The sequence below is a fragment of the Molossus molossus genome, unplaced genomic scaffold, assembly GCF_014108415.1.
Source record: "Molossus molossus isolate mMolMol1 unplaced genomic scaffold, mMolMol1.p scaffold_m16_p_8, whole genome shotgun sequence".
NCBI classification, from domain to species: Eukaryota; Metazoa; Chordata; class Mammalia; order Chiroptera; family Molossidae; genus Molossus; species Molossus molossus.
In genome coordinates, this window is record NW_023425402.1 from 112,176,214 (window position 1) to 112,460,194 (window position 283,981).

General features: G+C 56.3%; 5 protein-coding genes and 1 non-coding gene across 11 annotated transcripts; 2 read left to right on the top strand and 4 right to left on the bottom strand.

The window, feature by feature from the left end:
• Nucleotides 1-66,588: 66,588 nt before the first annotated feature.
• Nucleotides 66,589-132,428, bottom strand: WDR27 (WD repeat domain 27). Its single transcript, XM_036247797.1, has 25 exons — nucleotides 132,242-132,428; nucleotides 129,042-129,183; nucleotides 127,093-127,217; nucleotides 126,007-126,117; nucleotides 125,556-125,607; nucleotides 124,171-124,241; nucleotides 122,424-122,544; nucleotides 120,806-120,926; nucleotides 119,094-119,197; nucleotides 118,548-118,609; nucleotides 118,179-118,300; nucleotides 117,660-117,742; nucleotides 115,861-115,939; nucleotides 114,944-115,021; nucleotides 111,531-111,628; nucleotides 110,471-110,560; nucleotides 107,502-107,623; nucleotides 106,848-106,981; nucleotides 104,655-104,752; nucleotides 103,874-103,995; nucleotides 100,160-100,257; nucleotides 97,983-98,085; nucleotides 90,547-90,645; nucleotides 74,979-75,063; nucleotides 66,589-66,791 (listed from the first exon to the last, which is right to left on the bottom strand). Exons 1-25 carry the CDS (start codon nucleotides 132,425-132,427, stop codon nucleotides 66,589-66,591), a joined length of 2,709 nt encoding a protein of 902 aa, XP_036103690.1. The 5' UTR covers nucleotide 132,428.
• A 6,709-nt stretch (nucleotides 132,429-139,137) lies between these two features.
• CUNH6orf120 (chromosome unknown C6orf120 homolog) lies at nucleotides 139,138-140,177 on the top strand. The gene is made up of 2 exons (XM_036248282.1): nucleotides 139,138-139,171; nucleotides 139,415-140,177. Exon 2 carries the CDS (start codon nucleotides 139,425-139,427, stop codon nucleotides 139,977-139,979), a length of 555 nt encoding a protein of 184 aa, XP_036104175.1. The 5' UTR covers nucleotides 139,138-139,171; nucleotides 139,415-139,424; the 3' UTR covers nucleotides 139,980-140,177.
• Nucleotides 140,178-140,681: 504 nt separating this feature from the next.
• On the bottom strand, nucleotides 140,682-162,440 carry PHF10 (PHD finger protein 10). 4 transcript variants are annotated; one of them, XM_036248279.1, is made up of 12 exons: nucleotides 160,853-160,939; nucleotides 157,919-158,025; nucleotides 154,768-154,898; nucleotides 153,850-153,927; nucleotides 150,670-150,803; nucleotides 150,226-150,375; nucleotides 149,421-149,530; nucleotides 148,075-148,228; nucleotides 146,302-146,457; nucleotides 142,299-142,407; nucleotides 141,840-142,028; nucleotides 140,682-140,897 (listed from the first exon to the last, which is right to left on the bottom strand). In XM_036248279.1, the coding sequence occupies exons 1-12, from the start codon at nucleotides 160,937-160,939 to the stop codon at nucleotides 140,812-140,814; spliced, it is 1,491 nt and encodes a 496-aa protein (XP_036104172.1). In that variant the 3' UTR covers nucleotides 140,682-140,811. The 4 variants fall into 4 exon arrangements, with proteins under 4 accessions (XP_036104172.1, XP_036104174.1, XP_036104173.1 ...); XM_036248278.1 differs by having other exon boundaries at nucleotides 140,717-140,897; nucleotides 153,850-153,933; nucleotides 160,853-160,983; XM_036248281.1 differs by lacking the exons at nucleotides 154,768-154,898; nucleotides 160,853-160,939 and adding an exon at nucleotides 162,125-162,440 and having other exon boundaries at nucleotides 153,850-153,933.
• A 5,738-nt stretch (nucleotides 162,441-168,178) lies between these two features.
• DYNLT2 (dynein light chain Tctex-type 2) lies at nucleotides 168,179-185,942 on the bottom strand. The gene is made up of 3 exons (XM_036247798.1): nucleotides 185,721-185,942; nucleotides 173,467-173,673; nucleotides 168,179-168,437 (listed from the first exon to the last, which is right to left on the bottom strand). Exons 1-3 carry the CDS (start codon nucleotides 185,940-185,942, stop codon nucleotides 168,327-168,329), a joined length of 540 nt encoding a protein of 179 aa, XP_036103691.1. The 3' UTR covers nucleotides 168,179-168,326.
• A 94-nt stretch (nucleotides 185,943-186,036) lies between these two features.
• On the top strand, nucleotides 186,037-211,779 carry ERMARD (ER membrane associated RNA degradation). 3 transcript variants are annotated; one of them, XM_036248906.1, is made up of 18 exons: nucleotides 186,037-186,046; nucleotides 189,086-189,254; nucleotides 190,784-190,923; nucleotides 191,770-191,871; nucleotides 192,156-192,245; nucleotides 193,492-193,589; nucleotides 193,930-194,066; nucleotides 195,144-195,258; nucleotides 196,159-196,261; nucleotides 198,980-199,009; nucleotides 200,599-200,667; nucleotides 201,854-202,027; nucleotides 203,916-203,999; nucleotides 206,046-206,122; nucleotides 208,164-208,289; nucleotides 208,602-208,820; nucleotides 209,627-209,740; nucleotides 211,315-211,779. In XM_036248906.1, the coding sequence occupies exons 1-18, from the start codon at nucleotides 186,041-186,043 to the stop codon at nucleotides 211,481-211,483; spliced, it is 2,022 nt and encodes a 673-aa protein (XP_036104799.1). In that variant the 5' UTR covers nucleotides 186,037-186,040; the 3' UTR covers nucleotides 211,484-211,779. The 3 variants fall into 3 exon arrangements, with proteins under 3 accessions (XP_036104799.1, XP_036104800.1, XP_036104801.1); XM_036248907.1 differs by lacking the exon at nucleotides 211,315-211,779 and adding an exon at nucleotides 211,218-211,260; XM_036248908.1 differs by lacking the exon at nucleotides 208,602-208,820 and having other exon boundaries at nucleotides 211,315-211,769.
• Nucleotides 211,780-272,117: 60,338 nt separating this feature from the next.
• On the bottom strand, nucleotides 272,118-272,224 carry LOC118622075. The gene has a single exon (XR_004957912.1). It is a non-coding gene; the product is annotated as a U6 spliceosomal RNA (small nuclear RNA).
• Nucleotides 272,225-283,981: the final 11,757 nt, after the last annotated feature.

Sequence of the window (283,981 nt, forward strand, 5' to 3'; positions counted from 1 at the left end):
TGTCCGCCGTGAACTGCAACACCGCTGGCGACTTCCGACGGCGGGAGCGGCGTCCCAGGACCGGCCACCCCGCGAGGCGGGGGACCCCTCGGGCCCTGCAGCAGGGGGACCGGCCGCGACCCCTCGGGCCCGTGCAGCAGGGGGACCGGCCGCCCTCGCGAGGCGGGGGACCCCTCGGGCCCTGCAGCAGGGGGACCGGCCGCGACCCCTCGGGCCCTGCAGCAGGGGGCGCGGGGCGGTGTCGCGGGCCTTCGGGGCAGTACTTAGACGAGAAGGCGGAGTGTCGGCCGATGACCACCGGCGCCGACTCAGCGCCAACAGACACCCCCCAGTGGGGCGGAGAAGGGGGGACACAGGCCCCTCCGCGGCCGCGCTCCGCTCTGCCCCAGCGCCGGCCCGCAGCTCCAGCTCCGCAGGGAAATGGCTCCAGGCTTCCGGCAGCGGCGGGTTATGTGGAGGAAGTCCCGCCCCTGGTCCCGGATTGGTCCGTCCTCATGCAGATGAGGGCTCCAAATCCTCACCATTTGATTGGTCCGGAAGACACTGTCAGGATTGGTCAGAATAGAACTGCTCTGATTGGTCAGAGCTGCTCAGCTCTGATTGGGTGGGGAAAGCCTCCGTCCTATTGGTTGAACCTGGATTCCCGGACCGTCCTCAGGGCGGCGCAGGTGCAGGCGCTCAGGGCAGGTGGGCAGCTCAGGGCAGGTGGGCCGCTCAGGGCAGGTGGGCCGCTCAGGGCAGGTGGGCCGCTCAGCTCAGGGCCGCTGCTCCCTGGGTGGTTCGGGGGAGGCCCCTGTGGGAACAGCTGCCGGGCTCCGCTCTCGTATTTGAGCCCAGTTCGCCGCCAGGACCCTTAGGAGACACCTTGGCAGGTGCCTCGTCCTCGGGGCCACAGCGGCACATTAGAGCAGGAAAGGTGACTGCCTGTCGCTGGGGCGCCCTGATGGACGCTGTCCGCCAGGTGACCGGCACCGTCTGGTCTCTGAGCGCAGGGCCTGCCCGCACTCCGCACGGAGGCCCCGGTTCCCGGTCACCCTTCCCGGCAGTGGGGCCTCTCCCAGGCGGGGGGCTGCTCGCCTGGCCCCCGGGCTTCCTCTCCTGCACTTTGTCCTACGACTGTGCCATCGTCTGTTTCTTGTTTCTGTGTCCCGGTGGCGCCTGCAGCGGGCTGGGGGCAGGTGTTAAAAGCATAAACTCACACCTGTCTTGATCAGAAGTCTCACCGATGTTTCATAGCCTGTCACTGCCTCGTTTAAGCCCCTGAGGCCCGAAGCCTGCCTACAAGCCGTTGGTTTTCAGCCGGTTTTCACCGTCTTCGGGGCCCCCAGCGCCTGGAGGGCCTCGGGTCAGGACTGGGAAGTGAGCGCCCGTGGTACCCAGCTGTTGGACGGAGAGACTTTCCCAGTAGGGCACCCAGGGAGCCGCTCTGCCCGTGGCCTTGACCTCGAGCTCACCCCGGGGCCTCGGGGCCACTGTGCAAGGCCTTGCAGCGCGAGGCCCTCACTGCGAAACGCCGTTTGCTGGCCCTCTGCCGAGCCCGTCCAGCCTTTGTCTTGTCAGGCGGGGTCTGGTCTGTAGCTGCCGAAAAATGTTCTTCCCATTTCATCGTGGTTTGATGTTTTATAACCTGGCTCTTCACAATAATTAAAAGCAGCCCCCGCTCCGGGGCAGGAGCTTCCTGCTCACACAGGACGATTGTACGGGCTCGGACCGCGGCGTGACTCATCCGACCTCTGAGCTCGGCATTTGAACTCTGGAAGGGGAATTTCATTACCAAATGGTTCGAAAAAGACAATTAAAACATTCAAAGTCGTTTCTCATGCAGGCATTTTGCAAACATGACTACATCAGATGGTTTCGATCATTCATTGTGGGACAATAATTAGTGTTCGGTGGGTTGAATCAGAGTCTCAGAACAGAATTTACTCTGTGTTCCCTTTGCTATCTCACAGTTTAAATCATTCCTGTCCTCCTATCAACATCATTTCTATGATGGGGTTTCCGTGCATGAAAACAGAGGGAGGGAGAGGGAGGGAGGGAGGGGGACTCCCACAAGGTCAGACATTTTTATAAATATTGATCTGACAGATGTATTTCAGTCACCCAGGAATACCCCAATGGACAAGCCATTTCCTAGGTGGAGAAATATCGGACTGAGTACACAAACTGTATGTTCGCTCCTTTGGGTCCCGATGCAGTTGTCCGCCGCGGCTGTCTGACCCACGTCTCCCCTGGATGCAACTCCGTGGTGCATAATAGGAATTGCACTTGCTGTTCTTCACGGAATGGGTTGAGGTAGCAACTACGTACTGGAAAATGCTAACACTCGAGAGTCCTGTCCCAACCTTGTGACCGTCAAAAATGCCCAGGCTCCCACCTCCTGCTGATTATCTGGGGAAAGGCTGGGTCTCGGGGGGGGGGGGGGGGGTTCTAGAGCTAGGATTTAAAACTAAATCTAATCAAAGTCGTAAGGACCTTCGGTTTCATAGAATGTCCGTAAATTGAATAGTACAACGTGTCGCCTTTTGTTTTGAATTTTAAAACCTTTATTGATGTGTAATTGAAGTAAAATAAAGTGTACATTTGATGAGTTTTGACATGTTACCTGTGAAGCCATCGCCACAATCAAGATGATGAATGTCTTCCCCGGCCTGTGTGGCTCAGTGGTTGGGTGTCGTTCCTGGCACCGAAAGGTTGCGGGTTTGATTCCTGGTCAGGCCTGGGTTTTGAGCTTGATCCCCAGTGGGGGGCATGCAGGAGGCGACCAATCGATGTTCTCTCTCATCGATGTTTCTCTCTCTCTCTCCCTCTCCCTCCCTCTTTCTCTCTCTAAAAACCAACCAAAACATTTTTTAAAATTAAAAAGTAGGAATCAATAAAAAAGGAAAAACCAGAGAACTAGAAAGAGCTCGCAGAACAAACCATATAATGACAAGAATCCCCGTTTCGGAATGACACAAAGAACACGAAGGCAGCCCCCTTGTGCCAACAAGAAAAGCCACAACACACGGAACCTCAGCAACCTGTCGGGATCCGTCAGAGAACTGAGGCCAGCGGGCGGGGCGCCGCGAGTCTCTGGAGAAGCGCCGCGTCAGGGTCTCGGAGAGACCGGCGCAAACCCAGGAAAGCTCTCGGGGTAACCGAGCATCGCAGGAGCGTGAGAGGGAACCCGGGCAGTCATGGGGAGAACTTCCCATGTCCGTGGGTCTTACCTCCAAGAATTCCCATTTCTCACGGTGAAGACCCAAGAGATGGTCCTGTCCAATGTGCGCCTGTATGTCTCCGCTCCGCCTGCCTGGGCCCCAACACAGAATGATGGAACCTGTGATGCTTTCGGGGTACGATTCACATATGGCAAACGGCACAGTTGGTCCAGTTGTGGAAAACGCATGTCACGGCAACCCTCACACCGACGTCAAGATGGACCCTTTACCGTCCCAGGACGGTCCCGTGTGCCCCTCCCGTCAGCCTCGTCTCACGAGGAAGCCGCTGTCCGCATTGACCACCGCAGGGATCGGCTCGCAGGCAGCATGAGGGTGGGTGGTCTGCCGCTTTTTATTGCTGAGCAGAATTCATTAAATGAACATACTGCATTTCATTGCTTTTTGTATCATGGATGTTAGCGTCATGTGCATGTCTTCCTCGTTAGGAACAAACCCACTGTGAACGTTTTCGTACTTGCCACCTCGTGGGCACATGTTTCTGTTCCTGTTACACATACACATCGCTGCGTCACCAAGTTCGACTTCGTAAGAAACAGAGAAAACTTCTTCAAGGGGACGGCACCCACTTCACTATACAAAGAGTATGTAAAGTCCCCGATCACTGTGTCACCGAGTTCGACTTCGTAAGAAACAGAGAAAACTTCTTCAAGGGGACGGCACCCACTTCACCCTTACAAAGAGTATGTAAAGTCCCCGAATTCAGTGCACCGGCCCCTCTGTGGGTCACTCGGTGGTGCCCAGGGGCCGCTGGGTGTGAGCTCGCGTGTCTGAGGCGCACGCTGGGTCATCTGTGTGTGGCATCTCCGGTTGTCTGTTGTCCGTCTTATTTTGTTTTTTTATCGTTAAATTACAGGAGTTCTTTTTATATTTTTTACATGCAGGATTCGTCTCAACTAAACTCATAACTACTTGAGTTTTTGCCTACAGGTGTTATATATATATATAGATATATATAGATAGATAGATATAGATATAGATATAGATATAGATATAGATATAGATATAGATATAGATATAGATATAGATATAGATATATTTTATCCTCACCCAAGGACATTTTTTTTTTTTTTGATATTTTGTTCAGATAGAGTGGGAGGGAGAGAGAGAGAGAGAGAAACATCGACGTGAAAGGGACACATCGAGTGGCTGCCACCCACACGACCCAACCAGGGCCGGGGACAAACTGCAATCAAGGTACATGCCCTTGGCGGGAACCGAACCTGGGTCTCTCCGGACCGCAGGCTGTGGCTCTAACTGCTGAGCCAAACCGGCCAGAGCGACTGCATGGTTTTTTAACGGGGTTCTTTCCCACCAGAAACTTTTAACTTTCTTGATACAGTCTAATTTACCATTTTTCATGGTTCGTTTTTCTGTGACAGTCTATGAAACCTTCACCTGTTACAAAGTTATAAATACATTTTCTTAGTTTTCTTCTAGAAATGTTATAACTTTAAGTTCGCTATGTAGGCCAGTGTTCCATGTGGACCTAATTTTGTGTCATGATATGAAGAGGGGGTCCGATTTCATCTTTTCTAGAAGACGATCCGGTTGCCCTAACCTTATTTGTTGGATAGACTTGTTTTATGCCAATTAAATCAAATTGCGTTGGCACTTTTAAGACAAACACACTGTGGTCTGAGTGGCTAAGCAAGGTCTGCTTCTCACAGTTCCAGAGGTCGGGGTGCCCAGAGTGGAGGTGCTGGGGATGCGGGGGGCCCACTGCATGTTTGCAGATGTCACAGAGACTCATGGCGAGGAGCCCCCTCTTCAAAGGACATCCCATTGGGGGGCCTCCACCCTCACGACATAATCACCCCTGAAGACCCCACCTCCACCCTCACGACACAATCCCCCCGAAGACCCCACCTGCAGTGCCCTCACTGTGGGGGCTTGGCTTCAAGTGTGGGCTTAGGGACCACAGACATTCAGCTCGGGGCATGTTCATGTACTGTCTCCGCCCAGCTTCGATTTGGGGATTACGGAGACGTTGTAAAATTAGTTGAACAATATTTTCTTCACTATTTTCTGAAGAAGAAAAAAAATCTGAGTAAGATGGATGCTATTTCTTCCTCAGGTGTTCAGTCGAATTCTCAGTAAGACCATCTGGACCTAGAGGTTTCCTTCTAGGAAGGTTTTAAACAACACATTCGACTTATTTGAAGGACATAAAACCGTGCAGAACTGTGGCTTCTGTTGTGGGATGTTGGCATATATTTTCCAAGAAATATGTCCCGTTGATCCGTTTTCGAATTTGTCAGAATAAAGTTTTCAAAATATAAAGTTACTATTTTTTCATGCCTGTGGGGTCACTAGGGGTCACCTCTTTTTCATTCCTGATATTTAATGTTTTTAATTACCTGTCTAGCCAGGTGTTTGTCAACAGGGTTGATTAGTTCAAGAAACCACGGTTTGCCTTTGATAATGTACTCTATTGTCTGTTTCTGTCCTACGACATTTTTCTATCGTTTGGTTAAAAATGGTGCGATTTCCCTTGTGATTTTAGTTTTGACTCATGCGTGACGTGGATGTGTGTGGTTCGACTTCAAACAGTGCAGGAAAAGAAAGATAACCAAATTATTTGTGGTTACTGTGTGCTTTTTTACCATTTTTCAAAATAATGAATTAGGGCATTAACATCCTACATGGAGAACAGCTAGGTGTGTTTTTTAAAAACTGTTATTATGCACCAAATGTAACAAAGTATCGCCCACAGTGCAGCTTACTGGGTTCACCACCCTTCCCGGTGGTCACGCCTCTGGTCTGGTCAGTTTGTTGTTTTATTTCAGAAGCAAGAAGTTCTAATTTTATTTCATTTTTATTAGTCAATTTGTTCTTGTTGCAGATGTTTCTCCTTTTCCCCCTTAGACACCCTCCTCCCGACCACCACCCCCAGCATTGTTGTCCATGTCCATTGGTGACGCACACATGCATCTGAGTTCCCCGGTTCATCTCCTCCCTCCCCCAGCCCCTCTCTGAGGTCTGTCAGTCTGAACCGTACTCCTTTTTATGTCTGTTTTGTTCGTCAGCTTATTTTGTTCATTATGTTCCACAAATAAGCGAGATCGTGTGATATTTGTCTTTCTCTGATTGGCTTATTTCGCTCAGCATAATGCGCTCCAGGTCCCTCCATGTCGTCTACATGTTTGGTCAGTTTGAGCCCTGCGACCTCTGACTTCGGCCGCCATCTGCTGTTCACGTGGCCCGGTGCCGGGCAGTTTTCTGACTCCACGTCGGGTCACAGCCGGTTCTCCAAGGGGCCTGGCTGGACCTCCGCTGGGGCACGTCGGGGGCTCGTTACCGCTGGCCATTACTTTAGGGCAATTTAGTGGGGAAAAATTACAAGGCTCTTATTTTAATATCAACTACATCATGAGTTCATTCTGATGCAGCCAGTTACAGTCCTAATTCTGGGTTTGTGCTAAACCTCCTACCTCTTACATCTGCCTTCATCCTGTGCCAAGAAACTTGGTTTTAAATAATATTGTAAATGACAGAATAAAATGCCATGAACTCCCGCGTCCCACAGTACCACACCCAGCGTCTCAGGATGACAGTGTCAACAGGCCTAAACCACAGCGCCATCACCCCAAAAAGTGCTCGTGTTCTACAGCTTCCCGAACCTCACCTCGTCCTTCACCACGGGGGCACCGTGACTGTTTCAGCCATTTCAACTATTTTCTGTGTCGTCATTTCACCAACTCTGTACGGACGTTAACATTTATTTGTTTCTTTATACATTTGGGTGTTTAGACATTCAACTTTCAAATCCGCTTCCGTTCTATGCTTGCGTAACTAACGTGTGCGGCTCCAAAATCCAACGTGCGGGTTAGGTTCTGCCCCAGAAGTCTGGCTCCTGCTCTGAGCCGAGGAACACGGGGACACATCCGTCACCCCGTCACCACCCCGTCCCAGGATAGCCCCTGGGACGTTCTCTGGTTCCTTACGAAGAGAGTCCTATGCTTTCATTCTTCTCTTAGGAAAAGGGGTGTGTTATGCACACTGACACCGATGGTGATGCAGACACAGCGCTGCAGCCCAGAGGCAGCCACAGCCCTGCGTCCAGCTCCCTCCGCAGAAGACGAGCATCGGGGGAGGAGGCCACCAGGCCCGTGACTGGATTGTTCAGTGAGGGGCGGACGTGATCATCCGTTCTCTGCTCCGGGCCAGACAGCTACACAGTTCATCCCGGGCACTGATCACAGCAACCTCGTCGATGAGGACTTACTGTCTCCAATTTAAAATGACAAAGTGGCCCTGGCCAGTTTGGCTCAGCAGTAAAAGTGTCGGTCCGCAGACAGAAGGATCTCAGGTCCATCCTAGTCAAGGGCACGTACCTGGATTGCAGGTTCGATCCCGGCCCTGGTCAGGGTCGTGTGGGAAGCAGCCAATCGATGTGTCTGTCTCACACTGACATCTGTCTCTCTCTCCCTCTCCCTCCCTCCCTTCCACGCTACCTGGAAATCAATGGGAGAATGTCCTCAGGGGAAGAGTAAAGAAAATGGAAATGACAGAGTGATCTTCAGAGGTAGCTTTCCCAGGTCGCACAGCTGTTTGTGCGTGCGCCTGGGTGTGTCTCACCGGCACCTCGCCTTCACGCTGTGGGCAGCGTGGCCGTTCATCTCCCGTGTCCTGGGCTTTTGACGAAGGGCCGTCAGACTTCCTCCCAGCACAGAGCTGGGCCTTGGCTGTCACCACTGATTTGCTATTTTAACAATTTTCATTACTTTAACCAAAGTTCCATTTTTTATCATTTTAAAGGAATGAGTCACCCTTGGCCGATTTCCAAGAAAGAACATGGAGTCCGAGGAACAAGCGCTCCCGGGCCGGGCGTCAGGCTCAGGTGAGGGCCCAGGAGTCGCCCCACGTGCCCTGCTCATCGACGGGTCCCCTCCCCTCAAGGTGTCCCATCGGAACACAAGGCCAGTGGTGACTGTCGCAGTGGCAGGGAGTGTTTTGAAAGCACCAACAAGAACATTCTGTACACACTCCCTCCCCTCAGAGGATCCCTGAGCTGGGAACGGCCCCGAGGACCCGGGATGGAGCCTCATCAGAGAAGTCACGCTGGGGGACCAGCTGTACGTGTTTGCCTTGTGTTGCCATAAACATCCCCATATGTTCCACAGATCCTTTATTAAAAAATGAGAATGTTCAAAGGAGAACTGAAAGTACTTTCTGAGAGTTCTGTGTGAGAAATTCCTGCCCAGCACATTCATAAAACCGCAGTGTTTTGTGGGTGCCCAGTAGCATCCCTCGGGGGTGGGGGAGACACAGAGCAGGACACAGCCCTCGGCGACCTGTGGCCACTGGCTGACCGCTGCCCGTGTCTTCCAATCAAAATTCTGCATATAAAACTTTTTTTTTTTTAACCCTTACCCGAAGATATTTTTTCCACTGATTTTCAGATAGAGTGGAGGGAGGGAGGGAGAGAAACATTGATGTGAAAGAAACACATCAACTGGTTGCCTCCCGCACGACCCCAGCCAGGGCCGGCACCAAACCTTCAACCAAGATACATGCCCTTGACCAGGAATCGAACCCACAACTCTCTGGTCCGAGGGCTGCTGCTCCCCGCTGTGCCAGACAGGCCAGGGCCTGCAGAGAAAACTTTAATCTCCAAGCGACTTATGCTCTTTGAAATAGGGGTGCACTCCTCCGATGTGAGCTCAGTGCCAGGGCTCTGTCGCCATGGGGAACACAGGGCAGGGGCAGTGGACCCCCGCCAGGTGGGACTCCCAGCTGTGTGGGGGCCTTTCACGCAGTTGAGCTCCCAGACCAGCGTTTCACACCAGGTGATGCTTCAAAGGCCGATTCAGAACGCAAGTAGGGGCCACTCTGGGTGGGGCGAGTGCGGGCGTGGCCCCAGGCCGGGCTGCAGGGGGGCGCTCACAGACGGGACCGGAGTGAAGTCAGGTGGGCAGCAGCCTGCACGGGGCATCGTGAGGGCCCCGGGGGACACATCCCCTCACCCGAGGTCTGAGCCCTGGGGCTCGCTGATGCCCAGCTGAGCGCACAGGTCGTCAGCCAGGGACAGAGCTGGGACCACAGCCCCCTGTAAGCACCAGACGCTGGAACGACCGAGCCTCACTGCCTGTGGACAACACGCCGACCCTGAAGACGGCGTCACCGCAGGGCCGCCCGCGGGTTGGGCTCATTCACAGCAGCCTCGGGGGACCGGCTCCCGATACAGCTTCCGCAGAGACGGGACCGGCCACGGCTCCACGCACGGTGACCGAGCCCTGCACGTGGGTGAGGGTCGAGAAGCGGCTTCCCTTCCACTCTGTTCCACTGTATTCCTTCGGACCTGAGTGGCCCCCCGGGGGTGGCGGTACCACACTGGACAGTGCGGATGTGGGCCCAGGAGGACAGCGACCGTCCTGAAGGACACGCGGGTCCCCACTCAGGTCAGCGGTCATGCACGTGGAGCTGGAATCACCATCCGCAAGGGAAAAGCCGCCATAAGCAAGAGCCATCAGGAGAACCGGCAACACCCACCCGAGAGCTTCCGACATCGGCCTCATCCAGTGAAGACTGTAAAATCCGCGAGAAAGAGAAGAGATAAAATTAAAAATATAAGGCAGAAACCAGAGCCCATGAAACAGTAACAGGTAGATTTAGGAAAGAACAAAACAGGGCTTTAAAACACACGAGACCACATGTACACATACGTACACACACGTACACACGTCCCCATATGCACACACGCACGTGTGCACACGTGAACATGTGGATTTTTAATGAAAAATCCCATGGGTTATTATAAGCAAGACTGTAGGCCTCGCTCATAGAGAGTCGGTGGCCCCAGGACCCTCTGCACACCTTCCCAGAGAGAAAACGGAGTTGCAGCTGGGGTTCAAGGGTGAGCACAGACAGCAGGCGACGGGGGCACCTCAGGGCCACCTCGTGGGCTCCAGGACCGAGTGGAAGGAGAAGAGGGAGCATGCAGACTCGCGGAACGGGGGTCGGAACATGTGCGTGGACCTGGGGGCAAGTGTTCACAGCCCCAAGTGGAAGAGCCCTCGCGTGGATACGTGAGCCGTGGTACGGATGTGCCGGTCCCACGTGTGAGGTGGGCGAGCCTCGGGCCACCACGGAGAGGAGGCAGCGGGACACGCAACAACCGACACATAAAGTCCTTCAGCAGGGATGCTCCCTGTCACACCGGAGCCATCGGGCCAGCCGTGGGGAGGAACGTGGGCAGTGGCCTGGTGGCCGTGTCCTCGGCCGAGCTGGGGCCTCGCTCTCCCCAGGCTGTGCCCGCACCATCTGTCCACAGTCGAGACACCGCGTGCTGCTTCTCTCTGTTCTCGGCCAGGGTCCTGCTTTGACTGATGTGCTGGTCTAAGGTGGTGACGACCTAGACGAGAACTTCAGAAGGTCGCCCTGGGGTGACCTTTAGGTGAGGATTTATCTGCTTTTTAAAGCGAAGTTTTTGTCTTTGTCTTTTTCCCCCGAGAAGAGCAGACAGGTCGGAAGCCTGCACCTCCCAGGGGTTACAAGGTGATGCCCAAAGTGTTCTTGTTTTATTTGTTAACTTTGTTTCTATTGCTGACGCTGTGCAGATGTCCCCACCCCCACGACCGTCACCACACTGCCGTCTGCGTCTCTGGGTTATGCACAGATGTCTTTTGTCCAATCCCTTCAGCTTCTTTCACCCAGTTCCCCGCCCCCTTCGCCTGACATCTGTCCGTCTGCATCCACACCTCTGGTTCTATTTTGTTCATCAGTTTATTTTGTTCATTAGATTCCACATGAGTGAGATCATGTGGTAGTTGTCCTTCTCCGACGGGGAGAAGGTAGTTGTCCTTCTTCACTCAGCACAGTGTCTCCGGGGCCATCCGTGCTGTCTCGAAACCAAACAGCGCTTCGAAGCGGTGCCTGCTGACCTGCGGGCCTCCCACTCGCTGCTCCCGCCCCAGACGGCTCCCAGCACCTCCTGTCACCGTTCTGAGGTGCCGGTGACTCAGAAACGGCACTAGGAGGAAGCATCCGTGGAGAAGTCTCAAGAAGAACTGACAGGACAGCGTCTGGGGTTTAACCCTTCATTACCAGTTTTTCCTGAAACATAAAACTGATTCTGCGGGAAAGCAGAGCGGGGGTGATGGTTGGTCCTGACCGGGCCCCAGCCAGGCTGCCTCCGAGTCAGGACAGGCGCTCACAGGACCCGGGGCCTCAGGGCCGCCCTCTTCCGTCTGGGCTCCAGGACCCAGAGGCCCCGGGCTCCTCGACGCTGTGTGAGCTCCGAGTCCGGGGTCAGGTGGGAACAGGCAGGGATGACTCCCTACAATGATTCCTCAGTTACAGAGGAGAAACTCAGCGTTTCTACCTCTCTGACTGCGTGGCCCTTGTGTTATTTGCCAACTTTGTTGATCTGCATTTTATTCACCAACTGTGGGTCTCCTCCGATGCTGGTTTGAATGGAAGGGCTCTGTTCCCACTCTAGGAGCACGTGCTCACACACAGTACACTCCACAGGCGTGCACACACACAAGCACACACACATTCATACATGCACACGGTTATATACACACATTCACACACACTCACATACAAGCACACACACATTCACACACGTGCACACCGTACACACACAGCACTTCCCTGTCTGTCTGTGTACTGTCACCCAAAGGAGATGGTGAACTACTGAGACCCAAGCTCCGACCTCCCCACGCAGACGCCGCGCACCCAGCTTGCTCGGAGGGTGTCCGCCGTCATCTGCAGGCTGGACGGGACTGGACATTACAAGTCACGAAGCAGCAGGCCCTTTCCATCCGCTGCGTTCGTCCCATTTCTGCCGTACCCAGCAGTGGCTCAGGAGTCAGGTAGCCAGAGTCTTGGTCTGAGCTTGGAACTGAATCCTTGTGGAAATTCTTTCTGGTCGGTTGGCTTTGGTTAACGGCCTGCCTGTGTTCTCGGTGTTTTCCGCCAAATTCCATCCGACGCCGCCTGCCTCGCCAAGTCAGGGCAGCGCAGAAGCCGGGCAGCTCTGACTCGAGCGGAGAGGAGGGGAACAGAACACAGCACCTCCTCGGGGCCTGGAGGGCCCAGCAGGGGGCCAGCACAACAGCTCTGCCCACCTGAGAGCAGTTCCCGACCTCGGAGCAACTGCTTAACTCGGTCGGGAACCCGGAACCTGGTTAACTCCATCGGGAACCCGGAACCCGGTTAACTCAGAAACCCAGAACCCAGTTAATTCCGTCGGGAACCCGGAACCTGGTTAACTCTGCCGGGAACCCGGAACCCGGTTAACTCAGAAACCCAGAACCCAGTTAACTCAGTCGGGAACCCGGAACCCGGTTAACTCCGTCGGGAACCTGGAACCTGGTTAACTCAGAAACCCAGAACCCAGTTAACTCAGTCGGGAACCCGGAACCCGGTTAACTCCGCCGGGAACCCGGAACCCGGTTAACTCAGAAACCCAGAACCCAGTTAACTCAGTCGGGAACCCGGAACCCGGTTAACTCTGCCGGGAACCCGGAACCCGGTTAACTCAGAAACCCAGAACCCAGTTAACTCAGTTCGGGAACCCAGAACCCGGTTAACTCCGTCGGGAAACCCGGAACCTGGTTAACTCAGAAACCCAGAACCCGGTTAACTCGGTTGGGAACCCAGAACCCAGTTAACTCAGTCGGGAACCCGGAACCCGGTTAACTCCGCCGGGAACCCGGAACCCGGTTAACTCAGAAACCCAGAACCCAGTTAACTCAGTCGGGAACCCAGAACCCGGTTAACTCCGTCGGGAACCCGGAACCTGGTTAACTCAGAAACCCAGAACCCGGTTAACTCGGTTGGGAACCCAGAACCCAGTTAACTCAGTCGGGAACCCGGAACCCGGTTAACTCTGCCGGGAACCCGGAACCCGGTTAACTCAGAAACCCAGAACCCAGTTAACTCAGTCGGGAACCCGGAACCCGGTTAACTCCGTCGGGAACCCGGAACCTGGTTAACTCAGAAACCCAGAACCCGGTTAACTCGGTTGGGAACCCAGAACCCAGTTAACTCAGTCGGGAACCCGGAACCCGGTTAACTCGAAAAAATAATAATTTTGAGTTGCTTGCTGCTCTCATGTAGTCGAGAGGAGCTGAGTGTCCCGTCATCACCAGTCGACACTGGGTCTACGAGCTGAACTTGGGGGACAGACACCGGGGTAGTAACATTCACCATCTGCTCTCTGCCCCTGACCTGGGCAGTCCTGGGACAGTCACTCGAACATGAGTGACATCAGACGCCTGCCCTGTCGCCCAGGTAAACCTCCTCCCACCCATGTCTCTGGGTGGGGGCACCCCGTCCTCTGCGTTAGGATCTGTTCGTCTGGGGGGTGAGAGCGTGGGGGGCAGGAAGATGGCCTACTGACCAGGGAAACGGTGTCGGGCCTGATGGGTGCTGGGTGAAAGGTCATGGCCAGCTCTTGTCCTGCTTGTTTGTCGTAAGTGCCCACTCTGCTCCGGTCCCTGGGGTCACAGTGGCAGCAGCACCAGTCTGCTGGAGGCCTGGCTGAGCTGACCCGGCCCACCTGGTGCTCCTGGACCCGCCGTCCCGGGTCCCTGCTGGACACACCAGGGGAGGGCGCTCTGCCGCAGAGCCGGGTCTGCACTGACATCCAGCCAGGAGTGCAGGGCTGGGCGCGGGGGTCACAGTCTTGCATGTCACAGGGGCCAGTGGAGGAGAGGGGACACGGCTGTGACCACTCCCGGGCTCCGTCTGCCGCCCGAGGGGACACGGCGGTGACCACTCCCGGGCCTCCGTCTGCTGCCCCAGCGGGATCTTCCCTGGGCGCTCTGGGGGGAGGATGGTGAGCCCTGAGCCGAGACCCCCACAGCGGAGCCCGGGCTGCCCTGGCACACAGAGGACAGATTTCCCAGGAAGCATCCTCCATCCCCAGGGAGCTCTGGGCTCACGCCGTGGGGCTGCCTTTCTGGGGTGGGCAGCGGGAGTGCCCCTCAGTCTCGCACCCGCCCTGCTGCGTCCTCCTCGGTTGTTGAGAGGACCTGAGGCAACACTGAGCAGCCGCGGGCCGGGCAGGTCAGCGTGCAGGGCCCCGGCCGCTCCCCCACGAAGCGTGGGTGCCAGGGCTCCAGGTGTGAAAGGGGAGGAAGACTGGTCAGCGGTGGTTTCATCGCAGACTCAGCTCCGCTGTACTCAATGCTCCCAACACGCGCTTCGAAATTGTGTTATTTTTCAAAATAATGAAGAAATGGATTCGCGAGGGTCCACAAATGGACAGGGCAGACCCAGACACAGGATCTTGAGCAACACTTGACTGGCCTTTGTTGGCTTTGGAAATGGCCCGGGACCACAAGCCAAGAGATACGCTGGCGAAGAATCTGGAGAAGCCCAGCCGGCTCAGAGGACTGACCGTGTCCCGTGGACCGAGAGGTCCAGGTCGATTCCCGGGTTGTGGCCTCGATCCCCAGTAGGGGGCGTGCAGGAGGCAACTGATGGCTGTTTCTCTCTCCTGTTGATGTCTCTCTCTCTCTCTCCCCTCCTCCTTCTCTAACATATCAATAAAAACATATTTAAAAAAAAAAGAATTGGAGAAGATGAAAAGAATGGATTCCCCCGGAGAGCGTCCAGGAAAGAACAAAGGGCTGCCGACATCCTGCCTGTATCCCCCCGGAGCGACGTCAGACCTCTAACCTCCGAACTGGACGACGGAGAATATAACCGAGTGGGTTAAGCCCGTGGCTGTGGTCGTCTGTGATCGCTGTCCATGTGCTCAGACTGGTGTGCAAGGGGCTCCGAGGAGGCAGCCAGCGTCCCCCCACCACCTCCGGGGCAAACGGTGTCTCTTCCCTACGGCGCCCCCTCCTGGCGACTCAGCCATCACACCCCCAGCCTCGGTCGGTAGGAAGCCCTTTCCCTCCCGAAGGTCCAGGGGTCCGTGCACAGGGACCCAGGCCCCCAACACAGACATGGCACCAAGTGCAGGAAACGGAGAGAATCAGGAGAAACTGCAGATAATGGAGCCAACGGAGGGAATCGGGAGATAGCGGAGCCAACGGAGAGAAGTGAGCACTCGCTCCCGGACGGTCTCTGCAGCCCTGTGGGCACCACAGGACACTACGGAACCCCACGGGGCTCAGAATTGTTGGGAGATTACCGGGGACACGTGTCTGTGGAGCAGCCCTGGGCAGTTGGGCGGTTCACACGGTCACCAAGTCCCTACGTGTCTTTCGAGGACGCTGCCCTTCTGGGGTACGCCCCGCCTCGGTGGACCTCGGTGGACGCTCTGCTCCGGTGTTTGTCCATCGGACTCAATCTATTTCCCGTCGGCCTCGCTGTGGTCGGCGGTCCTTGCACCCTTCAGGGTGTGGAGCTTCTGAGGGTGAACTCTGTCGGTCGCCCTGACATGGGCTGGGAAGACGGAGGCGGGCACGTCCTTGCCTGACTGTTGTCCAAGTGGAAATTGGGAAGAACAGGGAAGCGAAGAGACAACGGACCGTGGGCCAGAGGAGAGGCAACACCCCGAGAGGCCCTGGGGTCCACCCGCTGGGAAGGAGGCGCACAGAGGCTCACAGTGGGGATCGGGCGTGTTCCCCGTCCCAGCCTCTGATTTCAGCTCGCTGGGGAAACGCCACGGTCTCCGCGAGAAAACTGCCCACCAGCCGCACGCTTTAGAAATAACTCGTCTGGGCCTCCCCGTTCACACTCACACAGCCGCGTCGACCCCGTCTCCGGGCAGTCAGCCCCTGGGGGAGCAGACACCCCAAACCCCAAAGGTACCTGCCAGTGCACACGCCCCGCTGCCTGCCCACATGGCTCCCCACCGCCAGGACCGACCTCTGCCTGACCCAGTTCCTGCCTCCTGCAGGTCATCGTCCCGCTGAGAACACATTCACGCGGGTGAACACTCTTCCTGGGGCAGAGTGAACCCCAGAGGCCAGAGGGTGTCTGACCCGAGGCCCAGGATGCAGCCTGGCCCATAGCAGGTGCTGGCAGAGGGGAGACAGGAGCGGACTTGAGTGGGTTTCTAGTAACTTACACAGATGATGGCCAAGGAGGAGCCAAACAAATGAAAAACAGTCAAGATTTCGTCGCCAGATCTGTAATTTTCAACCATTTTAGAGGGAGAGGAAGAGGAGGGAAGAGGAGGGAAGGAAGGAAGGAAGGAAGGAAGGAAGGAAGGAAGGAAGGAAGGAAGGGAGGGAGGGAGGGAGGGAAGGAGGGAGGGAGGGAGGGAAGGAGGAAGGAAGGAAGGAGGGAAGGAAGGAAGGAAGGAGGGAGGGGGGAAGGAGGAAGGAGGGAGGGAGGAGGGAGGAAATGAGGAAGGAGGGAGGGAAGGAGGAAGGAAGGAGGAAGGAGGAAGGAGGAAGGAGGGAGGGGGGAAGGAGGAAGGAGGGAGGGGGGAAGGAGGGAAGGAAGGAAGGAAGGAAGGAAGGAAGGAAGGAAGGAAGGAGGGAAGGAAGGAAGGAAGGAAGGAAGGAAGGAAGGAAGGAAGGAAGGAAGGAAGGAGGGAGGAGGGGGGAAGGAGGAAGGAAGGAGGAAGGACGGAGGGAGGGAGGGAGGGAAGGAGGAAGGGAGGAGGGAGGGAGGAAGGACGGAGGAAGGGAGGAGGGAGGGAAGGAGGAAGGAAGGAGGAAGGAGGGAGGAGGAAGGACGGAGGGGGGAAGGAGGGATAAATCTGGAAGCTGAATCCCAGGCCCTGGACAGGCTGGCGGGGTTGCTGATGTATTTACTCCTCCGCATCTGGGTAGATGTAGTTGCTAAAAATGCAAAATAGCATAAAGTTTTAAATAAATGCTTCTGCTCTTCTCTCCCAGCTACATTGTGAGGTGACTCAGACTCCAAGGTGCCTCGGCCGCGCCCCGGTGGTGAGGGGACCCCCACACTTCGATGGCCCAGGAAAGGCGGCCTGTTTATCACAAGGAGGCTTTCGTGTTGGCTGCGGATGAAAACGGTCTGTGTCGGAGACATACAGACCTTGTTTATACAATCTTCTTTTATTGGTCTCATTTCTGGTGATGTGTGCCTCCCCGGAGTCCAAGAATACCATGTTCCCCGTTTGATGAACAGGAGTGGTGTCACAGGTCGCCAGGGTTTCGAAACGCCGGAGGAAAGCCGTCTCCTGGGCCGCAGCGGCCCCTCCGCGCGGCTGTGTCCTGGGCTTCCGTCTCAGGCTCAGACTCCAAGGTCGGAGCAGCCAGGACGTCAGGACAGGTCACGGAGAGACCCCTGACCTCTCCCGATGCATGTAAAGTGTTTCGTCAGTGAAACAGGTTTTTTGAAGTGGTTTCCAGAAAATATATTGCTCTCACCCAAAACGGCCGCCACCGTGTTGCGACGGGGTGGCTGTGGTTGGAGGCGATCCATGGAGGATGCACGGCGTCAGGCCTTCTGGCTCCCTTCCCCCGGCAGGGGATGGCGCCGCAGCGGTGAGTCCCCGCGGTGCCACCTCCTGCCCCGTCACCTGCGCCCTAAGACCAGGCTCAGACGTGTCTGTGGTGGGGAAGCCAGACGGACTCACACTCCCCAGGAGGAAAGTCACAGTGTCAGCCTACAAGGTGGGGACACGTCTGTCCACGTGAAGCAGAGAGCGCTCTGCCATTCAGCACACGGGTCCGGTGCGTTGACCTTCCGTGGGTGCCCTCTGGGACTGAGAGGTGGAGAGGCCCACACGGCGTGAATGCCAGCAGCACAGATGGGGACACACACAGGTGACCACACCCCCACCCCTGCTCCCCTCGGCCTCCCTTCACACCTGCGGCCACCTGCTGGTCCCCACGGGGCCTCTGATGGAGGCGGGGAGGGCCGAGCGCGGTCACAGCCAAGTGCTGAGACTGCCCTGGTCACTGTGCACCTTAGGGACACACATGGACACACGGCATGACGGACAGCTTGACGGTCTGGTCAGAGGTCTGAGGGAGGAGGGCGACAAGTCACAGATGGAGAAGTGGCCTGTGGGCACCCCAGTGGGTGTGGGCACCTTGACCTGTGGGAGTGGACACCCTGTGGGAGTGGACACCCTGACCTGTGGGAGTGGACACCCTGCCCTGTGTGAGTGGACACACTGACCTGTGGGAGTGGATACCCCGCCCTGTGGGAGTGGACACCCTGTGGGAGTGGACACCCTGACCTGTGGGAGTGGACACCCTGCCCTGTGGGAGTGGACACCCTGACCTCTGGGAGTGGACACCCTGACCTCTGGGAGTGGACACCCTGACCTGTGGGAGTGGACACCTGACCTTCATGCTGGAAGACATGAGACATAAAAACCACTCGTGTTCTGAGCAGTTAACTTCTTCAGGTTCCTGCTCAGCTGATGTTTTCTATCTTTAGGGCCCATCCTCTCGAGACTTGATCAACGTGAAGACATTTCGTGTCGTCGAAAACTTTCTTCTGCTGACCCACAGGGTGGGCTACAGCTCCCCACGAGGTCAGCATTCTGCTCTAGGTCGTGATGTCATAGTTTTCAACATTGGCCCAGACGCGCTTTGAATTCATTCCAAGTGTCCTTAACAAACTGAATTAACAGCCCATCATTCTGAACCCGTAAGACAGAAGAAAATAGTTTATTAATTTCACGTTGCTACCTGGACAGGTAGACCACACACATGAAACAGAGAAGTACCCGTCTGTACCGTGAGCATCGTGGGACAGGCCTTGACGAATGCCCACTGTGCCTGTCCCGGGCAGAAATGAGGAGCATCGTCCCCACTGTGCTCTGTGACGGCGTCAAGGTCACGTCCGTGCCCTTCGGCGTGTTTGTGCATCCTGTTATCTTCAGCAGGTCCTCTCGCAGCCTCGATAAAGCAGCTAAACATCTGCTCTCTCCCCCTCAGGTTCTGACCGTAAAAGCCGATTCCCCACCCGTGTGAAGCCGGGCAGTGCAGACAGCGAGGGCCCGGGGTGACTCCTGGCACCAGATGAAATGATCCGGGTGGAGTGTTTACATGTTTGATCCTTGTAAGATGTTTGACCACAAATATCATTCCCCACGTGTCACGGGGTTCGGGGAAGCAAGTGTTGTCTGGAAGTCCTGGGAGAATTATAAATAGCCACGTAGGCTTAGGAACAGAGATCAGAGCCCCAACCATGATACAATTAATTATGCTTCGTCTCTCACGTTAAATGCTGTCTTCATTCCTGAACGTTGATTCAAAAGATGACATTTCCGCTGGTACGCCTTCAAGCCGATGCACACACACGCGTGTTCCCAGAAGCCCCGTTCGCGCTGAGCACACCGAACGGGCAACGGCAGGTGTTTGGTGGGACGGTGATTTATAGAAAATGTTGAGATAGTTTCTCCACCCAGAGCTCCTCCAGGAAGACAAACGCTCTGTTGTGTTCGGACGGCCGGTGAGTCACCATCTGTGATCATGTGAGGACGCCGGGACTCCTCTGTGTCAGTGTTGGAGAAGGGCTCCGAGGTCATCCCATGGAACAAACCCAGAACTGCCGGATGTAGGAACATTTGAAACATTTGTTTTCTGTTTCTAATCGTTTACATATGCGATGCCGACAGTTCGCCCCTTGATGCTGGTTGGCTCGGAGGTCTCTCCTCTTCGTGGAGAACAGGGCGCTGGGACACGAGCTGGGCCAGGAAGTGGGTCTGGAGTCCTGGGAAGGTGCCCCTGGGAGCAGGTGGAATAGGTTCTATAAAATGTCCTGTGCGTGAAGAATCAGGCTACGGTCACAAGGACCGGACTGAAAAACACCGCACCAGCCCCGTCCCCACGCCGGTGCCTGTGTTTCACGCCTAATTGACAAACGGCGAGAAGAGGAACCTGCACTGAATTGGGGTCGGACATTCTAGGAAACAGACAGCAAAGCAGTAAGCACAGGTCATCTAACGACGACGACGACGATGACGAAGACGTTGGTTTAAAACTCTCCGCGCGCGCACGGGAAACCTCCAAGAACGCGTCCTTCCCCAATGCCTCCGTTTAAATACCTGGCAGAGTTCACGGCTGAGAATAAAGCTGTTTTGTCATCTGGGAAAAGTCCCCTCACTTCCCAGGGTCCAGAGTCTTCACTGGGAAGAGAAGCAAACATGCCAGCACGTTCTAAATGCTCCACACAACAGCCACGCGTGTAACCCTCCCAACCACACCGTGGGCAAGTCCTCCTGCTGTTTTGATTCTGCAGATGAGGGGAGTGAGGAGGAGGAGGGACCTGGATTGCTTAGGGTCACACAGCAAGTAAGAAAGCGGCTGGGAGTCGAACCCAGGCAGTTAGGCTCGGAGTCTGTGCTGTGAGCCATCGTAGACACCACCTTAGAAAGTACTGTCCACCAATGCTGTCTTTATTGTAATTAACTGCAGCCCGACCTGGCACAAGAGCAGGAGGAAGCCCCTTCGGTGGTCGTCCCTTCTGTCGCTGGTGAAGACACAGGTGGAGCCAGCGGATCAACAGGTCTGGTTAGATTCGCCGATCGCACGGTGCATGGAGCACACACCCCACACCCCGTATTCACCGGCGGCTGCTGCAGGCTCCCCACAAACATCTCACATTCCTGTCTTTTCATCTGGTTTCACTCCTACATCGATGACGGCTGTGGCTCTGACCAGCTCCTGGGGTCACAAAAGTCGAGGTGCTCACGGTCAAAGCAGAGCCTTCCTTCCGTGAGATGAGTGATGTGCAAGTCGAGTCACGGTTTCAGGTAAAACAGTGTGTGGGGCAGAAGAACAGGCTCCAACTGCCTGAGCCCAGCAACTCCTTCTTCCCTGTCACGGCTCAGTCTGATGACAGGGCAGCTCCCCGGTCCGGTCCAAACACCGCTGGGAGCCCTGTCCTGATGCCCGGGAGTGTCCTGAGTGTTCAGCCCTGGACGTGGCAGACCCTACAGAAATAAAGCAGGGACGGAGGGAGGAACGGAAGATGAAGGGCATTTAAACTCCGATCTAGGTCACCGGGCTGTGGCTGAGATGGGAACACCAATGGGAACACCATCTGCCCCTGGACATGGTAGACCAGCACTCCAAGGTCTGAGGCCGACGGGCGTTTGACAACGGCACACTGAGGACTGTGGTCATGGGCTGCGCCGCTGTGACCCCAAGTCCACCCAGCGGCTCCAGGGAGACAAGTGCCCTGGATGACACTGGAAATCATTGAGAGCTTAGCAAACTCATGGTGTGTAGCAGAATCTTTTAGATGTAAATTAGTTCTATGATACAAAGAAGACGAATAAGCCAGATCGTTGGCTTTAATCCAGAAATGATGGCAATATCAAATCCCCTTCAGTGTCATAAAGGGATTGGTTCTTGCCTCGTAGACACACGTGAACTGTACACGTCCCAGACCCTTAAATGACCGTAGAATTACTCTAAATTCACCACTAGAATAATAGAATTCCGCCGAATTGTCTCTAAATCTCCAAATGGGTTGTTTTTGTTTTTTTTTTATCCTCACCCGAGGACATTCTTCCACTTTTTGTACAGACAGAGTGGGAGGGAGAGAGAGGAAGAGAGAGAAAGAGAAACATTGATGTGAAGGGACACATCGAGTGGCTGCCACCCGCACGACCAACCAGGGCCGGGGACAAACTGCAACCGAAGTACGTGCCCTTAGCGGGAACCGAACCCGGGTCTCTCCGGACTGCAGGCCGACGCTCTAACCGCTGAGCCAAACCAGCCAGGGCTCCAAATGGGTTTTTAAACCGTGTTACATCGATTACGATCTTATTAAAGAAAGCTGGCGTGTGCTCCCAATCTTACCCGAGGGTTTCTGGGATTGGAGCACACGGTGTCGGTTTCGAGGACACTCGTCACGTGGAGAAACCGTCGGAACGAATCTGGACTCTCCTGACGCTGGGATTCGCCATCACTGGAGCCGCTGCCGGGGACACCTGTGGAAGCACAGTGTCTGACGAGCAGGGAGCCACCGGTCACCTCGACAGACACACCGGCGCTCCCCCGGGTGAATCCCACGGTGCCCGCGGACACTGGCCCCTCTGAGCCGCTTTCCACCCCTGACCAGCGCGCAGCCCAGACGCGATGCTGGGTTCGCCTTTGCTTTCGGCCCCTCGGATTTTGTGCCCACGCTTATTTTCCTCGGTGTGGGGACCTTTTTAAATATTTTTATGTATTTTTTGTTAACCCTTAGCCGAGGGTGCTTCTCCACTGATTCTCAGAGTGGAAGGCGGGAGAGAGAAGCATCGGTGTGAGGGAGACACATCAACTGGTTGCCTCCCGCACGACCCCGACCGGGGCCGGGAATCGAACCTGCAACCCAGGTATGTGCCCTTGACCGGAATCAAGCCCCTGACCCTTCTTTCGGTCTGAGGCCGATGCTCCGAATGCTGAACCACACCGCCGGGCGTCGACGTGGGGACCTCTGCTCCTGCACCCCTCACGGCGCCCGAAGGGGCTGTGCTCTGGGCTGTCCTGTCTCCGCACCGTCTGGCCACCACGTGGGAGAGGACAGGACTCAGCCACGTGACTGAATCCACTGCCCCAGGGGGCTTCCTGTCCCCCCCCCCCCCAGCCGCTCGCCCAGGCTCCAAAGGGGCCCCTTCGCCCTCTGCAGGTCTGCAGCCGTCTTCCTAAGACGTGTCGGGCCTTCCGCAGCCTTGGGAACCCTGCGTTTTCCCACTCGGATTCCTTCTCCGGACCTTGTCCTCGGCCCTGCTCTCTGCACACGTGGCCACGGCGAAGTCTTCCGAACCCACTGCCGGCGTCCGGTCTGGAGAACCCAGGACACGCTCCTGCTGGTCCACCCGGGGCCACACAGCACCGGCCGTGCCCGGAGCAATGTCTGCTTTCGCTCGCTGACCCTTTGTCCCGGGCGCGGTGCCCACGGTCACTGGTCGGGCAGCCCTCCAGCCCACGCGCCGAGGCCTGTGCTGAGGGACGTGGCCGGGCAGGGGACAAAACAGAGGGCGAGGAAACCGGAACGTGTGGAAGGGAGAGACAGAGGGAAGTCTCCCACTTACATCGGGTGTGTCCGTCCCTCGGGTGTGTCACCCTCAGAAGGGGTCCGTCGGAGGACAAATTACACGGCCACCTTACTCAACACCACAGCCCTACACACGCCGCTGACGCATGATGAAAACAGATGCGTCTGCTGTTTATCATGATCAGTATTTTGAATGGACTTTATTTTAAATACTTTCATTCGATGTAGGAAACCATCTAATAAACCGTTTAAGGAATCCGTGTGGGGGCAGTAATCACGGCCGTCTCTCGGGGCGGACACACGGGCCGTCCTGCAGCAACCGTGACCGAGTCCTTCACGTTACGACACAGGCCAACGTGTCAACTGTGACACAGGAGAAAACTTGCCTTCGTTCACCTACACGTGCCCTTCAGCTGAGAAGTAAGAACACTGTCTGAGCTTTTAGGGAAATCAGACACGTCCACGGAAACCCACAACCACAGGGGAGCTTCCTGTTACCAAACGCGGCCGCTCGGCCCGCAGAAGCCGACCTGGCCGCTGGGTCCTTCCCGCCCTCGGCCGCGCCGGCCAGGCTGCAGGGGCTCACCCGCGACTCCTGCAGGACTCCGGGACCTTCCGCAAACCGACTTCTCCAAAGCTAAAAAGCCAATTACCACCACACAAAAAATATCACATCCTTGCCGCATGTCTCAATATCTTTACCAGAAATGCAGTATTTTCCCATGAGTTCTCCAGTTTGGCCGGTGTGGGCTGGGAGGGGGCACTGCAGGGAGGGAGCAGGGCCCCCGGCAGGCTCGGGCACCGCCGAGGCTGTCTGGGCGGAAGGGCCCAACCTTCTGCCAGGCGAGGAGGAAACGGCTCGCTGAGGGCTCCGAGCTCGCTGGGCTTCCTGGCAGGGAGACACGGGCAGTTCCAGTCGGGCCGGGCGCCATGCAGGTGCGGTGGGACGGCACAGACACGCCGCTCCCGCCGCCAAGGTTATGCTGCCCGACAGGATGCGTGTCAACAGAGCACGGAGCTGGCTCAGCAAACCACACCATAAACGCTTCGAGAAAACAAAAACACCCTTTAAAGTAGCATTTTAGACAAATGTACGTTCCTCGAGTGGTTAGGGAAGGAACAATGGACCCAGACACGCTCCTTGCCAAGTTCCACAGCCGGGGACAGAAGGACAGCCAGGTGACTGTGCACAGCGAGGCCACACCTGTGCGGGGCACCTGGGCGCCGGGAGCTCCAGGGCTGGCTCTGTCCGCCTGGGGCTGCGGGCCGAGAGCGGGTGCAGGTGGCCGGGCAGCAGACACACCGTCCCTGTGCCCAGAGGCCTGGCAGCTCGAACGGCCCCCGTCGGCCCCCTTATTACAGGACCTGTGGGCGAAGTTCGGTTTGGTTTTCATTTCCTTTCTGTTATTTTTGGGGTGGAATTTCTTCCCGAGGTGAGGGACCATGGCAGTTTGGGGGAATGTCGGCTAATCTGTTTGCTTCCCACCGATACTCACATTGGAACGTACTGGCTTTAAAGTGTTCCCCAAGGACGCCTTCCCTGTGCTCGACCTGCGTCCTCGGGGACACAGCACACGGGGTGCTCTCCACCTCCCCTTTCGAGTCCCGTGCCCGCTAACCTCAGGCTCACCTTCACGGGGTCCCCCAGGCCACGGAGCAAGGCATCCGGGACGCAGCCCCCCCCCCCCGCAGCCTCGCCGCTGGGCAGGGAGACCCTCCTCGGGGGCTGGCGTCTTCTCCAGCTGACCTGGTCCCCTGGCTGGTCACCTGGGTGCCTCTGCGGTGAGATCGGCCACGGCCACGGCCACGGCTTCTGCACAGACTCAGACAGACCCACAGCCTCGTGCAGAAGGGGGGGGGGGGACGCGACCACTCTGAGAGGGACGACACTTTAAAAGTCCACTGAGGGCGTGTGCTTAAGTCAGTCGGTGAGTCAGGGTGACCTACTTTCGAAAGGAAGTCAGCCCGTTAAGGGTAAGGAGAGGACGCCTCGTGTCGATGCTGAAGGAGTATCGGTCCCGGTGCGACAATCAAAGTTGCCGCAGGAAACCGTCTCCACACAGACGGCAGGGCCCAGCTAACTCGGGTCCGCACCACGGACGGTGCTGACGTCCACCTTCTCCTCCGTCGGACCAGAGTCCCCCTCGCGCGGCCGCAGCTGGAGGTTCTCAGTTCCGGGGCCTCGGCTGTCGACTGGCTTCTGCCCGACTGAGGCAGGGCCTCTCCGTGGCCCGCATCCAACTTCCACTTCAAGCGAAAACAACAACAGCACTTCTGCCGGCTCAGCGTCAGCGCGTCGGCCTGCGGACCGAGGGGTCAGGGGGGCCCCGGTCCATGTATCTCTCTCATCGATGTTTCTGAGAAATGGAAAAACATCCTCGGGTGAGGATTAAAAACAAAAAAGCGATGCTTCAAGTGCCGGAGGCCGTGGGTGATCGCGGCCGTACACGCATGAGTGCGGCCCTGCCTGGTGCGGCCCGTGGACCGGGCGTCTGGGCGCCGAGGGTGCCGGCTCCATCCCCCCGGACGGAGGGCGCAGGACGCAGCTGATCCATGTTTCTACTCTCTCTTTCTCCCTCACCCTCGCCCACCTCTCTCTAAAAATCAATGAAAATATTTAAAATACATAAAATGCATGAGTACAGCGGTCTTTGGACCTTTGGAGTTCATCTGTCTCAGACCCCCCCAAAACAGAGTCAGCTCTGCCCACACGTGCCGTGTCCTGAGGGCCTGGCCTTCGAACAGGCGTGAGGAGGGGCTCCTGCCGGGGCGGCACCGTGGGGCGGGGGGCAGCACTCGGCTTCCTGCTGCGTCTGAGCGAGCCACCGGGGAGGGCGTCTCGGGGGGACGCCGAGGACCAGACCCTGCCCCCCAGCGGGGCTGCCCGTCCTTTCTGAGGCTGGAGAAAGGGGAACTAAGATTTTTAAAAACTTGACTCTAAACTCATTGGCCCCATTGTTGTGGGAAGTTGGCCCAGAACCTTCTAAAACCGTGAGGCTGTTTTTCTACCGCATATTTTAGAGCCTTTTCTGTTTTCTTCTCTGTCTCCTTGGCTGTTCCCACAGGAGCCTGGAAGCAGACCCACGAGGGAAGGAACGTCAGCCAGATGCTGACCCTGATTAGGGTTTTGAGAGCACTTAAGGGTTTCGCTCATTAAAATACGTCCGTGGCAAATTGTTTGCTGAAGCAAAGTAACCCCGTGCGAAGCGGAGAGCAGGGCCTTCGCCATCGTCCTGAAGGCTCCCTCCCCGTTGTAAGAGGGGCTGTACGTCTCGGACCCCGGAGTCCGGTCTCCCGTGACTCAGACAGCTGGGTGTGTGTTGTCGCCCCTGCCCCGTGGGGAGCGACGGCACCTCCGACGGGCTCTGGCGGAAGGTGTGGGGGTGCCGAGGCTGGGGGTGCTGGTCAGGACGGTCACCACAGGGCTGCCTCCCACACCGTGAGCGGGGGAGCTCCGGCCAGCACCCCTGCTAAGGGCGCGTCCCACCCTGCGCACATCCTCCCCGGCCATGGCCAGCCTCCTGAGCACCCTCGTGGGGAGGGCGGGCTGGAAAGGGACACGGGGCCGGAGAAGCTGACCCGGGTGCTGCGGGCATCATCCGGACACTGTGGGCCCCACGGCCAAGGGGACAGGAGGGCAAGAGTCTGCACAGATGGCCCCAGGCAGCAGGACAGGCCTGCAGGGCGGGGCCCGGGAGGGGCAGGAGGAGGCCGGAGGCAGAGCTGCAGCTGGACACCCAGTAGCTGTCATCCTGTCCAAGGTCAAGGTCAAGGCTAAACCGACCGCTGGCCAGAGCCGTCCTGGCAGGAGCACCCAGGCCGAGGGCTGTGTTTGTCATCGAGCCGTCTGAGTCACGGTCACCCCGGGGCGTGGGCACCGCCTGTTGTATCGCGCTGCCCAGCCCGGGTCGGCGGGTCGACCTCCGGCCTGGGCTCTGGGCTCACCTCCTCCAGAAGCGCCCCAGGCCTGCGGGCACGCAGGGCCCCTCCCGCGCAGCGCCCTCTGCAGGGACGAGGAGGACAAGCAGGGTCCCCAGGCGGAGGGCAGGAGGCGTCCCGGACACCGGAGCCCAGGAGGCTGCCCTGCCGGGGTCCCTACTACGGGCGGCCGAGCTTCCTGTTTGGGAGGATGTTGTAAATACTTGACAAAGAACTGCTTTCGGCATTTTTATGTAACAGCACATGACAAAGGCCCGGCTGGTGTGGCCCAGTGGATGGAGCGTGTCCCGTGGACTGAGAGGTCCCGGTTCGATTCCCGGTCAGGGCACATGCCCGGGTTGTGGGCTCGATCCCCAGTAGGGGGCGTGCAGGAGGCGGCCGATCCGTGTCTCTCTCACATCGATGTTTCTCTCTCTCTCCCTTCCTCTCTTTCTAAAAACCAATAAAAACATATTTTTTGAAAAACACTCAATAAGCCCTGGCCGGTTTGGCTCAGCAGTTAGAGCATCAGCCTGCGGTCCAGAGAGACCCGGGTTCGGTTCCCACTAAGGGCATGTACCTCCGTTGCGGTTTGTCCCCGGCCTTGGTTGGTCATGCGGGTGGCAGCCACTCGATGTGTCCCTTCACGTCGATGTTTCTCTCTCTCTCTCTCTCTCTCTCTCTCTCTCTCTCTCCCTCCCACTCTACCTGAACAAAAAATGGAAAAAATGTCCTTGGGTGAGGATGGGAAAAAAAAAAAAAAACAATAAAGCACAGTACTGATGCCCTTTTCATAGCTTTTGGGGAGGGATCCCCGCATGTCACCACCGCCCTTCGCCCTGTTTGGAAGGAAGCAAACAGCGTCGCTTGGTCTGGGGGAGCCGGTCCCCCCTCACTCGGGGTGGCCCCACCTCGGGTCACCCCCTGGAGGAGAGGCGTGTATCTCTGCAGCGGAAACCGGGTTCTCCATTCCCTAGGTGTCTGGGTCCCGCAAAACTGTTTGGTTTCCCAAGATCTCAGGCAACTCTCTGTTTACGAGCAGTTTCTGTGCCAACACACATGAAGCCTCCCGGACGCTCACTGGGGCTGGTACGTGTCGTGATCTTAAGGTTTCATGTCCTCTCTGCCGCGCTTGTCCACAGCGTGAGCCCCGGGAAGGAGAGAGAAATGGCAATGTCCCCATCAGTGTGTCCCCGGCACCTAACACAGAGCCTGAAAAATCAAGGCGCTCAGTCAATACCGAAAAACTGAATACATGCATAATGTCAACAGCTCCGCATTATTTCATCTACTTGATGAAAATAAGCATCAGTGAACAAATATTATTTTCTGGGGAAAAAAGAGCAACAGAGTGGCCAGAAAACAGGAGCATTTGGAGGTCTGCCCACCTGCCTCTTTAGACTGGTCCCCGAGCCCTGCGCAGGGGGACCCCGCGTGCCTGCTCCAGCAGCCGCAGTGGGTTCACTCGGGGTGCTCCTGGCCCAGGCCAAGCAAATCTGGTCATCACGATTAAAAAAATAGTAATAACAGCAAAGCGAGGGTCGTGCAGATCAGCCCGTCTGTCCATCTGTCCTTCCCGACACTTGCTGGACACCGACTTCAGGTCCCTGGGGTTTCTGTTTTGAGAATCTGCAGTATACTTCTGAATCTTTATTTTTAAAATCTTTTTCTTTCTTTCTTAAGATAGCTGGAAATTGGGTTTGTTTTCCTTGTAATAACCCCCCCCCCCACCAAGGAATACATGGGGAGTAACATCCCGTCCGGCGACCTGTCTGTCCCAAATTGGCTTCTTGGGACCTTCCGGTGTTAATTCTCCCAGCTGTTAAAAGCATAAATAGAAGAATGTTTGAATAGCTCTATGCCAAACTGCACTCAAAACAGAGTTTACCGAGCGTTAGTTCCACAGGGCGGGGCACAAGGGGAGAGGCCTGAGGTGACCTCAGAGTCCAGGTGGACCCTGTCCTGTGCGAGGTGGGGTGCCGTCTCGTCCTCCCGCCAGCCCGAGGCAGACCCGCCGCCCGGTAACTGCCTCTGTGTGGACCTGTCCACGCAGGGCCCCCGGGGATCCCCGAGATCACGGCTGCTGGAACGCAGGGAGGCCCACGTGGACGCTCAGGTACAGCAGAGGAATGTGCCCAAGGCGGCGGAGCCTGCGACTCGCACAGGGTGTGAGGCTGCTCGGACCCGGAGTCAGTGTCTCCGTCCGTGGGCGTCACTCTGGGGAGCAGCATCTCCCCTCGCCGTGGAGGTGCCTCCGATCCCTGCAGCCTGCCAGCGGGTCACCTCCGCGCACACTCAGGACTCCCGGGGCCCGATGGGAAATCCTGCTGTGACTGGTGCATTTGAACTGGGTCAGCTCCGCCCTGGCCGGTGTGGCTCAGCCGTTAGGACGTCGGCGTGAGGACCAGAGAGTCGCGGGTTCGATTCCGGTCAAGGGCACGTACTTGGTTGCGGTTCAGCCCTGGTCGGGGTCGTGTGGGAGGCAACCAGGTGATGTGTCCCCCTCACATCGGTGTTTCTCTCTCTCTGTCTCCCTGCCTCTCTATCTGAAGATAAACTAAAAAATATCCTCGGGCGAGAATTATAAAAAATAATACTAATAAATCAGGTCAATTGCTCTTTCCTGGTGGGTTTGGTGCTCACAAGTGCCGGTCCTGCAGGCTCACTCTCTTAATGTTGTTCGATGACTGGAGGTCTCAGTCTTAGGAACCCCACTTAATCTGTTTTGATGGCTAGCGTTGGCCGTGTCCCCCTGAGGTGCATTTGCTCCCTGAAGATCACGGAAGTGTTTACATTCCTGGAGGAGGCAGTCAGATTCGATGTGGCAAAGCCGGGGGGACCCGCCGGAGGCGAGCTGAGACCCTCTCTTCGTCCTGTCTGTTTCGCTGAGCATTTTCCCAGTGGATCAGTCACAGGGCAGTGCTGGTCTAAATGGTCACCGTGACCCGAGTGAAGAACAGGGTGCTGGGGAGGACCGGGCCCGCCCGGGGGTGGGAGAGGACACGGAGCCCCCCGCAAAGACGAGAAGGTCTCCTGTGGAAGGCCGACCGTCTCCAGGCCCTGGTGCACTTTCGAAGCGATGATTTATGCGCCTCTGAGTTAAAAAGGCGTTCAATCAAAGGACATGAGTTCAAGCGCCTCTCCGGCCTGGCACAAACAACCGTGCCTCCCGCCAGGAGAGCGTGACCGGGCCGGGCCTGCGACATTCCGATGGCGAGAGTCATTGTCATCATGCGGCGCAGGATGGCGCTCAGCTCTGCCTCTGAACTCTTTCTTTTCTCTCCAAAATCCCGGGGAACGCGCTCTGCTGTGCCCGCTCGCTGCGGAAGGCTGGTCTGGTCTCTGCTGAGGAAAATTCGAACAGACAGAGTTTTGTTGGCGAGTTTCTGCTCCGATCACACCCCCATTCCAGAGCAGACCCCGGGCCAAGCGTTCCCGGGATCAAACCAAACCCCTTCCTTCCCGCCAGCAGATTCCGCACGCGGAGCCCTGGGGGTTCCCGTCCCCTTTCAGGGCGAGATGGCTTCGCTCCATCTTCCTCCTCCTCCACGAACAGCATTCATCGGAAAAACTCTTCCGAAAGGGAAGTCCCGCAGCGACATGAAAGCGTCCCCTCGCTTATTAAAAACACACACAGTTAACTCATCTCCACATTTCTTTTCATTCCCAGCAGATCAGTCTTTTCACGTCATGTGAAAATCAGCAGGACGATGGAGCTGTGTTTTTAATTTATCGCCTCCCCGGCGCTGCTCGCTGAGGTCACCGTGTCTTCGGATTAGAGGCTCGACTCGTCCTTTTTTCCATCGGACGAGCTGGCGTGGACTCTGACGGTCCTGCCGGCCTCTCCGGCCGTTTCGAAAGCACTGCTCTCGGGGCGTCGGCCGGAGGCCACGGCGGCGCACGTTCCAAACGCCCCCTTTCCAGTCTGCAGGTGAGGCACACGCGGCTGGACGGGCGGCCGGGTCCCTCACACGCCACGGGCCGCGGGTCACCGGTGGCTCTCCTCCCCAAGCACGCCCCCGTTGACCACCTCGCCCCATCTCCCTCATGTCTCGTAATCGGCAAACAACCTGGGCCCCCCGGGTGCCTCGGGCAGCTGGGCCCGCGTGTGAGGAGCCGCTCTCTGCCGAGGACTGAGCTTCGCCCCCTCATCCCGCCACGCGGGCTCCCGTCCCCGCAGACGTCTTGCAGGCCCCTCCGAACCCGTCCCCGCAAAAAGGAGGACCCCCGCTGTGGCTCTCGGCCTCTGCCGGCACCTCCTCCACGCCTCTCGGGATCCGTCCACACCACTGTCCCAGCCTCCCTCACCGCCCTTCCCTCCGGGCCACTCCACCCTCAGGTCGCTGCCCAGACCTCCTGCTGCTGCGAGCCACCTCCGGGCACGGGGCCCGGCACGGGCCCCAACCCCGCTTCTCGCCCCAACAGCCAGTGAAATAACTCCCGTGAACACCGAACACATCTCTGCCGGTCCGAACGCAGGCCGACGGTCCAGGCCTCGTCTAGCGGCTGTGGGACCCGCCGCTGTTCTCAGAGACCTGCCCCCCTTGGCCCTGCCCCACACCAGGGCTTCGCTCCAGGACGTGAGGAGGAGACCTGGACATGAGGCGACAACAGAGCTTCTCCCGTGAGGTACGTGTGAAGGGAGGAACCTGGCCGGACGCAGTGACTGTCCAGCCGGCGGGGCCACGAGGGGGGCCGCAGAACCGCGACGAGCCTGCTGCGCCCTGTGTGAGGGCCCGGCCCAGCCCCCCTCACCACCACAGCGCCCAGACTCCCCAGGCGCCAGGCAGACGCCGTCACCCAGCAGTGCCCTGCGTACAGACTGCAGTCTTCCTGTGGCTCTTTGCCATCGATGTCGGTGGTCAGCAGAGGCCCGAGGGGACACCCCAACAGGGAGCGCACAGACGCGGTTCACAAAGACCCCAGACACAGCCACGTCTGAACGGCACACACCCCGAGACCAGCCTTCTCCAGGTGCTCAGCACAGACCCTGTCTGACGTTGCTCCGCCACAAAGTATCCCTGCTGTCGTCCGATACATCTCAGCATCCGCATCCGCATTTGCATGGTGCACGTTGTATATAAGCAGATACTGTGCGTGTGATTTCAGAACCGACACTGAACTGGGTCACTGAGGCGAGGCTGACAGGTCACAGCATGTCACCCGAGGAAACGGAACTAGCCCTGCTCATGGACGTCGACAGGGTCCAGCTCACACCACCGCCAGCAGGACGGCCACAGCGCAGACATCGTCCTAGGGCGGGTGTGGCTGTCTGTGCCCCTCACCTGGTCACTGGGCCAGTCCCCCGGGGGCGGGGGCCCCTTCCACAGGCGAAGGACCCAGAGTCCTGCAGCCCCCCTCTGACACCCCGACTGCAGACCTTTGAGTCACCACACTCCCCGGGTGAACCCTGGAAATGCCACGTTCTCACGCGCGGTTTGCGTCGCAGGGAGGGGGCATGAGTGTCCGTGAGAGGGCCTCTGTGAGCACCTGCAGGAGCATTTCAGCGGGTCCGTTTGGGGACCCACAACTATCAAAATGTGAGTCGTGTCCGGAAGGCCTCCCACGATCGCGGGACGGGCAGACGCGTTTCCTCGGTGGGAACACAGCGGGCGCAGGGTCCGTGGTCAGACATGGAGCCGTCGGGGCAGGAGCCCAGGCCCCCACTGCCCAGGGATTTCCGTCTGCCCACGGCCCACGGTCCGTTTCATACAGGACGGGCAGGGAGAGCCCTCCCCTCTGCTGGGGGGACACCACCCTCCGCGCCCATTCCCCAGGCAAGGACCTGCCTTCCTCCGGCTCCGCACGGTGCCTGGGGTGTTGGGGAAGGTCCCTGTGGGCCTCTGGCGGCAGGCACGTCACCTGTTACATGTTGTCTCTTATATGTTACACAGCATCCGTGACGGGTTATGTTACAGCCAAACGTCTCCCATGTGTGCTCGGTCAGCATCTCTCAGGGACAAACAGAGGAGAGAATGTCCGAGTCAGTTAACAGTCAGGAAGTTGTGCTGTATTCTCATGGGTTTTTTTGCTTTTGTTGCTGCTTATTATTATTATTACATTTCCATTTATTACTGTACATTCCATGTCCTGTTTGTTAGATTTACATTTCATGTCCTTTTTTAAAAGGTATGTATAGATCAGCCAGTACATCAGACACGTGCTCTGTAGAAGAAAGGTCAAAACAGGGAAAATGTGTGGATCTGGGAGGGATCAAGTCAACTTACGTGATTTCTAACGGGAAAAAATGTTTCGGTTTTCGAACCGCTTTCCCGAGCAAATTAAGTCAGGAAACCGAGGTCCTACTGTGTACGTTATTCATTAATATGTCACAGAGCATATGTTGTTTAGTATATGTGATATCATATACATTATATGGTATATGTTTATTGTCATGTTATATGTTATTTATTATGTTACATGGCATGCGTTATATAGTATATGTTACACAGTGTTATTTGTTGTATGTTACACGCTGCGTGGCGTGTGGTACATGCTTGCACCGTGTGTGCTCTTCGTGACGTGTGGACCTATACAAGAGGTGGTGCAGGTCGGGCCCAGAGGACGGGACTCCTGGGGACGGTGCGGGGCAGTCTGAGCTCTCCCCTCTCGTGGGAGACACGTGAGTGGCCGGTGTCCACAGCCAAGACCACCTGCTGGGTCATTTGCAGGCAGCTCCCCGCAGTGCCCCCCCAACAGGTGGGAACTGGGGGGAGGGGCTGGCGGGACCCCGCAGGGCCCTCCCAACAGGTGGGAACTGGGGGGAGGGGCTGGCGGGACCCCGCAGGGCCCCCCCAACAGGTGGGAACTGGGGGGAGGGGCTGGCGGGACCCCGCAGGGAGCCCCGCGCTCTGCCTGCCGCTGCCAGCCCAGGAAGCAGGACGGCTCCAGAGTGCGACGGTCACTCCCGTCACCTAAACTGCGCCCCACCGCCACGGTCAGGCTTTGGGGGGAGGCAGCAGCAGCCGCTCCCTGCACCCCCGCAGTGGGGCCCTTCATGGAGAGAGGGAGGTGACAGTGGGACCCTGGAGCCTGGACCGTCAATCTTCACTGAGTCCCAACGACCACACGGGACCACAGCCGTGGCACCCGAGGAGGTCAGGGCTGGAGGGGCCTGGGCAGTCGGCGGGAAGGAGCTGGGGAACAGCCACGGAGCAGCGGCTCCCACCAGCCCAGTTCCCAGGACCATTCGGGACCTCCCGCCCGGCCAAGGGGGACAAACTGTGTGGACCGGACAGAGTCGGCCAGCGGGGTGTGCGTTCAGGATGGACCCTGCTCCCCGGCTGTGCTTGCGGTCACAGGCCGGCCGCCCCTCGGTGACTCTGGGCCCCCGTCCTTCACAGCCGCTTGCAGTAAACTCCTTCGTGCTCCGCACCCGGGGCCCTCGCTTTGTGGTCGCTGTTACTGTATTACAAGGTTGTTTCAACTTACAGAGAGAACCTCCGTTTCTAAGTTTAAATGAGCACATTCAAGTCGTTTCCTCGGGCACAGCAGCCACTGGTCAAGGCTCAGCAGCGGCACCAGGCTAGTGGCCAGCGAACTGGATGTGCGGACGGAGGACAGACCGCCGGCCAGCCGGGCTGCAGACCTGAGCTCCGCCTGCCCTGGCCGCCCAGGTGGGCAGGTGTCCGTGCGCCGGGGGTCTCGCAGCTGCCCGCCAGCCCGGGTGCTCCCGCTCTCTCCTCACCGTCACCGTGCGAATCTCTCCTCAAGGGCCCCCGGGAGCATTCCGGGGTCTTTCCGAGTCCAGTGCCCATTGTCTCTCATCCGAGTAGCTTGGGTGGGTGGCGAGCCCAGCCAAGCAGTTTTCTCTCGTTGTCTGATCATTATTCTTTTATCTCCTGCGATTTATTGCTGCAGAGGCAGCCAGGTTTCCGTAGTCTGTTCTTAATTAGTTTGTTTTCTGCCTGAATGTTAAAAAATATTTCTTCTCTTAAACATTTTTTGCTAGAATATTTTTGCTGTATTCTTGTGTCAGTATTGGAGAATTTCTTTCCCACTCAGACATGCACAAACTCAGGAACACACGCCCCCAAGCATGTGCACGTGGGCACACACATGCTCCCAAGCACACTCACACATATATACACACGCGTGCACACTCTACTCACACACATGCACGTGTGTATACTCACACGCACACACACATGCATCTGTCCTTTCTGACTCCCTGCCTCACGTCTGACCCAGCTCTAACCCCCGCCCACCTCTTGGGTCCGGAGCCCCCTGCCATCTGGGGCGCTGCTCGAGCGTGTGGTCCGTGTCACCCGTGGGCTCCCACGCGGTTAGCTGGCCTTGTACCGCCTCTCATTTGTACGGAAACGGGGCACTGTCAGCTCTTCCAAACCCTCCTCTCCTTATCTGGCTCCATTTCCATCTCCGTGTGTCTGTTTTCAGTAGACATATCTTCTTGTATTTTCTTCATAATTTGAAGAGCTTTCTAAAAATACTTTCCTACATTTTGGAGAACATTCAGTATCATAGTCTCTCTGCCTTTAACTATTTCATGGGGAAAATCTTTGACATTATTAGACCATTTTTTATAATGGACGCCAAACAACACATTTTCTTTCCCTCTTCATTTCTTCATTAACGAGACTTTTTAAAAACTCACATCCGCACAACGTGAGTTTCTCCCCTCCCGTCTGCCGGTGGATACGATCAAACTCCTTTGTGAACAGAACTGCAGAGGTGGTCAGGGCCCAGGGACCCACCGTTGTCATTCCAGACGGGTCGCACTGTCGGCAGGACACGCCCGGCCAGCGTCTTCACGGGTCTGCGCACGTGGCGTCGCCTCGTGGGACCGGTGCTTCCCTGCCGCTGGGTGTCCCTTTAAGAAAACTAGGAGGAGGGACAGGTGGTCAGCACCTGCCAGATGCTCAGGGAAGCCGGTGCATCGTGACCCCTGGCTGGTGCCGTCACCAGGCCCACGGGCTGCCCAGAGGGTCAGGACTGGGTCTCAGCAGAGAGCTTGGCCGGTCCAGCTCCTGAGCGGCTGGGATGAGGGCAGGAGTCCTGGCGGTGTCCTCGGGCGGCTCCCGAGACCGTCCTCCAGGGACACGGTCTCCCTGCGCAGTCCCCTGAAGGGTGACTTTGACAAATCCACATCGGAATGACCGCTGACACGTCCACGCCAGGAGAGAAGATCGCCGGGAGGCGGGCACCCGGGGACCCGCCAGCAGCTGCCTGCACAGACGGCCGTCCTGCGGTTGGTGACAGGCGGTGACAGGTACCACTGCCGAGAAGTTAAGCGGCCGACTCCTCTGGGTGTCTCCTCGTTACCCCGTTAGCATCGGTCACAAGGTGCGCTGGTGTCCCCCCATCGCGGTCGGCACGCTCAGCGCTGAGAATTTGTCTTCATCTGTATCTGCGGTGGAGTCGGCTGCCCCGCGCCCTCCTTCGGAAGACACTGTCTCTGTTTCGATGTGCGTTCAAACTCAGTATCTTTCCAAGGAACCACAGAATCGGAACCGCACGTGTCCACCGGGAACGTGTTGACCCCGGAAGAACTCAGTGATGTGAAAAGCACACACCGTCCCAGGGGCGAGTTGTATGTCCGTCTGTCCGCGTGAATCGGGCATGGATAAAACTCCCGAGGGTGAGGACGGCCCATGCGACAGGTCCCCATTCTGCTGAATTGAAAACAGAAAACAGTACGCTCGAAGTTTTCATTTAAGCAGAACACACACGACGGTTGACAGGACGATAGTAAGATCACAATTAGACCACGGAAGGGAGAGGAACCGTTTGAAATCGAGGTCCCTGCCGGGTCCGGTTTTGGCATGAGCTTTAGCAACGGAGCAGCTGTGTTCTCCAGCGAGCGGCGCCGACGACCAGCCAGGACCGCAGGCCGCCCGTATCCTCGCCGCCGGTGCAGAGGCCGCAGGGTCCGGGCGGCCCAGGGGCACGCGCTAGAGCCCGATTCGAACCCGGGAAGCCGCTCCGAACGTGCGATGGCATAAGAGCAGGTGCACGGCCAGTATTCGCTGACTTGACGAACCCACAGACGTTCAAATGAACGGACTGGTGTAGATTTTTTTTTAATCCGAATCAAATTGTGGGACACTATTGTTCTCCTCTGGAAGGTTCTGGTCCAAGTCAGTGGTGCCTCCAGAACAAGGCTGATGTATGTTCTTCTTCTCGGTCAACACCGACCCTGTCGGGGCCATTTTCAGGGGAAAAGCAACACGAGATGGCGCGATCACCACGCACGAGTGCCGCGGGGTGCGCGGAGGCCGCCCTGCGTGCCCGCACCCTCTCCAGCTGCTAACTTGGCCGCGGGTGAGGCTACCAGTCGCCCCGAGACTCCCGGGGCTGGAGCGGGACCAGCCCCTGCTGAGCTGTGGCTGGAAAAGTCTGGTCTCCGGTGGTTTTTCCATGTGGTTGGCTGAGTCCCTGCTCCCGCGCAGCGAGGGCCAGCCCTTCTCCCCTGGCGCTTTTAAAACTTTTATAAAGTGGAAAATATTTTGCTTCCTTGGACTGTCAAACCGGCAAGAATCAAAGGCGATGCTTTGTGTTGGGGCCGCACTTGGAGCCGGCTCCCGCGGCGTGGGTCCGGCTTCGGCTCCGCCGCTGGACCCTGTGAAGGCAAAGGCGGGTTCCCTCTCCACTCACAGTCTGAGTAGCCTGTCTCCCCATCATTAATGCAGCGAGACCCACGTCTCGGCACTTGCTCTCCCCCAAATGCTGTGTCTCCAGGAGGAGCAGAAAGAATGTGTCTCCCCACTGAGAAATGGGGGCGGACAGAACGCAGTTTCGGAACTGTGACCGGACGTCATGATCGCCACTCCCGGCCCCTTTTTTAACTTCATTTTTACTGCCAGCACAGTGACAGATGACCCGCCCTCCTTCCCCCCTCCAGCCCCTTCCCTCCCTCTGGCCATCACCTCCCTGCTCCCTGGGCCTGGGGTTCGCATGGAGGTTCCTGGCGACCCCTCCCCCTCCTATCCTCGGGTCACCGGGCGTCTCTGGGCGTCTCCCCCAGCCAGAGCCCGGTGGACACGGCCCTTTCCCTTCCACACGTGGTCCAGAAACACGCTGAGGATGTTAACAACCCGGTGAACCAGACGATCCTAACGAACAATCTACGAAACCTTGGGGTTGAAATACCATTTTCATCCTTTTCAGTGGCTTTCCATCAAACTGGAACTTGGCAGGATGGGTCCTCCCTGTCGTGCATGATTTTCTTCTGTTTAACGTACCTTTTGGCCATTAAAGTATCATCTTGTCTCCCCGGAGTCACTCCCACGCTCGCTCAGCCCACGTGCCGTGGGCGTCGACAATGAGGGGCGAAGCTGTCGGTAGCAGAACGCCACACGCACGCGGGCTCGGGCCCCACTCAGCAGCAGCCTTTCACGGGGTGCGTGCTGGTCCGAAGGTTTAATCTGAGGGCGACCTCCCTGCAAACGCTCGGCCAGGTCGGGGGCGGAGGCAGAGCCCGGGCGGCCCAGGGGCGCGAACTTCTACGCGTACGTGTCCGCGAGAGACACGCTTCAGAAGTGGAGCTCGTTTCTAGAAACTTTCGAGCTGGGTTCAAACACGAGTCACTGAGAACGTGAAGACTTATATTTCCATCCGACCATCGTAGGACCTTTGTTCCACTAGTATCTGTTTTCATGCCCCAAATACTTTCGGGCAGGAGGCACTTTTCTCCAGGTCGCCAGGCAACGCGAGTGACTACGTTTTCCGGGAAAAGTCAGCACCTGACAGCGAAGGTCGCTGGCCCATGAAGTTAGCGTTTCGACCGGAATTAACGGGGGGCCTGCCCCAGCCACTTACTGCGGCGCAGGGGCCTGGCCCTCAAAGGAGCTGACGGTTCCTTCAGGGACCGCGGACAGGACGTGTCCTCTCCTACGGGAGAAATGCCCTCTGTACTCAACTCCGAGCACAAACTCGGTGTTGATACTTTATTTGTCGATATTTCTTTTTTTTTTTAATCTTTTTTTTTTCTTTACTGATTTTAGAGAGAGAGGAAGGGAGAGGGAGAGAAAGATAGAAACACTGATGAGAGAGAACATTGATCTCCTGCACGCCCCCCACTGGGGATGGGCCCACAACCTGGGCTTGTGTCCTGACCGGGAATCGAACCAGTGACCTCTTGGTGTGTGGGTCAACGCCCAGACCAGTGTTGATATTTTAAAAGACATCCTTTACGAAGTTTCCTTCTGTTCTTCCAAGTGTGGTTATTATATATCAATTCACCTAAGTAAGATGTTGCAGGTACAAAGTAGCAGACGAGGAATGTAGATCACACAGATACTGGGGGGGAGGGATGAGAATGACGGACGAGGAGCACCGCTGCGGGCTGCAGGCACCGGGCGGCTTGCGCACGGCCCCCGGCCACGGGCACTGGGAGCCCGAGTCCGCGCAGAGCGGATGCACGGCCAAGCGTCCAGCCTGCGGCAGTCACATCTGCAGGGAAGAGGGAGGCGCTGCTGCCCGTCTTCAGAAACCTCCCTGTCCGTTCAGCTATTTGGAATTCCCTAAGTGTGTGCGAGGCTGATGCGAAGCGACTTCAGTGTTTTTTAAAAAGGGGACTGATACCAGACACGACCAGATCACTCCGTCAGAATCAAACCGAGCACCGTCACCCCCCTGAGTCCTGTGTTCCCAGAGCGCTGTGGGACTCGAAGCAGCACTTGGCTGAAGTCTCCTCCCCGGAACAGAAGCCGAGACCGCGCGGACCCGCGGCGCACGGCGGCAGGTTCTCCAGGACAGACCGCGTCAACCCGTCTAAGGAGATGAATCATCCCAGCGTCTTTTCCAACCGAAGGGAACACGACTAAGGAACACGGGGAAACTCAGAGAACAGAACTGAGAGCCATTTAATCAGAGCAGAAATCAAAAGGAAAATCACAAAATACCTTGAAACAAATAAAAATGAACCTAAAACATACCAAAACATAAGAGACTCGGCAAAAGCAGTACAGAGACGGAATTTTATCATGATACATGCCTAACTTTAAACTGAAAAATATTTCGAATAAGTAACCTCACTTTACACCTCAAGCAACTAAAAACGGAAGAGCACACACTAAGCCCAACTTAGCAGAATGAAGAAAATAATAAAGATTAGAGCAGAAATCGATGAAACAGAAAATAGAAAAACATCTACACAATTAAGAAGGTTTTTTGAAAACATAAACGAAACCGACGAACCCTTAGCTAGGCTAACCACGGGAAAAACCAGAGAAAACTCAAATAAATAAAAGAGAAATAGAAGACGAGAAATTACAACAGATGCCACAGAAATAATAACAACCCTATGGGGACATTATGAGCAATTATATCACAGCGACTTAGACAACTTAGAAGAAACAAATTTATATAAACACACAGCCTTCTAAGACTGAATCAAAAAGAAGTAGAAAGCCTGACATACGGAGAGTGATTCAATAATCAAAAAGCTTCCACGGAAGGAAAGCCCAGAACGCGGTGGCCTCACAGATGGACCCTACGAATATTTAAAGAAGAAGTAATGGCAAGTGTTCGTAAACTTTTCCAAAAATAGGATGAGAGGAAACACTCCCAGACTCGTTTTACGAGGCCAGCTTCACGCCGATACCCAAGCCAGGCGGCGACCGCAGGAGGAACCGCAGGCCGCTGTCTGCGAGGCACCGGGAGGCAGATTCCCAGCGAAACGCAGCAAACCAGACCCCCCAGCACGGCGAACGGCTGCACCCCGCCGCCGAGTGGAACACACTCCTGGGATGCGTGATACAACGTCACACGATCATCTCCGTGGGCGTAGCAAACACACTGGACAAACTCAATGCCTTTCCGTGGTTAAAAACTCCCCGGCACGGAGTCAAGGCCAATGCGAAGATCCCACAGCTAACATCTCATCCGTCGTAAAAAGCGGAAAGGTGTTAAGATCCGGAGCAAAGCGAGGATGGTCACCCTCTGGAGGTCCCAGTCAGAGCAACGAGGCTCATCAAGACATGACAGGCGACCGAATAAGAAAGGAAGAAGTTGCCGTGTCTGTTTGCAAACCGGGCACTGCACTCAGAGACCCCACCCTGGAGGGGCGCCCCTCCCTGTCCACTTTCAAACACTTAAAACGGGACTCACAGGCCCAAATGCCCGCAGTTGCAGGAGCAAAGGACACAGGGAGCGTCTGAGGTGAATCCCTCCCCGAACCACATCCGGGTTCTGCAGCCTCAGAGAACGTACCCGCCGCTCAGGACACGGCCCTGGTCTGCGATGGAACCGGGAGAACTGTGCTCACTGCCCCCCGGTGAGGGCCCATGTGCCTCTCTAACCCTGGAGATGACGATAACTCAGACGTTACCATAGTTACTGCTGCCGTCTTGAGCATCAGGGTCTGGAGCATCAGGGCCACTGTGGGGGGAGCACCCTCCTCAGCCTGTGCGTCCAAGGGGCTGTGCTGGTGCCCAGGCCGGCCCCGCACAGCGACAGACCCCTCTCCTGACACCTGGGACCCGCTGGCCAGAACTGAAGTCCAAATGCCCGGCCCCTCAGGAACGTCCCGGCCGGGAATGAACAGGCTGAGAGCCAGACAGCCACAAACTCACTGTTTCACAGTACGCAGGGGCCTCTCAAACAGACGCAGGAGCTTCCGGGAAGTAAGTGAAGGAGTGAAGCAGACAGACTCAGCTCTGATCCCGTGCGTTGGACACACGGGTCCATGCTGGTCAGGACACGCGCCCTGACTTCCTGGGAGGAGGGCGGAGGGGCTGCGGCGTGGCTCCCTGCCCCGCACCTGAAGACGCACGGCAGACTGTGCCCTCGGTGGCACAGGGACACCGGCACATGTCTTACTTTGTCCCTTCTGCCCCATCCTCAGGGGCTCCCACGACTGCTCTCGATGCAGAGGTCTCATGCCCCCCGGCTGGGGGGTAGCCGTGAGCACGTGGCCCAATTTAACCCAAGTCACATGAGAAAACCTTCTGCCAGGGGCTTCTGGGGAGAAACACATTCAGAAAAAAATACTATTGTTCTGCTGAGCCTTCTCAGATATGTGTGTCCCAATGCTATGTGCCCTCATGTCAGCACACCCTCAACCTGCACGTCCTCATCCCTGTGTGTCCTCACACCTGCATCCTCACACCTGCACACCCTCGCACCTGCTACCCTCACACCTGCACACCCTCAACCTGCACACCCTCACACCTGCATCCTCACACCTGCACACCCTCGCACCTGCTACCCTCGCACCTGCTACCCTCACACCTGCACACCCTCGCACCTGCATCCTCACACCTGCACACCCTCACACCTGCATCCTCACACCTGCACACCCTCGCACCTGCTACCCTCACACCTGCTACCCTCACACCTGCACACCCTCACACCTGCATCCTCACACCTGCACACCCTCGCATCTGCTACCCTCACACCTGCTACCCTCACACCTGCACACCCTCGCACCTGCACACCCTCACACCTGCACGCCCTCACACCTGCATCCTCACACCTGCACACCCTCGCACCTGCTACCCTCACACCTGCTACCCTCACACCTGCACACCCTCGCACCTGCATCCTCGCACCTGCACGCCCTCGCACCTGCGTACAACACCAGAAACTGCAGTTTGTGGTGATGAAGACACAGGCCCAGAGGACGCGCCCACAACAGCAGGCAGCTGGGCAGACCCTGGGGCCCGACCAGGTCGTTGGCAGCTGCTCACTAGGGTGGGAGCCGCCCTGCGTCTGGAATTCTCATCCTGTGAAATAAAATGTTTCTATTTCCTTCCAGCCATCTTCCGTTGGTTTTCTGTATCCAGGAACATACTAACCGATTAGGATGATGAGCAAAGGATCCAAAAACAGACAAAGCCCCTGACCTTGCCCGTGTACATCAGCAGGAGCCACACGCCACCCTCCTGCCCCTCGGCGGACGGTCACGTGGCGATATTGCTTTGGGTTTTCACTTTTGAAAAATAAAATGTTACCGGTGGACTGGAAGCCCCGAGGCCCCCTCCCGGAAAAGGGCAACGCGAGCTGTGGGTGCCATGTGATAGCAGGTGCGGCTGGGGGGAGGCCCGGGGAGAGTCCCTGAATGAGCCTCGGGGGCACAGCCCTGCACGGCTCGGAAGACCACAGGTGAGGCGCGGGCAGGCAGCCTCGTGACTCCTGCAGAGACGCGGGAAGGGCCTGAGCGGAAGACGGTTTCTGCCGATCCGACTCCCATAACACACTGGCTCTGAGCTCTGCCTCCAAGGCCCCGACACCGTCCTGCACCACCATCCGCGAAACGCCTGGGCTGGTTGCAGACATGAAAACACGTAGACATTTTCTGGTTGCTGTTCTGTGGAGTAACAGGAGGCTCTTGTTGTCTTAGCGAAGTACCTCGTATCGGGCTGGGGTCCGGGCACATTGTCACTCAGAACAGCCTGGACACCGCGTGCAGAGAAAATACCAGGAACGAGGACGCGAGTGGTGGTGCTGAGCGGGTACCAGACCGGCGTAGGCTCAGAGAACCCAGGACGGCGGCGAGAGGTCGCGGCAGAGAACGTGGGTGCGACACCTGCACGTCTCACGGGACGAACATCGGGAAGGCCCGAGCTGACCCTTCTTCTACAGTTTATGCCGACCTCGGCTCTTACCGGCCCGCACCACCGAAACTGATGGGAAAATGTGCAGATGGGCTCTGCCACTTCAGGGGCACATTTGTGTGTAAATCTTGGGAGTTCAAGAAACAGAACTGGGGCCCGATTTGCCGTGTGTAAATCTTGGAAGTTCAAGAAACAGAACTGGGGCCCGGGAAGAGCAGCCGATTCCGTGAGGTTCGCGAGGCCCCGAGCTGCGGCCCCTGAGCACGGCCGTCCTGCTGGGTCAGGCCAGGTGTGGCTCCCTCGGCACCTTCTCCATGGGGGGCAAGGGGGTCTCGGGAGCCCAGTACCCGGTGCCCAGGTCAGAGGGGCCCCCGGAGGCCCAGACAGGTGTGGGACAGAGAGGTGCCGGATGAAACTGGTCGAGACACGAGTGAATGACATCTGGCAGAACCAGACAGCGTGGTCCCACAGCCGACACGAGGGCCTGTCGCAGACCCTCGCCCCCTCCCTGGAACTATACACACACGATTTTGCCTGCGTGTCTTTTAAGAAACATTTCCTTGAGCTGCCCTTCACCATCAGTGGCCTGTTGGTTGTGACAAATGTACCTACTCAGGGAACCCACATGGATCACAGAACAGGCCCATCCCCGGACGGCGTCCTCTCCCACCCTGACAGGCCCCCGATACAAGCGGAGTCCTGTGGTCACAGGTTTGCTCGAATCCGTCTAGAAGGTCAGAAAACCTGAGCCACAGACGGTGCACTTCCCTCTCAGCTAGGATGTGAGGCCCCCGAGTGGGCACCTGCATGGACGCTCTGCCTCTTCCCGGGAGAAGCACCGGGCGTGGGCGGGCGTGGCCGGGCGTGGCCAGGCGTGGCCGGGCGCGGGCCGGGGTTCGCCCGTCCTCCACTGTGGTGAGCGAGTTCCCGCGACAGGTGTCCCGTTGACACAGACTCTCTCTCAGACTCATGTCCGCTCGTCGGGACACGGGCTAGGCGTGTGCTCAACTTCCTGAGAGGCTGCCAAACGTATTTCCAAACTCTGTGAGTGTCAGGAGGAACAACCTTCTGCCAGGTGCACCCCCATCTCTGCGGGTCACGGGGCCCTCGTGCGTGAGTGGAGGGGTGTCTGTGTCTCCCCGCACCCCCCAATGAGTGACCCGGAGCGGTTTCCCTTTCATAAGGTCATTCTTTCCCGAAGTGCCTGTTCACGAATTCTGCCCGTTTTTATTGTAAAGTACAGCAGTTCTTCATGTTAACCAGACAGAAGTCCTTGGTCCGATATGTCCTAAATACTTCCCCATTCGGCACATTGCTTATTGATTTCCTAATGCTGTCTTTGAACAGAAAATAGTTTTTCTCCATTAAGAGAAAAACAATGAACTTAGCCGTTTTGAAAAATGTTTCAAGTATAGTTTCCTTTAAAAAGCCATAGCAAACCTCATGGATGTATTCCATCTTTCTGAAAGAAAAATGCTGTTTATCTGTTTCACAACAGCAGACAGCGCAGAATGGTTTCATTAGGGGGTTTATTTCCACGTATCTCATCCATCTGTGATGCACTGAGGGCCTCGGGCCGACTCGCTGCAGAACGGGCCTGGCCGGGCATGTCCACCACGGCGTCGCGCGGCGGGGTCTCCAGGTTCGAGTTTCGGTTTGTTAGTGGGAAGAGCAAGCATGCCACGTGTGTGGGTCCGAAACGGACACACGCTCAGGACACGCGGGGCAAGATGGCGACCCTGGGCGGGGTCCCGCCGAGGAACGAGGGAAGAGTCACAGCCTGACGGGCAGGACCCTGTCAGCTGAGGTCCCACCACGAGGTCCACGTGTGGAAAGTGTCCTGAGTCAGGCCACGTGGCGTCACACTTGCCTGTTCAGTGTCTGCGATTTTCCTTCACCTCCTGCCAAGAGCTGTTTTGTTCTCCAGATGAGTGACCACAACTCGTGCAGAGCCGTCCAGCGCCAGGCTCCGGGCCACAAGCAGCTGCCACTGGGATTCAGACAAGTGACAAAGGCCTGGGGGCCCCAGGTCACACCCGTCGTCCCCGCAGGCCACATGCTGGTCACCGTGGACTCCACAGGCTTCACCAAGGCGATCGGGGAGCAGTTCCTCTCCCAAGTCAGTTCAGCCCAGGGTGGGGCAGAGGCCTTCCCCCTGCACACGGCAGGTCTCCCCCCTGCACACAGCAGGTCTACCCCCCCGCACATGGCATGTCTCCCCCCTGCACACGGCAGTTCTCCCCCCGCACACGGCAGGTCCCCCCTGCACATGGCATGTCTTCCCCCCACACACGGCATGTCTCCCCCTGCACATGGCATGTCTCCCCCCTGCACACGGCAGTTCTCCCCCCTGCACACGGCAGGTCCTCCCCGCACACAGCAGGTCTCCCCCCTGCACACGGCAGGTCCCCCCCTGCACATGGCATGTCTCCCCCTGCACACGGTAGGTCCCCCCCCGCACATGGCAGGTCCCCCCCGCACACGGCATGTCTCCCCCCTGCACACGGCAGGTCCCCCCCTGCACACGGCACCTGGACTGGGGTCGAGCTGCACAGAAACCACCATAGTTGTGCCAGGTCCTATGAACACACCACCTTTCCCCTCAGCCATACGTACCTGTGATAACGTTTCACTCACAACTCAGACACAGTAGAGATGAACAAGAACCATCATAAAATACAATAATTATAACAACGTCCTGCAATAAAGGTTGTCTGAATGTGGTCTCTCTCTCTCCAGTAATTTTTATATGTTTCCACACAAACTATTCCTGAATCCATGTCCCTCGTTCCGGGGTCCCTGCCGACGTCTGTGAACAGGCCCAGCCGGGCCCAGCACTGTCAACCAGCACAGGGTGCCTTCCTGTCCCCACCCACTGTCAGTGCTTCTGCTCCCTAACCAGGCACAGAGACTCGTCCTTACTCACACGGCACCCTCAGCAAGTGAGCTTTCCTTCCCTTCAGTGAGGAAGTCCACGTTCTCGGGAAGGAGCCTTAGGCCGCTCTGTCCTGGCCCAGCTCCTGGCTCCTCTGCCTCTGTGCTTGGCCACCAGGGGGTAGGGGGCACCTCGCCCCCAGGACAGTCGACCCGTAACCCAGACACCTGCTGGGTGTCAGACCGAAGAGTCCCAGTGCGGTGACACTGGGCACAGGGACGGTCACGTCTAGAGGGACGTCCTGAGATGTACTGACCCTGCTCGGACGGTGTGTGGTTTGAACGTAAGAACTGGTTACTTCTAAAATTTTCCACTTAATCGTTTTGGAACACAGGTGAGGGAGTGAACCCACAGATAAGGCAGAGCTGGTACCGTGAAGCTACTCAGCGCAGTTAAACCTCAGTTGGGAACAGAGAAAAAACAAATAGAACCAGTCATTTTTATACGAACATGAAACAAGCTGGTGATAAATAAACTTTTGTGAGAAAGAGAGAAGAGCACAGAACAGGAAGGAGAGAGGAAAGAAAAATTTAACACACAGAAATACCTCCTGGGAAACTGCATTTAGCTAAAACATATGACGTTACCAATTTTACAAGTCACAAGGAGATGACCAACAGTAATATTGTATGGTACAATCTAATCATATCAACACCCAGATACCTGCTAGATGTCAGGAAAGATCTCATGCGGGGCCCTGCACTGTCGGCACAAAAACTGTGGTTCAGGGAGCTGGCACCTGTGGAAGATAGAGTATATTACACAGGGCCTCTTTCCCACGGAACCCACATCGTCTGAAACACGTTGAGAGCACATTCCTGGAACACCCAAACCCTAACCCTAACCATATCCCTAACCCTAACCATATCCCTAACCCTAACCCTAACCTAAACCCTAACCTCTTTCCCACAGGACCGACACATCTGGAACATGCTGAGAGCACATTCCTGGAACACCCAAACCCTAACCCCATCCCAAACCCTAACCCTAACCCAAACCCTAACCCTAACCCAAACCCTAACCTAAACCCTAACCCTAACCCTAACCCTAACCCCAACCCTAACCCTAACCCTAACCCAAACCCTAATCCTAACCCAAACCCTAACCTAAACCCTAACCCAAACCCTAACCCTAACCCTAACCCTAACCCTAACACCTTCCTCCCAAAGTCAGTCCTGCTAAGGTAAAGGAACGAGCACCCTGGCCAGTATGCTCAGTGGTTAGGGCATCGGCCTGCAGACCAATGAGTCACCGGTTCGATTCCGGTCAAGGGCACGTACCTCAGTTGCGGTTCTTCCCCAGCCCTGGTTGGGTCATGAGGGAGGCAAGCAGTTGATGCTTCTGTCTATCTCTCTCTCTCTCTCTCTCTCTGTGTCCCTCCTTCTCTATCTGATGATAAACAGAAAAGCATCCTCGGGTGAGGAATAAAAATATTAAATAAATACAGAGCCCTGGCCAGTTGATCTCAGTGGTTAGGGGTTGGCCTGTGGACCAATGAGTTGCAGCTTCGATGCTGGTCCAGGGCGTGTACCTCGGCTGCCGTTCGTCCTGGCCCTGGTCGGGGTCACGTGGGAGGCAGCCATTCGGTGTGTCCCTTTCACGTCGATGTTTCTCTCTCCCTCCCTCCCACTCTATCTGAACAAAAAAATGGAAAAATATCCTCGGGTGAGGATTAAAAAAATGTTTTAAAGAACGGGAACGACTCCACCTCCGAGAAGAACCCTTCACGCAGAATGTCACCCATGAGCATACCTTTGTACCCCAGAGTTTGTTTAGACACCCCAGCAAGGCTGTGCACAGGGCACGGGCGTGCCCAAGTCGTGCGAGGCCCGTGCCATGGGCCGCGAGTGCGAATCACTGGGCACCTCGCCAGCATCTAACCACAGCCTGGACAGGCCGGGCTGGTCTCCTTCCTCCCCGAGGAGAGAGCCCCTCCCCACTGAGACTCACGGCCGCCCCTCACCGCCGTCCGCTGCCGCAGGGGCCAACCCGAAGCAGGGCCATCCCAGGAAGCCGCACCGAGCCTCGCTCTACCCACCTGTGAAATGGACTGTCTGCCTCACAAAACCCTCATGGCTCTGACACCTGCTTGTCGCCGACAGTGTCTCCCGACAGCCCCACCTGGACTCTGTGTACCCCCCACCAGAAGCATTCAGGGGGTCTTTCTTCCCTCAGCAGGGCACCTCCATCACTCTGGTCCCTGCAATCCTTGGTCTCGCCTGCGTGGTCGCGCCCCTGTCCACGGGGAGAACCCAGCCTGGGCCAGGCACGCCCCCAGCCAGGTGCCGCCGTGCAGGCTGATGGGAACCTTGCGGGTTCCTTCCCAAGTGCCCGGACAGGCTCCTCTTGGCCTGGTTGGTCTCTGAATTCCGTATGTGACGAGGACCCCCCAAATGGGTTTTCCAAGGTGAAATCCCATCACTGCCCTCCTGAGACGAAGTATTTGTCAAGTACTTGGAAAATGAAACAATGTAACAACCACAACACCAGCCATCAGCCTGACAGGGCCATGCCGAGAACCGGGCGATGGAGCGAGCTACAAGGGGAGGGCTCCGCACGGACTCACTGTCTGGGCTGCAGGCCCTGCGGACACGGAGCTGACGCTTTTCACACTGGTGCACACGCTCAGCGTGCGACAGCGGTGACACCCCAAATGCCGATAGGATGTGAGGCTTACATGTACACCAGGCCTTCAGCAGACACGGCACCGGGACCAGGGGACACCTGCTGGTCTGAGCAGAGGCTTCACCTCACTGCGTCTCGACCCAAGCGTGGCCTCAACCCAGAGCAGTCGCCCTTGGCCTGGGCAGTGGCCTCAGCCCCCATCCCCAGCCCCCAGCCCCAGCCCCAGCCCCAGCCCTCTGCTCTCTCTCTGCCTGACCACGGCCTCCTCGGCGAGTCTTCGCAAGCAGGCTGACATAGCGTTCAACTTGGCAGCTGCTTTTTCAAATGTAGTTTGTCCTGAAGCTCGCTAATATTTACATATATAATGTTTATAAAGATATTAGTTAGTTATTACTATTTACATTAAATATACGGTGATACCTCGGTTCTCGAACATAATTCGTTCCAGGAGGACGGTCGAGAACCGAATTGTTCGAGAACCGAAGCAATGAAACCAATAGGAAAGCGTGACTCTCTCCACAAAGCGTGACTCTCTCTCTGCACTCACACTGATGACGCAAGCAAGGCGCGCTGGGCCGAATGAACGCCATTCGGCTCATCTCGGAAGTTCGAGTTCCAAATATTTGTTCGGATTCCGAGACAAAAGTTTCTCGAATCCCGATTTGGTCGAAAACCGAGGCGTTCGAGAACCGAGGTATCACTGTATATGAATTTTTAAAGATATTAGTTAGCTATTATTCTATTAAATAATTTTAAACTTTTTTTTTTATTCTCACCCAAGGACATTTTTTTTTTTGCATTTATCTTCAGATAGAGTGGGAGGGAGAGAGGGAGGAAGAGAGAGAGAGAGAAATAGCAATAGAGAAACACATCGAGTGGCTGCCACCCACATGACCCCAACCGGGGCTGGGGACACACTGCAACCGAGGTGCGTGCCCTTAGCGGGAACCGAACTCGGGACTCCCCAGTCCGCAGGCTGATGCTCTAACTACTGAGCCAAACTGGCCAGGGCTAAACTTCTTTTTCTTAAAGTCACATTTGACATAGAGGAACTGTGACTGACTTTGGTGAAAATTTTTATAAAAATAAAAACAATATAAACAGAAACTAACATTTATTAAGGAGAACATCCCAAACCTGGCATATTAAAAACAACAAAATGGCCTGGCCCATGTGGCTCAGTGGTTGAGCATCGTCCATGGACTGAGAGGTCCGGGTTCGATTCCCGGTCAGGGCACATGCTCGGGTTGTGGGCTCAATGCCCAGTAGGGGGCGTGCAGGAAGCAGCAGATCGATGTTTCCCTCTCACATCGAAGTTTCTCTCTCTCTTTCTTTAACAACAACAAAATCAATAAAAACGTATTTTTAAAAAACAGAATTATCAGCCCTGGCCAGTTTGGCTCAGCGGTTGAGCATCAGCCTGCGGACCAGAGAGTCTTGGGTTCGGTTCCTGCTAGGGGCACGTACCACAATCAATTAATCAATCAATCAATCAATCAATCAATAAATATAAAAAACGGAATCATCGCATTATAGAGCAACACGTCTGGGGCTGTGCCCGGGGAGCGGAAGGCTGGGCTCGACCAGAGCCTGCCCCCAGCAGCACCTCCCGTGGCGGCCAACGCGGAAACAACCCGCGAGGTCACCGAGAGGTGACAGAGAAGCGACTGTGGTCCCTCCGTGCAGCGGAACATTATTCAGCCTTTAACAGGAAGGAAATCTCCACACACACTGCCCCACGCATGAACCTTGAGGGCAGACACAGGAGGACAAAGCCTGCGTGGTCCCCTCCCGTGAGGTCCTCGTGGTACAGGAACTGGAGTGCTTGCTGCCAGGGCCGGGGCGCAGGTGTCTCAGGGGACAGACCGTCCGTGTGGGAGAGGAGAAAGTCCTGGAGATGGTGGTGCGGATGGCAGGACCACATGACTGTGACCCACACGGTGACTGTCGTGGGACTTCACACAATCAATCAAATGTGAGAATAGAAAATGTAATGATGAGACTGAAACTGAGAACGTGATGTTGCATTCTGGGCTTGCTCTCCCTAAAACGGCTTTATTTGCCTATTTTAACTAGGATTCAGATAAATTTTAACAGAAGAAAACAATATAATTATATAAATGGATAAACATGTATGCATAACTCTTAGAAAAATAAACATGAGACGAGTTCTTCTAAATTTTGCTTCTCAGAACTTTGCAAGGAAAGGTGTGTACCGTATGGTCCGCGGTGAGGAGAGGAAGCAGGACTCAGAGCCTGGGACCCTTCCGAGGGGCAGAGAGACGCGGAGTCCCGGGGGCACGAATGCCCCACCTGCTTTCCCCGGGGGCAGGGATGACTCTGGGCCCCCGGGGACTCCAGGCTGGCCCCAAGAGGCCCTGGCACGGGTGGCATCCAGACTGACCGACGCTGGGATCTGAAATTGTTCTAGAAGCATCCTGACTCTTCTGGGCTCCGGGAAAGTCTTGCATCTGGGGCTGTCGGAGGATGAGTCGTGCAAAGCGGGTTCCCAGGGCGGCCACTGGTGTCTGAGGAGGCAGCTGGACCCTCCTTGTGGTTCAGCCGGGGGGGGGGGGCAGCGAACCGTGAGAAACGAAGGCCACGGCAGAGGCCGCTGCACCGAGCAAACCTGGGCCACGAGGCAGGACTGGCGGTTTTTCTCAGGGCCGCAGAGTGAGGTCTCCTCTCTCTCTCTCTGCAAAGTCTTGGCTGGGAAACAAACACCAGGTTGTTTTTATTGAAGAACATTCTGCTTTCACTTGACCACATCTGCGCAGAAGGGCTGAGGGGAACCCAGCTGTGCGTGAGGCGCGGATGCAGCGGGCCCTTGGGGAGCCGGGCCGGTCCATCCGCACGGCGGAGGCCTGGCCAGCGCAGGGCGCGGTCACTCGGCCGCGAACAGCTGCAGTCTGCCGTCCAGGCCGGCGGTGATGAGCTGCAAAGGAAACCAGACGCGTGAGCTCCCGGTCGCCTCCCCTTCACCGGGAGGCCCGTGGGCAGAGGGAGCGACCGGTACGTTTTCCTTGCTTGTCATTTTCTGGAACACAGAACAAAGGCATCAGAACAGTCTGCACGGACCATGGGACCCGACCAACCCGAACTCCACCCCCGCTGGTGCTGTGAGTGTCTCGTCAGAGCCTGTCCCCACTGCCGGGTCCGCAGGGTCAGGACAGAGCGCAGCCATGGGCTCGACTGGCTGGGCCTCCCCTGGGTTACACCCCTCCTCGGCCCATCCTGCCCATCCCCCACGTCCTTCTGGGGCCACGAGAGGAGCAGGCTCCTGGGCCCTGCCCCTGCCCCCCTGCAGCTCGGCTTGGCTGGAGGCCCGAGATGGGGCCGCGCCCTCTGCACAGGCCTTAGTGAGCTCAGGGCCAGACAGGGTCTGACAGGAGGGCCGGGTGGGGGGAGGGGGGCATCGTCCGTCCCAGCTCCTGCGGCAGCCAGCCTCCCTGACCCTAACCAGCCTCTCACCTCGGCCAAGGGCACAGAGGTCGGCACACCCCCACCCAACCTCGTGTAAGGAGACGTGGCCGACAGCCTCAAGGGGGCCAGAGACCAGCCTGTGCCCAGGGTCGGGACACCTCAGAACCGCGTTGCCCCGCCCATGTGGCAGCTTATAGTGCTCTTCCTTCACCAGGCTTTTCAGCAACATCTGGATCTGGGGGCCGAGCACACGGGTCCCACGTCGCTGCCAAGTCTGAGTGGGGTTCTAGATGCACATCTACGGTCCTGTCAGATGTGTCAACTTGGTCTAGACACAGACACGGACATAGACACGTGGACAGGTAGGTGCAGATATACAGGTGTGGACAGAGCTATGGACACAGAGACACAGACAGACGCATGGACACAGACACGGACACAGACATGGACACAGACATGGACAGACGCACAGAAAGCATCCACGGCGTGAGGCTCAGACAGGCCCGGAGGGAGGGAGTGTGGGCAGCTCCGTGGCCCGAGCGTGACGCGCTGCCCCGAGCTGGGAGGGCTCAGCTCTCCGCGGGAGGAAAGGCCACGTGCAGCCACGCCCCGGAGCAGGGTGGTGCTTGTCCACAGGTCCCTAAGTGCTGCGTGTCCACGGCCACATCACAGCCACTTAGAACCGGGTTTGGCTTGGATGGCTTCAGACAAGGATGTTAAACCGCACACACCAGGGTTTAAAGGTGTGGTCTGTCTGTCTGTCGCTCAGTCTGGGCACTTCTGCGAGCCTCGGTGACAACAGAGGCGATGACCCTTCAGTACTGCGGACTCTCGGAGCAGACTCACAGTAACCTACGCCCAGCAGCACTCGGGGAGCTGTGGACTTCACCGGACGCGAACCATCAGAACAGGGAGAATCCACAGCGTCACGAGGAGACGTGTTCACCGCTCTGTTCACGGGACTTTCGCTTGACTGCGCCCAGGAATCTGACCTTTCCGTGTCAGCACTTGGCCGACACACAGGCCACAGGTCACGGACCACAGGGCCACGGGGAGACGGTGGGAGGGCTTCCAGAGAGACTGTTTGTCGAGACGCAGGGACAAGTCCTTCGCAGCCAGGTACACAGTGCGGGGGAGGGGCTCTCCTGGCTCCGCAGGGCAGAGCGGCTGCACGTGTTCAGGGGGCGCAACAAACCCTGGCGCGAGGCAGACCCCGGCCTGGACGGGCTCTGCAGGAAGGCGTGTTGTCATCGGTCACCCCGGTGTCCCAGGAGTGAAGAACAGGAGGGGCGGGGGCCGGGGGCTGGAGGCCACAGACCTCGCTGTCACCGGCACGTTGCCACCGCCTGTGACAGACGCCGGCCTCCTTCTCTTTCTCTAGAAGAAACCACGTGTCCGTGATTCTCTGGTCCACATGGTCAGAAAAAAACAAAACACATACAACAAACAGCGCAGAACCTTGGATGACTCGCGCCTCCGGGTTTCGGCTCCAGCCACAGCTTCCTCTCGGCTTCAGTTTCGAAGTCTGGTCCAAGTGGGGCAAAGGGCTCGGCGCCTCGTGCTCCTGGAACCGTGGGGGTGGAGGTCCCCAGAAACACTGAGCCCGAAGGACGACGTGTGAGAGGCGGAAACATCACTTCCTGAGACAGACAGGAGGCCCATGAGCGAGCGCTCGGCACCAACCCCAGCAGGGACGTCACCGCTGCCGACGGCAAACCGAGGGCAGTTACTAGCGAAGACGAATGAGTCTGAGGCTTTTGCAGGACACATTTATACATATACTAGCTCAGCAGCAAGGAAATAAGGGGGAAAAGAGACAGAAAGCCAGAGTGTAGGTTGATGGGGTCACATGCTGCCTGTGTCGAGGAAATCACTGATTTCCGCTTTTAAAACGGGTGGGGAGGTCCGGCCGGTGCGGCGCAGTGGACTGAGCACCGTCCCGTGGACTGAGCGATCCCGGTTCAGGGCACATGCCCAGGTTGCGGGCATGCAGGAGGCAGCAGTTTGATGTATCTCTCTCACATCAATGTTTCTCTCTCTCCCTTCCTAAGAAATCAATAAAAACATATTTTAAAAAAATATATAAATAAAAAGTGCAGGGATGGGGTGTGGCTTTAATGGCCATAACACCACAGAGGATGAGATTTGGGGTGTCGTGAGAAACCTGCTCACAGCCAGAGGGTTCGTGTGTTTGAACCGAGATGCCCAGGGGAGACAAGGGTGTGCAAGTCAAGTAACTACCAAGAATGAGAAATGTGGTCTCAGCAGGTGATGTTCCCAGAGAACCCAGCACAGCAAACCTCAGACCAGAGACAGTCTTGAAACTGACTTGCTGGAAATGATTAGACACATAACAGAAGAACAGGCACCATGATCGAGACCTGGAACATCAAAGGGAAACTAGAAGAGTCAAGTCATTCAACATAAACGTTCAGTTGATGTTTACAGCTGACTAGAAATAGCTGAAGAGAGAATCAATGAACTGGAAAACAAATATGAAGAAATCAGGCAGAACTCAGAGACTTGAAAGGAAGGAAACCATGGAGAGGCTGGAGGACACAGTCCAACATAGATTTAGTAGTTCTAGAAAGAGAGGACAGTGAGGATGGAGAAGAGGGGTACTGGAAGGAATAAAAGCTAGAATTACATGGAATTAGAGAAAAATCAAATTGTCCTTGAGGGAGCAAAATGAGCTCTAGGAAAGACAAACAACGATAAGCCCACACCTAGATGGATACGAAGTATCCAGATCAGGACACATAATATTCTTGGTTGGCTGGTGAGCTTTATTCTGAATCTCCACCACACTGGAGTGGGTTCCAGGTAAGAGCACCCGGCCCCACCCACAGAGATTCGGGCTGAAGCAAAACAGAGGTGCAGAAATGAGTGGCCCTGAGGGGCAACAAGGATGCAAGAGGATCACAGCCCACTTTCTCTGCGTGGGACTCAGTTTCCAGTTTTCAGTATCACTATCCATGATTGGCCATTAACTTCACATGGAATCCTTCACTGAAAATAAATCTTCAGTTCTGATGAAAACACATTCACCAAATGTTTTACGTTCTGTACTTTTCAAGTTTTGTGTCAGAAGTCTTTCCAAAGCATAGAGCACACAGCTCTTCTGCAATGTATTCTACTTCTTCCAGCTTTACCTTCACGGGTACATAACGAAGTCATCAGGTACGTGCCTACATAGAAATGCAGTTTCATTTTTTTCTCAACACAGAGAGCCATTTCCCTAAACATGGTAGTAAATAATTCCTCTTTTCCCCGTTGTCTCGTGGTGCCATACTGAAGATGCAGCAAGTCCCCAGACGCACACCTGCCACCTCTGAATTTTCTATTATGTCCCTCTGGCTCTATATTAGTTATTGAATCAATACCGATTGTTTTTATATCTATGATTTTGAAGTATTTATTGTCTAGCAGAGAAACTATGGAGTTAAGTTAGCCTTTTACATATCTTGTTTTGCCCGCTATCTATGTGTCTGGTTTTTTTGGAAAATGTTTATTGTTCCTTACGGGAATTTTTGAGATTGCAGTAAATTTATAATCAGTGAAGAATCGCCATCCTTATAACGCTGAGCTGTAACATATGTTATGAATGAACATGGGCCCTGGCCGGTTGGGCTCAGCGGTTAGAGCGTCAGCTCGCGGACCAATGAGTTGCGGGTTCGATTCCAGTCAAGGGCAGGTACCTCGGTTGCGGTTCATCCCTGGCCCTGGTCAGGGTTGTGCAGGAGGCAACCAGTTAATGTGTCTCTCTCACATTGATGTTTCTCTCTCTCTCTCCCTCCCGCTCTATCTGAAGATAGAGAGAAAAATATCCTCAGGTGAGGATTGAAAACAAGGAAAGAACACAGCCCAGCATCCAGATCCCCTTCTGTGCAGCTTACCGGAGGTTCAAGTTTCCGGAGAGTTCCGTTTTCCTTAGTCATGCTCCTAGATATTTTCAAGTCTTATTTGGACCACGACAGAAACCCTATTTTAAGTTTAGTTATTACTGGAGTCCAGTTTTTACCTTCCAGCTCAGTGATTCAAATCACCTGCAAACAGTGAGCACTCTCTCTCCCCGGCCCTCGCTCTCCTCCTGCCCACCCGACGGCGCAGCCTGACCGCGGCGGGAGGCGGGCGAGGGCCCTGTCTGTCCTCCTGGAGGCTGGCTGCCTGGACACGCTCTCGTTCAACGGTGATCACACCCTGATGAAACCCCACTTTAAAAATAACGCTCTTCCCACATTGGACAAAGTGATGCGGACAACAGGACTCAGCACGCGATTATTCTAAATAAATCAGGTCCGAAATTCCTGTTGAGAAAGAAAAACAAGCTTCTGCCTTCTAAGCCGACCAAGAGCTCCGAGCAGAGACGGGTCTCTCGGGCTGAGACCTCCTGGCACAGCATGACTTCGCCTGGATAATGAAGAACGTGAGTCACGAGCCAGAGATGCCGGAAGCACAGAGGCCGCTACTTAGTATCACACACCTGATACGCACACAGGGGAGAACTCTGAAAAACAACCATCAGTAACTATCTGTGAAAAACAGTTTGGTTTCCTTTTCCGGCAGTAATGAAGAAACCAGGGAGCATTTGCTATAAATCCTGGGCCGTAAATCCCGGGATTCGCGCATGCTTTCTGCACATCTAAGCCGTCACTGACAGCGCCAGGTAGCCAGACTGGTAACTGTTTCCATCATTACTTTCCAAGTCATCATCACCCCCCGCACAGCCCGGCCGGCCAGAGCCTCCCGGTGCTCAGTTCCCACAGCACCGAGACCTTTTCTGTATCCAGAGTCGTCCAAGCGAGAGGCCTGAACAGTCTGAACACAGCCCCCTTCTCTCGGCTGGGTTGTCCAGCTCACACTGTCCGTCCTCCTGCACAGAACTGCGTGCCCATCGCCGGGACAGCAGGGGTCACAGCGGCTGGGACAGGGTCAGGCTGCGGCCCCGCCCGCCCCTGCCAGCCGTGTCATCCTGGTGACGCCGCCCGTTTGCATCTGTGAAGGGTGCTGAGGTCCAAGAACACATCAGCCCCCGACACCAGCTGACAGCAGCACCTGGTTGTGAGCACCGTCCCTTTCACAATGGAGCTGTGCCTCCGCTCCGGTAACAAGGAGCATGTGTCCCTACTCTGCTCCGAATGTGAGCAGACACATCGGGGCCCAGGACCACCTATGGGCTCCAAGGGCCCGGTCGGGACAGGAAGGGTCTCCCAGAAGGAGCTCGGGGTGGGGGCCGAGGGTGAGGCTCCATGGAGTCAGCACCGAGTCCTGCTCCAGTCCAGCCTCTGGCCTGCACCTGCCGAGGGCTGACCCCAATGCCCGGGGGGCTGGGGAGTGGGCCCCCGGGGGAGCCAGGGGCGGGCAAGCCCAGGGGACTGGCAGGCAGTGAGCAGGCTGCGTGCACGTGGCTTGTGTGGCCCCTGCTCGCCAGGGTCTGTCTCACCATCTTCTGCAGCAGCTGCTCCCACAAAGCGTCCATTCTGCAGCTCGAGGGATAGCGGCGTCCTGAACACGAGGCATTTTGAGGCCCATATTTTTTGCATTTCCTCTCATCAGATCCTTCGTGATTTCTCAGTGTCCGTTCTGTTGCTACGCGGTCACTCGGGCCACGAGATTTCAGAGGCAGCGGTGACTTAGAGGAAAGTCCAGCCTGCTCTGCAGCCTGACGCTCACAGAGGCCGGGGGTGGGGCTGGTCTGAGAAGGCGCAGAGCTGGGTCAGGGCCCTCGTGTCTGTCGCCGCCGGGCCGAGCGGTGGCCTCTCCGCAGAGCCCTCACGCTCACAGAGGCAGAGAGGAGGGTTGACTTTGGCCCGAAAGCCTGAGCCTGGGTTATATGTGAAAACGCTCGCTTCACGGGCCAACGAGGCAGAGAGCTGGAGAACACGCCGTCGTCTCTGCCGGGGGGCGAGGGGGGCTGCTCCGTTTGCAGGCTCAGAGCGGAGATGCTGCGAGGGGCCCGCTCCTGCTCGGGGCTCAGAGTTTCCAGGCCTGAGCAGCAGCATCTGAAATCTGTCCAGACGGGCCCGGTGTGGAGCCGGGCTGAGTGTTCCTCCAAGTCCCTGATCCAGGGTAAATATTTCCACTTGGCTTGAAGCTGCTGAGCCCGACGTGCGGGGATGTTTGTGGTCGGCCTCTGGCCTCTCCCCACTGGTGGTTCCAGTAACCCAACCTCACACACTCCGTCCTGGCCGTGTTCTGCCGGGCTGGACGGGCCGGTGACTCAGCTGAGCCACGAACCCAGGCCATGCTCCCTCCGGACGGTCCGAGAGCCCGGCCGGAGGACAGGTCCCGGGCGCCTGTCGCCATCAGAATCCAAGCAACTGGTCCTCCGTGTCCTCAGACTGAGTGTGGCCCACACGCTGGGCCCCTGCAGGGTCTCCGGTGGCCCCGGAACCAGCCCCTCTGCACTCGGGGGGCAGAGGGCTTTCGGCACGTCAGCTTGTCCCTGAGACACTTTGGGGCTCCAGACGAACTCTGTGGGTGACAGGCCAGTACACCCTAAAGTGTTGTGCACGGTGGAGATGGCGGTGGGTCTGTGGGTGAGCCGGGCTGTGTGGGCCTGGACTCCACGCTTCTGCAGCAGCTTCTGCGCAAGGAGGAAGGAATCCCACACCCGCCCAGGCCGTTCCGGGCGGCCGGCGAGACGCCATCAGCTGTGACTGACCGACACAGCGGCAAGGGGGCCAAGCAACCCCTGTCCCCAGGCCGCTCTCCCACGGTGCCCTGCACACCTTCGTTCCTCCGTCACAGGTGGGCCGCCAGCCCGGAGCCCGGCCCAGCGTGGACGCAGAGGGAGCTCTGGACGTCCCCAGCGGCACGAGCAGTTTCCCTGTCCTGACACTGAAGAGCCAGGGCCTGTCCCCTCGGCCTCCCCACCTCCCGCCGCCTGAACCGGCCCCCGTGCCCCGACGGGCTCAGCTCCTGATCCACCACCACCCGCGGAAAGAAGACCTCGCCCTCGTGAGGCGTGTGGGCTGTGACCACCACCCCGGACTTCGTCAAGGGGCAAAGCCAGACACAGAACTTGCGGGTACAGTCAGATTTTTAATCTGAGCTCCGAGGCCCGTCCTGTTTCAAACATGGAAATTGTGTACAGACGATGACGAGAGAAAACGCGAACTCGCGTCGCCAGGCTCAACACGAGAAGACTTCTCCCCGCACAGAAGTGAAGCAGACCCGGGAGCCAAGCCTGGGGACTCGGGCTGGGGACAGGAAGGGGGTTCACAGCAGGACGGGTGGCCAGTGGAGCAGGGGCACCCTGTCCTGGGAGGGAGGCTGGCGCTGTGCACGGGGACCTGCGGTGTTCCTGAGACTACGCCCGGCCCGGCACAGACCCTCCCGGGGAGGCTCCGGGCAGAAGTGCCCCCGGGGCGCCCGGCCCTCCATCCGTCAGGGGCAGAGCAGCGACTGCGAGATCCCGGTTCAGGGGCGGGAAGTGGCGGGAGAGGGAAAGACGGAGCATGTCGCTCGACCAGAAATAAGTCCGGGAACTGACAGGTCGAAACACATGCTTACGCTCAGCGCTGAGACAGGAGACGGTCGCAGCTGGCAGATAACTGCTCTCGGGCTGCATCGGAGGAGAAACAGCCTGAGAAAGTGTTTGGAGTAAGTATGCGCGTCGTCCTGGAAGAGATGGATGGGCAGGAGCCAGACAGGCAGGGGAGAAAGTATGTTAGTCGCTGCAGTAACGAGTGAGAAGGTGGACACGTCAAAGACACACTGGACGCAAACACGCACCTCGGACGCAAAAGCCGAACACGCGCCCACCGAGGCAACGCGCCCACCGAGGCAATGCGCCCGGCAGGAAGGAGAGCGGAAGGTCCTCCAGAATTCAGCTGACAGATGCCCTGGCCACGGTGGCCCAGGTTTAGAGCATCAGCCCGTGGCCTGAGGGGTCTCAGGTCCGATTCCCTGTCAAGGGCACGGATCTGGGTTGCAGGTCCGATCCCCAGCCGCCGTCGGGGTCGTGAGGGAGGCAACCAATCGATGTGTCTGTCTCACATCGATGCTTCTCTCTCCCTCCTTCCCTTCCACTCTCTCTAGAAAACCAATGGAAAATATCCTCGGGTGAGGCTTAAAAAGAAGAGCGAGAATATGGGAGATGAGTTCGGAGCTATGGATGGCACTTTGAGAGTTTCTAATCGAAATAATATGAAATGCTGGCCTCCCAGAGCGGAGTCAGAAAGGCAATGGTAAAAGGTAAAACCTGTTCTGGGTTCACTGATCAATGAAATAGAAAAGCTACACACCCGGCCCCTCCCATGGATACAAACAGGGAGGTGGACGGCGTCACTGTTTCTAGCGGCAACGAGCAGGGTCAGTAGCAGGTGGCGTCTGGAGCCCGCGCTGCCTCTGGCTGGAGCCGCGTGAACCCTCGGCGTCAGCCCTCCAGCGGCAGGTGCCCGTCGTCCCGCGTGCTGGGTGGTGGAGTCTGTGCTCAGGTGACCAACACCTACTGCTCCGACCTCAGGGGCACCCACTGACACACTCGGGGACCCGGGGCCCACAGGACACGGTCCGGCAGGTCGAGTGCTCACTGTGCCACACGACGCTGAAGCAGAAACCGCACGAGCTCCAGATAAAGCTCGGAAACCATCATGTGAGCGAGATTCAAAGTGCGTAATCGGATGAAACAGTGACTCCTGAGAGACAGAAGTTACATATAAACGTGTACACAGGGGTACAAGGAAAAGGTTCCCGCGCACACTGATCTATAACCGATCCCCTCACTTCTCAAAGCATCAGAGGCTCCTGAACGCAACGGCGGCAGAATCAGCAACCAACCAGCTCACACGCTAGTGAGGAGCTTGATTCACGGAATCAGGACTGGTTCAGCGTCAAAACGTGGACATGAGCCCTGGTCGGTTCGGCTCAGCAGTTAGAACATCGGCCCTCAGACCAGAGAGTCACGGGTTCGATCCCGGCCAAGAGCATGTACCTTGGTTTGCGGTTCGGTCCCCGGCCCTGGTCGGGGTTGTGCGAGAGGCGACCAATCGATGTGTCTCTCTCTCCCCTTCCCTCCCTTACACTCTATCTGAAGATAAATGGAAAACTATCCTCGGGTAAGGATTTTAAATTTAAAGATTTTGTGCTGAAGTCGTAAGAGGAAAGTTAAGCCTGGCCTGGAGGCCGGATCCAGGGGCTGGAAGCCACACACGTAAGCTCCTGGCTGGATGTCACTTCTCCCCAGACTGATCTGAAGGTTTGGCACAAGTCTTACCGATTTCAGAAAGTTTTCTGTATTATAGACAAGCTTCTTCGACATTCTGTGGACCCAGAGACGACACCTCTCAGGAGAGCACTGTTAGTTCTGTAGGTCGGAGTCCAAAATGGGCCTCACTGCGCTGAGACCCGGGGTCAGTGGGCTGCCTGGCACGTGGACACTGCCCTCCATCCTGGGCCCGCGGCCCGTCTTCCCCTTCAAAGCCGGTGACATCTCTCTCCTGGCTTCCTCGTGCAGACCCTGGTGGGTCCCACAGGCTGCAGGCCCGGTCCCAGATCATCTCTGCTCAAGGGCAGCTGACCAGCACCCTCAGGTCACCCATCACCCCTGCTGCCAAGTCACATGCTCACAGTCCTAGGGGTCAACGTGGACAATGTGGGGCCATGGTTCTTCCCATTCTTGGAGAGGAGCTAACAACTGAATAGATAGAGATTAGTGAGTTCCAACTATTTCTTCTATAGGCCAAAAAAAAACGTTGGCAGGTCCCCTGAAATACCGGCAGCTAACCCCACCCACTGTCTGTCTCATCAGCACAAAGGTCAGACGATCATCACGTGTCCTGGGCTTCGGACGCGGGGCCAGATGCAGGGGTGTCCAGCCGCCGCCTGGAGCCAAGAGCAGGAGCTCAGACGCAGGGGCCCGACTCCCGAGGTCACTCAGCGGACAGGGTCCCTGACGGGGCTGCACACACCACGGCTCTGAGGAGCCCAGGAGGCCGTCCAGCCGGCCGCCACCATGCGGCTTCACGAAAACGCTGATTCCGATCGAGGCTGAGAAGACGGGGTCCCAAGGTGAAGACACCCGCAAGCGGACGGCTTCAGTCAGCCGGAGCGTCCTAGGGCCTGGGGACGGGCACCGGCCTCGCCACACACACGGCGTGCCCGTCCTGGGCAGCAGTGCCAGGGGGCGAGTTCAGGAACTGGGGTTCTCCTTCGAGGTCCGAGACGCTGGGGGACAGGCTCCTTTTTCTGGGAGGGAGAAGAGCGCGTTGGGGGGAAATGCAGACTTTGATGTGTCCCCTTCCTGCCTGGGAGGCTTTTCAGCTCCTCCGGCTGCTAACATTTTACATTTCTGCTGCAACCTCCGGGGCCCGCCCAGTATTCCCGTTGCCACATGACGCGAGAGGCCGGTTCTCACTCACACCCCAGTCATCAAACATCCTTGTCCCATTATGTTACCCGTATCAATCCAGCGAACATGAGGTTTCAGCCAAAAGCCATAAAGCTAAAAGCCAAACAATCTTCTCTTAATTACATCCCCCTGCAGCGCTGAGCTCTGGGCCCTTGAAGGGAAGGCTTCCAACAAATGAGACGAAATGTTGGTTTGAAATGTTAGTAATGGGTTCAAGTACGCCAGACGGGCTGCTGGGCGGACAGAGGGCAGACGGGCGGGAGGCTCGGGGACGAGGCGCACGTGGTCGACGGCGAGGGCACTGGAAATGCTCTCCGCTCGACGTGTCTGCGCGTCTTACATGCTCCATGGCGTCCTGGCCAGAGTTTCACTCGCTGTTTACGTTCCTTCGGGGCTTTTATGAAAACCCATTATTTTAGGCTACTTTTCTCTTCTGCGTTTCACGTAATCTGACACAGATCGGACCCGAGGCCTGGCACACCTGTGGGTCAGTAAGGGGCATGTCGTCCTCCGAGTGACAATGACACGCTCTGGCAGTGAGCACAGATCGTCCTGGGGGCTGCTCGTGGGGCTACGGCAGACGGGTAAGACCCTGGCAAGCTCCAATCAGCTGCAAATCGCTCGCTAACGGTCAGATCTAGTTCCGCACGTGAGGTCTCCCTGGAGAGAGAGGAGTCAGTGCCCTGGGTTGCGTGCCCACCGGTGCCCTGCCCACTGCCTCGGGTATGACGCCATCTCTCTCCATCTGCAGCTCCCGCGCAGGGCACCGATGGGCACGCACAGCAGCACCCCGTAGCCGTGCCCCCTTCCCCGTCTGGACCTGGGAGCCAGGGCTCAGGTGACCTGAGCACCCCGTCCTGGGCTAACTCGCAGGCACTGCCCAGGTGAAGCCCAGACCCCGACCACTGCTAGGAAGGCAGGGTCTCTGCCTCCCCTCCACCCGTCTGCGTCCTCACAGGATCCCCGGAGCCGGGAAGGCGCACTGCAGGGGGGAGCGAGCTGGGTCCACCTCCTTCGGGCAGTGGTTCCCGGACGTGCTGTGGTCGGAAGCATCTGGGAGGGTGACTGAAAACGGACAGCAGGCCGCACCCCAGCCTCCGGCGCAGTAGGACTGGCGCAGGCCGGGACCCACACTGAGAGGCCAGCACTGTGCTGTCCCGCAGCCCCGAGCCCATGCGTCCTGCGCTGTGGAGCGGACACGAGCTCAGCCGGCCCGTGGGGACCCTGCACCGCGAGCCCCCTCCGGGCCAGGGCTGAATGCTGCCGCCCACTACTCTTGTGGGAGGACGGCCACACGGTCTCCGTGTTGATCACACCTTCCCTTCGACAGGAGCAGGACGGCACCGCTGGATCTGCACCCCCAGATCTGCACCCCCGGATCCGCACCCCTGGATCTGCACCCCCAGATCTACACCGCCGAGTCCACACCCCCAGATCCGCACCCCCAGATCCACACCGCCGGGTCCGCACCCCCAGATCCGCACCGCCGAGTCCACACCCCCAGATCCGCACCCCCAGATCCACACCGCCGGGTCCGCACCCCCGGATCCGCACCCCCGGATCCGCACCGCCGGGCCCGCACTGGGCAACAACAGTGTCCTTCAGGGAGGCGCTGGACTCAGGCGCTACCCTGTGGCCTGGTTCACCCTACGGAAGGATCGGAGTTGAATTCAGACACCACCGTCGACATTCCAGTGGTTTAAAACAGCATCCGACTGGACATCACTTTAAATCATTCAGGATTTGCAAAAGAAAAGTATTATGAGTTCTGAAAAGATTGTTCTTTGTTTCATATTCGATTTTCCAAATTCTTCTCGGGGTCTGAGCCTTGTTCCTTAACCAACCTGGAAGGAAACACATGCGGACAGCACTGCGGGCGGGGCTCAGGGAACAGCCCCCTCCCCTCCTGTCCTGTGACCCCACAGAAGCAGTCCCCTCCCCCCTCCTGTCCTGTGACCCCACAGAAGCATCCCCTCCCCCCTCCTGTCCTGTGACCCCACAGAAGCAGCCCCCTCCCCTCCTGTCCTCTGTGACCCCACAGAAGCAGCCCCCCTCCTGTCCTGTGACCCCCACAGAAGTAGCCCCCCTCCCCTCCTGTCCTGTGACCCCACAGAAGCAGCCACCCTCCCCTCCTGTGACCTCACTTGCTGAAAGGAAACAGGGAGAGGCGGGCAGAGGTGGGGGACCTCTGCTGGGCAGGAGCGTCAGGAAGTGAGCAGGCACACAGCCCTCAGGAGGCTGACCCCAGGGCCCACACCTCCCCCTGGTGGAGTGAAGGTTGGGGCAGGAATACGGTGACTAGCGAAAGCTCCGGGCCCTTGGCCAGGATGGGGGTGCTGTCACTGATGGACAGCAAAGCCCCCCGTGTCTGCGACTCCCCTCCAGGAGCCGGCAAACCACGGCCAGAGCCACGTCCGCTCCGCAGCCCCGGGCGGCCAGCAGGGACCAGTGGCTTCGGTGTTTCTAAATGTCTGGAGAGAGCGCAGAGGTACTACGTGCGCATGGACGATGCGAAGTTCGGGTCCAGTGCGCACAGCAGCGCAGAACTGGGGCACAGCCGGGCCAGGCGCGCACAGGGTCGGGCACACTGCAGTGGCTGGGAGGGTCACGGGTCACACTGCACCAGCAGCACCGGCCAGAGGCGAGCCCCGCGCTGCAGAGAGTGGCCGGGCCCGCTGTGGTGCGACGGTGTGGATGAGTCCTCGAACCCTCGGCATCGTGGTCACCACACTGTGAACAGGGCTCTGCTCAGAGCGGCCCCGAGGAAGCCGTGTCCACCCACGCCCCACGCCGAGCATCACAGCTCGCAGAGCGTGGTCAGAAAGGCAGCGAAATGTGCTTACTTATTTATCTAAATACGTTTGTATCGATATTTCTAGAGAGAGGAAGGGGGAGAGGGAGAAACATCCATGAGAGAGACACCGATCACGCCCCCTACTGGGGATCAAGCCCACGACCCGGGCACGTGCCCTGACCGGGAATTGAACCAGGACCTCTCAGTCCGTGGACAGTGCTCCATCCACAGAGTCACACCGGCCGGGGCAAAGCAGCAATTTAAAAGAGGGCTGAAGTTCTTCAGACGCACCCGAAGCAGCTCTGTGCGGGGCTATTTGTTAGCCGAACAAGAAACGCCACCAGCAAGCTGAGCTGATGAAACCACGGTGGATGGCCGCAGCCCGACCCTGGGCTCCCGGAGAACACTGATCTCGATTCTGAGCCCTGGGGCGTGAGGACGTGTCCGTGAGCTGAGACGCCGGCGGCAACGTCAGCAGCTCACGAAACAGGCATCAGCTCTGGGACGTTCTGTCCGAAAGAGCAGCTGAGACTCGTCCTCCCGCACCCGCAGCCCATGGGCTGAGCGGCCGCAGCGGCGACCACGGTGCTGACTTCCAGGTGGGGCCTGAGGTTTGAGAACTGAGAACAGCTCCCTCCCTCATTTTTTTTTTTTTTAATTCTCACCCGAGGATAATTTGTCCCCGTTTATCTGCAGATAGACAGGGAGAGAGAAACATCGATGTGAGAGGACACATCGACTGGTTGCCTCCTGCACGACCCCGACCAGGGCCGGGGACCGAACTGCAACTGAGCTACGAGCCCTGGACCGGAATCGAACCTGCGACTCTGGTCTGGGGCCGACGCTCTAACCGCTGAGCCAGGCTGGCCAGGGCTCCCTCCCTCATTTTTATGAAGCACGAAAGGACTAGAATTAGCTTCCTCCTGCGCATTAAGATCCCACGCGATACCCAGGGCGGAACAGAACTTCTATACAGCACTCGCGCCGCCAGCCACTGTGAAGACGGCATCTGCATCACTGATGAGCGGCTGCCTTGCCCCCCGCATGCCTGAGCCTGCATCCTCGTCAGAGCAGGAGGCGAGGTCCCCGACCAGCGCGTCTGCGCGGGTCACCTCCAGCAGAGGGGAGCCCGTGTTCCACACCTGTTGCTGCATCTCAGGAGCTGCCTGACCTTCAAGCGAGGGACCGAAATGCAATGTAATGAAGGCCTCATGCCGACCGAGGAGACCCGAGGGTCTCCTATACGTGCCTGCCTTGCACGGAGCATGCTCAGCTCGAGGCCCGGGCTCCTGGGACACCCCTGTGTGGAAGGACACCTCACGGACAAAGCGGGTAGCTTCGCGCCAGGGCAGCATCAACACACGGACACTGGCAACCAGTTTTGACAGGAAATGTAACTTCCCAAAGAAGTATATTTCCTTTCTTCTCATCTGTAGCCCTGTATTACCAAGAAAAAATAAAAGCAATTTTGTGATTCTATTTTGAAAGTCGCCAGTGGAGAGATCGTCGACGTCTGTTCCCTTCTTACTTAGCTCGGTGTTTCCCCTGGACCCACGGAGCCTGTCGTGGCCTCTCGGGCCCTGACCCCCGAGCGCTGTGCAGCCCTTGCTCCGGGCTCTTCGGCGTCCAGGCCAACGTGGCCCGTTCAGCGAGTGGCACGCGTGCGGCCGGTGGGGGACAGGGCGGACGGAGAATTCCGGCTCCGTGGCTACACGACAGCCCGTGCTCAGTCCACGCCCGTCTGCGAGGGAGCCTGTGCGGAAGTGCGCCGGCCAGAGGGGCGGCTCTCAGTCCCGGGAGCAGCAGAACCAGCTGCACCCAGCTGCGCACAACAGCACACGCCAGCACCCACACCCAGAGCTGCCCGTGTGGGCGTGCAACGCGCCAGGTCACGGGGCCCTCCCGCCAGGTGTGAACATCTGACCACGGGTCTCGGAAGTGCACCATTGTTCATGCATCGGAAAAACTGAGTCTTTTTCTTATCTTTTCAGTAACCCAATACTTTGACTTTTGATAGCAAAGGTCAGTTTTGAGTGGAATTGAAGTAAATTCGCTGATGGCCCCTCCCCAGGCCCGTGTCATGGTCTCCTCGGGGCCTTCCTGACTAACCAGCTCCTGTGACAGTGGTTTCTGAGGTCCCAGTGAACCCGGACCCCACCTTAAGCTAATTCCTGCTCCTCTGTGTCACTATTAAATTCGCAAAGCGCATCATTCTGTTGCTTTAGTCTTTGAAAATTAGGAAATTACCCAACACCAAGTCTTCACTCCTCTTGGCCATTTCTTTCCCCTGAGGGGAGAAAAACACCAAATATCGGGTTTTGTCTTTAGCATTTCACACCTAGCTTTCAACTCTGCACAAAAAGCAAAGCAAAACACAACGAAACGACCAGGGAGCTTTCTGTGCAAACAAACTGGACTGTGGTCCCGCCTCTCAGTCCCCAGTCGATCGCTGGGATAAGCGGATCGTGACACTGAGAGCCCAGCAGCGCTGGTCAGCCAGGCCCTCTGTCCCGTGGGCCCGGACCGTTCCCCCTGAGGCATCTGCTCCGTTTCCCACCCACAAGCCGGCTGGGAAAGGCAGAGAGTCGAGCGTTTCCAAACCTCCTCAATCTGAATTGTAAGTGGCAACAGATCACATCTTAACGTCCAATAAGCCTACAAAACAGGAGTCTAATCGGGCCATGGAAGAACCTCCGATTGTTCTGCACCCGAGCCGCTCGTCTCCGGGGCGAGCGGAGATCAGCGCGGCAGAGGCCGCGGGGCGAGCAGGCAGCTCGGCGGCTGGAGCCAGGTTCCAACCACGAGATTTAAAGTGTGTTTGAAGGCTGCAGACACGAGCATGTCAACACTGGGCACCACGCGAGCAGCTGTTTATTTTTCCTCAGATATTAAAGATAGTGGCTTGAGAGACAGTCACGTTCACGATTTCAAGAAGGAATGTGGAAGCAGGTGCCTGGCGGGCAGGCCCGGTGGGTCTGTTCGTCCGCAAACAAGATGCACCGAGGCGGCAGGAGACCAGAGAAATGATGGACGACGTCGCCGCCGACTCTGACGGAAATGGAGCGAGATTAAGAAAACAGACTTCTGGGATCAAGAATGAGTGGGGAAAATATAAAAAGATGTTTCAACCATTTATTGTTGCACTACAAGCTACCCCAGAACTTAGTAGTTAAAAATAATAATGATTAGTTAAAAATAATAATGATTGCCCGGCCGGTGTGGCTCAGTGGTTGAGCATTGACCCTGCACCAGAGGTCCCAGTTCGATTCCCGGTCAGGGCACATGCCCAGGTTGTGGGCCCGATTCCCAGTGGGGGGCGTGCAGGAGGCGGCCAATCCATGTTCCCTCTCATCAGTGTTTCTCTCTCGCCCTCTCCCTTCCTCTCTCTCTAAAATCAATAAAGGAAAAAAATATATTTTTAAAATAATAATAATAATAACCATGTTCTTGCATGTCATGACTTGTGGGTCAGAAACTGGACAAGCCCGGGTGGTGACTGCGGCTCCCGGGTGCACTGAAGACGGTGACGGTCGCCCGCGGGCGAGGCTGCCTGCTCCGGGCACAGCGGCTTCTCACGGGGCTCAGGGTCCGGGGGGACCGTTCCACGGCCTTGGAAACCACCCAGCGTCCTTTCTGTTGTACTCGATGGTCAACAGGCCTAAGGACACCCAAGTTCAAGAGCCGGGTTCACAGGCTCTCGCCGCTTGATTTAAAAAAATAAAAAAAATCCAAGAATTCGTAGCCATGTTTTTAAATTCTAGACTCAGGACCCACTGTTCAGCCCCAGAGTCAGGATTTGCCCACTTGGACAGGCTCACGTTTATTCGGAGAGAACAGCTTCCGGAGAACCACCAGCCCGAGTCCAGGGGCCCGGGACTCGAACGGCATCACAGCAGGACACGCGCGTCAGCAGGTTCTCGGGGACCACTCGCCGTGTGGGGGCGGTGCCGTCTGCCCGGCCCTGTGCTGCAGACAGGCCCGGAGATGGGGGGCTCTCCCCGCCCTGAGAGCGTGGTGCCCGAGAACACAGGGAGGGGGGGGGACGCAGCGCCCGTGTGGGCAGAGGCCCCCGGGACCCTGCACTTCCCAGTGGCTTCCGGCTGTTCCCCAGAGCCGTCCACAGAGGGGAGGCGATGGGCATGCACCCGACTTCGTCGTTTATTTCAGGACGAACAGAGAGGAAACAGAAGCAACACGTTCACAAGGAGAACCGTTCCAGGAGGTTCCGCCAGGGCAGCGACAGAACAAAGACAAAAGGGACAGAACTGTGAGGAAAGAACTCACACTGTCGTCACTCACGGATTAAGTGCGAAAGGAAACACATCTCTCATTAGTCACAGAGCATGTGATTACGTTGAGCAGAATCTACTCATATGTTCTTATAAGACTATAGTAAGATTACTGAATATGAAATGAATATAGAAACATCAATTGTATGTCTATATACGAACAAAATATAGAAAATAAAAATGGTAAAAGACACCCTTCTGAATAGCATCTGAAAGACCAGGAACCTAACCGAAACGTAGCAAAGGGTAGGTAAGAAAACCTAAACACACAGAAAGAAACATCAGATTCACGAGTTAGATGAGTCAATGCTGTCGAGGTATCTTCCCAAAATAATCTATTCGTGTAATTCAGTTCCAGCCAAATTTCCCATAGGTATCTTTTATGGAATTGAACATTATTATTTAAAATTCACATAAAAATGAAAATGACAAAGAATGACCGAGACAGTCTTGAAAAATAAGGCAAAGGTAGAAACCCAACCTCTACTTACAGAGACAGAGAGAGAACAGTGGACAAAACGCAATCTCCACGACAAATGGTGCTGGGACCGCATGTGATCCAAAATAAAAATAAATAAATAAGCAACACACACCTGACCCCAGTCTCAAAATAACTTCCAGGTGGACTTGAAGTCCTAATGCCAAAGGAACAATGAAGCTGCTACAGATGATGCAGGATTCTGCTTTCGTACTTTGAAAGGAGGGATGACTTTCTCAACGGGAGCACCGTGTACGACCAGCCTCTGATTTCCCATCAGAAAGCAGTGGGCACCATCTTCAAGGTGTTGGAAGAAATTTCAACCAATCGTTCTATATCCAGCAAAACTATCCTTCAAAAATGTGGGAGAAACTGAGATTTAAATTAAAATTTAAGAGGAACTGTCACTAATAGGTCTTCCCAACAACAAATGCATGAGGGGGAGTCTCCAGGCTGAACAGAAGGACACGAGATGACACGTGAAGGCCACGTGAAGACATGAAAACACCAGTAAGGGTAACTGTGTAAGTAAATATGAGAGACGACACAAATGTACTTCTTATTTTTCCATCTGGTTAAAAGACAGGTGCATGAAGCAATAATTATAAATAATAACTATAAATCTCTGTGGACGGGAAAGCAATGTATAAAAGAGAGACAACACAAGTTACCAAATTCAGGAATAGAAGAGGACACCTTACGACTGGCCCCACAGAAACTACACAGGATTCTACGGGAATACCACAGACAATTACATGCCAAAAATCAGAGAACCTAGATGAGATAAACCAATTCCTACCAATCCACAAACTACCAGAACTGGCTCATGGAGAAACAGACCTGTAATAATTAAGAAGATGGAGTCAGTGATAACTTCCAACAAAGAAACGCTCAGGATTCGATACCCTTACTGGTGGATTCTGCCAAAAACATAAAGAAGAATTACTACCTGTCATTCTCAAATCTTCCAAAAAGACAAGAGGAGAAAACACTTCAAAACTCCTTCTCTGAGGCCGGTATTTCCCTGATACGAAAGCTGGACAATGACATCACACGGAAGGGAAATCTCAGAACCATATCCCTTATAAATATAGATGCAAAATCCTCAACAAGTTCTGGAATTGAACACAGCAACAGAAGAAAGGGGTTATATACTATGATTACGTGGGATTTATCCCATAAATGCAATGTCCATAGAAAATTCAAAAATTAATTCATGTAACACACCAGGCAATAGAAGAAAAAACATATGATCATCTGAATACATTCAGGAGGAAAAAACTGAAAAAAAAAAGCAGCTCACTTTCAGGACAGAAACACTTACAGACTTGAGTAGAGGAGAACGTCCCCCACCTGATAGAGCCCATGTACCTCACACTTAACTGTGAAAGATGGAAAACTTCCCCCAGGAGCTGAAACATGACAAGGATGTCTGCTCTCATAACTTCTATATGACATGGTCCTGGAGGTTCCAGCCACAGCAATTAGACAAGAAAAAGAAATATAAACCATCTGGGATGGAAAAGAAGAAATAAAACTGTATCTATTGGCATATGACATGATTTTACATATTGAAAGTTCCAAAAACAATCCATTAAAAGTAACAATTACAGCTAATAAAATACTTTGTCCAGGTTGCAGGATACACGATCAATATACAAAAGCCACTTGTATTTCTACACACTAGCAATGAACATTCCGAAATTAATAAAACAATGTACAATAGCATCTGAAAGAATAAAATGCTCAGGATGAATTTTTTAAGAAGATGTGCATGATTTTTACAATGAAAACTAAAACATTGCTGTTAAAGGTTAAATGAGATCTAAATAAGTAGAAAAACATCCCGTATTCATGGGCTAGAAAACAACATCATTGCAAAACGATGCTTTCCCAATTGAATTAGAGATTTGATGCAATTCTTATTAAAACCCCCAACTTCTTTTTTTAGGCACAAAAACATCATCTGCTCCTCACACTCACAGGGAAATGCAAGGGGCTCTGAAGACTCGTGGCTTCAACACTTGCGACAAGGCTGCGTTGACCAAGACACTGGGTGCGGAGTGGCCCAGGGTGGACACATGACTCTGGACTAGAACTGAGGGCCCAGAAATTAAAACTCAAATGGTCAACTGATTTTTAACAAGGGTTCAAAGACCATTCAGTGAAGGAAAAGAATCATCCACCCTCTCAATGAATGGGATGGGCTAACTGTGGATACGCAAGAAAAAAGTGGATTTGGACCCCAACTCACATCCTGTGGAAATATTAATGCACAAATGAATCCAAGACCTGAATGCATGAGCTGAGACTACGAAATTCTTGAAGGAAAACATGGGGGTTCATCTCCATCACTTTGTCACTTTGGCAGATGAGTCTTCCATGTGATGCCTACATCACAAGCATTAAAAAAAAAAAATTGATAAACTGAACTTGATCAAAATGTAAACTCGTGTGTTAAAGGGCACTGTGGAGAGAGGGGAGACAGCTGGCTGGACTTACATATCCGGTAAGTGTTTAGTTCACAGTATATGAAATTCTATTAAGATTAACCAATAAATGTCAAAGAACCCAATTTAAAAATGGACAAAGCATGTGAATAGAATGTCTCCAAATAGTTTGAATAGAATTCCTCCAGAAACAGGATTTCTCCAAAGAAGACGTGGAGAACACTAGCATCTTTGAGGGAAATGCTCATCACAGCGGTGAGCTACACTCCACCCTCCCACCCACCCCCCCCAATGGCTACAGTAAAAAGTAGAAAAAACAAGCCTGCAGGTGTGCGGGATGTTGGGCCTTGCGCCCTGCAGGTGGATTTCAGAGCTGCACAACCACACGTCTGGCAGGCCCGCAAACAGTTAAAATAGCATCGCACGTGACTGAGAAATCTGCTCTCAGGTATATATACACACACGAGACCCGCAAAGCTGTTTCGACAAAAACTTGTTGTGGATCTTGACACAGCAGCACTATCGGTGTAGCCAAAACATGGGAACCACCCCAAGTCCATCAGCGGACGGAGACGCAAGGCGCACATGGTCTGTCACAGGAGTGTAAGAAATGTGTCGAGGATGCTGCGCCAGCGTCACTCAGCTGAACCGCGGTGCCCAGGGCAAGTCCGGGAGCCGGAGCGTCAGGCCGAGAACAGCACGGTTCCCCTAGACGTGGCCACACGGCCGCACCCACCCGTTCCACAAACACCTGCGCCTGGACAGAGGTGTGGGCAGCAATGGCCAAGAATCCTGGGTTCCCTCCTCTGTCCTGTTCGTGTCCCTTCTCTGTGGTCACTGTTGCGTCTCTGAAAAGCAGGAAGGCATGTAGAAGTGATACCATCTCTGAGTCAAAACAACAATCCCACCCACCTGTACTTTCTGTACCTGCCTCTTGCAGTCCCCATCGAACGACTGCTCATCTGCAAACTGTGCTGAGGCAGAGGCTGTACCACGGCCAGACCATGCTCATGCCCAGGGCTGAGGCCCACCGTGCAGCTCAGCTCCACTTGGCTCTGGGTGGCCAGCTCAGGGCCAGGCGTGGACACGGCACCACCGCCAGGCTCCACCCGGTGCCGCGGGCAGAGTGCACAGAACCTGGGTTCCAGGGGGACCGCGGTTACTGCACCTTCCCCGTGGGTCTGAGCACCCTCACCCTGGACGGAGCCTAGTGCTGTGTTCATGACTCGCCACCTCCAGCATTGTGCACGGACCACCACCGCGGAGTGTGGGGGGACCTGAGTGGGGAGGGGCTATGTGTGTGGGGGAGCCCGTGTGTGTGAGGGAGGGCGTGTGTGTGGGAGGGCGTGTGTGTGGGGAAGCTGTGTGTGTGGGGGTGAGGCCATCTGGGGGGGCATGTGTGGGGGAGCCCGTGTGTGGGGGGGAGCCCGTGGGGGAGGGGAGGCCGTGTGTGGGGGGGAGCCTGTGGGTGAGGGGAGGCCGTGTGTGGGGGGGAGCCCATGTGTGGGGGAGCCCTTGCGTTAGAGCTAAAAGGCTGCAGCTATTTGAGCGTGAGTGTCGCCAGCAGGCTTACAAGCCACACGGAGGCCGGCAGGAGGGCCGTGGCCCGGCGGCCGCATTCCTGGGCTGTGACCACGTGGGCGGGGCCGCAGCCTCCAGAGCTGCCAGGTCAGCAGAATGAACGTCTCCCCGCAGCCAGCAATGAGCTCAACGGCCATTAAACATAATGCGAACCATCTTCCGTGGCCACGGCTCAAAGCTGCACCACAAGCAGCTGAAACATCCGGTCACCCGCCAGCCCGCGTGGTGCCGTGGAAACCCACGGCTCGCCAGGAGCAGCCACGGCCCGGGCCAGGCGGAACCTGCCTCCCCCGGCCCTCCTCCCGACCTGTCTTGTCTGCGCCGGGTGACAGCCACCACCCCATCTCCCTGCACTGCGTGTGCCTCCGTGTGCTTCTCCACGCGTGCGGCACGTGGGTCTGTGGGGGGATGTGGCTCAGCTGTGTGAGGACAGCTGTGCTCTGGCTGAGTCCGGGACTCATCTGCCCACGCGTCCGCAGCCGGCTCCCGTGGGCGGGCGGATTGCCCCAGCTCCGTGGACAGCGGCCTGGTGCCACGCCAGGCCTCCCGCCCGCCCTCACCCACAGTGCACACCGCCTCCTGCTGGCCCGAATACAAGGACACAGCCACTTCCAAAGGCGGGTCCACGCGGTCCTCGCCAGAGGTCTGACCCAGTCAGAGAACAGCCCCGTGAAGGGCTCTGCGAACCATCCTCACACTCCCGGTCCTGGGAAAGCAGTCATCGTCCCCACTCAGGGGCGCGTGTGCTTGTGAACGGGGCACGCTCGGGCCTGTGCCCCCCTGTCCACGGCCCCCCGCAGCCGTCAGTCACCGACCATCTGCAGGAGCCCGGCCAGACCACGTCGACCGTTTTACTCTAGCAGCTGCCGCTAGGAACCGGGTGTTTCCCGGGACTGAGCTTCCTGGTCGAGGTTGGAACTAGCACACCGGGCGTGTTCCCACACAGACCGCGTCCTCGGAGACTGGGTCTGGGTTCGGGTGTCGTGATAACGTCAAGGGCTCAGCCGCCAAGTGGCACAGGAGACACAGGAGGTCATCCAAGGCGCCCAGAGCGGACCCCGGTCCTGCCTCCTTGGGTGTGAGTGGGGCGCGGGGCTCAGTCGCTGCAGCAGGGAGACGCAGGGCAGGGGGCTGTGCACCGTGTGTGTGTCTCTGGGGAGCCATGGCTCGTACACCCCAAGATCCTAACCCAGAGACGCTGCTCAGGGCCTCACGCGGGTCAGGGCCGGCTTCTGGGCGGGCACATGAGTCTGTGCCCCAGGGCATGCTGTCACCCCGGCACCGCCCTTTCTTTACCTGGGGTGCTCCTGGGATAACCGTCTGTGGTAGTGAGGAGACCAGCCACCGGACAGCTGCCCGTGCACGGCCCCCCAGCGCCGACCAGGAGAGCCGTCCTCACAGGGCAGGCCACGGCCGGTGCCCTCACACTCAGTCGCCGTGGGAGGCCCGCATGGCCCAGGGGTCTGGCCAGCCCCCTCCCTCCGAGTGACCGGGTGTGAACAGTCACACAGGCAGCCTCGGCCTCCACACGCTGTCCCCTGGGAATGTCACGGTAGCTCGCCATGCGCCCCGCGCTCCGCTCCCGCCGTGTGACCGGAGGGCCGCAGCCACGGTCCCTCGGGGGCGTTAGGGACGAAGGGGTGTACTGATGAGCGGCAAGGCCTGGGGGCAGGGGACAGCGGGGCGGCTGTGCCCTGTGGGGCGGCTTCTGCTCTCGAACCTGTGACCCTGCTCACGCCCAGCCTCTTCCCGGGACGATGGCCCCTTTCCAGGGCGATCCTGAGGCTGGACACACAGCCACGGGCAGGGACCTGGTCACCTGCTGGAGGCACACGGACGGTTCCCGCGTCTGTTCTCCGGAACGAGTTACACTGTCCGCACTGTGGCCACCAGGCCGTGGCGTCGCTGAGGCGGCCCTGGGCGCAGCGGGTGTCCTGAGAGGCAGCTGAGGGGACGGCCGGGAGCGCAGGGACCGGCACAGGGACGAGAGGGACGAGCGCACAGGCCTCCCCGGGACCCATGCCCTCCCCAGAGTGGGCTCCGACGTGGGGACAAGGAGGCTGCTCTGAACCCTCCTTTCGCTCTGCTAGCACCGGACAGAACAGGTGAACCAAGGACCCAGTTGTCTGGGCCGCGGCCGAGCGGGCGCCCTCTCCCGCTTTGGGCAAATCAAAGAGTCGACAGCGGACACACGGCCAAGGCTGCGACGGTGCGGTGGGTGCTTTTTCGCCCCCGTCTGGAAGGACTCAGGGGCTCGGCAGGACAGTGGCAGACAGACGGACAGAAGGACACCGGCTCCTCTGGGAACACTGGCAGGTTTGTGCGAGAGCCCAGGGGGGGCAGTTGACACCAGCAATACCTCTGACCACGAAAACGCAGGACCTGCGGTGCCGATGTGCTGCGGGTCAGGGCCCAACATGTCAGTGCGCACATTTCTACATATAAATCACTGCTGGAGAAATGCAATGCTCAGACTGAAACAGCTGGGGTACAGCCAAGGGAACACAGGGAGTGGGGCTGAGTCACGAGGCGAGGGTGGTGCGGACACGGCTCCCCACCAGACCCGAGCAGAGGTGCACCGTGCGCTGGGCCCTTCAGGAAGCCCTGCAGGCGGCCCCGAGCCCAGCCGGCAGCGTCCAGGCACTGCCCCTGTGACCGTCCACGTCACACCTGTCTCCGGGCCCCGCGGAAGGTGTGGTTTTCCCTCCGATGAGCTCACACCGCAGATGAAAGACTGCGCTTCCGGGCAGCAGACCCGGAGCAGCGGAGAAATCACTGGAGCTGGCCCGTGGACACGGACTGGCCACTCAGCAGTGCTGGGGACATCGCTGTGGCGGCGGGGGGCCGGGAACACACCCGAAACGAACAGAAAGCCCCCCAGGACCTGGAACTGCAGGGAGGAAGGGGACACACATCGGGATGGGGACGGTCACCCTGGGTGGTCTCCGCACGGGCGCCCAGCACCGTCACTGACACCGGGGGCAACGCTGACTTCCTCAGGGGCCAGTTCACAGAGGAGCAGATAGGAGGCTGGGCCGTCCGGGGCAGAGCAGGTCCCCAGAGGAGCGAGGTGTCCCCTGGCCGGGCTGAGGCCCTGGGTGCAGGAGGCGGGGGCCTGGCCGCCGAGGGGTGCGGACTAACCCAGGGGGTGGGCAGTGGGAGGAGGGAAACGTCGTGCACGGTTCTCCCTGAACTCCTTGCGCGGACAGACACTGAAGGGCCAAGTCTGCGGCCCTCCCGTGAGGGGGCGGAGAGATGGCGTCGCCCCTGCACCCGGAACCTTCCAGGGAGGACTGACGAGCCTTCACGTCATGTGGACGCATGAGGCCGCCACACACTTCAGGGACACCGGGGACAAGCGTCTTCTCGCGGAGCACTTACGGTGACAATCACGCCGCTGTGACAAGAGACCAACTGACAGGATCTCTTACAATTATGAAAAGCTTACGTACTGAACGAGAGATTCCACCCACACCTACAGAGTTCATTATTCTCAACACGACACCAGCGAAATTCAGTGGGAAGGTGTCTCCAGAGCAAGGAGACGCTCATGAAAACCAGCATCTGGCCACTCTGTTGTCCACGCCCCAGATGGACTCAGGACAATGAAAGCAGGGTGGTCCGGCTCCGGCCCCGTGTGAGCCGAGTGTGGTGGAGCCACACCGCCCGCACCCTGGGGAGCAGCGGACAGACGGGCTGCGTGACACGCTTCGCCCAGACTGCCTTGCTGGGGTCTCCCCCTTGCTGGCTTGGAGGAAGCAAGTGGTCCTGTCGGGACCCCACGTGGCAAGGAGCTGCCGTAGCCTCTGAGCTGAGGGCAGCCTCCCGGCCTGGGGGCCAGCGGGGGGGGGGGTCTGAGGCCCCGTCCTACACCCGCCAACAAGCTCAGCGAGCGGGGGTGCCCAGGACAGCCCGAGAGGACACGGCCCGGTCACGTCTGGCCGCAGCCTGGGACCCTGCACTAGACCTCCGCTGTCTCGTGCCAGACGTGCCCACGGACACTGGGAGGCGACAACCGTGCACTGCTTCAGACGACGGAGTTTCCGCGAACACTGCGACGGAGCCACGGAGAGAATGCAGTGGACGCAGAACTAAACTGCATAGAACTACAGCTTCCTTGAAGAACAGACGCTGCACCTGCGCCTCCGGGTTGGCAGACTCTTCTCGGCCATAGGAAGCATTGGCCCTGGAACAGACGTTGTGTTTTCTAAAAACCCAAAGTGGATGCTCATCAGGGGACAGCCGGGGAATAGCTGAAGTACGTCCGTCCGGCACAGGATGGTCTCCAGAGCACATTTTTAAAAGTTCTGCGACTCAGTACTAACAAGACAATTAAAATGGGCCTACAAACTTATGAAGTGCTCACTATCACCATTACTAAAGAAATGTGCATTAAAACCACAATAAAAATACCAAAACAGCGAAAATTAGAAAGACAAACGAAACAAAGGTGGCTGAGACTCGGGCCCTGGGCCCACGGGACGCGGACGGGCCGGGAGCAGCCTCCTCCTGGGCCCACGGGGCACAGACAGGCTGGGAGCAGCCTCCTCCTGGGCCCACAGGGCGCGGACGGGCCGGGAGCAGCCTCCTCCTGGGCCCACGGGGCACAGACAGGCTGGGAGCAGCCTCCTCCTGGGCCCACAGGGCGCAGACAGGCTGGGAGCAGCCTCCTCCTGGGCCCACGGGGCGCGGACGGGCCGGGAGCAGGCCTCCTCCTGGGCCCACGAGGCGCGGACGGCGGGGAGCAGGCCTCCTCCTGGGCCCACGGGGCGCGGACGGCGGGGAGCAGGCCTCCTCCTGGGCCCACAGGGTGTGGACGGGCCGGGAGCTGCCTCCTCCTGGGCCCACGGGGCGCAGACGGCGGGGAGCAGGCCTCCTCCTGGGCCCACAGGGTGTGGACGGGCCGGGAGCAGGCCTCCTCCTGGGCCCACAGGGCGCAGACGGCCGGGAGCAGGCCTCCTCCTGGGCCCACAGGGAGCAGACGGCCGGGAGCAGGCCTCCTCCTGGGCCCACGGGGAGCGGACGGGCCGGGAGCAGGCCTCCTCCTGGGCCGGGGCTGAGCTCTCAGCACCGGTGTGGACTGTCCACGTGTGAGGAGACAAGTCAGTGCTGAGCCAGGGTCCGTGGCGTGAAGCCCACGAGGACAAGAGCAGTCTGTGCAGGGAGCAGGACACTCTCGTCCGGGCTGTGGGGCGGCCGGGGTGAGGGGCGGCCTGGCCTGGAGGGCGGGGCCTGTGACCACCCCAAAAAGACGAGAGTCCATCATCCCACATGCTTCTCTTACCTTCATCTTTCCTTTTTAATTCTTATTCAAAAAATACTCCTTTACTTTGATTAAAGATACCAGAGAATAAAACCCCCGGTCTGTCTCTTCACCTGCTTAATGAGATGGTCAGGAAGAAGGGTGAGAATTGAACAATGAGACTGTTTTTCTTGTCATTTTCTATATTAAACAATATTTTAGACCAAAAACATGCACGGCTGTGGTGTAAGACTGAGCAGGAGTCTCTCAGGGTCACGGGAGCCCTGTGTCTGTGACCCCTTTCTAACCTCGCGGCACTTTGGGGTTTCCAGAAGCGATGAGAAGTGAATAACCCACGTCACCGTGTCGTCCCCCGTGACCTGCAAAGTCCTGGGCTCAGACAGTGCGTGGGACCTGCATTCCCTCAGAAACGGGTCTGAGCCCAACGTGACCTGCCTGCCACCCCCTCCAGCCAGGACCGCTCCGGCCTGGGATGCTCCGCGCGGCAGTCGGTGTCCACGCCGAGTCCCTCCGTGGTTCTGAGCCCGTGGCACTGAGAACACCCTCCGCGGCTCCGTCAGCCGTACAGGTGCCTGTGCCGGGCAGACGGGCAGGGGCAGGGCGCCGGGGACGACCAAGAGGGACAGGCGGCATCGGGCTCGGACTCCGCTGCGGTGCTTGCTGCCGAACAACAGCGTGGGACCTGCTGGAGCAACGGAGCCGTCTGTCTGGACAGCAGAGGCCGGCCGGCCGAGGGCTGGGCAGTGCACCCCCCTCGGAGGCCACAGCCCAGACGTGGACGGTGACTAGCACGGCCAGGTTCCTCCCCGCCCTGTTGAAGAGATGCCGTTAGCAGCCAGAAACCTCGAGGTCAACACCTGTTTGTTTCGTGTTCCTGCTGGTCGCCTCCTGCCTCGCAGTGAGAGACCAACTGTGGCACGAACGTCTGGCTGCCACGGAAAACTCCGGAATGTGATGAGTCGTGTGATAGCAGCGGCATCCGGTCTCCGAGTCGGCGCTGGGCTTAAGTACCGTCTGGCTGTCACTTCACTAGAGTCTCGGGACATTTTCCAGAGGAAGGTGCTGTGCGCTCAGGGTGACATTTACTTTTATGATGTGGGCAACACGAGACAGTCGGCAAGTGTCTGGGAATGAGCCGCTCGGCAGCTAAAACCCAGTGGTTATGATGCCACATTGACAAAAGTATAATTACATCCCCTCGTAAAACTGAAACAAACAACTTTTTTGAAATCCTGACTCGGAATTCAGTTCCAATAAAGCTAAGATGGAAAACCTGCCGTGGTCCCAGGTCTCGTGGCGGCAGGACGTGGCGGCCACGCTCCACCTGCCGGTCAGGCCCATGCGTCCCGTCCTCCTCCTGTGGGAGCCCCTGGGCCGTGGGGGGGGGGGCTTCCTCCTGCTCTCACACAGCCCGTGGCAGGTGCTGGCACCGTCCTCCTGGACACGGCACGGAAACCGGCCCGATGGAAGGCACGTCTCAGCCCGTCCACTCACCGACTGTCCGTATGTGCCCAAGTATCTGAAGGTCTTCGTGCCTCAGTGATAACATCCCCGCTCGTAAGGATGTGATCACTGACACCGAGCATGGTGACTGTTCTCCAGTGAATTCCTAGGTAAGTTTAATGTTGAAATTTAACTCCAACATTTTGTCTTTAGCCACAAATAAGAAAATAAGCTTGGTTGTGACAAAAACAAAAAACACACACTTTGGTCCACTCTGACCCAGTGGGCAGGGAAGCTGGCATATGCTTTGCAGGAAACCACATGGCATCGGAGGCAAAACAAAATCTGAGAGCTGATGCCTCGTGGGCTTGAATCCAAAGATGGGCTTGATGCTGACTCTGTTCTTACTGAATATCAGACCTTCATCAACTTACCCACATAATCCTCAGTTACCAGTCCAGTATATACAATAATCATTAAGATTAGTGTATTTTGTACAATATATATTCATATATGTATATTTAATATAATATAAAATAAAGCATATACATAAATACAAAAAAGCCACCACACACACACACACGCACATGTACACTGAGTTCCACGCCATAACAACCCACTTAGTGGAGAAAAAAGCCATTTGAGCATCACAGAGATCACATAATTCAACAACCTAATTTTAGAGTTAAGAAAGGATTAACCGTAAGAGATCAGGGTCAAAAGGTTTGGAATTACATGGCAAATACATAGGCTTTACCCTTATTATTTAAATCTCTGTAAGAGATAACAAACTGTTTAAACAAAATTAATCACAACATAACATGGAATTTATAACAAATGGGGAAGTGGGATGCAGGACAGTGACATCATCAAGCCCTTTGGGAGAGGGGAAGGAACTCACTACTGTGAAGTTCTGCACTGTAGACAGAGCAGAATGCTGTCTTAAAGGGACTGTCATAAGTTAAAGATGATGCTATAAACCTTAAACCAGCCTCAAATTAACAAAAGGAGGGGTTACACCAAAAAGGCAGAGAAACAATAAAATAGAATTACAAAAAAATCAATCAAGCCAAAGAAGGCGAATAAAGCCAACAGCTCTCAGATAAGCAAATGGAAAACAAAGATGATGAGAGACTGAAACAACCACATCAAGAACTGCATTAAATGTAAATGGTCTAAACACATAAATAAAAAGGCAGAGATGTTCAAATATATAAAAGAGCAAGACAAAACGAAATATCACCTATAAGAAATTCACTTGAGATATGAAGACCCAAACAGGGGGGTCAAATATATGATGACAGAAGAAGATTTGACTTTGGGTGGTGAACGCACAATGCAAGACACAGATAATGTATCAGAGAACTGTACCTATATAATCTTATTAGCCAATGTCACCCCAACAAATTTAATTTTAAAAAAGAAAGCTAAAGTGGCTATATTAATATCAAAGTACTATATTTCAAAGTAAAGAAAGAAAGAACATCATTTCACACAGGGAAGGGTCTACTCATCATGAGGACATAACAATCCCAAACCTAATAGAGTAGCTTCAAAATACATGAAGTAAAAACAGGTAGAATTACAAGGAAAAAGGGAAAACTCAGAATTATGGTCAGAGATTTCACAAGCACTCTCAACAGTTGACAGAACAAATAGACAATTAGTAAGAATATAGAAGATTTGAAGAACACTGTTGGCCTCCTTGACTTGATCAATATTTCTACCACCAGCAGCAGCAGCAGAAAACACATTCAAATGAGCACAGAACATGGAACAACATTCAATAAATTCAAAACATGCCAAGTACGTACTCAGATCACATGGAGTTAAGTTAAAATGAGTAAAATAAAGGTCTCGGGAAAGTCCCCAAGTACTTGGAAACAAAATAGCGTGAACCAATGAAGAAACGAAAGGGAAAATTAGAACTAAGTGAACATGGAAAGGTAACACATGAAACTGGGGGAGTGCTGCTAAAGCAGCACCTAGAGGGGGATTCATAGCACCAAACACCTGTATCCGGATACTTTGAAAGTGAGAGGACTGCCCAGAGTAGCAGGCACCACGACCAGCGGGAAAACCGTGAGGTGTGGACATTATACTCCCACGTCACACCTCGGCCCTCACAGCTTGTGGGTGCACCGAAGGGGAGAGGCACGAGACGGGCACGGGGACTCACTGACAGCCGGTGGAAGACTGGACGTGGGAAAGCTGGGGACGCAGAGGACAGAAAGGAGATGTCTGCACCACCTGTTAGAAGGGGCGTGAGGATCAGAGAGGAGTGAAGACACGCGAAGTCTCCGGTGACGGACGGAATGTGGGGTGAGGAACAGCACGAACAGGGCTGGCCGCAGGCCCCAGCTCTGGCCACGAGCGTACGGGGTCACGGGGTCAGGTAAGGCATGAGGAACCCGCCTGGATTTGGATTACCGAGTTGGAGGGGGCTGGGGGCGTCCAGGTGGAAACGCCCAGGCACGGGGAAGTGGGTCTCAAGGACGTCAGGTAAAGCACTTGGCAGAGATGAGGGGTGGCTAAGGCGAGAAACAGATGAGTTCGGAGCTGCAGACGGAGTGAGAAAGAGAAGCTACCGCAGGGGACCCGCACCGGGGGTGAGGTTCACCGGGCGCCCCGGGAGCCTCGAGACCCCAGCAGCCCCACGACCCGGACCGAGACTCCGACTTCGGGAGTCGGGAGCACTGGCCTAGCCAGCCTCCGGGGTCCCAGTGCGCCAGCGTGGAGAAGTACAGGCTCCAAGACGGAGGACGTGGAGCCCACTGAAAACGAGAGAGACAAGGCCCAAAGGCCACGGCCACGCCACCTGCAGCAGCAGCGGGTGCCCAGGTCTGCAAGGGGCCAATACTTGCGATGAAAACTGATCCTGGGCGTGTCAGGGCTCAGACGAAACGGGCTTCCTTCTCAGAGCCGGTCGCTAGCACCCCAGGGCGACTGCCCACTGGGCGTGTCAGGCAGAACTTGAACAACGGCAAATGCGAGAGCAACAGACAGGAGACAAAGCCATCCAAATAGGCGTGGTAGCAAAAATCTTTTTCCATCCACATAATTTTTAAGGACTAAGTTTAATCAAAATAGGTTTTTTCCCTCATTTTAGAATTTTAAATCCAAACCACGGGGATAAGAATATCTCTTTCCAACTTCACTGGTTGGCTTAATTCTGTGAGCTCTGAGCACATTTGAAGAAATTTAAAGGAATCTGCCGGCTGTGGGGAGGGCCGCCTGGAGGAGGTTCGGAGGGGGTCGGTGTTGCCTGAGCCACGCGGAGGAGCAGGCCCCCAACCACACTGCAGGCACGGCCTCGACCCCGCCTCCGCAAAGGGCAGCAGCGGGGAACACTCTGGGACTCGCCACCCTGGCTCCCAGCGTCCACCTCTGTCCATCACCGCTCCTGACACCCAGGGTGATTCGCTCTGCTCCACCCGGGAGGTCCTGGTGGGCTCCGGGCAGGGCCAGGCGCAGACCAGACACCAAACCGCTGACAGAGGCTGAGAAGCCACCTAGCGGACGTCGTGTGCACTGAAGAAAGGGGTGTGAGAGTCGCTCTGCTCGAGAGGGGGCCGGTTCACTGCCCCTCACCCAGCTGCGGCTGCACAGGGAGGTCCGGGAGGCGTGGTCGGGAGCTGAGCGTCCGGCTGCTGAAACAGCACTTTGTCCCGACGCCGTCTGCCGTCAACAGCTACCAGCTGGCAGAAAGAGCAAGTGCCTTCCCAGAGGCCTGGCTGTAACGCCAAGTCCTGAGTGCAAACCTGTTTTCCCGGTGAAATTAAATGCCAGGGTGAAACTTCACCCTCAATCACTCATCAGAGGACTGAATTTTAATATTAAGTCCAACGAAATATTCTAAATTAGAAACACCCAAGCAGACTGACACTCTGTTCCAAACAAGACAGAACACTGCCCACCCTGAGGTACCGCGTTTAACATTCACGCGGATGCTCCTCGCACGCACGCTGACCCTCTGCCCGACGTTGAACATCGGTACGATGTGTCCTCCGGCCCTTGGGCTTGCTCCCCGCCACGTGTGACGTGAGTTTTCTGCGTGGAACACGGCTCCGCAACAGGACGAGCCACGGGCAGGGGCGTGGCGTCACCACCCGGAGGAGGGGCCCCTGGGCTCTGGCTGCACTTCGAGCACAGCCGGAGGGTTTCTCCTCAACGTGTCCCCAGGAGGGAGACACTCTCTTCACTCAGAGACTTTGATCAGCAGAATGCACAGAGAGGGACAGTCCCACAGACAGTGTCAGAGCCAGAAACACGGGCGCTGCCAACACCCGCTAAGAACACGGGTGGCGCCGTTAAGGCGGCGGCAACGGGAGCTGAGGGCGCACCAGACGGCTTCCTGCAGATAAGATGATCTGTGGTTCATTTTTATTTTTACAAAGTTATCATTCAATGTATTAAAGGTTCAAAATTTTAAAACCTACTTCCGTGAGCTTTTAATTCAACTTAATATCATATTATAGTTAGAAATCTAGTAAATTTTAACAATCACATGCCAAGTGGCCTTTGATGTATGTTAAACGTACTCATAATGAACAAATTAGAATCCTTTAGGCAATGAGTCAAATTGACAACTTATGTTATTTTAAAATTGTCAAGACTCATTTCAAATTTAATATATTACATTTTCTTGAACACTTTAAATGACAAAAAGAAAAATGCCCCCAAATTCTTCATTCTCAAAAATGTAATCAAGCAAATGTAGAAATACGACGAATCTCAAGTTTTCTTAGAAACCAAAATGCTGCTCACAAACTTGGTGAAATGTTCTTATTTTTCTCAACTAAGATGTCCCAAGTTTAAAGTCAATTCACGTTTCAAATTAGAATCAAGTATTTTAATATATCAAAATCCCTGAAACTTTACAAACACCTTAACTATTATTCTCAGATTATTCCTAAATTCGTGAAACCCTGTTAACACAGTGGGTTTGATATACTTCATCTCTGCATTTAATTCTAACCCTAAAGAAACCTTCGCCCCGAGGTAAGTGAGGGCCGCCGCTCGGTAAGCTGGACTCACCCACCAGCACGAAGCTGAGCCTGCTCATCATCGCCAGGACGGTGGAGAGCCCCCCACGTGCCCTGAGGGCTCTGTACCTCGAGGTCCAGGTGACAGACCTGTTCCCAGCTCTGTTGGCAGGCAGCCAGGGTCTCCCTAGTCTTGGCTGGACTTGGGTGGCATCCAGCCCTCCAAAGGCAAATTAATGTCTCCCACCTGCTGGAAAGAACGTCTGAAGTCATTCATTCCACTGGGCACGTTTTACTCGTGTGTAATCTGTGTGTGACCCCCCCTTGAACTTCTACCGCCTGACTATATGCTGTTTCCTTTCCAGTCTGCTGGGGTCACAATGTACCCGCATGGATTCCGCGTCTCTCTCGTGTCTTTTTCTGGTTCTGTAATCAAAGTCACGGCTCAGGAAACCGTGGCCGGGTTGACAGAGACGTTGGTGAGGAGCAAAGCCTTCCACAGAAGTCAAGTAGCAGCCGGGTTGTTAAGACTGGACTTTGAGCAGGACAAACACAAGAACGAAACAGAAACGAGGAGCAGAAGCTTCAACGCGGGAACCTCTGCAGCACGGGGGACCCCGAGGGAAGCCCAGGCTAGAACAGCATCCACCTCCCGGCCAGCCTGGGGCGTACCTTCCAGGGAGACGCGACCACGTGTGCCCGTGATACTCACTGTCTGCAGACACTGCTGGTAGGTCACAAAGTTCTCTCTACAAAAGGCAGGTTAGCTTATCCTCAGCTAGTCCCTTTTTAACTTAAAACGGTTGGGAGATCTCTCTTCATGAGGTAAAAGCCTTTACAGCAGGGGCAGCGTCCACCTGACGCCGTGGTCGGCACGGACACAGCCGGGCGGCCAGACGCCCACCCTCCGCCTCTCGCCGCCCTCGGCCCCACAGACCATCACGGAGCAGCTCATGGAGTTATGGGTATTAGTAAGCACACAGCGGACTCTCACCCCTGAACTTACACATCCAAACTGATAACATGGTCAGGAGTATCAGAAACTTCTCTTCCACTTAAAAACCAAATAACAGTTTTTCCAGGTACAGACTTGGGTTATTTTTCCTTGGTGAGCTAAACATCAACTCCCAAAGTAACACTGCCTGACGGAAACAGATGGTTTCAAGTTTCATCCTCATGTGCTTCCGTAGCTACATTTAAGATTTTGAAAAGTTGACGTGGGAAGGATGCTGAGTATTCGGAAGTTCCTGGAAGGGTGGCAACAGCGTCCTTGAGCTCCTCCTGTGGTGGGCCCTGCAGGCGGTTCCGATGGCCCTGCTGAACCGAACCACCAACCAAACCAACGGCAGAAAGAGAAAGCCTGTGTGTGCGCCACGCTCACTGACTGGCCTTCACACAAAATAACAAGACACACCAAGGGGAGCCCACTGTCAAGAGACAAAGGGATCGATACAACCAGAGTCTGAGATGTCCCAGATATGGGCACTGACCGCCAGGGAGTTAAAAAATTACAATAGGGAAAAGGTGGGAGGGGGGCGGGAGTGGGGAGGAGGGGGTCAATGGGGGAAAAATGTGGAACATCTGTAATACATTTTACATCCAACAATAAAGATTTGAAAAAAATTAAAAAATAAAAAAATAAAAGAGTGAAACAATAAAAAAGAAATGGCACAATTAAAAAAAAAAATTACAATAATGAAAGATTCTACCGTAATTGTATCAGGTGTAAGTCAATGGAGAGAGAAAAATCATCCAGGCCTAAAACAAAGAGGAGAAATAAAATTTCTATATTTAAAAAAGTAAACAAAACAAAAGGCAAAACCAAACCTGAGAAAAGCACTTACTGTGAATGCAAAGGACAAAATATCAATTTTAAAATAAAAGCCAGAACAATTAATAAAACATTGAGTCCACAACATAAAGTTATGAAAAGTATAACCAAGCAATGTAAAATGAAGACACTCAAGTAGCTAATAGCATATGGAAATTATGTTCAAGAATATTCAAGGAAACAGCAGAAAACACTGAGAAATATATGTCTATATCTATCAGAACCCTTTCAAAGTTTTAGCTATTTTACTCAGTAATACCAACTTTAATTACCTATTTTGAGAAAATAAATCCAAAGATATAATCAAAACATTACATATAATATCAAAATATCAAAAACAATCTAAGTGTCAAGTATAAATATCACAATCTTACAGGAAGAGAAGTTTTCCAATTTCAATATATTGACTTTTTCTCTCTCCCCATGTCCCAGCGTTGGCCCACCCGAGGTCACACGCGTGCCTGCCCGAGGTCACACGTGTGCCCTCCTGAGGTCTGACGCGTGCTTGCAGAATCACATAAAATGCACCCAGAACTCACGACATCAAGGAAAATACGAGGACGGTGAGGAAGGGGATGGAGGGGACGGCAGCCTCTTAGCCGCGGTGTTAAGTCTGTAGGATTCAGGGGAACCCGGGTCCCTCGTGTCTGTGCCTCTGCTCTGCTCAGTGTGACTCAGCCAGGGGAGTAACCTTCGGATAACTTGTCGCGTCTCCTCGAGGGGAGAAGGGAGGGCCTGAGAGGCGCCCACCACAGGCCCACCCTCTGCACTGCCCTCCCCGCTGCCCCGGGAGGTGAACATCTCCCTCCAGACAAAGGGGCCTCGCTGCTAAGGGCGCCGTCCGAGCCTCCGTCCGCGCCTCCGTCGGGCGTGGGGGACGGCCCAGGTCTGGGGCTCAGGTCGCCTGTCCCCCCTGAGCTCACAAAGCCCTCTCTACCCCGAACGTGCGTGTTCTGTGTGAACATGCCGGGATGGAACTCAGGGGTCTTCCTCCTCATATAAAAATGTGAAATGTTTTCTGATGCACCACTGAGTAGGTTTTGTCAACACAGAGCTTGAGTTGGGCGTTCTGTGCTCCGGACACAACTGTAAGCAGCACCAGGCATCCGGCACACCACTGACCGGGTGCGGCAGGACAGGCTGAGAACGGGCGTTAGGGACAGGACCACGTCCTCCCAAGATCACATGAAACGGTAGTGAACAGACTTTCCCCCCCATCCGGGCCCCCTGAGGAGCCTGCCGTTCAGAGACACCGTCCTGATAACCGTGAGGGGACGAACGCAACCTCCGCCCACCTCTCAGCGCACGGGTCTGCAGCGCCCCTGAAGCGGAAGGGTGACCACACAGGCGGAGCGGGGGGTGCGGTGTCTGAGAACGTTCATTCGTGTGCGGGGCAGCCTCTCGGTTTCCCGAGATGAGGACCAGGAAACCGACGTCTCGAACTGTCCGAATCGACGGTGGGGGCAGCGTGGCTGCCCCTCTCCTCCCTCGCCCTCATAACACTACTTTGTCCATGACGACACCCTCAGTGGCAACAGGGACCTACACGCCTTACCCTAATTACAAATTTCCAAGTATTGAAACAGCTCCTCGATTCAGCTCAAAGATATTTTGTGCGAGTACCGAACTTTCAAAGAGAGAGCGAACACCAACATCACCCCGGAGACCGCCCACTCGGGTCGGCACCGCTCACCTCGCGTGCGGGGTCCCCAGCGTGGCTCCCGGCCGCTGCCTCTCTTTCCGACCATCCTCAGTCGGCGCGCGACTCCCCTACGTGCCCGTCAGCGGCGCACCCAGGAGCTAAATTAGGGTCAGCGCCGACCCGAGCCCTGTGGTCAGTGACCTGACAGGCTCTCTGCATTTGTCAGTGTTTAACGTGAGAAGGAGGTGAGCTGTGTGCCCGCCGCTGTGACTTGCCCTGTGCTGCGAGGACCCGTCTGGCGGGGAGGGGCGGTGGGAACACCCAGGTTGCGAGCTCAGGCGCATGGCTCACAAGCGCCCACTCGTGTTACTGAGTCTCAGCTTCAAACGTGAAGGGACAACACGAAATCAATACGCTCCCACACTGGTCATTTAACACGCAATATCCGTGCATCGTCTGTAAAAAAATCTTCATTTTAATGAAGATTAAATGAATTAAAATCTGCATTTTGATCCAGACCGTCCTCCTCTCTTCTCCTAATACCACGAATTTCTTTACATCCGTGGTCCTTCCCCCCATCCACGATCGATAATGAGACTTCTCAGTCCTGTCCCGCCTCGTTCTGTACCAGGTCCCCTGCTTTGCCCCTCGAGTGTAATGAGTATTCACACGAGTGTGACACATTCGTCCACGGGTGTTTCCTGTTCCGGCTGCGCACACGCACATCCGCACTGAGTGACAAATGCCTTTGTCGTAAAAGAAAACCTTTGAGACTTTCCTCCTCCCCACACGGTCTGCTCCTAGGTTCGAACCCTCGCACTCAACTGAAACTGGATGTTAAATATCATAAAATATTGTAACATATTAAATACGATGGGACTTCACCAGAATAAAGTCTACAGACACAAAAGACATGACTCAGGACTGTGGGAGCGAGGTCGCCCACTGACACAGGAAACGGTACCTGAGGGGTCGACGGGCTGAAGGCCACGCCTGTGACGGTGTCCGTGTGTCCGGCCAGCCTGTGGGAGAAGGTGCTGGAGCGCATTTCATACACGTACGCCTGGAAGACAAAATCCGCGGGCACCCTGGGCTGAACCGTCTACACGCAAAGACGAAGTCTGAGGAATTTACATGATGCTCACTAGTCTATTGTAGACTGCACCATACCGAGAAGAGCTTTAAACAGATGCTCACAGTCGATGGCTCGTTTTAAGGAACGAGTACAGATGTCGTATCCCGACCCCTCAGCGGATGGCCATCTGCACCAACTCAACGCTAACAGGGACTCGTTGGGGGCGTGGTGGGGAAGAAAACCCCCTTCGTGTGAAACTGCCCAGAGCCAGGCGGCAGGAGCTGCAGCTCCGCCCCTCCGACCAGGGGCTCCACTCGGGCGGCGCCAGCGCGCGAGGGCGCAGTCTCTGTCCAGGGCGAGGGCAAGTGGCCCTGAGCCAGGGAGCGGCTGGCAGACCGGAGACCCGCCCCGGCCACGTGAGAACTCCAAAGCCTCAGTTTGGTTGGTCCAAGGAGCACTGTCCTGATTGGAGCTGCTCCAATTGGTTGGTGAAGATGCTAATGAGGCTGTAACTTCCCAGCTGTGATTGGATGGAACAGCCTCCATCCTACAGGTGGACCTGGATCCCGGGAACGTCCATCAGGGAGGCTCAGGTGCAGGAGCTCAGAGCAGGTGGGCAGCTCAGGGCCGCTGCTCCCTGAGGCCCGGCCTGTGAGAGGGGCCCCCATGGACCAGCGGCGGCCTGTTTCTGTTTGTTTGTTGTTGTTGTTGTTTTAAATCCTCACCCGAGAAAACTTTTCCATTTACATCAGATAGAGTGGGAGGGAGGGAGACAGAGAGGAACATCAACGTGAGAGACACATCGACTGGTTGCCTCCCACACGACCCGACTGGGGCCGGGAACCCCAAACGAGGTGGGTGCCCTTGACTGGAATCAAACCCAAAACTCTTGGATCTGTGGGCCAACACTCTAACCACTGAGCCAGCCCGGCCAGGGCTGTTTTTTGTTTTATTTTTGTATCTCAATTAGCCACCAGGAGCCCTTCTTAATCGCTATTTTCTTTCTTGGGCTTGGCAGATCTTACCTGGAAGTCCCAAATTAAGTGAATAAAAATCATATTTTATCACCCTGTCCATAAACCTGAGAGAACTTTAATCAGCTTGATATTTGAGCTATTGAAATATTTAGAATTTTCGCATAGCTATTAATAAGATTGAAAGACAGACATCTCTCTCTAACATTCGTGCCAGAGAGACACACATGCACACAGATAGATACACCTGCACCTACATCTACATCTACGTGTCCCCAGAGCTGCCTCAACACCTCACTGAGGGGCGGCGCACCGTGTCCACAGACTCTCTCACCGCCCCCCGTCACAGCCGGGCGGTTGAGGCCGGTCACGAACATCCGTGTTTCACGGAGAAAGTACGAATCAGCGTGAGTGACAAGCACAGCCCGGCATCGACCCTGGGCCCCGAGCCAGCTTCTCTGACTACACCGGTCCATCCTGCTGGGCGAGGCTGCCCGTGATGAGGCCGATCGAGAGAGGACTCGGCGCACCTTCGAGCCCCACTGATCTCTCAGGCTTCCAGACCGTCTTGCCCACGGGAACACTTTCTCTCTCGTTCTGACTCCATGAGCAGTGTTCTCGGGACCAAGCTCTGCTCTTGTCTGCTGTGTGAGTTAGACACACGGGCGAGACTGCACCGCAGCTCTGGCACCTCTACTGTCCGACATAAAGCAGAGTCAGTGACACCAGTGAGCTCTCACCCAGCTCTGACTTTTACATTAACTGCCTCACATAACCCTCTGAATGGCCAAACGAGGAAATTATCATTGTCCCAGCTCTGCAGACTAGGGGGCTGGGGCTTGGCTGTCTTCTCGCGTCTCACCGCTGTGGGCGTCGCATCCAGGGCTCGGACCCACAGCTGCCTCATCTCAGCCGGAACTGCTCACCACCACGGAGCCCGTGGCTGTCCGGCACGTTCCTAGCCCATGTGGCCTCCGCCCACCGTGCAACCCCCAGCCGGGTGCCGAGCCCTGCGTGGCGCTGCCTCGACGCACAGCCGCTCCGGAGACCTGTCTGGAGGTTCCCTGCGAAGTCAGACAGACACATCCTCAGACCCGCCTCCACCACTCTCTGCATCCGCCCCGGGGAAAGGAAGACACTTGTCTGCCCAAAGGCCCGTACAGAACTGCCCTCCACGGCTGGATTCTAAAACATGGAACCTATAACCACTGCATGAGCCCTGGCCGGTTTGGCTCAGCGGTTAGAGCGTTGCCCATCGGCTTCATTTCTAACCACAACCCGGTCTTGTCCGGCACCTTCGGACCCGCGATCAATCACAGAACTGCTTGAACGGTGTTTAAGTACCATCGGCCACTCATTCGTTCTGGTTTCTTCCAGGGTGGGGCCCAGGAGCACTCACATGGACGCATGACCCCCGGGGTCCCGACGGAGCCGATACGGGGCGGGAACAGCTCTCTGCAGAGCAACATCCAAGCAGAGTTTACTAAACGCAACCACAGACTCGCTTCACGCTTGACCCGAACAGTAGAAATCACGGCCACTGTTATTCCAGGCACCACAGGTCGGGGGGCCCTCCCCTTTCACAGAACCCGACCTCTGGGGGGCACGCTGGCCTGCGAGGCCCACGCAAAGGTCGACTCAAAGTCGTGAGTCCGTTACATTTGCAATCTGTGCTTGGCTCTGTATCGGGAAGGTTCTGAGCGCCTACGAGATGCAGAGAATTACCTGGCGGACCCCGCACAGGACCCCAGGCCCAGGACTTGGCTCCGCGGCTCCGCACAGCTCCTCCTGCTTCTTTTCGTGCTTGTGGCTGAAGACGCATGTATTTTGAAGCATGTATTTTGCGTGTCTAAAAATATGGACATTTCCCACCGAACCCCACTGCCAGTTTTAACCTGAAGTGAACAGAGGCCCCGATGCCGAGGCCCAGGCACAGCCGTTCCCCGCCGTGCCCCACGTCTGCACCGTGGCTGCGGGTCGGTCGGGCGTCTCTCTCCTGCGTTGTTTTGGGGTTGTTTTCATGCCATAAGCTTGTTGAAGAAACGGGATCAGTCTCCTGAAGAATGTTCCAGATTCTCAGCATATCTGTGTGTCTCCTGTGATGTCTTCAAGCACACCCCACTGTCCTGGGTATCTGGCTGTCAGTCAGAAATCACCTCTAACGTCCAGTAGGGTCCAGTCCCACTGTCCGTCACAGGGACGCTCGGGTGGACAGCGAGGTGCTGTGCAGCTCGCATGGCTCAGGCAGGCGGGGGCGTCTGGGCGTCTCTGCACTAGGGGTGCAGTGGTGGCAGGATTCAGGTGAGACAGCTGTCGCCCACGGGCTGTGCTGTCCGGAGCTCTAGACCGAGTCGCCCTGCACAGTGACCTCTCCACCATCACTGGCCGCTTGCTGCCCAGCCCACAGCCCCCCAGGCTCTGCCTCCAGGAGGGGCTGTCTCAGCCCGTGTCTACATGGAGTCCCGGACCCTCCTCCCAGGACGGCCCCACGCCCCCCAGGGTCCTTGAGGTCCATCCCCTTGTCCCACCTGGGGGACGCTCTTCCTGCTGCACGGGGACGGCCGTCCGCTGTCCGTTCGCGCCACGCTGTCTGCACCTGTCCACTCGTCAGTAAGCAGCTGGCGGCTCCCACGTCCGGGCTGCTAAACAAGCTGTGGGAGCAGCTCTCTGTTCGGGGCCCCGGTTCTGCTCCTTCGGATAAATCCCAGGAGGGGGTTGCTAGGGCGCGAGGCAGCTCCGTCTCTAACCTTCCGAGGACCCTCCACACGGCCTTCCACAGGGGGTGCCTCAATCTGCACCCCGCAACAGGGCACGAGCGTTCCCTTTCTCCAGTCCTCGCCAACACTGATTATCTTCTTTGTTGTGATAACAGCCATCCTAGCAGGTGTGGGGCTCTTTACTTTTTATTTTTGTATCCTCACCCAGGACATTTTTGCATTTATCCTCAGATAGAGCGGGGGGAGGGGGGACATCAACATGAGAGACACATCAACTGGTTGTCACCCACACGACCCCAACCAGGGCCGGGGACAACCTGCCACCGAGGTACATGCCCTTAGCGGGAGCCAAACCCTGGACTCTCTGGTCCGTGGGCTGATGCTCTAACCGCTGAGCCAAACCGGCCAGGGCAGGACCACTGTGCTCTGACCAATAGTTCTCTACTGATGACATTTGCTAAAATCAGTCACTTTGAGACTGCAAGAGGGTCATCTTCTCATTCTGTCATTCATACCAACAGTCCGAGTTCTTCTCTGAAAAGGAATGGTTCCACCCTGGCCAGTTTGGTTCAGCGGTTAGAGCGTCCGCCTGCGGTCCAGAGAGACCCGGGTTCGGTTCCCACTAAGGGCACGTACCTCGGTTGCAGTTTGTCCCCGGCCCTGGTCGGTTGTGCGGGTGGCAGCCACTCGATGTGTCCCTTCACGTCGATGTTTCTCTCTCTCTCTCCCTCCCACTCTATCTGTGTAAAAAATGGAAAAATATCCTCGGGTGAGAATAAAAAAAAAAAAAAAAAAAAACATCAGATTTCAGACACTGTGCTTTAGAATCAAGCACAGTCCTTACTCTTTTGATGCTCAGCTCTGCTCCTCGGCCGGCACCTTGATGTTGCCTCCAGGCCTGTTACCTGGCCCTCCCGTCTGCTCCCGTCTTGTTGGCAAAGCCGTCCGGGGCGGGGGTGGCACTCAGACACCCCGCGAGGTCACCCGTGGCCCTGGGGCGCCGGCGCTGTGAGCACTTTCGGCAGCAGGGCCAGGACACTCGTCTGTCCTCCTATTTGTGCACCAGCACCACCGTTTCAGTTAGATACCTGGGAAGATCCCCCAACATAATGACGTCTTCCCAGCGTCTCGATCATTATTCGTGGTGTATTCTCCCCAATGACCTCAGTGAACTTCTCCGCGACGCAGGCGCTGCTGACACTTTGCTGGCAGGGTTAAACCACAAACGACTCACACACACTGACCCCTCCACCAGACCGAGTCTTCCTACCAGACAACAGTGAGTCTCATCTGTTCACGCCGACATTTCTGGGGAAAATAGAAAGTTTTCTTCAGATTCCCATTAACTTTGTGCCTGAATATTTTATCCTGTTTCAGGTTCTTCCGAATGGATCCCCCTCACTGCACCTCCACAGGTTGATGGTTTGGTTTGTTTTAATAGAAAGAACACTGAATTCCACATAGTAATTTAAATCCTCCTGTCATAACTCCCCGAATTATTTTATTGCTCATATGGTAATCAGTCCTCTTGGACATTATTATACATGAATAAAGGTCGTTCTCACCGCTTCCTTCCTATCACCGTCGCTCCGAGTTCTCTCTTCCCATTTCCCGGCAGCGGCCTCCCGCACACGCGTCGGGGGAACCGGTGGGCCACCTCCCCATGCTCCCAGCCGCAGACGTCTCTCCTGCTTTCTCCTAAGATGCCGGCAGTCGGGCGAGATGAGCATCTCGTCGTGTGGAAAAAGCGTCACTGATCCCGCTTTTCAAGGGGTGTTTTGATCAGAAATGAACACGTAATTTTGTTGAAATGGGTTTTCTGTATATGTGAAGATGGTCACACAATTCTCTTATTTTCTTTGTTGGTAAATAATAATTACTATAAAATAACATAAAAGAACAATATAAAGCCCATGTTTTTTAGATTCAATACACAATTTCAATATATGAAGAGCAAATACTATGCCAGATTTCAGAATACTGCATGTGGCTTATCAGGGGTGAGCAGTGAGCATCGGAAACAGTTCATAATCTCCCAGTGTGTGGCCCACAAACACCGGAGCCCACTGCGAGACGCCTCCGGGAACGTCGCTCTGGGAGGCCCATGTCCCCGACAGGACACCTGCTGGCCCGGGGACCTCCTGTTTGGACTCGGTTCTGAATCTTTGCAAGTTCCTCCCTGGGACAGACTGAACATTCTGGACCATCCATTCCAATAAAAAGTATATGAATACAAATAGAACATCGTTGTTATTATTATTATAACTTGGCGAAACTTCCCATGTTCTGTCCAGCATATTAAATAGGCCTGATTGATTTCAGGACTTTCTTTATAAGGAGAGGGAATACGTCCTTGAGGCCTCTGGGCATATCTGGATCCCAGGCCTCTGGGATCAGTCAAAGGCATCTCTCGGTCAAAGAGTCTCTTAAAATTTAAACTTTGAAAATGTTGTCAACATTTAAACTTTTAAAAGGTTGTCAACCTAACCAAAGGGCCATAACACAAACCTTTTTGAAAACCCAGGTAAAACAAACACACGTGTTATGGTAATAACTTAAAAAGACATTAATAAAACTTAAACCAGTTTTAATATTAAATACTTTGTCCAGACCACAGGATCCTGCTTGGTTTATGTAACTGCTTTCATCTCTTCAGGACAATAAAACATTGCGCCCCGGAGGCAGAAAACGCACCACGTGCCCAACACAGACACACATCACACAAAGCCCGTACCTTCCACCCGAGAACAACTCATTCTCTTCCTGTTCCCTTAAAAATGCCATTTCATACTTTATATCTTCTATTATCAAAACTGTATCCTTTTCTTTCAACTTAATTTGAATTTTTAACTTTCAGAAACCTCAGCTTCCGACGATAAGCAAAAGGCAAGCAGCCAGTATTTCCTGAATTGACTTTCATGAACACATTCCACAACCTGCAGAAACGTGGCTCCTGTGGGCAAGAGCACAGGACACTCACGCTCCCAACCCCCAACAGCCTCCCTGCACCAAACCACGCAGGCCAGCTTAGGACGTGTCTAACAATCTTTTCAGTATTTCATGTTACTTCAAAATATCTATTCGATAACTTTCATCAAACTTACTAATTTATTTTTTTCACACAATTCTTATTGTATCAATTAATAATATGATGCAGCCCTGGCCTGTGTGGCCCACTCACCAAAGGGTCACGGGTTCAACTCCCGGCCAAGGACACCTACTAGGGCTACAGGCTTGACCTCTGGCCGCATGTGGGAGGCGGCCGGCCGATGTGTCCCTCACGTCGATATTTCTCTCTCCCCCTCCCTCTCGTCCACTCTCTCTAAAAATCGATGGAAAAGATATCCTCAGTGAGGATTAACAACAACAACAACAAGATGTGTGTATCGCTTTATTTATTAACGTCACTCTCTGGAGAGCCCGAGACATGGCCGTACCAGAAGAGCCAGCTGCGCCATGACGACCGAGCGGAGGAGGAGAGGATCTGTGAGCAAAGGTGGGTTGAGACTCTGCTTCCCGACACACACCGCCCCCACCTTGCGCGTCACCGTCATCAAACACCACCGCTGTGTGAAGCTTTGGACCCACCCAGACCTCACCCCACGGAGCCCACCGCAGGCCCACAGGCACCTACGTGTCTGTCCTCAGCTCCACACGCCACGAACCGGCCACAGGGGCTGAAGGCCAGTCCGCACGGGTAGCAGCGGTTCGGGTGTCCTTCAAAACGGCGCTCACACCTCGAGGAAAAGAGAAACACCAGGAGGAAATGATGTTTTCATTTCTGACACAAACTGGGATAAAGAGAGTGACCCACGGTACGTGAGGGTCGCCAAACTTCACGGATGTGAACACGCTACAGGAACACTCCTACGTGAGGGTCGCCAAACTTCACGGATGTGAACACGCTACAGGAACACTCCTACGTGAGGGTCGCCAAACTTCACGGATGTGAACACGCTACAGGAACACTCCTACGTGAGGGTCGCCAAACTTCACGGATGTGAACACGCTACAGGAACACTCCTACGTGAGGGTCGCCAACTTCACGGATGTGAACACGCTACAGGAACACTCCTACGTGAGGGTCGCCAAACTTCACGGATGTGAACACGCTACAGGAACACTCCTACGTGAGGGTCGCAAACTCACGGATGTGAACACGCTACAGGAACACTCCTACGTGAGGGTCGCCAAACTTCACGGATGTGAACACGCTACAGGAACACTCCTACGTGAGGGGCGCCAAACTTCACGGGATGTGAACACGCTACAGGAACACTCCTACGTGAGGGTCGCCAAACTTCACGGATAGTAACACGCTACAGGAACACTCCTACGTGAGGGTCGCCAAACTTCACGGATGGGAAACACGCTACAGGAACACTCCTATGTGAGGGTCGCCAAACTTCACGGATGTGAACACGCTACAGGGACACACTCCTACGTGAGGGTCGCCAAACTTCACGGATGTGAAACACGCTACAGGAACACTCCTACGTGAGGGTCGCCAAACTTCACGGATGTGAACACGCTACAGGAACACTCCTACGTGAGGGTCGCCAAACTTCACGGATGTGAACACGCTACAGGAACACTCCTACGTGAGGGTCGCCAAACTTCACGGATGTGAACATGCTACAGGAACACTTCCTACGTGAGGGTCGCCAAACACTGAGCAGATGGCTCCAGGATCCTCAAAGTACTTGCAGGAAGTTTCAGTCACAGATTCTCAGATGACCAAACTAACATCAATCAGACTTTATATATGAAGACAGGTGAGTGACCAATGTATTCTGGAGACCTTTAAAGTATACAAACTAACCTTTTTAAATGATAAATTATTTAAATCAGTGATTCAAAGACTTTGGGGAGGTGCAGCCCCCTATCAAGGCTGGTGAAGTTTTACGACCAACGCTTAGGAGGCACTATACGAGATTTGCTTATTGTTCTGTATGTAAGGGAACTGATGCTGGTTTTATTGAGGAAAACGGCCATCACCTTTAGAGACAGCCAGAGCCGACACTCAGGAGCCCCAGGTCCTCGTGGAACAGAGAACGACCAGCAGTTGTGGTTTCAACAATGCACACGGATGTGCTTTTCACGTATGAACAGACTTCCTCGGGGCCATGGGATCAGACCCACCGCAGCCTCAGACTGAGTTCACAGTGAGAGCAAAGTGCCCCATACAAACACGTTTACCTGGCCTCCGCCTCGCCCTGGCCTCCACCTCACCCCGGCCTCCGCCTCGCCCCAGCCTCCACCTCGCCCTGGCCTCCGGCCTCATCCTGGCCTCCGCCTCGCCCCGGCCTCCGCCTCGCCCCAGCCTCCACCTCGCCCTGGCCTCCACCTCATCCTGGCCTCCACCTCATCCTGGCCTCCACCTCATCCTGGCCTCCGCCTCGCCCTGGCCTCCGCCTCGCCCCGGCCTCCACCTCATCCTGGCCTCCGCCTCATCCTGGCCTCCACCTCATCCTGGCCTCCACCTCATCCTGGCCTCCACCTCGCCCTGGCCTCCGCCTCGCCCTGGCCTCCACCTCATCCTGGCCTCCACCTCATCCTGGCCTCCACCTCGCCCTGGCCTCCACCTCGCCCTGGCCTCCACCTCATCCTGGCCTCCACCTCATCCTGGCCTCCACCTCGCCCTGGCCTCCACCTCATCCTGGCCTCCACCTCATCCTGGCCTCCACCTCATCCTGGCCTCCGCCTCGCCCTGGCCTCCACCTCGCCCCGGCCTCCGCCTCGCCCCAGCCTCCACCTCGCCCCGGCCTCCGGCCTCGCCCCCACTGTGGTCTGCATGACAAGGCACCTTACCTCAGGGTTCTCAGGTCCCACAGCCGGATCCCGTCGCCGACGGCCATGGTTGCGAAGAGATCGTAAGCCCGAGGCTGCTGGGCAGTGAACGAGGACCCCTGTGGGCAAGGGCAGGAGGTGCTTTCTGAAGCCTGGACCATCATCGACTGCCGGTGTCGAGCGGCACTGAATCCAAAGCAACAAACTACAAAACCTTTTTTCTTACTTATAACGATTTCATAGTTGGAGTCCCCAAAACGTCCATGTGAATAATTACCAGGTGTCCACTTTGACTTTAAGACGTACTGATATGTCCCTCTCATGTCGATGTTTCTCTTTCTCTCTCTCTCTCTCTCTCTCTCTCCCCCTCCCTCCCCCCCACTCTATCTGAAGATAAATAGAAAAATATCCTTGGGTGAGGATTAAAAAAAGAAAAAGCACTTGAGCCCAGAAGTGCTTTGCAGACAGGAAGCAAAGGCAGACGTCGATCCAACGACAGTGGTAACTAACACGCATGCCGGGCCCTGACTCCGAATCCACCAACGTTGTCCAGGTCACATCGCGCCCTCTTATCGAACCCGTGAGGCAGACTGTTTACCCGTCTTCGGGTGAGAAACATTACACGTGGGGCCCATTCGTGCCTCCCAGCCGCTGAGATCAGCCTTTCACAGACAAGAACCCGGCAGAGATGGCTCCCTAACCCAACGGAGCCCACACGCCATTCAGCAGGCGTCCCGAGAACGCGTGGGCGTCATCTCCTGGACGCCGGCACCGGTAAGGCGCGGGGTCTAAAAGGAATGAGACACGGTCCAGTTTCACAGACAGACAGACCTTGGCGCTCGGCGGCCAAGCTCACGGCAGAGCCAGCTCCTGAAGCGGGCAGGACGGGACAGTGCGGGACCGTCTGAGCTCTCACTGGGCTCTAACGAGTTCCCACCTAGACCCAGTTTTTAGAGCTTTGTGATAAGCCCCAAGAAGAAAGAAAGACTAGCACGAGAAAAGAGGAGGAGAAGAGGTGTTTACATGGAAAAGCGGACAGAGCACCTTCCACAGACAGGCCGGTGGAGGGCGCACAGCCTGGGCCCACCTGAGGGAGAGCGGCCTGCCGCCAAGTCACCCTAACTGAACTGAGGAGCCTCGTTCTAACTGCTGAGACTTCGGAGACACGGAGCAGGTGGCAGAGCCGGGTAAGAAGTACGTGGCAACGTAACATTTACAGCACAGGAGACCCCCATTACCTTCATGACTGAAACATGCTAACGGGAATGGCACACCTGGGCACGTAGTTAATTCTCACCGGACTGTATTAGTGAGAGACTCAGAGAAACACTAGACCACTGCTCCAACACTGACCTCCATGGCCTGTCGAGACACCAGAGCATGAGGAGCTTCTCTCTGATGAGCTCACTGCACTTGGAGAACAAGCATCGGACACTGTGAAATGCTGTCCGCCAGAGGGCAGCCCATCAGGCCACGTGCTGGCTCGTCTTTTTGAGAAGCCTACTGCACTGAGATCCACGCCCGCCGCCCCGAGATCCACGCCCGCCTCCCCGAGACCCACGTTCCAGGTCCAGGTGACTGTTCTGGGGTCACACTCTACAGCGTCTGCAGGGCAGGCACCTCTGCCTCAGGGTCTCAAGAAACACACTTAGCAAGTCTGACTAACCATTAATATTCTACATCGAAATACTGCCCATAACAAAGAGGGTAAAGGGGCCAAATGCGTGGTGACGGAAGGACTCCGGGTGCTGAGCACACAGTGGCGCATATGTGACGCACCAGACCGTACACTGGGAACCTATAAATGTCAACAACCAACCTCACCCTGATACATGTAATAAAAAAGATTGCCCATCAATATGTTGTTGAGTTGTACTTGAATTTAAAAGAAATCATAATGCCTAAAAAATAAGATAGGGCCCGGCCGGTGTGGCTCAGTGGACTGAGCGTCGTCCAGGGACTGAGAGGTCCTGGTGAGATTCCCCGTCAGGGCACATGCCCCGGTTGTGGGCTCGATCCCCAGCAGGGGGCGGCAGGAGGCGGCCAATCCATGTTTCTCTCTCACATGGATGTTTCTATCTCTCTCTCCCTTCCTCTCTCTCTAAAAAATCAATAAAAACCCCTTTTAAAAAAATAAGATGGGCATCAGGCTAACAATTGTTTTAAATATGTGACTCAAATATCAAATTCACTTAAACTCCCAGAATCTGTAAGGTCTGATCATCGAGCTGAACCCCAGCCCTGCAGATGGCTCAGACTCGGGGCAGCCCCCACTCCCGCCACCAGCCCCCAGTGAGGCCGCGTGGCCACAGCCGCCCAGAGACGCCAGACTCCAGCCACCACGACTGCGAGGCTGACCCGACTGGCACGGACCTGGGCTCTGAGGTTTGCTATGTTAGCAGCCTCGTAAAGAAGTCACAACACGCTTCAAAGGGACGCCTTCGCTCACGGGACCCACAGCGCAGTGTTTGGACTAGTTCTCTTCTGTTTTCACGCAAGACGCTGTATAAACAAAGGAGGCGGGACAGTCTTTTCTTCAACAACTCTCCAAGCTGATACTTTCCTGCATGACCCAGAAAAACCTCTCCATACCATGATTCGAAACGTCCTAACTAGACAGCCTCTGAGGGTCGAACAGATGCCTGTCTGAGCCTTCACGGGCCCATCTGAGACCAAGCAGGCCCCTCACGGTGAGTGAATGACACGGGCGCTGCCGGGGCTCAGCCTCCCAGCACAGCCCCCCAGCAGCCCCCCGGGCCTCGTCCCAGCCTCTGTCCCAGAGCCCCACCTGGACCTGGGCTGACATACCCCCCCTCCCCCAGCCCAGCCGTCTGTACACTGCTGTCCGGACTGACAGCTCGAGAGGACCTGGGCCCGGAGCGCCAGGCCTTCTCAGGCTTGGAATCAGGGGCCCCACCCACTGCACCCCCGAGAAAGTCTCACTGTGGCCCAAGCCCTCCAGCGTCCACTCATCCAGGACAGCGGCCTGGAGTCGGCGTCTCCTTCCCGTTCACTCCGCCTACCCAACGGGAACGTGCAGGGAACCGGGGATAACGTACTGAAACCGTGGATGACAGAACCTTTAACCAACACAGCAAGACTTCTCTCTAAACAGATGGTCCCCTTGGATCATAACATGACTTCAGAAGGCATTACAAAGTAAACCCTTAATTTGGAAAGCCATTAAAATGTATCAAACTCGAAATTGTAGCTGGAGACCAAACACAGAAGTTTGTTCCCAAGTCTCCCTGATGCTATTCTGAGTAACAAAGTGTCTTCTGAGCAAAACTGTGCAACAATGTATCCATCTAAAGCCCAGCCCCCTGATCAGAGCAGAACCTCCTGTGGGCAGGTTGACAGCATTCCTGTCAAAACCGCAGCTGGCACCTGGGCACCGGCCGCTGTCGGGGGAGTCGCTTCGAGCTCCTGCAGCGTCCGCACGGCCCATCGGCCCACCGGCCCCTCGGTGCGGAGGCGCCCACACCCTCGTCAGGCTCAAGTGAGAACGTGTGACCGTGAAGTCCACACAGACCCGTAAAATAACCAAAGATGAATGAACAGAAATCAACACCCAATACTGTGTGAAAATATCTTCCAATGTCAAACATGGAATAACTTCATGATCAACAAAAACAAACCTTCAATTCTGTGGCAAACATGAAACCGCATCACACATTCCAGTTACTCACTTTAAACATAAAATCTGACAAACCCTGTGTGGTACCAAACACTCACTTTATTTTGACAAATGTGGTGGACAGGCCGTGAGTGAGCTCCCGCGATCACCGCCGCGCTGCGGCCCACGCTGAGGTCGAACACTTCCAGGGTCCTGTCCCGGCCGGCGGTCAGCACGAGGTCTGGGAGGTCCGTTAGGGAGCACTTCTCTCAAGCGCCACACGCGTCCCGGGGCAGCCCCACTCCCCACGTCGGCCCCACAGCAGGCCAGAGCCAGTGGGAAGTGGGGAGCCTCTGAGGACAAAGGGGAGACCCCTAGCAGGGCAGATTTTGAGGTACAAGACTGAGTTCTACTAAGAGGAGAGGCTCGAGGTGCCAGGAAACACTCAGATCCGGAGGTGGCCCAGCAGACGGGTCTGAACGCAGGCACTGGGCTCAGAAGCCAGGCCCCAGGCAAACGGCGGACGGCAGAGCCACGAGGGCCGGCGCCAGGGGTCCAGGCTGCACCACCGAGGACGCACCGCTGGGCGAGCGTGACACACTTGGGGTTCAGGGACCACAGAACTACCCCACTGGCGGTGTCGGCCCCGAGAGCTGAGAAGTGCGCGTGCAGAGCTGCACCCCCAAGTGCACACCGGGAGGAACAGCAGCCCCACCGCCCGCGCCGCAGGTGCTCAGTTGCACTGTTTTTTTTACTTGGAGGCACTTTTCACCGCTGAGCTGAAACTGTGACGCTTTGGAATGAACTCCCCGAGTCCGTGGGTCCCCAGGGCCCAGCAGGTGCGGTGGGGGACCGCTCAGGGCCAGCCGGCGGCGGGGGAGGGGCAGGGAGAAAGGATACGGGAGTAAAACTCGTTCATGGCGGACAAGCTGGTGATCTCCGTGGCGCCGGCTGTGGGGAGCCCCAGGACGGGGGTGCAGCTGCTCTTCTGCTTGTATCTGGGGAGAAGGGAGCCCGTCAGGGGCTCTGTGCCCCTCCACAGCGAGGTGTGCTACCCGTAAAAACATCGGAAATAAAGTGTCCATGTCGCCTAACGGTCATGTTCCGTCACTCGGAGTCAGCTGAGTCGGCCACCTCACCCCACTCCACAGAACGTCCTGAACACAGGCCGTCACCCCCCCAAAGTCCGTGGCTGCTGTCTGCGAGCAAGCCAAGCTCCTCCTAGCTCCAGAGCAACGGTTCTCATCCTGTGGGTCACGACCCCGCTGGGGGTCGCCTAAGACATAACAGTAGCAAAATTATAGTTATGAAGTAGCAACAAGAGTAATTTTGTGGCCGGGGGTCAGCGCAGCATGAGGAACTGTGTTGAAGGGTCGCGGGTCGGGACGGCTGAGAACCACTGCTCCAGAGTCACTGTGCTGAAGGAGACAGCCAGCCAGCTACACGCGGTCTGCATTCCACTCGAGCTGGTTTCTATTTCCCACAGGTCAGTGGACGCACGGTCCGAGCCTGGATGATGGGATCACCCGTGCAAGGGCCTGCTCCCCAGCAGGAAGGGTGTGGCCATGTCCACCAGGGACCAGAGGGGCGGGCACAGGGGGTGAGGCCGGGGCACTGGCAGGAACAGGTGGTGACGGGCACAGCTGCTGGGGATCAGTGAGGATGGCACCACCCACACCTTGCACAGGCAGGTCAGTGCTGCGTGGGTCGGGGGGGGGGCAGGACAGGCTCAGGCACGGAGGGGTGCTCACTGGGGTGACATGGGGTGCAGGACAGAACTCCCAGTGGGCAGAGGGCAGAGCCCCAGGCCTGGGACGCAGCGCTGAGGGCAGGATGGTCGTGCAGCAGGAGGCCCTGTGACTGGGCGGAGACGCTCTGCCAGCGGCACAGCCGAGAAGAGTGAGGAGGGGACAGGACGGTGGGGGGGGGGGGCTGACACCCAGGCAGAGGGCAGCCCGTGAGGGGCAGCGGGGAGGGCAGAGCCGCTCTGAGCTGGACAGGGAGGTACCCGCTGAAGGCACAGGGCTCACATTTCAGGTCAGTTTCAGGTAAACTCATTTCAACCCAACACCTGATTTAGAATCAGGGAGGTGCCCAGAGCCCCTGGTCCTGAGAGGGGCCCTGGTCCTGGGGGGGCCCTGGTCCTGGGGGGGGGCCCTGGTCCTGAGGGGGACCTGGTCCTGAGGTGGGCCTGGTCCTGAGGGGAGCCCTGGTCCTGGGGGACCTGGTCCTGAGGGGGGCCCTGGTCCTGAGAGGGGCCTGGTCCTGGGGGGCCCTGGTTCTGGGGGGGGGCCTGGTCCTGGGGGGACCCTGGTCCTGGGGGGGGCCTGGTCCTGGGGGGGGGGCCTGGTCCTGGGGGGACCCTGGTCCTGAGAGGGGCCTGGTCCTGAGGGGGGCCTGGTCCTGAGGGGAGCCCTGGTCCTGGGGGACCTGGTTCTGAGGGGAGCCCTGGTCCTGAGAGGGGCCTGGTCCTGGGGGGCCCTGGTCCTGGGGGGGGCCTGGTCCTGGGGGGACCCTGGTCCTGGGGAGGGCCTGGTCCTGGGGGGCCCTGGTCCTGGGGGGGGGCTGTACTCCCGGAGGGTGGGCAGTGAGAGGATCCATAAAGAATGGAGGGGCTGGCAGCGGAGCACCTCCAGTGAAGTGCTCCAGAGAAGGACAAATGCAGACCGAGGCCGCCAGGCCCACCCCAGGGACCAGCAGCCTGGTGACGGTGCCCGTGGCCTTCGGCCTCTACGGTGGCGACCGTCCCGCACTCGGAGCCCACAGGCTGGACAAGGAACCAGCTGCCTCCAGCCGAGGCCGGTGCCCAGAGTCTTGCCCCAGCGAGTGACACGCAGGCCTGGCGACACCGCCCAGCACTGCCCGGGGAGCCCGTCCAAGGACGTGGGCACAGCTGCAGACAGGTGCGGCCACCTTCTGGCCCAGCTGTCCTCGGGGCGGGGCTCCCCGCGGGCAGACGCCGCGGCCTCAGCTCGCACCAGCACCTCGGCGGACGGGGTCCACGACACGTCAGTGCCACTCCCAAGTGTACGCACTGTTCGTCCGTCCCTCACGGACGAAACCCGGCTTCCTCAACCGCGAAGGGCCACCGACCTCTTGATCTCATCCTTGCAGGTGTCCAGGTGGCACCTGAGCAGCTGGAGCTCGGGGCCGGACGACAGCAGCACGAAGGAGTCGAGGTAGTAGAACTGAGCGCAGCGCACGGGCTTCAGGAGCCGGTCTCTGCCCTGCGGTGCACAGAGCGCACATCACGTGCTGCCAGGGAAACGCAGCATCGCTGCTCCACGCGGGAAGCTCTCGTCTCGGCACCGGACAGCTGCTCACGGCCAACGCTACACCTCGTCCCTTCCCCCCGGCTTCTAGAAGAGGCCACGTGATCGCTTCCCCTGCCCCTGTCTGGAGGTGGCCCTGATCAGCTCCTCCCTGTAAGTCACACTGAGTGAGCGCTGAGACTCACCCCGGCATCGCAGTGAGAACAGAGCTTCCACTTTGAGGTCGTCACACATGCAGGCGTGTTTGACTGTGGGGTGTGTATGTGTGTGTGTGTGTGTGTGTGTGTGTGTGAGACGCATGGTACCCAACATGTGTGTAGGGCACCCACCTTCGGAACACCCCAGTGCCCTGAAGCAGACCCCTGGTTGGCCCCGCTCCCTGACCCCGGGCGCGGAGAAAAGTGTTGCAGGGCTGTGACTGCCTACAGCCCGGGACTGAGGCTGGACACCTGGCAGCGGCAGGAACCACCATTACCAGGCTCAAGGCGAGCTCCCTCCGGTGCACCGACCACACCCGCAGGGTCCCGTCCTGGGAGGCGGACAGCAGCCACCGGTTGTCGTGGCTCCAGCCCAGGGCGCTCACCGCCCCGTCATGACCTAAGGGAAGAAGACAGGGGGGGGAGAGACCCGGGTCAAGGTCACAGTGATGCCAGTGGACCCAAAGCCCACGGAGGTGAGACTTCATTTTAAGTCTTCGTGTGGTTTCTGAAGAGTGTGTTTCCAAAATTCACGTACTTTGAAATACAAAGTTCAAGATGGGGGTGCACCTGAGAGTATATTTTAAAACGGCTTCATGAAATATCGCCAATTATAAAGTGTACAGAAACCTGCGGGCTTCCAAGAATGTGCTTTAAGTAACTGCATTCTGCTAACACGGAAGGAAGTCAGAAGGTTCGGTGAACATGTCCCCGTGTGATGCAATGACCGGCTGTGACGGGCCCGGTGGCTCAGGCTCCTGGACATCACGAGCACACGCCCGAGATCACCCCACGGAGGCCGCCGCACCGACAGTGCATGTGACCTGCGCACAGCTTCTCAGACGCGTGGCGTTGAACCCGTGGGCCGAGAGGGAAGGAAGGGAACAGCTCAGACCCCTCCCCGGGCCAGGAGATGAGCACCGGCTTCTCCCTTCTCCTCAAACGCCCCAGAGGCTCCAAGGTGCCGAGGGCGGTGTGTCCCTCGGGACAGGCGACTCTGGACCTTCCCGTCCCCGCCGTCACCAGCCCTGGTTTGGCACAGCCGTGTCTGCGGACGGAACCCCACCTTCCTGCCAGGCGGCTGGGACGGCAGAACAACTAAACGTAGACCCTGGGCCCAGTCACCACGGGTGTGTTCCTCATCCCACGGGAAATAAACCGCCACTCCAACAGGAAGGACAGTGCGGGACCCTGCACCTGCCCCGCTGTGTCCGGCGGTCAGCTGTGCCCAGCTGGTGCGGCAGGGTGGCCCACACCGCCTGCAGCCGGAGGAGACCCTGACCTGCTGGTCCTGCCCCACGTTCCGGGCAGCAGGTCGGACATCACACGTTGGCCACCGCCAGGGCCTCATCGCTATCCTCATGGCTGCCTGCGTGTGAGGTACACGCAGTCACTCGCAGACGACACAAGGAGGAGCCGTGTCTCCGGGGCACGCGTGTCGGAAACCAGGCCAGCGAGGAGCAGGACCCAGAGCTCAGCCACATCTGCGTGGCTCTGCCGCCCTCTGGTGGGCATCCCTGGGCGTGCGGCCGTCGCTGGTGCCCAGCTGACCCTCCACCAGCAGGGTGTCTGGGCTCTGCAACAGGGTGGAGAGGCCCCGACAAGGTGCCGGGACGAGAGGTCCGGGTGCTGCCGCCAGGCGGCCCAGGGGACAGAAGGCCTCACCGTCCAGCTATGGGACCTCCCCACGTGCCCTCTGCCCTGCGGAGAGCTCCTGGCACACGGGTGAGGCCACGGACTCCCTGCACACGTGGCAAAGAGTGGACAAGGCCCCACGTCAGAGGGACGCCCGCCCCTGGAAGTCACCCCCTGTGACGGCTGTTCCCAGGTCCCTGAGACCACTCGTCCCCTCTAGTCCTCCCATCCCTCCTGCTACTCACAAGTGACCAGCCAGGAACAGGGTGAACAGACGCCCAGGCCCAGGTCCCATGGGAAGGGCGGGGACCCCAGGGAGGAACGCGGGAGGGGCCACAGGCAGAGGCAGAGGACAGACGGGCTGAGGGAGACAGGTGCTCGGAGCTTCACTTCCTCCCTCTGTAAGAATCAGTTCTCCCGATTCCAGCCTCCAACGAAATGTTAACTAAATCTGACCCAGGAGTGGCTGACCCCAGAACGTGCCTGTCACACCCCTCCTCCTCGGGTGGGGACCCCAGTCCTCTCAAGACACAGCGCTAGGTGGAAATGCACTGACATGTGAGCAAGAAGTCAATCCTCTGTCACAGTGGCCGTGACAGCCCTTGGGGTCTCCTCGGGTGCTCGCGGGGCAGCTGTGCCCCAGGTGTGGGCCTCCAGCAGGAGGTCTTCCTTCAGCACCGAGCTTGCTGCACGGTCAGAGCGTCCTCACTGGGACAGACCAGAGCACCTGTTTCCCTGCTCTGGGTGTCGAGAAGCCAGTCGGATTCTCAGAGCGGGAACACGCATCTGTGATTTGCTGAAATGTGTGGGCAGCAGGGACCCTTCTCCCCAGAACAGAGAGCGAGCCCTTGTTGGAAAGGGACTTGAGATGCCGCTGCGTTCCCGCCCCAGGACTGTCCACAAAGCAGTCACCGCGCCAGCCGCCGAGCTCCAGAGAAACGTGTATACAGAGTCCGCGGAGCCACCGCGTCCCGGCCCAGGGCACTGGCAGCGCAGGCTCGGACCTGGGGCACGGCCACCCCCGAGGGCCATCACCCCCACCTGGCGGAGCTGCCAGCTGGGGAAACCCAAGGGGGCGCCTGTCCCACAGGTGTGGCCTCCCCGCCCACCTGGGCCCAGCTCTGCAGTTCAGTAGAGTCTGTGGTTCTGTGGGCTGTGGGCTGTGGGGGCTCTTGTGGAAGGTGTGCCCTGTCAGTTCCGGAGCAAGGAGCCCGGGGAACCGAAGCAGAGAGGCCGGCGCAGGCGGGGCCCGAAGCCCACACCACAGCCACGACGTCAGGACGGCAGCAGGGTGACGTGGCCGCCTCACGCAGATCCGCGGCTCCAAGGGCTCCTTGCTTGAGAAGTGTCCACGCACAGATCCGCCACCTCGCACGAACCCACCAGCTCGCACGCCCATCACACCTGCAGTACGTCCACGGGTCCCCCCTCACCTCCCCAGACTCGCACCTGGCCGGGCACCACCAGGAGCTCTGGGCTCTGCTCCGCCCCCCCGCTCAGGCCCGGCCGTTCTGCGCTTGTCTTACAGGAAACGGGAGTGGCCTTCAGCAAGTAATAACCAGGACCACACGAGACCCACGGAAATGCAGGTTAGCTGAGGTAGACAGCTTACCTGAGAACACAGCAGGTGTCCCAGTGAGGTCGGCAGCAAGGACCAGTGCCAGGTGGTTGGCTAGGCCGCAGGCCAGCTGCCGCCCGTCTCCTGCTCGGGAGGAGAGAGCGAGTTCAGTTAACTTGGCGACTTCCTCCCCAGGAAGCTCTCCTCCCACTAAGCCCCGGAGGAGCCGAGGATGCACAGCCAAGGTGCCCGCGCGGGCTGAGCCCAGAGCACCCCGAAGCCCGGCGCCCACTCCAAGCCCTGCGCCTCCAGCCTCCCGACAGCGGACGTCTAAGAGTGTGTCTGGCTGAGCAGCTGTCTGAGCATCTCCCCGAGACGAGGTGGGACCAGTGGCAGGTCTCCTCTGGAAGACTCGCTCGAGGACCCTCCCAGACAGTCACATGCTCAGTACTAAGCCTGCAAACACCTCATCACACGGGATTTACCGACAACGCAGGAACTTCCTTGGCTGAATTATATGAAAAACAAGGGGGATTGAGCTCGGTTGTGAGTAACCACCACCTGCAGGAATCCGCCTGAAGGACTCCGGGCAACGGCTGGGCACACGCGGGAGCTGTCAGGGGCCGGGGTGCTGCTCGGCCCAGGCCCACGTCCACCCGGACTGAGGGCAGGGACCTCGGAGCCAGTGTCCACCCAGAGCCGCGATCAGGGCCTCCGCGCGTCTCCCAGCCGCCAGGAGGGGAGCCGGAGAAGGGGGTTCGTGCCGACAGCAGAGCGGCGGCTGCAGGTGGAGCCCGGCCCACAGGGGCAGCGCCGACAGGACGCCATGTCGCCACCTGCACTGTCCTTTAGCCGACAGGAGACCAGGAGCCCAGGCGGGCAGTGACCAGGGGAGAGTGTGTCCGTCCTGCCAGGCTGCTCCCGGTGTGGGGGGGGGGACCAGAGGCGCAGGCCTGGGGGTGCTCGGCCTGAGCCCGGAGGCAGGCGGGGCTCCACACCTGCCCCCTCGCCGCAGGGAAAGCGCGCTCCAGCCCCACCCTGAGCTCGGAGCGACCAAGATTCCCCAAATCTGCTCGCAGCAGACAGGGCAGAGGGCGCCTTCCCGCACCCGCACCTGAGAACTGGACGCAGCGCACGGCCCCCGGGCCCTGGGCGACTGTGAGCTGCCTGCGGAGTCTGGTCGGCAGAGAGCTGTCCACAGGGTAGTCCTTGCTGGAAGGGACGGGGAAACAGACATCGGGAGAGAGTCCAAGGTGGGACTAAAGTAAACAGTGCGTTTGCCCATCTGCCCGTCAAGCTGGGCTCCCTCACACCTGGATGTACATGTGAACTCGCTCTTACATCCAAAGCCAAGAGAGAATCAAACAGACTTGCGTTCTTTATGCCAAAAGTGCAGGTGTTTTAAGTACAAAATATCAAGGACGTGTCACATGTCACATAAACTGATGTGAACACAGTGATTCTCCGGGTGGGTTTGTCAGGAAAGGGTTTCCTTCCCAGTTTAGACTCCGGGGGAGGTCACCACACTGACTACCTTCATGATGAACAAATCACCCCACTCCCAGCTGTGAAGAGACCAGGGCTGGTTGGGAGGAAAGGGCTGAACCAAAGTCCAGAGGGAGGGCAGGACAGATGGGCGGACGGGACCCAGGAGCCAGCAGCGTGACCCAGAGACCGTGTCCTACACAGACGCTCCCCCTTCACCCATAGCAGGAACGGGGACTAGCCAGACTGTGGGGGGCCTACACGTCCTCCCCTCCTCGGGTCCCACCCCACATGGACACTCAGCCTGAAGCCCCCGTCACACGTGTGGTTGTGGGTCTGAGACACGCAGAACAGCTGGAACCGGCAGGAGGCCACGGAGGGAAAGCAGCTCTGACCTGGAACTATGCACACTTATCCACAAGCATGTCCACACACATGTACACACTCATCCACACACATGTACACACACTCATCCATGCACACACCCACACACATGTGCACACACTCATCCATACATACATCCACACTCGTCTGCACACGTGTACACTCATCCATGCATACATCCACACACTCATCTACACGTGTACACACTCATCCATCCACACATTCACCCACACACATGTACACACACTCATCCATGCATACATCCACACACATGTACACACTCATCCATGCATACATCCACACTCATCTGCACATGTGTACACTCATCCATGCATACATCTACACACTCATCTACACGTGTACACACACTCATCCATCCACGCATTCACCCACACACATGTACACACACTCATCCATGCATACATCCACACACTCATCCGCACACGTATACACACTCTCATTCATGCGTACATCCACACACCCACACACATGTGCACACACTCATCCATGCATACATCCACACACTCATCTACACATGTACACACACTCATCCATCCACGCATTCACCCACACACATGTACACACACTCATCCATGCATACATCCACACTCATCCGCACACGTATACACACTCTCATTCATGCGTACATCCACACACCCACCACATTGTCACACACATCCTCCAGGCATACATCCACACACATCATCGACAACGTGTACACACACTCATCCATCCACGCATTCACCCACACACATGTACACACACTCATCCATGCATACATCCACACACTCATCCACACACGTATACACTCTCATTCATGCGTACATCCACACACCCACACACATGTGCACACACTCATCCATGCATACATCCACACACTCGTCTACACACGTACACACTCATCCATGCATACATCCACACACGTGCACACACTCATCCATGCATACATCCACTCATCCGCACACGTATACACACACTCGTCCATGTGTACATCCACACACCCACACACATGTGCACACACTCATCCATGCATACATCCACACTCATCCGCACACGTATACACACACTCGTCCATGCGTACATCCACACACCCACACACATGTGCACACACTCATCCATGCATACATCCACACTCATCTGCACACGTGTACACGCACTCATCCATGCATACATCCACACACGTGTACACACCCATCCATGCATACATCCACACACTCGTCTACACACGTGTACACACTCATCCATGCATACATCCACACACCCACACACATGTGCACACACTCATCCATGCGTATATCCACACTCGTCTGCACACGTGTACACGCACTCATCCATGCAAACATCCACACACTCATCCGCACACGTGCACATACTCATCTGCAGGGAATCTGCACACCTCCTGGCCTGTCCACGCGCCTGTGCACAGGCCTGCCGCACAGCTCACCAGCACCACCCACGGTCTCAGCTTTCCGGTGTGCGGATGGCTGGGCTCAGGACAGCTGCCAGGTGCGGCTCTGCCACGGCCCCTCCACAGAACACCCCAAGAGCCACCATCACAGCAGAGGCGGCCTCCTGGTCTGGGGAGCCGGGCTCCCAGGAAAGCAGAGTTGGGTGTGACTGTGGAGCTGCCCCCACTGCCTGAGCGGTGTGTCCCCGGGTGGGAGGCATTTGTTGGACGCAGACTGACCACGGCGGTGGCTGCAGGGGACGGACGAGCAGGAAGACCCTCCCGGAGCACAGGGGAGCCGGATCAGCAGGAGTGCGCGGAAGGAAGCAGCTCCCACGCCGGGGCACGTGTGCGGGGGGAGTGCCCTGCAGCCTGCACCCCTGGCCTGTGCTACACGCTGTGGGGCAGCCCTGCAGCCTGCGCCCCGGCCTGTGCTACACGCTGTGGGGCAGCCCTGCAGCCTGCACCCCCGGCCTGTGCTACACGCTGTGGGGCAGCCCTGCAGCCTGCGCCCCGGCCTGTGCTACACGCTGTGGGGCAGCCCTGCAGCCTGCGCCCCGGCCTGTGCGACACGCTGTGGGGGAGCCCTGCAGCCTGCACCCCCGGCCTGTGCGACACACTGTGGGGGAGCCCTGCAGCCTGCACCCCGGCCTGTGCTACACGCTGTGGGGGAGCCCTGCAGCCTGCGCCCCGGCCTGTGCGACACACTGTGGGGCAGCCCTGCAGCCTGCACCCCTGGCCTGTGCCACACGCTGTGGGGCAGCCCTGCAGCCCCCAAGCCCTCCAGTCCGCCCGTCACAGGGACAGGCGGGGAGCCAGAGCCGGGCAGCATGGGGGCCGCTGGACAGAGGGGTTTGCCTACTTCAGGGTCACGCTCTGGCCACTCGAAAGCAGCACAGAGCCTGCCCCGGGGCGAGCTCCTCCGTTCAGTGCCCAGGAGCTCACCCGGGGTGGTCAGCAGCCACGACACCCCCTCAGAGCAAGTGCAACAAAGAGTAAAGGTCCCAAAGCTGTTGGGGGGCAGGAGCGCGTCTGAAACACGCGAACACAGCACTCACGCTTGACTGAAGGACACACATAAACCATGTCCGCGTCTGTGCACAGTGGTACGAACAGACAGACATAGGAAAGGCCCTACACCTGTTTGGAAAGTTCAGTTAACTATTGGAAGGGCTTCTCCGAGTTGGTCCCAGCTCACTTTGGTCACCTACTAGGTGTGAGACTTCTTGCACTTTGAAGACCTTCTGCTGTCACCCCTGGTCCCGGTCTTCGGGGAGAACATGGCCGCACTGGGGGAGAAAGCCCAGTCCTCAGGGTTTGAGCTCACGAGCTCGGAGCCTCTTGAGAGGACAGTGAAGACAAGCGCAGAAGTGCCGTCAGCGCCCCAGGCAGTGATGGCGCAGCCAGTGCTGGACAGTGAGCCGGACGTGGGTGTGAACGCCCTGAGCACACGTGTCCTCACAGGTGCAGCAGGGCCCGGGGGCGATGCCCAGAGGGCAGGCGGGGTGACGGGAGGCAGGGTGGCTGCGGGGCACCGTCAGGGGAGCACAGAAGAGGTGAGGTCAGCAGGAAGGGCTGACCAGGAGAAACCTGCAGAGCCCACCGAGGCCCCTGCCCTGAGCTTGGGCCCACGGGGCCAGGTAACAGGCCCTTCCAGCCGCCACGTGAGAACAAAGGCCACGAGCTGAGGGGGAGGCGGGCAGCAGCCCCGAGACGGTGGGAAGCGGCTCCGGGACCCGGGACCTGCCAGCCTGGCGTACGGGAAGTGCCGCGTGAGCCACCGCTTCCCGCCACGCTCAGGCCGGCCCTCCCGCAGTCCGCGCGCCCAGCTCTGAGTGCGGGACGAGCGCCCGCGGGGAGCCAGGCTGCGGTCGGGGGCAGCGCCGTCAGGCCCGCACACCTGTGCCTCTTCGGGCCTCAGCTCGCAGGTCGCCGTCGTCATCACTGTGCCCAGCCCGGGACCACAGGGCTGACCAGAGCCCGGTGCACAGCGCACTCGGGAGCCCGCACCTCTGTGACGGGGCTGTTCTGGGCTCCGACCACATTCAAACTGCTCCCGTCCCTCGGGCGGCCCTCAGGACCTTTCCCACGACCACCACGTCCCCACGGGGTGTGGGCCTCTACTCACTGCGGGGCGGACGTGTACCCAGAGGACCTGATGCGGCTGTGGAAGACCAGGGGCTGGTCCCGCAGGGCGCTCCGAGCGGCTGCGTGGGGGTGAGAGAGCAGACGAGGACAGAGCCCTTAAACACAGCAGTGTCCACCACCACGGTGAGCGCGTGCGGACTGTGGGGTTCACCCAGTGCCGACCAGCCAGCTACTCCAACCTCCCACTCACGCTTCCGTCACGGGACAGAACAGCAGTGAGATGTCACGCTGTGTGACCTGAGCCCGTCACACCAGCACATTCAACGGCAAGAAGGCCCCCTGCCCTGCATCAGCCCCCGGGGTCTTCACAGCACAGCCGGACAGAAACTCGGCCCCCGCAGGACCGAACCACCGGTGGTCATGAGTCTTGACAATGCCTTCCGACAAACAAAATCCTGCAGAGGGGTTCACTGTACGCACATTTAACACTTGGCGTTCAACACGAATACTCTGGACAATATCATAAATAACTTCAGAAAAACAGATAATTGCATTATGTTGATTTTAGAAACAGTTTTGTTTTAAAAACTAAAACAAAGCCGTCAGCTCTGCTTCAAAGCTGGTGCCATCAGAGGGCAGCAGATGTTTACGTTGCACAGACCCTACCCCCAGGGGGGTGCCCTGAACCACAGGCGTGGCAGAGGCCCCTGGGGTCGGGCGAAGGGGCAAACACTGTCCCGAGAGCTGCAGAATGAGACGGGGAGTCGGGGAGACGGGGAGTCGGGGAGACGGGGAGTCGCGCTGCGTCGGTGCGGCTGACCGCAGGAGTCTGGACACCAGGCTCGCAAACGGGAGGCCGCCCAACCTTGACAGATGCTGTCGGCGGGAGCTGGGCGGGTCTGGACACATGTGCCCCCGTCACGCCGTCGGCGGCCGGGAGGGATTCTGAGTGGGTCATCGTCACTCACCCCACCCGAGTGTTTCTGAACATCACAGACTTTCAACACCAGAATTCCCCTCTGGATACAAAGACTGTGCAGAAATGGACACGTGTATGATGTGTGCACCACACTGCACGTGTGGTGTGACGTGATGTGACACGTGACGTGACATGAGAAGGCATTTGATGGCTGTGACACGAGGCTGTGACATGTGGCATGCTATCATATATGACGTGGCGTGGCGTGACGTGAGAGTCTGAGGGGCCACAGGCAGCAGGACAGACAGAGACCAGGCTGATGAGCAGCTGTTTTCTCCCGGGGTCAGTAAGAGGCTTCACAAGACTGATGGGGACTTGGGGTTCACCACTGGACAGAACAAATGATGTCACTTAAAATACAGTTAATTTGTCAAAGTATCTCTTTGTAAGAAGCAACATGTGGATTTGTTTGGATGCTTCTTAGAACAAGTGATGAGAAAATGTGTATCAGAAGAATATTTGTGTCCTGGCTAACTCAAGATACCACGAGGGCCACTGCAGTTCGGACACGAGTGTGGTGACCAGGAAGAAAATGTCCACGTGTCTGACCGACTGTGTGTGCGGTCACATTAGATGATGTAACTGGAGTTTGCATTTTCAAACTCTTCAGCGGAGAGAAACGAGAACAAGTGTCTCATGAAAAACCAACGCTGAGTGCCCACCAGGGGCCGCCACTCGCCGCCACTGGAGAATCCACCACTGTTCTAAACGCTACTGAATCCTGTGGCCACACCCAGCCAGGAGAGGAAACACCTGGCACATCCCCCCCACAAACACGAGGGCAGGGAGACAGGTGCCCGGACGAGCGCGGCCCCAGCAGCCCGACGCGCTGACGGCTGTCTCGGGCACGAGGCACTGACCGGCCTGCCTGTGACTAGCCGGCTTGGCACAGTCTTCCTCAGCGGGTCCGAAGTACAGAGGAGAGGGCGGAAAGACACAGGAGCTAAAACAGAAACAGAAAACTTCTGTGGGAGCAAACGTGTATGTCGGAGCTGTTTTAACAAAACACCCTTAGGGACAGTGACAGGTCACGCAGACAGCGACAGGCACTGCTGGGAGGGGAGGGCGACAACGAGCGTGTCTCTAGTCAAGGTGCTGGTCTGTGATCTGCGTCTACCCAGGAAAACAACCGTGCTTCCCACGAACACACACGAGACGGACACACTGCACGAGCAGCGATTTCTTTCAAACGAGGTTAGTGCAGTTGGGAGTTCACTAACGTCACTCTAAATTCTGCCAACTGATACTGGGGCACATGCAGCACCCTGGGCAGCCCCACCTGGGCAGCCCCACCTGGGCAGCCCCACCTGGGCAGAACCACCTGCGCAGACCCACCTGGGCACAGACCCACCTGGGCAGAACCACCTGCGCAGACCCACCTGGGCAGCACTGAGAGATGTGTTTCCAGGTGGGGGTGCTGCTGCGATCTCACCAGAGCGGCCAGGTCAACCTCCAACACGGCGATCTCATTCCCAAACATGGATGCGAGTAAGCAAAAGGCCTGCAAGGGGTCGTGACAGAGTTAATGACGTCACTGAGACCGTCGTGATGTGTAACCCAACTCCCAACGCAAACGCGCCTCCTCCCCAGTGAACCCGCATCCGTCACTACCAGTCACGCTGCCCGGCTGTCACAGCGTTCACACGGACCTCACGTGGAAAGCCCGGCAGTCACGTGGAAGACAGCACAGTTCATGCACGTGGACAGACACGACGCGGACGCAGAGGCAGGGCGTGTCCAAGACTGACCTTGTCATTGCGGCTCATCAAGGCACACGACCCAGCTACTTGAATGCTGAGGTTCCGAAAATCTTAATGTTCAGCAGAGAAATAAACAAGCAGGGTGTAAGGGGCAAGGCAGGGACCTGAGCACGAGCGACATGTTCCACCGCGTCCCTGCCACTGCAGGACGGCACAGGGACCGCCCACGGGGCAGCTGGTGCAGCTCACCACACGCGTGGGCGTGCGGCGGAGAACACAGACCCCGCAGCTGAGCACCTGCCTGTGGAGCCCAGGGGGACGAGCAGGGTCAGTGCCGAGCAGGGGGAGCGGGGCTCAAGCGCAAGGCCAGCAGGGCCCTACGGCCGGAAAGGGGGCCCAGGAGAGGGCCTGGGGGCTGGGGTCCCAGCAGCACAGACGCGTGTCCCCGAGGGAGCAGGCGGTCACCAGTGACTCGCCCATCTTGTCCTCACTTCAAACGGCAGCGTTTCTACCCAGAAACAGACTCCCCCAAAGCAGTCAGAAAGCCACTCGCGCGCGGAGGGCAGAGGGAGGCGGCCCGGGCTTCCTGCTCACCCTTGTAGTACAGCACAGCCTCCAGCTCAAAGCTCGCCAAGTTCAGGACCAGGGACCCCACGGTGCTTCCAACCCACAGGCCGCCAGCAGTCTCCGGAGCGAGGCTGTGTAGAGGGACAGTGCATGGTGTCACAGCGTCACCCGGACTCCGTGAGCAAGGCGCGTAGGTGTGTGGCGCAGGGACCGCACAGGGTCTCCGGCTGTCGCAGGCGCTACCGACACTCCAGTCCACAGTCACCCACACGAGGCAGTAAGAGGTCTGGGCTTCCCAGGGACCGAACACCTAATGAAGAAAGTCACTCAAAAGGCCAAAACCTGGTCCAACTGAACTCTCATCTGGGATACTTTACTTCCGCCTGCGGTCACGAGAGGTTGGAGACACGTCCCCGCAGGACAGCACACGGGCATGCCCGTGAGGGCTCCCCTGTGAGGGCTCCCCCGTGAGGGCTCCCCCGTGAGGGCTCCCCCGTGAGGGCTCGTGCCGTCGGGCATCCCCGTGAGGGCTCCCCTGTGAGGGCTCCCCCGTGAGGGCTCCCCCGTGAGGGCTCGTGCCGTCGTGGCACTGGCAGGCAGTGTCGCTGTTTCCTCCTCAATTCACAGACAGACAGTCTCTACCCGATCGATCGGCCCTGCCGCTCACGCCGGCTGGACTTGCAGGCCACCTGTGACCCACGGGCATCTCGAGGACACTGACCCTGCACAGCCTCGTCCTGGGCACCTCCGACACCCTCACCTCCAACACCAGACAACTGGGCGGCCCAGCGAGTCATCCTGGACAGAAGGCGGACCCCGTGAACCTGCACCCCCTGGTCAGGGCCACGGCTCTGAGAGACACGGGTGTCCACAGCCTCAGACCCATCAGCTCAACTGCCGGCCAAGCAACTTCTCCGTCCCAGCCTCCGCTCACGGGGCCAGCCAGGCAGGGGCGTGGGTGCTGAGATGGGGCCCCGCCACCTGGGCGACCCAACTCCTCAGCTTCCCCCCAACACCCGCCTCTTGTTGGGGGTACCAGAGTCCTCCAGAACCTCCCATGCTGTGTGGGGGCAGATGAGTACACTCACTACTTGAGCTTTTAATCATAAACAGTGGCTTCCTTGCATTATCAAATATTTATGACGTTTCTATCAGACACAGATAAACTCAGCGAGGTCAATGTTAAAAGTATAAGGTATGACAGAGAGACAAAGTTTGGAATGAGTTATGATCACATCTCCCCTTTGCCCCACCACACAAGTCAAGATCGGCCTAGATTTTTATGAACAAAATAAAAATAATCCCATATTTTTTAAGTAAATTTAAAATAACTGACCAAGTTTACCAAATTTAAGACTTAAAATACACTGCCCGGCCGGTGTGGCTCAGTGGTCGAGCGTCGACCCTGCACCAAGAGGTCACTGGTTCATTTCCCAGTCAGGACACAGGCCCAGGTTGTGGGTCAAACCCCCAATGGGGGGCGTGCAAGAGGCGGCCAGTCGATGTTTTCTCTCATCGATGTTTCTGTGTCTCTCTCCCTCTCCCTTTCTCTCTCTCTCAAATTAATAAAAAAAAAAAAATTTTTTTTAAATAAAGGACTTAAAATATGCAATCCTAAGAACACTTGCAGTTTTCATCACTTAGACTAAAACAACTGGGTCTTATTTTCATCATTCTAAGAAGAACCTGATTTAAGAGGCTCCCTCCTCCGGTGGCCCAGCCAGATTCCTCATACTCACCCCCCATGTCCGGGGTTCAGGATGAGCGACAGGTCGCAGCCTGACAGGCCCAGGACGGGAAGGGCCGTGTCCGCCTCGTCCCCTCTGTCCAGCTTGTGTGCAGGGGGCGGCTCCCTCTCTCCTGGGAACAGAGTCATTGACGACCCCACATGGGGACGCTGGGGGAACCTCTGCTGCTAGGATCGCTCAGGTCAGAAGCCGAGGCACCTGCAGCTCCTTCACTGAAGAACAAGTGAGGGACCAGACACAGACCAGGGGGCCTGCAGGCGACCGGTCTCAAGTGCAGGCCGCGGAGGAGTGAGGACAGTCGCTGTGGGTTTAACTCTGACTCCTGAGCGGGTCTGAGGCCTACTTCACAACAAATGGGTATGGACACAAGAAACAATAAAACCAAGACTTAAAGCACCGTGGAATCGATGTACCGGATGTCGGCGCTTCCTGACCTAGTGAGAACTACAGACTAAAAGAAGAAACACAATGATGAGCATGAGGGGCCACAGACCACAGACCACACGCTGGAGCATGGACGCTGCCGGCGACACTCACCTATCGACGCATCTGCTGGATTAGAAGTAAAATCAACAGTTTCTGCGTTGTGTCAGCCCCATTAGGGACAGCGGAGAAAACACCAGGGTGTGTGGTGACAGAGTGGTAATGGTGACTGATATGGTGACAGTGGCATGGTGACTGTGTGACACGGTGACAGTGATGTGGTGACAGAGTGGCATGGTGGCTGTGTGACATGGTGACAGTGATGTGACAGAGTGGCACGGTGGCTGTGTGACATGGTGACAGTGATGTGGTGACAGAGTGGCACGGTGGCTGTGTGACACGGTGACAGTGATGTGGTGACAGAGTGGCACGGTGGCTGTGTGACACGGTGACAGTGATGTGGTGACGGAGTGGCATGGTGACTGTGTGACACGGTGACAGTGATGTGGTGACAGAGTGGCACGGTGGCTGTGTGACACGGTGACAGTGATGTGGTGACGGAGTGGCATGGTGGCTGTGTGACATGGTGACAGTGATGTGACAGAGTGGCACGGTGGCTGTGTGACATGGTGACAGTGATGTGACAGAGTGGCATGGTGGCTGTGTGACATGGTGACAGTGATGTGACAGAGTGGCACGGTGGCTGTGTGACATGGTGACAGTGATGTGACAGAGTGGCACGGTGGCTGTGTGACATGGTGACAGTGATGTGACAGAGTGGCACGGTGGCTGTGTGACATGGTGACAGTGATGTGACAGAGTGGCATGGTGGCTGTGTGACATGGTGACAGTGACAGAGGGAGCTGGGGACCACTGGAGCCCAGGGTGGGGGAGAGGACAGATGTCAGCAGCAGGATGCGGGAAGAACTGGTCAAGGTGGACTTGGGGATGTGCAGGGCAGACCAGGGGAGCCCTTGGGGGACGTGGACACAGCCAGTAAAGGTGGAGCCGGATGTGTGTGTGTGAACCCCACCCCGTCCTCTCACAAGAACTGCCTGGTGCCTGGAGACGTCCGAGGTCAGGACCCTGACCCTGCCACCCCGCCTCCGCTCCTCACACGGGGCCCTGGACAACTGCGCAGAGAGGGCAGGGGCAGGGGCCCGGCGGGTGGGGTCAGCGACATTACCTGGCTGGCTGCCCAGCCTGGACCCGACCCTCCTGGTGGAGAAGCTGTCCGTCTCCTTCCTCAGGTCCACACGTGTCACAGGACGGTAGTGATGGCTCTCCACCAGACTGAAGACCCACAGCTGCCAGCAAGACAGCAGACCGTCAGCCCGTCGGAGGGCGCGGACGAAGGGCAGGGAGGCGGATGAGGAAGGAGGTGGGGCAGACAGGGCCTGCCCTCTGCTGGTAGGTGGGCGGGGAGACCACTGGGGCAGACACCTTTCACAGGGTCTCCCTCCCAGACCTGCACCTGGGGGCCCGGGTCTCCTCCCCGACACACACCACCAGAGACACGCCCATCACTGGACGACCACGCGGCACCGCGGTCGACATCCTCGGAACCAAACACATGGTCCTGGACAGCCAGGGCTCAGGCGGTTGGAGCGTCAGCCCGTACACCAAAAGGTTGTGGGTTCGATCCCCAGTCAGGGCACACACGGGAGGAAAATGATCAATGTTTCTCACATCAATGTTTCTCTCTCTCGAGATAATAAACATATCTTAGCTCACAACCTCTCTGTGACACCCCTGGACAGAGGAAACCTGTTTGGTTACTGTCTCCTTTGGGCACAGAGCAAACCCTTGGGGTGTCCTGAGAAGGCGCCTTTTGTTCTGTTCCTGAGGTGGCTCTGGGAAGCCCTGAGCAAGTGTGTGGGGCTGGCTTCACGGGGCAGCCTGTGAGCAGAGGGTTAAACTTCCTTCCGGGAGGGAGCAGGGGCTGGAGGCTGAGTCCACTCAGGAGGCCAGAGATTTCATCAGTTGTGCCTCCATGACAAAGCCTCCAAAGTCCCAAAATTACAGGGTCCCAGCCGGCGCACACAGCCTCTTCCTGGAGGCTGATGCACCCCAACTCCTCGGGGACAGCAGCTCTGGGCTCGAGCCCTCAGGACCCCGCCCTGTGCATCCCTCCACCTGGCTGCTGTTATTCTCTAACAACCTGGTAGCTGGGAGTCCTCCCTGTCCCGTGAGCGGCTCTGGCGAATCAGACCCGAGGGGTCAGGGGAGTGACCTGGGGGCCTAGGGCATGGGGTCGGATCTGAAGTGGGGGACAGCCTTGTGGGGCTGGGCTCGGACGCCCGGCTGGGGTCACAGGGTTCTTGGTGAGGGACCCACCGCCTCCCCTTTGGTGACCAGAGTGTGGGAAGGAAAGTGTTCCGTGTGAAATAAGGTCACAGGAGGGAAGGACGGGCATTCCTGGTGGAACGTTGTTCTCAAACTATATCAGCGTTTAAAGAGAGAGTGACAAGCATTCGTTGTGAAGTGAACCGGAACTGCTCACCTAAAAACCTTGCTTAGGCCCTGGCCAGTTTGGCTCAGCAGTTGGAGCGTCGGCCCGCAGACCAGAGAGGCCCGGGTTCAGTGCCCGCTGAGGGCACGTATCTCGGTTGCGGTTTGTCCCCGGCCCCAGTCGGGGTCGTGTGGGTGGCAGCCAGTCGCTGTGTCTCTCTCACTTCAATGTTTCTCTCTCTCCCTCCTCCCCTCCCTCCCTCCGGCTCTACCTGAGAATAGATGCAAAAATGTCCGTGGGTGACGATAAAGAAAATCTAAGCTTTGGAAAGGCTCCGGGCGGCGCCGGCGGGGGATGGACGCGAGGCCCCTGGGTCTCAGCGGCGGCCGCGGGCCTCGCCCAGCCGGCTCCCATGATGGTGCGACACCGCCCTGTGCACACGCCCAGCCGCGCGTGGGCCGGCCTGGCGGCGCGTTCTCACCTGGCCCTGCGCACACCCGACGACGAGCTGCCGGCTCCCTCCGTCCACGAAGAGGCTCAGGAGCGGGGAGGCTGGTGAGCGGAGCAGAGGACCGCTCAGCTCTGAGACGCTGAGACGTTTCCCTTACTTCTCTTAGCCAAGCCGGGCCCCTCGGACAGTTTCTTCACAGGAAGGACACTGAGCAAGCAGAGCGCTGGGGTCTCCCTGAGGCGGGGAAGGCGGGGTCGCGCTGGCGGGGTCCAGGTGGACCCCCTGTTGGCTGCGTCGCTGAAACCCGACTGGGCAGCACCCTGCCCCAGAGTCGGGGGTCCCTGGGATCCAGGAGGGAACAACCCTCAGGGGACACCTTCTCTTCAATCGCTGCCTGTGATGTCACCTCACTCCAGACAGATCCTGAGTCTAAACTGGAGAACTTAGGAGGAGAGTTTAGACAAACGGACATTTAAAGTCTGCTGCCCACCCGGCAGGTGTGGCTCGGTGGACGGCGCACGGTCCCGTGGACTGAGAGGTCCCCGCTGGGTTCCAGGTCAGAGCACAGGCCGGGCCTGCGGAGGCGGCCGACTGATGTTTCTCTCTCACATCATGTCTCTCTCTCCCTTCCTCTCTAAAAAGTCAATGAAAACGTTAAAAAAAAAAAAAAAAAAAAAAACTCCATGTCCTAAAAACTATAAATAGCATCAAAATCAATCTTGTAATTGTTTATTTCATAGTAAAAAAATTCACATTATTCCAGGAAAAGAACAACGTGATCCCAGGGAACGTCCTTCGTCTCTGGGCTCGGTAACATACTCAAGCTGCTCAGGGGCCTCATTCTCCGCATGGACCATCCCCTGGGGGAGAACCCAGAAACCCCAACATCTCTAAGCTGTTTTCAAGGCTCGTGTCCCCCAGGAGGAGCCGCCCTGCACTGGGTGGAAACAGGAGCAGGCGGGACCTGGAAACCAGTCCCAGGAGGGGCTGGGGGACCCGCACAGGAGGGGCTTGGACCCCAGCGGTTGCAGCCGGAGGAGACCTGCATCCCTGCTCCACCTCGGTCCCGTGTGTGACCGCGGACGGTGTTCACTGTGACCAGGGGCGGCTGGAGGAGGGTGTGGAAACCAGCACAGGGGCCCACCGGGCAGGCACACGGGCCCACCGGGCAGGCGTCCCTGCAACAACGCAGCTCTGGGCCTTGCCTCACGGGACCGCACCTCCCCACCCTTCCGCCTCCCAAACTCCAAGCACATGCTGATGCCTCAGAGTTAAAACGAATAAAAGTGGGGGCAGTCAAGAGCTATCTATGAGTGACACTCAGACCCCCGACCATCTCGGCTCTGGGCACGGGTCACAGGCACCGGCGGAGTGACACGGGCAGCCCGGGCAGAGAGGACGGAGAAGCTCCTTACCTGTCAGCACCGAGGAGCTGTGCACCAGTGACCCCTGGCAGTAGTCCCAGACCTGGGCAGACACACATCTCTTAGGAAGAGGTGAAACTCCCGGTCTTACTGCTGTAACTTGAACTAATACTTCTACCAATCGCAACTTAATCTGCGTAAACGGTTCTCCAAAGGAGAAACAAACAACGAAGCGAGCACAGCAAACAACAGTGTGAAACACAATCACGGGCGTCGGGCTCGTAGGGAAACCCCGTTTCCAGAGAGAGAGCCTGTGGGAGCGGGGACGGGAGGTGCGGTGACCCCCGCTTCCAGCACCCAGCCAAGGCTGGCGCAGGTCAGGACCAGGAGGGCAGAGACGAAGCAGGCACGTGGCAGGGAGCGCCACCACAGGCCGCTGGGGCGAGCTCGCCGTCCCTCCCGCGCTCCCGCTCCACCCGCCAGAGGTCCAGCGCGGCCTCACCTTGAAGCTCCTGTCCTCAGACGCCGAGATGACGTGTGTCCGCCAGGCACAGAACTCAGCCGTGGTCACGGGGCCCTGGTGCCCCTCCAGCTCCACGCGTGTGCACCGACTCTGGGGGTGGAGAGGGAGACCAGTAGCCGGCGTTCTGACAAGGACGCTATTAGTAAGTTCAAATGAACCCCCCAGAATCCTCTTCCGAGCCCGATGCTGTCCGCACCTCCCCGCAGGCCTCGTTCAGACGGCCGGGCACAGGGTCAGGGCCACGTGAGCGGTGACGGTGAGGGAGAGACCCCCACGGCCAACCTTCAGCAATGCCCGAAGGCGTCTTCCCACGAAACACGGATGTTCAGAGTCCAAACACCAGGGACCCGGGAAGCCTCCCCAGCCCAAGGCCACCTCCCTTTTCTGTGTGTGACGCCACTTCAACACGGGGCTTCCCTGGGGAGCCTCAATCTCAGTTCGTGTGAGCCAAAGGGTGTTCAAAGACAGACGTGTGCCCCGGCCACCGCCAGTGACCTCCATCGAGATTCCTAATGTCCTTGCCGACGCTGCAGGCGCACGGCGTGCGACCCGTACCGGTGACACGGGCCGGACGCCGTGCCCACCGCACGTCTCGGGCAGACCACGCCTCCGAGGGACAACCCGTTCTGCTGTCCGACACCGTGGCCGCCCAGTGCACTTCACAACGAACTCACATTCCATGATCACGGGGCCTGCGGGGCAGCACGTGGACTTAATCTACCCCCGACTACGAAATGAATGAGCCACGTTCCCTCTAGGCGGGAGGCAGATTTGGGTGAGAGACGAACACAGGGACACACCATGAGGGTCTAAGCAACTGTGCAGCGCAGACCAGCAGGGAGGTGCACGTCTAAGGACCGTGCTTGCTTCAAGCCCCCAGGGTCCGGATCTCGCAGAGAAGCCGCCGGTTCAGAGCAGCATCCGACCCCAGGGGCTTCCCATCGCGAGACAGAGGCGCGTTCATTCACTTCCCCTCACGTGTCGCAAGGATCCGCCCAACGGGAAACACTGCTGACAAGGGGCCGGCAGACCCCAGCGCCCAGCCCTTCGCACGGCCGCCCTCACCTTGACGTCCAGCACGAGCACTTTATTGCCGGCGCACACCGCAGCGACCCGGTCATCCGGACTGTACCGCACGCACACCACGGTGCCCAGGAGGGTGCCCAGGACGAGCCCACGCGGGACGGCCCCTACGGGTCGGTCATGAGGGTCAGTTCCAGAGGCAGGGCTGCAGCTGCATCGCGGGGAGGCGGCCCCTCGGCCACCGCCTGCAGGTGGCTGATTTCCTGCGCCGGGGGCTCTTGGAGACTATTAAAAACACTGCAGATAAAATCCGGGCACCGCAGAGCTCTGGAGCCCGGCTCAGGGCTCAGCTGCTGCCTGCTGTCCCGGACACATCACCTGCGTCCAAGTCCACGGAGGCTCCGAAGAACAACTCCGTGTACACAGCCCTTGAACAAGGGGCTCCTGTGCAGAGACCTCGGCAGGGAGCAGACACCTGACGTGGTTCACTGCATGTGCTGGTGTAGGTGTGTGTACTACAGGCATGTGTACAGACGGCATGTATGCCCGTGTGTGTACGTGTGCACCCTATGTGCCTGTGTGTGCTATCAATGTATGCATGTGTATGTGTATGAATGCACTATATGTTTTATGTGCACATTTATGTAGCATGCATGAGCTATATATGCATTTTAACATGTGTACTATATGTGTGCGTGTGTTTGTGTGTGTGCATGCATCTGTGTACTGTGTAACATGTGAGTACTATGTTGTGGGGGGGTGGACAGCATGTGTGGGTATGCATGTACTGTGTGCTCGTGGGTGCTATATGTGTCTGTATATTTCTGTGCATGTATGCACGTATGTATTTACATGTGTGCACCATACATATGTGTGTAGATGTCAGTGGTGACACACTGATATTACAGTGACCACACTATAAACTAAAGAAGAGCTTGAACTATTCTATAGGCTGTTGCCTAAAATTACTTGATTTAAGTGTAATCCTATATTTCTGAATGTGGCTCCTTAATGTGTCCTCACTAATGTTTCGACACCATCTGACAGAACTCGGACAGTGCTGCCCTCCCCACACGGCCTTGCTCTGGCTCCTCAAACAGGCGAGCCCTTGGCGCCAGGGCCCAAGACCACGATCCCTCTGCTGGACAGGCACTGCCAGGCCTCCCCCCGCTCCTGCCACCTCAGGGACCGCCCCTCATGAACGTGTCCACCACGCCCGCCCACACCTGGCTGCACACCGCAGCGTCCACAGCGGTGGCCACGACATGCCTGTGCTTCCCTCCCTCAGCTCGAGCTCACCCCGTGCTCGAAGGGAAGAATCTGCAGCCTCCCTGGGAGCTCAGGGCCGCAGAGCTCAGACTCCACGGTGAGGAGACACATGGCAGCAAACCCACTGGGCTGCACACCAGCCTCCCTGGGAGCTCAGGGCCGCAGAGCTCAGACTCCACGGTGAGGAGACACATGGCAGCAAACCCACTGGGCTGCACACCAGCCTCCCTGGGAGCTCAGGGCCGCAGAGCTCAGACTCCACGGTGAGGAGACACATGGCAGCAAACCCACTGGGCTGCACACCAGCGTCCATGGCCACGGGCAGGGGTCTGAATGGCTGGGTGTGCCTCCCGGACAGGCACCCAGTTCCACATCTGATTTTAGGGTTACAGGGGTCACACAGGATCCTACCCCTGTATGCTTCTAAGTATTTAAGGTAAGTTGTTCATTTGTAAATGTTTAAAGTTGCTTTCGCCCTGGCCAGTTTGGTTCACTGGTTAGAGTGTCTGCCTGCAGTCCAGAGACCCGGGTTTGGTTCCCACTAAGGGCATGTACCTCGGATGCGGTTTGTCCCCAGCCCTGGTTGGGTCGTGTGGGGTGGCAGCCACTCGATGTGTCCCTTTCTCATCGATGTTTCTCTCTCCCTCTCTCCCTCCCACTCTGTCTGAACAAAAAATGGAAAAATGTCCTCAGGTGAGGATAAAAAGAAGCAGTGGCTTCACCTCGACGCGCGCGCTCACGGCATTCCTGCAGCTCCCACGTTATGACATAATCTTGCGACGCGGAGCAGACCAGCAGCGGGCTCCCTGTGTTTCCAAATGCCACAGCGGTAATGGGCTGGTGGTGTCCTCTTAAGATTAGAAGCTAAAAATGTCACAAAAATATCACAGATTAGCGGTAACAAAATAAAAGACCATAATATAACCTCAAACCTAAGAAACCAAGTGGATTGGATTTCCCAAATATACTGATTTCATACTTTCATTTATTGAAATTCCTACGTGCTCCTAAACGACCACCTCAAGTTCAGCATCACATGCAGCTCAGAGTCTCCACCGACGCACTGGCAGAGTGACAGCCCCTCCCCTGCTCACCACCCAGAGACCAGGGCGGGCACGCAGGGCTGGGCCAGGCCTGGCGACAGGAAGCTGGAGAAGGAGAGCCGGGTGAGCCTGGCCGCTGTGCGGCACACGCAGAGCCCAGGACCCGGGCGCTAGCAGAGGTGGGCCTGGCCGCTGTGCAGCACACGCAGAGCCCAGGACACGGGCGCTAGCAGAGGTGGGCCTGGCCGCTGTGCAGCACACGCAGAGCCCAGGACCCGGGCGCTAGCAGAGGTGGGCCTGTCCGCTGTGCGGCACACGCAGAGCCCAGGACACGGGGCGCTAGCAGAGGTGGGCCTGGCCGCTGTGCGGCACACGCAGAGCCCAGGACACGGGACGCTAGCAGAGGTGGGCCTGTCCGCTGTGCGGCACACGCAGAGCCCAGGACACGGGGCGCTAGCAGAGGTGGGCCTGGCCGCTGTGAGGCACACGCAGAGCCCAGGACACGGGCGCTAGCAGAGGTGGGCCTGGCCGCTGTGCGGCACACGCAGAGCCCAGGACACGGGCGCTAGCAGAGGTGGGCCTGGCCGCTGTGCGGCACACGAGCCCAGGACACGGGACGCTAGCAGAGGTGGGCCTGGCCGCTGTGCGGCACACGAGCCCAGGACACGGGACGCTAGCAGAGGTGGGCCAGCCGAAGGGGTGCTGGCCAGCGCGTTCCCGGAGGCGTGACATGGCTGCAGGCACAGAAGGGAACCTGCGCTGGGGACGCAGGTGGGACCAGACACTCCAAACCAGACACACTGGGGCCTGAACTAGGAGGTGAGACGGAGGCTCAGACCAGTGGCCACGGAGGGAGGAAGGACAGCACTGGAGAGCCCGTGTCTCAGGCTGCAGTCCTGGGTGGAGGCGGCATCAGGCTGAAAGGAGACACAGGACGACGGAGTGGACAGGGCAGGACCTCGCTGGTGCAGAGCTGTGGCACCCACAGCTGGACACTGGTGGACAGCAGGCAGACGGACACGAAGGCCTCACCCAACGCGAGGACCAGGAGAGCCCTCCGCTCACGTAGGCCGGTTCTCAGCACCAAGCGCCTGATGAGGTTCACGAGAAACACTGCACAGAACTGGAATATGTACACACACACACACACGCGCGCGTCCAAGGCCTCAGAGAGTGACCAAGGCCGTGGAGAACTGAGATCCCAGAGAAGAAACCGAGAGGAGGGTCCCAGCATCAAGGCCACTTCTCCCGTGAAGACATCCGCCAGCAAGAACGCCCAGAACCTGAAGGCACAACAGGCCAGTCTGACCTCACTGACGTTCAGAAGACCAGAGACATGCAAAGACTCACAGCACCTTTCTGTGCAAGAGAACAAAATAACCGAAATGTCCTCCAACAGAAAAAGCAAGTGTCGCACACTCACACAGTGGCGCAGCCTCCGGTGAGCTGTGGATGCACACGGTGGCGTGGCGTCTCCAACAGCTGCAGCTGCAGAATGCAAGCGGCCAGACAAAAAGAGCAAACACTGTCTGATTCATGTACATAAAAGTCTAGACAATGCCAACTGATCTGAAAGCTACTCACACATCAATCTTTATGAAGATTAAGAAGAGAAAATGGCAAAATGATCCATAAATGTACAAAAAGGAGCTAAATGTCACTAGTCAGCAGAGAATCATAAATCACAATCAATCAGCACCGTGCCCAGCAGAGGGCCGACTGCAGGGAGAGATGAGGATTCGCCTACACGGCTGAGAGCAGACAGGGCCCCCCGCTGTGGGAGTCTCCTTGGCGTCTCCTGCTAAACCACACACATGATGGCCTGTGACTTGGCAGGCGTACACGCCCAGTACATAGAGAATGTGTGTCGTGGTCACACAGTGGAGTCAAAGAAACACCCACCGACAGGAGAACGGACCAAAGGTGGTCTCCACAGTACTGAGAACGAACAAGGAGGAATCTCGTCAACATCATGCACGTCCCAAGCTCAAACATGAGCAACTCTGACCTACGGGGCTAGAAGTGAGAACAGGGCTCCCTGAGGGCGGGGGGAAGGGCGGCCGGGCCGATGCAGCGGTCAGGTCGCCCAGGTGCACCCACCTCGCCCGACCACCCCGACTGCACCCAGTGTCTGGGACACGGCTTTCTGGGCATCGACAGTCCTGCAGACGGGGACTGCAGGGGGCAGCAGGGGGCAGCAGGGGGCAGCAGGGGGCAGCAGAGGGCAGCAGAGGGCAGCAGGGAGCAGCAGGGGGCAGCAGGGGGCAGCAGGGGACAGCAGGGGGCAGCAGGGGGCAGCAGAGGGCAGCAGGGGGCAGCAGGGAGCAGCAGGGGGCAGCAGGGAGCAGCAGGGAGCAGCAGGGGGCAGCAGGGGGCAGCAGGGGGCAGCAGGGGGCAGCAGGGGCAGTGGAAATGCCGCCCGTCCAGCAGGACCCGAGTGGTCGCCAGCAAGGCTGAGGGAGGGAGTCTGCCCTGTGCTCACCACTCCCAGACCCGACATGACATGTTGACACAACTTACTCTTCACTCTGTGCAGTGGGGCCTGTTTCTATTGAGCGTATTCAAATAATTACATCAGTCATGAAATAAGATTTAGAATGAAAATTAACATCTCTAAAACTCTATCAGTTTAATGTAAAAGATCCTGCAAAAGCATAACAATCTTCCTGAAATGTGTGAACATTAAAAGCCCATAAAATTTTGACTTGTCTTGACTGTGTTAAGATTAACCTGCTCGAGTTCTTACTGAAGAATTACTTTGATGAAGTGATTTCAGACATTTGTTTTATCAAAATCACGGTTCACAGAACGCTCCGCTGTGCTCACGTCCCACCGCTGTCAGCAGACGGGACAGGCCCCGACGAGAGCACACCCGGTACCTGGTGCGGGGGGTCCTCGGAGCTCCACACGCAGAGCGCGGTGCCGTCCAGGGGGAAAGCGCAGAGAGGCGGGCGGCACGCCAGCTGAATGTGCGACGCAGACTGCTGAGACTCCACCAGGTACCTCTCCGCGACCACGTCGCCCCCATGGCCGTCACTGGTGGAGGAGCCCTGTGGTTCCTGCATCTTCCACCTGAAAACACAGGTGCAGACACGCGGGCTGTGGTGTGACGTTCCCGTCTGACTGCAGCCTGTTCTCGCCCATGGTTACGGCTGTGCGCGCGCACACACACACACACACACACACACACTGCAGCCTGTTCTCGCCCATGATTACGGCTGTGACCACACACACACACACTCACACTCTGCAGCCTGTTCTCGCCCATGATTACGGCTGTGACCACACACACACACACACACTCACACTCTGCAGCCTGTTCTCGCCCATGATTACGGCTGTGACCACACACACACACACACTCACACTCTGCAGCCTGTTCTCGCCCATGATTACGGCTGTGACCACACACACACACACACACACACACTGCAGGCTGTTCTCGCCCATGATTACGGCTGTGACCACACACACACACACACTGCAGCCTGTTCTCGCCCATGATTACAGCTGTGACCACACACACACACACACACACACACACACACAGCAGGCTGTTCTCACCCATGGTTACGGCTGTGCATACACACACACACACACACACACACACACTGCAGGCTGTTCTCGCCCAAGATTACAGCTGTGACCACACACACACACACACACACACTGCAGGCTGTTCTTGCCCATGATTACGGCTGTGACCACACACACACACACACACACACACACCCCATCTCACCGTCTCCCTCCTGCTCCCGAGAAAAGGGAAAGCCACTGGAGACCCTGGGGCCCCGCTCCATGACCGCTCCACTCCGTCACCAGCTTCCAAACAAAACCAACCTGACCACTCAGACCCGCTTCCACAGCTGGGAAAGGGGAGCCACCCCTCTGGGGCCACCCTCCTAGCTGAAGCGGTGACCTAGGCCGCGTCCAGGCACCCTGGCCGTGCCCCACGCCCACAGACCGTCACAGGGCACTTAGCCCGTGGGCAGTGTTGGCCCTCAGTCACGCTGGATTCTGCTCCCCTCAGCCCTCAGCCCAGGCGCTAGGTACCCACACGCTCAGACAGGACCTCAGCAACAAGCGCTGAGCAAAGGGCCACCCTCTGGCCGCCATGCTGTCTGGGTGGGTTCTAAGGCCTTGCCCACCAGGTTCCACGCTGCCCGGCTCACTCTAACCTAAGCACCTGGTGCCCACGCTGGGCGAAGAAAAACAAAGTACAAATGTGTCGTCTCCATTAAAGCCCCGTCTCCTCCAGGTCGGCCTTGGCAACTGCCAGGGCGCGTGAGCCCCACGGGAGAGGAGGGGCGTGTCCCTGCCCGTGGCCGGCCCGGGTTCGAGTGCCCCGACTTTGTGCTGTGGCTCCTCCCACCGCTTCTCGAAAGCATTAAACATCTCAAGAAAGGAATGACCATATCAAAAAACTCCATTTTCTCAGAATTTTAAAGAATCCACACATCAGATTGTGATTAAATATTGTCTTATCTCTTTAACATAAACTTCCTTAATCACTTCTGAAATTCCTATAGAATTCAGCATAATAATTTGAAATAGTATTTCTATACCAACTTACAGTTTACAAATCACTTTCACAAATATTAACAAGCATCTGTGTGTCAATAAATACTTTATATCATCCAATTCTTACAATGGTCCTTTCAAGTTGGGTTCCCCTCCCCCCCACAGGTGAGAAACAGAAGCAGGGGTCCCCCAGCGAGGCCCCAGGGGCGGGACGCCACAGCCAGCCACCAGCCTCCGCCTGGGCGGCGCCCGCCCCACAGCAGTGCCTGGTGCCCGCGTGACCCCGTTGCCTGCAGCTCTCAGGCAGCGCCCCGTGAGGCCGGGGTCACAGTCACAGAGCTGCCTGGCGTCCTGGCATGGTGCCAAAGCCCACCCAGGTGTAGAGCGACAATTCAAAACCGCTTTGGCCAAATCCCGGTGACCCACTACCCACAGGAGTTCTGCCTGAGCAGGAAGCAAGCGCACCCCGCCGAGTCCTGTTCCCCTCCCCCGGCTGAAATACCTTTCTCTCTTGGGGAGTTAAAATTTGAGGTAAGCCAGAATTTAAAGTGCCCCCCTTCCTTCCAGCCTGACCCCACTGAGGTGCACCTGGGAAAGACCCGGGGGAGGTGCCCGAGGTCTGGTTAGGGTTAGGGAACCACACTGCCTGTCTCTCCAGCCCCGGCTCCTGGTCAGTCCTCTGGCGCACAGCTCCTAGAACGTGAGGACAGCGGAAGGTGAGTAGAGTCCAGCTGCGCAGAGCCCCTCACCCCGCTCAGCTGGGAGGAGGGTGGGCAGGAGCCAGCGAGGAGGAGACAGGGATCCCTGCTCAGTCAGTGTGGCTCCTCCCAGAGCAGCTGTCCTGCCGGCTCCCCAAGGTCCCTAGGAGGGGCTCCCCAAGGTCCCTAGGAGGGGCTCCCCAAGGTCCCTAGGTACCTCCGGAGGGAGAGGAGCTGGCCCAGCCTGCACACCAGAACAGGGGCCCTTGTCAGCCATGGTCCACTCTGGGGCATCACCAAAAACCACATCCTATTTAACATCGTAACTCAGAATTTAACATGTTGGGACAATAGAATATTTTGTTTAAAATTATAATTTCTTTATAATTTTAGAAAAAATCTCACTGTCGGCACGAAACTGCAGACAACGGATCTAAAGCACAGAGGTCCCCCCACGACCCAGCCCCCCAGTGAGCCCCAGGGAGCTTGCAGGTGTTCGTGGCGAGACGGTGAGACCTGGCTCTTGTCCTCTCGAAGGAAAGATTTCGTCACGAGGCAAAGTGCGGGACAGACAGCGAGAATCCATGGCCGCGGCCAGAACACGCTCGGGACGGTGCAGCGAGGACGGGCTTGGAAGAAGCTCCTGGAGGCCGGGGCTGCTCTGCTCCTGGGTCAGAGGGAAGGGGCCTCGGCACAGGTTCAGGGGTGAGCCTGGGACAAGCTGCCCACTGCTCCCCTGGCTGCAAGCCTCGGGGGCGCCTTCGAGGGAGGGGCACGGCGCTGGCGCTCCCCTGGGGACGAGCGCTCGGGGTCCTTCCTCCGGAGCCATCGCCTCTGCTGCAGGTGGGGGTCTCAGGGGAGTCTCAGCAGAAGAGTCACCAGGGTTCCAGGTCGCCCTTTCGGGGTCCTGGCCTCCACTGACTGGTCAGCACCAGGGCGGGGGCCCTGGTCACTGCAGCGGGCCCTGAGGCAGCCCGGCCCTGGCACCACTTGCGGTTCTGCTGCTTGTCTGGGCCGGGAGCCGAAACACCGCCGAGGGGACGTCTAACCCTGCGCTCTGGAGTGGGAGCAGAGGGCCGTGTTTTAGTCCAGAGGTCACCGGCCTTGACGAAGAGAACTGTGCCACGCTGCCGCCCTGACTGGAAGTTCCCTGGAATGCGGGTTCTCCGTGTGAGCTGCCCTTGTTCACCAAGCCATTTCCTTTCCTTCTGGAAACCACATGACCCGGCTTCCCTGGCAGCTAGGTGCCAGCCTGTGGCTGAGTTCTGGCCAGGACAGCGGGGACAGGGTGCCTATGGGCATGTGTAATGCAGGCCTCTCACAAACCTGGCCCATCAAACGTTCCCACACATGATCCTCTCTCCTCCTCCACCCACAGGCTAACTGCAAAGGATCTGCAGGGTCTATGGAAGCGGTAACCACAAGATAAAAAGAGGCTCTGAGTCTCAGTTTAGAAAAAGACGCCTAAGTAGTGCCCCTCCTCAGCTTCCACATGGGGCCCTGTGAGAAGCAACAAACTGCTATCTGTTGGGGTTGTTGGCTCCAGCATTAGCCTCCCTCACTGATACAAATGTTTAACTTTGTTAGTTACAAAAGCAATACAGTGCAAAACATTAAAAATGCAGAGGCCCTGGCTGGTCTGGCTCAGCGGTTAGAGCATCGGCCCTCGGACCAAAGAGTCGCAGGTTCTATTCCGGTCAAGGGCACGTACCTGGGTTGCACTTGGGTCCCCAGCCCTGGTCCAGGCCGTGTGGGAGGCAACCAATCAATGTGTCTCTCTCACATCAATGTTTTTCTTCCCCTTTCTCTGCCTCCCCCCCACCACACACACACAAATTCTATCTGAAGATTAAAAAAAATGGAAAAATATCCTCGAGTGAGGATTTTTTTTTAAATACAGAGAGAATAGTCAAACTTCCCCCAGACCTCCTCTGCTTGCCGTGCACCCCTCAGTACAGCAGTGTGGACGTCTGACATGCACAAGAACACATCTGAGGATGCACTCAGCTGTTTTTCAGTGAGATTCTAGTGTATCGAGACTACGCAAGCATGGCAGGGAACATGGGGACAGGTTGCTGCCGGAGAGACCACTGCTTTAAAGTTACGTCAGAAAACAATCAGGCAGCAATGGTTCATTCAAGACCCTTTGGTAATACAGAAGCAGTACATCTAAACTGTACAAAATTAGAAAACCCAAACCAGGGAAAACCATAATCGTCATCTACTACTCAAGTGGTACCGCTGCTAAAGGCCGTTAAACTCCTACGTTTTTCCTGCGTAGGTTTGTGCGGTTACTTTCAGGTGAGAACATCGCCCTCTTCTGATTAAAGAAAGTCAAGTCCTTCTCTTCTGGTAGCTGAGCAAGCCTGAAATGTGCAGTTTTGTCCTTGACTTCCGAAACACAGTCAGGTTGCTACATCGCATGCTGAACTTCTGTAGAAACCGTACGTGATGTCTTAATAAAGCACCTTGGATGGTGCACTTCACAGCAAAAGAACACGTGAAGCTCACTCCACCAGAACAGGAGAGGGCCCACCGGCCCCGCAGGGCGCAGGAAGCAAAGCGGGGGTTGAGAGCACCTGTGGGAACAGCACCAGCTTACACTGGGGCGTTTCTATGTCTTTGCGTCCTTTCCCAAGTTACTCCTTTTTTTTTTTTTTTTTTTACTTTTTTTTTGGGGGGGCACATGGGTTGAGCATGTCAGAGCACCCTGTGCACAGTGATGTGTAGGTGAGGTCCAGGTGTCCAGTCCTCATGCCCCGGTAAAGAAAGGGGACACCTAACTCGTCCTGGGCAACACTGAGAACAGCATATTGCAGGCTTGGAATGGGAGAGAGATCGTTCTTCCTGGGGGACAGGTGTTTTCACAAGAGTTGGTGGTAAAGCCGGGATTCAAGTTCTCAAGGTGAGATTCAGGAGAAAGAACCACATCTGGTTAAGGAATAAAGAGGGACTCTCTGAAGGAGATGGGATTCACCCTATGCTGTGGAGGAGGAACAGGATTTCACAGCCAGCAGAGGGTAAAGGGCAAAGCCGGCAGTGGGCACCGCCTGAGCAAAGGCATAGAGGTGGGAAAGAGTAGTTCGATTTGACTAGGGAATTAGGAGCAAGAAAGAGTAGGAGATAAGGCTAGAAAAGTGGCCGGGTCAGGTGGTGGGCAGCATGCAATGCCATCAAGGAAACTGTCCTTAAGAAGGAGAGAAGAGGGAGCCATTGAAGGTTGCAGAGCAGGGCTGTGGCATGCCTGGGCTGAGGGAGAGGAGAGGACCTGAACCCAAGTTACTCCAAGTTCTAGAAGATAACACTGCTCTTTATATTTTGAGGTTTTTTGTTTGTTTGTTTTTAATCCTCACCCGAGGACATTTTTCCATTTTTTGTACAGATAGAGAGGGAGGGAGAGAGAGGAAGAGAGAGAGGGAAACATCGATGTGAAAGGGACACATCGAGTGGCTGCCACCCGCACGACCAACCAGGGCCGGGGACAAACTGCAACCGAGGTACATGCCCTTAGCGGAACCGAACCCGGGTCTCTCTGGACCGCAGGCCGACGCTCTAACCACTGAGCCAAACCGGCCAGGGCTATATTTTGAGGTTTTAATTTTCAAACCTGCACATGGCTTTGGGAAACCTGACTTCACAGACTTTCCGATCCCAGACCACAGGTCGTGCACGGTTGTGCCCCCCGCCCCCCATCTGTCGGGTGAGCGCGGTCATTGGCTGCTGCCAAAGGGCACAAGGCTGGAGTCGCCGACTCATTTCCCCTCCGTGGTGACAGGTCCCGAGGTGTCCCCGCGCGGTGCCCTCTCCCCCCGTCTGACTGCTGTAGCAACAGGGAAGTAAAGGGGTGGTGACCCCGGAGGGCGCAGGTGCGCGCTGGCGACCAGACCCTTCCTGCAGGAGCAGGGACGGAACCCCAACGCCACCCCCAGCGCTGGGCAAAGACCAGCCGCAGATACAGCTTCTCCCACCTTCAGGCCACGCACCCGCAGCGGGGAGCCAGCCCGCGGCCCCCGCCCACGCCACGCGGGGCACCGGCCGCCCGGCCGCCGGCCTCCACCCACTGCCCGCGGCGGGGCGGCCGGGAACCCGCACCCGGCGGCGTTGGCGCCCGTCGCCCTCCGCCGGGGCGTCGCGTGCAGCGGCCACAGCGGCCGGACACCGGCCCACGAGCGCCCGGGGAAGACGGCCGCGCACCCCGCGTCCCGGGCGCTCCAGAGCGCCATGTCCTCGGCAGGAACGGGGACGGGGGTCCTGGACGCCCCTCAGCGCCCCGGTCGCGTACCTGGGGACCCCGCGGGGGGACGCTCAGTCCAGGGGAGCCCAGGACGGTACAGGGGAACCAGGCGAGCCCGCGGAGAGCCACGGGCGTGGGCCCCGCCCCCTCCCCGTCGCCGTGGTTACAGCCCAGACGCCGCTTAGCGCCACGCCCCTTCCGTCATTCTCGCGAGAACCCGGTGTTCCATCACTTCCGGCGCCTCCTCACGTCCAGCCTTCGGCCCACTTCCGGAGTGGCGTCACTTCCGGGCGCCGCCTCACTTTCGGGTCTTCCGGCGCAGCCTCCCGGCAGCCTCCCTGCGGGGAGCGGTGGTGAGTCCTGGGCGCAGGCGGCCCTGCCCTCCGGCTGCCCCGCCCCCCGCGCCCCGCGCCCCAGTGAGCCCCCGCCCGCGAGCTGACCCGCCCCCGCCGCCCCGCGCCCCGGCCCTGCTCCGACCGGCCCCCTCCCGCCCCGCCTCCCCGCGCCCCTCCCGCCTCGCCGCGCCCCGCCGAGCGCGCCGGCACCGGCCGCAGGGACCCCGGGCGGCGGTGCTGAGGGCGCCGTGTGGTCCGCAGGGGTCCCGGCATGGCCGCCCCCTGGAAGGGCGCCCTCCTGCTGCTGCTGGCGGCTCAGGCCGCGCCCCGGGCGAGCGCCGCGCAGGACGAGGAGGTCCCGGCCGAGTGGCTGCTGCTGCACGTGGTCCAGGGGCAGGTGGGCGCCGGGAACTACAGCTACCTGAGGCTGAACCACGAGGGCAGGATCGTCCTGGCCATGCGCAGCCTGCGGGGCGACGCGGACCTGTACGTGTCCGACAGCACGCTGCACCCCAGCTTCGACGACTACGAGCTGCAGGCCGCCACCTGCGGCCCCGACGTGGTGCTGGTCCCCGCGCACTTCCAGCGCCCCGTGGGGATCGGGGTGTACGGACACCCCTCGCACCAGGACAGCGAGTTCGAAATGAAAGTCTATCTCGACAGGTCGGCCCAGCGACACCCGTTCGGGGACCCCGCGTACCCCGACGGCGCCGACACGAGCCCCGCGCACACCTACGGCGCGGAGGGCGCGTCCCAGGAGGAGGAGTCCGTGCTCTGCACCGTCCTCATCGGCCTCCTCAAACTGGTGCTCGAGATCCTGTTCTGATCCCCGACGCGCCCCGGCTCTGGACCAGCGGTCCCCCGGCCGGACACCTGCCTTTCGGGTTGGCGGGTGGGAAATACAAGCCATAGTTTTGTTACCTCAGTCACCCCACAAGCAGCAGCGGCAGGCTCGGTACTTGTTTTCTTTTAAAGAGCAAACTGCCTGTAAAAGGAGTGCGCACAATAAAACGTTTGGACTCCACTTCCATTAGCTCGTCGGGTGACTGAAAAGAAAGACTGCAGCAACTGAGGTTGGCAGGAAAGAGCAACCTCCCACACAGGTCCACAGGTCAGATGGGGAGACAGGTAAGGGCGTGGTTTTGTCAGAGACGAGAAACAAAGTAACGTGTGAGCAAGTCTGCAACGCAGCCTCCCACTTCCCAGGCTTGCAGGCCCCGCCCCGCCCCCACGCCCGCCCCGCAGGTGGCGGTGCAGGCTAATGAAGGCTCAGCCCCGCTGCGCCAGGTGGAGGAGTCTCCCATTACTCACTGGGCTTTGTGGTGGTGTCTGGTAGGCCAGAAACAATAGATGAGGAAAATCTGGTGAAAATAGTAACTTTCAGGCTAATGGAGGGATAATTATTTCAAATGAAATTGCCTTACACTTCCACTGAGTTTTTGAAGAGACCCAAGGTACTGAGAGATAACCACCGATTTCTCCTCCAGAAACTGCTTCCAAGGGTAACAGCAGCTTATAATAGAAATGAATCAACTTGCAGATTCTAAGCACATAGTTAAGTTCAAAAATCTTTTATTGCATAAAAATGAGTATTGTAAATGAATTGGCACCAAATAAGTCACTTAAATGCATATTACAATATTGGGGTCAAATCTATTTTATCCCTCTTTGCTGTTTTTCCCCCTTCTGCCCACTTTCCTGGGTGTTGGGGGGGCTCGCTGACAACAGGCACAAATCCAGCGACCTAGGAGAAAAATGGTTAGTTAATATAGAATGAATTGTATTAGGACCGAATTTGAAACCCATTTGGCTCCTTCCTGAGCTGTCACTCATGATATTCCTCTGTGGATTCGTGGTAGGAAGGGCGCTACTATGTGATGATACGAACCTAAAAAAATTATGATCCTTTCTGAAACTCAAACACTACAGTGCTCGCAGAGTTCTGTAATTCAAGTCCTGATAAAGCCAGTCCCTGAGTCAACTCTTCTCAACCCTCTCTGCTGCTCCCTGGCAGCCATGGTACCTCCTCTCTGTCCTGCTGGACCGCGGCAGGCACGGCTCTCATCACTGACCGAGTGTTGGATGGCGTGGTGACAAGTTGTACCACATCCTTGATCGGAATGATGGCATAACTTCAGATAATTATTTGTCTGCTTCTTAGTGATTCCCAGGAAATGTAGTTCTAGGCATTATTTTATAAAGCATTATATACAGTGTTAACTATGCAAATGAGTTCTGAAATTACACAATATGTGTGTAATGTTTCAGTCCAGTTACTGTGATTCATTCAGCTTTGTGCTCATTCTGAAGTCACCTAACACTGGTGTGCTGCCTCCATGATAGAAACCTGGCCCGATGTGTCCAGAGCACAGCACTCGCTACGTTAAGCGTCTGTACTGGTGACACATGAAAATAAAATGAAGGCTTTGAAATAAATTGATGCTGCTGCTTTAGCTATTTCGGTAGGAGACTGGGGGCTCCTCCACCCTGAGGTCCACTGCCAGGCTTAGCCAGGCGCCCAGAGCGGCATCTGCCCTCCGGTGGGGAGGGCTGGGCACGGGGAGCAGGTGGGTGTGAACTAGGCAGTCAGCACAGGCCTTTCAGGTCACCGTGGTGTTTGTGGCTCTTAAAGAAAACGCTGGGAGGATCCCCTTGAAAGGGGGTTCCTTCTGTTTGTGATCTTTACCTGATGGAATAGCACCGAGGCCCACACAGAAAGTGTGGTAACCCCTGTCACACATATCACAGAACATCATTTCCTCTTCGTGGTGGGGCTGTCCACATACAATGCAAGTTTTACATTCCATACATTGCCAAGGGTAGGTCTTAATCATAGAAACAAGCTCCGTGGTCATATCCAGGCAAGAAGGGTGGCCTAAACCAAAACCAGTGTTAGTAGGATTCACCAATTCACACAGGAATTCTTAACTTAACATGGCATCATAAAATGCTAGTTGCTTTCTGATTTCTCAAGAATGGCTATGATGTTTCACTGCCAAGGAAAAATGAAACGCAGAGCTGAAGAAGATGCATGGACTTAACCTACACCTTACGAGGTCCCTACACTGGCTGGTCATTCTCCAGTGCGGTCTAGCTGACAGCTACACGGGCGGCGGGGAAAGTGGCAGAAGAGGTGGGTACTTACCACTGTTCTCACACTGGGAGCAGTGTATGAGTGGTTCAGCCTTCCCTTTCTTGTTGGACTCCTTACCCTTCAGACAAATTCCACATAGAGCATTTGGAATGACCTTTGGCTGGAAGGGTAGAAGAGGGCTATAAATTCATGCCAGAAGAACTTGCTATGGGTTCAAAAGGAATGCTGTTAAGTATGCCTTATCTTTACTTTTGGTACCTCTAGTGAGGACCTGCAAGACATGACTGCTTTCAACATACAATGGCCTCCTAAGCCTCAGATTTCATTTTAAAAGCCTGTCAGCGGTGATCTCATGGAGGACCCGTGGCCTTCTCCACTGCCTACGCGCACAGTAACTGTGGTGAACGGGGACCAAACACAATGCCAGATGCACTACTAACTGGAAGAGAAAACCCTAGTTCCCAACGACCAGTATTACGAAGGCAGGCTCATCACAGAAGAGAAGACTCAGTTTTAAGAAGCTTCTTATACACTGATTTTGTTTAATCACTGACATTTCCCAAAGCTGTAAAACTAGACTATAAAATCTAATTACAATACCGAGGTTTTAACACCTAATGGAAATATGGCTCATGTAGACATTGTCATGTGTATAAATGTTTCCGGAATACCAATGTGAGATTATTTCCTTTGTATATTTAACATTAAAAGGCCACGTTTAGGGAAAAAGCATTCAGTATATGAGATATGCAAGTTTTCAAACAAGAAAAGAATTATCACTTAAAAAAATACGGAGACACCCTTATATTTTGAGTACCATTCATTTTTCACATTAAAAACATGCTCAATCCAATGAAGATACTTGGGCTCTGAAACCACTTGGCAACATGGAGAAGAACAAAGCGGGCTCACTGCACCTAGAGTTCCCGGAAAGGGAGACACTTGCACGTCACAGTGGATGATGCTCACTGATGCTCTGTGGACAGGTGAGGAGCAGGGAGAAGGCAGAGGAAATGTGGCCTAGTGTGAAATGGGGGCTGGGGGCACATATGTACACGGGGAGAAACATTATTTTAAACAGAATTCTGTTTCAGTCCAACCTAGCCAAATACATCTTACAGTTCCCTTCTCTAGGTCACTGAGCCAAAGAGACGCCTGAACAGAGCTCCAACTGGTGATCAGTATTCCAGCTTTGAAAGATCTCACTGCTGCCTTCGGAGCCTGTTGGCCTAAACTATTTGTTCTTAGTTATTTAAGCGGTTTTACTTTTTTAATTGTCTTTCTTTGCAAAAGATGACAGAGGCATTCAAAAATAATTTTTGGCTTATTTATTTTAAAAAGTCAACCTTATACATAAATATAATAAAAACAGTAACTCTAAACAATCACAATATCTCTACAAAATAATAAATATCATGGAAGTAAAACATACATATAAAACTTTACCAGTAACTAATCTACAGCTCCTGCGTGTATACCTTATACCCTGCTCCCCCAACAAAGGATCGTGTCACATGCTCCAACCTTCGGTCTTGGGTGAGCCCCCCTGCTGGCACCTACTCTGGGCCGAGGCCCTGCCTGCCCCAGCACAGCACGTGCCTCTGGGCCGAGTGCTCGGTCACGTGGGAGCTGGCACTGCCTCCCAGGCCACCGGAGTAAGAAATATCTCAGTGACGCCACCTGTGCTACAGAGAAGAGACTCATCTGCCTCTCGCAGTGCACGAGACACACAATGATGCTCTGACCCTTCCGCTGCGCCCGGGAAGTGCCACCACAGTGAACTCCGCAGAGCTACGCACAGGAGCTCCTTCCAGAAGCCAAAAGAAGCAGAACACAAGGCTAGTCATTCACGCTCTAGATCGATGTCAAGGTCCACAGTTGTTAAAATACACACGAAACACCTATGATAAGAGGGACACCAAGAAAATTCTAGGCTTAACTTCTAAGCTTAAAATCATGTTTGTTAAATAAACACTTACACTTTTCCTTACCCCAGTCTTCGTCGTGATGGAGACAGAGATGGGTGGAGGGCGAGGGAGGAGGGGAGGCGGAGGCTGGGCTGTTTCCCAGCACTTTCTGAGAGGCGTCCAGGGCTCAGGGCAGGAAAGGCTCTGCTCGCTCAAGACCTCACTCAGGAGCCCTGCCCACCAGGACCTGGCCCGGCGGACGGCCGTCGCTGGGGCGCTATCGCAGCGTGTGCTGGGCTCGGGAGGAGGCCGGGAATACGCAGAGCCGTCTGCACATCAACGAACGGACCCTACGCATGTCAGCCGAGGCCGTCGACCCCACTTCAATCCCCGCAACACCGTTTCACTACTGCGAGAAGATTCATATGCTCACCACCCCCGCCTGAGTCCTCAGCACCTCAGCTGACAGGCTCACAAGACATTTATCTTCCTTCTTGAAAAGTAACCAGAGACACGCAAGACGTGCGCGGCAGCACCAACGCAGCGCAGGTCTGTCTCACAAACGCGACGCAGGCTGGCGGAGCCTCAACAGCGCTGTCCCCCGCGGCCCAGCACGACATCACACAGTTTTCACTCTTCTCAGCTCCCGCATTCAGAACCCTGATGCTATGACCTTCGGCTTGAAGTATCCTAGTATTGAGGCACATCTTGGCTTATTAACACTTCACAGAGGTTAACGTTTAATGCACATGTTCACGTTTCTACACTAAGTCGGAACCAGCTGCCCCAGGCGGGTGCCCTGGCGCGTCCACCCAGGACACTGTGCCCCGCACACCGGGCAGCCGCAGCCCTGTTGCTCCACGTCAGCCTCCATGGACGACCCACCCCTCGTCCTCTCAGCCACGGCCACCCAGTCTCACCGCAACGCCTCTGCCCGCGGCCACTGCACCGCACAGCACACGCCAGGCTAACCTTCCAAAACCTAATCTTTGGAGTTCACTTGCTTTTAATTATTAAGCACTAACTTAAACCTTTAGTTTAAAAAAAATCAGGTAAGTTATATACGTAAAAATAAGTATAAAAATCAATCACATAGTTGCAGCCTGTTCACACCCTTGGAAGCCAAACCTGCTGAATGAAGCTTCATTGTCTGCCTTGTGCTGAAAACATGAATTTTCAGATGATTACGTGCAGGTGCTACGTGTGGAGGACACTGACTGCGGCGCCTCTCACTGCAGGGGCTGTCGGAAGGGTCTGGTCAGGCCCAGGGACGTGGCTGGCAGCTCACTGGGCCCCGCTTGTCCTCGTCACAGTCCTGACCGAACACGTGACAGGTGCTGAGAGTCCTACCCAGTGAGACCTCCTCGCTGCTGGACACGCCTCCGAAACACCTTCACGACACAGCGAAGCGCATATCCGATACGTCCCAGACCAAACAACAGCATCTCACACCACCCAGAACGTGAAGCCTGCAGCTGCCCCCGCCCTCCATGGTGACCCGAAGCCCCACGCACACCTCGCCTTGGCCTCTGAGGGGAGGCAGGCTCAGGAAGACATGCGGTGGTGATGACACGCCAACAGCCAGCTGAAACCAGGCCCCAGCACATCCGAGCCGGTCACTGCACAAGACAGGCCCGCAGGCCGCCGGCCAAAATGATCACAGCGCAGATCAGAGGCTCACTGTGTTCTACCCGCGCTGGCTGCATCTGACAAGTGGACCGAAGGCAGCAGGAAAGCACAGCCTGACCTACAGCTCCTCCAGCCACACGCCCGGCGCGACCTGTTCAGTCCCCGGGCACTAGACGCGTGAATGTCAGATCGCGACGACCTTCACTCCGAGGAAACAAAGCGTCAAGAACTGCCTATTAAATAATTTTTAAAACCCATACTTGCCTGCTTATTTAAAAGAAAAAGAAAGGTTTTCATAAGGTGTACACACACAGAAAACAGAAGCTAAACCACAGCCGAAGGGACAGAAAGCCACCGGGAGACAGAGCCGACAGAGGGAGCTGACAGAGGCGCAGGCCAGGGGACAGCTGGGGAGGCTCGGCAGCAGCAGCCCCACGACTCTGAAAGTCAAAAGCAAACTGTCTCAGGGAGAGAGGCTGGTCAAGGAGGAAGCTGAGTCAGGGGCTTTTTTCTTCTACCTTGTACCCAGGAACCGACTTGGACAGTACAGAACGTTTGGAAGCGTCCTTCCTGGGCGTGGCGGCCTTGTCCTTGGGTCTCGGTCGGCCCGGGCAAGGCTCCTCCTGGCTGTCGGGAAGGCCTTCACCCTCGGACACGTTGCCGGAGGAGCTGTCCTGCAGGGCAAAGGACAGACATGCCTCAGAACTCTCACAGGTTCAAGTCTAACTTGTGAAAACCACAGAAAATGTTTTTTAAAAAATGTAAGTTCCATCAACTTAAAAATAAAAAGATAACTCTAAACATAAGAAGACTTTTCCTGGTGGAGACGAAAGGAAGGAAGGTGAAGTTGCACTGTCTCCTGAGCACACGACAGCACCGTGTCCCCTGGCGCGGCCCGAGGAGCCGGTGTCTGCGTGTACCCACCCCACAGTGCGTGTCCTGCGTGGCCGGATACAAACACCCTTAGAAACACACCTGTGAACAAGTGGGCACTGCGGAGAACCCCAGTCCTGAACAAGCTCGCCCAACACCCACGTCAGATGACACGGGGCCAGGGTCGCCGAGCACCCGACACAGCTGATACTCGCGGTTCAGGGTTCAACATCTCGTCACTTCATTCACTTTTTAACTTAATATTTTCTAAAAAAATGAAAATGTTATGTTCATATAAATTATGGAAACTGAAAATCTAAAAACCAGGCCGTCCACAGCCACGGCGACCCACACCCTGACCCTAAGACGACTCCCGGGGACACACGTGTGCCCCGCCCCGTGCGTGGCTGCACACACCCAGACACGTGTGCGCTCGTTCTGAGAAACACAAGTCTGGATCACATGGTGTGTGCGCGTGTGTTTGTGTGAAGGTGTGTCCTATTTTTAAGTGTTATGTGCATTTTATCACATAATATTCTTTCAACTGCCTTTCTATCATGTAAATAGAATTTATTCCCCCACTGTCAACATGAGATATATTTCTAACTTCCACAATAAAGAATTACTGTTAACACGCTAATAGACACTTTTTCCTAATTAAATTCTGTCCGCATCTGAGCGAGCCCCCAGAAAGTCCCGTGGGCTGTTTGAGAACCCGCCCATGGGAGCCGAGAGTCTCGGCACAACTGTCGGCCCCTCTCCCACAGGCCGGTCCTTGAAACCACTGCTCACAAGGTGGGCGACGGTCAGCTGAGCCACCCCCTCACCAGTCGACAAGACGGGAAAGGGGAGTCACTGTAATAACTGAGCAGCACCCGACTTTATAAGACACAGGTCACGAACTATGTTTCAGAACCTATTGGTGAACAAGAAACGTACTGAGGTTTAACGGCAGCGCCTGGTCAGGTGCAGGCCATTTGCTGAGTGCAAAGGCCGCCCCCTGGCTCTGCAGTGCCACCAGCCACCACTTCCCACTGACTTGCCTGCGCGTTTGATGCCAAAAAAACCAAAAGCCTCACCCAGGACACCTAACAGCACAGCACACGGTCAGTCACCATGACATCTTCCCAAAGCACCTTCCAGCGGCAGGAACACAGTGCAGGTGCCCGAACCAGAGGGCGCGACACGAGGCTGTGAGCCAGCGCCAGAGCCCTGGGCCCGCGGTGCTGAGAACCACGAAGGGGCCAACGCACACAACAGAGAGCGCGTCTCCACAAAGCCTTTCTGCGACAGCCGCATTCAGAAAGAGCAGGGACAGAGGTCGGATGGACAGAGGTCGGAGGACCTTCTTCCAGGAAAGCGGCTGGGACAGTGTGAAGGGGGAGGAGCCAGCGCCCCTGCAAGACAAAGGGTCTCACCGAAGTGCCTTTGCTTCTCCTCTTCTCATCGCCACGCCCGTCTTCGGCGTCATCTGAGTCGCCATCGCTGTCGAGCGCGGGCAGCTCGGGGTCCAGCGGGGGCTCGTACAGCGCCGTGTTCAAGGGCAGGTAGCGCAGCTCATCCGGCGAGTACCTGAGGTTCAGAGTGCAGCTCACGTTCCTTCATCAAGCAAATGACTCACCTTCTCAATTTACCCCAAATACTTGTGAAAATGATTCAAGGCAATAAATTATGTTTCCTTTTGATGATCAAGGAGGTACAGGTAATAAATAAAAAGCCTAAACATTTGTTCAGCAAACTAAGTGTAAAATATGCGTTTGATCCTTAATTACCAAGACATGACTCTCTCCTTTACCCTCATCCCAGAACAGTAAGGCAATAAAAACGTCAGCAGACAGGGCAAAACCACGGCCACGCAGAACCCGACGGGCGCCCGCCACCCCAGTTCCGCCTGTGCGCTACCGCAGCCCCACCCAGAGCAGGGACCGCACGCGGCTTCGAGAAACCAGCCCGCGGTCCAGCGCTGCCAGGACACAGCGTCGATGAAGCACGTTTCAGCACAAGTCACACAAGCAGCTGGTGAGGCAGGTGCTGCAGGAGCCAGGCCGTCTGCCTGAGAGTCTGAGCGTCCGCCTGAGCGTCTACCTGAGCGGGGGCACAGCACGGGCCCAGCCGCCAGAGCCCGAGCTGGAGCCGGAGCAGCGCCACCCTGGCTGAGACGCCGCAGCAGACACAGGCTTGGTTGCTGGCACCTCACTTTAATAATTTGCTGACTCAAATATTTAAAAAATTAAAATCTGCTGACCCACGATGTAAATTGGACTTTCAAATAGTATTGCCCTACAGTCTATTTTAAACACGACTCTAAATCATATCCTCTATCATAAAGAACACAGGGTCAAGCCTGACGCAGAAGCTGACATTCTGACACAGTGACCGTTAGTGGTGACCCAGCCCCACCCGGCCGGAACGAGATGCAGGCACCTGGCCACGAGGAGGGAGCCGCTGCCAGGCGGGCAGTGCTGTGACTGCGGCCCGGGCCAGGGGCTGTGCCTGCATTCCCGTAACCTCCTGGTGACACACACTGTTGGGGCAGGGACCCCCAGGAAGCGAGGTGCCCAGCTCCTGCCCAGAAGCACAAGGGGGGCCAGGAGATGGGCAGTCAGCGCTCGGCCAGCAGATGCTCCATCAGAAGACATCCAGACCCACAGGAGACAGACGGACCCAGCGCCCAGACCACGTCTGAGCACGTGCAGAGCGCAACCCTTGCAGGGCCCCACGCATGGCTCCGTCCTTCAGCCACACCAGCACGAACGGCAAGTACCTTTTGTAATACTCCTGGAACTGTCCGGGGATGAGGGCCACTGGGTAGGAGCTGACCTTGGTCCGCTCTGTCGGTAACACTCTGTACTTCCCTTGAGGCACCTGGATCACCTGAGTGAACACGGAGAAGCACACTGAGCCCACCAGGAGCCGGGCGTCAGGGGACAATCTCACGTCCTCCTCCCCAAATAGCTGAACCAGAGGAGCCAGGAGCTGCGACCCAATGGAGCAGTGCTGCTTCTACTCAACAGTGTGTGTGGTCCGGCTCCCCCAGCCCTCCCTCCTGAGGAAGGCAGTGTTCTCACACGTAACAGCATGTGGCTGGGCAACTGTCGCACCACTGAGCTTAACACCTGTGAAACGGGGACACGTCTCCTTCCAACCTCACATAACTGAGAACTCAGGGAGCTGACGGGGAAATCTACAGCACCGTGGGCACAGAGGAGTGTCAGTGTCCCTCAGTCGCACATCCACCAAAGAGCAAAGACACTGTGCACATGCACACGCACAGACGCACACAGACGCACACACACGCACGCACAGGCACACACGCACACACATGCGCACACACAGGCACACGCACAGGCGCACACACGCACAGGCATACACATGCGCACACGCACACACATGCGCACATGCACAGGCACACACACAGTATTATCAGGCCGTCCTTAACAGTGACATCTCAAGTTCTGGGAAGAAAAGGACCTGGTGCTGGCCTGAGGTCACCATGAGAAAGGGGCCCTGAGCACGCAGCCACCAAGAGCAGTGCGCGGGGTGCGGGGACCAGTGGGGCAGGGCCCTACGTGCGTCTGCAAGTCAAAGTAAGCTCTTCTCTCCTCCATGCGCTCCCGGTTCAGGCTGCTGTTGAACTCCGCTGCTTTCCTGGCCGCTTTCTTGATGTACTCGGGAACCTTGCTGGCCTCGACCCTCTGCGTGCTCTGCTGCTGCAGTTGCTGCAAGTACAGTACCGCAGCCTCAAGTCACTATGACCTCACACTGCCACCTCCCAAACCCGGGCACCACCTGCGGCCCTCTGCGTGCGCTGCTGCTGCAGTTGCTGCAAGTACAGTACCGCAGCCGCAAGTCACTATGACCTCACACTGCCACCTCCCAAACCCGGGCACCACCTGCGTCCTCTGCGTGCGCTGCTGCTGCAGTTGCTGCAAGTACAGTACTGCAGCCTCAAGTCACTATGACCTCACACTGCCACCTCCCAAACCCGGGCGCCAGCTGCGGCCCGCACGCACGGAGTACTCCTTGTAGTGGTCGGTGATGCGCTGCCGCTCCTTCTCCTGCAGGATGACCGAGTACTCGGCATGCTTGGCGGGGTACTCTTTGATCATTAGGTCGATCACCTCATCACTGCGCAGAGCTGTCAACCCTGTTTCATGCCGAAAGAAGATAAAGAAAGCCAATTAGGGCTAAGAGAACAAAATCACTTTTTTTAATTTGCTTTTCCTTCCGACTACTCTGCATTGACAAGGCTTTCCTTCCATCAACCAACCAAGATATTCTAATACATCTGAAAACAGTAAAAAGAAATTCACACTATGACATCAAGCAATGAAAACGAAACAGACTTCCGGTCAAGATGGCGGCGTAGGTAAACACGGTGTCTGTCCTCCCACAACCACATCAAAGTTACAACTAAACTACAGCATAACCATCATTCAAAACCACCTGACATCAAGCTGAATGGAAGTCCTACAACTACGGAATTAAAGCAGCAGCCACATCCAGACTGGGAGGAGGGCGGAGGCAGACGGGCTGGTCCCACACCCACACATGGTGGATAAAAATCAGGAGGACACCTCGGCAGGGAAGGTCCTCCCTGAGGACTGAGGGGTCCCCGTCCCACACCAGGCACCCCGCTCAGGGTCCCAGTGCCAGGAAGAGAATCCCCATAACTTCTGGCCATAAAACCAGTGGGAACTGAGGCTCAGGGAGGCTGAGGCGGCTGGAGCCCCAGGCAGCTCCTTAAAGGGCCCGCGCACGGACTTATCGGACTCTTTCCCTCTAAGCTTGGAGGGGAGGCAGCTCGAGGGGCGCCAGAGACATACAGGGAAGAACTGAGCTGTTTGGCACTGGAGCGAGGGCTGCAGAGGGGGCTTTCTCCGGGACAGATGTGCTGTCAGAGGCCTTTGTTCCTTTGGTGAGCCCTTCCCTGGGGCAGCAGACAGTCGCCATATCTGGGACTCCTGGTTCACACTGGTGGCCCCGCCCTGGTGATTCCCTGAGGCCCTGCCCCACCCAACTTTCAGGCCCAGCACCAGTTGCTTCACCATAGGATTCTCCTGTCTTGGATCCTGCTTCAGGTTTTCCTAAATTCTTTCAAACGAGCAGCATCTGGTCTCAGCTAGCCCCATACCTCTCGTTAAGTAATACATAGAAACAAACACAGGGAGGCAACCAAAATGAGGAGACAAAGAAACAGGTCCCAAATGAAAGAACAGAACAAAATCCCAGGACAAGAACTAAGCGAAAGGGAGATAAGCAACCTAACAGATGCTGAGTTCAAAATACTGCTTATAAGGATGCTCAATGAACTTAGTGAGAACCTCGCAAACTTAAGTGAAGGCCTCAAGAGCATAAAAGAGGACCATTCAGAAATGAAGGATGCACAGTCAGAAATGAAGGAGGCACTAACTGAAATAAAGAATAATTTACACAGATTCAATAGTAGAGAGGATAAAGCCAAGAAGCAAACCATCAATTTGGAATATAAGGAAGCAAAAAACACCCAATCAGAACAATCCAAAAAAATGAGGATAGTGTAAGGAGCCTCTGGGACAACTTCAAGCGTGCCAATATTTGAATCTTGGGGGTGCCAGAAGGAGGAGAGAGAACAAGAAATTGAAAACCTGTTTGAAACAATAATGACAGAAAACTTCGCTAACTTGGTGAAGGAAACAGACATACAAGTCCAGGAAGCACAGATAGTCCCAAACAAGATGAAACCCAAGAGGCCCACACCAAGACGCATCATCAACAAAATGCAAAAGGTTCAAGACAAACAGAGAATCTTAAAAGCAGCAAGAGAAAAGCAGTTAGTTACCTACAAGGGAGTTCCCATAAGACTGTCAGCTGATTTCTCAAAAGAAACTTTGCAGGCAAGAAGGGGGTGGCAAGAAATATTCAGAGTGATGAAAAGCAAGAACCTACAACCAAGATTACTCTATCCTGCAGAGCTGTCATTTGGAATCAATGGCCATATAAAGACTTTCCCAGACAAGAAAAAGTTACAGGAGTTTGTCACCACCAAACCATTATTGTATGAAATGTTGGAGGGTCTTTTTGAAGAAAAAGATAAAATATATTAACAAACAAAATGGCAATGAATACATATCTATCAACAATTGAATCTACAAACAAATAAACAGGCAGAACAGAAACATTCTCATAGATACAGAACATTTTGTTGGTTGCCAGATAGGAGGGGGATGTGGGGAATGGGTGAAAAAGGTGAAGGGATTAAGAAGAACAAATTGGTTGCTAGACTGACAAACCTCAAAGAGAAGGGGGTTGGGGGGTGGGAAGAAATAAACCAAAAAACTTATATGTAACCAATGGACACAGACAACAATGTGGGGAAAGGCAGGAGGGGGGCGGGAGTGGGGAGGAAGGGTCAATGGGGGATAAATGAGGAACATCTGTAATACATTCAACAATAAAGAAAGAAAAAGAAACTGTAAAAAAAGAAAAACAAAACAAAATAACCAAAGCTGCACAGGCAAAGAAATCAATTTCTCAACCAGATGCTTCCTTTATTAGATGCTGTGCACCAGACAGGTGTCCTCAGGATGCCAACGACACAGAGTGTCAAAGGGAAAAGAGCAAAGAATTTTCAATATGTAACACTCCTTAGTCTTCAAGTTTGATGAATGTCACCAAGAGCATCAGCACACAAAGACACGCCCCGCAAGTGACGTCCCAGACTCAGTGTCAGGGCCGACCTGGTGCTGTGGCAGATCCCGTGGCCTTGTATTAAGGTCGCATCAAAGTGTCTGTGCAAAGGAAATTACCAATAAGGTGCAGAGGTGCCTCCTGCACGACCCTCTTCCCCCCCCCCCGGGATTCTCCTGCACGCCCCCTACTGGGGATGGAGCCTGCAGCCGGGCATGTGCCCCGACCTCTCAGTCCACGGGAAGGCGCTACATCCGAGCCACCCAACTGGACGAGGATCAATAATTTAAAAAGTACTATCCGAATTCTGCACACATTTTGATACGTCTGTGAATGTTCTTAGGAGATGGTGTTGCTATCAGACATATCACTCTCCTTTTATTTCACAGTAATCAAAAATAAACTAAATTTGCATTAAAATAATTCCGTGCATTTTAGTGACTCGGTGGAAGACCTCAGGAAGCAGGCAGACACTCGCCACTCCCACCTGAGCACCCAGCCTGCCCTGGGCCAGACACGGTTACCTAACGTGCACTGCGTCTCTGTGATGACGTTCAGCTCTCTCAGGTAGAGCTTCTCCTTATGGGACAAATCTCGTCGCTCTAAATCTCCAAAAAAACAAAACAAAGGACGATTAAAGACAGTTGCTTGCATTTGTAACATTATGCATTCATAAAACTTTTAAAAGCTAAAAAAAATTTTTTTAATTATTAAATAGTTAAAATCTTCAAAGATTTTTTTTCTTTATTGTTTAGAGAGAGAGAAGGGGAGAGGAGATATAAACATCAATGAGAGAGAACATCAACTGGCCCCCTCCTACATGCTCCACACTGGGGATTGGGCCCACAACCTGGGCATGTGTCCTGACTGGGCATCGAACCGGCGACCTCTTGGTGCAGGGTAGACACTCAACCACTGAGCCACACCAGCCGGGCTATCTTCAAAGATTTTTAAAAGGACTTCATATTACATACTCCAAGTATTATTAAAAAGAGAAAATACACGGAAAAAAACTTAAAAACTCAAGAAATAAAAGCTTAAATGAAATTGAAAAGAGAATAATTCAAAGCAAGTCGGTAACATAATTAGCGACATTAAAACAGTGGAAGTAAAACGTTTCCTGAATCCAGATGTGGCCACTTCCATTCCTCGGGTTGAAAACAATGGGAAGAATCAAAACCCTTGTTCACATCACTATAAAATGACTTTTCTAAAGGTTTTCCCAGGAAATGTATCTTCCTCGTTGTGCTTAACTCCGTTTATAAGCACAGAACAAACTGAGAGAGCAGGACGTCGGATGGCAGAAGGGAATGAAAAGCGGCCGTGGAGGAACGTGGCACAGAAACGACCCACACTCGGACACTCGGAGCTGACAGCCTAACAGAAAGGTTACTGCTAGCTACAAGTGCGCATCGTCTGCTCCGTAAGCTAAGACTCAGTACCTGGGTACTTCCGCTTGAAGGAGGTCACGCCCAGATATTCGCTGACCTGCTCCTGAAGCATGTAGTATTCTCCTGTCTCATCGGGCGGCCACTTGTACTCGATCAAGTTTTCTGCTGGATAGTAGCTGAAGCTAGACACAGACACAGGTTATGCCTTCCATGTAGCATCTATTAAATGTTATTTTTAAGAATATTTATTTTTCGCCCGGCCAGTGTCACTCAGTGGTTGGGCGTTGGCCCTGCACCAAGAGGTTGTCAGTTCAATTCCCAGTCAGGGTACATGCCCAGGTTGTGGGTCCAGTCCCCAGTGTGGGGCGTGCAGGAGGTGGCCAATCAATGTTCTCTCTCATCAATCTCTCTCTCTCTCTCTCTCTCTCTCTCTCCCCATCGCTCTTCCTCTAAAAGAAACAAAAAAAATTGAAAAAAATACATTTTTCAGAATTTATGTTTAAGGATTTTGAAAAACTACTTGACTATTTAGTTCTCAGTTGGTGTCTGTGGTGCTGCACCCAGGAGACTGCGAAGTGGATGCAGGGAAAGGAGACCACCTCCTGGAAAGCAAAACAAACCGGAATGAAAACACTACTTCTACGCACTGCAGAGAACAAGACTCGCAGGTGTCAGGAACAAAGGCGTTTTTAAGCCCCGGAGACCTTTGAGGCCACACAGGATGCTGACACCAGCTCTGAACGGTTTCTTGGGGGCCTGACACCCACCCCCAAGACTTCATCCAACCCAGATATAAAGCGAATTGCAAAAAGCTGAGAGAACAGAGCTCTAAAAACCTATTTCTCAATGAACTGAACTGTACTGTCATTATTTCTTCTCACTGACTCCACAAATCCAGTAGCAAAAAGTGACCCTAGTTTGATGGTGGCAATGAACTGCAGATCAATCCCAACTCTGAACAGCAGACTACAGATTTCTGGGCCTGGGATAATGCAACCTCTAAATTTCATCAACGGATAATAAAGGCAGGGAGGTGACCCTAATTTTATGCATCTATCCAATACAAAGTAACAAACAAAAATAAATTTTCTCAAAGATGGTGCCTGGCAACTGGACATTCAAATGCAAAAATATCAAACTGGACCCTTACACCTCATATCACATATAAAAATTAATTCAAAAATGAAACAACATCCTAAATATAAGAACTGAAACTACAAAACTCTTAGAAATAAACATAGAGGGTAAATCTTCATGATCTCAGATTGGCAATGTATTCTAGATATGACACTAACAATACAGGCAACAAAAAGACAACAGACAACAAGGAATTCAGCCCAATTTAAAAACCGGTTCATGAAAGGACATAATCGACAGAATGAAATGACAACCCACAAAATGAAACAAAATATTTGCAAATCATGTATCTGATAAGGGATTAATATCAGTATATTTAAAGAACTACAACTCAACAACAACAAAAACAAGCAACCCAATTTAACAATGGGCAAACAAATGTGACTAGACATTTCTCCAAAGAAGATACACAAATAGCCAAAAAGTTCCTGAAAAGATGCTCAACATCACGAGTCATTATGGAACTTCAAATCAAAATCACCATGAGATACCACTTCACATCTTTAAAATGGCTTTTAAAAAACCCAGAAAATAACTGTGGACTCTGAGGAAGATACCTATGAAGAAAGGAACCCGGTGGCTTACCTGGGCTTAAATTAAAAAACAAACACAAAAAAGGAGCCTAACAGGCATTTATACACAAGGGCCCCTCACACTAACTCAAGGAGAAGCTTACACTGAGCTGCTTGCCCGGTGTTTCTACCATCTGAGCCGGCCTTTACAAAGGAGTTCCTGGAATCCTAGTTCAACCAATAGGACTGAGGACTTCTCCATCCACTCAGAGTTGCACAGCTATATTCTCCCATCAGCTTCACTGACCAATCAGAGCAGCTCTGTTCTGACCAATCAGGACAGTGCTTTTTGGACCAATCAAACTGCAAGGATTTGGAGCCCTCATTTACATGAGGACTGACCAATCAGGGACAAGGAGCAGGGACTTCTATCTACATAATTCAGCTGCCCTCTGCCTCAAGCCATATTCTCCCTTCCCACCTAAGCCTGTTTTCCCCACTGACCCATTTCTGGAGGAGAGCTTGGTCCCAGGTGGCCTCGCCCCAGGGCCACCTGACCACTGTGCTGTTCTCACAGCTATATCACAATCGAGCTGTTCGCACTGAATAAAGTTTCCTTCATTGCACCCAAATTAGGAATTCCTACTGGCATTGAACTGATACCCAAGACCACTAGCTGACATAACATATGGATAAGGATGGGAAATTTGAAACTTTACACACTCTTGGTAGGAATATACTATGGAAAACAGAATTACCGTATAATCCAACTATTCCACTCCTGGGTACACACGCAGAGGAACAGAAAACAGGTACTCAGAATAGATATATACACCAATGCTCACAGCAGTGTGAGTCACCCAAAAGGTGAACACAACCCCAATTTTCATCAGTAGATGAATGGATAAGCAAAACACGGCATATCCCCACAATGGAGTGTAATTCAACTTTAAAGAGAAAGATAATTCTAACACATATTATTACCTGGATGACATTTGAAAAAGTAAGCCAGACACAAAATAAAGATGGTACAATTCTACCTACATGAGGAGCCAGAAATAGGTACATTCATAACAAATAAAAAGTAGAGTGGTGGTTGCCAGGGGCAAGGAAAATGGGGAAATAAGAATTCTTAGTGCTTAATGGTCATGGTGTTTCTGTTTTCATAGTGAAAAAGTTTTGGAAATGGATGCTGGTAATGGCTACACAACACTATGAATGAACTATATACTTTAAAAGAGTTTAGCTCAGCTGTTGGAACGTTGGCCTGCGGACCAGAGGGTCCTGAGTTCAGTTCCCACTAGGGGCACGTACCAAAAAAATAAAAGAGTTAAAATGGTGGGTTTTATGTGCATTTTACCAAATAAAATTGGTAAATTTCCTAATTGCACTGAGAACAAAATCAAGTTTGGTGCCATACTGTGAAACACGACAAACCATATTCTATAATTTCTGATAACTGCCTTTGCCAGGGGTGGGGGAGGGCAGGAGGGGTAATGCAGAGAAGAGAAACACACCACAGAAAATATTATCCGGCGAGGACATGACAGTACCTGAGGTCCTGGCTAGAAGTCTCAAAGCTCCTAGAGCTGTCTCCTGAGCCCATCCGCCTCCGTTTGGATGGCTGGGTCCCATCATTGGAATTATCTTCATTATCATCCTATACATTTAAAAGATTTAAAAATAAGAGAAAGAATAATAAGGAAGGAAGGTAACCTTGTGAACTTGTTCAAAGGCTCCACTTGAAGACTTTCTAAGGATTATTATTATAATTAGAGGCCAAGAATGCAGCATAGACAAAACCTGGAAAAACTAAAAACTGATCTTCAATACAAGTTAAAACAAAAAAAAAATCTTCCAATTAACCTATATATCTAATTCTACTTTGCTTTCTTACCAACTAAGCCTACAACCAAGGTTAAAATGCCTTCTAGTTTAAATAAACACATGAAATTGCTATAACACTAAAATGAAAGCAAACCCTCCGACCCCAGCTAAGAGAAAAATATATGACTCATTTAGTGTTTAGTTCAATTTACAGCTGGTTTATAGGACTAATTGGCTATTTTAGGTACTTCTATCCCTATGAAGAGAGGACATTCAAGGACTAAAAACAGGTTACCAACCCTGTTCATTTTCTTCTTACGTTGCAAAAAGTGAGAAAAACATAACCTAATAAGAGTCATGGCTCTATAGAGCAACACCCTCCTCACACACAAAAAAAGAGGCTTAAACCAATTTAAGTGACACCATCCATTATGTGGCACTTACAGCAAGGCTGCGAGGTGGACCAATGCCATAAGAAAATGAATGAGGTACCGAATGTTAGGAAACTGACGTATCCACATATTAGCTAAGGCTTAATGAATAGAAGGCTTAAAAAAAGTACTTCTAAAAAAAGTCATGGTAATGTAGCTTTCAAAGACTAGTACTCTTTTGTGGTCCTCTTGATGCACATTAAAGGAACCCTGCAGAACATGAAGAGGCAGTAAGGTATTTTGGTCAGGCAGCCACAGCTGGCCTGCCTGGGATGCACTGCCCTTCACTGGCTGAGTCTTGTCCTCGGGAGCTGCCCCTCACCTGTGAAACTGACATAGTAATGGCTCCTGTGTTACTTGTCTAATGCAAGGATTAAATTAGTTAACACATGGAAAGCACTTAAGAGCAAAGTCTAGCAAATAACCAAGTGCCCATTAAGTCAGTTAATATAATTATGATGATGATAATTAGAAAGTCTCTAGCAGGCTAGCTCAATTGATTTGAGCATCATCCCAATATGACAAGCTTGTGGGTTCGATCCTGTCGGGTCACATACAAGAATCAACCAAAGAATGGCATCAATAAGTGGAACAAATTGATGCTTTTATCTCCTTTCCTATTTCTAAAATCAATTTAAAAAATTTTATTTTTAGCCTGGCCAGTATGGCTCACTGGTTGAGTGTCGACCCTGCACCAAGAGGTCGCCGGTTCGATTCCTGGTCAGGACACATGCCCCAGTTGTGGGCCAGATCCCCGGAGTGGGGCATGCAGGAGGCAGCAAATCAATGTTGTCGCTCAGCTCATCAATGTTTGTCTCTCTCCCTCTCCCGTCCTCTCTCTCTAAAATCGATTTAAAAAAAAAATTTTTTTTTTAGTTCTTTTAAAGAAAGTCATACATGGTTCCAGCTATTAGTTTACTCAGATTCTTTCCCAAGCAGTAAAATACACATAATATTCTCCTTTTCAGTTCTTATAAAATAAACATTCAATTAAAGAGCTCTGTGTATTCCTGTGAAGACCAGCAAGCAGGTAGGAGATGGAGAACAGTCTACATCTATTTTCCAAAATTTTACACTTAGCAGTATCACAACTGAAACATTTCATATTCAATACTTCAGACATAAGTCCTTATAAGTACTCAAATGTATTTTTTACTTACTGTTGAGATTTTAAGGATCTTTATATCAATTCATTTTCATTGACTAAAAAATGGAAACACTCGCCCAGGCCGGTTTGGCTCAGGAGTTAGAGCGTCGGCCTGCGGTCCAGAGAGACCCGGGTTCGGTTCCGCTAAGGGCAGGTACCTCGGTTGCAGTTTGTCCCCGGCCCTGGTTGGTCGTGCGGGTGGCAGCCACTCGATGTGTCCCTTTCATATCGATGTTTCTCTCTCTCTCCCTCCCACTCTAGCTGAACAAAAAATGGAAAAATGTTCTCGGGTGAGGATTAAAAAACAAAGGAAACACTCAAGAGAGACAGAAGTTAAAAATGCAACGTCCTCAAAAGGGACGAAACCACCGGGGCAGGTAGTGTCTCGAATTCACTCTCACAAACTCCGCAAGGATTTCCCGTGAGGGCCGGGCCAGGGCCTCCCGCCGACGGGGCAGCGAGACTCCGGCCGTCACCTCGACACTCGCGAGTCCGCGTGGAGGCTGCCGCGCCGCCGCCTCGGACGTGCGCGGGGAGATGCGGGGCTCCCTCCGCAGGTTCGGGAGTCAGGGCGCAGCCCCCGCGTGGGCAGGGCCCCGGCCGGAGGGGCCCCGGGACCCCAGGCGCGGTCCCCCCGCAGCCCGGGCCGGAGCGCACCTGCCGGGAACACCGCCGGCTGCCGGCCCGCACTTCCGGGGGGACCGCGCCGCCCCCGCCCGCAGACCCCCGCCCCCCGCCGCGCGGCCACTAAACTTTGAGCACCAAGTGGGCCCGCGTGCCCCGTCGGCACGTCCCCCCGCGCGCCCCGACTCCCAACGCCTCATTTCAGCGCCTGCGGCCAGGCCGACTGGAGTTCCCCGAGTCCGGCGCCCGGGCCGGCTCGCCGTTCCTGCTGGTCCGCGTCCGTCCGCCCGTCCGTCCGCCCGGAAGTGCGCCCCGGGCTCCCCAGACGCAGCGCCGAAGCCGGGTCGCACCGGCGGGGGCGGCGGCAGGTGGCGGCCGGGACCCTGACCCCCGAGTGCGGCCCGCCCGCCGCCGCCCGCCTCCCGCCGCCTCCCGCGTCCCGCCCGCCGCCTCCTCACCTTCGGGGACTGCGCTCCGGGGGTGGCCGGGTCGCTGTCGCACGGCCGCGGGGAGAGCGCCGTCCCGGGGCCGGCCGCCGCCGCCATCAGCCCGAGCGCCCCGCGCCGCCGCCTCCGCCGCCGCCGCCGCCTCGGCCCGGCCGCCGCCGCCGCCGCCGCCGCCGCGCGGGCCGCTCGCCGTCCCGGCCCCGCCCCCTCTGCCCGCCCGCCGCCCGGGGGCCGGCCCCTCCCGCCGCGCGCCCCGCGGGCCGCCAGCGCCGCCGCCGCCACCGCCATGGCCGCCGCCAGCGCCGCGCGCCGCCCGCCCGCCGCTGTCCGCGCCGCCGCCCGCCGCCCCTCGGCCGCTCCGCCCGCAGCTGCTGCGCCCGCCGCCCGCAGCCCGCGCTCCTGCGCCGCGCACGCCCCGCCGCCGCTCCCCGCGATGCGCCGCCCCGCCGCCCGCCGCGCCCCCGGCCCGGCCCCGCCCCCACCCGCGCCCCCGGCCCGGCCCCGCCACACGTCAGCCCCGGGGTCCCCTCCCCTCGCTCCTCTCCCCCTCCCGCCGGCCCGCGTGCTCCCGCGCCCCCCGCCGGCCTTTGTTCTCCGCCGGCCGCCGGGCCCGCGGCTCCCGCACCACCTGCCGAGCGGTGTGCGCTCGCGGACGTGCGCGTCGGGAAACGTGACAGCCGGCGCCCGGCCCGCGCCCCAGGGCTCGGTGGGTCTGCAGCGGCCGCCCGCGCGGCACACACGGGCCAGAGGGACCGCACGGGCAGCTGCGCCCAGGGTCGGCCGGGGACAGCGCGGGGGACACCGCCGTTCGGACGTGTGGGCGCCTCCCGCAGCCGTGGCTCGGCCTTTCCCTCTCCCGGACGTGCGCCCGCGGAGCCTGCGGAGGCGGTGGCCAGGGGCACAGCGCGCGGGACCCGTGGGAGCTGTGTTACTAGAATTGAGTTTCTTCCCAACCCGGCGTCTCAGGCCGCTGTTGACCCCCTGGTGCTGACGCACGCGCCCCTGGAGAACCGGACCCAGCACGTGGCTCCCGGCCGCGAGGCGATGACAACGGTGTCGCAAGTCACTGCCGGGACCCGGCACCACGCTGTGATGTTTGCGGACAAGAGAATGTCCCTGGGTTCGGCGTTCGGTGCGGTTTCCCTTCAGTATTTTCGCTTTTGTTGAGCAGGAAAGTTTGGAAACAGTGAACAAATGGACTGGCCCTGGCCCCACAGACATCAGCACACGTGGTGCACCTGGACCCCCACTGGCGTCGTCAGAAGTGCATCACCAGCCACGCACCTCACACAGGCACCTGGTTGACCCTTGTCAGTTACGCCAGCTCCCCACTGCTCTGCCGAGAACCTGGTGGTCGTTGGTGCCCCTTCCGCACCAACCGGAAGTCCCGATTTGGGACGCACTGGAAACGGAAGCGTGGTTCAGTGCCAGTGGCTCAGTTATGCTACTGCAGGGCTGTGGACACCGCAAGTGTCTCAGCTCAGTTACGAGGCGCACATGTACTAGGAGGTGCTGGGCGCTCCCCGGCCAGAGTGCTCTGCCCTGCGGGGCCCACCAAAATGTCCGCCGTCCCCCCCTCCGTGCCCTCCTCCGGGCTCCATCTCCGCCCAGAGCCTCCGCGGGAGAGAGGCAGTGCCCTCCTAGTCACAGGGGAGTGGCTTATATGAACAGAAGTCTCCGCCCCCGTCCCTGATTGGTCTATCCTCATGTAAATAAGGACTCCAGCTCCAACTTGATTGGCCCAAAAGACATTGTCCTGATTGGTCAGAATAAAGCTGCTCCCATTGGTTGGTGAAGATGCTGATGTGCTGGAGATAGAGCTGCAATTCCTGGAAGAGAGCCCCAGTCCTATTGGTTGAGCTTGGATTCCAGGACCGCCTCCATCTGGGCGGCCCCAGTGCAGGAGCTCCGTGCAGTCAGGTAGCTCCTGCGGGCTTCTCCCCGAGTGTGGTTTGCGTGAGAGGCCCCTGGGGGAAATAGCTGTTAGGCTTTGTTTTTTACATTTGAGCCCAGTTAGCCACCAGATGCACTTCTTAGTGTGTATCTTCTTTCTCAGCGTCCTCAAACCCGCTGAAAGAAAATAGCCTTAGCTGCCTAAATCCTCCAAGAAGCAGCAAAATCTTTGCCCCAAATTCTCTTAAATGATCGGATTCTCTGGATAGAGTTTAATATATATCCACCCACCTATATAGAGAGTTCAATGATATAGATATATATATATATATATTTTTTTTTTTTTTTCAGATTTCTGGTTCTACTCTTCTCCCTTGGGAAGTCTGTCTCTGGGTCAACTGCAAATTTAAAACTCTTCAAACACTGAATCAGCCTTTCAAGGCAGAATATTAAGGAGTTACTATGTGGAATACAATCCCAGCCCATAGGTAGTTTCGATGCTGAAAGAATATAATACAAATATACAACTATACTTAAGGGTAGTTTAAGTGGAAGAACATTTACTTGCAACTAGAGAAATTAAGATTTTAAAGGTTGACATGGGATTGGAAAGCACGAGATTAGTAGTACAACAATAGGTAAACATACAATTAGAAGTGAAAATTAGGTTCCAAGCTCAAAGGGACTTAGAAGTGGGGAAACAGGAGGCATATTTCATTCCAATTTGGCTTAAAATTAGGGTAAATGAAGGCAAATGCTGGGAGTCAGAGATAAGCTATACAGTGTGAGGTACTGGTAAGAACAAAGATTTGAAGTTAAGCTTTTTGAATACCAGCTGTGCCACTTATTAGCTATGTGACCATGGATAAGTTATTTAAACTCAGACCCTCCATTTCCTCATTTGTAGGATTGAAATAATAAAGTCCATTCACTTAATCACAAATATTTTATGGAAATGAACTATGAACTAAGATCTGTGTTAGGTGATAGGAACAGACCTCCTTCCTGTCCATTGAGTTACACCTGAGCTGGGCACTGACACAGTGGTGACGTGAAAAGCCATACAACTGTGTGAGACACGGAGACTATGTAGACACAGGTGAGAAACAGGCCTGAGACCAAGAAAGCCAGAGACGCTCACGGAAATAGAGGAGAAGAAACAAAACTGAGCGTCAGGTATTGTAGGCTGAGAGGACGGGGTTTCAGAAAGGAACTGACTGGTCAACTGTCAGCTGAGATGTTGAGTGAGCTGCGGACAGAGAAATGTCCATTTCATTCAGCAATTTGGGGGCAATTAAAATCCGAATCGTTTCAAGCTATTTTGATGGAGTGGCCATTTCAGGACCCAGACTGAAGTCCATGAAAGAAGCATCGGCTGGGACCTGGATCCAGAGACGGAGAAAAGTTCGACTGAGAAGAGCAACAGAGGAAGAGGTTAGCGGGGTGGTTGTTTTGAAGATGGGGGAACTAGAGCCCGTTTGCATGCTGAGAATGACTCAGTAGAAGAGGAGGAATCGTTTTGCTCAAGAGGAGGAGACAGCTGCTGGGAGGGGGCCTGTGAGGAGGAGAGAAGCTGAGGAAGCCGAGTCCACGCATCCTAACCGGGCGGGAAACAGTGTGGTCGCAGATACAAGTGGTTTAGAGATTTGGAGGTGCAGAGCTCGAAGGGCTCCTCTGATACTTTTCTTCCCTCAATGAAATGTGAGGTGAGGTCATCAGCTGAAAGTACCTGGAGAAGACGGATACAGGAAGCTGGAGGAGAGGAGAAAATGAAGCTTCTAGGATGCCACGTGGCTTGCCCACTGGTCATGAATTTAAAGTGTCACCAGTCAGTCTGGTTTGGCAGTGTTCTCAGTCAAGTTTAGCCAGCTGAATTCAGGCCAGGACAGAGTGGACACTGAGGTTCCTTCAGGAAGGGGTTTCCCGAAGAAGACTGGGGCACAAGAATGTGGAAGGTGTTTGTAAGGGAGTGATCATGAAGACGGGCCAGGACATCTAACCTGGACGGGGAGGAAAGAGGGCTGTCAGGCATTGGGGAGGGTCAACGGAAGTAACCGCATGAGAAGAGCCCGCCTGAAATTGAGGTCACAGAGGCCACACGGGGTGAACTGAGGAGCAGACGACCAGCGTGGCTGAAGGAAAAGGTCATTGAGTGGGAGTCAGTCAAGGAACTGAGAAGCTAGAGAACAGACCGTCTTCATGTGGTATGATAGCACATGGCTACAAAAATGATGAAAGGTTGCCAATTATAAACGTATATGGAATTTCTGTGAAACTTACATTTATTCAGCACACTGTCGTGAAAACAAGAAAAACATTGAGAATTCGTGTTTTACTTCTTTGTAAAACTTTACCAAGAGTGGTTTGGACTGTACCTGCCTCCTTCTCAACCCTGTGCAGGGTGAAGGGGAGCATGGGCCCCTTCCCATGCTCCAGCTCCCCTCCACTGTGGGAAACACAGTGAAAGCCATTGGTAAACAGACTGAGACCTCCGGAGCCCGGCCAGCTCCTCAGTCAAGCAAACAGCGTTTTGATCTCATGCAGCTTTTGCAGTCCCCCTCCCCCCACAGACCCTGTTGTCTGTCCTCTATAAAACCTTGTGGTGGAAAAGTCTGGGTGGCCACAAAGCAATAGCACCACCAGCCGCCATCCCCCTCCCCGGATGGGGACAAAGTTGCAGCCCAACTTCACTGGTGGCAGTGGCGTGCCGGTAAACTTCACCAGGAGAGTCCCACCAGTGCACACGTACGTCTCAATCAACTCCTGTCTCCCACAGCCAGGCCTCCGGGTTATTCCCAAAGGACAATACGCCGAGCTCTTCTGAGACCTCAGCACTTGACATAAAGCCCTGTGACTTGCACTTTCTCCATCTTGACAGGTTGTCATGCTTCTTCCCAGGTTTGGATTGGTTTCAAACATTCGAATCTTTGCTTCTTTTTTATCCTCACCCGAGGACATTTTTCCATTTTTTGTTCAGGTAGAGTGGGAGGGAGAGAGAGGAACAGAGAGAGAGAAACATCAACGTGAAAGGGACACATCGAGTGGTTGCCACCCGCACAACCAACCAGGGCCGGGGACAAACTGCAACCGAGGTACGTGCCCTTAGCGGGAACCAAACTCAGGTCTCTCAGGACCGCAGGCTGACGCTCTAACCGCTGAGCCAAACCGGCCAGGGCTAATCTTTGCATTTTTAATGTTGTAAAATCTCTCTTTGAAGTGAAGCTGTCTGTGCTACACCCTCCGAACGGCTCTGTCCTTACGTCAGGACCACGGCTGCAACTAGTCTGTGCTTTCCAGCAGTGGGCTCCCGGCTCAGCAGGTAGCTCGATGCTCATCGATTCACGTGGACCTGTAAACTGATGCAACGGGCTTCACTGGCAGTAAACAGCTTTCAGTCTCATTGTAATTAGTTTTCTTTCAACAAGGCAACTAAGTTCAACACTTTGGCCTGAATGCTAGCCAAACTGATCGGGATTTTTATTTTACTAGTCTTCTATCCAAAGAAGAAGAAAGTCTTTCTCGACCATTAGGGTCTTTCTGTCTCTGGAGCAATTTACACAAAAAGACGTTGACACAGCTCTGCCTTGTTTCCTACTCGTCGGACTTCTCCCCGAGGCTCCTGTAGAACTTCCAGCCGGGCTTCGGTCTTACCCCATCGCAGCTTTGCTGTTACATTTTCAAATTTCCTTTCACTTCCAGCGTCATCAGTTATCTGAAGCACTTTCAGCCGTTTTGGCAACTCCCTCTTTCAATGGTCCATTTTTGTAAACCATCACATGGACTTGTCACAGGGACAAGGAGACAGCCCAGCTCCACGAGTGGCTGTCTGTGTAGCGAAATGGAGAGCTGAGAGCCGACTGGGACGGTGACTGGCAGACTGAAGACAGGATCATACCGCCCTCTGTCGTTTACACAGTGACTTGTGGACCGAAGGGCTGGCAGTGGAGTCTGTTCTCTCTGAAATTACTCAGTTAATAGTCTGTGGTAGCTGAAATCTGAGCTGTGTTGCTAGGGGACTGCTGTTATTTACCTAACACTGAGGTAACTAAAGTGTGCACACACCTGGGCCATGCACAGCGAGGGCTGCCCTGCTGGAGGACTATCTGTGTGGGTGTACTGATGTCACACAGAACAGTGGCAGGAGCTGAGCGGAGATGGGAAGGAACCAGCTGGGACTGCAGGCCGCAGTGACACCCAGAGGCAAAGGGCTGCATTTCCAGGAGCTACAATACAGTTCCCAAGGGCAGAGGGGCTGGGCTGCCTGCCCCACCTCTTGGCTCTGAGGCATTAGAAACTGAGAGAGAGAAAAGCTTTCTCTGGAGAGGGCTGTGTGGGACTCTCCTTGGGGAGAAGTCAGGAAAGAAACTCAAAATACGACTGGAGAAGAGACTGGGAATAGATGGAGAGGAATTCTGCAAACAACGGAAAGACAGGTCAATAACCTGCTGCAAGGAGCTTTGAGAAGCAGCGAGTCCGAGGAGGGGTGTTCAGATGTCTGTACTGACAAGTGAATTTGAGTCACTTAAAAGCAGAGTCTATAGAATTTAACAAGTACATGTGTTTGGGGTTGGGAGAAGGGCCAGAGAAAGGGCAGAGCTTAAGGGAACTCCGACGCGTCCAAACGAATGGTGACAGGTAACTTGGTGTGTGCCAGGGCCCTGCCGAGTGCTGGGCACAGGGCTTCATGATACATCACCTGTGACTCACATATGGTACCAACTTAAGGAACAAGGCTTAATTCTCATTGTGCCTACAATTATAGCTGCGAGGCGGTCATCTCAAATACGAGGCAGCGTATTTTACAACGAATTTATCCCGACAAGTTCGTCAGGAAGGTACATTGTCTAACAGGTACTATGTCATAGGCTTGTTATTCCTCTTCTTTTTCCTGTGGCAAGTTAGCAAGTTACGTGAACATGACTGAACTCTGTCAGCTCAAACATGTACACAGAAGTCCTCAGAGCCTACGGAGACAGACAGAACTGGGCTGTTGATCAAGTGCCCGGGAACACACTTTTCCTCTTAAAAAACAATACTGTCATGTCTTGGTTCTGGCATCTAAAGAGCCAAACTGACTAACAGACAGACGCAAATGTGTGAGCATTTTGGTTGGGGAAGGAGCCATTAATTAGGGGATTATTAAATATATTTGCATTTTTCTTTAAAACTTGGTAATTCCTTCCAAACAAATGCATATAATGTATTAAAATACCCTTCAAATATATATGCCTTTAGAAGTTTTCCAAAATTTTTCTTAACATTTACTTAATTTGATACTTCACAAGGTTGTGTCATAATTTCTTAGTCTTCTTAAATCTAAGAAGAATGATAATCTTCCCATATCATAATCTACTGTAAGCTTTCATATATTCCTCTTTTATATTTTGAGGAAATAGAGTGTTGATGAATATGATAACTAGAAGTATGAAGGTAAAATAATCCAGCTTTTACTTGTTTGTTGTTAAAAGAATACAATTAAGACATTTCAGTTGGAGATAAAACTTGGCCAGTCAATACTACTGAGGTTCATAAATGTGCACATGTCATGCGTCTGAGGAGTTGAGAAGTAACACTGTGTAGGACATGTGACAAGTCATTCACAGTAAAGAGCAAACACCAAGGCCAGGGCCACGTAAGTCTCCGTCTCATGTTTGGCTGCGACCCAGCTGTCCCATGCCACGTCCCAGATCCAGCGGCTGGCAACCTAGAGATATTTTAAAAAATTAACTTTAGATTGAGTCGTTAAGAATTTAAAAACCTACACAAGTTTGATTTCTTTAAAGATGCATCAGTCTGATAGAACGTTCTGTTTGACAAGTCCTTTGTCCCTTTCCTGAGGAGACTTAACAGTGACGCTCCCAGGCCCAGCTTCTCTCGACACAGCTGGTCACTACCTAACACAGAGACCCATCGTAGCAGGACACCCGGGAAGGACCAGGAGGCCGTCTGTAATTTGGGTCTAGTAGCTCCAGTAGCTACTTGGCTGTGTTATAGTTCATAACTATATAATTACTCTTCCCACCCTTAAAAGATTTTCAACTGAAAATTTGATAGCCCCTGGTCCTGAAGTGAAGACACAGGGCTAATGATACAAGTGGCTGCCAGACTGTAAGAAAGAAAGATCTCTTATCCTTCAAGACGGCATGGAGGGACCTGCAAAGTATTATCCTAAGTGAAACAAGGCACAAAGAGAAAGACAAGTATCATATGATCTCACTTATCTGTGGAATATAATGAACATAACAGTCTGAAGAACAGGGTAGTCCCAGAGAAATGGAAGTGGGGTACAGACTGACAATCCCCAGAAGAGGGGGTGGGGGAGATAAACCACAGAACTTATATGTATGTGTGCACGAACAATGGACATGGACAACAAAGCTGGGGACAGGGCGGGGAGGGAGGGGGGTGTCAACGGGAAAAGGAGAAACATCTGTAACAAAAATAAGTAAAACAAGCAGCTGCTAGAGAACACCCCCTCCTGTGCTTCCAAAGCCAGCGTGATCTGACTCCGCCCACTCCTCTGTTGGGGGTCAAAAATGGCAGAAATAATTTCTGGCTCCTCCCATTAAGAGGCTGAGTCTATTCCCCCCCCCCCCTTGCATATTAGTTGGCACTAGGTCTTGCTTTGAGCACAAAAAATGTGACACCGTGCAACTGCCAGGCAAGTCCAAGAGGGCTGCAGCTCTGGCCTCTCGGAGCCTGTGAGGAGGGCCCAGGTGCGGAGCCCACCGCGCACTGCGGGACCACGGCTCAGCTGCGGGAGAACCAGGGCCCCGCCAGCAGCCAGCACCACCCGGCAGACAGCCTGAGGCCGCCTGGGACCTCCAGGCCCACCTGAGCCACCGGAGGCCGCAGGCACCTCGGGGCACAGCAGGAAGCGCTCTCCAGGCTGAGCCGACCCACGGAGCCAGAGCGATGCGCAGCCGTAGTTCCCCGCTGCTGAATCCGTGGTGGGCTGTGCTGTGCTATCCTCACGGCACCCCACCCTTTGCCGCCTGATTGCACAGCCACCACCCTGATCGCTGAAGCACCGAGCTCACCCCGCCTTCGCCTCTGTGCGCCCCGCGTTTCCCTGCTTGGCAACCCTCCCTGACGTTTGGCACGCGGGCGCCTCCCGTCTGGACGGTGCCACGCAGTCACTGCCACACTGCTGACACCTGTCACCACCTGGACGCGGCTGTCACCCAGGTCTGTGCTGGCGCGTGGGGATCCCCCACCCCGGGAAGTCCCTCTGCAGGCCCCGCTCCGCACACTCACCCGCCTCACTAGACACCGCCCCGCCTGCGGGGCTGCATTTGTTTCATTTGCTGTTTGAGGACTGTGCTGGAGACACTGCTAAGGATTTTAAACCAGTTCATCTCGCTCCGTTCTCAGACTTACTCTAGCAAGTAGTGTCTCACCCCCAAGTCCTCGATGAAAGGCTGTGCCCAGGCCTCGGCTGTGGGTGCTGCCGCAGGCCTGGGTCTGAGCCAGGGACCCCACCGTGGCGGTTTCTGTCCTCACTACTCTACCTTCTCCGACCCGGGCTGTGCTGCTGTGCGTCCTTGGCTGGGGTCGAAGCGCCTGGAGAACCATACTCTGCCTCATTCTCTGAACTTCTCCAGTGCCTAACACCCATTAGCGCCCAAAATACATTTACTGGTTAGTTACTGAAGGACATGAAATGTCCACGGTGTGGATAAGAAACAGGCTATCGCCCTGGCCGGTTGCAGTGGTTAGAGCTCCGGCCGGGTTGGTTGGTGGGGTGGACAGTATCTCACACTGCTGTTTCTCTCTCCCTTCCTCCCTCCCACGCTATCTAAAAAAAAAAATCAATGGAAAAATATCCTTGGGTGAGAACTGAAAAAGAAGAAGAAACAGGCTACCTGTGCAGTTAGTGAATTACCGATAGAAAACGGTCGTTTCCAGTCAGTACTTTCACACGCACCCCAGTGGGGCCACAGGCGAGCACCGCCCTCCCCTCAGAGGTGCCCGGAGCCCAGGGGAGTGATGGGGGCGAGAGAGCCAAGTGGCCAGGCCTCGCCCTCTGCCATGTGCCGGCTCAGGGGTACTTACATTTATTGCCTGGCCGCTCTTCTGAATAAATAATACCTTTGTAATGAACTTATAACGCTGGTACCCCAACTCTTTGACTGCTGACAGTATGCGGTCTGCTAGTTCAAGCGACAAATGAGAGAAGACTTTATCATCATATTTGACATCTTTAAGACTTTCCTTTAAAAAATTTTAAAAATATATTTTAATTTCCAAACCAAATATTTTCTAAATAAAAATTCAAGAAAAAAAAAGTCTAAATAATACATATAACTTTTTAACCAAATAATATTAAATGCATGTTATGCTTACCCATGTATTTCAGTAACGATTTTGGAGAAAAGTTACTTTGGGTTTGTGTTCAGTTACTGTTTGTTAAACTGCAAGTTACTCTTAGCCAACAATCAGGGAGACATAAGGAGAATTTTAAAGGAAAGCTTCTGGGGCCCTGGCCAGTTTGGCTCAGCGGTTAGAGTGTCGGCCTGCGGCCCGGAGAGACCGGGGTTCAGTTCCCGCTAAGGGCACGTACTTCGGTTGCAGTTTGTCCCTGGCCCTGGTTGGTCGTGCAGGTGGCAGCCACTCGATGTGTCTCTTCACGTCGATGTTTCTCTCTCTCTCTCCCTCCCACTCTATCTGTACAAAAAATGGAAAAATATCCTCGGGTGAGGATAAAAAAAAAATAAAATAAAATAAAGGAAAGCTTCTGGGAATTTTTAGGGAGAGGAAACAAATCTTTTTAAAATACACATATCTGCTAAAGTTCAGATTTGGGTTCCCTAAAGAGGGCTGCACAGACCCAGGCCTGCCTCAGGGCACCCGTCTGCCCCGGTCTCCTTGGATACACCCCTGATCTCTAGCCTCTCCCTATGGCTCCCACTCGATTGTTCTCTGTGGTCTCCAGCAGAAAGCCAAGGACATCAAGGTTCTCGCAGTGCTGGTTAGTGAAGGGGTTAGAGCGGGGAGACAGGTGAGTCCAAACCACGGCAAGCTGGGCCATCTGGCAGGCACCCAGCTCCTGTCTCTGATGAATCGACTTGGACCAATGATACATTAACCATGTTCTGGGTTCTAAGTGATAACAAATGGACTCCTAGCTAATTTTACAGGCATGTAAAACCAAAGAACTAGCCCCTTTTTTGTTTTGTTTTCTTCTCAAATGCTCTACAATGGGGTCTACAATGGGCCTGGAAGCATTGATTTTCCAAAGGCATTTGGCTGTGGCTGTAACTTTTGGACACTCAGCAACATCCACTTTCTCTTCTGAATCTGCCTGACATATCCCAGGCTTTATCCACCTAAGGGCTCTTTTAAAAAAAACAATGAGCACTTCCTGTAGAGAGATACCCACAAGCTCCACCAATATACTATTTCTGTGTCTAGAACTATATTCAGTGTCCTCTGAACTCAGAGAAATCCCTGACCTCTTTATGACCTCTAGCCATCCACCTACATACCCAATAAACTGTTCCAGGCCCCATCAAGCCCAATGAAGTTCTATAAGTTATCACATTAAATACGATTTGAAATCCTACTATAGTCGATAAACCTGAATTCAGTCTATGTGGTAGAACTGAGTAAGAGACACACCAAAATGCACACTCTCACATCACAGATGCTTGCTGCTGCTAGTGTTTACATCAGAGAAGGAGATAATCCATAACTAATTTATTGTACTAAAATTGAACTGAATTTCTTTCCTGAAGTCATGAGCCATCACATCTCCGCCCAACATCGTCGATGTCTGTGAAGTGGAAGGAAATGGAGTCGCTTCGTTGCTCTTCAACATTAATAAAGGTCAAGTCACTTACAGAATTAAAGAGGCATCAATCACCTACACAAACTAATTAAACCTGTGCTTTGTTCCCACCACTAGCTCGTATCGGTTGTCACTGAAAGAACGCATCTTGTAAACCGAGGGGCAGTGATTTTATCACAAGGGGTGGCCTTAGGCTCGGTGGAGGGTCACAAAAGGAATCTGGTCATCTGGAAACTTCTGAGTGCCTGGTGCCCAGACCAGAGACCAAAGATGAAAAGGGGATTCAGAAAGGGACGTCCCTCAAGCAAACTTCCTATAATAATTAGAAATAAAATTTTAATTTGGTATTTTATCAAGAAAGATGGTGAAAGGGAACTCTCCATCTGAACAAGATAGCCTTCAGATACCAAAACTAGTATAATTATAGTATCAGTACTATCGTTTATTTGTATTACAGTGTTAATTTGTAAAATTAAGAAGCTTCTTTGAATGAGGCTGGGATCATGTGTCTGAGTCTCAAACAACTGTCTTCACGAACTCTGGATTCTGAGCAGTTTAAAGAGGAAAACCACTGACACCCACACTGGGGACACTGCTTCCTCCGAGGTCTGAGCACAGTCAGGGGCCAGTTTTCCCCACAGAGACAGGAGACACACTCAGTGTGCTCTTTGCACTCACTCCTCCAATCATGGGGCAAAACGGGGACCAGAGGGATACATAATTGATGGATAATTAAGAGCTAAAGGAAATAACAAAAGTATATTCCCTTAAATCTAGCTCAGAGTATCCATGTGAAGATTACTGACAAAGTACTTTCATATTTTCAGAGATGACTGCTATAAAAAAAAAAAAAAAGCAGGGTAGTTACACTGCCACAGATCTCAATATCGTTTATCAAACCCCCCAAGCTAAGATACTGCTGTCTTAGATATCTTCACCCTACCTGTAGTATCTGCTCGACTTTAGTTTCTACTGAATGAGCTTGGAATTTTTTCACAGGCTCCATCCGGTAAGAATTCGCAAACTTGAATTTCGCCAGGGCGCTCTTCCATTCTTTCCCTATATCTGCGATGGCATCGTCAAACGGAGGCTCTACGTACTGAACGTCGTGGGATGATTCTCTTAGCCTTTCTCTTAAAATCTGCGCATACTGAAAGAAAGAGGCAGGGAGAGGTTATTTTTAAAATTGTAAAATAGAATTTTAGATTTAAGAACCCTTGTGGGATGGGACAGGGCTGACACAGAGCTGGGGCCATTATCACACACTTTTATGATAATGTGGTTGCTGAATCCTAGAGTGACAAATTCACCCCTTGCTATCAATTTTGTAAAAGATAAAAATTAAAAAAAAAAAAAGACTAGCTAGCTATCACATGTCTATTACCTATAAACACAAATCTCCATGCATATATTTAGAAGACGCAAAAGAACTAGAAACAAGTGTCCTCCAGGGAGGGCAACTGAGCAGCTAGGAGACAGCTATGTATGGAGAATCATTTATGTTGTTTATCCTAAGATTATGACAATAGTTTTCTTCATTGTCTCCTTATAATTTTAATTATTTTACTTTTATTTATTTATCTTTGAATAAATAACACAATTGTTTAGGTAACACTTTCATAAGTATGAAGTTGAAAGATAACAAAAGTGTATTGATGCAGTATATACTTCATTCCATGCTTTTATTCTGTGACAGTCAACACTCTTTAAGGAATATTTAGTGCCTAATATGGTCCAGATAACGGGGCTAGGTGCTGAATTAAAGTGGTGAGCTTCATCACAACAGCCAGGAATGAACTGTGGGACTTGCATGAACTCCTCATCAATAACTCTGAACTCTGGAGTTATCATTCTAGTGGGAGGAGGGCCGAGAGACAATATGCAAGCATATAGGGAAACAAATAAGCTCATTTGAATAGTGGTAATTACAATAAACATAGAATAACTCCCTGTGAGGGACAAATTTAGACTGAATGACCAGAGGAGGTCCCTCTGAAGAAAGGTCTGACAGGAGCTCTGAATGGAAGAAGAAATGAGAAGGGCAAAGGCCTCAAAGCAAGAACTTCATGTGCTCAAAGAACAGACATGAGGGCAGCATGTATGAAACGTGTGGAGCAAGACAATCCACGGCCATATCGTGTAGGCCTGAGTAGGGTATGGTAAGGAGTTTGGGTTTTATTCTCAGAACAATGGGAAGCCAGTGGAAGGATTTAAGCAGGTGAGTGATAGTTATAAATTACAGTTGTAAAAGCACTCTGGCTGCTGTGTGGTGGATAGATTATAGGGCAACCAGGGCCTGAATGTAATACCTTTATACTTAATACTTTCTACAAATATGTTAACTATAAATAACTTCATATCTTTATAGCAGTTTTTCTAACCAGGACATGGTTTACTTCTGCAAGTATGTAGGAATTTTTATTTCCAAGTAATTTTTTTATGTTACACTAATCTCTCTTTTCAATGTATTCATTATGATCATTTAAAAGGACATTCTACGTTTTTAGGGGTTGTTTTAATATGGAATTACTGTTGTACCCGCTGTTAAAATGTTATTGATTTTAACGTTTCTTACCTCTTGGTTTTTCTAAATAATATAGTTCTGTATATTTCTATCATCCTTCTTCCTTTCTCAGACCTTACTGCAGAGGCCAGTAGTTTAAAATGTATGTTGAAAATCACATGCATTGGTAATATTACGGAGAACATTGACTCTCTACCACTGATGCTCCTATGTGGCAGAAGCTGTCACTGGAACCATCTCACTGTTTCCCCCTGAGGGATATGACTGGTGAGTCGGTGAGTTGGGAAGAGACCGAGCCTGCTGAGTGCAGCCTTCCTCTTTTCGTGGCACCTGACTATAAGAAGTATGTCATCTGAGCCTCCAAGTGCATGTGTTTTACAGAGATAGAGCATCATTATGTATACAGTCACTGTTGCGCTATGTCCATGATCACTTGGGTGAGCCAGATTAATTCAAGCAGAAATGTTAGCATTTCCCAGCCTTCCTATCATTATTAATCATTTGTTAATATGCTGAGTTATATTGATTTTTGAAACTTAAACCAACCTTGAATTATTGACATAAATCCCACTTGGACATAGCAGTATATTACTACTTTACTGGAAGTTTGTACCTTTTGACTCCCTCACCATTTTGCCCACCCCCTGTTTGAACCTCCAGCAACCACTAAACTGTTCTGTGTTATCTGTGGGTTTGTTTGTTTGTTTTAGATTCCACATATAAGTGAGATCATACAGTGTTTGTCTTTCTCACTTATTTCAGTTAGCATAATGCTCTCAAGCTCCATCTATGTTATCATAAATGGCAAGATTTTATTCCTTTTATGGTTTAATAATCCATTATGTGTGTATATATATAATTATTTATATATATACCTATATATACTACATATAAGTATACAAATACATATGTAAATATACAATTACATATATACTTTTATGTGTGTGTGTGTGTATCTTCTTTATCCATCCATCCATAGACAGACACTTAGGTCATTAACGTATCTTGGCTACTGTAAATGCTGCTATGAACATGAGCATGCATATGTCTTTTCAAATCAAAGTTTGTGTGTGTGTGTGTGTGTGTGTGTGTGTGTGTATGTTTCAGATAAACACCCAGAAGTAGAATTGAATTATATGGTAGCTATTTTTATGTTTTTGAAGAACCTCCACATTGTTTTCCATAGTGGCTGCACCAATTTACACTCCCACCAACAGTACACAAGGGCTCCCTTTTCTCCATGTCCTCACCAACACTTATGTCTTTTCGATAATCACCATTCTAAAAGGTGGCATCTCATCATGGTTTTGATTTGTATTTCCATAATTAGTGATATTAAGCATCTTTTCACATACCTGTTGGCCATTTGTATACCTTTGGAAAAATGTCTATTCAGATCTCCTGCCCATTGTTGTTTTTTTTTTAATTGTATGAGTTCTTTATATATATTTTGGATATTAACCTCTTATCAGATATATACTTTGCAAATTATTTCTCCCATTCATTAAGTTGCCTTTTCATTCTGTCAATGATTTCCTTTGCTGGGCAGAAGTTTTTCAGCTGCTTTTGTTGCCTTTGCTTTGGAGTCAGATCCAAAAAAAGATTACTGACAACACTGATGTCAAAGGGCTTTTGTCTACGTTTTTCTCTAGGAGTTCTATGGTTTCAGGTCATACATTTAAGTCTTTAATCCTTTTGAGTTTGTTTTTGTTAATTGTAAGATAGTGGTTGAGTTTTATTCTTTTGCATGTGGCCATTGTTTTCCCAATACCATGTATTGAAAAGAGTGTCCTTTCCCTATTGTACATTTTTGGCTCCTTTGTTGTAAATTAACTGACCATATGTGCATGAGTTTATTTCTGAACACTCTATTCTGTTTCATTGATTTGTGGTTGTGTTTATGTCAATGCTGTTACTGTTATGAATATTATGGCTTTATAATATAGTTTGAAATCAGAGAGTATGATTGGCTATTCAAGATTATTTTTGGTTCCACACAAATTTTAAGATTGTTTTATTACTGTGAAAAATAGCATTGGAATTTTGATGGAAATTGTATTGAAGATGTAGATTGCTTTGGACAGTATGGGAATTTTAACAATATTAATCCTTCCAACCCATGAATATGAAGACCTTTTATTTATTTGTGTCTTCATTTTCTTTCATCAATGTCTTATAGTTTTCAGTGTATGGGTCTTTCACCTTCTTGGTTAAAGTTATTTCTAGATATTTGTCCATTTTGATGCAACTTGTTTTCCTGATTCCTTTTTCTGATAGAAACACACCAGATTTTTGTGTTTTGGGGATCTTGTAACTTTGCTGACTTTATTAGGTCTAATAGTTTTCAGTGGAGTCTTTAGGGTTTTCTATATATAACATATCATATGCAAATAGTGAGTTTTACTTTTTCCTTTCCAATTTGAGTGCAAGGAAAAGAAATAAATGGCACTCAAATTGGAAAGGAAAAAGTAAAACTGTCACTATTTGCATATATGTTATATATAGAAAACCCTAAAATTTCTTTTCCTTGCCTCATTGCTCTGAATAGAGCTTCCAGTACTATAGCAAATATAAGTGGTAAGAGTGCACATCCTTGTCTTGCACCTGATTTTTAAGGAAAAGCTTTGAGTTTTTCACCATTAAGAATGATGTTAGCAACAGATCTGTCATATGCCATTTATTATGTTGAGGTATGTTCCCTCTCTACTAAGTTTATTGAGTTATCACGATTAGATGCTGAGTTTGTCAAACATCATTTATGTCAAATAATGCTCATATGATTTTTATTCATTATTTTGTTAAAATGGTGGTGTATCCAACTGCCTGATTTGGTAATGCTGAACGATTCTTTCATCCCTGGAACAAACCCCACTTTTTTCTTTTAATCTTCATCTGAAGATATTTCTTTTTTTTTTTTTTTTTTTTAAGAAGAAGAGGGTCCTGGCCGGTTTGTCCTGGCCGGTTTGGCTCAGCGGTTAGAGCGTCGGCCTGCGGTCTGGAGAGACCCGGGTTCAGTTCCCGCTAAGGGCATGTACCTCGGTTGCAGTTTGTCCCCGGCCCTGGTTGGTTGTGCGGGTGGCAGCCGCTCGATGTGTCCCTTTCACGTCGATGTTTCTCTCTCTCTCTCTCTTCCTCTCTCTCCCTCCCACTCTATCTGTGCAAAAAATGGAAAAATGTCCTCGGGTGAGGATAAAAATAAATAAATAAATAAAAAATAAAAAAACAAAAAAAAAGATGAAGAGGGATGGAGGGAGAGAAACACCGATGTGAGACACATTGCTTGGTTGCTTCCTACATGATCCTGACTGGGGCCAAGGATTGAACCTGCAACCCAGGTACCTGCTCTTGACCGGAATTGAACCCATGACTCTTTGGTCTGTGGGCCAATGCTCTAACCACTGAGTCAAACTAGCCAGGGCCCCACATAATCACGATGTATGAGCTTTTTAATGTATTGTGGAATTCAGTATTATATATATATACACATATATATATGTGTATTTTTATATTTTTATTTTTTTTATTTAAATAATTTTTGCATCTACATTCACTGGGGATATTGGCCTGTAATTTTCTCTTCTTTTGGTGTCCTTATGTGGATAATGTTTGTGTTAGGGTAATGACACATAAAATAAGTTGGGAAGTGTTTTTTTTCTTTTATTTTTTGAAAAAGTTCAAGGACAGCTATTAATTCTTCTATAAATGTTTGGTAACATTCACCTGTGAAGCCATCAGGTCTGAACTTTTGATTGTTGGGAGAATTTTAATTACTGTTCAGTTTCCTTACTAGTAATATGGTTTTTCAGATTTTTTAGTTTTTCATGATTCAGTCTCAGAAAGCTATATGCTTCTAAGAATTTATATATTTCTTCTAGACTGTTGAAATTATTGGTGGGTAATCACCCATACTTTTATGATCTTTTACATTTCTGTGGTATCAGTTGTAATATCTCCTCTTTTGTTTTTTATTTTATTTGGGCCCTCTCCTTTTTTTTTTTTTTCCTTCTTAGACAGTCTAGTCAGTTTTGTTTATCTTCTCAAAGAACCAGCTCTTAGTTTCAGTAATCTTTTCTATTGCCTTTTAAAAGATTAGTCTCTTTCATTCATTTCCACTCAGATCTTTGTTATTTTCTTCTTTGTACTAATTTTAGGCTTCACTTGTTCTTTTTCTAGGACCTTGTGGTGTCAAATCAGGTTTAGGTTTTTCTTGTTTTTCTTTTTAAAAAAACCCTCACCCAAGGATATTTTTTCCATTTATTTCCAGATAGATTGGAGGGGGAGGTGGTGGTAAGAGAGAGAGAGAGCAAAAGACCTATGTGAGAGAGACACAGACTGGTTGCCTCCTGCACAACCCCAACCAGGGCCAGGAACTGAACTGGAACCAAGGTACATGCCCTTGACCGGAATCGAACCCACCTCTTTGGTCCGTGGCCGATGCTCTAACTGCTGAGCCTAATCGGCCAGGGTAGTTCTTCTTGTTTCTTGAGGTAGGCATTTATCATTGTGAACTTGCCTCTTAGACTGCTTTGGCTCATCCCATAAATTTTGGTGTGTTGTATTTCCATTTGTGTCAAGGCATTTTCTTTATTCCTTTTAATTTCTTAATTCACTCACTGGTTATTCAATCACATGTTGTCTAATCTCCACAAATTTATAAGCTTTTGTTTTCTTATAATGAATTGGTTTCTAGTTTCATAACATTGTAGTATGAAAGGTGCTTTATATGATTTTAATTTTCTTAAATGTATTAAGACTTGTTTTGCAGCTTAATATATAATTTATCCTGGAGATTGTTTCAGGGGCATTTGAGAGGAATGTGTATTCTGCTGTTTGTGGATGGAATGTTCTAGATATATCTGTTAAATCCATCTAATCTAACATGTCATTTGAGGCTGATGTTTCCTTATTGATATTCTGTCTGGATGACCTATCCATTGATGTAAGTACAGGTAATGAAGTCCATTGCTATTATTGTATTGCTGACTATTCCTCCATTTAAGTCTGTTAATATTTGGTTTATATATTTAGGTGCTCCTATTTTGGGGAGCACTTATATTTGATTCTTTTTACGTATTTTTGGATTTAATTTGCTATAATTTTGTTGAGAATTTTTGCAGCCATGTTCATGAGGAATATTGGTCCATTTTCTTATTATTACTCCATGTTTGATAGCAGGGTAATGTTGGCTTCATAGGATAAATTGGTAAGAATTGCGTCCTTTTCAATTTCCTAGAATACATTTGGTAGAAACTTACTAGAAAATCCACTAAGCCTGCAGTTTTCTTTATGGGATGGTTTTAATCTATAAATTAAATCTCTTTACTAGATATAGGGGGTATTCAGGGTATCTATTATTTCAATAGTAGTTTGTGTCTATTAGTTTGCTAGAGCTGCCATATCAAAATACCACAGGCTAGGCACCTTGAACAACAGAAAATCTGCCCACATTCTGGAGGCTAGAAGTCTAAGATTGAGATGCTACCAGAGTTGATTTCTCCTGAGGCCCCTCTCTTGCAGACAGCATCCCCTTTTCTACCTCTTCACACAGAAACCACCCTGCTATGCATGCTTGCCTCTGGTGTGTGTGTCCTAAACTCTTTTTCTTAGGGTACATCCTAACAACTTGATTTAATCTAATCACCTCATTAAAGACCCTGTCTCCACATACATGTACACTTACTTTGTGAGTACTGGGAGTTAGGTTAGTTGATTCTAGTATTTTTCATCTTTTCCATCCTTACTAGTTTTTTGTCTGCTTGTTCTATTAATTATTGAGAAATTTTGTCTGTTGAAATTTATAACTGTAATTATGGATGTCTATTTCAGCAAGAAATACATGAACTTTTGCTTTCTGAATTCTAACGCTTGGATTCTAGGTACATAAACATTTGGGATTGTTATATCCTTCTGATGAACTGACCTCTTCAATTATAAAATGATGCTTTTATCACATATACTCTATTTAGAAGTGTACTTTCTCTGATATTAATATAGACACTCTAGCTTTCTTTCAACTTGTGTTCACATGGTATACCTTTCTTCATTCTTTTTCTTTTCATTTAACTTATTTGTCCTTTGTATTTAAAGCATGTTTCTTGTAGACAGTATATAGTTTCATCTTGCTTTTTACAACCAACCCAACAATCTCTGAATTTTAACTGGGATGTTTATATTTAATGTGGTTAACATAATTGATTTAAATCTATATTTTTTGTTTCTTATGTATTTGCCCCATGTTTTATTGTTCCCTGTACTTTTTATGCTTTCTTTTGAATTAGGTATTTTTAATGATTCCATTTATGCCATTTGTTAGCCCATTAACGTTATACTTTCCCTGTGGTGGTTTTAGGTCTTACAGTATATAACTTATCACAGTCTACCTTCAAGTCACATTATACCACTAAAAAAAGCATAAGCACTTTACAGTGGTATACTTCTCCATCTCCTATGTTGTATAAAACTGACAATATGTTATTACTTTAGATTTAATCAGTCAATTATCATTAAATAAATTTGAAAATAAGAAAAATATATATTTATAAACATTCACCACCCCTAGTGCTTTCTATTCCGTTTTTTGTCTAAATTTGTATCTCATACCATATACCTTTTGTTTAAAGGACTCCCTTTAACATTTCTGATGGTGTAGGTCTGTTGATGAACTCCTTTAGCTTTGATGTCTGAAAACCTCATTATTTTGTCTTTGTTTTGGAAAGATATTTTCACTAGGTATAAAATTCTAGGTTAGTGGTGTTTTTCACCTTTAAAGTATCTTTCAGAAGTTCAAAGATAATGCCTCAATGCCTTCAGCCTTGTATTTTTCCTAATGAGAAGTCTTCTTGTCATTTCATCTTTGTTCTTCTAAAAGTTTTTTTTTTTTTTTCTGGTTGTTTCTAAAGTTTTCAATCACTGATTTTAAGCAATTTGACTATTTTATGTATCAGCAGAATTTTGTTTCTTTTGCTTGAAGTTCATTGAGTTTGGATTTGTGAGATTATAGTTTTCATCTAATTTGGAAATTTCCCATTCATTAATTCTCCAATTTTGGGGGTTGGGGAGTCTTTCTTCTCTTTTCTCCTGGGAACTCAATATATAAGAGTAAAATTTGGCCCTGGCCAGTTTGGCTCAGCAGTCGAGTTTTGGCCTACGGGCTAGAGTACTGGGTTCGGTTCCTGCTAGGGGCATGTGCCACACACACACACATACACACACACAAAAGGGTAAAATTTGTGCCTGAAATTTTCCCATAGCTCATTGGTATATCCAAATATTTTTTCAGGTTTTCTTTATCATTGCTGTTTCTGCAGTGTCAAATCTGCTGTTAATTCCATTTCATGTCAATTACTTTACATCTCTGACATATTTTTCATCTGTAGTAGTTTTATTTTAACAAACTCAATCTTTTCTCTACATGCTTGAACACACAGGTTGTAATGTTTATAATTATATAGGTGCTTTAATTTAATGAAAATCCATGTAATACAATCTGCTTTATAATAACTACTGTTCATTTATAGTAATTCTATGTATCATTTCTGGGTGCATTTGCTGTTTCTTGTCCTTATTTTGGATTGTATTTTTCTACTTTGTAGATCTGCCAATATTTAGTTAGACACCAGACAATGAATTTTACCTTCTTACTGCTGTTTATTTTTGTATTCCTCTGAGTATTCTTGAACTTTCTTTTAGAATGGAGTAACTTGTAAAGTTTCATCCTCTTGAGGCTTGCTTTTAAGCTTTGATAGGCCATACTAGAAAAATCTTTAAGTTTAGGTCTACTTTTTATCCTCACTATTGAGACAATACATCCCCACTATTGAGACAATACACTTCTTTGCACTCTGACCAGTGCCCTATACTTTGCATGGTTTTCCACTCTTACTGGTGAGAACACAAATAGTTTGTGTGAATCAAAGGTTTTCTATTTCTGTTCCTTTTGGGTGACTCTTTTTCTGGCCACAAGTGGTTTTCTTCCAGATGCACTGATGCTCTCTGCTGGAAACCTGAGGAAAATCCTCAGCAGATACATGGAGTTGTCTGCACAGCTGTCTCCTCTAACGCCGTGTTCTGCACACTCATGCAACCTTGACCTCTTGGGGCTCACCTTTCCTATCTCTTCTCCCTCAGAGATCACTATCATGTCTTGCCTTACATCCAACCAATGGAAACAACTGTTTCCTACATTTTGTTACTCTCAGCTGATAGCAGTAAGTTATTCCATGTTGGCTGATAGTTGAAATCCTTCATCCGAAGTAAATCTGCTGTTTTGACCATCTATCAGGCTGCTTTACGTTTTAGCTGAGGAAGAGGGGTATTATTACCTTTCTAAACCATTAAAAACAAAACTATTATTTATTAAGAGAATGTGTCCCTCCAGGGTAACTGCCACCTTTTTCCCCAAGGTTACAACTACGTTGTATCATTCAGTGGCTCCTAACAATGATTCTCTTGGGGACAGGGCAAGCATGTAGGGTTGTAGGGTTTGAAATGACACTTAAGAGGTCCTAATATGCTGAAAACTCACATCTCTACCATTTCTCCCTTATGTATGATACCAGCCTGATTTAGTGTTCTCTTTAGTAAGAGTATTTTGCCTCTTTATTAAGAATCTTTGTAATCACTTCTAAAACTTAGAAATAGGTTTTAAATATGATCACTTTTTGCATCTACTAAAAGAAACTGAGTTTATTTCATCTATTGAGATGGCATTTGATTACACTGAACCTAAATAATCCCTGAACAAACTGAAATTGGTCATGAGATGCCATCAATGTATTTCTAACTGCTATTTAAGATTTTCAAATGTATGTACACACAAGTACAATCAAGTTGCCATTTTTTGGTTATCTGCTTAAGGTTTGGGGATCTTTGGTTGCAAGCAATAGGAATGGATCTCTTGGTTAAGGAAAGATTTAATGAATTTGAAAGATATTCCACAGAAGAGGAGGCTAAAGGAATAGATAGACACACACAGCACTTCATTATACCATCCTTGCTCTGAATTTACCTCCATTGTTTTCTTGAACTATTCCAGGAACAGTTCATCTGTTTAGCCTAGTTTTGGTCTCATGTTCACAACATTAAGGAAAGTGACTGACAGTAACACCAAAACTCTATCCAGTGGGGTCTTAATTCTACAAATAAAAATTGAGTTGCTACTATCAGGGGTAAAAAAATGAATGCAGGATAAAATCAAAAGATGTTTATGTTGATTATATTCTATGTCCAGATATTTCCTATGCTTGAGACATGGGAATTTTTGACTACCTGCAAGTTAGAAATGACTCATTGGTGCACTCACCGTCCTCAGGTATGTTTAGTGAGCATTTGTGAAATCCTCTTTTAGTCTCTTCCCAACTATTGGTCTATTTAAGTCTCTTACTTCCAGAAGCTAGATTTTAAAGACAGCTATGATTGATCCATATAAATTAACAAAGACCTGTCTTGGTCCAGGTCCCCTTATGCTCAGATTCTGGCCTTTACACCAAGTGTATTCATTCATCTCCTCCTTCGGACTCAGACTTTCTCATTTCTCAGGACCCCTTCAGATGTTTAGTAGACAGTTTATAAAAGGCACCTTTGGCCTGGCCGGTTTTGCTCAACGGTTAGAGCATTGGCCCGTGGACCAATTAGTTACAGGTTCGATTTCAGCCAAGGGCATGTACTTCAGCTGTGGGGGGTCGTGCAGGAGGCAACCAGTTCATGTGGCTCTATCACACTGATGTTTCTCTCTGTCTCTCTCTGTCCCCCTCCCTTCCACTGCATCTAATGACAAATAGAAAAATATCCTCAGGTGAGGAATACAAAAATAAAAAATAAAAGGCAGCTTTTACTGCCTCGAAATGCAGAAATGTTTATTACCCACAGGCGATCTGTCACTCAGACTTCCTACCAGGCAATAAAGCTGTTTCTGGGAGCATGACATTTAAGGTGTAACAAATTGAGGTTCCCAGACTCGCTCTGCTGTCTTCCTTGGTTGTGTCAACGTGGCCTATTTTTCCTCCTTTGGTTTGTTTTTTCCTCTGTAAAGAGTAGACACCAGAGAGCCCTCATTAGAACCTGAAACTCTGCTATGGTTTTTTGTTTTGTTTTGTTTTTCAAGAATTCTTTTTGTTTGAAATATATTAGGGTCTTCAAAATTAAGAGTTCTGCGTGTTCTCGCTCCTTTAGTAGGTGTGAAAAGAAACCCTCACGGACTAGCGGACCCGGACAGTTCGAGCCTCAGCTCTATCACGACCTAGTTGTACCCCTGGAAAAATCGCTTTTCTGTTCCGGAGCCCACAAGAGGCGGGGCTCCGACGACAGCGGTGGCTCCAGAAGGGGGGCCACACAGAAACCCCGTTGTTACATGGCCAGTAAAACCGGCCGTTCTCCATGCATTCCGGACGGTCGTTTGACGGGCAGAACAGCGGTCACTACCCGTTTCCCTCCGGGATGGTCTTCAAATGCTGGGTCTGCTGCTGCTTCTAAAACCGAAGGCACCTGCTCGTCCCGCGCGGAATGTCGGGCAGCTCCCCACCCGCGCAGCACCCGCCTCCCGTGGGGCGCGGCACCCCAGGCCGGGAGGTGTGGGGCGGCGGGAGGCTCGGGGCGCTGGGCGCGGGGTCCACGCGAAGCCCGGGCCGAGCGCCCCGCCGCTGCCGGGGACCTGCAGCCCGCCGCCCGCCACTCACGGCCTCCTTCTCGAACATGCTCGGCCTCCGCTCCTTGCGAGGCGCCCCGGACGTGCCCGGCGTCGGCGTCGGCTGCGTCGGCTGCGGGCTCGTGGACGCGGGCGCCTTCCCGCCTCGGCCCCGCTTCTCCACCGCGCCCTCCGCGCCGGCACGCCCGGCCCCGCGGGCCCCGCCATCCGCCGCCAACGGGGCGGCCGCTTCCGAGCCCCGGGGTTGCGCCATCTTGTGCCGGCGCCGCGCCCGGCGGAAGTGGGCCGCGGAGGGGCGGGGCCGCGCGGGGCGCGTCATCAGGCAGCGCCGGCCGCTGGGAGCCGGAAGTCATGGAGGTAGAGCGGGGCTGCTCAGCGCGCCTCTGCGCCCCTTCTGGCGGGTGGGCTTCGGAGGGGCGCGCGGGGGTTCCCCCCGGGCCCCCGCCGTTGGCGACGTTCGTCCGCGAGCGGCGCGCTTGTGGGAGCCTCGCGCGACGCAGCCCGCCCCCCGCCCCCCTGTGCGGAGGGCCCGGCCGCGCCGCGCCTGCGCAGAGACCTGCCCGCTGGGAGCCGGCCTCGCGGGAACCTGGTGCCCGTCGCGGCCTCGGCCTCCGTGCCCCGCGGGAGCTGCCTGTGGGCGCCCGCGTGTCCGGACGCCCGCTTCCCCCTTTTTAGGCCATTTTTGGCCACAAGATGCTGCCTCACGGGGCCTCGTGCACTGGCCGTAGATGGGGTTTCGCGGGGCCGCCTTGCAAGAGGGATCGTCCTTAGTTCCCTTCCTGGGGCAGCTGCAGACCCCACAGCGGCCCCTGGCGGCCGGAGCGCGTGCGGCTCAGCACCTGCGCTCCACCCTTCCAGGGCCCTCGCTAATGTCTGCGGTGTAGGCGGTTCTATTTCGCACCGTTTTTCCAGTTAAAATTGAGCCTCAGGCATGATCAGTGCCTCTTCGAAGGCAAGAGGATTCTGAGATGAATTCAAATTTAAGTGGTTCCGGTCCAAAACAGGATGTTTGCCCCTCCCGGTGCTGCCCCGGGTGAGACGAGGCAGTGCCCACGAGTAACGGTGCGGACAGCACAGGCCCCGGGATTGTGTTGCAGCACCTAATGTCTGTTGACTTGAGCTTGGGTTTATTTTTTGACTGACAGTGGGGTCTTGAGTAGTCCACGAGAGTCGAGTATGGCCTTGGAAGGCTAACAGCGAACTTCTACAGTTGTTTCTGTGGGTAGTGGATGGGGTGGGGTCCGCTCCGAGTAGGAGGGGCCGGTCATTCAGTTACATCTTCCTGTTGGTTAACTGTGTGCCGGGGTCACGCTCTGCTGGGCATGTAAGACCCGGTGTCTCTGCTCTCGGATCTTACCGTTTGGTTAAGGCTGAGGACAAGCATGTTGATAGCCCAAAAGGAAGACTTCTTACAATGCAAGTTGCCATACCTAGGGCTGGCTTTAGTAGGCGGGCCAATGGGCTTTGTGTAAAAGCCATAATGCTGCCTGCACCCCTCACCCCAGAACTGCAGCTCATTCCTTTAGAGTTTGAAGGTGTTTTAAACTGCAGAGTCCCTTTTGATGTGCAAGTAAACCTTTAGAGTATTATATCTTATATCAGTCAGGAGACAAACCAAGAAGCGAAAGAGCTAACTAGGTATAAAATGGTTAATTGGGCCCTGGTCAGTTTGGCTCAGCGGTTAAAGCGTCAGCCTGCGGTCCGGAGAGACCCAGGTTCGGTTCCCGCTAAGGGCACGTACTTCGGTTGCAGTTTGTCCCCGGCCCTGGTTGGTCGTGCGGGTGGCAGCCACTCAATGTGTCCCTTCACGTCGATGTTTCTCTCTCTCTCTCTCCATTCCTCTCTCTCCCTCCCACTCTATCTGTACAAAAAATGGAAGAATATCCTCGGGTGGATTAAAAAAAAAAAAAAAAATGGTTAATTGTGCCCTGGCCAGTTTGGCTCAGCGGTTAGAGCGTTGGCCTGCGGTCCGGAGAGACCTGCGTTCGGTTCCCGCTAAGGGCATGTACCTCGGTTGCAGTTTGTCCCGGCCCTGGTTGGGTTGTGCCGGTGGCAACCACTCGATGTGTCCCTTTCACATCGATGTTTCTCTCCCTCTCTCTCCCTCTCCCTCTCACTCTATCTGAACAAAATATGGAAAAATGTCCTCGGGTGAGGATTAAAATAAATAAAAAATAAGCTTTTTTTCCTATTAAAAATAAATAAATAAAATGGTTAATTGGGTATCTGAAAGGATAAAGAGAGATGCCTCAAAGCATCATGGAGGTGTGAGCTGCAGGAAGCAGTCACTCCCCATAGCACTGAAGGAGCAAGGGGACCGGGAGGGGTTTTAAAGCACCAATGACGAGGAGGGTCCTGTACAGCTGAAACTCAGATCTCTGAGGAGGAGGTCATGCCGCTCAGATACCGGGAAGCAACCTTTGAAGGGGACGCACTGCACACAGGTTTCACTGGGGAGGTGGGGGGCCAGGAATGAAGCTGCAGTGCTGGGAACACTGCGGCCTGGGCTCAGCTGCTGCAGCAGCAGGTGATGCTCAAAGAGTAGAAAGCAGACAGGAAGTCGCCAGGCTTCAGGCAGCTGGAGCAAGTCCCTGTCAAGCACCCTGACTGGCTGAGAGCCGTGTGGCCCACAGAGTCACAGAGAGCCTCTGCATCTTTCAACGCAGGTTTCTCTGGGCAGTGCCGTCGCTGCTGGGGCCTGTGGGGCTTGGTTGACAGCACAGAGAGAGAGACGTGAAGCTTTGGGAGAAGAGGAAGGGCGGATGGGACGGCAAGGTGGCACTGAGTAGGGTGGGAAGCTTGGGGGCACCCAGGGCTTAGGAATGACACCCTCAACTTGACACACCAGATAAAGACTCAGTTCAGCTTCAGACCCGAAGTAGGACTCTGCCGGTTTATGAGGTGCGCTTAGAGGTGCGATATGGGGGTGATTCTGAGGATTGGGGTTGTATTTAATCCTTCATGGAAAAGCAGTGTGGTTTGCTGCTTTTTCTGTTTCAGTTCACTGTGCTTGGTTTTTCTGCTTTTCCATTTCCCATTTTAAAAAATTGCTTATTTTGATAAGTTTGGGATAGTAAAGGAATGCTGAAAGGAATAATGCACCCTTCATAAAACACTGAGCTTTTATAAACTTACACTGAACAAATATTGTGACTAATAAAATTTAAATTGTTAAACATTTATTTACTTGAAAATATTTATGTAAATTATCTTTAATTAATATTTAATCACAATGCTTTAATCATATAGCTCTCATAACATCCACAGTGTGTTAACAGTAGTTATACCTGAATGTGGTCTATTCTTATGATAGAATATTCTCGTGTTAAGTGTATAATTAATATGCTTCTCTTTTTACTTCTTGTTAAACAGTATCTTTAATGTTTTCTATCTCAGATATCACCAGAGGATCCAATCACCACATGTCTTTCTCCCTCAGTGTATGATATGATCTGTAAACTGGGGTTTGAAGTCAGAGAAGATCGTGATATCGATAGTATCGTAACTAAAAGTGGTGAAGTGTGCTGGAAGACCATCACAGACTGTGTGATTGACACAGAATCAGGTTTGCAATTCTCTGCGCCCCAAACATCTGTCAGTACTTTTCATTTGAATTGTCTTGACCTGTAACATTTCCCTTTCTGACCATTGCTTTTTTTGGTCAGAGAATGTTATTATACTGGCCTCAAAAGAGAAAAGGATTTGGTGTGGAAAGAGAGGGAATAAGGCCAGAGAAGCACTGAAGACTTAACAGAAAGCTCAGCTAAGAAAACCACATGTGAGCCCTGGCCAGTGGCTCAGTGGTTAGAGCGTTGGCCCATGGACCAATGGGACATGGGCTCAATTCCAGTCAAGGGCACATACCTCAGATGTGGTTCGTCCTCAGCCCTGGTCAGGGTCGTACGGGAGACAACCAATCAATGTGTCTCTCTCAAATTGATGTTTCTCTCTCCCTCTCTCCCTCCCTCCCTCTCCCACTTTCCCTCTCTCCCTCCCTCCCACTCTATCTGAGGATAAATAGAAAAATATCCTCCAGTGAGGATTAAAGAAAAATGAAAAGCACACGTGGGATGGAGAGGTCAGGAGGCAGTGAGGGCTGATGGGGCTGCAGCGATGTGATCTCAGTTCCAGGCCAGCAGTCCGGGTGAAGAAGAGTAGAAAACACAAGTCCTGAATTAGGTATGAAGTGATCAGTAACACATTACACAATTGTTTTAAGTGTCTTCCACCCATTTTTGCACATTTTTTGGAACAGGGAGTTGGCCTGGAAATTTGACATTAGTTGTAAAAATGATGAATATCCTCTGGGCCAGCAGTTCTGTTATAGGAATGAATAAGACTGGCACACTTACAGATAGGAAAGTGTGTGTGTGCAAGGGTTTTCCTGCAACATCATTTGTAATAGCAAAAGAGAAAAGGCATTGTAAACAACCAGATGTCAGGCAGTAGGGATCGCTTAAGAAAATCATGAAAAATTCACAGTGGAATACTATGCAGTGGTGAAAAAGAATGAGGAGGCCTGGCTTTCTGATACTGGACTCTCTTCAAGTGAACAAATGAGGATCCTATATCTGAATTTGTTTGTATATGTGTAAACATTTCTAAATACACACAAGGAATCAATCAGAACAGCTGCTCTAGGAAGGAGAATTCACTGTCCAGGGAGGAAATTTACCCTTTTATATTTTTTGATCATGACCTATGGGACTGTTCGACTCTAAACATATAAAAAATTACATATTATAAATGTGTTCTAAAATAATTAAGGTTGTTAGAAATCACACAGACTGATAACGTTAAGTAAAAAGAAATTGGGTTATGAACCTGATTTTGTGTAAATTTATACACCAGCAGAGATATTGAAAAACATGTTTTTTTCTGTTATTAGAACCTTTCTGTGTTTTCCAAACTCTACTGATAGTGTATTTTTGTTTTATAATCAGATAAGCACTGTATAATTTATTTCAACATAGGTGTGTCTTTTTTGTAAGTTGTTATAAACTGGTTGCTGATTCTGTGGAAATTCTGTAATTAGACCCCCCCCCCCCCCATGATACAGAACTATGGCGCTAACTTGCTTTCTTACCGTTGAAGCCCAGGGTCTGGATTACCAGGGGAGCGTGAGGCTGCTGGGCCCTGTGTGTGAGGCCGTCCATGTCCATTTCTCATCTCTGACCAGGAGGCAGTTTGAAGTTCAGTATGCACCGTGGCTCCGGTGGACAAGTTCTCCAGAGGTTTGGCCTTTGCAAACTCTACCTAGAAACCTTTATGACTTGCTAATTTTAAAGGGATCTCCCCTGGGGGGCCCTGAGGGAAGCGTGGTGCTGTTTGCAAAGTCTCTAAGTCTGAGCTGAGAAGCATGTCCTTTGACCAAAGGAAGTGTTGAGATGCAGCATCAGGGTGGGGGTAAGGGGGAGCTTGGTATGTGGGTGCTGGTCCTGGGACAAAAGTATAGTGGACCATTGCTGGAAAAAGGAAGCCCTCCTGGACGAGTTAGGTAGTCCTGAGACAGTGGGACCAGGAGCCTGGAGAGAGCATGCTGGCCTCATGCACAGCGAATCGGCGGGAGAAGGTCGTCTGGGCCCAGCCTTGTTTTAGCTGATTTGTTGGTTGGGAAAACCAACCGTTTCACTTGGCACATCGAGTGACCACAGTAGAGCAGTAACGCTAACACGTCTGCCTCTGAATTCCTTTGACTTTCCAAGTTTCGTGTGGAAGAATCCTTCCTTCTCCCTTTGTAATAGCTCTTGTGAGTGGCAGGGCGAGTTGCCTTATGTGGATTATTCTTAAGAACTAATCAAAATAAGAAATAAGATTTAGGTAAAAATATTGACCTCTCAGTGTACAGTTATACCACACTTACTGCTTTCAATAAATATTTAAATAAAGAAAGAACTCCTTAGAGATTATTTTTTATTATTCATATGTTATATTTACATCGAAAATGTTTACCTATACTGAAAAAGTCATTAAAATATGACAATCAAAATCTCCAGAGGTTTGAATTTTATGAATAGTCGTGTTACTTGGAGAAATACTTTTTATTGAGCATAAATTCTAACGTATCATATTCTAAACAGTTATTTCCAGAAATATTTGACGCCCTGGGGAGTCTTCAGTCTCCTGCTGTTTCTCTCAGCCTAATGAAGCTGACGGCATGTCTCGAGCGGGCCTTGGGCGACGTACGTGGGAGGCCCCGAACTGTTCTCACTGCAGTGTCGGAAAGGAAGTTCAACCCCCATAGTGGCCCTCAGGTTCCTTGACTTTAATGCTCGTTTTCCTGTAAAATACAATTACTTGGTACAGATTTTTAATATCTTTTTAATGATTATGATATGAAGACCCTGGTGTCTTCAGTATCTGTCTTCCACCATTTATCCAGACGATTGCTTTATGGGTGAATTTTCCCTGAAAGGCACTGGGCTCACCGGGGTGCAGCTGCTGTATGATTGTGTTTGAATTTCAGGTGTTTTTACTGGTCGGGAAAGAGTGCCCCTTCCTTCTGAGAGATCTGCTGGCGTCCGCGGAGCTCGCGGGAGTCTTCGGGCGGCCCGTGGTGAGCCTCGCACCCGCAGCCGTACAGCAGGCTCACAGGCAGGGTCAGACGCGGGCTTGACGCCACGGACGCTGCTTCCCACCTCTCCTGTCAGCCCCGCCCCTTCCGGCCAGGGACGCACTTCTCTGCCCCCTGGGCCTCAGTGCGGTAAAGAGCCCTGGAGACGCCTCGTAGGGACCCGGGCGCCAGTCCCAGGAGCAGCTTGAGTCTGTTGCTTCCATTAACTGTGTATAATTGTAATACAGCTTATTTTAGAACAAAATTTTAACTCTTCAAAGAGAACCTTACAATTTTATTCTAAAATATCAGTTATTTATAACGGGAAATTATTTGCTCTTTGGAACTGTACGGATTTAAGGTGGACAAAATATAAAAGTCAGTCAGACTCCACATTACTTTGGATGGGAAATCTGTTTTCTGCAGAACTTTCCCAGTCTTTACGGTGGTTCCTTATTCCCCGTCATCTTGAAGGTTGTATTCATTGCTCAGTAAACGTGGGTCCTGTGTTACTCTTACTCCCTCATGACGACGTGGTCCTGTGTTACTCTTACTCCCTCCTGACGACGTGGTCCTGTGTTACTCTTACTCCCTCCTGACGACGTGGTCCTGTGTTACTCTTACTCCCTCCTGACGACGTGGTCCTGTGTTACTCTTACTCCCTCCTGACGACGTGGTCCTGTGTTACACTTACTCCCTCCTGACGAGGTGGTCCTGTGTTACTCTTACTCCCTCCTGACGACGTGGTCCTGTGTTACTCTTACTCCCTCCTGACGACGTGGTCCTGTGTTACTCTTACTCCCTCCTGACGACGTGGTCCTGTGTACCTCTTACTCCCTCCTGACGACGTGGTCCTGTGTTACTCTTACTCCCTCCTGACGACGTGGTCCTGTGTTACTCTTACTCCCTCCTGACGACGTGGTCCTGTGTTACTCTTACTCCCTCCTGACGACGTGGTCCTGTGTTACTCTTACTCCCTCCTGACGACGTGGTCCTGTGTTACTCTTACTCCCTCATGACGACGTGGTCCTGTGTTACTCTTACTCCCTCATGACGAGGTGGTCCTGTGTTACTGTTACTCCGTCATGACCACGTGGTCCTGTGTTACTGTTACTTCATTATGACGACTGGGCACTAACTGGCCACACTGCTGTTGGCTCATTCCTTCTGAGGAAGGAAGAAAACAGCATCTGTTTTACTCAGTGGTTTATTAACGAATCACCAACACTGCTGTCCTTGGCCTGGCTAGATGAGCGTGCTGACGGTCTTCGTGGGCTCTCCACGTGGATTGAACCTGCGCAATGTCCTGTGGCATGGGTTCGCGTCGCCGTGGGAGGTCCCTCCAAAGTAGGTTGCCGTTGAAGTGCTTCTCTTCCATCTTGGGTGATGCTAGGAGTCTGTTTAATTTCACAACAAGGAAATGTGTCTCAAGCAGGATGGGAGACTTGAGACAGGCCCTTGCAAATAAAACTGAATGCTCATAGCAGAGCCCCTGCAGTGGCGATGGGCAAGCTGCCTGGCAGGATGACTCCCCCTTGTCTCAGCTTGGGAGTATCCAAGGTCCTCTTGTTCCAGCCCACCTGGCCTCACCCTGCCTTCCTGATTTTGAGCATTTTCTCTTGAAAGTCAAGCTTTTTATGTGCACAGCCGAGTTCATTTTTTAACAGGTCTCTGGTATTCTTCACAGGTACTGTTCCATGATGGTGCTGCTGACAGCTGGGCTGGGTCAGCTCCTGGAGGCCTACCTTCAGCGGACGGCGTGCACCATGGCACGCCGACCCCTCCTCACGCTCACAGACTCGGAGGACCTGGCCGTTTTCCCTGGCGAGTACTGTGTCTCACGCTTCCCTGAGGAGGTTGTTACAACGTGACGTCGTCAAGTAGCATCAGGCTTGATGAACTCTTTAGTGGAAGGTTCTCCAATGGCGACATGCTGTGAAAGTCCCGGGAGGTTTTGTGCTAGGTGTCGCCACATGAACCCGACCTTCCCGCTGTGCCCCGGGCTGCTGCAGGGAGTCTGTGGATCAGCGTTGGGGACAGAGTCGTTTGTCCTTTAGAGGGGGTGCACGCATGGCTGCAGACCATTGTATGATGTTTCTTCCCCAACACTCGCTGCAGTGCCTTTGTGCTCGCGGCAGGACGCTGCCTCACACCTGCCTTCTCTCCCGTGGCCAAGCCGTGCACCAGCTGCGGGGTGGGGCCCGAACTCTGCTAAACTCTGTTGCTTGTCTAGTTCAGTTGGCAGTTGAGGGTTAAGGGCTCTGTCTGCCAGTGAGAACCAGGGAGGGAACAGAATGGGTCACGTTGCCCCCGAGGTCTTAGCCTTTTTGTACCAAGGACCTTTCTGTAGTTTGGTGTCTTCCAGAAACATGTATGTCTTTTTTAAGACTATTTTTAGAGCAATTTTAAGTTTATAACAAAATTGAGAGGGAGGTATAGAGATTTTCCATGAATCCCCCTACCCCCACCCCCACACACAGCCTCTCCCCTTATCAATATCCCCCATCAGATGGGGACATTTGTCACCAAGGATGAACCTACTTTGACATGTTGTAAGCACCCAAAGTTCCTAGTTTCCCTTTGCATTCACTCTTGGTTCCTGTGTCTTGTGAAAATGTATTTTCTTAGTCAGTATGGTCATCTGGTCAACCTTGAACTCTACAGAAAGTGAGCCTGAATCACTAAAGAGATGTGGCTGTCCATGTCTGTCCTCAGAAGCACCGGTGGTCACCTGTGGCCATGCTTGGTCAGGGCGGTCTTCCTTGCCCTTGGGCAGTGTGAGCGCCTGGGGCCACAGGCACCTGTGCTGAGAGGTGGCCCCGCCGGCCTCGCTCCCTGGGTGCGCGCCCATCTTTTCAGTAGTTCATGCGATTGTGCTGAGAACTGCTTCCTGTTTTGCAGAAGTTACTCATGAGGTGCTTTCGGTGCTGGAAGAAGTGATGAAGAGATCCACTTTCGTGCTAAGGATCATGTTGCCGTATTGGGAAGTCGCGCTGATCAAGTTCAAGTCACACAGGTAACGGAGAGGTGGTGCTGCTCAGTGGCTGTGGACGTTTGGAGGCCAGTCCCCCCTCAGAGCCTCTGCCTGCAGGCACGTTTGCTGTCAGCACCTAATGAGTGGACGTGGGCACCTAATGGATGGACGTGGGCACCTAATGGATGGACGTGGGCTGCCTGGAGAGTAGATGCCTTCCTGTAACATAAAAGGTCTCTAGTTGTGTGTTAAGTATGGTGTGGTGGCTAAAGATCATTATTTTCTAGAATCAACTTTATAAAAATTACTGGGTTTTTACTGTGGGTGAAACCCTATGTCCAGTGTTAGTGAATCATGAAGCCAGGAGGCAGCCAGGTGATCTCGTCCTGAGGAGCAGGCATGTGCGTGTCAGGAGGCAGCAAGATGGTCTCGTCCTGAGGCGCAGGCGTGTGCGTGTCAGGAGGCAGCCAGGTGGTCTCGTCCTGAGGAGCAGGCGTGTGTGTGTCAGGAGGTGGCAGGTGGTCTCGTCCTGAGGCGCAGGCGTGTACGTGTTAGGAGGCAGCCAGGTGATCTCGTCCTGAGGAGCAGGCTTGAGCCCTTCAGGCTACATCTCCTGACCAGCAATTTGTAGACCTTGGGAACACGCTGGCCTCCTGGGGTCAGAGTGTTATTTGGAAAGGAGATGAATTAGGCAGATTTTGTGAGTTTCCACCAAGGCCTTAAAAATGGCTCATCAAACGTTGAACCCTGGGAAGTTGTTTTAAAATCACATCTCTAGTCTGATGAGACCTTGATTTTGTTTTTCTCTCATTTTAGCGAGTGATGTCCACCCTTCTTGCTCTGGACAAGGAGGTTGTGTCTGGACCCAGCACCCTGACTGAGGTGCCGGTGCCAGTGTGTACCCTACAGTGGGGGCTGTGCCCGTCTCCTCCCTCTCCACAGGTTTGCGGACTGTGCCATGTTGCTACTGACACAGCTGGAGACTGGGCTTCGGAACGTGTTTGCCACAGTTAACAAGTGTCCCCGAAGACTTCTGACGGCAGAGGTACACGTGCGTTCATGGCTGGCGGTGACGGTTTTGTTGCTGTGCTGACAGTCTTCTGTGCCTGATTAAGTGTTCTCAACATCTTATCTTTGTTTGCATTAAATGAACTTTTTAGCTAAGAACTTTCATTGGAAGGCTTAACTGCCATTTTTTGTGGCTTTCTATTATAATGATTTTAGAAGATTTATGTTTATTTATGATTGTTTTTCGTAGTTCTATAATATTTCCAAGTAGTCTTTTAAACTTATTGGGGTCATGAAAATAGTAACCACTCATTTTTTTGTTGCCATAATTGCTGGCATATCACTGTAACCCCACAAGGTGGTCTGTGGTCTAGAGCATGCACTCTCGTCAAGGACACTGCTTACTCTTGGCCAAATCTTAGTCACACCTAGCTGCGGGGAGGTTTGGCAATGTATCTGGGGTGCCATGTGCCCAGTTAACTACTGAAAGATCCATGAATAAGGAAAGAGAGACTATGTATTATAGGATGGACAGCAGCATCTGCCATGTCTTCTTTTCTCATTTCTTTCATGAATTCATCTTCCTCTTTTTGCACCTTTATGTTGACATTCCTCAAAATTCTGTTCTCAACCCTATCCTCTCTTTATATTTGCCCCTTGGGAGATCTCACACAATCCTATGCCTAACACTGTCACTACTGTGGGGACAAAAATTAGGAAACACTTGGGACCTAATGAAAATGAAAGCACAACATATCATAGGTTGTTGATGCAGCTAAAGCAGCTAAGAGGGCAATTCATAGCATTAGTTCCAGGAACACTAGGCATTGACTCTAACTCAGTTCTTTCATCTCCTGAGCTTGGTTTATACCTGTTTGCTGAATATCTTCATATGGGTTTTCCCCAGCATGTCAAACTTAACTTTATTTCAAAAAAGCATGTTTTTTCTCCCACAAATTCCTTATCCTTATACTCTCAGTTGCTTTGGCCCCAAACCTTAGGACTGTCCTGTGATTTATCTGTACTTTATTCTCCATGGCCACAGGGTGTCCAGCACTGGTCATTGGTTCTTCCTGTGATGTGTTTTGTGTTTCTTCTTTCAATCCTGAGGCCTCACCTGGCTCCTCATCACGCTCTCCTGAGCTCATCTCACAACCAACCTTCATGATGCTCTTCCTTCTCTGATATATTCTCACACTGCCACTGCTTGTTTTCTGAGCTGGTGAATATTCCTGTGTCTTCGTGTCCCCTCTACTTTACAGCCTTTAGTGGGGTCCCAGTGCCTGGCACACAGGGTCCTACACTTGGCGAGGCGGGTGAGGTGCTCACTGTTCGGCCCAGCCTTTCTCCAGTTTGCGCCCCCTATTTCTCCAGTATAATTCAGGCTCCTTGCCAGTCCCTGGACGTGTGTGTCTCCCCATTTGTTGCCCACTGTTCCTGCCTGACCAGTCATGCCGTGACCGTGGCCGCCCAGAGCCTGTCTGCACAGGTGACTGCTGCTGCACTCTCCTGCTGCTTGGTCCTGACCTCTGTAGAGGTCTCTGGGGCAGGTGTCCAGAGGGGCTTTGCATCTGTGCCCCTTGGTGCCCAGGGCCTTTCACAGCAGCTTTGCCGTCAGGGCTGTGACACCTCCGTCTTCCAGCTGAAGAGGCAGCACCTCGGTCGTCACAGCATCAGTACACTTGGTTACTCACTGTCATTTGACCACACGGATAAGTAGTGCGACTGTTTCCACAGACAGTGCAACTTACCCAGGAACGTCCCACATTCACGCCGAGGCTCTTATCTAGAAGGAACGTGGCGTCAGTTCACTTGTAAGGCAGCACCTAGGTGAGGACACTGCCCAACCAGGAAGTGCTGTGCAGAAGCTGTTATTGGCTGATGACACGGCCAAAGGTCTCTCCAAGATCAGTGGAAGATACGAAGATGAGTAGAAAGTTTGTGCATTAGGGTGAGAGCTGACGTGCACACCACTTACGTGGGTCAAGGTAGAAGTCAGTGCATGGGGTTTATGCAGGTAACTCCAAGTCTAGCTTTTTTCAGGAAATAGTGGTGTTCAGTAGGAAACTGGATATTTGGAATAGATCTCAGGAAACATTTTAGGATCTGCATACAGGTTTGGGAGCTAAAGATACAAATTCTAGAGTCATCTGCATAGTAACAAATGCTGAAGAACATTTGATAATATTGCGTTGAAAATACATTACTAAGCATTAATACGTAAGAACCGTGCTTGATAGACTGATTTCATCATGCTGTGTGGAACATCTTGCTGATTCCCAGCAGCCTTTGAGCTGACCGTCACTCACCTGTGTCGTGCAGAGACACCTGAGTGTGTGCAGGGAATGGGGTTGGAACGTCCCGGCCGGCCCAGAGCCTGGTCTGTGAACTGCTGCTCATACCAGGAAATGTGGACACAGGCTGTTTGTCGGAGAAAATACTCTGTTCTCACTTCATGCAAATGCCATGTCAGCAGCGTCCTGAGAGTGTGAGTGGGGGTTTGTGAAGTTACAGGGCCGTGGTGTGAGAAGTACCAGGTCAGCAGCTTGCCGGGCAGTCTTCTAACAGCCGGGTCATGTGCTTCTATGTCCCCGCGGTGTGTGGCCCATGTGGCCTTCCCGGAGTGTTGCTAGATGAAGCATTATTTTCAAAAGAAGTTTCTGTATTTGTTGGCATGAAAGATTTTTCCAGCTTTGAATAGTGTCATTCTGCTTGTATTTTGCTCTAATTATTTTTTTTCTTTCCTTTTCTGAAGTCAACAGCTCTTTATACCACCTTTGATGAAGTAAGTAAACTTAAACTTATATGGTATCTTGAAACAAAACAAAACACTGTATTCTTATAAAATTCAAAATTAGAGCCATAAGTCGCATGCTTACAGGAAAATGTTGATAGTCAGTAGTCATATAAGCCAAAAACAACTCTTACAGAATTGAATATAGTCTTATGGCTAATTAAGACTCAATATGATTAACCAAGTTTCTAAAGTTCTGGAGAGACCAAAGTTGGAAAATGCCAGGGGACACCAACAGTAAATGCTGTCACCATGCAGAACGGGTGGGGCACGCCTGGCCTGCAGGCTACTCATGGCCCTCGAAATCAGTACCAGCTCACATCACAGCCTCACCAAGTGAGCCTGACCAGATACAGCAGCTGTTGGTAGTTTTGTATGGCCCTCGAATGATGTAGGTTTCCCCATGGCCCTGCACAGAGTGAAGGTTCCCAGCCTTGGTTTAGAGGCGTGCATGTGAGGGTGAGGTTGGCGCCTACTGGTTTCGCACATGAAACATCGACGACTGTTATGAGTATGTAGTGCACACTGAGCATGTGATCTGCGTGTTTGGGGGTGAGGTTCTGAAGGTGAAAATCTGGAATAGTAAAAATTACATTGAAAGTATCTGTCATCACTCGTGGAGTGTAGAGGCTTGTGTGTGTTGTCCTGGGCAGTGACTGTCACAGACCCTGCTGTATGCAGGACACCACAAGTCTCCTGCAGAGAGGTGGGCATTCTGGCCATTCTGCCTGTAGAGGGAAAGATTCGTTCCTGAGTGGTGGGTGAACTAAGAGAGGCGCCTGCTCACCTGCAGAGCTGATGCCATCAGGTGAGAATTTGCAGCTGGGGGCTGAAGCAGGCGCACGGTCAGGTCTGTACAGGATTGGGTCACAGGGTGGGCAGTGCTGGGCTCCAGTGCTGGTGAGCTGAGTGGCTCACGAAGGAACTGGGGTCGATGCTGAGCACACACACACACACATGTTTATATATGAATAGAAACATACACACAGACACATATGTAAGTATACACAAACACAAACTTGTATACATATAAACATGCACATGCTGAAACATACATGCACAAGTATGCATAAACATACCCGCATACATATAAACACGTACAAACACGTGCACACGTAGAGATATACATAAACATGCATGTGTACATATAAACACATACAGACATGTGCATATATACAAGTATACAGAAACACGTATACATATAAGCATATACAGATACATGCATATATACAAGTATAAACACATACATGTATATATATAAACAAATATACACATACACACATACAAGTACACATAAACATGCACGTGTACATATAAATTCAGACACATATATGCACACTTATGCACATATCCAGATACACACACGTGCACACACACAGTTGAGAAGACACATACAACTAAGGTCATTAAGGCTGGGAAAGTCCTCCTGAACTGGTGGTGGTCTCCTTGGCAACTGCCCTTATTTCCTCCAGTGGCGTGGGGCTTATTTAACCATTCAGAGCAGAAGACCGTATGCTTGGACGCTGAAAGTTCTGTGTGCGTATGTGCACCAGTTAACGTATTTATTTGTGGTGTTTTAGATATTGGCAAAGCACTTGAACGATGGTGAAATCAATCAACTTCCTCCTTTCCTGGGAGAGCCTGCCATGGTACAGTATTGGGTCTTTTCCAACCTAGTATTCTTGCGTTTGTGTGTGTGGTTAGCACCTCTCTAAAGTGGCATCAGTTTTGGCCTGAGAGGCTCGAAGAGAGGGCTTCTGAGCCACCCGCACACTGTCTCATCTCGTCTCTGCAGCGGACGTGCCGAGTGCGACCCTGCTCGGGTCCTGTGCAGCTCGGTATTCAGAGCCCTTCTCGGGCCCCATGATCTCGGCCCTGTTCCCGGGCAGACTGTGTACTTGCTGGTGATACGCAGGTGCTGGTAGAAGGGACTGTGTTTGCTCTGGGAGCTGCAGCGACCACCAAATGAGACCAGTGTGTGTTGGATGGAAAGGGAATGAGTGAGTGTTCAGAGCCATTTTCTGTTTACCACTTTTTGGTATTTTATCAAGATATTGCAATGACTATTTTGGACTATAAATAGAAGTTCTGTATTTATTCCTTCTGACTGGAGTTGGCCAACCCAAGATTCTGGTTCCTGTTGTGTTGGATCCCACACACTGGGCCTCCATTCTTCCATCAGGAAATTAGGACGATGTGCTCATTTGTCTAGTATGCTTCTCCATCTGAAATCTGTGACTCTTCCGCCTATCAGCAGTTTGCCTGGGTCAGCGGTTTTCTGACCCTTTCCCCTCTAACCTGCGGGGCAGACCCAGGACTTGAGCTGTTTAGAGAAAAGCGGCTGCCTTCGTCGGGCTTCAAAGATGAAGGGAGGGCGTCCGAGAAGGAGAGGCACGAGGAGACAGGAGCACAGCAGGTCCTTTCGTTCCCTGGAAGGTTGGCTCCCAGAGGAAGGCACAGGCTCTCTTCCTTGCAGGAGGGGAGAGTAGGAGCAGGTGAAGTTCACTGCACTGGACCCGTCCACGCAGCTCTGCCGTCGGGCTCAGACCCCAGGGCGCTCAGTTCCCTCAGTCAGGCCCCAGGAAGCAGGGTGCATTCCAAACGGGTTCCCAGGAGAGTCCTGCCTGCGGCAGTGAGGTGCATTTAGAACAGGGGTTCTGACAAGGGTTCTGCTTGGTGCATTGTATGGCCTTGAACTCAGTCTCTTTGAGGCCCACCGCCTTGGTCTGTAGATGAACACGGTGCTCCTTAAACATGTCAGGCCGGGGCCTTGGCTCTTTCCTTCCCTCTGCTGAGGATGCTAACAAAGTATTTTCTCTGTGTATTTTCTGAAAGGAATTTCTCTGGGACTTCCTGAACCATCAGGAAGGTCCTCGTGTAAGAGATCATCTAAGCCACGGGGAAGTCAACTTACCCGAATTTCCAAAAGGAGTGACAGGCCAGCTGCTGGCCTTTTCCGTTGTGCTTTTACTGAGATTCGCCGATGGAGAGCTGGCGTCCGTGTTCAAGGTACCGCACAGGGAAGAAGGCGACGGGCCGGACACTGTCATTGGGCTATGAAAGGATGCAGCGTGTTTCAAAATGTAACGAACTGTTACTCATTTTTTGCTTAATGTGTGATTTATAGCCTGCTTCCATGAGGACAGATGATTGTGAATTGATTGCATGTATGCATGTGTTCTCTGTAACTCTGAAGTAATTTAACCCGTTTCTTGAGAACACATTTGTGTGGGGAATTGTGAACCGAAGAACCAAAGAGTATAAAAGGGTTAACTAGATGTGATGGAGGTTTTTATAGGTGTCTACATTGTTGGTGCAACATTTGTATCTATCAGTAAACTGGTTTTTATTACATCAAAGTAATCCAGGTTACAATGTTTGTTACTGATACTTAATCTTTTTTCAGATTGTGCATGTAACAATTATTATTATTGAAGTTGTTTAAAACTTTATCAAAGTAGAAAAGTTAATGTAGAAAGTGAAAGTCAGGAATTTCGTGTAAAACAGGTTGGAATGAGCTCCCGATGGCTTCATCTTGGATAAGTGACAGTTTTTACATCATCGGATCTTGCTTTTCATCACAGCATGTGCTTGACCAGGCCCTTCCTGTCCGCCTCCCGCCTGAGAGGCAGCAGCATCCCCCCAGGAGGCTGTCAGGCCCAGGCTGGGCCTCCTCCCTCCTCCTCCACCTTCCACATCTAGTCCTCTGCTGAGACAAGATGTCCCGTCTGCGTCTGCCCACTCCTGTGCTGCCTCCCTGCAGACCCCTCACCTTTCCCCTGGAGAATCTGGGCTCTCAGGGCTCCCCAGTCGCTCTGCTCTCAGCACAGCCGGCCACGGGGCTTCAGGTGTCCTCCCCGCTCCAGAGCCGCCAGCGTGTCTCCCTCCAGCAGGAACCATGTGCCCAGGTCACCACCCTTCCCCACAGGGGTCTCGCTGCCCCACGAGACCTTGGAACCCCTGAGGGTGTGTTTTCGTCTGCTTTTTGGTATGAGGCTGAAGACACTCCCTGCTGTGCAGGTCTTAGGGATTTGAGTAAATGAAAAGTTAAGTCTTCTTCAATTCACGTTTAGCTGCTTTAATTATGAGTGTTGTGCTGCTGGGAATTCTGGGTACTTACCGATCACATGTCGGAAACCTAGTGAGATTTGTCAGTTGTCAACTCGCTGACTTTTCTTTCTGTTCTATTAACTCTTAGTCAGCTGACTTGGATTTTTCGGTTACAGTTTCTGTTACAGTTCTATCAGCTGTAAACAATGATGTTATTACTTTTCTTTTCGATTTCTATGTGTTTAGCAATTACATGTTCACAGTTGTGTAATTCTCTGTCAGTTATAGTGATTTTTTTAAAAATTGATTTTAGAGAGAGGGAGAGGGAGAAAGAGAGAAACATGGATGAGAGAGAACATCGATTGGCCGCCTCCTGCACGCCCCCCACTGGGGATCCGGCCCACAACCTGGGCATGTGCCCTGACTGGGAATTGAACCGGCGACCTCTTGGTGTAGGGTCGACGCTCAACCACTGAGCCACACCGGCTGTGCTAGTTATATTGATTTTTAATGTTTAGCTAGATTCTATTTTTAAGATGAACCTCTTACAATTTCCAAATGTTTGGAATCTTATTTATTTCTAGTTATGTTGCATTGTGGACAAGATTGAACGTGGCCTCTTTAATTATCGTTGTTGATCAGCTTCACTGAAAATCATTTTGTTGGTTATGATTTGACTACTGTCTCAAACCTGTTCTCAGGAAGAGTTCTGCTTGGTTTCAGCTGAATGGGATTCTGGGAGGGAAGCGAGGAGAAACCGGGACGCGTGTGTGACTTAAAGATCAACAGAAGGAAGGCAGAGCCTCACCCAAGTCGCAGTGACTTACACGTGTTTCCTCTGACCTAGGAGAGAGCAGCGATACAGCCCTTGGTCGTCCTCGCACAAGGCTACAGCGCCCGCTTCCATCCCGTCGCTCTGGCTAGGAAGCAGGTGCGCTGCTGGGCCGCGCGGAGGGAGGTGTGGGTCTGCCCTCTGCTGAGGTCGAGGTCAGGGCTCTCGTCAAGGGGACGTCGGCGGATCTTGCTTTCCAACCACAGTGCGTTGCTCGGGTGCGCGTCCCCGGAGGTGCCTCGGGCGCGCGTCCTTGGCCAAGGTCTCAGTCTCCCTGAGCCTCAGGGCTGTGTGCAGCAGCGGGAGGAAGGTGGTGTGTTCGGTCAGGTGTTTTCTGTGCTAAGAGGGTGACCACTGGGAAGTGCCTAACAGGCTGTTATTGTCGTTGACCCAGGACTTAACAGTTTCTGCTTGTCCGTGATGAAGGATGTGTTTTCTCAACCAGCTTTTGTTAACTTAGAAATTAAAGCAAATAACAAACATTTCAGCATTCCTGCCTGGAAGTTCCAGTTTGGTACTTTATTCTACGTGTTGTAGGATGTGCAGGTGGTCTAAGGGGGCAGAAACGCGGCTGTGCCCAAGCGTGTGATAATCACAGTAGTTGCTGACTTAGAAATGCATTGGTGGCCCGGCCGGTGCGGCTCGGTGGTTGAGCACCGTCCCGTGCACCTGGAGTCCCGGTTCAGCTCCAGGTCAGGGCATGTGCCCAGGTTGCAGGCTTGATCCCCGGTGGGGGGCGTGCAGGAGGCAGCTGATCAATGTTCTCTCTCATCGATGCTTCTGTCACTCTCTCCCCCTCTCTCTAAAATGAATAAAAACATATTTAAAATAACAGTAATCATTGCCGAGACTGCCCTTTGCAGAAACGTCAGAGTCCGCCCGTGAGGTCAGGGACACTCTGCAAAGCCAGGAGGGAGATGGTGTCCTGAGACCAGGCCTGGTAACCGCCTGAGAAAAGGGAAACTAGTTGAAAGGGGTTCTCAGTGGATGTGCAAAGAGAACCCTGAAGTGGGGCCGTCCTGTGTTGTCTGAGAGGTGTCAGCCCGCATGTGTGCCGAGGCCTCGAGGGCCAGTGCGAATCTGTGTCTTCCAGGGACACACGTCACCGCAGGGAGGGCACCAGCACTTGCCTGCAGGTCTAAGCTTAGAGAAGCTGGTTGGGAGAGAGGAGCCTCCAGGGAGGAAGTTTCCGGAAGGACGAGGGGCTGCAGGATGGAGGGTGTGTCTTCCAGCCTGACCAGGCCTTTTGTTGCAGCTGCTGTCCCCGCCCTCGGCCACCACACCTCCCCGCCCACCGTGGACATCTCAGCCTTCCTGTGGCCCCTTCCCGTCTGTCCCCCCTTTACTCAGTGGGTGGCCTGCATCCTGTGCCGTTTAGAATGACGCTCAGGTTGTGCTGCACAGCCAGGTGCCCACGTCCATGGTGTCAGCAGCAGCAGCCACTTAATTTCCCTGCGCGTTTCTTTTCTATCCTCACCCTGGGATGTTATTATACTTTCAGAGAGAGGAAAGGGAGAGCGAGAGAAAGAGAAACATTGATAGGTTGCCTTCTGAACACTCCCCGACTTGGACTGAACCCACAACCTAGGCATCAGCCCTGATTGGGAATTGAACCCGAAACCTTTTGGTGTATATGGGACAACACTCAACGAGCTGGGCCACCCGGCTGGGGCCTCCTCACACTTCTGTGGGTGAGACATTTTGGACCTTCTGTGGGGCCAGTCCATCTGATAGAAACGGGGGGTGGGCGTTGGGCTGGGCTGCTGAGGCCTCCGTGTGCTCACCCAGAGCGTGGGGCCCACCCCGCCCCGGAGAAGCACCTCCTTTTCTAACTTGGCCTGGAAAGCCACCCAGTGGCCTCGTCTCCTCTGCAGTCTGGGCCCCAAGTCCTGACTGGAGCGCAGGTGAGGATTTTCAGAGGCGCCTCACAGCAGCTCCAGACAGTCTACCCACTGACCCCTGGTGGTCTTTCTGTGTCTCCTTATAATGAGTAGCTGATGCCACCATGTGGTTTTCAAATGTAACATCTGTAACAATGTCACAAACAGTCTTCCAGAAAGTGATTGCCACATTTGTAACAACTTAAAAACATTTCCCAGGACTTTATTGTAAAACCTTTAGAAGCAGTAGACCTTTTTCTCCCAGGTGCTGAGCTGTGAGAAGAGCATCCGGCTTTGGCCTCTGCTGCCTTTGCCAGAAGAAGCTGCACAGGAAGCAGCCAGGTGAGCTCCCTCCCGGTTGTGCGGCCCTCCCGTCGTGTCAACAAGGCCATGGGCGAGGAGATGCCAGGGGGATGCTGGGCTTGGTGACCAGTAGACGAGGAGATGCCAGGGGGATGCAGGGCTTGGTGACCAGTAGACGAGGAGATGCCAGGGGGATGCTGGGCTTGGTGACCAGTAGACGAGGAGATGCCAGGGGGGATGCTGGGCTTGGTGACCAGTGGGTGAGGAGATGCCAGGGGGATGCTGGTCTTGGTGACCAGTGGACGAGGAGATGCCAGGGGGGATGCTGGTCTTGGTGACCAGTGGGCGAGGAGATGCCAGGGGGGATGCTGGTCTTGGTGACCAGTAGACGAGGAGATGCCAGGGGGGATGCTGGTCTTGGTGACCAGTAGACGAGGAGATGCCAGGGGGATGCTGGTCTTGGTGACCAGTAGACGAGGAGATGCCAGGGGGGATGCTGGTCTTGGTGACCAGTAGACGAGGAGATGCCAGGGGGGATGCTGGTCTTGGTGACCAGTAGACGAGGAGATGCCAGGGGGATGCAGGGCTTGGTGACCAGTAGACGAGGAGATGCCAGGGGGGATGCTGGTCTTGGTGACCAGTAGGCGAGGAGATGCCAGGGGGGATGCTGGCTTGGTGACCAGTAGACGAGGAGATGCCAGGGGGATGCTGGTCTTGGTGACCAGTGGACGAGGAGATGCCAGGGGGGATGCTGGTCTTGGTGACCAGTAGACGAGGAGATGCCAGGGGGATGCAGGGCTTGGTGACCAGTAGACGAGGAGATGCCAGGGGGGATGCTGGTCTTGGTGACCAGTAGGCGAGGAGATGCCAGGGGGGATGCTGGTCTTGGTGACCAGTAGACGAGGAGATGCCAGGGGGGATGCTGGTCTTGGTGACCAGTGGGCGAGGAGATGGCAGGGGGGATGCTGGTCTTGGTGACCAGTAGGTGAGGAGATGCCAGGGGGGATGCTGGGCTTGGTGACCAGTAGACGAGGAGATGCCAGGGGGATGCTGGTCTTGGTGACCAGTAGGCGAGGAGATGCCAGGGGGGATGCTGGGCTTGGTGACCAGTAGACGAGGAGATGCCAGGGGGATGCTGGTCTTGGTGACCAGTGGGCGAGGAGATGGCAGGGGGGATGCTGGTCTTGGTGACCAGTAGACGAGGAGATGCCAGGGGGATGCAGGGCTTGGTGACCAGTAGACGAGGAGATGCCAGGGGGATGCTGGTCTTGGTGACCAGTGGGCGAGGAGATGGCAGGGGGGATGCTGGTCTTGGTGACCAGTAGACGAGGAGATGCCAGGGGGATGCAGGGCTTGGTGACCAGTGGGCGAGGAGATGCCAGGGGGATGCTGGTCTTGGTGACCAGTAGACGAGGAGATGCCAGGGGGATGCTGGTCTTGGTGACCAGTAGACGAGGAGATGCCAGGGGGATGCTGGGCTTGGTGAGCCGTGGAGCTGGGGATGAAGGGGAGGAGTGGTAATCCCCCAGCTCAGGGCTCGGGCGTGGGAGGGTGTGTGCAGAGACATGGAACGTCCACTGGGACTATTTCCTGGGCAGTGGGAAGGGGCCTGACTCTCAGGAGAGAAGTGGGAACAACGCTGGGATCCCGGACTCAGCAGACAGCCCACATTCGTCAGCAAGCACGTCGCTGTCAGCCGGGTGCCACTGGCTGTTCCCACCCTCACCAAGGACGTGTTTGTTCTTGCACTGATTTTAGAGAGGGAAGTCGGGGAGAGGGAAACACTGGTAGGTTGCCTCCCGTATGCACCCTGACGGGAGGTTGAACTGCCACCTGGGCATGGTCCTGACCGGGAATGCAGCCCGGGACCCGCTGGTGCACCGGACAGCGCTCAGCCGAGGAGCGTCACGGGCCGGGGCACAGCTGGCGTTTACCGCAGCCTCCGGCGGCCTTTCCCTTCACGCCCGGGGAAGGGGGTCTTCTGAGGAAGTGCTTTGCTCGGTGACCAGGCACACGGCTGTTACTGCTGACGAGCGTCGTCTTCATTGTCGTGTACACGCAGATGTTTTCCCCTTTTCAGGTTGGAAGGTGATCACGAAACAAACGCCTGCAACTCTTTAATGACAAAGGTCGCGCGTGGGCTGTGTCAGTACCTCCCTGAGGACCCCTGTGTGCTCAGCGGCTTGGATGACCTTCCTATCGAAAGGTAGGTTCCATCCTGAAAGTCGTTAGAACGGTGGAGGAAGTCGGGATCGCAGACTCAGCTGTTTCCCGTTAACGCTCTGTGAGCGTGCTGGCGGCGTCAGAGCCACGGCTGCTCTCCGAGAGGCGCTGTCAGAGGAGCTCGCTGCCCCGGCCGAGCCTGCACAGGCTGAACACCTGCCACGTTCAACGACTGCTCGTGGCCCAAACGGACCGCGAGCTGGCCGTGCTCACCGGACCTGGTGGAGCAGGCCCGAGTGCGGGCGCCACAGGAGGACGGTGGGGGAACATGCCCCGGCCGTGCTCTCATCCACAGGTGGCCCCGGCTGCTCCCCGGACTCTGCAGCATCCGCGTCCCGACCCTGTTCTGTCCCAGAGCCGTTCTGGAAGTGCTGTCCGTGCTCAGGAGCATCAGCCGCTGCTGCGCCCGGGTGTCCCTGCAGGTGGCCGCCTCCCTGGAGCTGCGGCGCCAGCAGTGGGAGGCGAGGACACTGCGCTCCCGGCAGAGGCGGAACTTCCTGCGCATGCTGAGCAGGTGCGGCTCGCCCGGTTTCGGAGGGAGCGCTGGGGCGCGGGGTCTGCATGCAGTTCTGATTCCTGCTTCCAGAGAGACGCTCGCTTAACTGCGATTTCAGCATGTGGGGATGTGGGCCTGCCACCCCGACAGGCGTGCTCCCCACGCAGCAGCGGGTGGCCTGGGGCAGCTTCTCCCGCGTGTCGTGTTCTGGAACCGCTTGTCCTCGGGGAGTCGCCGCTGGGACAGGTGCCTGGACCTCGGAGTTGAGTGGCTGCTTCTGAAACTGACTCCCGGTCGGCACGCTTCCCGGTCACCTCACCTCCCCCCGGACAGCACTGCCCACACTCGTACCAGTTTCATGGGACCGAATCCCACTTCAGTGGGAACCTCTGTGTGTCCCAGAGGCTTTGGACACATCTTCATGCATCTCATGTTGAAGCCACTTCTGTTGCTCTTCCCGGGAGAGTCTCACTGTCAGGTGCTAGGAGACCTGGTGTGAAGAGCAGGGACGTCGGGAGGGCTGGGCACCGGGTCCTCGGCGCTGAGGGCAGGGCCGGCGCTGCTGCTGCCCTGGAGGGAGGCGAGGAGGGCGGGCCCGGCCGCAGGCACTGGGCTCCCGGGGTCTTCCTAGCTCAGCCAGCTGCCCGTTTGGGCACAGCCGTGGCCAGGCCTCTGTGGTGGGAGCAGCTGTGGGGGGGTGGTCTCGGGAGAAGTGTGGATTCCAGGGGTCTCGGGAAAGGGCTGGTCAGGTAGAACACCGTTTTCCTCATGAAATGGAAAATACTTTGTTTAACAAACTTTAATTTATGTAACGTCTGTTTTAGTGTTAAGCTTCTGTCTCCTGTGCTCTCCCTGGTTTTGCTGCTGATTGCGCTGGAATTGGTCAACATTCACGCGGTTCGTGGGAAGAGCGCTCACGGATACCAGCAGTACCTGAAGTGAGTGTGGGGCTCTGGGGGGCGACGCTGTTTTCTCTGGTGATTTTTATTTTATTTTCTTCATTGGTGTTAGGGAGAGAGGAAGGGAGAGGGAGAGAGAGAGAAACATGGATGAGAGGGAACGCCAACTGGCCGCCTCCTGCACGCCCCCCTCTGGGGATCAGGCCCACAACCTGCGCGTGTGCCCTGACTGGGAATCGAACCGGCGACCTCTTGGTGCAGGGTCGACGCTCAACCACTGAGCTACACCAGCCGGGCTGTTTGGTGATTTTTGAAACCCCACAGCCTGCTTGGACCCCACTGCTCTTTGTGGGCTTCAGAGGAGCCTGCACCTTTAAGCTGCCCCTGGGGTGTGGTGTGGGCACCATTCAGGAAGGTCACGTGGTTGACCTGAAGCCGCTCTGCAGCACCCAGAGGAGGGGGCTGACGAGCAGGTGTTCAGGGGGTCGTGGTGTGGACCCCCGAGTCGTGGCCCCGGCTCAGAGCAGGGGAACACGTGTGCTCCTGACACGCAGAGACCCCACGGAGGTGACCCTTGCGCAGGGCTGCCGTGTGTGCTTGCCGCTGCCCAGGGCCCGCTGGCCACTTGCTCCTGGGAGCCCCTCGCTCCTGGGCTCTGAGCTCTGCAGGCGCCTCAGTGCGAGTCAGAGAACCTGAGGGCGTGGGGCTGGCACGTGGCTCAAGGTCCAGACGGGGCGAGGACGCCACGTCCGCCACGGTCACTCTTTCTCATCTAGTCAGGCGTCTCGGCCTCCACAGCGCTGATGCTCTGAGCTGGGCGGTTGTGATGGGGCCGTCCCGTGCCCGGCGGGGGCTCAGGGTGGGGCTGTCCCGTGCCCGGCGGGGGCTCAGGGTGGGGCCGTCCCGTGCCCGGCGGGGGCTCAGGATGGGGCCGTCCCGTGCTTGATCGGGGATTGTGGGGCCAATTTAAACGTTGGGGAAAATGTCAGACTGTCTGGGAACTTGGAGAACCCAGAGATGTAGGGCAGCATTGCCACCGGTCAGAGAGGACCCTCTGAGCACTTGAGTGTCCTTGGGGAGAGACACCAGGAGCAGGAGCTGTCTTGCGGTGAGTGTCCAACATGACGGAGCAGGCGGACAGGAGGCCCCCGTAGGCCGGCCCCTCCGTCACCTCACTGCGGTGTCATGGTGTGGCTGTGGCCCAGGGCCTGGGGATCCTTCTGGCAGTTCAGGTCCATCCTGCACTGTGTCCTGGGTGGATCTGAGAGCGAGTCAACGAGCCTGAGGCCCTGGCCGGGAAGCTCCGGTATCACTCGTGCACCGGAAGGCATTAGGCTGATTCCCCGTCAGCGCACCGACCCAGGTTGTGGGTTCGATCCCCGGTTGGGGCACCTGTGGAAGGCAGCCGATGGGTGTTTCTCTCCCTCCCACCCCCCGCCCCAGCGACAGTGAGTCTCAGCATCTCTGTCACGTGACTTGTGCAGTTTCCAGCTTGTGACTTTTCCTTGAATCACAGGCAGAGTAAGCTCAGCCCCTGGTTGTGATTCCAGGATAGAAAAGATGTGAATCGTCGCGTTTTCCCGGGGTGCAGACACGACACTGATCTCCCACAGGTTCCTGAGGGCCGTCCTGCAGTGGGCGGAGAACCTGGCGGCCTGCACCAGCCCCGACAGGAACCAGTGGGGCGAGGTGCCCGGGCTCACGCGCGCTGCCCTGCTGAGGGTCTGGGCTTTCACCGAGAAGCAGCAAATGTTACTTCATTCGGCCAGGAGCGCCGAGTAGACAGCCCTGGACACACAGGCCACCTCGGCCACATCGGGAGGGGCTCCCATAGAGTGCGAGTGGGGATCCGAGGAGGGGCGGCCCGGGGCCCCCGAGCATGCAGCCTGTCCCCAGGCCGCATGGTGGACACACGTTCCGTTCGTGTTCCCTGTCTCGTGGCTGATATTTCGGATAAAGTGGCAGCACCGGATTCCTTTACTCCGAAGATATTACCTGTAACTGACAGCCGCTCTGTGGAGAGTCACCCTGAACCCTGGCGAGCATTCTTCCCTCCACCCGCAGCGCCCACTGGTAGGTCCCGAGCTAGTGTTGGTTACAAAACATCATTTTACTGTGTTGGTGGATATAAAACATCATTTTACTACGTTGGTGGATATAAAATACTATTTTTGCTACACTGTCTGTATTATTTGTTGTTTTTCTCTGAAGAACACTCTCCGGCTCCGCGGTGGTCTCGAGCCAGCACCAAGCCCTCCTTTGCCGCCAGCACGTCAGACGTGGGCAGGGGTGGGGGTGCCGTTCCCAGGCGACAGGCCCTTGGCATGCTGGCTGCTGGACACGACCGAAGGCTTCTGTCAGTGGGGGTGTCCCGGCTCGTTCCGCGTGACTGCGCACGCTCAGAGCGGCGCCTGTGGTCTGTGCGCGAAGGTGAGCAGGGGCCGCCCGACCTCCAGACGAGCAGTCAGCACACCGCGCCGGCAGGTCCGGTCAGTCCTGGAAGCACGGCAGGTGGGAGAAGGGCTGGACGGCTGGACGGCCTCACTCCGCCGGCTCTGCAAAAGCACGGCCCTGGCCAGAGAGCCGGCCAGTGTGCTGGTCCAGGCGCATCGTGGCGGCTCGTCCCCGTCCCCGTCCCCGTCCCCGTCCCCGTCCCCGTCCTCGTCCCCATCCCCGTCCTTGTCCTCGTCCCCGTCCGCTCTGTCCAAGCGCCTGGCAAGTGGGCCCTGAGCTCCCGCTGTCTGCCCTCTGGACACAGCGGCCGGCCAGTGGGGACACCTGCTGGCGAGCCTGCCCGGAGGCCGGCCAGTGGGTCACTAGAAGGGGAGCAGGCAGCACGGGCCCTCCGGCCCTCAGAGCCATGCCCACGAGCAGGGCTGCAGCAGCCGGCAGGCGAGGAGACGGGCCAGGGGGCGTGCGGCTGGGGTTCGGGGGAGGAGGTGGAGGGAGAGAAGGCAGCACGGGGGAGGGGAGGGCGGGGACCTGGGGACCCTCCAGGTGAAGACGAGGAAAAGCAGCTGAGCCTTGAGCCACCTCTGAGGTTCTGGAGTTGGTCAGCCTCTCCTGGTCCCCTCGGGGGGTTCTTTCAACCAGCACTTCAGGCTGCTCACAGCCAACAGGCCCTGGGCCTGGAGGGGCCGAGGGGGAGACGGCCACGCGGCCGTCGGGGGGACAGCCTGGGAGAAGGGACGCAAGGTTAGACCGGCTGGGCGCTGGGCACAGGGCCTGGGCACACCCTCCCTGAGGTCCTGGCTCCAGTCTCCTGCCACTTGGTGACGAGTTTCTCGTGCCCTCGCCCCTTGAGGTCTCCCACCAGGAAGCGTCCGTAGTGTTGCCCCTATGGAGACTGCGGGGGGGCTGGAAGCAGCCGGCTTCCCACCAGCAGGAGCCCAGACCTCCCTGCTGCTCCGAGAGGAAGGGAACTTGGGTTTGCTCCCTGAGGTTCAGCGGTGTCTGAGCACACTGGGCGCACGCAGGAGGCCACAGGCAGGTCCCCGCCTGGTCTCAGAGCGGCTGCCAAGCTCCGGGTCGGGGAGCCGTGGCCGTGGGCAGGCCTTTCTGTCTCAGGGCGGAGGGCGGCGGTGGTTCCACCCGCCCCTCGCGGCAGGCGTCCGGAGTGTGCGGTGCACCCCAGGAGAGGGTGTCCAGATGCAGCAGCTGCTCAGTGAGCTACCCCTGCAGGTAAACCCGGGACCTCCAGAGCCATGTGCCTTCTGTGGGTGCCGCTGGGCTCCGGGGCGCACTTCCTCGGCGAGCCGCTGGGTGGCGCCCTTGGGTAAGGCACAGCGCTGGCCTGACCCTGGTCGGCTGTGACCAGGATCAAAGCCAGCAGCAGGGAGCGGCTGTGTGGTCCCGGGCCCTGGGCAGCCCTTCCTCCTTCCCGGGCTGACCGCAGGGAGACTGTGCTAGAGGGCCAGGGAGAACACCGCGAGCCAGCGTCGCAGAGGTGGGAACCGGGCAGCGCAGGGCAGGACCCTCCCTGTGGAGAGACCGAGCGGGGCCTGCGGAGGGGAGTCCAGCTGTGGGGATGCCTCTGACGACCCTTCCCATCACCCGGGGTCACCCCGAACCCACCTGCCTGCCCGCTGGAGGGTGCTCCGGGGAGACAGAGTCGTCACGAAACGGAGTCACCGTCTGCTCGACGTCCCCTGAGTGTCTCCTGACACCTGGTGCACGGCTGAGCTGTGAGCCCCCGGGGACCGGAGACAGTCCCGAGCGGGCGTTCACCTGGTGCACGGCTGAGCTGTGAGCCCCCGGGGACCGGAGACAGTCCCGAGCGGGCGTTCACCTGGGCTGTGGGCAGTAGGTCGAAGGCGAAACCCTGCCTTCATCCAACAAGACGCGGGACGAACACAGGAGGTCTTTCCACACGTCAGTTAATTTCTTTAAGAGAAGAAGCTGGTCCTGAAACAGCCCGCACCCAGGGCCGGCAGGGAGACTTCTCGCTGCGCAAACCCCTTCTCAAAGCTGGGTGCCACGCCCGAGGCTCACTCTGCAAATACGCCAGCAGATGGCATCCTAACCCTCTGAGGGCGAGGGGCTAGGGCAGGGCCGCCTCCCCTCCGAGGGAGGGAGCAGAGCGGGTGGCTTGTCCTCAGCTGGGTTCTCACCTTGGTAGGTGCTGGGCGCTGGGCGCTGGGCGCTGGGTGCTGGGTGCCAGGCACCGGGCAGTGGTTCCTGGGAGAAGTGGCCGCAGGCTGCACTCTGAGCCCCGAGGCTGTTCTGTCAGCCGCACAGTCACCCCTCTGCTGTGACAGTGGGCAGGTGGGTCATCCCGACGGGCGTGGTCTCAGGCACCAGTCCTCACCGCAGCCTTGAGGAGGAGGCTCGGCCATTTCCAGGAGGAGGAGGAGGAGGAGGAGGTGGCGGGCTCTGGGCCGGCGGCGTGGGCGGCCTTCCCCGACCTGCATCACCTGCGTGGTTCTGGGAGACTGGATGGGAGCCAGCTGCTGGGTGCCCCCTGGGGGTGGACACTTCCTTCCACCCCAGCCTGTGCTCTGCTGAGACCTCCGAGGAGCTCAGACTCCTTCCCACCTGCCTCCGTGGCCTCTCATCCAGCCCCCGAGGGAATGTTTCTCAGAACCTGCCCCGTGAGGGAGGGCGACCCTCCCACGTCCCTTTTTTAAGATGTGACGTTGCTCTAAATTTCAGAGGGTCGGACAACAAAGACGCCCCAGGAGCCTCCCTGGCATGAACAGGTTGCTGGTGTGGTCAGCGCGCTGGGTCCCGATTCCTGCGTTTCCGATCTCGTTTCTGTGCTTCCCGGTAACAGTTGATCATTCTGTTTTCTGGTTTGGATGAAAGTTGTGTCGTGATGGACATAATCAGAAAGCAAATACGTCACTTGGGCGAGACACTGCGCCGGGGAGTCCGTGGGCATCTCTGGGAGGCCGGGTGCCGCAGAGGAGGCCGCGGGAGGTGCTGACCTGGAGGGCCCAGAGCAGGCGGAACGGAAGCCGCGGGTGCTTGGGCTGAGATGTCTGGGGGCCTCCACCGCCCCTCCAGGTTCTCTCCCCTCCCCTGGTGCACTGGGCTGGGGCTGGGGGTCCCAACAAGAGGGGAGAGGACGGACTCCTCGGGGAAACAGCATTCTGCAGCCTGATCACTAAAAAGACAACAACAAAATAAAGAAGGTTGAGAAGAAGGTAACAGGAGAGGCCCAGGGAGTTTGAAGAAGGACATGACCCCGAAACCTGACGGGATGAGGCCTGAGAGAGCCCTGGGCTCTGGCAGTCAGAGGTCATGCTGAGCAAGAGGGTACAGGACCAGACTGTGCCCCTGACCCCCACTGCCCTCTGGGAGCCAGAGTCCGGGGGAATGGGCAGATTGCCGGCAGGCGCCCCCAGGCCAGCGAGGACCAGACAGGTGCAGGGGCCTGATCACCTGAGCAGAGACTCAATGCAGATACATGTGCAGGAAGTAGCTAAATGGACAAGATTAGGAGAGAGCTGGTTTTCAAGGCGCAGGGATGGGGGAAGGGAGGGTGGGAACATGGGGGGGGGGGCACCAGGTGAGGCTCGGCTCCAGGAGGACGGCCTGGGGGGCTGTGTGGTCTGCGCAGCTCAGGAGGGAGAAGAACATCGATTACCTGGGAGTGGGGGTGCTGGCCTGTGTACCCAGGGCAGGTGCGGGCCGGCCAGCGGCAGCCCATTTGCTCCGGGGTGCTCATCCCCGGGGAGCAGCACCTAGAGGGCGGGAGGCGCCGCGTCCCGCAGGCGGGCAAATGGGGCAGCACTGCCTGCTTTGAAGTCTGGCCGCGTCCAGATGGTCACCGGACGGCCTGCCACCTCGGTGTCTCTATTCACACGTCCGGGTCCTGGCAGCCCCCCCCCCCCGCCCCTGCCCAGGGCCTCTGCTTGGCAGGAATCCTGGCGCGAGCCCTGCCTTCTGCCTCCACCTAACGACAGGCGAGCACGAAGTCAAGACTGAGACGCTGCACCACCCAGGAGCCGTCCCGGGTCTCCGCTCCTGCAAGGTGTCGCCCTGAACATCGCTGACCGGCCACATCCTCCCTCCCGAGAGGACCCTGGCCAGGCCGCGTTCCACTCCGTGTCCTGGTTTTTGCCACCGCGAAGGTCCCCACCTCCGCCCACCGCCCCGAGTTTCAGGCGGATTCTGACATCCAGAGCCCCAGGCAGCCTCGGCTCCTCCCCTCTCCTGCGCCGGGCGTCTTCCCTGCTCCATCCTTCACGCGCAGCCTCACCGAGAGGTGCGCCGAGGTCCCCCGACGTCTCCGGGTCCAGGGGACCAGAGGCAGCCCGGGGGCGGGCAGAGATGGGGCGGTGCACAGAGTCAGGCACCTGGAGGGCTTGGCGGGCAGCCCGGGGCCAGGCTTCCAAAGCCAGGGGTGTGTTTCAGAGTCAGGGCCAAGGGCAGCAGCTACTGAAGGAGACGGACCCCCCAGGCCAAGGCAGGACGCGAAACGGCCGACGTGAGGCAGCAGCGTGGACACTGAGCAGTCTGGGTGGCCCCTTCCGCACCCGCACCTCACCCCCTCGCCGGACTTCTCGCAGCCGCCCCCCCCTCCCCTCCACTGGTCGTCACTTCTGGTGGTCAGGGCTCGGGAAGGTCAGGGGGCACAGTGGGTCAGGTGGGACCTTCGGCAGTGACTCGCTCCAGTGAGACCCGTGGTCACGCTGCCTGTTGGCCGGCGAGGGCCCTGGACTGCGTGCCGAGGCCTGCGGGTCAGCGTGCGGGTGGGGAACTCGGGGGACGGACAGCCGCCGGGGTGGCCTTGGTCACCCTGCAGGCAGAGTTCCCGGGATCAACACGTGTCTGAAGCCCCGGGCTCGAGAGCTCCCATCATCTCCGGGTCGCGGGCTGGATGCTCACGGCGGGGTCAGAGCGGTCCTGGGGCCAAGGGGCACTCGTGGGGCAGCAGAGGACACACCTCCCCACCGAGCAGAGACCCGCAGTGCCCACCCCTCCCACGGCAGGAGGTCCCACCCGCTCAGTCTGGCCATCCCTGCGTCCTCCGGGCGCCGCCGGGGCTGGCAGCGGGAAGCCAAGGGCCTCGGGGGGACGGGCAGTGGGCGAAGGGGCTTCACATCCCGCAGGGTCGAAGCAAAGCCTGGGTTCCCAGGAGCTAGTTCAGTGGTTCTGCCGAGGCCACATCCGTACGGGGACCAGAGAAGCCAGGGCGCCGTGTCGTAGGGACAGGCCCTCCGCAGGGTCGGGGACACTCCGTGTCGTAGGGACAGGCCCTCTGCAGGGTCGGGGACACTCCGTGTCGTAGGGACAGGCCCTCCGCAGGGTCGGGGACACTCCGTGTCGTAGGGACAGGCCCTCCGCAGGGTCGGGGACACTCCGTGTCGTAGGGACAGGCCCTCCGCAGGGTCGGGGACACTCCGTGTCGTAGGGACAGGCCCTCCGCAGGGTCGGGGACACTTCCCGGGGAGGACACCCGGCAGCAAATGGAGCGCATACAGTCTACGCTGTGTCTTGTCATCGGTGCTGCAGAAATGACCGGCCTGGAATCAGGGCCGTCGGTGCAGCTGGACATTATTTCCTTGTTGATCTCCTGCGCTCTGCGTAGTTAGGATGGTGACCTGGGTGGGGGGGATCTCCTGAGCCCTTTGCCTCCTGACGTCTCTGCACCCACATCCCGGTCTGCACTCCCTGCGGAGTAGCCCCACACACAAACCCAGCTCCCACCTGCCCTCGCGGTGCCGACCAGACTCAGCATCTCCGTCTTGTCCAGCGGCTCGGGTTCCCGCGAATGGACGTCTTCTTTCGAGGGGTTGGCTCCAGTCCTGTGTGATGCCCGAGGCCTTGATCTCTGCACATCGCTCAGACTCAAAGTTTCAGGAGCAAAATTGCTCATAAGACATGTGCCTTGGTGGTTTTACAGCCGTTTCCAAGTGACTCTCGGGTGGGTTATGACACGTGTGCACCTACCGTGTGACCTGCCTCCCCCTTCGCCCCCGTCCGGGAACTGTTGTGAACACGTTCACCCCGAGCGGCCCCCACAGGTTGCCGTTACTGACCCGGCCGAGCACCTCTGTTTCCTCTTCGCTGCACGGTCTGGTGAGAGTGTTTGCCCATTTCCCTGCTGGGTTGCTGACCTTTGTCCTTTTATTAATTTCCAGGAGCTCTTTACATATTAGAGGCACAGATCGTGTGGACGGTGAGAGGTGCATTGTTCTCGTGTCTCCTGATTCACGAACACGTGGCCGGCAGGTCTCCACGCGGAAGTGCTGTGACGAGGTTCGAGCCGCAGACGCTTTTGTCCTACGTGCCTCTTCAGTTTTACTTAGAAGACCCTCCCTTGACTGCGATGGTCAGCGGACTTGCTCGTGATTTCCGTGAGTGCTTCTATGACTTTATCTTTAACATTTAAATACTTGACTTAGTATCTTAGCATCACCCCACCGTTAAGAAAGCATTTACCGAGTCCTATTTTATTAAAGCTTATAATGTGCACGGTAGCACTGTCTCCGCTTCCGCTAAGATGATTCTATTTTTAATCCTTGGATCTGCTGAAAGGTAAAACAGACGACCAGTCACGAGTGTTTTAAACCAGCGCCCGTCCCCACAAACCCCGCGCCTGGGGGTTGGCAGCGTCTCGCTGCGGTTCTGAGAGCGCCCAGCAGGACTCAGAGCCGCGCGTAGGGCTGCACACGTGTCTCTAAGGAAGTGAGCGGCGCACGGCCCGTCTCAGGCTCCGTCCTGAGCAAAGCTGGGGCGGAGGGGGGCCGAGGCCGGCGGGCGGGCAGGTGGGACCCCTAACGTGCGGTCGGCTGGTCTGAAGGGACGTGGCGCTCACTCCCTAGCCCTTCGACAGTAAAATAAGAAATAAGTGACAAAGCAAGTCAAGGAGGAGCCCAGTCCACAGACGCCTCCTGGTAAGACATCCAGCCTCGGGCAGGCCCTGTCTCCATGGCAACGCAGAGCGGAGAGGGGCTGGGCTGCTCCGTCCACTTTATCCCCGAAAGGCTCGTTCCTGAGCCTGCGCGGACCCCAGAGCCCAGGAACCCCCTGGATCTGAGGTGCGGGAACCGCGAGACGGCTGCCCTCCCCACACCCCACCTCGGGGCCTTCGTGGGCCTCTGTCTGGGCCTGGGCCCCAGCACCACACCCAGGGTGGGGTCACGTGGGTCCTTCCTGTCCCCGCAGAGAAGCCGCCCACACCCTTGGCCGTGAAGCATCGGGGCTGAGAGCCCTCCCTTCGCCTGGGCCGCTGGCCATGGACCACCGGGCAGGCCCGCACCCGTCGCCGGCTTCGAGCTGGTGGTGACGGAGGTAACGCGCCGCGGAGCTCGGCCCTGGCGTCCCCGAGACTCCTGAAGCTGGGACACGACCGTCGCAGCCAGTTGTTTAAAATACGTGACAGTTTCTCAGGGTGGCAGGAGGGTCACAGCCTGGGCAGTGCCGTCCTCCCAGGGGACAGACCATCGCTAACGGCAACCACAGGGCCACCAGCACAGCCGGCGGCGAACCCTGTGCTCTCCTGGCTGGACCCAGAAGCATGAATGGGACCACCTGGGGCCTGGGGCCTGGGGGCTGAACTCGGAGCCAGAGCCCTGCTGGGTCCTGGGGGGCTGAAGCAGCGCTGGCAGAGCCGGGCCAGCACCCTGGACCCCGCCAGGGGCCGAGACTGGATGAGGGGGACAGGCGAGCACCTTTTAAAAAAAATATATGTTTTTATTAATTTTGTAGAGAGAGAGGAAGGGCAAGAGATAGAAACAGGATGTGAGAGAGAAACATCCATCGGCCGCCTCCTGCACGCCCCCTACTGGGGATCAAGCCGGCAACCCAGACATGTGCCCTGACCGAGAATCGAACCCGGACCTCTCAGTCCAGGGGACGGCACTCGGTCCACTGAGCCACAGCGGCCGGGCCAGACTAGCATCTTGAAAACACTACTGTGAGCTCCTGACCTGAGGCCCCAGCCGGAGATCTTCCTTCAAGGTGACAAGGACCCTGTCTGACCTTCAACTGCATCAGACCCTCTGGAGGTCTAGTGGTCACTCAGTGAGCAGCGGCCGCAGCAGAATCCTGTCCTCTGTCCGTGAGCAGCTGTCCCTGCGTCAGCAGCAGAAGTTTGTGTCAGGTGCTGGGGGACAGCCAGCGTCCCATTCCTGGGGGCCGTGTGACGCGGTCAGACGGGGCGCAGGCTCCATTTTCCTGGCCACGCAGATCGGTCCTGACCCCTGCGGACAGTCTCCCCCTCTCATTCCCACCTTCCCTTCACGGCCCACGGCCATGGCACATGGGACCCCCGTTCCACGGGCGGGGGTGCTGCTCACCCAGGGTCAGGCCTGGGTCGGGAGGGGCCCAGGAGGGCGTTTCCCGCCAGGAATTCATTCTGGGGCTGCCGGTCCTGCGACCGTTTACTGTCCGAGGGTTGAGAGGCCCGGATTCAAAGGGGCAGCGCCAGCCCCTGCTCCCGGGACAAGGGATTAGCTGCGTGTCCTCAGGCAGCGTGGACGGGGCTGCAGGCATGAGCTGCGCCTGCTGGCGCCTCCGGAGGGACCAGCAAAGGACGTTCCTGCCAGGTCTGGGTCTCGAATCCCCAGGTGGCTCTGAAGTACTTTTAGAAATGGCCTCAAGGACCGGAGGTGAAGCCTGGATCAGTGACCCGATCCTCACGGCAGGGGCTGCGTGGGGCCGGGGGAGGGCGTGGCGGCACTGTCCGCGCGGGGCAGCGGGCTCTGCGCCCCTGGGCGGGGGCCTTGGCGGCTCTGGGGTGCTCCCCAGCTTCCCGGGCTCAGGCAGGGTCCGGGAACACCCTGACGTGTTATCTGGGGTCCGCACGCCCCCTTGCCTCAGGCTCAGAGCCACCCGGAGGGTGAGCCAATCAGCTCCAAACTGCCCGTTTTCTGGCCGGAGCCCGGCCCCTGTGCAAGCGGCTGGCCCCACGGAGGACGTGCCCCAGGAGGACGTGCCCCAGGAGGACGTGTGCAGGGAGGACGTGCCCCAGGAGGACGTGCCCCACGGAGGATGTGCCCCAGGAGGACGTGCCTCACGGAGGACATGCCCCACGGAGTACGTGCCCCAGGAGGACGTGCCCCAGGAGGACGTGCCCCACGGAGGATGTGCCCCAGGAGGACGTGCCCCACGGAGGATGTGCCCCAGGAGGACGTGTGCAGGGAGGACGTGCCCCAGGAGGACGTGCCCCACGGAGGATGTGCCCCAGGAGGACGTGCCCCACGGAGGATGTGCCCCAGGAGGACGTGCCTCACGGAGGACGTGCCCCACGGAGGATGTGCCCCAGGAGGACGTGCCCCAGGAGGACGTGCCCCACGGAGGACGTGCGCAGGGAGCACGTGCCCCAGGAGGACGTGCCCCAGGAGGATGTGCCCCAGGAGGACGTGCCTCACGGAGGACGTGCCCCACGGAGGACGTGCCCCAGGAGGACGTGCCCCAGGAGGACGTGCCCCAGGAGGACGTGCGCAGGGAGGACGTGCCCCAGGAGGACGTGCCCCAGGAGGACGTGCCCCAGGAGGACGTGCCCCAGGAGGACGTGCCCCAGGAGGACGTGCGCAGGGATCCCTGCACAGAGGACTTCGGTCACATGTGCCGTCACTAATCGAGTCTCTCCTCTGTGATTGTAAAAACTTCCACCTAAACTTTCCCTAGGGTGTGTGGATGGAGGAGCAGCGGCCCCAGAGGTGTTTACGTTTTAATCCCCAGCTCCTGTGACCGTGTCCGGTTACTTGGCGAAGGAGACTGAAGGCAGATGGAGTCAACATTGCCAGTCCGCTGACCTCAGAACACAGAGGTGACCCGGGTGGGGGGGCAGTGCGACAGGTCCTCCCAGAGGCGGATGGCAGGACAGGTCGGGGAGGCCCGGCGTGAGCACGGCTGTGGGCGGCCCACCCGCTGGGAGACACGGGCACAAAGGAGTCGCCGCGAAGCCCCGGCGCGCCCGTCTCACACGGAGACGGCTCAGGGGGCCGTTTGGGGTTTCTGACCCGCGGGGCAGTGGGGAGAGCGGGTTGGAGCCCCTCGGTTGGTGGGACTTGTCCCGGCAGCAGGACGATGGGACCCGGCTTCTCCGCGCGGTCTGCAGCCACCGGCATCGCGTCCCTCGCCTGTGGGGAGCCCACGGCCCAGGCTCTTCCCAGCAGCGGGACGTCCCTCCCCAGCCCAGGGCGGTTTCTGCCGGCTCCCACAGGCGGGCCTGCTGGGCACCCCGCGTCTGCGACCCCCCCTCCTGCACACCGGGCTGTCCAGGCGGCAGGGAGCGGAGACAAATGACCCGGGCCGTCTTTGTTTCCTTTCGGTGATGAGAAAACCAGCCTCCTCCGGGCCGGGCCACCAGCCACGATGCTCCCGAGTCCTCGTCAGCGGTGTCCAGGCTCACAGAGGAGCCGCCGTGCCCCGTCGTTACTAAGTGTGTCTGCCCGAGAGAAGAGGTTTCTCCCCGGCCCTGATATGTCCCCGAGCGGGTCCTCCAGGACAGCACACAGCCGGCGAGGGCTGCCCGGTCCCGCCCGAGCCCCTGCCCCTTGCGGTGCTCCTGCACCTCGGACCTCGGCGGGCAGATGGGGACGATGACTGCCCGCCCCTCGGGAGGGCCCACCAGATGGCACAGGACTCAGAAGGGGGGCTGAACCCCAAACGCGGTCTGTGCACGCACCCCGGCAGGTTGTAATCAGTTAATCAGCCGCCTGGGCCACCCTGTGGACGCTGCTTGTCACGTGTGTGGGCTTCCCCTGCGTTCTCCCTTCAGTGCGTTTCCAAGTTCGTCCTCGGTCATCACAGGCGAGGGCCTGGCCTTCTCCGGCGTCTGTGCCCCTGCTGGCCGCCCAGCGGCCCAGCGTCCTCTCAGGGAGACCGTCTGGCATGATCCTGGTGTCGGACACCGCATCTCCCGGGCGACTTTCTGGCTCCCGGGGGAAGGCACGCGGCCACCTGGACACTTTTGTGCATTTTCAGCACAAGGTGCTTCTCCTGAAGTCTGCTGTCCTCCATCCGGGCGGCGATGGCCTGTCCATGAAGCGGCTCTGTGTTCACCACACGGCGTCCCCGTCCGAAGTGTCAGAGCCGATGGAAATGCCCATTCGACGGCTACCATCCTTCCTGTTTAGAACGTTGTCTTTTCTGTGATGGAGACACTCGGACACCCTAGGAACACTGTCTTCTACGGCTACGCTCTGTGTCGCCGTCGCTTTGGGGCTGCAGATACATGACGTCTCCCTAAAGTGCACCCACCGCTCACTGTGCCTGGAGTTCGGCCTCTTCTCTGGGTCCGGCAATGGCCTCTCAGACACGCCCTTTGGCCGCCTCCCCGCACGCGTCCCCGTCTTCTTTCTCGTGGGCAGACTCGGCTTGGGGAAGGTGCCCGCTCCTGATGCTACCCACTTGGCCTGGGTGGGCCTGACCCACCGGCGGAGGCGACTGCAGGATGCCCTCCGTGACCTCGGGCACCGGCTCCGGGTTTTCCTGCTCTCGGTCAGCGTGACTGCAGGAGTCCGGCTGGGAGACCAGCTCCTGCCTCCTCACACACGTGGCCGTCGGCTCTGTCTCTCCGTGAGGTGACGCCTCGTCAACTGTCCACGTGCCGGTCAACAGTGAATACACAGCGGCCTGGGGACGGCCCACGCGGCAACATCACATCTGCCTGTGACCAGGGTGTCTTCTCCCTGAGCCAGGACGCCTGTTGCTTGTCAGGCTTGGACAGGTCGCCCCATCTGAGCTCGACTCGGCCATCGCTGCCCGGCCAGAGTCCCGGGGGCCAGACGCCGGGAGAGCATGGACGCCCACACCACAGGCAGCGTCTCGTTCTCACAGGATGTTTCCCGTTGGCTCTAGAGAGAGTGGAAGAGAGAGGGGAGGATTCCCGGCAAGGGCACCTCCATGGGGTGTATGTCCGATCCCCGGCCCCGATGGGTGCCCCAGGGCAGTAGACCCCCCTGGTCACTGTCCAAGCCCTGGGGTGGGGCACAGCCCCTTTCCCTTGAGTCCGTCCTCCCCGCTGGCCGGCGGCCTGGCCAGGCCCTCAGCCCTGCTCACTGAGGATGGGGGGCGAGGAGCGGGAACCAGGTGCAGCTGCGGCCCCTCCGGGGGCTCCTTCCAGAGCAGGTCTGAGCGGGAGGGCCCTGCCCCCACTCTGGGACGACCTTCCTTCACCTCGTGGGTGGAGAGCTGAGCACGGTCACCTGCTGTCCCCTCGGCTCAGAGGGGACCAGGCCCTCCGCCGGCTCCAGCAGGGCCGTTGGGAGACACAGGTGAGTGTCTGGTCTTTGGGTAAAGTTGGACGGCTGTCCGAAAGGCCTCCTTCCCTCCCGCTGGCCCCGTTCGGGCTCTCCTGCCCCCTGGCCTCTTCCAGGGCTGCTTCACTGAGGGCGCGGGAGCACACCCACCGCTGTGGCCCAGGTCCCCCCGGGGCCAGCAGGACCAGGGCGGCTGTTTCTGGGAAAAAATGGGGGGTGACTGGCCCTGTTGGTCCGAAATTGAGGACATTGCTTTAGCGGCAGGTTCGTCGTGGCCTCAAGAAGTCAGACAGGTACAGCCGGACCAGCACAGCCGGACCGGTACCACCAGACGGGCACAGTCAGGTATTGACAGGCACACTCGGACACGTACCCCCGGACCGGCACAGGTGTCAATTAAGAAAGGGGGTGAGGAGCGGGTGGGGGGCTGTGAGTGTGTTTGCCTCAAATAAAGGAAAACTTCCAACCCGTGTCTTATCTCCCTGATAAGAATCACCACCTTCCCCCTGGGCACCTGGCCGGTTTGGCTCAGCGGTTAGAGCGTCGGCCGTGAACCAAAGAATCTCGGGTTCGATTCCGGTCGAGGGCGTGCACTTTGGTTGTGGTTGGTCCCCGGCCCTGGTTGGGGTCCTGAGGGAGGTGGCCACTCAATGTGTCTCTCTCATGTCTGTGTTTCTCTCTCTCTCTCCCTCCCTCCCACTCTGTCTGAAGATGAAGGGAGAAAGTATCCTCAGGTGAAGATTAAAGAAAAAGAATCACAGTCTGTGAAGGTGGGCTCATCGGTGCCTGTGGATGTCTCTAGAATAGAGTTGATTGATCATTCATTGGCTGATCCTGCGTGTGCCCGACCAGGGAATGAACCTGCGACCTTGGTGGATCAGGACATGCTCCAACCCACTGAGCTACCCTGCCAGGACTTTAAAAAATGTCTGCGGAGAGGAGGGGTCGGCCAGGGGCAGAGCCGGGCGACGGGGGCCATGCAGGGGACGCGGGGGCGGAAGGTTCCGCGGTGCATCTCACAGCCTGTGGGTCCCGTGCGGGCCCTGCGGGAGCCTGGGGTCCTATCCTTCCTGGGGGATGTCCCAGGGCTGGTGGGAAGCACCCACGTTCTGTGCTGGCCCTGGAGGAAGCTTCCTGTTGGCTGATCTCAGGAACGGCCGGAGATGTCAAGAGGACAGCGGGCACCCGGGGGACGTTCGGGTCTTTGGGGACAGTTTCCGCGTAAGAGGCAACGGTGGGGCTGCCGCTGATGCAGCAGCCACGGAGCTTGTTGTGCAGCGTTAGGTCATCGGAGCGCGGGAAGGGCTGGGCTCCCGTCTCTTCCAGAGCTGGCGTTACCCAATTTCCTTCCAAGTGCCTTCCCGAGGGCGGGGGGCAGGTGTGGCCCGTCCCCAGAGGCTTCCTGACTCGTGTTTCCCCTGTTGGCGGCCTTCGCACGCGGGGCCCTGTGCCGGGGAAGAGCCCCCCAGTGTCCCCGCGGTCCGTGCAGGACACGGAAGTGACCCTGCCGGCTGGCTGGCCACGTCATGGAAGGCCCCACCCCGAGGTGTTCAGGACACGCTCTGTCCCTGGCCTGTGGCCGCAGCGCCGACGCATTTGCGCTTGTCTCTGGAGAACGGCGGCGGTCCAGCCCCGCCGGCCCACTTCCCTGCTCCCTGCTCGCGCTTCAGGGCTGTTGTGACCAGAGAGCTGCCCGTGTTCCCTCCAAGCCCCGGGACCCTGGGACAGGCCCGTGGCCCCGTGAGCGTGGTGCCAGCTGGGGTCTGCCAGCCTGGACGAAGGCGTGGACTTGCCGGAATCAGAGACGCGACAGACAAGAAGGGTCTCCCTGGGGTGCTGCACGTGGACCCTGCCCTGCGGTGGGGTGAGGAGCCCCGGGGACGGAGCCACAGCTTGGGTGGTCTCGGGCACAGGCCCCCTTACCGCTGGAAGGGGTCATCATGTGCACGGGCTGTGGGGAGCCCTCGTTCTCGCCCTGGGTGTCCATCCAGAGAGGCCGGTGTGGACTGTTCTGCTCGGTCTGCCCGTGCCCTCTGGCATTGTTGTCGGGGTTCCTGCGGTCACAGCTCCAGACCAGGTTCCTGTGGGGAGGGGCTGCCCCCCAGGAGGAGCTCGGGGACGTGGGGACAGCAGGCCGGGCGTGTGTACACGGCAGAGAGGAAGGGGGTGGGGGGAACGTCCACTCTCCTCGGGAGACGGGTCCGTTCGCTCCGGAGAGGTTCTCGGCGCTGGCAGAGGGTCACGGTGCTCGGAGGACACCTGTCACTGTCACTGACGCCAGCGTCCACCCACACACTCGGGCGTCCACGGCCTGATCGCGTGCTCCGGCTGGAGGGACGGGACCCGAGGCTGGTCCCGCTGTTCAGGCCAAGTCTCCAGTGTGTGTGATTGTTGCTCAAAAAGGTTCAGCCAAGCCACTCCTGACCACCCCTGACCACTCCTGGCCACTCCTGACCACTCCTGGCCACTCCTGACCACTCCTGACCACCCCTGGCCACTCCTGACCACTCCTGGTCACTCCTGGCCACTCCTGACCACTCCTGACCACTCCTGGCCACTCCTGACCACTCCTGACCACTCCTGACCACCCCTGACCACCCCTGGCCACTCCTGACCACTCCTGACCACTCCTGACCACCCCTGACCCCTCCTGACCACTCCTGACCACGTGAGCAGCTTCCCGGGCTTTGGGCTGACGAGCCTTCTCTCCACCGGCCCCGGCTGCACACGCGCCCCTTCCTGGGACCGGGCTCCGCGCACGTGAACTCCCCGCTCCCTGAGCGTCTGCAGCCCTGGCACCCGTCTCCGCGGCCTGCAGGTGTCTGCGGGTGGACCAGGGAAGGCGCTGCCGGCGGGCGGGTCCCAGCTGGGGAAGGCGCAGCCACCCTCGTGCTGCCGCGATCATCCTGGGCGAGCGTCCCTCCGCCGGGCTCGCTCTCCGGGCTCCGTTTTGGCGTTTTCAGCGGGTGTTTTTGCCGGCGATGGCGCCGGGTGGTCTCAGCACCCCCAGGAGGAAGTGCAGGGCTGAGCTCATTCAGGCCTGAGTCCGGGCGCTGGCCGTGGCTCGTGTGGTCGGTCAGCTCTGCATGAATGAGGCGTCTTTGGCAGGAACTCACAAAACAAGGTTCGGGTTGGTCAGGAGACTCAGGAGCCTGACCGTTTCCCCAGGTGCAGGGGTCCGTGTTCTGTCTGCAGCGATTACCGAACACACGTCCCACAAACGACGAGAGCTTGTCACCTTGTCTCATGACATCTCCTTCCTGTCCTTTCTCTCCACCCCATCGGGCTGATAAGTTAAATGACTGACAGATCGACTGACAGGCTGACTGACGGTGAGGACGCCTGTCGTCCTGGAGAGAGGCCCCGGCGGCGGGCTGTCCTGACGTGGACCCTGCGTCCCCGTCTGGCCTCCCTGCAGCCACGGCCCCGCGAGGGACCCTGAGCCGAACGCCCCAGCAGAGCCGCTCCAGATCTTTGGTTTTCATAAACTGTGTGAGATCCTAGGTTTGTTTGGCTGGAGCTGCTGGTTTGGAGATAATCTGTGGTCCTGCCGTGACAACCAGATGCAATCTTCATTTTCTGAAAGCAAGACGCTAGGCCACTGGCCTCACCAGGTCCCTTCCAGCCCGTGGGGGTGCTGCCCTGTGCAGACCCCGCGGGGGCAGAGCCTCCCTGTCCCCCGCGAAGTGTCGGTGGTGAAGGGAAACAGCCGAGCCCAGGCTCCTGCAACAGCCGTCCATCGGGAGCGATCAGGAGACGTCTCTGTAGCCAGAACTCGGAGGGGTTCTCGGTTTCCGCTTTGTCTTCATCAGTCTCTTCCAGATAAGCTTTCTGTCTTGGTTTTGTATTTTATCCCTGTAACCTTTAGTCGCTATCAAACGTTTTGGACCTGAGAGTCTATAGATAAAACAATGTTGTCAGATACTGGCCGTGCCGTGCAGCCCCTCCGTCTCACTGGTCACAAGCTCGGGGCGGACACAGCTCCAGGCAGATCCCGGAGCTGCCACCGTGGAAGAGGGTCCTACTGGACGTGAGGAACTACAGCATCCGCGTCACAAGTTCCACTGATATGGGGCCACCCCCTTGCATTGCACTGGGCTCAGGACGTGTCGCCCCAAACCTGCCGGCGTCCCTAATCTCGGAAGCGGAGCCAGCTGAGGGCTGGTCAGGAGCGCAGCCCCCACCCTGAGTGCAGGTCTGACGCAGAGGCCGGTGGGGAACACGTCTGACCTCAATGAGCCAAGGAGGTCGATGCCGAGCGGGTTGCTGTTAGTGGATTCGAGTCACCTGCGCTCGGGTTTTATCGAGAATTCCTTCTTTGACGGGAGCTTGGCGGACTCGGTCTCTGCAGGGCGGCTGCGCGGGCCGCGCCCTGGGCCGGGCCTGCCCGGGCTGTCTGAGCCTGGCGAGGAAGCGCTCTGGCGTCTCAGCATCGCCGGGGTGGCGTTCGAAGGCCCTCCGCTGGCTCCGGACAGGGCTGGCCACCGCTCTGCGCCGCTGTCCCCAGGAACGCCTGGGCCCGGGATGTCACTTGGCGGAGTGTGACAAATCCCTAACAGCACCCCCCCCCCACCGACAGGCACGCTCAGGCCGCCACACTCAACAGCTGCTGCCTCGGCTCATCAATGGCCATTCACACTGCTGCCTATTGATCTTGGGCATAAAGGGCACAGCTGAGCTCATTAAAATATCTGTCCTGGCTGTCCGTGCTGACCCCGCCGCCCTTCGCGCTCCCTCCTCGCCGCGGCTCCCGCGTCCCTCCTGCTCCTTCCCGCTCAGACCTCCGGCGGAAAGCAGCGCCACTTCCTCTACGATGCGGTGGCCCCAAGGACCCCCATGCCCAGCCCTCCCTCCCAGGGTGACGGGAGGCTGGCAGACACCCCCCTCTCGCTTTGTTGCCTCTTGGGGCCGGCACAGGGGCCAGCGTCTGGGTAGGTGGCGATTTCCTTCTGCAAATGCAGGTCGCATGCCTCTGTGGCCAGAGTCTGCGTCTGAGGCACTTGGAGAAGGGGGTGCTCATCGGTGTGGAGAGGGACCGGAGAGCAGGGACAAAACCCCGGGGGGACAAAACCACACAGAGGTCGGGGCAGTGGCAACAGCCAGCCCGTGCGTCTCTGACCCACGAGGCCAGCGCATCCGTCACCAGGTTCAGTCCTGTGCCCTTGCCTCGGCCACCTCCCGTACGCGGGGGCATATTCTACAGCTAACCCCAGACGACGGTACGCGCGGCCGTGTCTTTCGTTAGCACGTGGATTCTCGTTGCGTCGCCTGAGCACGTGGTCCCCGTGTAGCCCCGGTGTCCTGCTGGGGTCCGTTCAGGGGGGATGTGTCTGCACGGAGCTCGGAGCACATTCCACACACTGCGTTCGGGCAGAATGTCCCCCAGTCCTGGCCTTTGAAAACGTACTGAGGAGACGGGGTTGTTTTCCTTGTAGCAGTTTCTACCTCTCAGACTCGGCAGATCTTGGCCCCGCGGTGTTTTCCCGTTTTCTCTGTTCCTACAGAGAACGAGGTGGTGGTTAGAGCCACGCGGGCCAGGAGGGGCCAGGCGCCGTCTTTGCCGGGTCCTCTGAGGGGCTGCCCCCCGTGCAGGCCGTCAGGCCGAGAGCCGTGACTCCCCCTCCCGGGGCGACACGCCCCGGAATATCCACCGGAGACGGCTTCCGGTGAAGGGCTTTCCTCGCAGAAGAGGCGCAGCCCCGTGTCCCTCTGTCCACGGACGTGCCTGACACCATCTCTGCCTCTAACTGCAGGAAGGCTGCCCGTTTCCTGCACGGTCGGTCCCTCCTGTCCTCTGGCCGCGGAGATGGCCGGCGTCTCCTGCAGTCGGTGTCTGAGTTGGCTCGTTCAGGTTCCCTTCTTCCCCCTCGGCCCACCTCCCCTGCTGCATGCCGCCCACCGCGCCGCGGCCACTGGGATTCAGCCCGCTGCCCAGACCCACGGGGTCGTCCTAGATGTAGGGGCTCTGACGCCTTCTCTGTCGGGGAGACGCTCCCTCTCCAGCCCCCAGAACACTCATGACCTCGGGATGCGTTTCCCGACCAGCGGCCACCTCCTGCCACTGCACGTCCTTCCGCCTTGTCCTGGTACCTGAGAACCTGTGTGAGAGCAGCGGGTGCCTCCCTCGGGTAACACAGACGTCTCCCCCCGACACCCCCACTCCACACTCGTCTCCCCTTCACGCCCGCCCTTTCCCTGCCCCCCCGTCCCCGAAGGACCGCCAGGGCCCCGCTCCTGGCCGGATGAGCTGACACAGTGAAGGCTCCGGACAAGGCCTCGCGCGACCCGCGGCTCTGCTCTGAGCAGCAGCAGCCCAGCCTGCTCTCTCCTCACCACAGGGACGAGGTGTGAAAACGCTCACTAACGAGACTGCGTGCAGCCTGGACCCTGGCCAGTCCGCGCTGCCGCCGCAGCAGCGTCCCCCGTGGCCATCAGCGTGGGAGCTGGGCCTCGTGGCCAGGACGCCGCCTGCTCACCCTGCGCTGGAGGTCGTCCAGCTGAGAATAACTTCTGTGCCAGCACCGACGTCCTTGGCACCACGGAGCCGGCTTCGTCCCAGAATGATGCTGGCCCTGCCTGTCTGCCTGCCAACATGGGCAGGTGTGCGACTCAATTAGAGCCCCCGACGGGGCGCGTCCGGCAGGCACCTCCTGTCGCAGCCAGGCTCCGGGAAAAGTGCTCAGGAACGGCCGTGGCACGGCCGGGAGGCCTCCTCCCCACATCCCCAGCTGCTCTCTGCTCGGGTCTCGGGTTCCGTGGTCTTGGGAGAAGCTGTGTCCTGGACAGGCAGCCCACCACTGTTCCGGTCAGCGTCGTCCGGAGGAACAGGCCAGCGATGTGTGGGTGGGAGTTGTTCTGGGGCTGGCTCACCGACTGTGGGGCCGGCGCCTGGACCCCGCGGCAGCGCCCGCCCCAGAGCACAGGAGGATTTTGGTCGCAGATGGAGCAGGGTTCCTTTTCCTCCGGGAAGCCTTAGGTCCGTCTCCTGAAGACCTTCAACTATTGGACGAGGCCTCAAGGTCAACTGACTGTGAGTCACTAACGCCCACAGCAGCATCCAGACCAGTGTGGGACCCAGCGAGCGGGCGCCGTGGCCTGGCCACGTGGACACAATGTCCACGCGCTGATATTTCCGACAACCGAGGTTGGGGGAGCGTGGCGGCCGATGCGGGCACCGTGCCCACGCTCCCTCAGAGGAGGTCCGAGCACAGACCTCGCCGGCTCAACGCAGGTGCCGGGTGCACTGTGGGCAGCCCGGAGCCTGCCCGGCTCTGCCTGCTCATTCGACGTGTCCACTCGGCTGGACCACGGACCAGACAGAATAATCAAACACTGTCCAAATGTTGCTGTGAAGGTATTTAGACGTGATCAGTGTTGCGATCAGTCACCTCTCAGTGAAGCAGACGACCTTCCCTGCTGTGGTCGGGCCGCCTCCGGTCAGCAGGAGACGCTGAGAGAGGAGGAGGGAACTTTCCTCCACACTCCAGCCTCCAGCTGCTGCATCTGCTCTTCTGGGCCTCCAGCCTGCTCCCTGCCCGTGGGCATCATGCCTGCCAGCTCCTCACATCTCTTGCCTCTCTGTCTGTCTTTAAGGTCACACACACATAGTCACACACATATACACACACGGGCACACAGGCACACACACACACACACATGCGTGCACACACACACCCTCACACACACATGCACACCATGTATGCACACCCCACATATACACACATACACACACATGCACCCCTTCACATGTACACACACAGGCATACATGCACACCCTCACACACACATGCACATCTTCACACCCACACATACACACGTGTACACCCACACATATACACACATGCACACGTGTGCACACCCTCACATGCACACACATGCACACCTTCACATCCACACATACGCACATGTACACCCACACATATACACATACTGCACACCCTCACATGTACACACACACACATGTGCACACCCTCACATGTACACACATGCACACACACATGGACACCGTTGGTGTCTTTCTGGAGCCCTGAAAGTGGGGCCTCACTCACACCCGTTCGTGCCCCAGCTGTTGCTCATGTAGCCACAGCCCCGGATGGAGCTGACTGTACAGAGCACCAGCCCCATGTACAGGCTCCTCACTCAGGCCCCCCCAGCACCTGGGGGCAGGAGTAACTGTTATTCTCAGTGCAGGATGAGAACACGGGGTGCAGGGAGGGTGAGCGTGTCCCCTGCGGGTGCCAGTGACGTGTCTGTGTGTGGAGACGCTGCCGACACCGCCCAGCGTGGCGCCTAGACTGCTGTTCTCTCTGGTCAGGGCTGGAGGAAGGGAGGCAGCCACGGGTGGCATGTACACGCTCGGCCTGCGGTGGCAGTGGGGGGCCAGGGGACCCCTGCAGCATCCCCTGCCCAGCGTCTCCTGGCCCAGACGGCCCGACAGAAGCAGAGCCCACCTTGACTGGTGAAGACCCCGGGCACATTCCCCTCCGACGTCACAGGCCCGACTCTGACTGATAACATCTCGAAGCAACTGCTTCCTGGAGGCGCGGAGCCTGCTCCTGTGCTCTGAACACAGGTAAGTGCCCGTGCCTGGGGGCGTGTTCATGCAGCCCGTGCCCGCTGGTCTGAGAGGGCTTTCCCGTGGCCCTGGGCTTCCTCAGTGGCCACTCGCACTGGCCAGAGTGTCTTTCAGAGGCCAGGGCCACACTGAGGGTCGGTGTCCGCAGCCGACCGCCCTGCGCCCCCGCCCATCTCCCCTTGGCTCCGTTCTTGCCACCCTGCAGCCCTGGGCCTCGGCGAAGCGCTGCCCCGTGGGCCCCGCGCACAGGGTCCGAGCCGACTGTGCCTCCGGCTCCAGTTCTGGGATTGGAGCCGGCGGGTCTGAGTGACGACCTGCCCTGTCAGAGCCCAGCTTCCTCCTCCGTGTGGACGGATAACAGTCTCACTGCGGGAGCCGCGAACCCACGGCGGTGAGTGTGGACACGTGTGCAGGTGGGCGTGGGGCCTGGCGTGGAACAGGTGACGTCCACACAGCGCTGCCGCCGCTGTGACTGTGTCTGCACTCGGCCACGTGCTCCGAGCAGGCCGGTGTGGCCATGTGACCACACAGTGGGTGACCGGGACAAAGGCGGTGTGTGCTTGGCCCGGAGCCGGTGGAAGCGGGTGTTCTGCCCGGTCCTTTCTGCCGCTGTGACCTTGGCTCTGGAGCGAGCCGGAGGAGGTCTCTGCGTCACCGCCTGGAGCAAAGCCTCTGAGCGTGGAGACGCTCCCCGCAGGTGTTTCGTGGGCAGAGCAGGCTTCCCCCGCACGGTGCCTGGAGCCTGGGCTGCGGGCGGCGACCACAGGACACGCGTGGCCAACAGGGCGCCCGTGGTGGGTGCGGGGGAGCTGGAGGAGACACAGCGGCTCTTCTCCGGGGTCACTGTGCCCGTCGCGTGGTCGGTCCTGGCTCGAGCTGGCGGAGTGACATTCTCTCTCTCTACGGCAGGAACCCACTTCGGACTGAGCGCTCGGTGGCCACGACCTCAGTGCGCAGGGCCGGGCGGCTCCTGCTTTGTGAGCCGAATGCTTATCCCGCGTCTGTGTTAAATGTTTAATAAAGAGAGCGCAGGGTTATGGGAAAGGCAGCTAAAGTCTAGACACGTGTCGGAGGAAACACTTTTGTCTCTTAATGTTCAACTTCTCTCTTGTTTTTAGTGACAGTGAAAACCCAGGACAACCCTGTTGCTGTGTGCCGTGTGGTCAGGCATGGATCTGGGTGTGTCTCCGAGGTGCTGCCGTCTCTCAGGACTGAGGCTAAACCCGTCGCTGCGCCTCGTCTGCCCTGACACCCAGCGGGGCCAACCCGGCACCGCCAGCCCGGCTGGTCGAGGGCACACCCTGGACAGCTCCAGGAGGCCGGGCGGGCAGGGGGCGCCTGAGCCCCGTGGGATGAGGGTGCGGATCCCGCGAGCCGCTGACGGGAACACACACGCCCTCCAGAGGCGAGTCTGTGCAGACATTTCGGGGTGTTGGGTCGGGATCCCACCTCCCAGCCCTGGTCCTGTCTCGTCTCCAACTGCACCCGGTTCCTCTGCTTCGCCGCTGGTCTCTCCCTGGGCCTGGCTCCGTCCTGAAACACCCTGTGCGGAGAAGACCAGACGCCCCTCTGAGAGCCCGAGAGCAGCCGGCCGGCTCCGAGCTCAGGTGCGTGGTCACTGTCCTCCTGTGGACAGGCCGTCTGTATGTTAGGGAGGCTCCACCTTGACCTCAGGTGCCCCTCTTAGCCAATGCCTTGGCCCCTTGCAAGAGGGAAGCCCCCCTGACTTCACCGGCATGTGCACTCGGGGGGCCGGGCTCCGTGGGGTGGTCAGTGGTCTTGCTGCTGGCGGAGTTCCCGTCCTCCCTCTCGTCCTGCCTCACACGCCCCCGCCCCCGTTGCCGGCACCCGGAAGCAGAGACAGCGTGGACAGCAGGTTCAGCGTGTGACCCGTGCACTGGGCTGCAGAGCTAAGCTGACGCCGAGCAGTCCATGGGGCGCCCTCCAGTGCACCCACTTTATCGGGGGGAGACCGAGCACAGGAGCTACGGCGCCCTCCCGGCCGTCCGAGGTTGGACGCGTTGGTCATTGCGCAGGTCCGGGCTTTCCTGACACTGCACAGACCCGTATGGGCCAGCGCGGGCGGCACGCGGGGGCTCTGCCGGTGCGGAGGGAAGAGGACGTCCTGCCCGCAGAGGCGCAGTCGACACCGTGGGATGATGTGCGGCCCGAACCCTCTGGAGGACGGGCTGGTGACGTGGCCGGTGACGTGGCCGGTGACGTGGCCAGTGCCGCACAGCACAGGGGAGCGGGCAGGGATGGCGGACAGACCCCAGTGTGTGCCCCGCCCTCCGAGGACGGGGCTGCAGGGACGGAGGCGGGTTTGTCTGTGCCTCATGCGCTGCACAGAGCACCACCGACTTGCTTTGTGTCTTCTGTCGGGCACCTGCTGTGGGCTGGCACCGTGCTGGACGAGGACACGGGGTGGACGGGGGGTGTGGACGAGGACGGTGTGTGGACGAGGACACGGGGTGGACAGTGTGTGGACGAGCACACGGGGTGGACGGGGGGGTGGATGAGGACGGGGTGTGGATGAGGACGGGGGTGGACGGGGGGTGTGGACGAGGACGGTGTGTGGACGAGGACACGGGGTGGACGGTGTGTGGACGAGGACACGGGGTAGACGGGGGGTGTGGACGAGGGCATGGTGTGTGGACGAGGACGGGGGTGGGCAGGTCAGCATCAAGGAGAGAGGGTCAGTTCGGGTCTGGACCTCAGGCTGGGGGCCAGGAAGTGCTCCTGTCATGAGATATGGGGACGAGGACCGGCCGTGGCCGAGTCCCATGGGTCCTCCCTTGGGTGAGTTGCTGGGCCGACGGCGTCACCCACAGGGCCCAGGACCCTGGATCCCTCCGCCCACTCGGTATGGGCACCGCAGGGCCCGGGAACTAACAATGCTGGGCTAATGCTTCTGTTTCTCTTTTATTTTTATTTCGGGAACAGGAGGAAGGTGAGAATGTGGCACCACGAGCCCCCCTGTGACAGGGTCCCGTCCGAGCGCCCCCCTTCCTCCCTGTCTGTGACGACTCCCATGGCTGGGCCAGGTTGCCAGACTCGTCTGATGCGGGGGCCCCCCTCCCTGGCCCCCAGGCACAGGCCTCTGTCAGCTGCCCAGAGGCTGCCGCACAGCCCGGCCCCGGCTCGGTAAGGAGGTGTTCATCCACGGCGGCCGGCGGCCCTGTCCTCCTCGGCAGAGGGGCCGGGTGCAGCTGTGACCTCAGGGCCGGTTCCCTGTGTCCTCGCTGCGAAGGACCAGGGGCCATGACTGTTGCGGCTTTGCTGGTCGGAGCGGGTCCCCTCTGCGTCTGGGGGCTGTGGGTCGGTGGGCCCCGGCCTCGCTCGCGCCCGCACACGGGGAGCTCACACACCCGCTACTCCTCTGCCAGTGGAGAACGCGGCACGGCGGAGAGAGGCTGAGCCCCGCCGGTCCTGCGCCCCTGCCGCCGGCGTCCTGGCCGGGCCTGCTGTTCCAGGACGTGCTGACGGAGCCCAGCTCCCTTCAGGTGGGGGGCACAGAGCTCCGAGGACAGTGGAGGACGGAGCCAGGACAGGCCTGGAGGAAGCTGGAGGCGGAGGCACAGCAGCCGGTGATCCTGGTTGGTCAGCGCTCCCTCTGTGGGAGCCCTCGCAGATCCAGGGTGCCATCTGCACCCCGACATTCCCCACTGCTCACAGGAGGAGGCAGCAGGCGACAGCCCAGGGCACTTCACACCGCATGGCCCAGCACCACCCCCCTCACCCCTCGCCGCTCTGCACCCAGCACCCCATCGCGAGAGCGCCCTGCCTCAGCACCCTGCACCCCACGCTCAGCACGCACGCCGCACGGCCCTCACTGCGGCTCACCCGTGACCCACCTGGCCGCGTGCGGGGACCACCAGCGCTCCCCAGGAGGCAGCAGCGGCCTCCACGCAGCTGGAGGAAGAAACAAATGTTTGTTTGGACAACGTACATCCGCTCCCTCCAGCTCCTTCTTAGGACCGGATAAAAGAGAACGCTGTCTAGTGTACACAGAAACCCCTGCGACCGGCCCGATCTTAAAATATTTACACCACGGACAAACAGCGCCAAGGACTTCCCCACACGCTATGTATAGACTTCGTAAACACGGGGCCATTATGCCGCGCCGGTCTAGTTCCCCACGACAAGTCGGCGATCACACCGGCGTGAACCCTGGGGCCGTGCCGGGATCAGACTCTTATACACAACGCGCTGCGGGATTAGCTGGGGGACGGACGCTCGGCACCGTCCACCCCGGAGGCCGCAGATGCTCCGGATCCGGGACTGGGGGGCCCTGTGCAGCTGGGCCCGGGCCCTCCGCCTCGCCAGTGTGAGGCGTGTCCTGCCCTGTCACCCTGGCAGCCTGCTCGCTGTGGCTGCCAAGTGCCCAGAGCCTCCCAGTGAGGGTCCACCTCCCTCGCACCCGGCCACCTCCCCAAAACCCATCAGTGACCCTGCGAGACTCCCGATTCCTCGCAGGAGGCAAGTCCCTCCCCTTCCTGTGTGCCGTGCCCCCCACGCCGGGCCACACTGCACCCCAGAACCCCCTTCGGACTCCAGTTGCTTCAAGAATGAACACAGCAGAGGGAACTCCGCTGTTCCGCAGCCAGGTCTGGGGGGGTCCGCAGTGCAGGTCGCTCGAGTACCATCGACCTCGAGGTAAAAAGCAGCCCGCTGGCCAGGGAGGGAGCAGACACCTTCCACCTGGATGCACGCCAGGCGGCCTCTCTGCCGCGGGCCCCTCGGGCTCCCCGATTCTGGGTGGCGGTGCTCCAGCGCCCTGGTTACCTCTCAGTACAGCTGGACTGAGCGGCCACGCGGTCGTCCGGGAGAACGTGAGCCGGCGATGGCGAAGATCCTGATGAAGAACAGGGCAGAGGGACGGGTCACCTGGCGACCGCCCTCCAATCCTGCTCCCTGGGCGGGGTCTCTGGGGGAAGCAAGACCCAGTCCCGCGGGGCGGGAGCTGCTGCTGGGCCCTGGGGCCCTCCCACCACTTCCTGTGGCCCCCGCGCAGCCACAAGGGTGCCCCTCAGGACCACAGGCCTGTCTCAGCCGTGCTCATGGGACCAGTGGCGCCACAGTGGCCACACCTGCTGGCCAGGCTGGGCTGGCACACCTGTCCCCGCAGCGCGTGCTCAGAGACCTCGCGTGGCGCTGAGACCAGCCCTGATGGGATCACTGACCCCACGGAAATTGGCCGGCACGGTAAATGGAGACTCCGCACACCCACCTGCTCATCTCTGCGCCCGACCGGCTGCCCCGTCCGCTGTCCTTTGAACCCGCCCTCACGCTCAGGTGCTGACCAGCAGACACACGGACGCTACGAGCAGAACCCGGCTGGCCTGTGCGGGTTTTCCCCTCCATCTGTTCACAGCTGCGCCCTTCCCCCCACAACCCACACACGTTCAGTGATGCTCCTCTGTGGAGGCTTCTTACCTTCCATGAGCACGATTCTCATCCTTCCCACTCGCGCTCCGGCAGGCGAGGCGGCTCCCACGGCGCGAAGCCCTGGCGTCCACAGTCCTGTCTCCGTCCCGCTGGCCTTCCCGGGAAGCACCCCTCGGCGGAGGCAGGCGTGGGAGCACCAGCGGCCGGCGCCGCTGTGACCTTTGGAGTGTCTGTCACCCAGGAGCCCACCTGCCCGGAGAAGGACAGGGCCCTCCCGGCCCCTGCAGCCGGAGGACGGGAGACAGAACGAAGGTTCGAGTGGATGTGCTCTGACGTCTCGGCCCCTGCGGCTGCGCCTCAATACTGGAGCGTCGGGCACTGCGCTGACAAGCAGCTCACGCCACACGGAGGACGACAATTCGCCGGGAAGATAAAAATTGTATGAAATTGTGGTGATCATGCGAAAATTGGCAAACTATGAAAGACGTTACTGAAATTCATCATTATTATTATTTTTATCCTCACCCGAGGACATGTTTCCACTTTTGTTCGGATATGGCAGGAAGGAGAGAGGGAGAGAGAGAAACATCGACGTGACAGGGACACATCGAGTGGCTGCCTCCTGTACGACCCCGACCAAGGCCGGGGTCAAATCGCTACCGAGGTACATGCCCTGGACCAGAATCGAACCCGTGACTCCTTGGTCTGCAGGCGGACGCTCTAACCGCGGAGCCAAACCGACCAGGGCTGACACCAGTCATCATCGTGCATGTTTGGGCGTCCCGGTGACGGCCTGTCCGTGTCGGCGCTGTACTATGGTAAAGGCAGGCAGAACTCACAACACCTGATACACTTTTGAAACGTTCAATAAGGACGGGTTACTAGAGAAAATGGGACGAAAAAAACATGAAATGAAAGGTGAACCCCGTTTTCATGTTGTTAGGATGCCTGGGGGGAGGTGGGTTCCGGGGGCCGCCCTGGCCTGGGCACACTCCCGGGGCCTGGTATCTGGGCTTCGGGTTGTCCTGGGCCAGGTACTGTCTCAAATTCATGGCCTGTAGGCCCTGCGGGCCCTGCGCCCGCCACAGGCTCCTGCCCAGGGGGCGCCCGGCACCCGCGTGTGCCCCTGCGCCTCTGAGCCGCGTGTGCCGGCCTCCCTGGCCCCACGAAGTCCGTCTTCTCTAGGTGAACGAGGATGCCTTGAGCTGCCTGTCACTGAGGAACGCTGACCAACAGAGCTGACCGAAGTGAGCCCTAAGCCCGGTGGCCCTGCTGGAGGCGGCCCGGATCGCGGAGAGACCCCGTGTCACCTCGACTTCTCAAGGCCACAGGAGCTGCTCTCAGAGCTCGTGGAGAAGAAACTTCCGTCCCCTGGACAGGCCCCTTCCCAGGACACAGCCGAGCCCCCTCCCAGCACCGGGGCTTTGGGTCCCTCCCAGCTGGCCTGTGGTTTCACTAAACAGGGTTCAGGTCGAGCCGCTGAGACCCCCCTGCCGCGAGGGCTCCAGGGCTGGTGAGGAGCTGCAGTGGCTGCTCCACGTCACGGGGGGGGGGGGAGGGCGGCGCCCCAGTGCGCACTTGGTCCACGTGCCCTCCCCCCAGTTCACAGATGGAAAAGCTGCTCTCAGAAAAACACCTGTTTATTGCCTACAAAAGCCTCCCGGTTCTTCACACCCAAGTTCAGGAGGAACGGGGTCATCATTGCAACAATGTATCTATCGCCTGCCCAGTGCGCCTGCTCTGCGGTTCAAGACGGGAGAGGCCCTGTGAGCCCAGCACCCAGCGCGCTGTCGCAGGCTGGAGAAGGCCCCCTGTGCTCGGCCTGCACCTGGACAGGGGTCCCCGCAGCGCCCCGCAGGCCTCTGCCTCACTCCTCCCTGTGTCCCTGGCAGCGCCCAGGGCAAAGCCAGAAGCTGCTCCGCACGTTGGGTCTGGAGGTTCTCTGGTCCCTGGGTAGGTTTTATGGGCAAATAAAGTAAATACCCCCCTTCAAAAAGGATGTACTTAGGAGGCTAAACTGTTCGCTTTTTTAAGTGAATGATCTATTTCACAGAGCTCAGAAGCATGTCCCGCCGGCCTGCCGTCCGTCCATCCTGGCGGAGGCGAGAATGGGAGCCCGCGGACGATCCGGGGGGCACAGCAGCCCCTGGAGACGCTCCCCTCTAAACAGAAACAGATGTGCAGCCGCAGAGCCAAGCAGAGCCCTTCTCCAAACAGTAGATCAAAACATCTGTCAGGACAGCCCGGAGGGCCTGGCCGCAGCTGGGCCTGCCAGTCACGGCGCTTCCAGGGAACTGGACAGAGGGAGAGCCGCACCCTGTCCCCCTAGGCTCCCTTTACTCACTGTCAGGATCCAGGGGCCCCTCCCACACCCCAGGGGCCCCTCCCACACCCCAGGGGCCCCTCCACACCCCAGAGGCCCCTCCCACACCCCAGAGGCCCCTCCCACACCCCAGAGGCCCCTCCCACACCCCAGGGGCCCCTCCCACATCCCAATGGCCCCTCCCACACCCCAGGGGCCCCTCCACACCCCAGGGGCCCCTCCCATGTCCTGCGGGCCTTCCTCAGGTCTTCCTTGAATGTGGTCTCTGTTCCCCACATTGGCCTCCGGACGTGTGCAGGGTAGCAGGGCTGCTCCCCACACAGGCTGCCAGGGCCCCCCACAGGGCGCTCGTCCCAGAACCCTGGACGGGCCTGCGGTCCCTGCTGTGACCTGCGTGGAGCCTGGCTCGGGGAGGGCGGGTCAGGGTGCGGGATGAGGAGCAGAGACAGCCCCTGCGCTGGCAGGTGGTCCGGTGGCTGACCTGTCAGGTGGGACCAGCCACCCCCTACACAAGCTTTCCATCCCATCGCTGCTGGTGCTGACAGGCCTCGCTGTCCCTCATGTCCCGGCAGCTGGGCTGTGGCCTTCAGGATGCGGGCAAACACCTGGCGACCCCCGAACATCACCTTTCACACAGATGCGACCATCGCACGGGCACCACCTAGGTGAGATGGAAAGTCTCCCCTGTCCCCACCGCGCGGCACACGGGGAAACACAGCTCCCCTGTCCCCACCACGCGGCACACGCGGAAACACAGCTCCCCTGTCCCCACCGCGCGGCACACGGGGAAACACAGCTCCCCTGTCCCCACCGCGCGGCACACGCGGAAACACAGCTCCCCTGTCCCCACCGCGCGGCACACGCGGAAACACAGCTCCCCTGTCCCCACCGCGCGGCACACGCGGAAACACAGCTCCCCTGCCCCCACCGCGCGGCACACGCGGAAACACAGCTCCCCTGTCCCCACCGCGCGGCACACGCGGAAACACAGCTCCCCTGTCCCCACCACGCGGCACACGCGGAAACACAGCTCCCCTGTCCCCACCACGCGGCACACGCGGAAACACAGCTCCCGTCCCCCACACCGTGCACTTTGAGGCCAGAATCCACGCCTGGTGGTCCCGCTGCTGCGGTTCTGGGGGTCTCAGGGGTTGCTGCTGGGGGACAGGAGGCCAAGCATGAACAGACTTGTCCAGCCAGAGAGTGGGGGGAAGGGGGGGCATTTGTGCAGGGGACTTGCCCAGGACTCTGCCGGCCACTGACGCCGTCTGGGTCTGGTGTTAGCAGGACAGGAGGTCCCGATATGACACCCTCTTTCCGCAGGGCTTCTGTCCTGTGGGAACAGAAGTGTCCAGTCACAGCCACACGGCCCCACAGGCTCACAGGGGGTCTCTAAGGGCAGGTGCACAGGCCTCAGGGAATTTCCAGGACAGGAGGGGAGGCAGCGGCTGTGGGGTCCAGGTTTAAACACGTTATCTGGAAAGGGGGTGGTAGGCTCTGGGCAAACAGTGGAAAAAGGGCGTGAGCCAGCAGAGGCCGGAGTGGCCGTGTGTCCAGGGAGCTGGGGAGGCCACTGTGGACTGGCCCATGCTGTTCTTCCACCAGCTGACCCTGCGCTGCTGGGGACACGAGCCCTGTGTGCTATGGTATCGGAGCCTCACAGGGGCGGACAGGAGCCGAACCGTCCAGGTGCACAGGGCAGAACTCGGCCCGTCCTGGGAAAGCCAGACACCTTGGTCACGGTCCCTGCGTTGCTCTCTTGGTGCCTGGGATGCGCTGTTTCATCAGCCCCGGCGTCCCCTGCCCCTCCTGAGTTCTCCGGGATCAACGAGACCCTCACTCAAACCAGCGTCTGGGCCCTGGCCAGTTTGGCTCAGCGGTTAGAGCGTCAGCCTGCGGTCCGGAGAGACCTGGGTTCGGTTCCCGCTAAGGGCATGTACCTCGGTTGCAGTTTGTCCCCGGCCCTGGTCGGTTGTGCGGGTGGCAGCCACTCGATGTGTCCCTTTCACGTCGATGTTTCTCTCTCTCTCTCTCTTCTTCTCTATCTGTACAAAAAATGGAAAAATATCCTCGGGTGAGGATAAAAAAAAAACAAAAAATCAGCATCTGGGGCAGCTCTCCTCACAGGCCCACCGTCTCCCGCTGGGCCGGGCCTCCCCAGGCTTCCCGGGGGCGCTGTCTCCAGAGGGTGGCCTCCCACCAAACCTGGCTCCTCCCAGACCACCTGAGGGTCACACGTGAAAACTGTGCCCTGACACAGGAAGAGGCAAAAATATTTGCGAGACAGAAACCACATCCTCGGGGCGGTCAGGGGAACAGCCTGCACTGCCCCTCCTGCCCCAGGTTCCCTCCCTGCGCCCCTCCCTGTGTGGCTGAAACAAACCCTGGAACAGCAGGGGTTCTGCTCACCACAGTCCCCGCCTCCGGGAAGCGGGTCTTTCTTAGGCCATATTAACAAATGCATAGAATCCTGAACAAAGGAGGTGATAGGCTCACTGGACTCTGTGTTCAGGCAACTTCTAAGGCACTGTGGTGGGTTATGGCCAACACACTCAGAGAACCAGAGGGTGGGGCTGCTTGACTGGGCCCAGAGGAAGAAGGGAGCATGGCAAGTGCAGCCTGGCCCCCTGTTCTGCAGGGAGAGGCACAGGTCTCCCAAGTAGGTGCAATGTTGTCTCACGAGGACACTGGTGCCGGACACGCGCCCCTGGCCACCTTGCTCTTCCGGGACCTCTGGGACCTTCCGTTCCTGGAGGTCATGGCAGAGAGCGGAGAGCCTGGGAACAGCCCTTCGCTTCGTCTGCACCGTCTGTTGGATTGCTTGCCCCGGGGCAGAGCCGCCCACATTTGCAGATGTCGCTGTGAGCTGCAGGCCACGAGAGCTGCTGGCTTCGGGGGTGGGGGTGCCAACAGCTCAGTGACCTGAAGTGGAGCCGCACCGCTCCGGCCGCTGCCCGGCCTCCAGGCCTGCCGGGTGCAAGGAGGTGGTGGGAGGAGGCGCCGAGCCGGGCAGAGGCCTCCGCCAGCCTGGGCAGCAGCACCTGTGCGGGAGCCTCCGCGGGGAGCAGGCGGGGACTTGGAGGACACGGTTCAGCCCAGTCGTCTGCCAGGGGGCCCCCAGGCTGCAGGAGCCCGGACGGCAGGGCTGAGGTCCAGGAGGCGCGGGCCACGAGCAAGAGGACCTCAGGGGACAGAGCTCGCCCTGAACTGCAGCCCAGAGGCCCACCCTCCTCTGAACGGGGCCCGGGGCTCCTGTCTGGAGGTCTGGGTGCCTGCCGGCCCTGGGACAGTGACACGGGAGGGCCAGCGTGGGGGCCTCCACCCCAGGCCTGGAATGCTCAGCCCGCCCTCCTGAACCAGCCCCACCCCTGGGAGCCTCAGCCCCCCCCCCCCCGTGTGTCACCTGTGAGCCCCGTGTCTGCACCGTCCTGTCACCAGACGCGCCTGCGCAGGGCCCTGCTCGCTCACATCTGCCATCGAGACGCCGCACGAGGCCCGTCTTCCGAGCAGCATGCCTTCTGCACCCCCGCTGGACAGGAGACAGAACACAGGCATTGGGGTGGCCCTGCCCCCCGTCCCCGGTGCCCCCCACGCACAGCTTCCCCCGGTCACCAGGCTCAGAGCCGCTCGTCACCTTCTGCTCTCCATCCAGGGGCCCCGTCAGCGCTCGGAGCCCCTTCTCCCGAACACTCTCGTCCGTGCAGCCGGCAGGAGAGCTGAGGTCAGTCTCGGGAGCCCGGGCAGGAGGCCCCGTGGCCCAGAGGTGGCTCCGTGAGGAGCTGGTGAGTCGTGGGAGCCGGACGCTGCCGGCCGCTCCGCTGGAGTCAAACCCTCGCCCACCCGCCGCTGGCAGGGCCGTGACGTGATTGCGTCCAAGTCAGGTGACCCCGAACCAGGACACCGTCCGTGGGCCTGACCGAGTCACGCGCACCCTCCAGGAGCAGGGTCCCCCCAGCGGGTGCCTCTCCCGTGGGTGGGGCCACGTGGGGGGCCACGTGGAGGGCCGCGGGCGGCCTGGGGGGTGGGCCGTGTCTTTTGAAGACAGGAAGAAGGAGGAACCTCAGCCCTGCCCCGGCCCCGTGGAGCCGAGTGAGCCCAGGCTGGCGAGACCCTGGCCCGGCCCAGCTGCACCCGTGGTGCCCACCCAGCCTGTTGGTTCAAGCTGCTCGGTTTGTGGTGATTGGTGGGTCCGATACACGGCTCATGACGGAGGGCAGTGTCTGGGCCTGTCTGGGCCTCCTTCTCTGCTTCTCGGCACCCACTGGGCAGGCGTGGGAGACCCTGCCCCGCGCTGAGCGCCCTCGGTGGGAACAGGACTGTGGGACCGGCGGAGTCCCGGGCCGCGCCCTGTGCCCTGCCCTGTGTGTTTCCATCAGCACTTTGCTGAATGAGGACAGGATGGGGTGAGCCCTGGACACGCTATACATCCCTCAGCAGAAACGGCTGAAAATGTGTTTGTTAGCAGCCTCGCCAATTTGCAATTTATCTTGGTTTTCACCCAAACAGGCTGCTAACCAAGACAAACACTCTTTGATGTAATCAGTGAATGACTCAGGCCCTTGCATGGCGGTCCCTGCGCGGAGGAAACAGAGAGAGACCTTGACCGCCTGCCAAGGGAGCGGTGCGAGGCTGCCCTGCCGGGTGACCTTGCCTGGCCCGCCCAGGGCGGTGACGTCCAGTCCATTCTGCTGGGCTCTGCACCTCTAACGAGTGCTCGTTCCCCGTGGGCTTGGCGGGACCGTCCCACGGGGACGGCCACACTCCCAGGGGAGGCCCAGGGCGCGTGTCGGTGTCTGAGTGTCTGTCGCCCGCAGGGACCCTTCTCCAGGTCCACTGTTTCACCAGAGTCGCGAACTGTGATTTTCCAATCCCATGTCCTCGCTTTCTCGCACCTTCTGACGGGAAAGGGCTCCTCGCGGACTCTCTGCTGGCCGCAGGCTCAGCCGCGTCTGGCTCTCGAACGTCACGGGGTGATGGGAGCTGCCTCGGAGCACATGGGAGGGAGCAGACAGCAGAACTGTGGTCTGACTCCGTCTCTTAAACGACGACACGGACGCTCTGTCTGTGCCGCTGTGTGCACACGCGTGTACCTGTGCGCACGTGACTGCGTGTGAGCCTCAGACAGGGTGAGTCCAGAGGGCCCAGCCCAGTCCTGTGGAGACAATCAGGTGGGGGTTTGCAGCAGGAGGACAAGGAGCCCACACAGGGGCCATGGTCCCACCTCACATGGAGGCTGTTCAGGGGACCTAGGCCTGTGTGTGTGTGTAAGACGCAGAGGTGAGCCCGGCCGGTGTGGCTCAGTGCATGGAGCGCCGTCCCCTGGACTGAGAGGTCCCGGTCCGATTCCCGTCAGGGCGCATGCCCGGGTTGTGGGCTGGATTCCCAGTGGGCGGCGTGCAGGAGGCGCCAATGGGTGTTTCTCTCTCACATCGATGTTTCCATCTCTCTCCCTTCCCCGCTCTCTAAAAAAAAAATCAATGAAAACATATATATATATATATATATATATATATATATATATATATATTTTATCCTCACCCGAGGACATTTTTCCTTTTTTTTGTTCAGGTAGAGTGGGAGGGAGAGAGAGGAACAGAGAGAGAGAGAGAGAAACATCGACGTGAAAGGGACACATCGAGTGGTTGCCACCCGCACAACCGTCCAGGGCCGGGGACAAACTGCAACCGAGGTACATGCCCTTAGCGGGAACCAAACCCGGGTCTCTCAGGACCGCAGGCCGACGCTCTAACCGCTGAGCCAAACCGGCCAGGGCAAAACATATATTTTTTAAATAGATGCGTTGGTGATAGTCACCAATATATTAACTGTGTTACCACAGAATTAGGTTTCTGGTGATTTTCCTTTCTTTTCTATACCTGAAAGCTTTGTTACACTTTTTATACAAAAACACCATTTAAAAATTACATGTTAGGAAAAGGTCAATAAAGTATTTTACCAGGTAACAGAAGCACACAACACGATGAGGTGGTTCAGGTGCCGGCTGGGCCTGACCCGGACACACCCTGGCGGTGGGGACCTGCCGGTGTTTCTGCCGCTCGGGGCCGGCCCTGCGGGAGCCCAGGCAGGAGCAGCGGCGTGGGCACCGCGAGGACCGGGATGCGAGGTGGCGGTGGGGGGCGCTGAGTCAGCACAGTGTTACCATCCGCGGGGACGAGGCTGAAATGTTCCAGGAAGTTGTCAGAATGAATGTGTGACAGGACGAGCCTTGTCCACTGTTTCCTGTGGGTGACACCCCTCCCCCCGCATTCTGCCAGCTCGTCATCTGCCGGCCTTGGGGGGGAAGAGTGTGGCTGGCTTCCCGGCAGCCCGGCCCTGGAGGACACGCTGTTGGCCGAGTGTGTTTCCAGCCCAGGTGTGAAACCCTGCTACCTGCCCAGGTGTGAGGGGTCACGTCACCTGCCCTAGGTCACTGCCCCAGGTGCTATGTCAACGCTTCCGGTACCGCAAGGGAGCTGCTGCCATGTTCTGGGGTCTCTGTGGCGCTGGCGCTGTCTGCAGTCCCGTTCCCTGTGCACCACCCGCTCACTGGCAAAACCGCTGCCCACACAGCACAGTTCAGGGTTACTGAGCCCTGGTGGCGGAAACGAGAATGGAGGTTTCTTCACCTACGTGCTAGTGGGCTGAGGCAGCGTGAACCGTGGGAGGGGTCATCGCTCACACTCACCCCTAAGTCAGAGCGGGCGTCATGGTGGTCCGCAGGGCTAAGTCCTGCTCCCTCCCGGGGCCTGGTCCCACGGTGCCCACCCGGGGGCTCCACTGAGGTGCCAGTCGGGGTCCCGGGCATGTGAGCCGAGAGCCGGGTCAGCCGCAGCTCTTCCAGGGAAAATCCAGTATTGTCGTCGCGAGAACAGACTGCGCCCCATTCAGCTGACCAAAAGGACCTCTGAGCTGAGGCCGCAGACAGTGCGGGAGACGGAGGCGACGGAATTCCCGGCCTGTCCACTCTTCCCTTCTGGGGTCAGTGTAGTTACTTTCAACTCTGTCTCATTCCCCAAACGTCAGCCACAAACAGCCCGAACCAGCCACTGACAGACACGGAGGGCCAACGGGCACACGTGGCCAGAAAGTGGCCGCATTTCTGCACACGTGGCCAGTCTGCTCTCGGGGTGGCCTGGAGCCGCACAGACGGCCGTGCAGGGTCCCGTCCCCATGAAATCCCCTCCTGGCGCACACGGCGGGTTGATGCCTGCTGGACAGTTGGACAGTGACCACGGTGGATCCGGCAGGAGTCAGCCAGGTCAGCGCTGGGACGCGGAGATAGCGCCCTGCGCCGTGCACAGCGAGGCCTGGCGGTCAACGGCCTCTGGAGATAACGGCCTGGCGGTGACTCACAGTGGGACTGGGCGGCTGGAGGAAGTCCAGGAACTGGCCACTTCCCTCATCCATCAGCACTGTGCAAACGTCGGGTGTGGGACAGCAACCAATTCTTAGCTCATGAAAATCACCTTCTTTTTACTCTTCAGACGGAACAGAAAAACATCTTTCAGAAAACAAGTAGCACAGCAGCTGGGATTTAGACCACGTCTCCCTGGACATAACCAGAAAAGAGGGGAAGGACCAGTGTCCCTTTCCTCTGGGATCGCCCATGTTTCATGGGCTGGCCACACAGTGCGGGCTGCACCTACCCAACCCGAACATAACATCCCTTCCACGTGCACATGTGTGTGCATGTGTGTGAACATGTGTGCATGCATGCCTGTGCATGTAGACATGTTTGTGCGTGCATGCGTAAACATGTGTGCATGCACAGGTGTAGGCTCCTGTGCACATGTATGTGCGTGTGTGCACATGTTTGCATGTGCAGGCATGTTTGCGTGTACATACAAACATGTGTGCATGCACTGTGCCCATGTGGACATGTGTATGTGTGTACACTCCTGTGCACGTGTGTGCACACGTGTGTGCACGTGTAGGTGTGTTTGTGCGTGCACATGCAAACGTGTGCATGCACATGTGCAAACTCCTGTGCACCTATGGATGTGTGTGCGCACATGTGTGCATGTATGTGTACATGCACCCCTGAGCGGTAGATGCCTCTGGAACCTGTCTCACAGTCCGGCAGGTGTCCGTGCTCCTGGACCAGGCGGGCAGGAGAGGTCATGGCTGGCAATGCTGAGTGAGCTCCACCATGAGCGAGAACAGATGAGACCCCGAAGTCCCCTGGCCCCTGTGCCCAGTGCAGGCTGCTCTTGTGAGGGTGCAGAGCTCAGAAAAAATCTGAAACCACCAGAGGTCACAGAAGACAGGCTGCTCGGTGACAGTTGATCAGCTTCCAAGGCAGTGTCTCCGGTGCCCCTCTGTCTTCTGTCACTGCGAGTCAGACGCGGCTGCTGAGGAAGGGTTACCACAGGGACGGGCCCCTGGGCCCCTGAGGGGAGCCAGCATGGGCGGGACTAGTGCCAAGCTCTCTGGGCCTGTCAGGTGACATCCACCTGGCCAGGCTGTTGGGAGGATTCAGGGAGATTCAGTGATCACCAGCTTCCGTCCCTCAGCCAGCAAGGGGCAGCACGAGGGCCTGGACTCGCCCATTCTGACTGGACACCGAGCTGGAGCAGGTGCTGAATCCAGCACCGTGGACTCAGATGAAAACCCAGCCTCTGTCCTGGCAGAGCCAACGCGATGACAACCGGACGTCACGGTGCGCACACGGCTCAGGAGCCATCGGAGTCGACAGGTCCATGCCATGTGGGCGCCCGAGGGACATGCATGCTCAGACCTGAGGCCACATGGAGTTAGCCAGAGGGATGCCGAGGCCGCAGAGGGTTCCACAGCCGATGGTGTGTGTGCGTGAAGACCGCAGCACGAGAAGGAAACCGCATGGCGGTCAGTACAGGGGTGTGTACACGTGTGTGCATGCATGTGCGCACGTGTACATGGAGATCTGCATTCTGTCAGTAGGGCTGTTTCTGCATGTGTCTTCGGTGGCGTGCTCGTGTATCACGGCCGTTTAGTGTGTTTGTACGTGGGCACCATGTGTGTGTTCCGTGGCAATCTGGGGTCCTCTCTAAGCAATCTGCTTCCAAAAATATGAATCACTCCTCTCAGCACCTGTTGTCTTGCAGACGCTGCCTTTGTGAGGGTACAAAGGCCAGGGTCACAGAGCCAGTCCAAGGTCGTGCCTCCCGCAGGGCTGCACCGTGTTCCGTTTCCTCGCGGCTCTCGCTCGGCAAGGTGGTCACGCAAACATGTGCGGTGTCCTCCTTCTCCTCCGGTTCAAGTCCAGCCTCGCCCTCGTCCCACAACGGTGTCTGGAGATGGACCAAACCCCCCGCGTGTGGCTTTGAACGGAAGTGCATTGTTTCCTGGTTTAAGAAGAGACTGATCTTGGGATTTTAAAACGACAGGTTTGCTTTGGCCGTTAAACAGGGACCACACGGTAAACCTTTCTGTTCTCACCCCGTCACCAAGCGAGAGCCGGCCAAGAAAACACGTCGAAACAGCGTTGGCGTTTTCCTTTGTCCGTAGATCCAGAGAAGGAAGGTTTACGTGAAGGTGTGAGACTGTCCCGTGTGGGGCAGACCTGTGGGAACGGCACGGACCGAACGCAGCGTCTCCCTGTCCCTGTCAGCTGTCAGCGCCGGTGGCCGTCGCCACACCTTGGACGACCTTGGGGAGCCGCCCCGTCAGTGCTCACGGGTGGTGGAAACAATGTCACGGGTGAAGGTGCGCTGTTGTGTGTGCACGTCTTTGAACGAGCCGGTTTTCGGGTGACCTTCGAGGGGTCCTCTCACCTGTTCCAAGGACATCAGCTCTGCAAGCGGGGGACGCTGGGTGGTTGTGGCCGATGCGGGGCCCACACCCTGCTCCCCGTCTGTGCCGTGGCCGGCGGCGCCCTAGGAGCAGTTCCGAAGACCGACATGCTCTGGGCTGTTACTGGTGGGCAGGAGCTCTCTCTCCTGGGGCACCGGGAGCTGCGGTGGGTTGTAGGGTTAGAGAGCATGCTCAGAGCAAGGTGTGCCTGTGGCTTGCTTCGGCGGCACCCCCACACTGCAGATATGGGGACGCGGACAGGACTCCACCTCACGGTTTCAGCAGGAGCGTGTCCTGTGGGAACGCGAAGGGGAAGCCAGGTGTCCGCACCCCGCATTTCCTCCCGACCCCGGGAAGAGGAGCCGGCGCAAGGTCGCGGGAGGGCCTCTCAGACGGGGGTCTGGCTTCACGGGTCAGTCTTCCGGCCAGGACTCTACTGCGATGTCAAATCTATGGCCCTGTGAAGGGCTCCCCCCCCCCCCCCGAGAGCCCTTCCGCAGTCTCCAAGGGAAGACAGAGCCAATGGCCCGTTGGTGCCGAAAACGCCCTGGACCGCAAGGGCCCACCAGCCGTGGACAGTGATGCACCGTCTCTGAATGGCTTCTGGGGGTGCGGTCAGGGCTCCCTCTAAACTGAGATGCCTCCGCGTTCCGAGGGCTCGACCACAGGGACCTTTGAGAGTGAGTCATCACACCTTAAATACGGGGCGTCATGTTTACTGGGCTCAGGGCGGAGACTCAGGGCAGGGACCACCCCTGATATACACAGATGACACATCATTACCTTGGACACGGGGACTGAGGTGCTGCATGTCAGGTCCACCTCAATTAAAATAAAAACTAAGAGATGGGCTCTGGGGGTGACTCTGAAAATAGCCCAGAGCAAAGGCGAGGTGCAAATCCCACCGCCCCCACTTTGGGCTGGCGTCTCCCTGTGCGCTGTGGGCGGCAGACGGACCCGTGAGCAGGGTGCGCAGTGGGGAGGAGGCACGGAGGGTCTCACCGTGGGCCCTGGAGAGGGCGGGAGGGACAGACACGGGAGAGGCCCCAGAACCCAGACCTGTGCAAGGTGAGGGAGGCTGTGGGGACAGCTGACACCTGACGGACCCCCCCCCCGCCTGCCCGGTCCTGCTCAGAGTGTGCAAGGCAGAGGGTCCAGCCCTGGGCCATGTCACACTCGGGGGAGAGAGGCAGGTCTGAGGGAGGTGAAGGCCCCCGGGTGAGGAAAGACCGTCCTCCGGTGAGGAGCAGCTCCCAGCGTCCCTCCCGGCCCCGTCCGCCCTCACCTCACACTGGGTCAGTGGGCTCGCCGTGGACAGTGGTGGTGACGCTGGGAGCGCAGGGAGGAGGGAGGGAGGCTCCCATCGGGGCCCAGGAAGTTTATTTTACAGCTAATTTTTACACGTTTGTTTAATCTGTCACCAAGGGTCACTGCCAGGCGGGGCTCCTGTCCTGCAGCCCCCGTTCCCAGCGCGGACGCCTGGGAAGGGGAACAAAGCCGTTTCCAGAGGCTCAGCAAACAGGAAGAGCCCCCAGGACACAGGCGGTCACCCGGCTCCGTCAGGGTCAGGAAATTACTCCCGACCCCGCGGTGGCTTTTCTGCTCAGGCGGCCGGTCACTGGGCCCGGCCCCAGGGGCACCTGCTGCGGGGTGGGGGGGGGGGTCACTTATCCAACACGATGAGGGGTGTTTGGTTGTTCTGTTACTTGAAAGTCAGCTTCAAATCTAAGAAACACTTACATCATGTAACACTTTAATCTCTGACAACATTCATGCTTATTTGCAAAGCTTCTAAGAGGAGTGTACACTCTCCATTGTTCGGTGGCACCTCACCTCGTCTTCAAGCAGAGGCCACGCAGCCACGGCTGCCACGGCTCCAGCCTCACTCTCACGGGGTGCACAGAGGACACTGGGGGCTCAGGAACAGCCTGGGGGCCCCATGGGCTTACCGGTGCCCCGCCCACATCTGGCTTGATGGTTTTGTTTATATGTTCACTTCTAAAAGTTCATTCAAAATCTATGTTCTCTCATGAAAACTTCTTTTTTCTTTTTACACTCATATAGCAATAGTTTGTGTACTTTGTTAATTTATATATATGTCTATTCAGTGCTCGTAAGTGTCTGACACGCAGTAGTAACTCACATAATTACAGCGAGCACAGACTGGTTTGGGACAAACACATGATTCTGGCTGAGCACAGCTCTGCTGGGGGCCGGGCACACCTGGGCACGAGAGCTGTGCCAGAGGGAGGGTCCAGAGAGCCACCAGCTCTGTGTTCTGGACAGAGGGGGCATGACAGGAGCTGGCTGGGGAAGACCAACTAAAAGAGCTTTATGTTGTCACCACCACCACCGCCACCACCACCATCACCACCACCACCACCACCACCATCACCACCATCACCACCACCACCACCATCACCACCATCACCACCATCACCACCACCATCACCACCATCACCACCACCACCATCACCACCACCATCCACCACCACACCACCACCAGCACCACCATCACCATCACCACCACCACCACCATCACCACCATCACCACCATCACCACCACCACCATCACCACCATCACCACCACCACCATCACCACCACCATCACCATCACCACCACCACCACCACCACCATCACCATCACCACCACCACCACCATCACCATCACCACCACCACCACCACCACCATCACCATCACCACCACCACCACCACCACCACCCTCACCACCACCACCACCATCACCACCACACATACCATCACCAATCACCACCACACCACACACCATCACCACCACTACCACCATCACCATCACCACCACCACCACCATCACCACCATCACCATCACCACCACCACCATCATCATCACCACCACCACCACCATCACCACCATCACCACCATCACCACCACCACCATCACCATCACCACCACCACCACCACCACCACCATCACCATCACCACCACCACCACCACTACCATCACCATCACCACCACCACCACCACCACCATCACCACCACTACCATCACCATCACCACCACCACCACCACCACCATCACCATCACCACCATCACCATCACCACCACCACCACCATCACCATCATCATCACCACCACCACCACCATCACCACCATCACCACCACTACCACCACCACCACCATCACCATCACCACCACCACCACCACCACCATCACCACCACTACCATCACCATCATCACCACCACCACCACCATCACCACCACTACCATCACCATCATCACCACCACCACCACCATCACCACCACTACCATCACCATCATCACCACCACCACCACCACCACCACCATCACCATCACCACCACCACCACCACCATCACCACCACTACCATCACCATCACCACCACCACCACCACCACCATCACCATCACCACCGTCACCATCACCACCACCACCACCACCACCACCATCACCATCACCACCACCACCATCACCACCACTACCATCACCATCACCACCACCACCACCATCACCATCACCACCATCACCACCACCACCACCATCACCACCATCACCATCACCAACATCACCAGCACCATCACCATCATCACCATCACCAATATCACCATCACCATCATCAGCACTATCACCATCACCAATATCACCATCACCATCATCATCACCATCACCACCATCACCATCACCAACATCACCAGCACCATCACCACCATCACCATCATCACCACCACCACCAACATCACCAGCACCATCACCACCATCACCATCATCACCACCACCACCATCACCAGCACCATCACCACCATCATCACCATCACCAACATCACCATCACCATCATCACCATCATCATCACCATCACCACCACCATCACCACCACCAACATCACCAGCACCATCACCACCATCACCATCATCACCACCACCACCATCATCACCATCACCAACATCACCATCACCATCATCACCACTATCACCATCATCATCACCATCACCACCACCATCACCACCACCATCATCACCACCATCACCACCATCATCACCATCACCAATATCACCATCACCATCATCACCACTATCACCATCACCAATATCACCATCACCATCATCAGCACTATCACCATCATCACCATCATCACCAACATCACCATCACCACCATCATCACCATCACCAACATCACCATCACCATCATCACCACTATCACCATCATCATCACCATCATCACCACCATCACCACCATCACCATCACCAACATCACCACCACCACCACCACCACCACCATCACCACCACTACCATCACCATCACCACCACCACCATCACCATCACCACCATCACCATCACCACCACCACCACCACCACCATCATCACCACCACCACCACCATCACCACCATCACCACCACCACCACCACCACCATCACCACCACTACCATCACCATCACCACCACCACCACCACCATCACCATCACCACCATCACCACCACCACCACCACCACCACCACCATCACCATCATCACCACCACCACCACCACCACCATCACCACCATCACCACCACCACCACCACCACCATCACCACCACTACCATCACCATCACCACCACCACCACCATCACCATCACCACCATCACCATCACCACCACCACCACCACCACCATCACCATCACCACCATCACCACCACCATCACCATCATCACCACCACCATCACCACCACCGCCACCACCATCATCATAGCTAACAGTTTTGATTACTTACATTAGGCTCTATGTCAAACACATTTTTTACATGGAATATCCTCTAATCATTCTGTAATTCTAAGACAAAAAAATCTTACTATTTTCATTTCAGATGTGGAAACTTAAGTTCAGATAGGCCGAGGGGCTGACCTGCTGTGTGCCTAGTTGGTGAGAAGTGGAACGGAAGCCATCCTGTGTGATACCGTTGCTCCTAAAGTGCTACTGACACAACCTTACAGTTTGAGGATCTAAATCACAGGTAAGCCGGGCACCTTGGGACCTGGGTCACACAGCTCTGAGATGACGGGGTTGCCACTGGAGGGCAGCCTGATCTGACCCCAGCGCCAGCTGGCCTCCTGTCTCATGCGTCTGTCCCTTGTTGGAAGGATCCTCAGACGCTGAGTCCCCTGAGTTCTTAGTGGCCCCTATGAGCTTTACCCCTCCTGGCTCCATCCAGCCCAGAGGGGATCACAGTCTGAACGGGCCTGATGTGGAAGGTGCCAGGACGGCACCAGGGTTCTAGGAAAGAATGACCTTGCTCAGATAGTCTTTTATTTGCTGGTGTCAGTGAAATCAGCCAAGACGGGGAGGTCCCCAGGGAGAGGACCTGAAGGCAGCCCCAGCCAACCACAGGGGAGCGCCACATCCAAGGGTGTGAGTGCCCGGGGGCTTCCTGGGGGCTTCCTGAGCGTTTCCGCACCCTCACTTCATGTGCACGTAGAGGTGCGGTGTTCCTCACGCGTGCGTCTCGGGTGAGGTCGCGGATGCGTCTTTAGGAAGACAGGGTGGGCATGGTGTGCTGGGGGAGAAGCCGACTCCACCACCTCTCAGGTGCCGCATCCCCTTTAGGCAACAGGAGCCCTCTGCTCACCCCATGGGGCAGCAGCCCCCGTGGCTCCTGTTTGACGGTTGGAAGGCAAGCGAGACTCCACCTGCTGCGTCCCCGCCCTCCTCCTGGAGTTGGGGTGGGCGTGCTGGCTGCAGCCCCAGGCGCCTAAGGCCATGTTCTGACACAGGGTCAGGCTCATCCCCTGGGCCCCAAACCACAGGGTTGTGCTCAGACCTGCCATGTAATTATTAATGACGGTTAACAGCAGCAGCGCAGACTGGAACATCCCAGCTTCCTCCGTCTGCCAGCCCTCATCCCTCCTGAACGCGGCCTTGATGAACCCGTGTTAATAGGTAACAACACAGTGAATGGTCCCCAGCACCTCATTTCCTAGCCCAGTGGATTGTGGCCATGAGGAATCTGCAGGGGGTTATGTGTAGGAGGAAAAAGCTATTCTCTAGTAAGTGCTTGGCCATCACATTTGGTTGGCAAAGAGGTTAGAGGAGAGGGTGGGCCAGCTCGATGAGGCAGGGTGGTCAGGGTGAGGACGGGTGGTCACGGTGGCCACGTGGCATCTCTCCTCAGGCTCGTGCTGGAAGATCCCATGTCTTCTGACCTGCCCGGAGAGCAGGAGTGGTTGGCTTTGACCCTCCCCGATTCTTACCGGCCTGACATGGAAGAATACACTTGGAAACATGGCCAGACCTTTCAACCCATCATCATAAATTTGACATATGTCATTTACTTGAGTAATTCAAACACCTAAGGAGGAAAACATAAATCCAGCCAACCAGCTCTTCCTAAGAAATTAAACAATATCTATAAACTGCTTGGTTTAATGAAGCCCTTACATCAGCATTTCCCAAGCTCAGTGGAGAGTCCTGGCCACACTGTGGGCTGCCCAGCGATGACCCTGGCTCCACCCACTCGGTGCAAGGACACGCCAGTGTGACCACAGAACAATGTCCCTAGATGTCCCTAAACAGTCCCCGGGGGAGAGGCGAAAATCCCCCCCAGCTGAGAATAAGTGCCTCAACTATTGGAAGTTGATTACAGGAGTAATTAGCAAACCCCTGAGTATCTTCTCAAAACCAGAACTTTACTCCTTCTGATGCATATAAATGCTGCAAATGCATTTAAAAATCAAAATACCCGGCCGGCCAGTGTGGCTCAGTGGTTGAGTGTCTAAAAACCAAAATACCCAAACTCTTGTGATTACAGGGCATGAGCTTGACACCCCATCGGTGGCTCCGTGGTCTCTGACGCTCTGCGTGGGTCTCCGCCCGGTGGTCCTCCCTCCGGAAGTCTGACCCCTCAGGGACGGGCCCACCCAGGAGGAGCAGCAAGACTGCGTCTCCGGTCACTCGAGGGTCCGTGCACGGAGCCCGGGCATAGTCTCAGGTCCGACAGGCACTGAGGATCCAAGCGAGACACAGGACCCGGCCTGGGCTCCCTGCGGAACGGTGGCCCTGAGTGGCTCCACCTGCCCTTCCGGACATCCCGCAGGCCCTGCACCTGGTGGGCTCCAGGGCCTCAGCCCAGCATCCTCTCTTCCAGTCTGTCCGACTCTTACTGCTCATTTAGACCTGACGGCGTCGGCAACCTTCTGAGCCAAACTTCATGCTTATGGACTGGTCGGCCAGGTGCGGACCTGGGAGCATGGAAGAGGCTGCGACCCAGTGGCCTCGGGGCACCTCCACCCGCGATGGTGGCTGTCTGTGGGCCCCGGGCCCCATCGGGCCAGGACAATGTGCCAGGAGAGCCCTGCGTTTAACCAGACAAGACGTGGAAAGAAGCCTCTGCCGTCTGGGTGCGACATACTGAGTGTGTCCGTGAAACCCACGGGTCGAAGCCCTAAGCCTCGGTGCGGTGGTATTTGGAGACGGAGCTTTGGGGCTGTAAGTGGGTTTGTGTCTCAGTCCTTCAGGCGATGCCACAGACTGGGGTCCCCTGGGCAACGGGAATTCATTTCCCATAGGTCTGGAGGCTGGAAGTCGGGGAGCCCAGAGCTGGTGTCTCTGCCGTTCATCTCACCGTGTCCCCTGGGTCTCACCATGTCCTCGGGGTCTCACCATGTCCCTGGGGTCTCACCATGTCCCCTGGGGTCTCACCATGTGTCTGGGGTATCACTGTACCGTTTCCCCTGGGGTCTCACCGTGTCCCCGGGGTCTCACCATGTGTCTGGGGTCTCACAGTGACCTCCTGTGGTGGGCGGGGCAGGGGCCTCTGGGTTTCTTTCATAAGACTCTGACCCCATCAAGAGGCCTCCCTTCTCATGGCCAATCACCTCCTAACACCATCACCTCAGGGGAAACCTGTGCATTTGGGGGAACAAGACTTCAGGCAGCAGCAGGGATGAGGTCCTGAGGGTGGCCCCATGGTGGGATCAGAGTCCCTGAGAGCCTGCCCCCCCTCCCCCCCGCACATGAGCACAGCCAGGGGCGGCCATCTGCACCCCAGCAGAGGGCTCTCACCAGCTTCGACACCTCGATCAAGGACTGCAGCCCCCAGAGTGTGAAAACAGATGTCTCTTGTTTATGCCGCCCGACCTGTGTGTTTTGTGATGGGGCCAAGCGGGCGGACACCTGGTGTCTCATCAGCCTGGAGAGAGCTGGCTCCCGACACCACACTCCGAGCGGGAGTTAAGGAACCATGTGTGTGCATCTGCGTGCATGTGTGTGCATGTGTGCAGTGTGTGTGCATGATGTGCATGTGGGTGTGCAGTGTGTGAAGTGTGCAGTGTGTGTAGTGTGTGCATCTGCATGCATGTGTGCAGTGTGTGTGCATGGTGTGCATGCGGGTGTGCATGTGTGCAGTGTGTGAGGTGTGCAGTGTGTGTGCATATGTGTGCATGGTGTGTGTGCGTGCATATGGGTGTGCATGTGTGCACTGCATGTGCACGTGTGCAGTGTGTGCATGTGTGTGTGCAGTGTGTGCATATGTGTGTGACAGCAGGCTTCCCAAACTGCACCCCATCTGCTCTGTTCCTTGTATTTGGGGGATGTGGAATCTGGAACCCACACGACACGTGGCTCCATGTGGAAGGGCTGCCTCTCAGCGGTGTCCTCTGCCCCGGTCGATGGAGACCCGGGTTCGGCAGGTGCAGAAGTACATTCCCCACCCCGAGGAGAGAGTGAGGGCGAGTCTGCTGTGGGCGGACGGTGACTGGGGCCGGCAGGAGGGCAGGGGCGGGCAGGCCCAGTTCCTTGTGGCCCCATCTGGTGACCACGCTGTGCCCTCGAGCAGGAGGCCTGATACCCTCACAGTGTTTGTCTTGGCGGAAGATTGTGTCGCTGCCGCTGTGACTCAGTCATGGCCGGTCCCGTTTACGGGAGGCGGTTGCTGGTCGCTCCGGCGTCCTTGCGATACACAGACGATCGACGCAGCCCCGAGGGCAAGGAAGGCTCGTTTCCTGCTGGGGGGAAGGGCGCTGTGCGCGGTGACCCGGCCGGCGGTGGCCTCAGAGATGGCTGTCATCACTGATCCCGGCGGAGAGCGCCCATTCGCTGCCGCCGTTGAGCCCGTTGTACGAACTATTAACACACTCAGCTCCGCGGGGACACGGAGACCCCCCAGCACAGGGCCCTTCTCAGTGCCAGAGGGACAGCGTGACGGGACTTCCTCTTCGTCTCTGAAGCGCACGGGGTGTGAGCACAGCTTGTCACAGCGCGGTGGCTTCTCAGGTGACGCTGGGAGTGTCACAGGCACCAGGGCCGAGGGGCAGCCCTCAGCTCGTGTGGCCACGTCCCGCTGTTTCCCCCCCGGGCGGGTGTTGTTCTGTGGATGGAAATACAGCCCCTCTGCACCAGCGAGGGGGAGATGCCCGGCCAGGTCCGGGGCCCACGGGCTGCTCAACCCCCTGCAGACGCAGTGGAAGACGAGGCATGTCTGTGGCCACACGGGGCCCCGCTCCAGCCTCGCAGGGTCACCGCGTCTCCCAGACTTAGGGGTGGTGGGAGGCGGCCCCCGGACGGCTGCACTGACGTCTGCACAGCAGCCCCTCCCGCCCAGCAGATCTGCCCACGGACGCCGGGCAGAGTTTATGGAGCAGGAAGGGAGGAGAGGACGTGGGGCTTCCTGAATGACCAGCCAGCCAGGCGGCCACCTCCGGCCCTGCCCCTCGGACCAGCCTCTGGGATGCCCAGCAGGAGAGACCAAGCACAGAGCGCGGACCTCACCTGCCCCGAGCTGCACACCTGCTGTCCGGGTGGATGCGCATCAGCCAATCCACAGAGGAGCAACCTGAACGTGAACAAATGTCTGATGTGAGCCAGAAACTCCAAGCAGATGTCTGTCCCCTTGGACTTGATTCTATAGCTTTTGGGAACCGCCCCCCCCACCCCCGAGGGAGTACACGTGTCCACCGTGCAGACCACCCCACCGTCCCGGCCGCTTTCCTTCACCTGCCCGTCTGCCCGCACCGACCTCGCGACCAGCTCCTGGGCCTGGGCACCTGCAATGGGCCGGAAGGAAGGGGAGGGGGGGCTGAGGCTGGATTTTCAGCCTCTTCCAAAACCAGGCGACGCCCTGGCCAGCTCCTGCGTGGAGGTGTCCACGTGGACACAGCGTGGGCCGGCCTCCCAGAAGCTGAGCTGTGGACGTGAGGACAGGGCAGGGAGCGGCACGAGGGCCTAAAACCCAGAGCCTGAGCCTGGTGCAGGCCGTCTGAGCCGCGGCGCTGCAGCTGCGTCTCCTGCCTGGCCAGCTGCAGACGCAGCCAGGTGGAGACAGGCCGGTCCCCGCGACCCACCCCCACCTGGTGCCCCCTGCCCCGAGGTGGGTCTGCACTGTCGGAGGCCCCCCACTGTCCCTGCAGTGACCCCACTCTTCAGCTCACGGGGGTGAGAACCTCTGAGGAGGCCGGTGCGCGCAGCCCCCACTTCCACGGGATGTGCTGACAAGGGTCTCCGTCGGCAGCCCCGCCGTGGGTCACTGCCAGCCGGGCTGTGACTGTCCCTCTGGGCAGAGATGTGGGACCTGCCTGACCACATCTCCAGACCAGGAGGAGCGGCCCGGCCTGAGGCTCAGGGCTCCACAGGCGGCGAGGGGCTCTCAGGGGTACCCCCACGCTGCAGGGGGGTCGTGGAGCTCAGAGCGGCCTGCACACGGCAGACGACCCGCGACACCCAGAGGGGCAGGGCTGTGGCCTCCAGGAAGGGCCAGGGCGGAATGAGGACCTGGGCGTCCGGGGGCCCTCCTCAGGGAGTCCCCTGAGAAGTCATGCCCTTGACAAGCAGGCGGGTTCCCCGGGCGCCGTGCAGGCCAAGCGGGAAGGTGAGCAGGTGTGGGAGCAGGTGGCCGTGTAGCAGGAAGCCCAGCCCCGCGTCCTCCTCAGTGTCCTCCGAGGCGATGATGTTGTTTCTAGAGCAGGTCACTGAGGACGTAGGAGCCCTGCGACCCCACGTAGCCGGTCTGGGACGCCCGGTGTGGCCAGAGTAGGTCTGCACACGCCTCGTGTCCGCACCCCCTCTGCATCCTGGTGAGGTCACGGGGTCGTGCAGAGGGCAGGTGGTGACCTCGGGCTCAGCCACGTGGACTGTGCTCAGTGCTCACTCTTCGTGTCCCCTGCAAACTGGCCCTGGTCAGCACAGCCGGTCCCGGGCCCTGCGTGTGCCCTCGCCATCTCGGGGATCACAGGGCACCCCCACAGCACCCCCACAGCCGATTCACTGCCCACGTGTCTGGTGCTCGACCTTCACGGCGGCAGGAGGAGCAGATGATGGACACAAGCTCTGGGCACCAGTCCCAGCTCCTCCACTCTCGGACGAAGGGCAGGTGACCCTCCTCCTCGGACCCGGGGCTGCAGCTCACCCGAGCTTGCCAGGAGGTTTTTGGACAGCGGGGGTAGCGCGCGAGGGGGCCCAGCAAAGGCTGAGCAGCTCACGTCTCCCCTCTGACGGCCCGGGGTTGCTGGGCTGAAAGAGGGTGGAGCCCGGCCCGGGACAGGCGCCCAGTGTGTCCTGAGCCTCCGCCTGGGCCTGGCCCCCTGCCCGGGCCTCTCCCAAGCCACAGTCACCCGGGCTCTGCGCCTTCCCGGGAAGGTCTGTGGGGCAGGGTGCGGCCGCAAGGACAACAGAAAACGGAAGCCTGATGAGCTCGGGGTGCAGCCTCCCCCTTGCCGGCCGCCGTCCAGACGAAAGGCCACCCTTTCCTGTTCGTCAGCAGGCCGGCTGCGGCCCTTCTCCAAGTGCGGCCGGTGTCTGGATCAAAGGCTTTTCTCAGACGCGTCTTCCCTGCTGCCCCGCGCCCAGCGGGTCTTCGGTGTGGCCGGGGCCTGGGGGCACCTGCTCTGACCCGACCTGGCCCCCCTCTCCTGACAGCGCCTGCACCCAGGACAGGTGTGTCCCTGAGACCAGCTGCACCCTCCCGAGTGCGGATGCCAGCTTCCTTTTGGGAGGTGCCCGCCCGCCCTGCGCTGCCCGTCCAGCCCGGAGGTGGCCGGTGTTGAGAGGTTTGGGCTCACCCGGCCTGGCTGTCCTGTCCCCGCAGGGCTGGGCTTCACGTGCTCGGTGCGTCTCAGCCGCAGACCTGCTCGGCCGAGTCACGGCCCCGGCCTGTGCCCGAGTGGCCCGGGGAGTGGGCCGTGGCCCCTCATAGACCGGGAGTCGTTTCCACCGAGAGCAGAACACGCCCAGCGCAGGTCGAACGCGTGTGGCTGGGTTTGGGCGTGAAGCCCGTGGGCCGCTAGGTCAGCGCCGCAGACTCGCCACACCGCTGGTCTCACAGCGGACACTGATGGCCGTTCTCGGGCTCCAGCCGCACCTCATCACCCACGTCCGCTGGGTCCCCGAGACAGCGGGAGAGGACGGGGTGCCCGCCACCCACGCCCGTCCACTCACAACGCGGGGGAAGGGAGGCCGGGGAGACCTGCCCAGGGCCAGTAGCCACAGCATCTACTTCCAAACGCATCCCTGGGACATGCTCCTTCCTGGTGCAGGAACGTCACGCCCATCCCGGCAAAGAGGTGAGGGTGGCCTGTCCCTGCGGAACCCCAGCCCTGCTCCCCGAGCCCACGACGGGACTGCGGTGGTGATGGCATCTCGCGGGGCAACTCCAAACATTAAACTTGAACCGCGTGAAAGGCGGCACAGGGGTTTTGTCTCGTGACTTCTGGTAGCGATGACGGTCCTCAGACGGTCGGGAGCTGAGGATCACGACAACCTCTCGGGTGCTGGTGGCTCACGGTGAACTTGTGGTGAGGTTCCTGCCACGTCAGTGTGCCCAGCGCTCCCTTTCACCCTCTTATCTCATTCAATCCCCGTCTGACCCAAGAGCAATGGGATGACCTGCCAGTTGCGGCCGTTTTCCCGGCCACGCGGGCTTCAGCGACAGAGGTCTCTCCTCTCGTGAGCGGAGCTGGAGGCCGCGGCCAGGCGTGGGCAGGCTGGCCCTGCCGCCTGACTCCAGGGTCCGAGGGGTGTTCTCTCTGGGGGTGTCTGTGTCCACGGTCGTAATGGGTGAGGCCCACCTGCCCCAGTACGACCGCATCTCCACTAATGACATCTCCAAGGGCCCTATTTCCAAATACAGCCACCGGCTGAGGTACAGGGAGTCAGGACTCTGACAGTAAATTGGGAGGACGCAGAGGATCCCTGACACAGGGTGCGGAGGCCCCGGCAGTCTGCTCCAGGCCATGAGGACAGCTGGCCGCCGGCCCGCGGTCCAGGGACTGGCCGGTCTGCGGTCCTCGGGGAGCAGGGGCCTCTGTGGGAACGTCTGCTGAGGACCCAGCGGGAGATGGCTTTTCCAGACCCATCCACCTGAGTTGTTTTTCCAAAGGAAACCCAGAAAACAGCAAGGGGGGTGGGCCGCGACCCAGAGGAAGCAGGAAGTAGGTGGAGGTCACCGGGTATGACCCCGCCGGCCGGCTGGAGGCGAGAGCACCCCTGGAAGACGGCGGGAGTCCGCAAATCACGCCCGTGCTGACAGGAGGCGCCTCGTAAGTGTCAGCACCCGGCGAGGGGAGGAGAGGAGGCCGGAGCGGCGGAGGCTGATTTACGGCCTCGGGGTCTCCCCAGCGCGGTGGCCTTGGCTCCCAGACGCTTGGGGGCCGTCGAGGGCTCCGGGGTGGCGGTGACTGGCACGGGGGCACAGACAGGGAGGTGAGCGGAGGCCGGCACAGCACCCCTCCCAGGACCCACAGGCCCACACTCAGCCCTCGGGGCAGGGCGTGGGGTGGGGGGCAGGATGGGACCCGAAAGAACGCAGAGAAGCAGCCACCAGGAGGGCTCCCAGCAGCCGAGGGAAAGGGGAGTCTGTTGCCTGGATTTTATTTTCTTTCTAACGAGCATGTACCACGCGTCTGGCCACGAGCCCTCACCACCGCCTCCTCGGGGACGGGGCCCCCGCGGTCCCCTCGCACTCACGGCGAAGTGTGAAATGACATGTGTTTCAGATGGACGACATAATCTAATTTACACTTTAAATAAAAATGTAAATTACCTTTAAAACTAAGTTAAGATTAATCCAATATTAATTTAGCCTTTAAAGAATGAAGATGGTTAGTGCAGAGGGTTTAGCGCACCCTGATAGTCGGGGTCCTGCAGAGGAACTAGCAGGAGGGGTGTGTGGGGGTGCGTGTGGGGGTGTGTGTGTGTGCAGGTGTGCGTGTGTGGGGGGGTGTAGGTGTGTGGGGGTGGGGGTGGGGGTGGGTGTGGGAGGTGTGGGGGGGTGTGGGTATGGGGGGGAGTGTTGGGGGGAAGGAGGGAGAGGATGAACATGATAAACCCAGAGCCACCACTAACAGTGACCACGATACGGGGCTAATGAGCAAACAGTGGATAAAAACAAACAGAAAAGAGAAGAGAAGGCGGAGGGAGAACCCAGGGAGCAGGCGGGCGCGACATCAAGAACCATGTCAAACTCCTCCCCGTCTCCTGGCGAGGGGACAGTCCCGAGGCTCCGACCCAGGCTCACCGTCCCCAACACCGTCCCCTCGGGCGGCCGCGCCCCACACACTGCCCGATGCTGCTGCCCGATGCTGCTGCCAGGAGGCACCGCAGGCTCCAGGGTTCTCATCCTGCTCGCGTGGAAACAGCTCAACATCTGACAGCTCGTCTGCCGAGCTGCTGAGAAGTGACCCTGTGCGACCCCTTCCCCCCCGCCCCCGGGTCAGCCACTTCCGTCTCCTCCACGGTGTCCGCAGGGCCCTGGGACACTCGATCACCTGGAGCCTATCGGTCAGGTTTTTTCTCCGTCCACACACCCCTGGTGCTAATCAACCCTCTTTTTATTCTAGCTGTTCTGTCCCAACATAAAATCACAAAATAAACCAGGGCAGTGGGGGGCCGGGTGCCCCCACCGAGGTGCTGTGTCGGGGCAGTGGGGGGCCGGGTGCCCCCACTGAGGTGCTGTGTCGGGGGCAGTGGGGGGCCGGGTGCCCCCACCGAGGTGCTGTGTCAGGGCAATGGGGGGCCGGGTGCCCCCACCGAGGTGCTGTTTCAGGGCAGTGGGGGGCCAGGGGCCCCCACCGAGGTGCTGTGTCAGGGCAGTGGGGGGCCGGGTGCCCCCACCGAGGTGCTGTTTCAGGGCAGTGGGGGGCCAGGGGCCCCCACCGAGGTGCTGTGTCAGGGCAGTGGGGGGCCGGGTGCCACCACCGAGGTGCTGTGTCAGGGCAGTGGGGGGCCGGGTGCCCCCACTGAGGTGCTGTGTCGGGGGCAGTGGGGGGCCGGGTGCCCGCTGAGCTGGGACCAGGTTCTGCACGTGTCCACCTGTCCTCTCCCGTCCAGCGTGAGTCTGACTTTCTACCTGGCTGGCCTTCGCGGCTTGCTCTTAATTCACAGAATTTGGGGAACTGGCCCTGTGCGACTTCGAAGAGGGGGTGGCTCTCTCCCAGCAAGCTCCCCTCGCGGGCAGCTCGAGGGCGCGGCTCGGACACAAGAAGCCCACGGGTCCCCATGTTGGAGAAACTCCATGGAAAAGTCACATGGAGAGAAATGCCCGGAGGCCTCAGCTGCTCGAGTCTTCTCCACCAGATGAGTCTGGGGGACCCTGCGGATGCCTTCAGCTGGTCTCTGAGCTGCCCCTGCCGTGGCCACGGGGACCGGAGATGAGCTGACGCCTGCACCCTGTGTACACTGCAGGTCAGGGAAGGAGCCACGTCGTATCTAGCCCACCGAGGGCTGAGGGGGCACAGCCCCATGCGACAGGGCGGTGGGCGGGTCTGGCGAGGGCATGCCCATCCTCCCACTCGCGCCAAGTGCCTGCCGCCCCTCGTTGTCTCCTGGAACCGGGGGCTCACCCGTCCATGCGGGGCCTAGGAGCAAGGCTTCCACCGAGCGCTCCCCACGGGACTGGGAGGATGTCACCCTGGGATGTTTGGTGACATGTGCACGAAATTCGGATTCTGTAACGCCCGTCTGTGTTCAAGTCATCATCACATGATGGTGCTATTCCAGGCCTCGGGCAGCAGCGTGGACGAGACAGACCGACACTGGGGTTTTCAGAGATCTCCTGGATGCCGGCCGGACGTGTTCCAGGGTCTGAATCGTGATTATCTGAGCAACTCATCTCTCTAGTGTCCCGATGTCCACATGTCCCATTAGGTGGGGCCTCCCCAGGGAACACGAAGGTGCCGCTGGCCCAGGGGACAGACCGGAGCCTGTCACGGCAGGAAAGAGCTCACAGGACCAGCCCTCGGAAACAAGGAGGAGAGAGAACGGGACGAACTGCGGAGTTTGTGACGAGGCAGATCTAGACTGAGACACCCTAGTTTCCACAGAATTGGAGACTGAGAATCCCCAGAACAATCCTGAACAAGGAGAAAAAAGCTGAAGGGCTCACCTTTCCAGCTCCAACTTCCTACCGAGCTACAGCCCTGAGCACTCGCTCTCGGTCCCAGCAGAGGACGTCAGGATGGACAAACAGGTCAGTGGACCAAAACAAAGTCCAGAAGTCAACCCATACGTGGATAGACCATTGATTTCAACAAAGGCACCAAGATAATGCCACGGGGGAGGGACAGTCTCGTTAACAAATGGTCCTGTGACCACTGAGCACCCAGATGCCTAAGAAGGAAACCGGACCCCTGGCCCACACCGCATACGAAAATTAACTCAAAAATAAATCAACAACGTCACGCAAGAGCTAAAACTACAAAACCCTTAGAAGAAAACCTAAGAGTAAATCGTATGGGCTTAAATCAAGAAATGAATTATTACATATGACACCAAAATAATGAGCAGCAGAAGAAAAAAACACATAAATTGTACTTCTCCAACATTAAAAACGTTCTCATTTCAAAGGATTCTCTCAAGAAAGGCAAAGGGAACCTGCAAAAGGGGAGAAACATTTGCAAATCATGTATCGGATAAGGGGACTGTGTCTAGAATGTATCAAGAACTCTTATCACTCACTAATAAAACGACAAAAGCCCTCGTTACGAAATGGGCAAAGAATTTAAATAGTTATTTCTCCAAAGAAGATGTAGAGACGAGCAATAAGTACGTGAAAGGTGCTCAGCATCGTGGGTCCTTAGGGAAGCACAGGTCGAAGCCACGGTTCTCAAGCACGAGAGTGGCTGCAGGACAGACAGACAGTCACAAGTGTTGGCGAGGATGTGGAGCAGCTGGGACGCTGACCCAGCGCCCATGGGAATGTGACCTGGGCCGGCAGTGCCATCATGTGACCCAGCGACGCCACCCCAGGTGTCCGTGCAAGAGACACAAACACAGCTTCCTGCGCAAAGCGTCACTAGAAGGCTCACAGCACATCACAAGGGCCCCGTGCTGGAAACCACCCAGATGCCCGTCGACAAAGACGCTTTCCTCAGCCAAATTCTGCTCGATCTCCCCGGAGCTCCTCAGCCAGGGCTTGACTTTCGGGCTTCCCTGTTGATCTCACATTGTCCAACCTCAGCAGAAACCCTGACAAGTCAGTTTAGCCGGAACCCTGTCCCCACATCGAATCGCCCTCATATCTAACGGGGTTTCTCATCCCCCTGACACTGATCACCGCTGCCTCAGCAAGAATCTCATGTTTGTTTTAGCCAGAACCCCTCACCCCTGATGTTCCCCTTAGTCATTTTCTGTTCACAGACCCACGTCCTCTGTAGTTTCCCCCCACCGGCCGTGCTGGGAGTGAGCCCATCTCTCCCGCAGACCTCATGGCTGAGGTCCTGGCCCGTCTGCCTTCCTGGCCTTCCCCGGTGTCGTGAAGAATCTGTTCTTTAACCGCCCACCGTCCGGTGGACACAGCGAGGCATGTCCGTGCCGTGGGTGCCGCTCTGCAGTAAGAAGGCATGGTGTGCGGACCTCAGACACGTGGAGGCACACCCACAGGAGGCCACACATGTTGTTCGTCCCCTGAGATGAAACGTTCAGAAGGGGCCACTCCATGGAGACGCAGGGCAGTTGGTGGTTGCTGGGGGCTGGGGGTGCCGGCGGGGGGACTGCTGAGGGGAGCAGGGCTCCTTTCCAGGGGTGACAACCTTCTCAATTACACGGCGGGGGCTGCACACTCTCTGCAAAACCCACTGAGCCGCGCATTTCAAGTGGGTGAATTCATGGCATGTAAATTATATCTCAGCAAAGCTGTTTAAAAAACTCACTGAAGAGCACTTGTTAAATTCAAACATATTTGTGGACGGGAACATTTACGACTGTTTTTCCAGAACACAAGTGTCTCACCAAATGCTCACGTGTGTTTTGCAGAAGTGCTGTGTCACCACTAGTTCAGGGGGTGTGCGGGGCCACCGAGAGGCGCCTGCTGGCGGGGACCCAGGGGGCGGAGTGGTCACAGGCTCTCCCACAGAATGTGCTTTGGGGGTTCACCAGGGATGGGGAGGTGGGGGGCAGCTTCAGACTCCCGCTCAGGATGAGCGGTTCCTTCACCACAGGCAGCAGAGGCCCCCACTTGGCTGCAAGTGTGTCCCAACCAGGCTCCCATGGGAGAGAAACGCAGCGCCCTCTCCTGGAGAGGTGCAGGCCTCTGCTGTCCCGAGGGCCCCCCGGTCTCCGGTCTCTGAGAAGCCCCAGCAGCAGCAACCAGGGCCCAGAGCTTTGGAAAGTTTTCTCTCAAAACCGAGGGGAGCCCTGGCCGGTTTGGCTCAGCATTTAGAGCGTCGGCCCACGGACCAGAGAGTCCCGGGTTCAGCTCCCGCTAAGGGCACGCACCTCAATTGCGGTTTGTCCCAGCCCCGGTTGGGTCATGTGCGTAGCAGCCAGTCAATGTGTCTGTCTCACATCGATGTTTCTCTCCCCCTCCCTCCTGCTCTATCTGAAGATAAATGCAAAAATGTCCTCAGGTGAGGATAAAAAACACCACAAAAAACAAGGGAAAGCCAACTTCCTGTCTCCCGAGGACCCTTCCAGCTGAGTCCACTTCCCCTGGTCCGGGTGTTTCAGGAGGCGCTGGGCCCACTACTGTGGGTTGTGCTGTTGAATTCAAACTTGATTATCTGGTGGGTGTCTTGAGCCGGTCCAAAATAATATATTTTGGATATTAACCCCTTATCTGATGTGTCACTGGCAAATATGTTCTCCCAAAGAGTGGGTCCCCTTAAAAATAGGGAACACTTTGGTGTATCTCTTCCCACTCCACCCCCGTCCCCCTTCCCTCTGAGGTTTGCCAGTCTGTTCCCTACGTCCACGTCTCTGGGTCTGTTTCTGAGACCAGGAACCCAGACTCGCCGAGTGGTGGCCAGAAAGTAACATCCGCCGTATCACACGCGGGTGCCTTTTCCACTTTGCTGAAAGGCTCTCTGGAATTCTAGTGGACGAAACCTGTTCGGCTGCCAAAGGGCAGCAGGCAGAATCGCCAGGACTTCGCTCGCTGGGGCAGCTGGGGAGCCTGTCCTTGGGCGGTTCAGGAAGGCCTCAGGTGTGTCTTCTGAAGGCCCTGAACCCGACCGGCACCCAGACGCCCTCCTTACGGGACAGGGGCGCTACCTCTTAGCTGGTCCCACCTCCGTTCCCCACGCTGGACCCAACGAGGCTCCTCCACCTGTGATCTCCATCCAGAGTCCTCAAATTCGAGCCTTCCTGGTCTTGAGTCCTCACCTGAGGATGGGTGATGACCGCTGCACCTGCTGTCTCCAGGTGGTTGTGAGGGGGAGGCCTGCCCGGGCAGGTCCGTTGCTAAGGGCAGGTCTGGAACGACGGGGCACTGGCTAGTCATCAGCAGGACAGGCCCACTGTGCGCAGGATTCCTGGGACCCAGCGGTCTGGCCTGAGGCCCCTCGGGCTCAGCGCACGTCGCCAGCCTGGCCTTTGGAAGGTCCTCATCCACGTGGTTGCCATGGTGCCGGCCTCCCTGCCCTGTCCTCCTGCTCACCCTCCCAGCTTCCGTGTCAGCCGGGAGCTGGGGTAAAAGGAGATTTAAACGTATTAATTCAGTTGGAAGTTTTTTTTTTTAAAAAAAAGATTGCAGGTAATTTGTTCTTTGAACTTAAGTTATAAACACAATGGTCTTTTTCCCACGGCAATTGGAGTCAGTGATGAGTGGCTGCCGGGGTGGGGGTGAGGACAGACTGCTGGTGGGTTGGGGGTCACTTTGGGCGATGGAGATGTTCTGGAATTTGCTGGAGGCGGTGGCTGCACAGCCCTGTGGATGCCACGGAAGTGCCTGCTTTGGCAGTGAGGCCACGGAGTGTCTCACGTGGGCGTGGTTGCTTTTATACTGTATGAATTGTACCTCAGTTAACATTTATTTATTTATTTTAGATTGACATAAAATGAGGTTATTTGTAGTAGACAGATATTTTGAAATATTTGTGTCACTGTATCTACATTTTGATGGATTTGCAAAGATTAATGCAATTCTTCCCACTTAATTTTCTGAAATGTCTTGTGTTAGAAACATGGGCCCACTTTGATTTTATGAAGCAACTGGACTTCATAAAAAACACCTCTTCATACAAGAGGTGTTTTTGGTTTAGTATTTCAATTAAGAATACGGTTTGCTCTGTAGTACTATTTTAAGAAAATATTATAATTATGCTCAACAATTTTTTTTACTTTTATTGTTGAGAGTATTACAGATGTTCCCCTTTTTTCCCCATTAACACCCTCCTCCCCACTCCCACCCCCTCCTGCCTTCACCATATTATTGTCTGTGTTGATTGGTTGTGCACATATGCAAATAAGTTCTTTACTTTATCTCTTCCCACCCCCCACCCCCATCCCCCTTCCCTCTGAGGTTTGTCAGTCTGTTCCCTACTTTCATGACTCTGGATCTATTTTGATCGTCAGCTTATTTTGTTCATTCTATTCCACATATAAGTGAGGTCATGTGGTATTTGTCTTTGTTTGATTGGCTTATTTCGCTCAGCACAATACTCTCTGGTTCCTCCACGTCGTCTCAAAGGATAAGAGATCTTGCTTCCTTACAGCTGCATAGTACTCCATTGTGTACATGTACCACTCCTTTTTTATCCATTCGTCTACTGATGGACACTTGGGCTGTTTCCAGATCTTAGCTATTGTAAATAGTGCTGCTATGAACATAGGGGTGCATATATTCTTTCTGATTAGTGTTTCAGGCTTCTTAGGGTATATTTCTAGAAGTGGGTTCACTAGGTCAAATGGCAGTTCAATTTTTAATGTTTTGAGGTAACACCATATTGTTTTTCATAGTGGCTGCACCAGTCTGCATTCCCACCAGCAGTGTACTAGAGTCCCCTTTTCTCCACACCCTCACCAGCACTTGTTGTTTGATGATTTGTTGATGGCGGCCATTCTGACAGGTGTGAGGTGATACTTCAGAGTCGTTTTAATTTGCATCTCGGATGATTAGTGATGTTGAGCATTTTTTCATGTCTCCAGGCCATTTGTATGTCCTGTTTGCAGAAGAGTCTATTCAAGTCCTCTACCCATTTTTAAAAATGTTTTTATTGATTTTTTTAGAGAGAGGGGAAGGGAGAGAGAGAAACATCAGTGTGAGAGAAACATCCTTTGGCTGCCTCCTGCACGCCCCCTACTGGGGATCCAGCCCACAACCCGGGCCTGTGCCCTGACTGGGAATGGAACTGGGACCTCTCAGTCCATGGGACACTCTGAATCCACTGAGCCACACCGGCTGGGTGCTCTCCCCATTTTTTATTGGATTGTCTTCCTTTTGTTGAGTTGTATGAGTACTTTCATATTTTGGAAATTAGCCCCTGATCTGATGTGTCATTGGCAAATATGTCCTCCCAGACTGGGTTCTCTTAAAAACATGGAAGCTTCAACAATCTGCGTGTCATCCTTGCACAGGGGCCCTGCTGACCTGTCCTGTCTTGTTCCGATTTTAGTATATGTGCTGCCAAAGCGAGCACTCAGTGAACCATTTAGAAGTATTTTTAAATACCTGGGTCCAACCTCAGATTTGCTGTCCAGTTGAGACCTGAGATGCTGGGTCACCCCTCTGCAAACAGGAGAAAACCCCCCAGAGGCTGTTGGGAAGATTCCACCAGAGCGAGAAAGCCCGGCCTCGGAGGCTCTGTGGGACACTCGGTGACTGACTCACCCATGACGGGCGCGTCCCCCAGAAGAAGAGGCTGCGCATGCTCAGTGGCTAAGAATTCCAACTCAGCAGGGCGACCCACAGCGAAGACCCCTCTGGAGTCAGGGCAGAGGGAGGCCGTGTCCCGCCCTGAGCGGGGCCCTGGCAGCATGGCTATGCTTTGGGTGCCAACTTCATGGCAGAGAGTGGATGCTGCCCTGCCCGGCCCTGCCCTGCCCCTGCAGGGCTCCCCACCTCCCTGCCTGTGTTCCTGTCTCCCCCTCCTGCGCTGCCCCAGCCGCCCCCGGCACCCCGGGGCTGGGCTCGCGCTCTGACCCTGCCTGATGCCGCAGTCAGTCGTACACGCCCCTGGCAGTCTGAGCCACAAAGCCCCTTAGATCGCAGAGCTGTTGGGACAGCTCACAGCGGGGGACGCTCCCGGAGGAAGGAGGAGGCAGCATCTCGGTGAAAAGCTGTCATACAGAAGCGAAGCTGAGCGAGTCAGGCAGGCAAGTGACAGAAAGTAGGACTGGGTGGACCAGGCTCAGGCCCCGGCGCCCCGGGCCAGACGAGCCTCTGGATCCACACACCTCTCCACCCAGCAGAGGGGCGACTCAAATGTTGGGGACTTTGAGTGACATGAAATGAATCTTCAAGCCCAATACTGACTCGCCTCTCTGCCCTGGAGGGAAAAGTCAAGATCCGGCCTCTGAATGTGAACCCCTCCTCCCCCATTCTGAGCTAATCATGGGGGCTGCTGGGATCATTAGTCCACGGGGTTGAGAGGCGCCACAGCAGTGGGGCTGAAACGGAGGCTCCGGACAAAGGGGCCCCCGCACAGCAGCCCCACGGGGCGAGTGTGCGAACCCTGGGGCTCCCCAGGGCTCGGGAACATCTGCCGCGTGGAGAGGTGTCTGAGAGGCTTAATTGGACACGTCTTGTGTGCGTCCTAACACGCCATTAACGGAGTTCAATTAAGGGGAATTCCATTTAAGTCAATTTGGCAAAAATTTATCGAGGGCCCACTCCGGTAAGACTGGAAACGCTCTTGGGGAGACGCTTTTGAATGTCAAACGATCGGTTTGGTATTAAGAGCGGTGGGAATCCTGTTATCATTCGTCCAAATAATCGGACCTGACTTACGGTCTGATGGTGAACAGTCGGTGGGAGCAGGACACACGGAGAGACAATCGACAGGACAAGAAACGAGTTGCATTGCGCTCGCGCTCGGCGTTGGCTTTTTTTCTTTTTTTTTAATCCTCACCGGAGAACATTTTTCCATTTTTTATTCAGATAGAGCGGGAGGGAGAGAGAGAGAAACATCGACGTGAAAGGGACACATCGAGTGGCTGCCACCCGCACGACCAACCAGGGCCGGGGACAAACTGCAACCGAGGTACATGCCCTTAGCAGAACCGAACCCGGGACTCTCTGGACCACAGGCCGACGCTCTAACCACTGAGCCAGACCGGCCGGGGCGTGTTGGCTTTTGAAAGAAGTGGCAGGTTCGCCTGGGAGGCGGTCATCCAGCAGGTGCCTCACGCCGCACCGAGGGACTCGGCGGTCACCCCCAGAGGCCGAGCGAGGTGGCGACAGCTGACCCAGGGGCGGCGGGAGGGCCCATCACTCTGACCGCGCTGACGTTCGCTCCCCGGCTTTCCTGCCTTTTGTGCCGAAAGGAGAAGCTGCAGCCTGGCCGGTGTGCGCGGGGCTGGGCATCGGCCCTGCGCCCAGAGCCCGTCGTGGACCCGGTCGGGGCCCGGCCCAGGTGGGGCGCGCAGGAGGCGGCCATGGGTGTTCTCGCTCGTGGATGTCTCTCCCTCTGCCTTCCCCTCTGTGAAGTCAGTACAGAAAAATAAATCTGAAAAATAAAAGGTGGAATTAAAACGGTCACCTTGTCCATCGAAGCTGTTTCCCTCCGGCCGGAATCACAGGTGAAGGTGGAGCAACCTCAGCGGTGTCCGCTGTGCGACCGGGGCCGCGTGGAACCACGGGCGGCGCGCGGGGCGCCCGGTCCCGGCAGAAAGCCCGGCGCCGTCCAGGGGAACCTGCGGGGGTCGATCCGGCAGAGCCGGGCGAGAGGAGCCTGTGCTGAGCCTTCGGAGGAGCTGCCCGCGCTGCCGGGACCTCGCGGGACCTCGGGGGTCTCGGGGGACTTTGGGGGAACCTTGCGGAAACCTCATGGGAACCTCGGGGGACTTCGGGGGAACCTCGCGGAAACCTCGCGGGACCTCGCGGGACCTCGCGGGAACCTCATGGGAACCTCGCGGGATCTCGGGGGGAACCTCATGGGAACCTCGCGGGATCTCGGGGGAAACCTCATGGGAACCTCGCGGGACCTCGGGGGGAACCTCATGGGAACCTCGCGGGACCTCGGGGGGAACCTCATGGGAACCTCGCGGGACCTCGGGGGGAACCTCATGGGAACCTCGCGGGACCTCGGGGGGAACCTCATGGGAACCTCGCGGGACTTCGCGGGACCTCGGGGGGGAACCTCATGGGAACCTCGCGGGATCTCGCGGGACCTCTGGGGGAACCTCATGGGAACCTCGCAGGACTTCGCGGGACCTCTGGGGGAACCTCATGGGAACCTCGCGGGACCTCGGGGGAACCTCATGGGAACCTCGCGGGACCTCGGGGGGAACCTCATGGAGAACTCGCGGGACCTCGGGGGGAACTCGCGGGAACCTCGGGGGGGGGGGGACCTCGATGGGAACCTCGCGGGACCTCGCGGGACCTGGGGGGGGGGGGAGCCTCGCGGAAAACTCACGGAATCTCGCGGGACCTCGGGGGGGGGAACCTCGCGGAAACCTCGCGGGACCTCGCGGGACCTCGCGGGAACCTCATGGGAACCTCGCGGGACCTCGGGGGGAACCTCATGGGAACCTCGCGGGACCTCGGGGGAACCTCATGGGAACCTCGCGGGATCTCACGGGACCTGGGTGGGGGGAACCTCGCGGAAAACTCACGGAATCTCGCGGGACCTGGGGGGAACCTCATGGGAACCTCGCAGGACTTCGCGGGACCTCGGGGGGAACCTCATGGGAACCTCGCGGGATCTCGCGGGACCTCTGGGGGAACCTCATGGGAACCTCGCGGGACCTCGCGGGACCTGGCGGGACCTGAGGGAAGCTCGCGGGAACCTGTGCTGTGGCTGCCGTGGGACGAACAACCTCCCGGGCGCACAGCCCGTCCTGGGTGAGCACGTCCGGTCCCCCGCGTAACCCAGGGCGCTGGCGGCAGGGGTGGGCGCCCCAGGCCTCTGCTCCCGCCCAGCTCGGGCCCCCAGCGGCGAGCTCGCCCGTCCGTCCGGCGGAGCCTGGGCTGCGGCTCAGCAGAGGGCGCGGGGGCGGCACCTCTGAGCCGGCCACAGGATCGGGGAGTCCTCCGCCTCTGCGCCCCCGGGTCCCCGGGGCGTGTGGGGCGCCGTGGTGGCCTGGGGCAGCCTGGGCTGGGCCTCGGCCGTGGTGTGGACCGTGGGAGGTTCCGGGCGTGGACTGCGTGACGCTGGTCAAGGCCTGACGAGGCTGCGAGTGGGGCCGGGCCGGGGCCCAGGAGACGGGCCGCGCCGGGGTCACGCGCACGGGTTTCCCAGGCGACGCGGACCCCGTTGGACCAGCTTCCCCGAAACGCAGCTGTTCGCGGCCGTGGGGTCACGGGTCCCCCGCCGAGCTGGCCGCCCGCGCGGCGTTGTACGATGGAGAGAACGGCCGACGGTCCTCCAAGGCCCCGTAGATTCTGTGGCAGAGCCGGCCCTTCACGGGCGCCGTGGTCACGACAGCCGGCCCTCCGGCGGGACCCGTCCGACCACGGGCTCCGCCCGGGGCACCGCGAAGCCAGCGAGCGGGGAGACCCGCGGCGGGCGCCGACCCCCGAGCGGACGGCCTGCTCCCCGGGCCGAGCTGTTACAATGTGTCCTCCCCCCGGGGGTGCGTGTAACTGCGCAGACATGTGTCTCCCTTGTGTGCACGGGCAGGGCCAGGGTGCTGCACAGTGGGGCGTGCACGATACACAGTTTATTCCTGTATTGCTGCTTATTCATCATTGTGTTAATTTCCACGTGAACGACTGTAAACTTCCTCAGAGAAGATCGTTTTCTTGGGGGTGTGACACAGAGACAAGCCGGGCAGGGGCCATTGACAAGGAAGACGAAATGTGAATGAATAATGAACCACAGCGGCTCCATCCGAAGGGGCCGTGAGCATTTCTGAACCCAGGCCAGCATTGTTCCTCCTGCAGGAGCCCCTTGTATCCTTAGGGGGTGTCATTTATGTCTTGTTACTGGGCTGCAGTGGGTGGGGGGACAGCCAGTCGGGTGCCTGTCTCCCCTCAGAAGCTCTTCCCCGTGGTCTCCCTTGGCCCTGCGCTCAGTCACGACCCTCGCTGGGCGCACAGGAGACTGTCGTCTCTGTTCTCTGAGTCAAGAGCTCTGTCCAGTCTGTCACCATGAGACCCCCCCAGTTCTCCGGTCCATTCTGTGACCCCCCAGATCCCATCAAGACTTCTCTTTCACTTTGGTAACTAGAGTTGTTTTTGTGGCATAAAACCTGACAAGTGTAACAGGTGAGGAGGAACCAGGATTTGGGGAGGCTGTGCCCAAGCAGGTCTGTGCGGGATGAGGGGCGGGCTCGGGGACCCAGGGGCCTGGTGGCACTGGAGCTGGGGGTCCATGTGGCTGCACAGGGCACACCAGGGGCTGACGGGCGGTCGGCGGAAGAGAGCGGAGCCCCCCTGCGGCCACCTCCTGGGCCCCGAAGGCTGGGGAGCAGCGGGTGGTGTGGGCACGTGGGCACCCCGTGCGGCTTTCTGGTCGGTGCTGGGCAGTCGCTCGTTTCCATTCCCATGAGCCTCTGCTCACCTGTCAACATGGGACTGAATCCTTTCCACTTTTTTTTCTTGTCCAGCCTTCGGGAAAGTGTTTTCATAAATCACAATTTCCTGCTAGCAGTTGGTGGAAACGAGAACCCACTGTCCTCGTTCCTGTGTGGCTGGGGTGTGCGGACTCCCGCCCAGGACCACGCGGGTGGACAGCTCCCTGGCCCCCCCTCAGGCTCTCCTCTCAAGGGCCTTTGTCAGCCTCTGGTCCCTCCGTCCCTCCGCCATCGTCCCTCTCGGCCCTCTCTGTGCCCGTGGCACTGTCCTCCCTGCCTGCGGGTGACCATCCTCGTCCTTCCCAAGCCTCCTGCGGGCAGGGCTGTGAGCGAGGTACTGACCTCACTGTGGGTGCAGAGCCGCGGGCTGAGGGACCCAGGAGGAGGGGTGCTGGGCGGGGTTCGCGTGAACAACCCTTGGCCACACCCCTCGTCCTCTGGGAGAACGTCTGAGGACGTCTCCCGTGGGCACCCAGAGGCTTTGGCAGCGTGAGTGTGAACCTCGTCTCAAGCCCCCGTTTCCACGGTGGAGGTGCTGTCAGTGGAGCTGAGGCCTTATCCGCGTCCATCAGCCTTGCGGGCGGGTGGTGGTATCTGCGTGTCCCGGACAGACCCACAGGCCCGGGGCTGCGGTTTCTCATAAATCAGGCCCTGGCCCAGCGTCAATTAGGCCCAGGCGGCTTCACGGCACAGACGGTGGGGCGGGGGCCGTTTTGTGTGCTCGCCATTTGGGGGGTGGTGATTAATTACGAGCTGGTGGGAACAGGGTCTCACCGAGGCCTGGACCCTCCTCCCCTGATTTCAGCTGCTGTTTGGCACGTCTGTGGGGGCTGACTGAGCAGTCGTCTGCACCGGGCGGTACCTGGCTGGCGGTCGGGTGGCCGCTGGACCCGAGCACCTGGCTGTGCGTTCCAGCTGCCCTGGCCGGTGCCCACTGCCTGGACACTGAGGCCGTGTCTGTGACACACGGGACCCCACTCTGGAGGGACGCAGGAGGCCACCATCCCTCAACATCCTCGGGAAGGAGCCTGTCGGGGCTTAGACTCCCCACCTCAAGAACAGCCTCACTTTGCTCTTCTTGGGGTTTTCGTCCTTCGCAGGGTTTGGACAACAGACCTCGCGCTTCCCGGAGACTCCGCTGGGCTTTGTCTCGAGAGCCCACCCCCACCCCCGTCCTGCCCAGCGTGTGACTTCTGCGAGCACGCCACCCGTCCGGCACAGCCCCTCCTCTGTGGGAACGCGGATTCCCCCCAATTAATGAAGTTTTGTTGTTCAAAGCCATCTGCCTGCTTCTCGGGTGGCAGTGCCGTGTGATTAATGGGCCTCTCGCTCTGGACCCACACGCCTCACTGTGCCCGGAGTCTTGGGGGCGCAGACCAAGTTCGAGCTGATGTGTGGCCTCCTCTTCCCTGTGACCCTCCGTCTGGGGCTTCTACCCCCTCCCTCTAATCTGGGGGCTCATTCCTGGGGCCCCAGTGCAATGCCAGGCCACCAGCTTGCCACCCTCTCTTTCAGTGTGGCGGCACCATCAGACGGGCGCCCTGCCCTGCTCTGTCAGACCCTCTGTGCCCTCCTCACCCCCCAGCCCCGGTGTCTGGGGTCACGGCCTGCTGTGCTGGGTTCTGGCACGAGGCCCCAGCTGAGCGAGTCGCCGAGACTAGTTCGGGTTGGTGAGTGGCTTCCACTGTGCTCTGCACTGGACCTTCTTCAGCAACTCCCCTGCCCGGCACCTGGCACCAGGCATCTGGCTGGGAGCAGCCACCCTCCTCAGCCGCCGGGACAGGACGCCCGGTCAGGCTCCAGTGGGGGGCCCACTCCCCGGTGTTCTCATGGGCGCTGTGGGAGGCGAGGCCTGTCTCCAAATGTGGGGCCTGGTTTTCACTTGACCTTGGGGCCGTGACAGGCACATTCTGAGCCCTAGAAGGGCTGAGAGCCAGCACAGGAGGCCAGCGGGGAGGGAGCCCCCCAGAGCCTAAGGCAGAACATCCAGTGCAGAGTCAGCCTGTGCATGTGACCTGCCTGGTGGACCCAGGGGAGGCCACGCTCTGGGGTCTGGATTCTGGCGGGCACACAGGACTCCCTGTGTCCCCAACGCAAGCAGTTGAGTGAATCAGCGTCAGGGAGAACAAGACCCCAGGAGGCGCGATCTCCTGGGTGCCTGCCTGAGCCCTGCCCACACCAGCTTCCCCTGGGTGACTTCTTCCCCACCAGGAACCAGTTGAGCTGTGTCACCTGAGAGTGGCCCCTGGCCAGAGCTGGTGGACAGCAGCAGCCTGGACCCCAACACAATGCTTGGCACCCCCCAGACCCCTCAGGAATGCCGTGCTCGCCCCAGCCCAGGTCCTCCGGACAAGGCCCATGTGAGCTGGGACACGGGAGGCCAGTGCCCACACGTCTGGCCCTGTGAAGTCTCCCAGCCATGTGGTTCCCACACGGAGGCCAGATGTCTGCCGGAGACGGTGACACCGCCCAGGGCCAGTCCCTTTGAGTCTTAGCCTGGGTGGTCAGTGCATGCCAGACCGTGTGTGGCCAGGACCGACCGAGGGAGGAGCCCCGAGTCTGCGGCCCCAGGGTGGAGGGTCCCAGGGCAGGCGGGGGAAGCTCGCAGCTCCCTCTGAGGTCTGGGTGCGGTGGGGCCCACGCCCGCATGGCACACAGGTGCATCCCCACGACACGGCCCTGCGGAGGGAGGGGAAGGAGCCACCCTGAGTGAGCACAGACATGCGGGTGTGTGATCACCCGGAGCGCCCAGGCGGCGAGCACGGTGCCAGGGAGCACACAGGTGTGAGGCCAGGACACGCCGCTCCGGTCCCTCTGGAGGTGACAGGTGATCGCACTCACTCTCACCAGCTGCCAGGCTTCCTGGGCACTTCGCTGAGGACTGAGAGGGGGGCACTGAAACATGGCAGCTCCCGGGGCTCAGGGCCCGCTGCTGAGCCTGGGGGTCGCCAAGCTCTGCGAGCGCGTCTGGAGCCCCAAACACTGTCCTTACCTGCAGAGGTCCGGCCAGCCCCCTGGGTTCCCACCACCCTGGTCTGTACCCCTCCCCACCACAAGGGGCTCGTGTCTGAAGAGAGGGGTCTGTGTGCTCCTCCCCCAGAGGCGCCCAGGCTCTCAACGTGCTCTGGGCTCCTCCAGGTGAGTGGGCTGGTCACCTGCACACCGACCTCCACCCCTCTGCTGGGTCTGTGCCCCTCCTGTCTACAAACCCCCTGCAAGGCTGGGACCCCAGCTCTCCCCACCCCAGCTCCCGGCCACCCTGCAGGCTCCGCTCTGTCCTTGCATCAACCAGAAGCCGTCGATCAGCAGCAGCTCGAAGCTGCCCTGGGGTGCTCCTGGGCCTGCAGTGGGCGTGAGGACGGGGCCTGGGCACCTTGGCCGAAAGCAGGGAGACACCTCCCCCACTGTCTCCCCCACTTCCCCCCTTCCCGTCCCCTGCTCCCTGCCGTCCTTCCTGTCCTGTCCCTGGGAGGACCTGGTCTCACTGCTCTGTCTCCGTTGGCGCGTTCCCGAGGGGTGAACAGAGGCCCTGCACTGACACTCGGGCCGCTGGCCACTGACGCCCATGACTCCGTGGGCCGTCCTGGGAGCTCCCATAGGTGGCGTGTAGGGCAGCAGCAGGAAGCTCCCTGAGGCCGTGGGGTGCTGGAGGCAACACAGCTCAGGGCCCGGACGCCCCTCTTGGGGCCAGTGCATGTGTCTGCGCCTCAGCTGGCCCCACTCAGTCTGTCCACGCCGGGCTCCTGGTGTCTGCACTGATCACGGACGTGTCGCCAGGCCCCCTTTGCTCCTCCCACCAGTTTCTCTGCAGGGCAGCAAAGGTAGCACACCCAGCCTTTCCCCCTCGTAGAAAAGCTCCCAACTTCCCCTCCGAACCCCATCGGCACCTCTCATGGGGGGCGAGAGCTGGGAGGGGTCCTGAGTCCCAGCTGCTCCACGGGGACCAGACCTTCCTGCTGCCTGTGCACCCGAGTGTCGCGTGGTCCACTCCCTATGTGGACACTGAGCACACGAGACACGGTGCTGGCCGCGCCGTCTCCTCACGCCCTCTGCCTGGTCTGTCGGGTGGTGAGTGAACAGGGTGTTTGTCACTCCTTGTCTAGCCCACGGCGTGGCCTCGGCGGGCACAGCTCTGTGACAAGACCTCCACACTCTCCTGACCCACAACCCGTGTCCCTTCTCTTCGGAGTCGGTCGCGCATGCTTCCTCTCAAGGGCCAGGTGCCAAACACCTTGGCTTTGGGGGCGGCCTGGTCTGTCTCGCGTCCAGCTCTGCTGTCCTTGAAAGTAGCCACAGACAGAACATTTGGGCCCAGGAGTGAAGCCCATAACTCCTTATCAACAAGGCGGGTCAGGGACAGGCATCTAGTCACACGTGGTGGGCGTCCCACAGGCATCTTGTTCAGGGCTCTGGCTGCAGCCGGGCCTCCCTCGAGGCCGCCACAGCTGCACGTGGCCTTCACGTCTTGAGTCCAGCTCGTGGCATTGGTGGCCCGCAGCGTGGCCCTGGCCCCTTTCTGACAGCATGACTGAGCCCTCATGGTCCTTTGTCCAGACTGTCTCGCTGTCCCGCCAAACGCACTCCCCTCCCAAGTCAGGCATCGAGCCTCTGTGTTCGTGTTTCTCACGCCCGTGTGCTTGCCTGTCACTAGCACGGAGTGGGGGGACGGGAGCCTGCCCAGCGAGGCGGGCAGAGGCCTTGCGCCTGTCTGCCTGCAGACACCTAACAATGCAGTTTAATTGATGAGAAGGAGGATGGGTAAGTGAGACCGTCTAGTTCCACAGAGTTGTTTTTAGTGGGAACTGTTGCCTGAAGGCAGGCCCTGTGAGGGTCTCGTCCCCTGCTGCTCCCTCCTGTCATCTCCTCCAGACTCGCAGGACGGGGCTGAGACCATGATGTCCTCGACCAGCAGTAACACCGGGCTCACGTCCCTGTTCAGCGGCTCTCTCTGGACCGGTCAGTTGAGGCAGTGGCAGTCTGTCGGTCTGTCCCAGGCTGTGCAGCAAGTGTGATGATTCCCTGCGTTGTTTTCCACCTCCCCCTGCTTTGCCCAGGCTCTGGGGACCCGCCCTCTCTCCTTCCTGAAGCCATTGTCTCCCTGATTAACAAAGTTACAGAGAACGTAGTTAGTGACGCCAAGTGCAACAAAGGAACCAACTTAAACCTCAGGCAAACTAATTAGCTGCATAGGGAGCCGGGGGCCCTGGATCAGGGCTGGGGACCTCCTGGACCCTCCTTCCCGTCTCCTCCAGCCCAGGTCCCCTGCAGGAGACGCAGGTCAAGAGCCAGGTTCCTGAGAGGCAGTGTTTGGGGATGGAGTACCATGAATGACCAGCTGCAGACACAGAGCTCAGGACCGGATGGGGACAGGTGGCAACAAAGTCCGTGAGCCCAGAGGGTGGTGCTGGGCTGACATCAGCTGGGTAGAGCATCCATCTGTTAGCCATGGAGAGTGTCAGTTCCTCCTGTGAGCTTCAGTTTCCACTTCCCTCCTGAAAAGAGTCAAATAGCATCCTAGCACTCTAACATCCCGAGTGCTCCAGCGTCCCGAGTGCTCCAGCGTCCCGAGTGCTCCAGCGTCCTCAGTGCTCCAGCGTCCCGGGTGCTCCACCGTCCCGGGTGCTCCAGCGTCCCGAGTGCTCCGGCGTCCCGAGTGCTGTAGCATCCTTAGTATTTTTGATTTGGGAACAATTGGCTATTTACATCTACATTATTATTATTATGCTTTTTCATTTGCCTTAGTCTTGACTCTTGAATGGGTCATAACTTCTTTTTATCTATTTTGATTTTATTTCAGTATAATTTAATTTTAATCTATTGTAACTTTTCATTATAATCCTAACCTAGCATAATAGTGATTGGGTAAAGAGTAAGGCAGTGAATGAAAGTGAACACCATGCAGGCTGCTGAATGCCAGGTGTTGTGCTGGGTGAGTGGGCAGCATCTCATCCATCCCAGGGCAGCCCAGAGGCGGACCTGTTCTGGCTCCTTCGCTGTTGCTCGGCTGCCTGGTCTTGCTCAGGGACCCAGGCACCTCGTCCTCAGCTGTGTCTTCTGCGTGCCAGTCCTCTCTCCTGTCTGTCGCCACCAGCAGCAACCATCCGGGGCCATGTCCTGGTCCCAGGCATCCTCCATGAAGAGAGGTGTGTTGTGCCCACAGCTTCACACAGGATCACCCAGTCCCAAGGGGGCGGCAATGCTGAGGTGCGTGGACAGCCTGGTACCTGCTCAGATGCTCTCCCGGCACACTGCCCAGAGCCTGCACCAAGCAGGGGTGGCTTGGCCATTTCACCCGTCGTCTTTGTCCTGTAACTTTCGTGTTGAAGGGAAAATGAGACCAAGTGTGCTAAGAGGGTGTCCTGCAGGGAGGTCGGCCCAGCCACCCCGCGTGGAGACCGCGGACCAGGACTGTCCCCCAACCTGGGTGTTTGGTTTCCATCTTCAAAGAAAAGGATGTTTTAAGAAGAAAGAGAGATGAATCTGAGCGTCTTCGCCTTCTGGGAAGAAGAAGTGTTTTGAATTAGGAGACAATGAGAGAATACACTTTGGAGAAGAAATAGACACAACACGCTCCCGCCTTCTGAGGTTAATTAAGGTTGAGTAACCACAGCTGGGCCCCTTCGCCAGGCCCTTCACACATGAGCCTGCACTCAGGATGGTGCTCTGGGCCGGAGCCGGAGCCGGAGCCAAGCAGTGGCCCCGGCGTCCACCGCCTGGAC

Excerpts from the sequence above, each read along its gene's own strand:
- CUNH6orf120 (XM_036248282.1), top strand. The coding sequence starts at position 139,425 with ATGGCCGCCCCCTGGAAGGGCGCCCTCCTGCTGCTGCTGGCGGCTCAG.
- ERMARD (XM_036248906.1), top strand. Across the intron at positions 196,262-198,979 it reads GAAGACTTCTGACGGCAGAG|TCAACAGCTCTTTATACCAC; the intron begins GTACACGTGCGT and ends CCTTTTCTGAAG. Across the intron at positions 199,010-200,598 it reads TTTATACCACCTTTGATGAA|ATATTGGCAAAGCACTTGAA; the intron begins GTAAGTAAACTT and ends GTGGTGTTTTAG.
- WDR27 (XM_036247797.1), bottom strand. The coding sequence starts at position 132,427 with ATGCAGGAACCACAGGGCTCCTCCACCAGTGACGGCCATGGGGGCGAC. Across the intron at positions 125,608-126,006 it reads CTGAGGACAGGAGCTTCAAG|GTCTGGGACTACTGCCAGGG; the intron begins GTGAGGCCGCGC and ends GTGTCTGCCCAG. Across the intron at positions 124,242-125,555 it reads CAGCTCCTCGGTGCTGACAG|CCTCCCCGCTCCTGAGCCTC; the intron begins GTAAGGAGCTTC and ends TCCGCTCACCAG.
- PHF10 (XM_036248278.1), bottom strand. The coding sequence starts at position 160,939 with ATGGCGGCGGCGGCCGGCCCCGGGACGGCGCTCTCCCCGCGGCCGTGC. Across the intron at positions 149,531-150,225 it reads ACTTTGACTTGCAGACGCAC|GTGATCCAGGTGCCTCAAGG; the intron begins GTAGGGCCCTGC and ends GTGTTCACTCAG. Across the intron at positions 146,458-148,074 it reads GGAGAAGCAAAGGCACTTCG|GACAGCTCCTCCGGCAACGT; the intron begins GTGAGACCCTTT and ends TTTGCCCTGCAG.
- DYNLT2 (XM_036247798.1), bottom strand. The coding sequence starts at position 185,942 with ATGGCGCAACCCCGGGGCTCGGAAGCGGCCGCCCCGTTGGCGGCGGAT. Across the intron at positions 173,674-185,720 it reads GCATGTTCGAGAAGGAGGCC|TATGCGCAGATTTTAAGAGA; the intron begins GTGAGTGGCGGG and ends TCTTTCTTTCAG. Across the intron at positions 168,438-173,466 it reads AAGTCGAGCAGATACTACAG|GTTGCCAGCCGCTGGATCTG; the intron begins GTAGGGTGAAGA and ends AAATATCTCTAG.